The 243,872-nt window shown below is 44.4% G+C and overlaps 12 protein-coding genes and 4 long non-coding RNA genes across 38 annotated transcripts; 9 read left to right on the top strand and 7 right to left on the bottom strand.

Moving 5' to 3' along the window:
- Positions 1–12,033: 12,033 nt before the first annotated feature.
- Positions 12,034–32,276, bottom strand: LOC148111744 (uncharacterized). The gene is made up of 3 exons (XM_087879766.1): positions 32,098–32,276; positions 30,547–31,961; positions 12,034–21,936 (listed from the first exon to the last, which is right to left on the bottom strand). The coding sequence occupies exons 2-3, from the start codon at positions 31,948–31,950 to the stop codon at positions 21,046–21,048; spliced, it is 2,295 nt and encodes a 764-aa protein (XP_087735892.1). The 5' UTR covers positions 31,951–31,961; positions 32,098–32,276; the 3' UTR covers positions 12,034–21,045.
- A 4,656-nt stretch (positions 32,277–36,932) lies between these two features.
- On the top strand, positions 36,933–46,332 carry LOC148111743 (uncharacterized). The gene is made up of 2 exons (XR_015730211.1): positions 36,933–38,416; positions 45,145–46,332. It is a non-coding gene; the product is annotated as an uncharacterized LOC148111743 (long non-coding RNA).
- Positions 45,739–49,480, bottom strand: LOC148111742 (uncharacterized). The gene is made up of 2 exons (XM_087879800.1): positions 48,151–49,480; positions 45,739–47,924 (listed from the first exon to the last, which is right to left on the bottom strand). The coding sequence occupies exons 1-2, from the start codon at positions 48,157–48,159 to the stop codon at positions 46,518–46,520; spliced, it is 1,416 nt and encodes a 471-aa protein (XP_087735926.1). The 5' UTR covers positions 48,160–49,480; the 3' UTR covers positions 45,739–46,517.
- A 697-nt stretch (positions 49,481–50,177) lies between these two features.
- LOC148111741 (uncharacterized) lies at positions 50,178–55,326 on the top strand. 3 transcript variants are annotated; one of them, XM_087879778.1, is made up of 2 exons: positions 50,178–52,124; positions 52,308–55,326. In XM_087879778.1, the coding sequence occupies exons 1-2, from the start codon at positions 52,062–52,064 to the stop codon at positions 54,270–54,272; spliced, it is 2,028 nt and encodes a 675-aa protein (XP_087735904.1). In that variant the 5' UTR covers positions 50,178–52,061; the 3' UTR covers positions 54,273–55,326. The 3 variants fall into 3 exon arrangements, with proteins under 3 accessions (XP_087735904.1, XP_087735905.1, XP_087735906.1); XM_087879779.1 differs by having other exon boundaries at positions 50,179–52,070; XM_087879780.1 differs by having other exon boundaries at positions 50,179–52,128.
- A 14,098-nt stretch (positions 55,327–69,424) lies between these two features.
- Positions 69,425–87,545, bottom strand: LOC148111739 (uncharacterized). The gene is made up of 4 exons (XM_087879868.1): positions 86,615–87,545; positions 79,410–79,414; positions 73,767–74,423; positions 69,425–70,175 (listed from the first exon to the last, which is right to left on the bottom strand). Exons 1-4 carry the CDS (start codon positions 87,543–87,545, stop codon positions 70,134–70,136), a joined length of 1,635 nt encoding a protein of 544 aa, XP_087735994.1. The 3' UTR covers positions 69,425–70,133.
- On the top strand, positions 81,231–83,625 carry LOC148111740 (uncharacterized). Its single transcript, XR_015730203.1, has 2 exons — positions 81,231–81,662; positions 82,422–83,625. It is a non-coding gene; the product is annotated as an uncharacterized LOC148111740 (long non-coding RNA).
- Positions 87,546–87,652: 107 nt separating the features above from the next.
- LOC148111738 (uncharacterized) lies at positions 87,653–105,468 on the top strand. Of its 15 annotated transcripts, none has more exons than XR_015730190.1 (6): positions 87,747–87,881; positions 89,737–89,803; positions 99,960–100,026; positions 100,296–100,519; positions 102,477–104,425; positions 105,134–105,468. XR_015730190.1 is itself a non-coding variant. In XM_060685592.2 (4 exons), the coding sequence occupies exons 1-4, from the start codon at positions 87,703–87,705 to the stop codon at positions 105,138–105,140; spliced, it is 780 nt and encodes a 259-aa protein (XP_060541575.2). In that variant the 5' UTR covers positions 87,653–87,702; the 3' UTR covers positions 105,141–105,468. The 15 variants fall into 15 exon arrangements, 4 of the variants coding, with proteins under 4 accessions (XP_060541575.2, XP_060541573.2, XP_060541570.2 ...); XR_015730187.1 differs by adding an exon at positions 90,110–90,630 and having other exon boundaries at positions 102,477–105,468; XR_015730189.1 differs by adding an exon at positions 90,110–90,630 and having other exon boundaries at positions 87,824–87,923; positions 102,477–105,468.
- LOC148111737 (uncharacterized) lies at positions 104,671–183,149 on the bottom strand. 2 transcript variants are annotated; one of them, XM_087879825.1, is made up of 4 exons: positions 183,060–183,149; positions 180,858–181,081; positions 157,077–157,194; positions 104,671–107,570 (listed from the first exon to the last, which is right to left on the bottom strand). In XM_087879825.1, the coding sequence occupies exon 4, from the start codon at positions 107,292–107,294 to the stop codon at positions 106,215–106,217; it is 1,080 nt and encodes a 359-aa protein (XP_087735951.1). In that variant the 5' UTR covers positions 107,295–107,570; positions 157,077–157,194; positions 180,858–181,081; positions 183,060–183,149; the 3' UTR covers positions 104,671–106,214. The 2 variants fall into 2 exon arrangements, with proteins under 2 accessions (XP_087735951.1, XP_087735952.1); XM_087879826.1 differs by lacking the exons at positions 157,077–157,194; positions 180,858–181,081; positions 183,060–183,149 and having other exon boundaries at positions 104,671–107,182; positions 107,412–110,624.
- LOC132711955 (uncharacterized) lies at positions 114,645–143,994 on the bottom strand. The gene is given in 5 exon segments (XM_087879859.1): positions 114,645–116,445; positions 116,447–116,708; positions 127,152–128,398; positions 141,568–143,603; positions 143,837–143,994. Coding segments are annotated over 5 exon segments (4,848 nt in total). The 5' UTR covers positions 143,846–143,994; the 3' UTR covers positions 114,645–115,151.
- Positions 145,146–180,242, top strand: LOC132711949 (uncharacterized). The gene is given in 4 exon segments (XM_087879869.1): positions 145,146–146,639; positions 152,479–153,940; positions 171,703–172,946; positions 172,948–180,242. Coding segments are annotated over 4 exon segments (4,806 nt in total). The 5' UTR covers positions 145,146–145,259; the 3' UTR covers positions 173,668–180,242.
- Positions 157,185–165,047, top strand: LOC132709955 (uncharacterized). The gene is made up of 2 exons (XR_015730210.1): positions 157,185–160,979; positions 161,217–165,047. It is a non-coding gene; the product is annotated as an uncharacterized LOC132709955 (long non-coding RNA).
- Positions 183,150–183,224: 75 nt separating the features above from the next.
- LOC117658469 (uncharacterized) lies at positions 183,225–195,125 on the top strand. Of its 3 annotated transcripts, none has more exons than XM_087879761.1 (3): positions 183,225–183,305; positions 183,687–184,262; positions 189,424–195,125. In XM_087879761.1, the coding sequence occupies exons 1-3, from the start codon at positions 183,300–183,302 to the stop codon at positions 191,404–191,406; spliced, it is 2,565 nt and encodes an 854-aa protein (XP_087735887.1). In that variant the 5' UTR covers positions 183,225–183,299; the 3' UTR covers positions 191,407–195,125. The 3 variants fall into 3 exon arrangements, with proteins under 3 accessions (XP_087735887.1, XP_087735886.1, XP_087735888.1); XM_087879760.1 differs by lacking the exon at positions 183,225–183,305 and adding an exon at positions 183,320–183,600; XM_087879762.1 differs by lacking the exons at positions 183,225–183,305; positions 183,687–184,262 and adding an exon at positions 183,333–183,600.
- A 417-nt stretch (positions 195,126–195,542) lies between these two features.
- LOC148111736 (uncharacterized) lies at positions 195,543–203,643 on the bottom strand. 2 transcript variants are annotated; one of them, XR_015730207.1, is made up of 3 exons: positions 203,528–203,643; positions 201,646–202,186; positions 195,543–195,846 (listed from the first exon to the last, which is right to left on the bottom strand). It is a non-coding gene; the product is annotated as an uncharacterized LOC148111736 (long non-coding RNA). The 2 variants fall into 2 exon arrangements; XR_015730208.1 differs by having other exon boundaries at positions 202,095–202,186.
- Positions 203,644–203,676: 33 nt separating this feature from the next.
- Positions 203,677–208,494, top strand: LOC148111735 (uncharacterized). The gene is made up of 3 exons (XM_087879867.1): positions 203,677–203,764; positions 203,885–205,251; positions 206,967–208,494. The coding sequence occupies exons 1-3, from the start codon at positions 203,756–203,758 to the stop codon at positions 207,898–207,900; spliced, it is 2,310 nt and encodes a 769-aa protein (XP_087735993.1). The 5' UTR covers positions 203,677–203,755; the 3' UTR covers positions 207,901–208,494.
- Positions 208,495–224,031: 15,537 nt separating this feature from the next.
- LOC148111734 (uncharacterized) lies at positions 224,032–237,211 on the bottom strand. Of its 2 annotated transcripts, none has more exons than XM_087879769.1 (2): positions 237,135–237,211; positions 224,032–230,193 (listed from the first exon to the last, which is right to left on the bottom strand). In XM_087879769.1, the coding sequence occupies exon 2, from the start codon at positions 230,170–230,172 to the stop codon at positions 227,920–227,922; it is 2,253 nt and encodes a 750-aa protein (XP_087735895.1). In that variant the 5' UTR covers positions 230,173–230,193; positions 237,135–237,211; the 3' UTR covers positions 224,032–227,919. The 2 variants fall into 2 exon arrangements, with proteins under 2 accessions (XP_087735895.1, XP_087735894.1); XM_087879768.1 differs by having other exon boundaries at positions 236,844–237,152.
- Positions 237,212–237,247: 36 nt separating this feature from the next.
- On the top strand, positions 237,248–243,168 carry LOC148111733 (uncharacterized). 2 transcript variants are annotated; one of them, XM_087879851.1, is made up of 3 exons: positions 237,778–237,890; positions 238,137–238,603; positions 242,837–243,168. In XM_087879851.1, exons 1-3 carry the CDS (start codon positions 237,867–237,869, stop codon positions 242,841–242,843), a joined length of 498 nt encoding a protein of 165 aa, XP_087735977.1. In that variant the 5' UTR covers positions 237,778–237,866; the 3' UTR covers positions 242,844–243,168. The 2 variants fall into 2 exon arrangements, 1 of the variants encoding a protein (XP_087735977.1); XR_015730196.1 differs by lacking the exons at positions 237,778–237,890; positions 242,837–243,168 and adding an exon at positions 237,248–237,380 and having other exon boundaries at positions 238,137–239,347.
- The last annotated feature ends 704 nt before the right edge of the window (positions 243,169–243,872 follow it).

Genomic DNA, 243,872 nt, shown 5'->3' with positions numbered 1-243,872 from the left:
ACTTTTGGCTGTAACTGAAGGCAAAATCTCACTCTCATTTCGGTTTTTTTTTCTTTTTTTTTTTTCTTTCTCTTTGAGGATCTGATATTGATCTTGGTTGGAAAAAAGTTTTTTTTTCTCTCTTTTCCAGTAAATTTTTTTTTTTTTTAATAAAAAAGTTTTTATTTTCTAATCAGACAAGTATACAATATAAACAGTCATTCAAACTATCATCAAGAAAAAGAAAAAAAAATCAATCCTTGGTAATCTCAATCTTCAACCCCTCCTCACCACCCCCCCACCCCCGACTTCCCAGAACAGAAAACAGGGCATAGGTTTCACCAAACATTCGCTAAAATAAACTAACTAACTGCAAGATTTAATAACTCCCAAGACCCCTTAACTCCCCTTTTACAATTTCATCAACCTCCCTTTTTATAAACTCACAATAGCGTATAATCCAATAACTCTAAGAGTTTTAAAACCATTAACAAATATTAAACATTCAAACCTTAAAAATTCTCTTAATATATCAGTAAAGTATTCAATTGATTTACAAAAACATTTTTCCCCCTCCTACTTTTCTCAAAGTTCAGATATTTTAAAATCTCATAACAAAAAATAAACCTTAGATATTAGTAGTTAAATTTCTTCATTTTTTAAGTTACCCCTCAGTAATTATAACACCTAAAACATAATCATTTTTTTACCATGAATAGAACAACTCTAAGAATTTTAAAACCATTAACAAATATTAAACATTCAAACCTTAAAAATTCTCTTAATATATCAGTAAAATATTCAATTCATTTGCAAAAACATTTTTCCCCTCCTACTTTTCTCAAAGTTCAGATATTTTAAAATCTCATAACCAAAAATAAACCTTAGATATTCAGTAGTTAAATTTCTACATTTTTTAAGTTCCTAAATTTTCCCCCTTCATTATTCCTCCCTCCAGCTTTTAGAATTTTGAAAGATAATCATCAACATAATTAACCATTGATACATCAACTAGAAAACCAAAAAGGGTTAATCTTACATTCAACCATTATCTTTTCCAGTAAATTTTGTCTGCGTGGAAAAATGGCACTGAGACTTATAAAACTAGACAAACAGGCAGTGGGGGGGGGGATTCCCCCATTAATAAATTACATCAACAAGTTTTAACTCTCCAGTCACAGAAACCTGACTTTAATATAATAGAATTTCTTCTTGAGGAGATTGTAAGAAGGGATGAGATTGTGAATCAGCAACTTGAAAAATTTAAGTTGGAAATCAAAGAAATTGGTGAATTGGTGAAATCTAAGTTTGGCTTTCTGGATCGAAAGATTTTAAAAGTAGCTAATGGCTTAGCAGACTTTATGACTCAGTTGGAAGCAAATACTAACTCTAAAATGAAAGAAACTGAGGAGAATTTGGATGACAAGATCCAAAAAATTAAAAAGGATTTGGCAAACATTCAGGATAATAGTTCAGAAGACAAACTTAAAATGGAGGCTGATCAAAAGACTGTTATTGAAGAAAATGTACAACAGAGGATTGAAAGAGAAGTTTTAATGATCCAATACAATTTTACAGAATATGCAATTAGACTGAGAGGTTTGCAGGAAGATGACAGAGATGATTTAAGGAAGATATCTTCTGAAATTCTGGCTGGGATTTTAAAGGTTCAACCTGATGAAGTGTTTTGCAGGATTGACAGAATTTATAGAATAAACTCCTGGTTGGCAAAACAAAGGCAATTGCCTAGAGATGTGGTGATTTATTTTACAGACAAAGAAATTAGAAATAATATTGTCCAGAATTCTTATGATTCTGCTTTGCAATTTCGTGGAAGAAAGATTTGGATTTTTAAGGAACTCCCGCCCAAGATGTTAATGGAGAGGAAGAAATTTGGTTTTCTAGTGAATGAGTTAAAAAAAAGGAATATTCTATTTAGGTGGGACGTCCCAGTTGGTTTAATATTGAGACACCAAGGAGTAAGATACCAACTGGATACTGTCGAAAAAGCGGAAGAATTTTATCAAAAATTTTTAAAAATAAATTTAACATCTTTAGGCATAACACAGGACAAGCAAAAGGAGTTGGAAATAAAGGGAAAACATCAAATTACAGAGGCTGTGGTAGATAAACTGTCTTTGGACTCCTTGGATACCCCAGCTGGACTGTCTATAAATTTGAGAGCAGTGTCATCTGATTCTAATGTGATTAACTATCAACTTACAAACAAGTGCGTAAATCAACCAGTTGATATACAAGTGAAGGAAAAGACATATGGGATAATAAAACAAAACCAACAAGATCAATTTACAAAGCAGAATGACAACCGATCAGCTGATACACAACTTGTAGGAAGGAAATCTGGATGGAAATGCAACCCGCAAAAGAAAAAGAAAAGAAACAGATTTCGTAGAAATAGTAGTTTCTAAATCAAGCAACAGTGAAGCCAGGGATTTTAAAAAAATAAATGAACATGTGAAAAGATATTGGAGGCGAATTATCGTTTAATACTATCTTGAGGAAAGTGGCAGATCTCTGCAATGCCGTGATTTTGGGATGTGGAAAGAGCCTTACATTGTTGGATTTGAACTATCTATTTTGGATTTCTTTTACCGATAAATATATTATAATTATTTTGAGTTACAAGGCAAGAGAGTCATGCTGGGGCATGCAGAAGATCTGGCTGTTACCCACAAAGATGATGGGGATTTATAATCCTGATGAAAACCACAATTACAACTATATGGAATATAATTATAATGTCACTCGGGTGGTTGTTTTTATTTTTATATATACATGAGGATATTTATTATTGATGGGGGCAGAAGATGACTGAAGATTTTGAATAAACTGTTGCACCAGGATGCTATGTTACCCTATTATGGATGATGGATTTAACAATCTAGTGGAAAGACATCCAAGAAGATACTAAATGAATTATAAATTTAAAGTTATTGTCTTTTTTTATAAAATGGAATGTATATATAGACATATGTATATTTTAGTAGAGTGGGCAGTGGATTATATTTAGAATTGTAGTGTATGGTAATCTTGCAGGAAACTGGGTTGAAATAGGCTAGTTTAGTGATTGATTAGTTTAAGAAAAAGGATTTTTAAGACATATATTTTGGGGAGTGGAAGAATCGGATAGAACTGAACAAATGTTAAATTTGGAGAAGGCTGCTTTGAAATGTTAAATTAATATATATAATATATATAAAAGTAAAGGTTATGTTGTTGTAATAATAATAATATTTTATAAGTTTGGGGGAGGAGAAAAAGGGTAGATTGTGAAAAGCGGAGAAAAGCGGAGTTATAAGAATACTTTGCTAAGGGTCAGTACTTTGAGGAGTGAGTAAGGGCATGGTAAAATATTATGTAATTAATTATGAATTAGCTTATTGTTGTGAAGAAGAAGTCACAGGGGGGGATGGGTGGTGAGGGGGGGTTAGGGAAGAAGGGAGGAAAAGGGGGAAAAACTTGTATTTGAAAAACTTTTTCAATAAAAAAAAAAAAGGAAAAGGACCATTTTACTGTTTATTATGGTTTCTTTAGTGATTGCGCTATTCTCTATTGCTTCACTTGACCCACGTTACAAATTATTTAAAAATTGTTTTGCATGATCACATGTTTTCTTACAAGGGGTGCACATTTTGGAAATTGTGCAAGGGGTGTGAATTCAACTGTATTCAATGTACATTCCTATATCACCAAGGCAAATTTAATTAAAGAGCCTTGGTGGTGCAGCGGACTAAAGTACTGTAAAAGTAGCACTTAGCTGCCTGCAATTACTGCAAGTTCAAATCTCACCAGGCTCAAGGTTGGCTCAGCCTTCCATCCTTCCGAGGTAGGTAAAATGAGGACCCGGATTGTTGGGGCAATAAGCTGACTTTGTATTAAAAAAAAGAACACCGCTTGGGGGGGGGCGAAAGCCCTACTAAGCAGGTATATACAAAAGTATGAAGGCTATTGCTTAACGCATTGTAAGACGCCCTGAGGGTGGCATATAAATCGAACCAATCAATCAATCAATCAATGAACACATAAATAATTCAGTCAGTCAGTAGTGCTGTATTTCAAAGTATTACTCAGCAAGGTGGGCCAGAGTCGGTCTTTCCTTTTCAGTAGCAGAGGTTGAGCTCTGAGCAGCTGCAGCTGACAGTCCCTCTGTCTCCTTTTCCTGGAAGAAGCCACTGGTGTCTCAGCCTTTTGTCTTGCCTGGAACACATCTGTCCCAACACAGCTGGTAGGCAACAAGCCAAGGAAGCCAGATGCGGGTTGCAGTGTCCAAAGCTGCTGCTTTTCTGGTAGTTTCCTAGTGCCATATGCAACCTTTCCCACCACAAAGCTTTTTGATGCAGCTTTAGAGACCCAACCAAGATTTGCGAATTGCTACTTGAAACGCCACAGGAAGGGGAATGTTTAAACACTGCTTTCGGTCAATCACGAAGGGGTAGTAAAATTCTTCTCTGTCAAGAATTTTACTACCCCTTCGTGATTGACCAAAAAAGCAGTCAAACTTAGGTCTGGGACCCTGGGCATGGCCCTGGAAGGAATTTAGAGTCCATCTTAAAAGAAGAAGAAAAAAGAAGAAGACATCACTAAGGGGGATGTAGAGATGGGAATATACAGTCCAGAGGTTGAAGGAAGAGGAAGAATTTGAAACTAATTCCATATTTTTTTTCAAAAAAAATATTTGAAAAATACAAACAAACAAACAAAACAAGTAAACAAAGATTCATCTATACATCTTCTTTTCAAACTTGTCGCATCAGTATTCTATATTCTTATTTATACCTTTAATTCTTTCTTGTTATAACATATCTATATCCCTACTACATCATCTCTATACATATTCTTACTCGATAGATATATTTAATTTGATTTATATGCCGCCCTTCTTCGGAGACTTATGGCGGCTTACAGTGCGTTAAGCAATAGCCTTCATACTTTTGTATATTTTATACAAAGTCAGCTTATTGCCCCCACAAACTGGCTCCTCAATTTACCTACCTTAGAAAGGATGGAAGGCTGAGTCAACCTTGAGCATTCAAGCATTTTTAATTCACTATTAACATAAATTGGTATTTTATAATCATATCTATGATTCAAATCTTTCCATTTATTTCCTTATCTTTTTTCCTTTTCTACCCTCCAACCAGGTGTACCATTTCTCCCATACTAAATTATAATCATTTTCCTCTTTTTCTTGTAATTCCTTTGTAAGTTTGTCCATTTCTGCAGATTCCATAATTTAAAAACTAATTCCATATTGATATCTTCTCTTGGGCTTTGAACCTGAGCTTCCTGTTGCTGTGCAAGGTATTCTGTTGGCTGCCGTCAGACTTCCATGGGGCAATGCAGGACTTACAGCTGAGGTGGTCTGAGCTCCGAGGTTTGGTTGAAGCTTGCTGGGTGATGCAATGCAATGAAGAAGCTGGTGCTCTGGAAGGGTGTGGGGCAATTCCTGTTGTGTCTTAATGGCTTTGTCCTGGTTTGGATCTTGAGTGAGGGCTAATCCCGTCACCCTGGAGCTGAGGGCCTTTTGTCTTGTAGAGAGGCTGGCCCAGTCCTGCTGGGGCTATTAAGAAAGATGGGGGCTGCTCTCCAAGAGCATGTTCCTCCTTTAGGGAAATACAATATTCTGCCTTTTAAAAAATTTTTTCCAAAGTATTCCCTTCTTTTAGGAGAGGGGAGGCTGCTAACTTTGTACGATAGGAACAGAGAGGACCTGGGTTCTGTCAGTTCCCTTGATGACTGGCCCTATCCCCGTCCTTAAATGAATGCATGGATCATGAAGCAGAGCGCTGGGTCCCTCGGGAGGGGGTAGCCCTTGAAGGACTAGGACAGTCCCCTACACAGTATCTATCAAAACAAGGGACAGGATTCTCCCCACTAGTCAATCGGGGTTTTTTGGGGGGGCAAGACGTTCCTCGCTTCAAAAGTTCCTCTGGTCCCCTTCAGGCTGACTCCTGCTGATCAGCGGTTCCAAACTGTTGATGTCTTGCGTTGGGGCAATTCACGTTTTTAGTTTCCGTTCCTTTTACAAGGAGCACACTGGTCTCTCTCAGCCCTGCTTTTTTGTTTCCCTGCCCCTTTGGCTCTTTTTGTCTTGGCTCCCCTCTGCCACCTTCTCTATGCCTGTTCCATCCACCCCCTCCTCGGTTAATTTATTCTGCAATCCCCCCCTCTGCCTTTCCCCCCTTACTGGCGCTTTCTCTTTTGAGAGCTTGTGCCGACAGGATAGCCTTCCGCTCGGCTTTTCCTGCTTTCTTTGCCTATTACCTCACTTTCTTTCTTTCTTTTTTTTAAATATACTTTATTGAATTTTTCCGTTATAAAAGAAAGAATATACAATCTCTACCTCCATCAGAGGCACAGTGTTTATACATTTTACGAAATCATACATCAGATAAACTTCATCCTTAGCTGTTCAATATTCTAAACAGTATAGCTCGTATTTCAAATGCGTAACAAATCATATCCTAAAATCATGTTTTTGTCTTGTTCTTCAACCAATTGTACCAGTTTCCCCATACTTCATAGTATTTAGATTTCTCCTCATTATTTATCTCACTCGTCAGTTTTGCCATTTCTGCGCACTCTAGGATTTTATTTATTAATATTTCTTCTGATGGTATGATTTTATTTTTCCAGTATTTCGCAAAGGCTAGTCTAGCCGCTGCTGTTATCTGGATTATGAGTTGAGTTTTGTTGTTGTTAAAGCCGTCTCCGATTATACCCAGAAGGAAGATTTCTGGAGATAAAACTATCTCCTGTCCCGTTATTTCACATAGCCAAGATCGAATTTTGGACCAGAACCTTTTTGTCTCTGGACAGGTCCACCATAGATGATGGAAGGTGCCGACCACTTTTCCACATTTCCAACACGTGGCTGAGAGATTTGGAAACATTTTCGCTAACCTAGCTTGCGCTAAATACCACTTGTGTAGCATTTTATAATGGTTTTCTCTGAATGTTGCCGATTTCGTCATTTTATAATTCCTATTCCAGGCCACCTCCCAGTCGTTAAAATTTAATCTGTATCCCAAATTTTTTTCCAGATATTTAGCTGATTTTTTGCTATAATCTCTGCCCTATCCTCATCTAGTAAGAAGTTATATATTTTTGCTAGCGTTTTCTTGTCTACTCCCCAAATAATTTTATCAAAATTTCCACACTTAGATTCTATGTCGAATTGGTCTCTGTCTTTCTGAAATCTTGAATTAATCTGCAAGTAATTCCACCAATCTAAGTTAAAACCCTGGTCCCTCAATATATCCAAAGATTTGAGCTTCCCCTTTTCATCAAGAATATCTTTATACGTGCCCAATTTATAGTCATCTCTCCTGTTTGGGGCCGCCAACGCTTCCATAATGGAAAGCCAGTTAGGTACCTTAGTATAAATCCTCTGTCTAATTTCCTCCCACGTATGTATGAGTGTCTCCCTAATTTTATGTTTGTGAAAGTAGGATTTTTTGCTTGTTCTTTGTGTCCCACAGGTGAGCGTGCTATCCTTCTAATAGGTCATGTCCTTCTAACGTCAGGATTCTCCTATTTCGTAACGTGATCCACACCTTAATCCAAATTACTTTCACCGCCTTTTGGTATATTTCCCAATTGGGGAGCCCGAATCCTCCCAAATTTCTTTTTCCTTGCAGTATCTTGAGGAAGATCCTCGATTTCTTACCCTCCCATAAGAAGTTTCTAATATGTTTGTTCAGGTCCAGAAAGAATTTTTTATCTAAGGTTATCGGAATATTTTGGAATAGATACAGAATTTTAGGTAGGATGTTCATTTTGATTGCTGCTATTTTACCAATCAGAGAGAGTTTTAGCTTTTTCCATCTTTCTAGGTCCTGATATATTTTTTGCAGTAATGGGGTATAATTGTCTTCTTTTAGTGATGAGAATCTCGCGGTGATCCATATTCCTAAATATTTTATTTTCTTAACTACCTGGAGGCCTAATAAGTCTTCCACTTCCTTTTTTGTGTGTCTGTCATATTTTTCACTATTATTTTAGTTTTTTTCCTATTAAGTTTAAGGCCCGCCACTTCTCCATAGTTCTGTATTTCCTGCATTAATTTTAAACCGGTTTCTAATGGATCTTCTATTATGAGGGCTACGTCGTCTGCAAAAGCTTGCGTTTTAAATATTTCCTTCCTAATCTTTAATCCTTTAATTTCTTTATTGGCTCTGATCTTTCTAAGTAGCACCTCTAGCGCCAAAATATAAAGTAAGGGGGATAGGGGACACCCCTGCCTCACTCCGTTTTGAATCTGAAATATCTGGGTTTTATCTCCATTCATTAATATGTTCGCCCTCTGTTTATGATTGGCTTTTCCTGCTTTCTTTGCATCTTTCTTATCTCACTTTCTTTCTTACCTCGCACGTGGAGCCATATTGGTGGGCACGTGAGCTCAGCTCCAGCACGCATGTGCGCGCAGGCCAGCTGATTTTTGGGCCTTCTGGGCCCACTGGAAGCAGGGAAGCAGATTGTTTTTGGCCTACGGAGCATGGGGGGTGGGAAAGACCGTTTCCCCCCTCCCCTAGAAAGGCTCTGGAGCCTGGGGAGAGCAAAAAAAGGGCCTTCCGGTCTCACCGGAAGTCAGCAAATGGGACATTTCTGGCCTCCGGAAGGACTCCGGGGTGGGGGTGGGGAAGGCAATTTTCGCCCGCCCCAGGCTCCTAGAAAGTCTCTGGAGCCTGGGGAGGGTGAAAAACAGCCCTACTGGGCCCACTGTGCCATCATGTGTCAAAAGAGGGGGGAGAGCGGGGGGGTCATGTGTGTATGCGTGGTGGACCACATAGAATTATGGGTGTGGGCACGTATTCGCACGACACCCCCCCCCCCGCATTTGGCACACGATGGCAAAAAGGTTAGCCATCATTGTACTATATGGTCTCTCAGCCAACTCTGAAATTGGCTTCAGTGCTGCTCATTCGACCTTCTGTGACTTAGATAGGGCGCAGGGGATGCTGGGAGTCACAGTCAGAGAGGCTCCCGGAGAAGGGAGCCCGAGGCCTGGTCTGGTGGGCAGACGGTGAGGTGGAGGCTGTGCCAGCCTTGGCCTGTCCAGAAGGCCTGTGAGAGGCGAAGGCTTCGGCCTTCCTTCCCAGGCGGACCTGGAACTGCCCTCTGGGGAAGGGGACAAAGCCGTGACCCACTTCTCTTTTGCCCCTTCAGGAAGACAGAGGAGCCCGGTGGAGGAAGGAAAGAAGCGCCACCCGAGAGAAGAGGAGGCTCCGCGGAGCTGTTCTGCCCAATCCCGGCACCGCTTCTCCAGGAGACCGCGGGGATAGTCCTGGACCTCCAGGGCTGCAGGCGGGATGAGCCAAGCGGGACCCTTGGGAAAGGGGGCTGCCTGGAGGGAGCTGCAGGGAGAAGGAAACAGGCAGAGACCCCGAGATGGGCCTAGAGGGCGGAGAATCCTTCTGTCTTCTCCGCCTTATTTGCAAAAATAAATCCAGGATTCTAATAAATTCTCTATATGGATTCAATAACTGACAAATTTGTTTTTAAGAAGCAACTACATGGCCTCTGTGTGATCCAGGATAATTCTTGCTCCTAGGTAGAAGAACTAGGAATTCATGCACAAAAGCAGAGCAACTCCAGTTAAAATCAAGCTAAGGATGAGAACCTCCTGCTAATGGCTTCTGTGGTGAATTTCCTCTCATTCCAAATCATTATTGTGGGAAAAGGGAGCAGGAAATCATGCAATTTTGATAGGATCTAAGTTGGTTTCTCTCTGGGTCCCTTTAACTGCTGGATCCCTCAACATTTGGAACTTGGGCAAAAGAGGCTCATGTGCTTTGGGGGTTCAGCATCATTAAGCTGTAAGGTCCCAAAATATACTTGAGTCACCAGAATGCCAAAGAGAAACTCAAGACGAGGCTTGCAAAAAAAAAAGCAGATTTTATTCATGGCCAAAAACAAAATACTGGGTGGGACTATATCCGGAACATACAGATACAATGCATGCGAGGAGATAGGCACCCCTTGGGGAAGGTATGGCGTCCTTTTACACCCTCAGAGACATCAGCTTAGTCCCCAATTCTGGCCTCCTAGTTTAGCTTTGTGTATTCCTTGTTGCCCTGCAAAGGAATAGAAGCCTCCCAATTAGCCTTATCTCTTCCTTTGTTCTCCCAATTGCTCATTTGGCCCCCTGGGCTGCAGGGAACAGATCAAAGGTGGAAGTTAGGGCTGAAGTGTAAATTATCCCTCGGATGATGATGTCTGGAGTTCCAGCTGAGATACCTATCATGCTCTTAGATGGCACAAGAAAAACAGGAAGAAGATGGATATTGGTTCAGATCAAATGGCAGGAACAAATGTTTGACAAATACCAGATACATTACAGAGGCCTAATAACAGAATGTGTTTGTTACAGGAGATACATAAAGGCATAATATATGTGATATACAAATGCAAAGGCATATATATATTACAGGAACCTTACAGAATCTGGTATACCAGTATATCCTATTCTAGTATTATTTATTATATCATTATTATTGTTTCCCTTCAAAGCTATGCAATATTTTGTTTTGGTAGAACTCGTTCAAGGGAGACAGGATTTTGTTCTGGATTGCTGTATTACTTTAGGATTCAGGAAAAGATGCCTCACCTAAGCAGAAATAATGGAGGGAGCTCACCTGGGATGATGGAAAAAAGCACAAAACAACATGACAACACAAAGGGTGTGATGGGAAGTTTATCCAGAGCTACATTAATGAGTGGAGCTTCTGTGTCATCATATTCAACATGTATCATCATTTTCTTAATACATAATTATCTTTCTCCGATTCTTCCTTCCCACTAATTGCTAATATTAATCTACTCATTTCTGCACATTCTAATATTTTCTTAATTAGCTCTCCCTTTGTAGGAATTATTTCTGCTTCCCAATTTTGTGCAAATACCATTTTTGCTGCCTTTATTACATGTATAATCAAATATGTATTTTCTCTACTAAATTTATCCGGTAAGATACCCAACAGGAACAGCTCCGGTTTAAGATCAATGTGTTGCTGTATCATTTTCTCAAGCCATATGCGAATTTTTGCCCAATAATTTCTCGCTTCTGGACATGTCCACCACATGTGATAATACGATCCCGATGTCTGGTGGCATTTCCAACATTTAGCTGATTTATCTTTGAACATTTTTGCCAATCTATATCCGATGACATGTGCCATCTATAAAACATGTCACCGGAAAGATTGGGAAAAATGTTCAAAGATAAACTTTGTTTAAATTTTTAAATAAATGTTGTACCAAGATGTTACACTGATTGATTAATGATGATTGTTTGTTTAAAAATAAAAATAAAAATACTCAAAAAAAAAAAAGAGAGAGAGAGAGAGAGTGGAGCTTCCCTTGACAGAGGCAGTCTACATACAAAAATCTGCCTTTTGTGCCAAAATAGGAGAACTGGGCAGCTTGAGTGATTGGTTTGGTCGCCTCCTTCAGACATTTGCCTGGCATTGGTGGGTGTGGAAAAGGCGGAGGAGGTGAGCTTTGGGAGGAGGCCAAGGGAGGCCTGCCATCTCTGGGGGAATTCTGAGGGCTTCATGACCTCACCCATGCAGGCTCAACTGCCAGTTACTGTCAGTTATCAGAGTGAAGGTGCCTTCCAAGAGGTGGGTTGGTTTCTGAAGGGCTCCTGGACTCTGGGAAATCTTCCCTCTATTTGCAGCCAATTTACCAGAGTTGTATTGCAAGGGTGAAAATGCCCATTTGGCCTCTTACCTGCCTGGGTGCCCCTCCAACATCCCCCCCACCTTGCCTAGGGAGGGAGCCTGGATGGGGGGGGGAGTCCCAGTCCCAGAAGGGTCCCTCAACCTCTGCCTGTCAGAATGCGGGAGGGGCCCCCCGAAGGAGAGACCGGACCCCAAAGATCAAAGGGAGGGCCCCCCCCGTCTCACCTCTACGCGGGACTCGGGACTTGTGCAGGCGCCCTCTGGCTGCTTGAAGGAAGGCAGACGCCGATTTAGCTGATGAAGAGTGTTGCAATATTTTCAGGATCAGACTCAATAAGATTAGTAAGAGTTGAAGGTTTAAATATATTTTCTTTTATTTACAAAAGGCATTCTATATTCACTGAATATTCACAGATAGAAGCGAGGAAAAGGGTGCATGTAGCTCCTTATATATACAATGGGTGGAGCTATATGTGGGAGTGGTGAATTATGAATACATTAAGAAGTGGAGAATAAGTTAACCCCTGATACCCCGTTCATATACTATTTACACATTAGAGAATAAGGCATTTACATCTGACAAATCCCCCTCTAAATGCCGATTCGTTATGCAACACCAATTACATTCAGATTCAGGACAATACAAAACATACAACTTAGAAGTTAAATATTTATGTTGCTTAGAAGGTAAAGGCTTTGTCAATATGTCAGCTAATTGTTCTGAAGTATCACAATGCACTGCTCTGATAAATCCATCCTGAAATAATTGTCTCACATGTTTAAATTTTATATCTATGTGTCTGGACCTTTGTCCAATAGCATCAGATCTAGATATTTCAATGGCTGCTTTATTGTCTTCATGCATAACAAAAGGCAAAGCAGGTTTTTTCCAAACATCTGAAATTAAATCATTAAACCATACAAGGTTATTTGTAGCTTTGGATAAACAAACATTCCGCTTCTGTAGTTGAAGTGGCCACTAGTTCCTGTTTACCAGTGTACCAGTAAACTGGACAGTCATTTAAGAGGAATATATAACCAGATGTACTTTTTCTACATGAGGTGTCTCCAGCCCAATCCGCATCTGCGTAACATGTAAGCTTTGGTTCTTTATTGTCATTAGGTTCTAACATTAAACAAAAGTCTAGTGTACTTTTCAGATATCTTAAAATTCTTTTAACAGCTTCCCAGTGATACATTGTTGGTTTGCTGACATGTCTGGATAATAAATTGAGTGGTAAGGCGATATCTGGTCTTGTCCAATTAGATATATAAAGAAGTGAACCTATGATTGATCTATAAAATGTGTTATCCTTGAATTCGGGGGAAGATTCATCAGTATTTCTTAGAAAATCAGTTTGCATAGGAGTATCACAAGGTTTGGCATTGTTTAAATTGCATTTATTTAAAAGTTCTATGATCTTATCTCTCTGAGTAAGTTTGAATCCCCTTCTAGTCTTATTAATTTGAACACCAAGATATTTGTTTACTTTGCCTAGGGATTTTAACGAGAAATGTTCATTTAGCTTAGTTACAAAAGTTTCTCTTCTCTCTTTATGTTTTCCTATGTATAAAATGTCATCCACATAAATCAATACAAATTCAATGTAATCATCACCCTTTTTGACAAAGAAACAGTTATCAGCAGTGGTAGCGTTGAAGTCCATGGTTTTAAGTACTTTTACTAAACAATCATACCATCGTTTACCAGATTGTTTTAACCCGTATAAACTCTTGTTTAACAACCAAATCTCATTTTTGTTTGTGTATTGACTGTGAGGTGCTCTTACGTATATTTCCTTATCTAGTTTTGCGTGTAGATACGCAGTCTGTATGTCATATTGAAATACATCAAGATTGAGTGCTGATGCTACCACTAGAGCTGTTTTGACACTCTCTGTTCTTACTGTGGGGGAATACGTGTCAGTATAGTCCTCCGGATATTTCTGTGCATAACCTTGTGCAACTAGTCTGGCTTTGTATAGAGTATTGCCTCCCTCTAAGTTCTTAATTTTATATATCCACCTGGTACCAATAATTGTTTTATCTTTAGGTGCAATTGCAGGTGTAAATACATTTAATCCTTGTAAACTTTCCATCTCCTTTTTCATCGCTAATTCCCATTTTTCTTTTTCTTCACGAGGGAGTTTTAACACTTCCTCATATGTATTAGGTGTTGTTGGCTCACCATCCATGTGCATTATATAATCCTTGTATTTATTTGGCATTTGATTTCTGGTGTTTCTAATAGTTTTTTCAGGTTTACTATCGTTATCATGCAAATATCATGCTTCCTTTTTTGTTAGTGTGTCTGTCTTTATTTTGTGTTGGCTATTTGTCCAAGTTTTGGTTTTGTTTTTATATTTGTTGATATTTTGCTTTTCTATGGTCCCTTTCTCATGAGATTTTGTATCTTTGTATTTATTTGGAAATATTTCATTAAGATGTAATTTAGACCAGTTGGCCTGTTCATGGAACACAGCTGTTCTGGATACTATAAATTTGTTATTATTATCAATGAATCTGTACCCTTTAGTGCCAGTCTCATATCCCATAAATCTGAGTCTTCTGGATACGTTTTCTCCCTTTCTTCTTAATTGCTTAGGTATGTGTACGTCTGCAGTGACTCCGAATATGTGCATGTGTGCTAATTTTGGTTTCCTATTATACATCACTTCATATGGTGTCTTATTTACAATGCTGGACCAGGTTCTATTTTGTGTGTAATTTGAATAATGTAAGGCTTCTGACCAGAATTGTTTGCTTAAGCCAGCATCTTCCAAGGTGCATCTAATCATGGTTTGTAATGTTGAATTCTTCCTCTCTGCAATCCCGTTCTGGAACGCAGAAAATGGACTAGATGTGTAATGTAACATTCCTTTGTCTTTTAACCATTGGGAGAATTCTTTAGACATGAATTCACATCCCCTATCTGTCATGATTTGTTTTATTTTGATATTGTGTTGTGTTTCTATGCGTTTGTAAAATTCTTTAAATTTTTGAAAGGTTTCATCTTTGTGTTTTAATGTATAAACAAATCCATAGCGGCTATAATCGTCTACTATTGTCAAGAAGTAACGTTTTCTATAAGTGATTGATGGAGTTAATGGACCAACTAAGTCCATGTGTACTAAATCAAAAATTTTGTTAGTTGATCTAGTAGATTTTCTTGGCCTGGGACTAGTTTTTAGTTTTGTAGATTTACATACTGAGCATTCCAAATAGTTTTCACAATTTTTTATTTTAACACCTTCTGCGTGTTCAGTCATTTTTTGTACTACAGGAAAACTGGCATGTCCTAACTTCCTATGTAAGATGTGAGCACACTCATCATGAATTGGCTTACCTATTTTTGGTTTTTTTTCATTGTGTGCATCTATGTGATCATGAGATATTTTACATTCATCATTATCACTGTTGCTAATATTTTCATCATCTACTTCAATACAATCTCCCATATTTGAATCAATGTTATGCAGCCATTTTTCCTTTGTTATCAGATAAGGTAGGCCTCCTTTAATCATCACAGTGCCTATATTTATTTTATTCTTCTCTAAAGTCGCTTTTCCTTTTGAAAAAACAATGTTAATGTCAGAATCTCTACTTAGTTTTATGGCACTTAGTATGTTATGAGGTATTTCAGGTATTAGCAATACCCCCTCTATTTTTCCTAGACCAGGCAGGGTTACATTCCCTCTACCTAATACTTGAACCTTTTCTTGGTTAGCTACCTTTATTACAAATTTATCTTCTGTAAATGAAGACAATATATTTTTGTTATTAGTGGTGTGATTAGTTGCTCCAGAATCAATAAGCCAATTATTGTTCTCATTTTGCTGTATGTTAGTGTTGTCTTGTTTATTTAACCCATTCAGTGAGCCAGATTTTCTATCCTTTGAATTATCTCTGCCCCCTCTATTCTCTTTGTAATTTGGTGGGCTTCTATATCTATGTCTATCTATGGAAGACTGTCTATAATTGTATTTGTTCCTATATTCTGACCTATGTCTTTCCTTTGAAATCTTGGGGCAATCTCTTCTATTGTGTTCCCTGGATCCACAATTGTGACATTTAAATGTTTCATTATATTTTTCTTGGAAAGCTACTTTCCTATATGGTTTGTGTTCTGTGTGATTGTTAGAACGATTTCTTCTTGAATTGTCTTCTGCTATCAATTTATTGGATAGACTTTCTATGGATAAGTATCCTAGATTGATTGTGTCTAAATGTGACATAAAATTGTCCCATGATGGATCAAGTGAGTTGATAATGACACTTTTCATTGTTTGGTCTGAAATCACCTCCCCCCTCAAATGCAGCTCAGCTCTTATTTTGTTTAAAGATATTAAATGCTCACTTATGGAAACCCCTGGTTTTATCCTAGATGAAAAGAAATCTTTAGACATCCTTGTGGTGGTAGCTACACTATCACTGTGAAACAAATTAAACATGCATTGAATAATTTCTGAAACAGTCAGATTTGGCTTAATGCTGTGATACATTGCAGGAGACACACTAGATATTATTAAGAAAAATGCTCTATGGTGTAAACAATCTATTTTTAGAGTCCAAGGTCTTTTTGGGGGACTAGTGATAAAAAATAGTAAGCTTTCCTTCATAAAGACAACCTGGAGCTGTTGATACCATTCTTGCAAGTTAATGCCATCAACCCTTAGCTTCGGGAAGTCACTGGGTAAATTTCCGACATTATTGGGTCCATTACTTACAACCTGAGGTAGTCCGTGGTCTCGTAAATGCAGAAAATTGCAAAACGGCGTGGGGATGCTCGCAACGAGTCTGCACGGTATTCTCGTCAGTTCATGTCTTCCCGGGCCGTCTGCGTAGTCTTGCGCATGCGCGTTGTCCATTTCTTCTTTGGAGTCGTCGTGGAAGGTTCTCCCCATTGCGGCTCGCTCGTTCTGCTCCTCCTCGGACGAATCCGTCTCTGGTTCGATTTTGGGAGTCCTGACGACGGCGGCTGTTCTTCCTCTTCTTTTGAGGGCGTTGGTGCTTGCTTCGGTCTGTGGCGTAGGGCGGTATCGGCAGGGCTCTCTGGGTTCGGGCGTCAGCACTCTCGTAGTCAGGATGGGAGCGGGCAGGTCTTGAGGCATTGGCTTGCTCGCTCGCTTCTTCGTTAGCTTTTTAGTAATTTTTAGTTTTGGCCCAAATGCGGCAAAAAGCGTTTTCATTGCTGATTTTATTTGGTAGTTTGTTGAATCACCTTCACTTTCTGATTCTGATTCTTCTGAGGTGTTTGAATCTTCTTTTTCATTTTCGTTGTCTGGTAATGTTTTTCGCGCCAGAAATTTTGAATTGAGCTTTTTGATTGGCTTTGCTTCGCTCATCTTGGAGGCCTGTTGAAACCAAGATGGCTGCCATTCAAAATTTCGCGCGGGATCACCGTTTTTCTTCTTCGCAATGATTTTCTCTGCAGTCATATCACTCACTATTTTTGGGTCTTTAGACTTTTCATTAGTGATGTTTTTCTCTCTCGCTGCTCCGCTGTTCTTCAGCATATCTTGGAGGTTCGCGATGAGGCTTTCATCATTCTTCTGGCTCTTTAATAATTTTAATATCTCTGACCTGAGTTCGTTATTCTCTATCTCGATTTCCTCCTGGTCATCATTTTCATCTATTATTTCTTCGTCTTCAGTGGTGTATTCTTCGGATTCTCTCGAAATTGCGTTTGTGGGTTCGTTGATTATTTCTTGTTCTGTTTCCATTTCTTTGCTGTAGGCCCTGGTGTTGGGCCTATCTTTCTTAGACATTTTTAAGTTTTTATTGAGTCAATTAACCATCCTCTGCTACCAGCTTGTTGCAATATTTTCAGGATCAGACTCAATAAGATTAGTAAGAGTTGAAGGTTTAAATATATTTTCTTTTATTTACAAAAGGCATTCTATATTCACTGAATATTCACAGATAGAAGCGAGGAAAAGGGTGCATGTAGCTCCTTATATATACAATGGGTGGAGCTATATGTGGGAGTGGTGAATTATGAATACATTAAGAAGTGGAGAATAAGTTAACCCCTGATACCCCGTTCATATACTATTTACACATTAGAGAATAAGGCATTTACATCTGACAAAGAGAAAGCCTAGTAATGGGGGACTTTATCCTGACAACTGGGGGACACCCAGTCTCTGCACCTAGTGGGGGATCAAAGAGGTCCCCCATGAGTCATTTAAAACATTCTTCAGTCAACTCACTGCAGCTCCCCAAAAGCTGTTTTAAAAACAATACAACACATTAAAACATGGAAAATAAAAACAAAGAAAAGCCAGGCGCCAATCCATGCCACCTTCTCCTTGTCTGATCTCCCAGCGCCTGGGGAAAAGCCGGGTGTTTAAGGGTGAAAGGCTGGAGGCCCTTTGAGAATCTGGCTCGTATCTCACAAAGCTTCCTTGGCCTTAGAGAGTCCCTTTAGCAGTTTCTGCTGGAAGACAAGGGGACTGTTGAGAGAATCCAATTGACAAGAGTTTCTGATGTCTGGGGAGGGTCTTACATGGTATGGACAGTTCACACCCCCAATGGTATCATGTTGCACCGGTTGGCGGGGTTGGGGGTGGGAGGCACCGTTTTGCGGTGGTTCTCCTCCTACCTCTCTGACCGGTCGCAATCTGTGTTGACAGGGGGGCAGCGGTCGACCCCGAGGCACCTTGCTTGTGGGGTGCCACAAGGGTCGGTCCTCTCGCCCCTTCTGTTCAACATTTATGTAAAGCCGCTGGGTGAGATCATCCGTGGCTTCGGGGTGGAGTTCCATCAGTACGCTGATGACACCCAGCTGTACATCTCCACCCCAGGCCACCCCAATGATGCCCTTGAAGTGATGTCCCAGTGCCTGGAGGCCGTGCGGGCCTGGATGGGGAGAAACAGGCTCCAACTCAACCCCTCCAAGACCGAGTGGCTGTGGCTTCCGGCGTCCCGATATAGCCAGCTGACGCCATCGCTGGCTATTGGAGGCGAATCACTCGCCCCCACGGAGAGGGCTCGTAACTTGGGCGTCCTCCTGGACGCACGGCTGTCGTTAGAAGATCATTTGGCGGCCGTGGCCAGGGGGGCTTTTTATCAGGTTCGCCTGATACGCCAGTTGCGCCCCTTTCTAGATCGGGACTCCCTACGCACAGTCACTCAGGCACTCGTCACTTCCCGCCTGGACTACTGCAATGCTCTCTACATGGGGCTCCCCCTGGGGTGCACCCGGAGGCTCCAGCTGGTCCAGAATGCGGCCGCGCGGGGGATTTTGGGGGCGACGAGGCGCTCCCACGTGACACCTCTCCTGCGCGAGCTGCACTGGCTCCCGGTGGTCTTCCGGGTGCGCTTCAAGGTGTTGGTGACCACCTTTAAAGCGCTCCATGGCTTAGGGCCGGGGTACTTACGAGACCGCCTTCTGCCACCAATAGCCTCCCACCGGCCAGTACGCTCCCACAGAGTGGGCCTCCTCAGGGTGCCGTCCGCCAGACAATGTCGGCTGGCGACCCCCAGGGGGAGAGCCTTCTCTGTGGCGGCGCCCGCCCTCTGGAACAACCTCCCCCCAGAGCTACGTACAATAACAGACCTCCGGATTTTTCGTCGGGCCCTGAAAACCCATTTATTCCAACTAGCTGGGCTGGCTTGAGTCAAATTTTAAATGGATTTTAAATTGGAATGTTTTAATTACGGCCAAAATTATTTAATTATTTTAAACAGTTTTTAGATTTTGTATGTTTGTATGTATGTCTTGTTTTTACTTTGGCTGTTCACCGCCCTGAGTCCTACATTGGAGAAGGGCGGTATAGAAATTTAAACAAATATAAAAAAAAAAAAAAAATACAACAATGGAGGCCAAATTAGCCCTAGATTCAGCCACAGCACACTTGCTTCACTTAGGCACTGAGTGGGATGACTATTTAAAGGCAACTTATTAGAATATTGTGGCAAAGAGATTTCCCTTAATGAAAAGAGGGAATCTAGGACACAGAATCGGGTTTCTTTTTATACTCCACACAATAGAAAAAGTTGGGATATTCGAATAGAATAGAATAGAATTTTTTATTGGCCAAGTGTGATTGGACACACAAGGAATTTATCTTGGTGCATATGCTCTCAGTGTACATAAAAGAAAAGATATGTTCATCAAGAATCATAAAGATAATTTTCCATTTAAGATACATTAATAATGTAGTTTATTCAGGTTGAAATGGAGCTTAGGTATGTAGCATGAAGCTGTATATTCTGCAATATTTATATTTCTGCTAAACTCATTCAATGAATCCAAGCACCGCAAGCTGAAATAACATGCACTGCATTGATACATCCACAGAGTTTCACAGTAACCATGAGATAACTCATAAAACAAGGGCAGGAATATTCCTTTTTCCCATTTTTCTTCAAATATACTGTATGTAGACAGCAAACTGTATGATTGTTTGAAGAGAAATGCATCTGTACCATCAGCCTCTAAGTGTGAGGGGGAAGGGCAAGCAGTAAAAATGGAAGTGAAACCTTCTAAGCAGCTTATAAATATAACATTAAAGAGCACCTGTCATTTCACATCCATCATGGCAGGGACAATAGAAAAAGTCCTTTATTATTCAGCCTGAGAAAGTCCCTTATTTGGCAGTTATTATTAACCCTTCTTTACTCAATTGAAGAAAAGATAAATAAATAATTCCTCTTATTCGAATTGTTATAATTATATCATTATTCTGATGTTTTGTACATACACTGAGAGCTTGTGAACTCGAGACAAATTCCTTGTGTGTCTATTCGCAGTTGGCGAAAATAAAAATTCAATTCAGTTCAATTCCTGAGATACAGTCTGGGACTGTAAATTTAAAGGCAATTTATTAGAATATTGTAGCAAAGAGATTTCCCTTAATGAAAAGAGGGAATCGAGGACACAGAATCGGGTTTCATTTTATACTCCATACAGTAGAAAAAAAAAATACAAAACAAGAGCTGATTGCATGGAAGAAATCACTCTGCTCAAGTTACACTTACATCAGAGACATGGACAGTAACATCCCATAATATTAAGCATAAGCATTAAAAGAACATTCACATGGGAAATGGCATGTCTCTTGTGAAAAGGTACGATTTAGACCAGTTGAAACATCTAGCATGTACAATTGAAACAGTCCTTTATTATTCAGCCTGAGAAAGTTCCTTATTTGGCAGTTATTATTTACCCTTATTGTCTTCTTTACACATTTGGAGTAAAGATAAATAATTCCTCTTATTGGAATTATTATAATTATCATGAATATGCACTAGGTGAATTCCTAATGTGTCTATTCACACTTGGCCAAATTAAATATACAATTCAATTCCCGAGATACACCGTGACTGAAGGTCTTCTCACACTCAAATGTGTTTATCATTTTTCTCCCACGTGAATTCTTTGGTGTCGATTGAGGCTACTATGCTTAGTATAGCTCTTTCCACATTCCAGGCATTTATGAGGTTTCTCTCCTGAGTGGATCCTTTGATGTCTATAAAGATATCCTCTCTGACTGAAGCTCTTTCCACACTCCAGGCATTTATGAGGTTTTTCTCCTGTGTGGATCCTTTGATGTGTATAAAGATTTCCCCTCAGACAGAATCTCTTTCCACACTCAAGGCATTTATGAGGTTTCTCTCCTGTGTGGATCCTTTGATGTGTAGAAAGATTTCCCCTCAGACAGAATCTCTTTCCACACTCAAGGCATTTATGAGGTTTCTCTCCTGTGTGGATCCTTTGATGTGTATAAAGATTTCCCCTCAGACAGAATCTCTTTCCACACTCAAGGCATTTATGAGGTTTCTCTCCTGTGTGGATCCTTTGATGTGTATCAAGGGTGCTCCTTAGGCTGAAGCTCTTTCCACACTCAAAGCATTTATGAGGTTTTTCTCCTATGTGGATCCTTAAATGAGTTTCAAGATGTTTGTTTCTTTTGAAGGATTTTTCGCATTCTGGGCACTGATGTTCCTTTGCTTCCTCCTGGATCCTTCGGGACTTTGAGGGTCTTTCGAAGGAGCCTCCGCCCTCCAGACCCATCTCAGGGTCTCCACCCATTTCCTCCTCCCCACATCGACCTCCAGGCAGCTGCCTTTCCCGGGATCCCCCTGAGCTCATCCCTCCTGCAGCCCCAGACCCCCCCAGCCTTTCCCCGCTGTTTCCTGGGGAAGCCGCGCCAGGACCGGGCAGGGCTGCTCCGCGGGGCCTGCTGTTCTCCTCCTCCTCTCGGCCGGCGCCTCTTTCCTGCATCTGTTGCCATCCTCCGTCCTCCTGCAGGGGAGAAAGAGAAGAGGGTCACGACTGCGTCCCCTTCCCCGCAGGGCAGGCCCAGGCCCAAGACCCCGCCTCTTGCGGCCCCGAAAGAGACCCCCAAAGACTGCGAGTCCCAACATTCCCTGCACCAAACTGTATCATCCGGGCTCCTCTTTCGCCGATTCAAGCCGCTTCCCTTGAAATTTGGAATTCAGTCTCCCCTCCCTCCCCCCCCCAGCTCTGTATTGAGGCAGGCGGAGATCAGAGGCTCTTCTGGGGCTGCGACCTTATAGCAGACTATAAAGGGGACCCAGTTTGGTCCATGGATTAAGGCACCAGGGTAGAAAGCAAGAGACCCTGAGTTCAAGTCCCTCTTTTAGTGCAGCTCACCTCACAGGGTTGTTGTTGGGGGAAGAGAGGAGGGGGGCGCGTTGCACGTTTCATTACTTCCTAGCTAACATCATAGTTGCTGGAAGGGTGTGGGGGCCTCAGGGAGCTAAAAAGACCCCTCATTTCAAACCTGAGTGTCAGATGTAAATGCCTTATTCCCTAATGTGTAAATAATGTATATATGGGATATCAGGGGTTAACTTATTCTTTGACTCTTAATGTATTCATAATTCACCACTCCCACTCTTGGCTCCACCCTTTGTATATATAAGGAGCCACCTTCACCATTTTCTTTGCTTCTATCTGTGAATATTCAGTGAATATAGAATGCCTATTATAATTAAAGAGAAATATATTTAAACCTCTAACTCTTATTATTATTATTGAGTCTGATCCTGAAAATATTGCAACAAGCTGGTAGCAGAGGATGGTTAATTGACTCAATAAATACCTAAAAATGTCTAAGAAAGATAGGCCCAACACCAGGGCCTACAGCAAAGAAATAGAAACTGAACAAGAAATAATCAACGAATCCACAAACGCGATTTCGAGAGAATCCGAAGAATACACCACTGAAGAAGAAGAATTAATAAATGAAAATGATGACCAGGAGGAAATCAAAATAGAAAATAACGAACTCAGGTCAGAGATATTGAAGTTATTAAAAAACCAGAAGAATGATGAAAGCCTCATCGCGAACCTCCAAGAAATGCTGAAGAACAGCGGAGCAGCGAGAGAGAAAAACATCGCTAAAGAGAAACCCAAAGACCAAAAAACTGTGAGTGATATGACTACAGAGAAAGTCGTTATGAAAAAGAAAAAATGTGATCCCGCGCGAAATTTTGAATGGCAGCCATCTTGGTTTCAACAAGCCTCCAAAGTGAACGAAGCAGAGCCAATCAAGATGCTCAGTTCAAAATTTCTGGCGCGAAAAACGTTATCAGACAACGAAAGTGAAAAGGAGGATTCAAACTCTTCGGAAGAGCCAGAATCAGAAAGTGAAGACGACTTAACGAAATCCCAAGTAAAGTCAGCAATGAAGACGCTTTTTGCTGCATTTGGGCCAAAATTAAAAATTTCCAAAGCGCCAACGAAGAAGCAAGCGAACAAGCCGATACTTCAAGACCTGCACGCTCCCATCCTGACTTCGAGAGCGACGACGCCCGAGCCCAGAGAGCCATGTCGATTCCGCCCCACACCGCAGACCGAAGCAAGTGCCAACGCACCCAAAAGAAAGAGAAGAGCAGTCGCCGCCATCAGAACTCCAAAGACCGAGCCAGAGACCGACTCGTCTGAAGAGGAGCGAAGCGAGCGAGCTACAATGGAGAGAACCTTCCACGACGACGCCAAAGAAGAAATGAACAACGCGCATGTGCGAAACTACGTAGACGGTCCGGAAAGACTTGAACTGGCCAGAGAACCGCGCAGACTCGTTGCGAGCATCCCCATGCCGTTTTGCAATTTCCTACACTTGCGAGACCACGGACTACCTCAGGTTGTAAGTAATGGACAAAATAATGTGGGAAACTTACCCAGTGACTTCCCAAAACTTAGGGTTGATGGCATTAATTTGCAAGAATGGTATCAACAACTCCAGGTTGTCTTTATGAAAGAAAATTTACTATTTTTTATCACTAGTCCCCCAAGAAGACCTTGGACTTTAAAAATAGATTGTTTACACCATAAAGCATTTTTCTTAATAATATCTAGCGTATCTCCTGCAATGTATCATAGCATCAAACCAAATCTAACTGTTTCAGAAATAATTCAATGCATGTTTAATTTGTTTCACAGCGATAGTGTAGCTACCACCACAAGAATGTCTAAGGACTTCTTTTCTTCCAGAGTAAAACCAGGGGTTTCCATAAGTGAGCATTTAATATCTTTAAACAAAATAAGAGCTGAGCTGCATTTGAGGGGGGAAGTGATTTCAGATCAAACAATGAAAAGTGTTATTATCAATTCACTTGATTCATCATGGGATAGTTTTATGTCACACTTAGACACCATCAATCTAGGATATTTATCCATAGAAAGTCTATCTAACAAATTGATAGCAGAAGACAATTCAAGAAAAAATCGTTATAGCAATCACACAGAACACAAATCTTTTAGGAAGGTAGCTTCCCAAGAAAAATATAATGAAACTTTTAAATGCCACAATTGTGGGTCCAGGGAACACAATAGAAGAGATTGTCCCAAAATTTCAAAGGAAAGACATAGGTCAGAATATAGGAATAAATACAATTATAGACAGTCTTCCACAGATAGACATAAATATAGAAGCCCACCAAATTACAGAGAAAGTAGAGGGGGCAGAGAAAATTCAAAAGAGAGAAAATCTGGTTCACTGAATGGACTAAATAAACAAGACAGCACTAAAACGCAACAAAATGAGAACAATAATTGGCTTATTGATTCTGGGGCAACTAATCACACCACTAATAACAAAAATATATTATCTTCATTTACAGAAGATAAGTTTGTAATAAAGGTAGCTAATCAAGAAAAGGTTCAAGTATTAGGCAGAGGGAATGTGACCTTACCTGGTCTAGGAAAAATAGAGGGGGTATTGTTAATACCAGAAATACCTCATAACATACTAAGTGCCATAAAACTAAGCAGAGATTCTGACATCAATATAGTTTTCTCAAAGGGAAAAGCAACTTTAGAGAAGAATAAAACAAATGTAGGCACTGTGATGATTAAAGGAGGCCTACCCTATCTGATAACAAAAGAAAGATGGTTACATAACATTGATTCAAATATGGAAGATTGTATTGAGGCAGATGATGAAAATATTAGTAACAGTGACAATGATGAATGTAAAATATCTCATGATCACACAGATACACACAATGAGAAGAAACCAAAAATAGGTAAACCAATTCATGATGAGTGTGCTCACATCTTACATAGGAAGTTAGGACATGCAAGTTTTCCTGTAGTACAAAAAATGACTGAACACGCAGAAGGTGTCAAAATAAAAAATTGTGAAAATTATTTGGAATGCTCAGTATGTAAATCTACTAAACTAAAAACTAGTCCCAGGCCAAAAAAATCCACCAGATCAACTAACAAAATTTTTGACTTAGTACACATGGACTTAGTTGGCCCATTAACTCCATCAATCACTTATAGAAAACGTTACTTCCTAACAATAGTAGACGATTACAGTCGCTATGGTTTTGTTTACACATTAAAACACAAGGATGAAACCTTTCAAAAATTTAAGGAATTTTACAAACGCATAGAAACACAACATAATATCAGAATAAAACAAATTATGACAGATAGGGGATGTGAATTGATGTCTAAAGAATTCTCCCAATGGTTAAAGGATAGAGGAATGCTACATTACACGTCTAGTCCATTTTCTGCGTTCCAGAACGGGATTGCAGAGAGAAAGAATTCCACATTACAAACCATGATTAGGTGCACATTAGAGGATGCTGGTTTAGGCAAACAATTTTGGTCAGAAGCCTTACATTATTCAAATTACACTCAAAATAGAACCTGGTCCAGTATTGTGAATAAGACACCATATGAGGTGATGTATAATAGGAAACCAAAATTAGCACACATGCACATATTTGGGGTCACTGCAGACGTACACATACCTAAACAGTTGAGAAGAAAGGGAGAAAACGTATCCAGAAGACTAAGATTTATGGGATATGAAACTGGCACCAAAGGGTACAGATTCATTGATAATAATAACAAATTTATAGTTTCCAGAACAGCTGTGTTCCATGAACAGGCCAATTGGTCTAAATTACATCTTAATGAAATATTTCCAAATAAATGCAAAGATACAAAATCTCGTGAGGAAGGGACAATAGAAAATCAAAATATCAACAAAAATAAAAACAAAACCAAAACATGGACAAATAGTCAACACAAAATAAAGACAGACACATTAACAAAAAAGGAAGCAAGATATTTGCATGACAACCATAGCAAACCTGAAAGAGCTATTAGGAACAACAGAAATCAAATACCAAATAAATACAGAGATTACATAATGCATATGGATGGTGAACAAATAACACCTAATACATATGAGGAAGTATTAAAACTCCCTCGTGAAGAAAAGGAAAAATGGGAAATAGCTATGAAAAAAGAGATGGAAAGTTTGCAAGGATTAAATGTATTCACACCTGCGATTGCACCTAAAGATAAAACAATTATTGGTACCAGGTGGATTTATAAAATTAAGAACCTAGAAGGAGGCAATACTCTATACAAAGCTAGATTGGTTGCACAAGGTTATGCACAAAAATATCCGGAGGACTATACTGACACGTACTCCCCCACAGTAAGAACAGAGAGTGTTAAAACAGCTCTAGTAGTAGCATCTGCACTCAATCTTGATGTATTTCAATATGACATACAGACTGCGTATCTACACGCAAAACTAGATAAGGAAATATATGTAAGAGCACCCCACAGTCAATACACTAATAAAAATGAAATTTGGCTATTGAACAAGAGTTTATATGGATTAAAGCAATCTGGCAAAAGATGGTACGATTGCTTGGTAAAAGTACTTAAGACCATGGATTTCAACGCTACCACTGCTGATAACTGTTTCTTTGTCAAAAAGAGTGATGATTACATTGAATTTGTATTGATTTATGTAGATGATATTTTATATATAGGAAAACACAAAGAGAGAAGAGAAATCTTTGTAAACAAGCTAAATGAACATTTCTCGTTGAAATCTCTAGGTAAAGTAAACAAATACCTTGGTGTACAAATTAACAAAACTAGAAGGGGATTCAAACTTACCCAGAAAGATAAGATTATTGAACTTCTAAACAAATGCAATTTAAACAATGCCAAATCCTGTGACACTCCTATGCAAACTGATTTCCTTAGAAATACTGATGAATCTTCCCCTGAATTCAAGGATAATACATTTTATAGATCAGTCATAGGTTCACTTCTTTATATATCTAATTGGACTAGGCCAGATATTGCATTACCACTCAATTTATTATCAAGGCACGTTAGCAAACCAACAATGTATCACTGGGAAGCTGTCAAAAGAATTTTAAGATATCTGAAAAGTACATTAGATTTTTGCCTAGTATTAGAACCTAGTGATAATAAAGAACCAAAACTTACATGTTACGCAGATGCGGATTGGGCTGGAGATATATCATGCAGAAAAAGTACTTCTGGTTATATTTTTCTATTAAATGACTGTCCAGTTTACTGGTACACTGGTAAACAAGAACTGGTAGCCACTTCAACCACAGAAGCGGAATATGTTTGTTTATCCAAAGCTGCAAATAACCTTGTATGGTTTAATGATTTAATTTCAGATGTTTGGAAAAAACCTGCTTTGCCTTTTGTTATGCATGAAGACAATAAAGCAGCCATTGAAATATCTAGATCCGATGCCATTGGACAAAGATCCAGGCATATAGATATAAAATTTAAGCATGTGAGACAATTGTCCCAAGATGGATTTATCAAAGCAGTGCATTGTGATACCTCTGAACAATTAGCTGACATATTGACGAAGCCTTTACCTTCTAAACAGCACAAATATTTAACTTCTAAATTGTATGTCTTATATTGTCCTGAATCTGAATGTAATTGGTGTTGTATAGCGAACCGGCATTTAGAGGGGGATTTGTCAGATGTAAATGCCTTATTCCCTAATGTGTAAATAATGTATATATGGGATATCAGGGGTTAACTTATTCTTTGACTCTTAATGTATTCATAATTCACCACTCCCACTCTTGGCTCCACCCTTTGTATATATAAGGAGCCACCTTCACCATTTTCTTTGCTTCTATCTGTGAATATTCAGTGAATATAGAATGCCTATTATAATTAAAGAGAAATATATTTAAACCTCTAACTCTTATTATTATTATTGAGTCTGATCCTGAAAATATTGCAACACTGAGCTACCAATATTCTTCTATTTTGTTGGAAACAAAGGAAAATATCCGCCTGATTTGTAAAAATAAATCCAGGATTCTAGTAAATAAGATCCTACAACTCGCAAATGTGTTTTTAAGAAACATCTATATAGCCTCCATTTCATCCAGGACAATTCTTGTTCCTAGATTGAAGAACTAGGAATTCATGCAGAAAAGGAGACCATCTCCAGTTAAAGAGGAGCTAAGGAGGAGAACCTCCTGCCAATGGTTCCTGCTAGTGAATTTCCTCATAGAAGTCAGTAAAGAAATGATGAAACCAGAAAATACATTGAGTGCTTGTGAAGCGCAAACAGAAAACATTGATTCTGGATAAAATTCCACACGTGAGCAATTATTTTGTCAGCCTTTCCCAGCTGGGTTTGTGTCTTTCTTGAAAGTTGCAGATGTATTTAGAGACACTCGGAATACTCTGTTGTGTAGTTGCTGAAAAAGCAAGTTCTCTCATATCAAATAGAGAGCCTTCCTCAAGAAGGGAAAAACAAGCAACCTTTAAAAAAAAGGTATAGACTGCCATGTTAATATGTCATTTTAAGTTAGTCATTTAAAAGCTGCCAGTCCGTGGGTGGAGGGCTACATCGCAGGGCACACTGGCCTGGGCAGCAGCAGCAGGAGGGGCCCCCTCCAAAGGGGGAGTGGGTGGAGGAGGAAAATATATATGTGTGTGTCAACTGGAGCATCAGGTTTTCAAGGGCTAAAAAAAGTTGAAAAATCCAAATATGCAGGGGTCAGTATTGGAGGGGATTTCCCCCTCTGCTGCAGTTTTCCAAAGGGGCCCTTCAGAAAGGAGGAGGGATGAGAAAGGAGAAGATGAATCCATGTGTGTGTGTGTATGTGTGTGTGTGTGGGGGGGGTCTGTGGAGGGGCTGGCAAGGCAGCTGGAGGGGAGGGCCTGGCTGACTCAACCCTCTTACTGTCTCTGGGATGTATTTTGCGGTTATCGTTCATGACGGTTGGATATATTGCCCCCAAACTGTACAGGTAGTGCTAACTAGATCTTCAATCAGAATTGAGACAATAATTTCTGTTCTTGACAGTTGCTGCACCCCATTTTTTGCCATAATTGGCAGGTCATATCCTACAGTTGTGAAGTGAGTTGTGAAGTTGTTATGTGAATCCTCCACTGACTTTGTGGGACACCAGCTGGGAAGGTTACAAATGGTGATGATGTGACCCTGGGACAGCGCAGCCGTCATAAATACATGCCAGTGGCTAAACGCCTGGATTTTGACCACAGGGATGCTGGAACAGTCGTAAGTGTGAAAACTGGTCAAGGCCACTTTTTTCAGTGCTGCTATAACTCCACTAAGTCACTAAGCAAATAGTTGTAGGTCAAGGACTATCTGTACAGTGCTTTAAAAATAATCCAAAATAGCCTCCAAATTGGAACCCACAGAGGTCAAACTTTTTCCTGCAACAAATCTGCAAAACTAGCCCAATTTGGTAGAAAAATTGTTCAAGTGTCCACACTGTTTCCCACTCGCATTTCAACTCAATCCCCAAACTTTCCTCCTAGACTCGGTTTGGCTTTTCAAGGAAAAGAAAATGCCATTCTTGATCTTTACCCTGATGTTCTCCTCAATACAGTTCAATAAAGGTTTGCAAACTCAGAAGATATAAATATGGGAATTCTCAAATTCAAAATAAAATGTCTCATCCCACTGAAGAACTTTCCCTCCCAGAAACTCAACTGGTTTCTAATCAGCTAGAAACGATGCCTGACCAGGTTGTGCAGGATTGTCTGGGACACAACACATCCTCTCCACAACTGCTGGGAAGAGGCTCTGCGGTATCCGAGGCAGCACATTAGATTCAGTCAGTTTTCTTCCATAGGAAGAAGTATCCACCTTGTGAACTCCCAAGCCTCTTGTTATGTGATCTAAATGGGCTGTGATTAATGTGTACGTAGCAGATGAATGGGTATATCTATATTCTTTTGAGGGCAGGCCTCAGAAGTCCATTCTTTAACTTCAAAGTCTAACAATCGGAGCAGCCCTCAACTGCAGCCCTTGGACAGGGATCAGGCAGGGATCTCGTCCACAGCTGCCCAGTTGAGAATCCAACACTCGTGAACCACTGACAGATGGACATCCAGACTCATACAAGGCCTCCCGCCCCTCCCAGGACAGCCTGCCCTGCTAGTTGCCATCAGAATGACCGACAGCAGTCAAACTCAGGTCTGGGACCCTGGGCATGGCCCTGGAAAACTAAAAGAATTTATTAAAAGAAAAATATATTAAATTTATTAAAAGTGAAAGTTTTAATTGGATTTTATTACCTTTCTTGCCAGGCACTTATGAGGTTTTTCTACTGAGTGGATCCTTTGATGTTTATAGAGGTGTCCCCTCTGACTGAAGCTCTTTCCACACTCCTGGCACTTATAAGGTTTTTCTCCTGTGTGGATTCTTTGATGTGTATAAAGGTGGCTCCTCCGACTGAAGCTCTTTTCACACTCTAAGCATTTATGAGGTTTTTCTCCTGAGTGGATCCTTTGATGTTTATAAAGGTTGCCCCTGTGACTGAAGCTCTTTCCACACTCTAAGCATTTATGAAGTTTTTCTCCTGAGTGGATCCTTTGATGTGTATAAAGGCTGCTCCTCTGACTGAAGCTCTTTCCACACTCCAGGCACTTGTGAGGTTTTTCTCCTGAGTGGATCCTTTGATGTGCATAAAGGCTGCTCCTCCGACTGAAGCTCTTTCCACACTCCAGGCACTTGTGAGGTTTTTCTCCTGAGTGGCTCCTTTGATGTGTATAAAGGTTGCTCCTCTCACTGAAGCTCTTTCCACACTCCAGGCACTTGTGAGGTTTTTCTCCTGAGTGGCTCCTTTGATGTCTATAAAGGTTGCTCCTCCAACTGAAGCTCTTTCCACACTCCAGGCACTTGTGAGGTTTTTCTCCTGAGTGGCTCCTTTGATGTGTATAAAGGTTGCTCCTCTGACTGAAGCTCTTTCCACACTCCAGGCACTTGTGAGGTTTTTCTCCTGAGTGGCTCCTTTGATGTGTATAAAGGTTGGTCCTCTGACTGAAGCTCTTTCCACACTCCAGGCACTTGTGAGGTTTTTCTCCTGAGTGGATCCTTTGATGTGTATAAAGGTCCCTCCTCCGACTGAAGCTCTTTCCACATTCCAGGCACTTGTGAGGTTTTTCTCCTGAGTGGCTCCTTTGATGTGTATAAAGGCTGCTCCTCTGACTGAAGCTCTTTCCACACTTCAGGCACTTGTGAGGTTTTTCTCTTGTGTGGATCCTTTGATGTGTATAAAGGTTGCTCCTCCGACTGAAGCTCTTTCCACACTCCAGGCATTTATGAGGTTTTTCTCCTGAGTGGATAATTAGGTGGCTTTGAAGATTTCTTTTTCTTTTGAAGGTTTTTCCACATTCCGGGCACTGATATTCCTTTGTTTCCTCCTGGATCCTTCGGGGCTTTGGGGGTCTTCCGAAGGAGCCTCCGCCCTCCAGGTCAATGTTGTGGTCTCCGTCCGTTTCCTCCTCCCCGCATCGCCCTCCAGGCAGCCGCCTTTCCCGGGCTCCCCATGGGCTCATCCCTCCTGCAGCCCCGGAGCCTCCGGCCTTTCCCCGCTGTGTCCAGGAGAAGCCGCGCTGGGACCGGGCAGGGCTGCTCCGCGGGGCCCGCTCTCCTCCTCCTCCTCTCGGCCGGTGCCTCTTTCCTGCATCTGTCGCCATCCTCCGTCCTCCTTCAGGGGAGAAAGGGAAGAGCGTCACAACTGCGTCCCCTTCCCCACAGGGGAGGCCCAGGCCCAAGACCCCCCCTCGTGCGGATCGGAATGAGACTCTCCCAGACTACGATTACCAGCATCCCCTGCGCCCAACCTGCATCATCCGCACTCCGCTGTCGCTGATTCAGGCAGCTCCCTCATGTCCCATTTTGTTTCCGGAAATGGAGGTTTCACGCCCTTCTTTCTCCACTAGTTCCGCCTTTTCCTTTGGAGGATCCGGCCCTCGGAGTCCATTTGCCAATCGCCAACATCCCGACCTCGACCAATCAGGGTCCTTCTTCCTGCAACAAGCGAAATGGCGCCTGCGCAGTTCCGCGGGTTATTAAGGTCCGGGGCAGAGGTGGGACAGGGGGGAGGGGGTGCTTCCTTTGAAATTTGGGGTCCGGTCTCCCCCCCCCGTATTGAGGCCGCCGGAGGTCAGGGGTTGACGCCTTATATGAGCCCATGAAGGGCAGCCAGTTGGGTCTATTGTGGGACCTTTGGAGACCCTGAGTTTGAATCAGCCGCTCTTTGTGTCCTGGATTCCCTCTTTTCATTGAGGGAAATCTCTTTGCTACAATATTCTAATAAATTGCCTTTGAATGCTCCTCCCACTCAGATCCTCATTGTTGTTGAGGGTTTGGAAAAAGTATCAATATAAGCTAAATTATAAGATACCCAAATGGGCAAATCCCAGACATGCAAAAGGAAATACCAGTGTAGAGCAAAAAACAGAAGTGATTACTTATAAAGAGTTTCTTCTTTTGGAAAGGGGTAAGCTGCAATTGAAATCTTTAGATGTATTAAAAGAAGAAGGGATAATTTATATTTGGTTTCAGTATGGTCAGCTTCAAGCTAGATGGAGGGAAGATCAGAAAACTGATGTTATGCAACATGAGGAAAATTTGGTGAAACAGATTAGAGATCAAAGTCAGATGCATATTAAAAGGTTGTATAATGCTTTATTGGAAATAGATTCAGAAACGGAATTGGTTAAGGATTGTATGATAAAATGGGCACAAAACTTTCAGGAACCAGTGATGATGGAACTATGGAAAAAGATTTGGGTTAGAAATGTTAAATTTACGCAAGCACAAAATTTAAGAGAGAATTGTTATAAAATGTTTTATAGATGGCACTTAGATCCTAAGAAATTATCATGTATGTACTCGAATTTGCAAGCTAAATGTTGGAGATGTGAATGTGATGATGCAACCTATTATCATGTATGGTGGACCTGCAAGAAAATCAAGGCATTTTGGATAAAAATTTGGTGGGTGATGCAGAACATTCTGAAAAAAAGGTAGAAATTTACTCCTCAATTGTTTTTACTGGGTATAACGATGGATTGTACAGTATTAGAGAGTAAATTGATTTTGAATTTAATATCAGCAGCAAGGCTGTTGGTAGCGCAATACTGGAAGAAGGACTTTTTGCCTACTATTGAAGAGTGGATACTGAAAGTAACGAATTTAGCAGAAATGGCGAAAATCTCAGCATATTTGAAGGACTACACACAAGAAAGATACGTATTGGAATGGAGAAGATAGATTGATTATATTCAAAATAAGTATCAGACAAGAAAATATCAAATAGTTTATGAATGAACGTTAAGTATTAGAAGTATTATGTTATCTATAGTGGAGTTAAGGTTTCGGGGGGGATTTAGTAGTCTGAGGATAGATAGGTTAATTTAGCTTATGATTGTTAATTGAAGTACCCTGTATTTTGCTCTGGGAAGTCTGGAGGGGGAGGGGAGGGAAAGGGTGGGGGGAATATAGTGGGGGGGGGAAATCCTTTTTTTTTTCTGCAAAACTTTTCAATAAAAAAAGAAAGAACTTCTCCCTGCCATTGTTAGATATAATCTATGTGGATTTCCCAAATGTGGGGACCTATTAAGACCATCCCCAAGCATCTGAAGCTCTCAGTTGGATTCCCTGAATGGTCCCCTTGTCTTCCAGCAGAAACCCCTACAAGGGACTCTCTAAGGCCAAGGAAGCTTTGTGAGATATGAGGAGGAGAAGGTGGCATGGATTGGCCCCAGGTTTTTCTTTGATGGTTTTTCTTTTATGTTTTAATGTGTTGGATACTTTTGAAAACGCCCTTTTGGGAGCTGCACAGAGTTGACTGAAAGATGGGCAGTTATAAGGTTTTAAATGAAGAAGACTCATTGGGGACCTGTTTGGTCCTCCCACTAGGTGCAGAGACTGGGTGTTCCCCAGTTGTCAGGATAGGGAAAGTCCCCCATTCCTCTGCTTTCTGTTCATGAGCTAAATGCTTAGCAAAAGGTCCATCTAGCTCAGTGGTGTCAAACTCTTATTTCCTTCAGGGCTGCATCAGGGTTATGTTTGACCTGGGGGGGTGGGGTCCCTGGGTAGGCGTGGCCAGCTCATCTTCACTCTTCTTCTTTTTTTATTGAAAAGTTTCACAAACATTTCCCCTTCCCCCTCCCTCCTCCCCTTCGAACCCTCCCCTCCCCTCCCTCCCACCCCCACTTCCCAGAGCAAAATACAGGTTATAACATTTGAAAATCATAAACTAACATAAGCTAATTATCTATAGCCTCCTATCCCTCTCTTGAGCTTTTAACTCCCCTTTTACTAAACTAAATTTAAGTACTTTATAAAATCTCTTTGATCATTCATAAGCTATTTGAAATTTTGTAGTCCGATATTTGCCTTGAATATAATCAATCCATCTTCTCCATTCTAACATATATTTCTCATTTAAATGGTCCGTTAGATATGCTGAAATTTTCACCATTTCTGCTAAATTTACTTCTTTTAATGCCCATTCTTGAATAGTAGATAAATCTTCCTTCTTCCAGTACTGCGCCACCAATAGTCTTGCTGCAGTTATTAGGTTCAAAATCAAATTAGTCTCTATAGCCGTAAAATTTGTAGTTATACCTAACAAAAACAACTGTGGAGTAAACTTTATCTTCTTTTTAAGGATATTTTGGATAATCCACCATATTTACACAAGCTCAAAATTTGAGAGAAAATTTTTATAAAATGTTTTATAGATGGCATTTGGATCCCAAAAAGTTAGCTTGTATGTACCCAAACCTACAACCCAAATGTTGGAGATGTGATTGTGTTGATTCTACCTATTTTCATGTTTGGTGGACTTGTAAAAAAGTTAAAGCATTTTGGATGAAAATATGGTGGATTATTCAAAATATTCTCATCTTCACTCTTCTTGTGGGCACCTGTGGTGTCCAAGTGCTAGGACAGGACTTCTCTCAGACCCTCCCTCCCTCATAATCTTCCTTCCTTCCTCCTGCCCTCCCCTCCCCTCCCTTTTCTTCTTTTTCCTTCCCTTTTTCCTTCTTTTTCCTTCCTTCCTCCCTTCTCGTCTTTCCTTCTATGCCTTTTCTCCTTCCTGGCCCTTCTTGGATGCTCAAATGCAAAAGGAGAAACATTTCTTTTGCTTTTAGTTTCTTTTTCTAATCCTCTGCCAGTGAAAATGGAGCTTGGGGGGTGGAGGCCACATTTTCGCTGGCGGAGGAGTGCAGGCGGCCATTAAAGCTGAAAATGGGGCCGGTAGGGCTACACGCTTCCCTCCCGAGCTCTGTTTTCGCTGGCAGAGGCATTGTGGGCCAGTCCGATCTGTTCCCCACGGGCCAGATCCAAGCACCCTTCAGTTTGACGCCCCTGATCTAGTTCCTCCGATTGGGCAGTCCGTCGTATACATCTCTGGCAACCTCATTCCGTTTTCCTTTCATATTAACCCAAATGCATTCAAGGAGGTTTTCTTCATTTTTTTATTTTTTGCATTTCTACAAAGGTGCAGCTGCTTAAGTGCAACTCCACCTCCACCTCTTTTTATTAGGTGTTTTGGAAAATTTAAATCCTCCTGAGTTTCATCCCACCATGTTTCAGTAACGGCAGCAATCTCATCTTTGCTCTCGTGTTCTGGGACGTCAGGTTCCCTCTGTTTCTTCTTCATACTTTGGGTGTTGATGTGAAGGCATCTCCTCCCTTTTTTATTCTCCCTGCGTTTCCTTCCTACACCTGCATTAGTCCCGGAGGGTTGAGAAAATAATTTCCAAAGAACTTGGCTCACAAACAGTTTATTCAACAGCTTTATTTTCTCTCTCTACTCCAAGATCTCTGTTCTTTCGAATGAATTTGGCAGCTCTTTGACTTCTCAGAGGGAAGGGAAAGAATTCAAACTCTTTGCTTCCCTTCCCCACCTGTCCTTCCCACAAATCACAAGAGACACACTTCAAAAACAATAAATTACCGATACCTTCAAGTATAGCAGCCAAGGTGATCCCTGCAACAACTTTTCTTCTCCTGCTCTGCCCCAGCCTGGAGGAAGGGAAGGGCCTGGCCTTCTCTACCAGCTGACCTTCCCCTCTGCAGCAGAGAAGCGGAGTGGGGCTTTGGCCTCGCGGCACGGAGACCCTTACTGTGGCATGAAGCAAAGGGTGGGGCTGTTTGCCCCGGCAGCCACCACGCCTCCCTCACTGCCCACGGACTCTGAGGAGAAAGGCTTTCCGGGTGTGGCTATGCCCAGAAAGGGGGATTTGGGACCCTTTGAACCCTCAGGGCACGTTCTCTACCACTGGAGGCTTTGTAGGATGCGATCAAAGATGCTTTTGCTGAGGAGACAATTTGGGATATTCTCAACCAGCAAGGTGAACAATCCCCCACCTCGGTCCTTCCGTTCATCAAGCTGGCCATTCAATGGACGGGATGGAGACAGGGAAGCAGAGCCAGCCCTTCACCGTAGTTGCCAGGGTTTCTGAGCTGCTGCAGTTGGGTTCCCATGACCACAAGTGATGGGCTTCTCCTCCACCAAGAGCCCGGATCCTTTGGCTCAAGATGCAGGTTGCATGAAGGGCCCTTTTTTTAAAAAAAAATTTGATTTATATGCCGCCCTTCTCCGGAGACTCAGGGCGGCTTACAGTGCTTTAAGCAATGGTGGGAGGCTCCCTCATAGGTTTTTTTGGGGGGGAAAGGCACCCTTAAAACACAGCCAGCTGGGTTCACTGAGTTGTGCAGATGGCCTGGACTGGTTCCCATTGAGGCCTTTGGGCCCCACCCATTGAGCAAAGGTTTCCCCCAAACTGTACAGGTAGTACTCACTAGATCTACAATCAGCATTGAGAGAAAAATTTCTGTTCTTGACAGTTGCTGCACCCCATTTTTTGCCATAATTGGCAGGTCATATCCTACAGTTGTGAAGTGAATTGTGAAGTTGTTATGTGAATCCTCCAAAGACTTTGTGGGACACCAGCTGGGAAGGTTACACATAGTGATGATGTGACCCTAGCACAGTGCAACCGTCATAAGTACATGTCAGTGGCTAAGCGCCTGGATTTTGAACACATGACCACATGGAGGCTGGAACAGTCATAAGTGTGAAAACTGGTCAAGGCCACTTTTTTCAGTGCTGCTAAAACTTCACTAAGTCACTAAGCAAATAGTTGTAGGTCAAGGACTATCTGTACAGTGCTTTAAAAATAATCCAAACTAACCCCCAAATTGGAACCCACAGAGGTCAAACTTCTTCCTGCAACAAATCTGCAAAACTAGCCCAATTTGGTAGAAAAACCGTTCAAGTGTCCACACTGTTTCCAACTCGCATTTCAACTCCATCCCCAAACTGTCCTCCTAGACATAGTTTGGCTTTTCAAGGAAAAGAAAATGCCATTGTTGATTTTTACCCTGATGTTCTCCTCAATAAAGTTCAATAAAGTTTTGCAAACTCAGAAGATATAAATATGGGAATTCTCAAATTCAAAATAAAATGTCTCATCCCACTGAAGAACTTTCCCTCCCAGAAACTCAACTGGTTTCTATGTCAGATCCCAAAAAATGTGATGCTGCCATTCAAGTGGAGAAGGGGGAGACTTGCATTCGATTTACTAGCACGGCCTGTGTCATCAGATATTTTACAACCTATATCCTGGCGCCAAGGAGGCCTGAGAAGGGAAGTTTACCTGCAGGAATTTATATGATAGTCATGTGGGTTGTCTTACTTTAAAGGGTAGTGGTGGGAATGCATGTTTGTTCGGGTTCTCAAAAGAAATAGTAAAGAAAACCTCTTCCCACTTGTGTATTGGCTAAAATCTGCATTCTGACTTAAAGGGAGGGGTCTCTACCACTTTAATCCTACTGCTTTGCCTAAGGGCATTCAGATTGTGATTTAGCTGGATGGTTTTCACTTCTGCTTAATAAAAGAATCCTTTTGAACAACTACGTTTCAAGAGTTCGTACTTTCTAAGGTTGGAAGGAGAGGTGATCCTTACAGAAAGCACAACCTGCAAAACGGTCAACCCAGAGAAGCAATCTTTGCCCTACTGAGGGGACCTTGCAAACTATGTCTGAAGCAGAGAACTGGGAGAAACCGATTGCTGGGGAGAGACAGTAACCGCCACCCAGTCGGATGCCTGCCTCGTGCACCCCATCGGAGAGGATGAGGTAATAATAATAATAATAATAATAATAATAATAATAATAATAATAATAATAATAATAATTTTATTTCTATATCACCCTTCTCCCGAAGGACTCAGGGCGGTGTACAGCCTATTTAAAAACACAAGACAAACATCAATTTAAAATTTAAAATTATTAAATAAATTTGGCTCCATTTAAAACCCCAGAAATTTAAAATACCCCAATTTAAAATTATCATGTCGATAGCCCGGCCTGGCGGAACAGCAGGGTCTTCACTGCGCAGCGAAATACCCGGAGGTCAGAAATCTTACGAATTTCCGGGGGCAGTTCATTCCACAGGGCTGGGGCTCCCACAGAGAAGGCCCTCCCCCTGGGTGTCGCCAGCCGACATGACTTGGCCGATGGCACCCTGAGGAGACCCTCTCTGTGGGAGCGAACTGGCCGGTGGGAGGCTATTGGTGGCAGAAGTCGGTCTCGAAGGTACCTGGGTCCTGTGCCATGGAGCGCTTTAAAGTTGGTAACCAGCACCTTGAATCGCACCAGGAAGACCACTGGGAGCCAGTGCAGCTCACACAGGAGGGGTGTCACATGGGCACAATGAGTTGCGCCCATAACCACCCGCACGGCCGCATTCTGGACCAGTTGGAGCCTCCGAGTGCTCTTCAAGGGGAGCCCCATGTAGAGAGCATTACAATAGTCCAGCCGGGAGGTGACAAGGGCGTGAGTGACCGTGCGCAAGGCATCCCGGTCCAGAAAGGGTTGAAACTGGCGAATCAGGCGAACCTGATAAAAGGCCCCCCTGGCCACGTCCGTCATATGCTCTTCTAAAGACAGCCGTGCATCCAGGAGGACACCCAGATTGTGAGCCCTCTCTGTGGGGGGCAAAGATTCATCCCCAATAGTCAGCGATGGCACCTGCTGACTATATCGGGACGCCAGAAGCCACAGCCACTCAGTCTTGGAGGGGTTGAGTCTGAACCTGTTCCTCCCCATCCAGAGTCGCACGGCTTTCAGGCAGTGAGACATCACATCAAGGGCATCGTTGGGGTGGTCTGGGGTGGAGATGTACAGCTGAGTATCATCAGCGTACAGATGACACTTCACCCCAAAACTACGGATGATCTCACCCAGCGGCTTCACATAAATGTTGAACAGAAGGGGCGAGAGGACCGACCCTTGCGGCACTCCCCATGCGAGGTGCCTCGAGGTCGACTTCTGCCCCCCTGCCAACACAAACTGTGAGCGGTCGGAGAGGAAGGAGGAGAACCACCGCAAAACGGTGCCCCCTATTCCTAACCCCCTCAACCGCTGCAGCATGATACCATGGTCGATGGTATCAAAAGCTGCTGAGAGATCTAATAGGACTAGGACAGAGGACCAACCCCTGTCCTGAGCCCTCCAGAGATCATTCACCAACGCGACCAATGCCATTTCTGTGCTGTACCCCTGCCTGAAGCCCGACTGGCACGGGTCCAGATAGATAGCTTCCTCCAGGTGTCGGGGAATCTGTCGTGCCACCACGCTCTCAACAAACTTCGCCACAAAACGAAGGTTGGAGACCGGACAGTATTTGACTAATTCAGCCGGGTCCAGGGAAGGCTTCTTGAGGAGGGGCCTCACTACCGCCTCTTTCAAGGTGGCAGGAAAGGCACCCTCACTCAGAGAAGCAGTTATAATCCCCTGGAGCCAGCCTCGTGTAACCTCCCGGGAGGCCAGTACCAACCAGGAGGGACACGGGTCCAAAAAACACGTGGCGGCACTAATCTTACCCAGAACCCTGTCCACATCCTCGGGAGCCACAGGATCAAACTCCTCCCAGATAATATTCTCAAGACCTGCCCTCATCTCCTCCCCTGGACTCATCCAATCGGAGTCCAAGACATCCCGAATCCGAGCGACTTTATCATGCAGGAATTGCACAAAATCCTCAGCATGACCCTGCAAGGGATCTTCCCGCACTCCCCCCCCCGAAGAAGGGAGTGGGTCATCCTAAACAGGGCAGTTGGGCGGTTCTCTGCAGATGCGATAAGAGCGGAGAAATGGTTAGATTTCGCCGCTTTTATCGCCACTAGGTAGGTCTTGATATAAGACCTCACCTGTGTCCGGTCGGAATCGGATTGACTAGTCCTCCAAATGCTCTCTAGGCGTCTTTTCCAACGCTTCATCTCTCTCAGCTCCTCAGAGAACCAAGGAGCCAATTGAGATCGGCATTGGGTCAGAGGCCGCAAAGGCACAACGCGATCCAAAGCTCTGGCGGCCGCACTCTCCCAGGCGACCACCAGCTCTTCTGTCGAGTCATGTGTCAGAGTCTCAGGAAATGGTCCAAGCTCCGTCAGGAACTTTTCGGGATCCATCAGGCGTCTGGGATGGAACCATCTGGTCAGTTCCGTCTCCCTGCGGCGGGGGGAAGCAGTACGAAAGTCCAAGTGAAGGAGCGAATGATCTATCCATGACAAGGGTTTAATATCTAGGTCCCCTCTACCGAGATCATTCAACCACTGACCACAGACAAAAATCAAGTCCAGAGTGTGTCCCCCTATGTGAGTGGGGCCTTGAACTAACTGGGTCAGGTCCATGGCCGTCATGGAAGCCATGAACTCCTGAGCCACCTCTGACGCCTCACCCGCGAATGGAAGGTTGAAATCCCCCATGACAATAAGTCTGGGGGTATCAACCGCCACCTCGGCAATGACGTCAAGTAGCTCGGGCAGGGTCGCTACCACGTGGCAGGGAGCCAGGTATGTAATCAGCAAACCCATCTGCACCCCACGGCCCCACTTCACAAAAAGGGACTCACATCCGGCTATCTGAGGAACAGTGGTCTCCCTCGGACAAAGACTTTCCCTAATAATCACCGCCACTCCCCCACCCTCCCCTGGGCCCTTGGCTGATGAAATGCACGGAAACCTGGTGGGCACATTTCAATGAGGGGGACCCCCCCTCTTGGCCCAACCAGGTCTCTGTAATACTTGCCAGGTCCGCACCCCCCTCCAAAATAAGATCACAAATGAGGGGGGCTTTGTTAACAACCGACCTGGCATTAAACAACATCAGCCGCGGACCCTGGGCCTGAGACTCTGCACAACCCAGGCCACGAGTCGCACATTGGGGGCCGGAGTGTGCAGTTGCTCGTAAACAGCGTGTGCACACACCCCCACACATGATATGGCCCCCTGCGCCCATCATACCTGCCCCTCCCACTCATTATTTCAATTTCATTGCCCTTCCTGTTGCCCCCCCTGTTCCCTGGATAAATTTCCTTTCCCAACCCCTCTGCTGCAACCAATCAACCTATCGCCCCGCTCAGTAGCTATCTGGACCCCCCCAGGTCCACTTTTACAACCCCCTCCCTTCCTCCCGGGTCCCCTTAAAATTTTCATTAAAAATTTAAATAAAAAAACCCTCAACTGCATGCCATCTCTCGGGATTCCAAAATTCGTCATCAAGATAGGCCCTCGATAACATGGAGGGCCAGGCCTGCGAGAGGGGGGAGTCTCGCAGCGCGAAGAGCTCAGCCGATGAATACATCCTATAGTCTGTCTGGGGAAGACGAATGAGTCCAAGGATTTAATGGTGCTGATTAAAAAAGGTCCAGGAGAGAAAGTTCACCATTCCGGCACGGGTCAACCGGACTCCACTGTCCTCTCACTACAGTGGAGAGGAGTCTCAGGCCGCTGCCCCGGGAGAGCAGTGACCAAGCCACCCTCTCACGGCGGCTGGTAACAGCAGATCTTCTTCAGTGACAGCTGCAACAAAGTGACTCCCTCAGTGCCCACAATTATGACCACAATTGAGCCCAAAATTATGGTGGCTAAGCAAGAGCGTTGTTAAGTGAGTTTCACCACATTTTACTCCATCCATGACATCTCCTGGACTAACAGTGAGTGACGTGCATCAAGGTGGCCATGCCCACCCGGTCACATGACCACCAAGCCACGCCCACCAAGCTGCACCCACAGAAACCATAGGGAAAATGTTTGGATTTCATCCCTGAATGGGAGAGTCGGTCTGGGACCGTGGGGTTATCGGGGTCTCCCTTCTCAAGAGGGACCTGGTCTGCAGTTGAGGACAGTTCTGGGCGGCAGCAAAGAGACCAGACTAGAAAGGGGATTGAAAACAGACTGGAGACCTTGGCGTTTCTTGAGAGGTTTTCCAAACTTTCTGAGACGTTCAAAAGGCAAAAGAATCAGGAGTTGAGGAGCACCTATTTATGAAAAGGCAGATGCTTTCAGGAGCTGCAGCATGCAGCCCAACTCCTGATTTTTTTTAGGAGGGGGGAGCATAGAATTTCTCTTCAAAAGGCCGGAGTTTTGAAAGTACCACACAAGTAGGGGAACCAGGAGAAAAGATCCAAGCCAATTGCCCAGGGAAACGGCAACAAACTTTGTCTAATTCCACAGCTGCTGATTAAATTAGGACCTGGTTATTGACGGGACCGCTTGCTGCCACCAGTAGCCTCCCACTGGCCGGTACGCTCCCATAGAGAGGGGCTCCTCCGGGTGCCGTCAGCCAAACAATGTCGACTGGCGGCCCCCGGGGGAGAGCCTTCTCTGTGGGGGCACCCACTATCTGGAACGAGCTCCCCCTGGAGATTCGGAGGATCCCGGACCTACACACCTTCCGCCACGCTCTCAAGACCTTTTTATTCCACCAGGCTGGCCTGGCCTAATTCTCCCCTTTTTCCTTTTTAAAATGTAAATTTTAATCGGTTTTAAATTATTGGGGTGTTTTAAATTTGTCTACCGCCAAATTGTTTAATTTGGTTTTATTCTGCTTTTAAATTTTGTATTTATGTGTTTTATCTTGTGGCTGTTCACCGCCCTGAGTCCTTCGGGAGTAGGGCGGTATATAAATTAAATAAAACAAACATAAACAAACATTAAATTGAGGAATAAATTCCAAACCAACAGTCCACGATAAGCAAACAAACAAAAAAAAACCCCTCCTCTCTACCTTCAAGGAAACCAGATTAAAAGAGGGCCAGAATCTGGCTAAAAACTTTTATTGTTTTGCCTGAAAATCCTTCAATGGGTTACTAAAAGAGAGGGCTCGCTGCAAATATATTATTTTTGGGATGGCCGCAATAGCTCTAGAGGTAGCCCGCATTTAACCATTTCTTATGGCAGTCCTGAATGAAGGGACAACCGGTCCTTGAAGTTATGGGCATTGCCAATGCTCTTGTGGCCAGGGAAGGAAAATTCCCTTTCTGCCCTTTTCCGCCATCTTGCTGCCCTGGCATCATGGTGCGCATGAATGTTCTGGCAGATGCCCTTCAAAGCATGAAGAATGCAGAGAAAGGGGAAAGTTCTCATCAGGCCCTGCTCCAAAATAATTGTCCGCTTCTTCACCGTGATGACGAAACACGGCTCCAGAGGTGAATTGGAGATAATTGATGACCACAGAGCTGGCAAAATTGTTGTGAGTTCCCTTTCTGCTGCCATGTTGTTTTGGGTTTTGTTCCATCCTCCCAGGTGAGCTCCCTCCGTTATTTCTCCTTAGGTGCAGACCCCTTTTTCTGACTCCCAAACTATTGGTAGATGGGGCCAAGTTTAAAGGCAGAGAGAGGGAGAAATTCTCTCCTCGGATTTTGAACTTCAGGCATCGTTTCTCAGACAGCAATCCAGACATAAAATGAAATCCTGTCTCCCTTGAAGAAGTTCTTCCAAAATCAAATCCTGCAGAGTTTAATGATGCTGAACCCCCAAGGCACATGACCCTCTTTTGCCCAAGTTCCAAGTGTTGAGGGATCCAGCAGTTAAAGGGACCCAGAAAGAAACCAAATTGGATCTTATCAAAATTGCCTGATTCCCTGTTTCCTTTTTCCAATCATAATGTGTTGGAATGAGAGGAAATTCACATGCAGGAACCATTGGCAGGAGATTCTCACCCTTACGTCCTCTTTAACTGGAGCTGGTCTGCTTTTGGGCAGGAATTCTGAATTCTTATATCCAGGAACAAGAATTTTCCTGCATCAAATAGAGGCCATGTAGATGCTTCTTAAAAACACACTTGAGTGACTCACACATAGTGAGTTTATTTATTTTTTGGGATCCTGCCTTTATTATTTTTACAAATAAGTCCAGGCGGAGAACATATCCAAGAAAAGAAAGAATATATGTAGCTCATGACATCAATCCCGTTTAGCAATGATGAAGGTAGCTAGTCTGGGTAATTAAACGTCTGCAAGAAGACAAGCCCAGAGAGCACTAGGGAGCCCTCCTATCCAAACACAGCTTCCTCCTCTTTCCCCCCCCAACAACAACCCTGTGAGGTGGGCTGGACCGAAAGAGAGGCTGGGTCTCTTGCTTTCTACCCTGGTGCCTTAATCACTAGACCCAACTGGGTTGGGTCCTAACGATGACTATTAATATATAATAATTAATGACCGTGTTTCCCCGAAAATAAGACCCTGTCTTATATTTTTTTGAACCCTGAAATAAGCGCTTGGCCTTATTGCCGTGCGCTCAAAAGCCCGATTGGGCTTATTATCAGGGGATGTCTTATTTGGGGGAAACAGAGTATAATTAATGAATTAATAATATATAAGTAATTATGACTATTACAAATAACTATTACTGTGGAAAGGCTACCCATTAGCAGACAGCGAGTGGGTGGCTGCTCCAGATTTTTGGGTAGTGAGGTTTATTAAGTTTCACTCTAGTTGCCCTCAATGGCCCCAATAAGGAATATAGCAGCAGCTCAGTTACTACTTACATAATAATGTGTAGGTATATTTATTGTTGTTTCAGGTCTACCTTTCTCCTGGGGGGTCGGCATGTCAAGACTGCGTTGATTTTAAATCTACAGTTGATTCCATTTTGAGAGAAAACATTATGAGGAAGTTGGAAAATGCAGTACAAATAGTTTTTCTCACCTCCATTCCTGCACAGGTCAACTGACCTGCCTCAATCCCTGGGCCCAGAAAGAAAATAAAGGACAGGATAGGCAGGAAAAGGGTTATAAAGTGAGAGATGTACCCAGGCCTCCCAAAACGCCCTCCCCCCTGCGATCCAGAATGGCAACATCCCAATAGGGATCTAGGGATCTCTTGTAGCGGTTTCTGCTGGAAGACAAGGAGACCATTGAGAGAATCCAATTGACAGGAGTTTCAGATGTCTGGGGAGGGTCTTACATGGTATTGATATTTGGAAAACCCATATAGATTATATCAAACAATGACAGGGAGCAGCTCTTACACACCCACAATAATAAAGGCTAAATTAGCCCTAGATTCACCCAAAGCACACTTCCTCCGATTAGGCAACAGGTGGGATCTCCATTTAAAGGCAACCTATTAAGAGTATTAAGAGATTTCCCTGAATGAAAAGAAGAAATCCAGGACACAGAATCAGGTTTCATTTTATACTCCACACAATAGAAAAAATACAAAACAAGGGTTGATTTCCTTGAAGAAATGATTCTGCTCAGTTACAGCTATATCAGAGACATGGACAGTAACATCCCATAATATTAAGCGTAACCACTGAAAAGAGCATTGCCTTAAAAGGAGAACGTTCACTCGGGAAATGGCATCACGAGTCACAACAGTCTATGGTGAAAAGGTACCACTTTAGCCAGTGAAACATCTAGCATGTAAAATTGAAAGTCCATTATTATTCAGCCTGGGAAAGTCCCTTATTTGGCTGTTATTATTTATCCTTCTTAATATCTCCTTTACTCAACCCTCTTCTTGGAATTATAATTATCAGGAATATCATTGTTCTGTTGCTTTGTAGATACACCGAGAGTTGCTGCACTCAGGACAAATTCCTTATGTGCCTCTTCACACTTGATGAAATTAAAACATGCAATTCAATTCAATTGCTGGGAAACATTCTGAAGGTCTTCTCACACTCATGTTTATAATTTTTCTCCTCTGTGAATTCTTTGGTGTCGACAGAAGCTACTATGCTCAATAAAGCTCTTTCCACACTCGAGGCATTGGTTTCTCTCCTGAGTGGATTCTTTGATGCAGGTGGTTTTTCTCCTGTGAATCTTTTCATGTCTATCCAGAATTCCTCTCGTACTAAAGCTCTTTCCACACTGCAGGCATTTAAATGGTTTTTCTCCTGTGTGGATCCTTAAATGCCTTTGAAGATCTACATTTCTTTTGAAGGATTTTTCACATTCTGGGCATTCGTATTTTTTTTTCTCTCTCCTGGATCCTTTGGAGATTCCTGGGTCTTCCTAAGGACCCTCCGCCCTCAAGGCACTTATTCGGTTTCTCTTTCCAGTGGATTCTTTGATGTGTATAAAGGATACTCCTCTGACTGAAGCTCTTTCCACACTCCAGGCACTTATGCGGTTTTTCTCCTGAGTGGATCCTTTGATGTCTATAAAGGTTGCTCCTCTGACTGAAGCTCTTTCCACACTCCAGGCACGTATGAGGTTTTTCTTCTGAGTGGCTCATTTGATGTTTATAAAGGTTGCTCCTCTGACAGAAGCTCTTTCCACACTCCAGGCACTTGTGAGGTTTTTCTCCTGAGTGGCTCCTTTGATGTCTATAAAGGTTGCTCCTCTGACTGAAGCTCTTTCCACACTCAAGGCATTTATGAGGTTTTTCTCCTGAGTGGATCCTTTGATGTGTATAAAGGTTGCTCCTCCGACTGAAGCTCTTTCCACACTCCAGGCACGTATGAGGTTTTTCTTCTGAGTGGTTCATTTGATGTTTATAAAGGTTGCTCCTCTGACTGAAGCTCTTTCCACACTCCAGGCACTTATGAGGTTTCTCTCCCCAATGGATCCTTTGATGTGTATAAAGGTTGCTCCTCCGACTGAAGCTCTTTCCACACTCCAGGCACTTATGAGGTTTTTCTCCTGAGTGGATCCTTTGATGTCTATAAAGGCTGCTCCTCTGACTGAAGCTCTTTCCACACTCCAGGCACTTATGTGGTTTCTCTCCCCAATGGATCCTTTGATGTGTATAAAGGTTGCTCCTCCGACTGAAGCTCTTTCCACACTCCAGGCACTTATGAGGTTTCTCTCCCCAATGGATCCTTTGATGTCTATAAAGGCTGCTCCTCTGACTGAAGCTCTTTCCACACTCAAGGCATTTATGAGGTTTTTCTCCTGAGTGGATCCTTTGATGTCTATAAATGTTGCTCCTCCGACTGAAGCTCTTTCCACACTCCAGGCACTTATGAGGTTTCTCTCCTGTGTGGATCCTTAGATGCCTTTGAAAATCTCTGTTTCTTTTGAAGGATTTTTGACATTCCGGGCAGTGATATTTCTTTGCTTCCTCCTGGATCCTTCGGGCCTTTGGGGGTCTTCCGAAGGAGCTTCCACCCTCCAGGCTCATCTCGGGGTCTCCGCCCATTTCCTCCTCCCCGCATCGCCCTCCAGGCAGCCACCTTTCCCGGGATCCCCCTGGGCTCATCCCTCCTGCAGCCCCGGAGCCCCCCGGATGTTCCCCGCAGTCTCCCAGGGAAGCCGCGCCAGGACCGGGCAGGGCTGCTCTGCAGGGCCTGCTGTCCTCCTCCTCCTCTCGGGCGGCGCCTCTTTCCTGCATCCGCCTCCATCCTCTGTCCTCCTGCAGGGGAGAAAGAGGAGAGGGTCACGGCTGCGTCCCCTTCCCCACAGGGGAGGTCCAGGCCCAAGCCCCCGCCTCCCACGGTCCTCCCGGGCATTCTCCAGGCAGACACGGCCTCCATCCCAGCCTCCCGTCTCTCTCCCCGCCCTCAAGACTAGGCCTCGGGCTCCCAGGCCTCCAGAGAGACGCTCCCGGACTTCAACTCCCAGCATCCCCTACGCCCAACCTGCATCATCCACGCTCCTCTATCGCCGATTCAGGCAGCTCCCTCATTGCCCGTTTTAGTTCCGGAAGTGGAGGCTTCATGCCCTTTTCTCTCCAGAAGTTCCGCTTGTTCATCCGGAGGATCCGCCCCACGGAGTCATCCTGCCAATCACCGCCTTCTTCAGAACGACCAATCAGCGTCCGACTTCCTCCAATCAACCAGATGGCGCCTGTGCGGTGCCGAGGACGTGGAAGTGGGGCGGGGCTCACCTTGAACTTTGGCGTCCGCTCTCCTCCCACTCTGCACCCTCTGTATTGAGGGAGGGGGAGGTCAGGGGCTCTTCTGGGGCTGCGACCTCATAGCAACCTCTGAAGGGGAGCCAGGGATGAAGGCTGGGAGGGGAGAAAGCCAGAGACCCTGAGTTCAAGGGTTGGACAGCCCCCTTTTCAGTCCAGCCCACCTCACAGGGTTGTTGTTGGGGGAAGAGAGGAGGAAGCTGTGCTGGACGTGAGGGGGGGAGGGGCTCCTCTGGGCTTCTCTTCTTGCAGACGTTTCATTGCCCAAAGTAGCTTCCTTCCTCATGGCTAGAAGGGAGGGGGGCTCAGAGAGCTCCAGAGACCCCTCAGTTCAACCCTCAGCTCCAAATATTCCCCTTCATTTTGTTGCATGTCTTCTCCGCCTTCTTTGTAAAAATAAATCCAGGATTCTAATAAATGAATAAACTCGCTATGTTTGACTCACTCAAGTCTGTTTTTAAATAGTAACTACATGGCCTCCATTTGATGCAGGAAAATTCTTGAACCTGGATGTAAGAATTTGGAATTCATGCACAAAAGCAGACCATCTCCAGTTAGAAAGGAGCTAAGGAGGAGAACCTCCTGCACATGTTTCCTGCTGGTGAATTTCCTCATAGAGGTCAATAGCTCGTTGTTGGGAAAAAGGAAACGGGAATTCATGCAATTTTGACAGGATCCAAGTTGGTTTCTTTCTGGGTTTCTCTAACTGCTTTATCCCTCAACATTTGGAACTTGGCCAAAAGAGGGTCATGTGCCTTGGGGGCCATGTCTGCACTTAAGCAGAAATAATGGGGGGAGCTCACCTGGGATGATGGAACAAAATACAAAACAGCACGGCAACACAAAGGGAATGTGATGGGAAGTTGACCTGGTGCTACATTAATGTGTAGAGCTTCCTTTGGCAGATGCAGTCTACATCCAGAAAGCTGCCTTTTGTGCAAAAAAGATGAGAAATGGGCAGCTTGAGTGATTTGTCTGGTTGCCTCCTACAGACATTTGCCTGGCATTGGAAAGAAAAGGTGGAGCAGGTGAAGTTTCATAGGGAACCTGCCATCTCTTAGGGAATTTGAGGGCTTTATGACCTCATCCATGCAGGCTAAACTGCCAGTTACTGTCAGTTGTCAGAGTGAAGATGCCTTCAAGAGGTTAGTCAGTCTTCAGAAGAGCTCCTGGACTCTGGGAAATCTTCCCTCTATTTGCAGCCAATTTATCAAGAATTGTATTGCAAGGACGAAAATGCCCATTTGGCCTCTTCTTAGGAAAGGGAAGCAGAGACAAAATGAGAAGACCCAGCTCTTTTTCCTGTTACTTTTAATTATTGGCTGATTAATTTAAATCACGTCTTAATCTCCAAACTCAGGCACCAAGTTTGGTGTGGAGCTAAAAAGGACTTCCTGAATTGGAGACTTTACATTTGCAAATGTGTTTCACCGAATCAGTTGTTAAACTGAGGAGATCCCACCCTCCGCACACACACACACACACACACACACCCGTCACCTATTGGCACCCCATTTTGCCCCTGGAAAGCCCCACCTGTGCCCCTTTTGGCTTCCAGGTTGGTGCAGGCGGCCTCCCAGGCGCAAAATGTGGTGTGTGGGTGGGAGTACGTGTGCTAACTCCCAGGATGCAACGCTCATGCCCCCGCACCTGCCCCCTGTCCCCCCCCACCTATGCGCTGCTAGGATCCGAAAACCAGTTGACGGGAGGCACATCTGCATACATGGTGGAGCTGAGCTGGGGCGACGGCTGGTATGCCATAGGTCCAGCATCACGGCCCTAAGTTTAGGCTTCATCACTAATTTATTTATTTTTATTTATTTATTTAATTTAAAATGACATATTTAGCCCTTTTAACATGGTAGTCCATGCCTCTTTTGTAAGTTGAAGAATGCTTGTTTTTCCTCTCCTAACGAAGGCTCTTTATTTGGTATGTGGGAACTTGCTTTTTCAGCAACTACATGACAAGAGTATTCTGCAAGCCTTTGAACAGATCTGCAGCTTTCAAGAAAGACACAAACCCAGCTACAAAAGACCAATGCAACCCATGAATTTGTCCCTTGTGGGATGTTATCTAGAATCAATGTTTTCTGTTGTTCAAACTTCACAAGCAATCGGTGTCTTTTATTATTCCATTTTCTCATTTTTTCCCTGCTTCCCTTTCCTAAGAAGGGTCGAAAGGAGCATTTTCAGCTTTCCAATGCAACTCTGATCAATTGGCTAGAAATACAGGGAAGATTTCCCAGAGTCCAGGAGCCCTTCTGAAACCAACCCACCTCTTGGAAGGCACCTTCACTCTGATAACTGACAGTAAATGACAGTTTATGACCTGCATTCATGAGCTCATAAAGCCATCAGAATTCCCAAGGAGATGACAGGTGCCTATCAAACCTCACCTGCTCCACCTTTTCTACGTACACCAATGCCAGGCAAATGTCTGAACGAGGCAACCAAACCAATCACTAAAGCTGCCTATTTCTCATATTTTTTTTTACAAAAGGCAGATTTTTGGATATAGACTACCTCTGCCAAGGGAAACTCCACTCATTAATGTAGCTCTGGATGAACTTCCCATCGCACCCTTTGTGTACCCACGTTGTTTTGTGTCTTGTTCCATCATCCCAGATGAGCTCCCTCTATTATTTCTGCTTACGTGTAGCACCTTTTCCTGAATCCCAAAGTAATACAGCAATCCAGGACAGAAAGCAAAATCCCGCCTCCCTTGAACCACTTCTGCCAAAACAAAATACTGCATAGCTTAATGATGCTGAACCCCCAAGTCACATGACCCTCTTTTGGCCAAGTTCCAAATGTTGAGGGATCCAGCAGTTAAAGGGAGCCTTGATAGTACAGTGGTCTACGCACCCTGTTATTAACACAGCTGCCTGTAATTTACTGCTGGTTTGAATCTCTCCAAGGCTCAAGGTTGAATCAGCCTTCCATCCTTTCTAAGGTAGGTGAAATGAGGACCCAGTTTGTGGGGGCAATAAGCTGACTTTGTATAAATATACAAAAGTATGAAGGCTATTGCTTAACGCATTGTAAGCCGCCCTGAGTCTCCGGAGAAGGGCGGCATATAAATCAAATAAAAAAAAAAAGGGGGACCCAGAAAGAAACCAACTTGGATCCTATCAAAATTGCCCGATATTTCTGCTTCCTTTTTCCAACAATTATGTGTTGGAATGAGAGGAAATTCATTAGCAGCAACCATTGGCAGGAGGTTCTCATCCTTACGTCCTCTTTAACTGGAGATGGTCTCCTTTCGTACATAAAATTCTGAATTTTTACATCCGGGATCAAGAATTTTCCTGCATCAAAGAGATGACCTCCCCCTCCCTCAATACAGAGCGGGGGAGGGGGGAGAGCGGACCCCAAAGTTCAAGGGAAGCCCCGCCCCACCACCCCGGGGAACCATAACAACCGTGGGCACCGCGCAGGCGCAATCCAGGTGATTGAAGAAACAAAGACGCTGATTGGTCGCTCTGGAGACGGTGACGATTGGCAGGAGGATTCCTTGGGACGGGCCCTCCAAAGGAACAAACGGAACTTTTGGAGGAAAAAGGGCGTGAAGCCTCCACTTCCGGAACTAAAACGGGCAATGAGGAAGCTGCCTGAATCGGCGACAGAGAAGCCAGGATGATGCAGGTTGGGCGCAGGGAATGCTGGGAGTTGAAGTCCAGGAGGGTCTCTCCGGAGAAGGCAGGTCTGGGAGCCCAAGGCCTAATCTTGAGGGCGGGGAGGGAGACGGGAGGCTGGGAAGGAGGCCATGTCCGCCGGGAGAATGCCCGGGAGGCCCGTGGGAGGCGGGGGGGGGCTTGTGCCTGGGCCTCCCCTGCGGGGAAGGGGACGCAGCCGTGACCCTCTTCTGTCTCTCCCCTGCAGGAGGACGGAGGATGGCGGCAGATGCAGGAAAGAGGCGCCGCCCGAGAGGAGGAGGAGGCGAGCGGGCCCCACGGAGCAGCCCTGCCTGGTCCCGGCGCGGCTTCCACTGGAGACGGCGGGGAAAGGCCGTGGGGCTCCAAGGCTGCAGGAGGGATGAGCCCAGGGGGAGCCCGGGAAAGACGGCTGCCTGGAGGGCGATGCGGGGAGAAGGAAACGGGCGGAGACCCCGAGACGGGCCTGGAGGGCGGAGGCTCCTTCGGAAGACCCCCAAAGCCTCAAAGGATCCAGGAGGGAGGAAAGAAATATCAGTGCCCGGAATGTGGAAAAACCTTCAAAACAAACGGAAATCTTGAAAACCATTTAAAAATCCACACAGCAGAGAAACCATTTAAATGCCCGGAATGTGAAAAATCCTTCAAAAGAAACGACCATCTTCAAAGGCATCTTAGCATCCACTCAGGAGAAAAACCTCACAAGTGCCTGGAGTGTGGAAAGAGCTTCAATCAGAGGAGCAGCCTTTATACACATCAAAGGATCCATTGGGGAGAGAAGCCTTATAATTGCCTGCAGTGTGGAAAGAACTTTCGTCATACCAGCAACCTTTTTAGACATCAAAGGATCCATTTGATAGAGAAACCGAAGAAATGCCTGGAGGGCGGAGGCTCCTTCGGAAGACCCGGGAATCCCCAAAGGATCCTGGAGGAAGGAAGGAAATATCAGTGCCCGGAATGTGGGAAAACCTTCAAACGTAATGGACAGCTTCAGAGCCACCTAAGGATCCACTCAGGAGAAAAGAAATACAAATGCCCAGAATGTGAAAAATCCTTCAAAAGAAATGACCATCTTCAAAGGCATCTAAGGATCCACTCAGGAGAAAAACCTCATAAATGCTTGGAGTGTGGAAAGAGCTTCAGTCAAAGGGGAAACCTTTATTCACATCAAAGACTCCATTTAGAAATCCGGTACCAATGCTGGCAATGTGAAAAATCCTTCAAAACAATTCAAATCCTTGAAAAACATGTAAGAATCCACTCATTAGAGAAACCATTTAAATGCCTGGAGTGTGGAAAGACCTTTGATCATTGGAGCAATTTTGATAGACATGAACAAATCCATTCAGAAGAAAAAAAATACGAATGCCCGGAATGTACAAAATCCTTTAAAAGAAACAGCCATCTTCAAAGGCATCTAATAATCCACTCAGGAGAAAAATCTCACAAATGCCTGGAGTGTGGAAGGAGCTTCAGTCAGAGGAGCAGCCTTTATAGACATCAAAGAGTGCATTTACAAGAAGAGTATGAATGTGGGGAATGTAAAAAATCCTTCAAAACAATTCAAATCCTTGAAAAACATCTAAGAATCCACAAGCCGAATATATGCCTGGAGTGTGGAAAGAGCTTCAGTCAAAGGGGAAGTCTTGATAGCCATCAAAGAATCCACACAGGAGAAAAACCCTACAAATGCCTGGAGTGTGGAAAGAGCTTCAGTAATGGTTCAAACTTCTGTCGACATCAAAGAGTCCACACAGGAGAAAAACCACATAAATACCTGGAATGTGGAAAGTGTTTCAGTACGAGAGGAGCTCTGTACGGACATAAAATGATTCACACAGGAGAAAAACCGCATAAATGTCTGCAGTGTGGAAAGAGCTTCAGTCAGAAAGGAACCCTTGACGGACATCAAAGAATCCACTCAGGAGAAAAACCCTACAAATGCCTGGAGTGTGGAAAGAGCTTTAATGAGCGTAGTAGCCTCCGTCGACACCAAAGTGTCCACACAGGAGAAAAACCACATAAATGCCTCGAATGTGGAAACTGTTTCAGTCGGCGAGGACATCTTAAGAGACATCAAAGAATCCACTCGTGGGAGAAACCATATAAATGTCTGGAGTGTGGAAAAAGCTTCGGTCAGAGAGGAAAACTTTCACTCCATCAAAAAATCCATTCCAGAGAAAAACCACATTAATGCCTGGAGTGTGGAAAGAGCTATACTCAGCGTCGCGGCCTCCATCGACACAAAATAATTCACGCGGGAGAAAAATTATAAACATGAGTGTGAAAAACCTTCGGTCCCAGAGTGTATCTCAGGCATTGAATTGAATTGCACATTAAATTTGGCCAAGTGTGAATAGGCACACTAGGAATTTGTCTTAAGCTCTCAGTGTACATACAAAGCAACAGAATAATGATATTCATGATAATTATAATAATTCCAATATGAGGGCGGAGTAAAGAAGATATTAAGAAGGGTAAATAATAACTGCCAAATAAGGGACTTTCCCAGGCTGAATAATAAAGGGCTTTTTCAATTGTACATATGAGATGTTTCAACTGGCTGAAATTGTACTTTTTCACAACAGACTTTCCTGACTCATGATGCCATTTCCCATCTGGACGTTCTTTTAATGCAAGGCTCATTATTGTAATATGGGATGTTACTGTCCATGTCTCTGATGTAGCTGTAACTGAGCAAGATGATTTCTTCCAGGGTGGATTTCATTTAAATCAGGTTGATTTAAATCACGATTTAATTTATTATGTAAATCACTAGCAAAAAGGCCCATGGTTACTGTGAAATTGTGTGAATGTATCAGTGCAGTGCATGTTATCTCAGCTTGCAGAACTTGGATTCATTGAATGAGTTTCCCAGAAATTTAAATATTGCAGAAAATACCCCTTCATGCTTCATAACTAAGCTCCATTTCATGCTGAATAAACTAAATTGTTAATACATCTTAAATATAGAACGATCTTTAGATAGATTTTTACATCAAAAGCATTTTATTGAAATGAATTTGCTAAAAATAAAAAACCCGATTTCAATTAAAAAAAATCTATTTTTTTTTAAATTAAATTGATTTCTATCCACTGATTTCTTCTAAGCAATCAACTGTTGTTTTGTACTTTTTCTACTGTTTGGAGTATAAAATGAAACCTGATTCTGTGTCCTGGATTCCTTCTTTTCATTGAGGGAAATCTCTTTGTTACAATACTCTTAATAAATTGCCTTTGAATGCTCATCCCACTCAGATCCTAATTGGAGCAAGTGTGCTGTGGCTGAATCTAGGGCTCATTTGGCCTTCATTGTTGCGGGTGGGAAGGAGCTTCTCCCTGCCATTGTTTGATATAATCTATGTGGATTTCCCAAATGTGGGGACCTATTAAGACCATCCCCAAGCATCTGAAGCTCTCAGTTGGATTCCCTGAATGGTCCCCTTGTCTTCCAGCAGAAACCCCTACAAGGGACTCTCTAACGCCAAGGAAGCTATGTGAGATATGAGCCATATTCTTAAAAAGCCTCCACTCTTTTAGCCTTAAACACCAGGCTCTTCCCCAGGTGCTGGGAGATGAGACAAGGAGAAGGTGGCATGGATTGGCCCCAGGTTTTTCTTTATTTTTAAAACGGTTTTTGGGAGCTGCACTGAGTTGACTGAAAGATGGGCAGTTATAAGAATTTTTCAAATGAATCAGACCCATTGGGGACCTCTTTGATCTCCCACTAGCTGCAGAGACTAGGTGTTCCCCAGTTGTCAGGATAGCGAGAGTCCCCCATTACTAGGCTTTCCCGTTCTCTCCCTCAGGCTGGCCCCCCAGAAGCCTCTCCTGTCATCTCCCCTTCTCTCCCTCAGGCTTCCCCATAGATCCCCTCCTTCCTATCCCCTTTTCTCCCTCAGGCTTCCCCATAGATCCGCTCCTTCCTATCCCCTTTTCTCCCTCAGGCTTCCCCATAGATCCCCTCCTTCCTATCCCCTTCTCTCCCTCAGGCTTCCCCATAGATCCCCTCCTTCCTATCCCCTTCTCTCCCTCAGGCTTCCCCGTAGATCCCCTCCTTCCTATCCCCTTTTCTCCCTCAGGCTTCCCCATAGAAGCCTCTCCGCTTCTCTCCCTCAGGCTGGCCCCATAGATCCCCTCCTTCCTATCCCCTTCTCTCCCTCAGGCTTTCTAGCCGCTTCTCTCCATGAGGCTTTCCCCACAGAAGCCTCTCCTATGCTATCCCATTCCCTCCAGAGTTATTTTCAAGTTGGGAGGGGGAGTTGAACGTCTAACTAATTAGCATCAGAGCATATTATAATAATATAGGAAATACTAATGCTCTGATGGTCGTTTCGAAAAATCCTTTCTTAGTGAGCACCTAGAAGCCAAGAGGAACATAGGTGGCAAATTTCAAGCTTGTAGGCTTTACGGTTCTGGAGATTTCGTGATTAATGCGTGAGTGGTTTTCGCTTATATGTAGATTAGTATCCTGCACTGGATACTTTGGCTCCTCTGGACTAATGCAACCCATGAATTTGTCTCTTGTGGGATGTTATCTAGAATCAAGGTTTTCTGTTGTTCAAACTTCATAAGCAATCAGTGTATTTAACATTTGATCATTTGTTTACTGACACTGAATCAGAGGTGGGTTGCAGCAGGTTCTGACCAGTTCTGGAGAACCCGTAGCGGAATTTTTGAGTAGTTTGGAGAACCGGTAAATACCACCTCTGACTGGCCCCGCCCCCATCTATTCTCTGCCTCCCGAGTCCAAGCTGATAAGGGAATAAATGGGGATTTTGTAGTATCCTTCCCCTGCCATGCCTATCAAGCCACACCCCACTGTGCCATGCCATGCCCACCAAGCCACACCCACAGAACCGGTAGTAAAAAAATTTGAAACCCACCACTGCACTGAATATATGTATCATTTCTTTCTGTACCCTCTTTAAAAACATTAATAAATGTTTGTCTCAAGTGCATCAGCCCTCAGTGTATCCAGAAAGCAACAGAATAATGATATTCCTGATAATAATTATAATTCCAATGAGAGGAATTATTTATCTTTACTTCAATTGGGTAAAGAAGACAATAAGGGTAAATAATAACTGCCAAATAAGGGACTTTCTCAGGCTGAATAATAAAGGACTGTTTCAATTGTACATGCTAGATTGTACAACTGGCTGAAATTGTACCTTTTCACAAGAGAGAGTCCTGGTGCCATTTCCCATGTGAATGTTCTTTTAATGCAAGGCTCATTTCAGTGGTTATCCTTAATATTATGGGATGTTCCTGTCCATGTCTCTGATGTAACTAACTGAGCTGGATGATTTCTTCCAGGTTGGAATTGATTTAAATCATGTCGATTTAAATCATGATACAAATCACTATTAAGAAGGCTTGATTTAAATCAACCTTTTATATCATACTTTTTAAAGAGCAACCCTCATCTCTGTCCCGCAGTGTCTCCTCCTCAGACCCGCTGTTGACTCACCCACAGTCCCGTTCACTTTCAAGGGATGGCTGGTGATGCGGCAGGGACACAACTCGGTGAGGGTCGTGGCTGGCAGGAGGTGAGTGGATGCCCGCTAGCAGGTGCTGCCCTGATGGATCTGAAATGACAGGTGCTCTTTAATACATTTATAAGCTGCTTAGAAGGCTTCACTTCCATTTTTATTGCTTGCCCTTTCTCCTCACACTGGGAGCCTGGTGGTACAGATACATTTCTCTTCCCACAATCATAGAGTTTGTAGTCTACATAGATTTGCAAAAGAATGGGATAAAGGAATATTCCTGCGCTTTATGATTTATCCCACGGTTACTGTGAAATTGTGTGAATGTATCAGTGCAGTCCGTGTTATCTCTGCTTGCAGAGCTTGGATTCATTGAATGAGTTTACCAGAAATTTAAATATTGCAGAATATACAGCTTCATGCTACACAAGCAAGCTCCATTTCAAGATGAATAAACTACATTATTAATGTATCTTGAATAGAAAATTATCTTTAGCTAGATTTTTACCCCAAAAGTATTTTATTAAAATAAATTTGATAAAAAATGACCAAAAAAATCTGATTTAAATTTTTTAAAATCCGATTTTTTATTTTTATCTTTTTAAATCTATTTTTATCGACCCCGATTTCTTCAATGCAATCAACTCTTATTTTGTACTTTTTCTACTTCATGGAGTATAAAATGAAACCCGATTCTGTGTCCTGGATTCCTTCTTTTCATTAAAGGAAATCTCTTAATACTCTTCATAAGTTGCCTGTAAATAGTCATCCCACTCAGTGCCTAATTGGAGCAAGTGTGCCGTGGCTGAAGTCTCTACTGTCTAGTATTGTAAGGGGTGGAAGTATAGGAGGATTTCTCCTAAAATCTACCACCATTTTTACGGTTTTGAGTGCATTTAGTTCAAGATTGTGGTTGCACCACAAGGCTAGTTGTTCAACCTCCAGACTGTATGCAGATCCATTGTCGTCTCGAATGAGACCAGTCACTGTTGTGTCATCTGCAAACTTCAGTACTTTAACAGAGGGATCTTTTGAGATGCAGCCCTTGGTGTAGAGAGAGAAGTGGCGAGAGCACACAGCCCTGGGGGCTCCTGTGCTCATTGTACAAGTATCTCCAGTCAGAAATGAAGAAGCTTCTTGGATGAGAAGCGAAATACCTTCAAAGGAAAACCAGAAAGTCCAGCTGCTTCTTGAAAAAGCACCTTTGGGACAACCATGACCTGGATGACGGAGAATCTCCAGAGACATTCAGGAGGCCTTCTACAGTTCCAGACAAGCGGGAAGATGCTGCATTGGGAGCAGCTGGTAGAGTCTTTATTGGCTTCTATGTTATTGTCTGCTTTTATTAAAGTGTGCGCTTGTATAAATGTCATGCATTCCTCTCAATGGAAATAAGGTATTCAGTTCTGGGAACCTGAGGTGCTGGCCCCACCACTGGGGGGGTGGGGGGTGATGGCCAGTTTGGGGGACGGGGCCCACGTATATATCTTTTATATCATTTATATCTTCTGACTTTGCAACATTTGAAGGAACTTGAGTCTAATGTCAGGGTAAAATAAAAATCAACACTGCCATTTCTTGCCAAGTACTACCTGTAAAGATCTAGTACTACCTGTACAGTTTGGGGGCAATATATCAAACTCATGAGCGATAACTGCAAAATACGTCCCAGAGACAGTAAGCAGGGTTGAGTCAGCCGGCCCCTCCCCACCTCTAGCTGCCTTACCAGCCCCTCCCTCCCTGGATCCAGCTTCTCCTTTCTCTTTGCTCCTCCTTTCTGAAGGACCTTTGGAAAACTACAGCAGAGGGGGAAATCCCCTCCGATACTGCCCCCTTCATATTTGGATTTTGCCATCTTTTTTGAGCCCTTGGAAACCTGATGCAGAAGTTGAGACTGTGTGTATATATTTTCCTCCCACACACCCTCTTTGGAGAGGCTCCTGTTGCAGCTGCTGCTGGGGCCAGTGTGCCCTGCGATATGGCCCTCCGCCTCCCTCATTTTTCTTATTCTTGCAGCCGGCTGGCAAAGCAACACACCTGCTTATCTGCCAGCACATTTGCAAGTTCTCTTCACACCCACCCATCCTTGGGCTACCTGTAAAGCCAGGCCTCTCCCCCTTAATCAAGGAAGTAAAGACTCGTGAAATTTTGCATTTGAAAAGGATCCTTTTATTGAGAAAGAAGTGATAGGTGGGAGAAAGCAAAGCAGGATCTGGGGTCCTTAAGGCAATACAATAGGAATAAAAGAAGTTAGAATCCCCTCCCAACCATCTGATGTGGATTTAGCCAATCCCCATTCCCTCCCCACTCCTGGGGGAAGGATACCGCAAAATCCCCATTCCCCATACAATAAGCCACCCAGAGTTATTGGGAGTTGGGCTCCTCTCCAAATTTAATAGAAGTCATACCTAAATAAATGGGTTCGTCCCCCCCGAAATTTCCTGCCCTTGGATATCCCAGAGGGCCACTTTGAAACATCCCCAAGGACCCCAAAGTATTATTGGATGGTGCCACGTTTAAGGACAGCGGGAGAGAAATTCTCTCCTCAAAAGTTTGAACTTCAGGCATCGTTTCTCATACAGCAGTCCAGGACAGAAAGCAAAATCCCATCTCCGTTGAACCACTTCTGCCAAAACAAAATACCGCATAGCTTAATGATGCTGAACCCCCAAGGCACATGACCCTCTTTTGGCCAAGTTCCAAATGTTGAGGGATCCAGCAGTTAAAGAGATCCAGAAAGAAACCAACTTAGATCCTATCAAAATTGCCCGATTTTTCTGCTTCCTTTTTCCAACAATTATGTGTTGGAATGAGAGGAAATTCACTAGCAGGAACCATTGGCAGGAGAACCATTGGCAGGACTCAGGGCAGGCACTGGGGAAGGACTTACCTGGTGTCCAGAGGCCCCCTGCACTGGTATCCCACGTGGCTGGGCTCCTGGCGTCCCCCGGGTTGCTAGGAGCGTTCTTAGCAGCTCTCTGCATTCCTCACCAGTGAGCTGGTCCACACTGGGGGTGGCCTGGTCCCTGGACTCCTCCCTGGTGTCCTGGCAGTCCTGGGTGGACTGTTGGTCTTCCATGCCTTCCTCTGTGGCTTGCAGCTGCAAGGAAGCATGCAAAGGGGTCCCTTGCATTCCGCTGGTCCTCTGGGGGCATAGAGATCATCTGTACCTTCCTCTGGATTGAAGCTCGCATCAGGGACTGGATGCAGGGCTGCCAACCTTGCTTGGAGACTCCTGGTCATGACCGGGGAAGTCCTGCCATCCATCTCTTGGGGGTTCTTGCTGGAACCTCCTGGCATCTTGCTTCTGCTGGCTTGGAAGCGTTGCCTCAAACCATCCTCTGCTACCACTTTGTGAGGGATCTCACGAAGAACGATGGTTCATTGAGGGCGCTTCCAAGAAAAGGTCAGTACGCAAGGATGCAATCAAATTAAGTCTTTATTTAGAAGTAAAAGTGGAGTAAAATAAGGTCCCAGGCATGGAGGCATCCATGCCTGGATTGAGCCCATGGGTCAGTCCCATAGGAGACTAGAACAAGAGCAGGGAAAAGGCGAAAGGGTAAAAGCAAAAGGGCAAAAAGGGAAAGGAGCAGCCCCTGTGCAGGGGTTCTTACAGGGGTCCCTGTAAGGCGTGTGAGGGGGCCGGAGGGCCATTAACTTTCCCCAATGGGGCTGCAGGGGCCGGAGCCCCTTGACCCACCAGTGGGATCAAAGGTGTCTCTTTGCCCACATCTGGTGGCCTTTGAAGAGACTGCCATGGCTGGCACAAAACACCTAACAACACCTTACAGGAGAAAAACCTCATAAGTGCCTGGAGTGTGGAACGAACTTCAGTCATAGGGGCAACCTTTATACACATCAAGGGATCCACTCAGGAGAAAAACCTCATAAGTGCCTGGAGTGTGGAAAGAGCTTCAGTCGGAGTAGCAGCCTTTATACACATCAAAGGATCCACTCTTGAGTGTTGGATTCTCTCAACGGTCCCCTTGTCTTCCAGCAGAAACTGCTAAAGGGACTCTCTAAGGCCAAGGAAGCTTTGTGAGATACGAGCCAGATTCTCAAAGGGCCTCCAGCCTTTCAGCCTTCAACACCCGGCTTTCCCCAGGCGCTGGGAGATCAGACAAGGAGAAGGAGGCATGGATTGGATGTTGTCTTACCTGAACGTCCCTTTTCGGGGCGCTGCGTACACTATCCATGGATGGGAGTTAATGCTTCAGCCTTTGGCAAACAACTGAGTGTTCTTTTAAAACAAAAAGACCTTTCCCAGGGACTTCCCCTTTTCCCCTTGTCTAGCCACACCCCCAGTCCCATGATCCCCAGTCTGAGCGAAGATGTGGCGTAAAAAAGGCTCAACGACAACTAGTGGTGTAGTAACACACATAACTTTATTAACTAAACTAAAACAACGTGGTTAACTGCATAACGGAAACCAGCCCTCTACAGTCGGGCAGGCAGCCCATAGATATGGGCGGGAATGGATAGTGTACGCAGCGCCCCGAAAAGGGACGTTCAGGTAAGACAACGTCCATTTTCCTGTGCGCTGCTCCCACTATCCATGGATGGGATATACCCAAGCTTAAACCCCTAGGGTGGGGGGCTGACTGCCCGCAGAGTCCTCTCCGGTCACAACACGTTGAAGTACCCGGCGGCCGAATGCCGCCTCGGCTGAATCATAAGCGTCTATCTTGTAGTGCCGGATGAAGGGTGACAACGAGGACCAAGTTGCCACTCTGCAGATATCCGCTACTGAAGCCTGTGTAGCCCAGGCTGCGGATGTGGCCGCACTTCTAGTGGAATGGGGAAGAATGTTGTGCGGTAGCGGCTTGGAGCTTACGTCATAAGCCAAGGCAATGCAGGCTCTGATCCATCTGCTGACCGTGGGGGACGAGATCTTCTGGCCCATGGAGGCCGGGTTGAACGAGACCAGGAGCGCTTCAGTGCGTCGGAAGGGCGCCGTCCTGTTTATGTACGTCCGGATCGCTCGATGGACATCCAGGGTGTGCCACCTTCTCTCCCTGTGGTCTTTTGGCGCCGGGCAGAAGTCCGGCAGGGTAAGTTCCTGTGCCCAGTGGAACCAGAAATTCACTTTTGGGATGAAAGTCGGGTCTAGACGGAGGACCACCAAGGACTCTCTAAAGATGCAGAGGTCCCTACGGATGGACAGAGCCGCTAACTCTGAGACTCGCCTCGCTGAGGTGATTGCTAGTAGAAAGGTCACCTTGAGGGTCAAGTGTTTGAGGTTGACGGAAGCCAGAGGTTCGAAGGGAGGGCCTGTTAGGTCCTGTAAGACTAGGGACAGGTCCCAGGTTGGGTAACGGTGCACCGTCGGTGGGTGCAGGTTCGTAGCCCTGTGGAGGAACCCCCTGATACGTGGGTGGTGTGATAGAGTTTGGTAAGGTGCACAGGATATGACGGTTGATAACGCTGCCGTCTGACGCCTTAGGGTGGCTGGGGCCAGCCCTTTGTCTAACCCGGCCTGTAGGAAGCTTAGAATGTCCTGAACTGTTGCTGAGGTGGGGTCCACGTGGTGGCCGGAACTCCAGCTGCAGAAGGCCTTCCATGATGCCTCGTAAATATGAGTTGTTGAAGGGCGTCTGGCTGCCTGAATGGTGCTGACGACGCTATCAGGTAAGTTGTCCTTTTTCAGGATGACCCGCTCAAGTGCCAGACGGCTAATTGAAGCCACTGAGGATCTGGATGATTGACCTCGCCCTGGCACAGTACCACCTGGTGTGGCGGGATCAGCCACGGTTGTTCCACCGACAGGGCCACCAGGTCTGCGAACCACGGTCTTCGGGGCCAGTTTGGGGCCACCAGGAGTAGATTGGCCCTCTCTGCCAGCAATTTTCGAACCAGGCGTGGGATCAGCGGGATTGGCGGGAACGCGTAAAGGAGGCCTGCTGGCCACCTGCAGAGTAGAGCGTCGTGGTCCTCTGCTTGTGGTGTCGGGTAGCGTGACACGAACCGGGGGAGCTGGGCGTTGCTCGGAGATGCAAACAGGTCCAACACTGGCCTTCCGAACCTGGCGGTGAGCTTGCTGAAGAGGCGGGGGTGGAGTTGCCATTCCGCCTGATCTATCGTTGTTCGACTGAGCCAATCTGCTCTTACATTGGCCGACCCTGAAATGTGGTCTGCCTTGATCGAAAGCAGGTGTTTCTCCACCCACTCGAATAGGGCCTCTGATTCCAGCATCAGGGAGCGGGATCTCGTGCCTCCCTCTCTGTTCACGTGTGCCTTGGCCGAGATGTTGTCCGTCAGGACCAGCACGTGCTGGCCTTGCACCGTGGCCTGGAAGTGGCACAGTGCTAATCTGATCGCCCGGAGTTCGAGCAGGTTGATGCTGTTGTGCTGCTCGGCCCTGGACCACTGGCCCTGTGCCACCCCGTTGTGCAGGTGTGCTCCCCACCCTCGCAGGCTTGCATCCATGGTGAGGATCAGTCTGTCCGGGTCTAGGAACTCTGTCCCCTTGGAGAGTGCTCTGGAAGTCCACCATTTGAGGGAGCGTCTGACCTTGGGGGTGAGGGTGACCTTGCGCTTCGAGTTTGCCCTCCCCGAGCGTTGAAAGGGGAGCAGGAACCACTGGAGGGCCCTCGAGTGTTTGCGTGCCCATGGAATGATGCCGAAACAGGAAACCATCTTCCCCAGCAGGCATGACAGTTGTAAGAGGGAGACCCTCCTCCCTGTTCGGATTCGGAGGGCCAGTTGTTGGAGATTCTGGACCCTGTCCGGCGACAGGAAGACCTGGCCTCTGGTGGAATCTATCACTGCCCCTAGGTGCAGGATTCGAGTGGATGGGTAAAGTTGGCTTTTCTCGAGGTTAATTGTGAATCCGTGGGTTTGGAACGTCTTGAGAACTAGGTGTCGGTCCCTGACTGCCTGGTTGTGAGTTGACGAGAGTATCAGAATGTCGTCTAAGTAGCAGAGGATCTGGACCGGGATGGCCCGGAGCTTGGCTGCCACCATCGCCACCAGTTTGGTGAAGGTGCGGGGTGCCGACGACAGTCCGAAGGGCATAGCCCGATACTGGAAGTGCTGCCCGCCGTACTCGAACCTCAGGAACTGTCTGTGGTCGGGGTGAATGGGTACGTGAAGGTAGGCCTCCCGAAGATCGACTGACTGGAGGAGGTCCCCCCGTCTCACCCCCGTTAGGATTGATTCTGGTGAGTGCATTTTGAACCTGTGGTATCGCACAGACAGATTCAGTCTTTTTAGGTTCAAGATGGCTCTCCATCCCCCCGAGTTCTTGGGGACGAGGAATAGTCTGGAATAGAACCCGGAGCCCCGGTGGGCTGGTGGTACTGTCTCTATAGCTCTGACCTCCTGAAGGTGGGTCAGTTCTTGTACCATCAGGGCCCGCAGCTCGGGGGACTGTGGGACAGGGCACCGCACGAAACGCTGTGGCGGCGTACCTGCAAATTCTATTGATAGTCCAAATGAGGTGGTGCGCCTTACCCACGAGTCCGATGTCGACCGGGCCCATTGCTGGTGGAAGAGGAGCAATCTTCCCCCTATGGGCCCCTCGGTCCTGGAGTCACTTGCCTCTTCTGGTGGGTTTGAAGCCTGCCCCCCGGAAGGGTCTTCTGGATTGTTGATTCCTGCCCCGGTCTCGGAAGTGTTGTCTGTCTTGTGATCTGTCGCCTCCCAGGTAATTGGAGCGTTGTGAGAAGGACCCCCTGGGCCCTGAGCCGGGGCGAAAGGGCTGTTGGACCGGATAAGGTGAGTATCTCCACTCGTGGCGGCGGTAGGACGATGGCAATATCTTCCTCTTGTCCTTATCCTCAATTAGGACAGGATCCAGAGCTGCTCCAAATAGGTTAGGAGCCTTGTAGGGAGCTGCGGCCAGCTTCCATTTGGCTTTGAGGTCCGCCTTCCATGAGCGGAGCCAGAACAGCCTCCTAGCCGTAACGGTGGAGGCTAGAGCCCTCGAAGCGAACTTTGCCGAGTTCAGGGAGGCATCTGATGCGTACTCGGTGGCTGCTATAATCTTATTGATGTCTTGGTGCAGCCAGGTGTCGTCTGAAGGGAGTCTCTCTTGCATCTGGCGTAGCCAGATGAGGGCTGCTCTATTGAAAAAGGACGTGGCTGTGGATGTTCTGATCGCCCAGGCCACTGCCTGATGCGCTTTACGGAAGGCCCACTCCGTCCTCTTCTCCTCCGCCTTGAGCCCATCCAGTGCCTCTGAGGAAACTAGTGATGGGGATGAGAGTGCTGCGACCGGTTGGTCCACCGTCGGGAGGAGTAGCAGGTCCTCTAGTTCAGGAGCCGAGCAATAAAGTTTCTTGTCTAGGCTACTCGGTGTAGTTTGAGAAGCAGGTTGCCCCCAGGCGTTTTGGATGACGTCAGTAAATAGTTGAGGACAGGGGATGTATTCCTTCTCCTGTTTAGACGACTTGAAGAGGGCATCGTGTGGTCCCGCTGTAGAGGACGGGGTTGGTTCTACGTCCCCCGGAACACCCAGGTTAGTTGTGAGTCTCGCCTTGTGGAGGAGTGACCTAAATAGTGACGGTCGAAAGAGCCCGGAAAATACTGGTGTGTCCGGGTTCAGTCCTTCGTCTTCTGAGAACTCGACGTCCTCAGGGGCCTCGTCTGCTTGGTCTGACTCCTCAGAGGAAGACTCCGGTGCTGTGGGGGCGCGGGTCTTGTTCTGGACCTGTTGGTGTGGTCCCTGGACCTGTGCTGGTTGCGGGGGAGGTACCGCCTGCTGCCAACTGGCGGCTAGGAAGGATGACAATGCCGTGGAGAACATGGCTTGGAAATCAACTGCATGGGCGGTGGCGGTGCCCCTTGCGCTCCTGCGCCCGGGCCTGGGCCCCGGGACAGCCCTGCCGGGGAGAAAGATGCTGGCCCACTTCGTGCAGGGGTGGGGGTTCCATCCTGTTGGGTCGCTCTCTCCATTATGGTCGGGGTCACCGGGGACTGGGCCAATTCCGTCCAGGTGACTGGTGCTGGGTCTGCCTCTCTGGGTGTGGGAGCCGCCGTGCTCTCTGGCCCTGGCCCCTTGTTAGGTGACAACTCCAATGCCCTCTGAGCTTTAGCGCACTGCCGTTCTAGCCCCTGATGGCGTCTTTGGGCGCCCTTGTCTTGGAAAGTCAGCCCCTTTCCAGATTTGGATCTGCGGTTGGTACCTTCAGACCGCTTCCGGGCACTCTTCTTGGAAGACTTAGCCCCCTTGCGAGGCGGGCTTAAATCCAGTTCTGGATCCGAGGAGAAAGGGGAGTCAGACATGGCCATTTGTTGGGAGCAAGACCACCCCTCTCTGTTTGTGCCCGCAATCTCCAAGCCAGGTGATGGTACTGGCGAGGCTCAACCGCTCTGCACCTTAGATTGGGAGGTGGCAGCTGAAAGCCCGAAGGTCTCACCAGCTAACCCCTTTTTTTTTTGGTACCGCCCTAGAGGGAGGGCGTAGAAGAGCCTCTAGGAGTCAGTGGAGGCCTCTGCTCTGAAAATGGCGGCCCGCGTGGAATCCAAGATGGCGGGCGCCATGTGGTGCTGGCTTGGGTGCCCTCCGCTGGCTACGGTCTTATGCTGGAGGCCCGAGGGTCCAGCCAGCTGCCGTGCCTGTTTGCGCTGGATCACCTTCCTGTAGCACGGCGGCGGCTGGCAGGGCTAGCCGGGCGAACCGCGGCTGCACGCTGCCCCGTTCGGCTCGAGCGGTGTGAATCCGAGCCGCTCTCCCTTCTTAATGCCCCGCACGGCTGCTGCTTGCTTCTGGTGAGGCTGGGGCTTCAAGCAAGTTTAAATTTGGCGCCGTGTGCAAATGAGCGGCGTGGGCGGCTCGGCTTTCCGATCCGGTGCCCAGCTGATCAGCGCTGCTGCGAGCGGCGCTTCAGCGAAGTCAATATTCAAGGAACAAACAAAAAACTAAATTAAAATAAAATGAAAACCCCGAGGGAAAAGTATACTCAAAAATAAAATAAAATCCTAAACGCCCGTGAGGAAGGGTGAAAGAAAACTCAAAGAAAAAGCCACAGGAATAAGGGGAAACCAATACCTTAAGGCAGGAGCTCCCGGAGAACACTTCAGCGTTGCCAAACAACTGAGCGAAGACTGGGGATCATGGGACTGGGGGTGTGGCTAGACAAGGGGAAAAGGGGAAGTCCCTGGGGAAGGTCTTTTTGTCTTAAAAGAACACTCAGTTGTTTGCCAAAGGCTGAAGCATTAACTCCCATCCATGGATAGTGGGAGCAGCGCACAGGAAAATGGCGCCTGGCTTTTCTTTGTTTTCATTTTCCATGTTTTAATGTGTTGTATTGTTTTTCAAACAGCTTTTGGGGAGCTGCAGTGAGTTGACTGAATTTTGGACAGTTAAAAGAATGCTTTAAATGACTCATTGGGGACCTCTTTGATCCCCCACTAGGTGCAGAGACTGGGCGTCCCCCACTTGTCAGGATAAAGTCCCCCATTACTAGGCTTTCTCTTCATCAGCTAAATCAGCGTCCGGTTTCCTTCAAGCAGCCAGAGGGCGCCTGCACAAGTCCCGAGTCCCGTGTAGAGATGAGGCGGGGGGGGCTCCCTTTGACCTTTGGGGTCCGGTCTTCTCCCCTTCGCCCCCCCCTCCTGCATTCTGGCAGGAAGAGGTTGAGGGGCCCTTCTGGGACTGGGACCACCCCCCCACCCATCCAGGCTCCCTCCCTAGGCAAATGATACCAAAAAAACAGCAGTGGATGGGACCTCGGAGCCTTCTAGTCCAATCCCCTATTAAAGCAGGAGACCCTCTACCATTCCAGACAAGTGGCTGTCCACTCTCTTTTTAAAAGCGTCTTCTAAAGACAGACCATTCTACTAGTTAATTGTTCTTACTGTTAGGAAGTTTCTCCTTAATTCCAGGTTGCTTTTCCTTGATTACTTTCCATCCCTTCTTTCTTGTCTTCCCTTCTGGTGCTTTGCAACATAGGTTGACCCACTTTTCTTTGTGGCAGCCCCTCAAATACTGGCACACTGCTGTCATATCGTCCCTAGACCTTTTCATAATCATCGGAATAGCATCACTAGCAGAACAGAGAAATAGTGCTGGAAATAACTTTGGAGGCCCAAGCAGGACACCCTATATAATTTGAACCAAGTGGCTGTTTCAGTCTATTGTCAAAAACATCTAGTGATGAAGCACCCACCACTTCTGAAGGCAAGATTTTCCACTGGTTAATTCTCATCTATTGGAACAGTGCTATCATGTCACCCCTCGTCCTCCTCATCTCCAGACTAGCCATATCTGGTTCCCCCAACCCTTCTTCATGTGCTCTAGTCTCCAGGCCCTTCATCAGCCTAGCTGCTCCTCTTTGCACTTTTTCCAAAGTCTCAACAACTTTTCGCAATATGGTGACCAACCTTGAATGTAGTATTGAGGTGTGGCCTTACTAAGGTCTTATAAAGTGGTGCTAAAGCTTCAGGTGATGTTGATTCTGTGCCTCTGTTTGTACAACCAAGGATTCCCCCAACAAGAACCACCCTTGAGAAAAGGCCGAGAGCAGAGAAGGGGACGACTGAGGCAAAGTCTAAGGAAGGAAGTTAATTCACAGCAAGTTAAACTGAGTGTGTGATTCTGTTGCCTCAAATTGTAAGCTTCAACACTAATTTAAAATGACACATAAGCCCTTTTAACAGGGCTGTCTACACCTCTTTTTTAAGTTTAAGAATGTATGTTTTCCCCTTCTTAGCTAAGGCTCTTTATTTGGTGTGTGAGAAGTTGCTGTTTCAACAACGACACAACAGGGTCTTCTGAGTGTCTTTGAATACATCTGCAACTTTCAAGAAAGACACAAACCCAGCTGGGAAAGACTTAACACATTTGTCACGTGGAGAATTTTATCTGGAATCAGTGTTTTCTGCTCTTCAAACTTCACAAGTAATCGGTGCATTTTCTTGTTTGTGCTTTCAATCTTTTATTAGTTTATCATAGTGTAAAATACAAAATATAAAGAAAAATACAAGTAAGGTAAAATAGTGCAGGAAGAGAGAAAAGTGTAGGGTAAAGTGAGAAGCATTCATTCCCCGACTCCTTTTGATGCAGTAGAATAAATAACATAACACTTCAACTTTTTACTTTTATATAATACAATACCTTCTGTAGCATCAAATCTAATCGGCAAAGCTCAATATCAAAGATTTATTTTTTTCCCACCATAAGCACAAAGTCCAAAAGTTTCCAAGTAGAAACAAAATTATGTTCTTTTCTTTAATCGATCCGTTTAGGTACCTCTGCTAACTCCCATCAACTTTTGTAGCCATTTGTCCATGGAAGGAATTAGAGTTTGATCGTTTGCTTACTGATATGTCACATATACGGAATATTATATGCATCTTATTTCTTTACCCTGTAAAAAAAAAACATAACCCGGCCCCTTAATCAACAATTTTTGCTTTCCTTGAATTACTTGGTGATTTGCATTTTTATTTTCAGGTGAGCAAAGAAGCCAGTTTACAAAGGTAAAAGTCTCCCACAGTGGAGGTAATTCAGCTCTTTTCAGCTCCACTTTGTAACTGGCAGTTTAGCCTGCATGGATGAGGTCATAAAGCCATCAGAATTCCCAAGGAGAATAAGAATAAGAATAAGAATAATTTTATTTCTATACCTCCCTTCTCCCGAAGGACTCAGGGCGGTGTACAGCCTATTAAAAAACACAAGACAACATCAGTTAAAATAGTTTAAAATTATTAAATGAATTCGGCTCAATTTAAAACCCGAGAAATTTAAAACCCAATTTAAAATTGTTATGTTGATAGCCCAGCCTGGTGGAACAACAGGGTCTTGAGTGCACAACGAAACACCCGGAGGTCGGAGATCTTACGTATTTCCGGGGGCAGTTCGTTCCACAGGGCTGGGGCTCCCACAGAGAAGGCCCTCCCCCTGGGTGTCGCCAGCCGACATAACTTGGCCGATGGCACCCTAAGGAGACCCTCTCTGTGGGAGCGAACTGGCCGGTGGGAGGCTATTGGTGGCAGAAGTCGATCTCGAAGGTACCCATGTCCTGTGCCATGGAGCGCTTTAAAGGTGGTGACCAACACCTTGAATCGCAACCGGAAGACCACTGGGAGCCAATGCAGCTCACACAGGAGGGGTGTCACGCGAGCACAACAAGTTGCGCCCATAACCACCCACGCGGCCGCATTCTGGACCAGTTGGAGCCTCCGAGTGTTCTTCAAGGGGAGCCCCATGTAAAGAGCATTACAATAATCCAGCCGGGAGGTGACAAGGGTGTGAGTGACCGTGCGCAAGGCGTCCCAGTCCAGAAAGGGCTGCAACTGGCGAATCAGGCGAACCTGATAAAAGGCCCCCCTGGCCACGGCCGTCATATGCTCTTCTAAAGACAGCCGTGCATCCAGGAGGACACCCAGATTGCGAGCCCTCTCTGTGGGGGGCAAAGATTCACCTCCAATAGTCAGCGATGGCACCTGCTGACTATATCGGGACGCCGGAAGCCACAGTCACTCGGTCTTGGAAGGGTTGACTCTGAGCCTGTTCCTCGCCATCCAGACCCACACTGCCTCCAGGCAGCGAGACATCACATCAAGGGCATCGTTGCGGTGGTCTGGGGTGGAGATGTACAGCTGAGTATCATCAGCGTACAGATGACACTTCACCCCAAAACCACAGATGATCTCACCCAGCGGCTTCACATAAATGTTGAATAGAAGGGGTGAGAGGACCAACCCTTGCGGCACTCCCCATACGAGGTGCCTCGAGGTCGACCTCTGCCCCACTGCCAACACAAACTGCAAGCGGTCGGAGAGGAAGGAGAACCACCGCAAAACGGTGCCCTCTATTCCTAACCCCCTCAACTGCTGCAGCATGATACCATGGTCGATGGTATCAAAAGCCGCTGAGAGATCTAATAGGACTAGGACAGAGGAGCAACCCCTGTCCCGAGCCCTCCAGAGATCATCCATCAACGCGACCAAAGCCGTTTCGGTGCTGTACGCCTGCCTGAAGCCCGACTGGCACGGGTCCAGATAGCTTCATCCAGGTGTCGGGGAAGCTGTCATGCCACCACGCTCTCAACAACCTTCGCCACAAAACAAAGGTTGGAGACCGGACGGTAGTTGGCTAGTTCAGCCGGGTCCAGGGAAGGCTTCTTGAGGAGGGGCCTCAGTACCGCCTCTTTCAAGGTGGCTGGAAAGGTACCCCCACTCAGAGAAGCACTTATAATTCCCTGGAGCCAGCCTCGTGTAACCTCCCGGGAGGCCAGTACCAACCAGGAGGGACACGGGTCCAATAAACACTGGCGGCACTAATCTTAACCAGAACCCTGTCCACATCCTCGGGAGCCACAGGATCAAACTCCTCCCAGAAAATATTCTCAAGACCTACCCTCGTCTCCTCCCCTAGACTCATCCAATCAGAGTCCAAGCCTTCCCGAATCCGAGCGACTTTATCATGCAGGAATTGCACAAAATCCGCAGCACGACCCTGCAAGGGATCTTCCCGCACTCCCCCCCGAAAAAGGGAGTGGGTCACCCTAAACAGGGCAGCTGGGCGGTTCTCTGCAGATGGGATAAGAGCGGAAAAATGGTTAGATTTCACCGCTTTTATCGCCACTAGGTAGATCTTGATATAAGACCTCACCTGTGTCCGGTCAGAATCGGATTGACTAATCCTCCAAATGCTCTCTAGGCGTCTTTTCCGATGCTTCATCTCTCTCAGCTCCTCAGAGAACCAAGGAGCCAACTGAGATCGACATCAGGTCAGAGGCCGCAAAGGCACAATGCGATCCAAAGCTCTGGCAGCCGACTCTCCCAGACGGCCACCAGCTCTTCAGTCGAGTCGTGTGTCAGAGTCTCAGGAAACGGTCCAAGCTCCGGCAGGAACCTTTTGGGATCCATCAGGCGCCTGGGACGGAACCATCTGGTCGGTTCTGTCTCCCTGCGGCGGGGGGAAGCTGTAGGAAAGTCCAAGTGAAGGAGCGAATGATCTGTCCATGACAAGGGTTTAATATATAGGTCCCCTCTACCAAGATCATTCAACCACTGACCAGAGATGAAAATCAAGTCCAGAGTGTGTCCCCCTATGTGAGTGGGGCCTTGAACTAACTGGGTCAGGTCCATGGCCGTCATGGAAGCCATGAACTCCCGAGCCACCTCTCACGCCTCACCCGCGGATGGAAGGTTGAAATCCCCCATGACAATAAGTCTGGGGGTATCAACCGCCACCCCGGCAATGATGTTGAGTAGCTCGGGCAGGGTCGCTGCCACGTGGCAGGGAGGCAGGTACGTAGTCAGCAAACCATCTGCACCCCACGGCCCCACTCAAATAGTTGTAGGTCAAGCACTATCTGTACAGTGTTTTAAAAATCCAAAATAGCCCCCTAATTGGAACCCACAAACTTTTTCCTGCAACAAATCTGCAAAATAAGCCCAATTTGGTAGAAAAATTGTTCAAGTGTCCACACTGTTTCCAACTCGCATTTCTACTCAATCCCCAAACTTTCCTCCTAGACATGGTTTGGCTTTTCAAGGAAAAGAAAATGCCATTGTTGATCTTTACCCTGATGTTATCCTCAATAAAGTTCAATAAAGTTTTGCAAACTCAGAAGATATAAATATGGGAATTCTCAAACTCAAAATAAAATGTCTCATCCCACTGAAGAACTTTCCCTCCCAGAAACTCAACTGGTTTCTAATCAGCTAGAAACGATGCCTGACCAGGTTCTGCAGGATTGTCTGGGACACAACACATCCTCTCCACAACTGCTGGGAAGAGGCTCTGCGGTATCCGAAGCAGCACATTAGATTCAGTCAGTTTTCTTCCATATGAAGAAGTATCCACCTTGTGAACTCCCAAGTCTCTTGTTATGTAATCTAAATGGGCTGTGATTAATGTGTACGTAGCATATGTATGGGTATATATATATATATTCTTTTGAGAGCAAGCCTCAGAATTCCATTCTTTAACTTCAGTCTAACAATCGGAGCAGCCCTCAACTACAGCCCTTGGACAGGGATTAGGCAGGGATCTCGTCCACAGCTGCCCAGTTGATTATCCAACATTCCTGAACCACTTGACAGATGGACATCCAGACTCATACAAGGCCTCCCGCCCCACCCAGGACAGCCTGCCCTGCTAGTTGCCATAAGAATGACCAACAGCAGTCAAACTCAGGCCTGGGACCCTGGGCATGGCCCTGGAAGACTAAAGGAATTTATTAAAAGAAAAAAATGTATTAAATTTATTAAAAGTGAAAGTTTTAATTGGATTTTATTACCTTTCTTACCAGGCATTTATGTGGTTCCTCTCCTGTGTGGATCCTTTGATGTTTATAAAGATGTCCCCTGTGACTGAAGCTCTTTCCACACTCCAGACATTTATGAGGTTTTTCTCCTGAGTGGATTCTTTGATGTGTATAAAGATCTCCCCTCTGACTGAAGCTCTTTCCACACTCAAGGCATTTATGAGGTTTCTCTCCTGTGTGGATCCTTTGATGTATATAAAGATGTCCCCTCTGACTGAATATCTTTCCACACTCAAGGCACTTATGAAGTTTTTCTCCTGTGTGGATCCTTTGATGGGTATAAAGGTTGCTCCTCCGACTGAAGCTCTTTCCACACTCCAGGCATTTATGAGGTTTTTCTCCTGTGCGGATTCTTTGATGTGTATAAAGATCTCCCCTCTGACTGAAGCTCTTTCCACACTCAAGGCATTTATGAGGTTTCTCTCCTGTGTGGATCCTTTGATGTCTATAAAGGTTTCCCCTCAGACTGAATCGCTTTCCACACTCAAGGCATTTATGAGGTTTTTCTCCTAAGTGGATTCTTTGATGTTTATAAAGATTTCCCCTCAGACTGAAGCTCTTTCCACACTCAAGGCATTTATGAGGTTTTTCTCCTGAGTGGATTCTTTGATGTTTATAAAGATTTCCCTTCTGATTGAAGCTCTTTCCTGCATCCGCCGCAATCCTCCGTCCTCCTGCAGGGGAGAAAGAGAAGAGGGTCATGGCTGCGTCCCCTTCCCCGCAGGGGAAGCCCAGGCCCAAGCCCCCGCCTCCCACGGGCCTCCCGGGCAGTCTCCAGGTGGACACAGCCTCCTTCCCAACATCCTGTCTCCCTCCCCGGCCACCCAGCCGCCCCCAGACTAGGCCTCGTGCTCCCAGGCCTCCGGAAAGAGCCTTCCGGATTTCAATTCCCAGCATCCCCTGCGCTAAATCTGCATCAAACGGCCTCCTCTGTCACCGATTCAGGCCGCTTCCCTCGTTTCCCGCTTTGTTTCGGGAAGTGGTGGCTTCACGCCCTTTTCTCTCCACTAATTCCGCCTTTTCCTTTGGAGGATCCGCCCCTCGGAGTCCATTTGCCCATTGCCGACATTCCAAGCGTAACCAATCAGCATCCTTCTTCCTGCAACAAGGCAGATGGCGCCTGCGCAGTGCCACGGGTTTTTACGGTCCGGGGCGTAGGTGGGATAGGGGGGCATTCATATCAGCCCATGAAGGGCAGCCAGTTGGGTCTATTGTGGGACCTTAGGAGACCCTGAGTTTGAATCAGCCGCTCTTTGTGTCCTGGATTCCCTCTTTTCTTTGAGGGAAATCTCTTTGCTACAATATTCTAATAAATTGCCTTTAAATGCTCATCCCACTCAGATCCTCATTGGAGCAATTGTGCTGTGGCTGAATCTATTGCTAATTTGAACTTTATTGTTGTGGGTGTTAAAGAGCTTCTCCCTGCCATTGTTGATAGAAAATTATCTTTAAATAGATTTTTACTCCAAAAGCATTTTATTAAAATAAATTTGATAAAAATAAAAAAAATGATTTAAGTTTTAAAAAAACTGATTTTCATATTTTAAAATTGATTTTTATCGACCCTGATTTTTTCCATGCAATCAACTTTTTACTTTTTCTACTGTTGTGGAGTATAAAATGAAACCTGATTCTGTGTCCTGGATTCCCTCTTTTCATTGAGCGAAATCTCGTTGTTACAATACTCTTAATAAATTGCCTTTAAATGGTCATCCCATTCAGAGCCTAATTGAAGCAAGTGTGTTGTGGCTGAATCTAGGGCTCATTTGGCCTTCATTGTTGGGGGTGCAAAGGAGCTTCTCCCTGCCATTGTTTGATATAATCTATGTGGATTTCCCAAATGTGGGGACCTATTAAGACCATCCCCAAGCATCTGAAGCTGTCAGTTGGATTCCCTGAATGGTCCCCTTCTCTTCCAGCAGAAACTGCTAAAGGGATTCTCTAAGGCCAATGAACCTTTGTGTGATATATATATATATATATATATATATATGTATATGATTATCAAATTTATATACCGCCCTTTTCCCGAAGGACTCAGCGCGGTGCACAGCCAAAGTAAAAACATAAATACAAACATTAAAATACAGTTAAATACGTTTGGCCCCAAAGTTAAAAAACAGTAACAAACCCATTAAAAACATTTTAAAAAATGTGTTAAGCCAGCCCGGCTTGCTGAAAAAAAAAGGTCTTAAGGGCACGGCGGAAGGCACTGAGGTCTAGGTTTCTTCGTATCTCTGGGGGCACCTGATTCCAGAGGGCAGGTGCCCCCACAGAAAAGGCCTTTATATTTATATGAGCCATATTCTTAAGAATCCCCCACCCTTTTAGCCTTAAAACCCCTGGCTTTTCCCCAGGCGCTGGGAGGTCAGACAAGGAGAAGGTGGCATGGATTGGCTCCAGGTTTTTCTTTGATGGTTTTTCTTTTATGTTTTAATGTGTTGGATACTTTTAAAAACACCCTTTTGGGAGCTGCATAGAGTTGACAGAAAGATGGGCAGTTACGAGAACGTTTTAAATGAAGAAGACTCATTGGGGACCTGTTTGGTCCTCCCACTAGGTGCAGAGACTGGGTGTTCCCCAGTTGCCAGGATAGGGAAAGTCCCCCATTCCTCTGCTTTCTGTTCATCAGCTAAATGTTTAGCAAAAGGTGCATCTAGCTCAGTGGTGTCAAACTCTTATTTCCTTCAGGGCTGCATCAGGGTTATGTTTGACCTGGGGAGGGGGGTCCCTGGGTAGGCATGGCCAGCTCATCTTCACTCTTCTTGTGGGCACCTGTGGTGGCCAAGTGCTAGGACAGGACTTCTCTCACATCCTCCCTCCCTCATAACCTTCCTTCCTTCCTCCTGCCCTCCCTTCCCTTTTCTTCTTTTTCCTTCCCTCTTTCCTTCTTTTTCCTTCCTTCCTCCCTTCTCGTCTTTCCTTCTTTGCCTTTCCTCTTTCCTGTCCCTTCTTGGATGCTCAAATGCAAAAGGAGAAACATTTCTTTTGCTTTTAGTTTGTTTTCCTAATCCTCTGCCCGTGAAAATGGAGCTGGGGGGGGTGGAGGATACATTTTCGCTGGCGGAGGAGTGCAGGCGGCCATTGCAGCTGAAAACGGGGCCTGGTAGGGCTACACGCTTCTCTCCCGAGCTCTGTTTTCGCTGGCAGAGGCATTGTGGGCCAGTCCGATCTGTTCCCCACGGGCCAGATCCAAGCACCCTTCAGTTTGATGCCCCTGATCTAGTTCCTCCGATTGGGCAGTCCGTCGTATACACCTCTGGCAACCTCATTCCGTTTTCCTTTCATTTTAACCCAAATGCATTCAAGGAGGTTTTCTTCATTTTTTACTTTTTGCATTTCTACAAAGGTGCAGCTGTTTAAGTTAAGGTGATCAGACGTCCCGCTTTTGGCGGGACAGTCCCGATTTTTAGCAATTTGTCCCGCGATCCGCGGCGTTTTAAAAAAGTCCTGATTTTTCATTCTGCCTCCTTAGTCCCGGCTGCCTCCCGAGTCCCAGCTGATGGCTAGAGGGAAAAAAACTCTTTAAACTCTTGCCGCTGGGCTTCAAAGGGCCGCCCTACAGGTGATCAGTGTAAAGAGTTCCTGGAGCAGATTTTTTTTCCCCTAGCTATGCTGAAGAAGCGAAAGCGAAAGCAGGGTCTTTGCTGCAAGGTGACAAAATGAGGCAGAGAGAGATTTCTTTTTCTTTTTCCTCACCAAAAAAGGTAGGTGCAAAACTGCAAACAATGGGAAATTTAGGAGGAGAGTTCAAGATTTTAAAAAACAAAAGAAAAAAAGCTCTATTTAACTAGGGAATTGTAATAATTGTGATACTATTAATTGTATATTGTGTTGAAAGCAGAAATGGTTAAGTTGTGGTTTGGAGGAATATATGGGGGAAATTATTTGGTTCATTATTATTGGTAAATATAATTAATTGATTTGTAAGAAATTGGAATGCATGGAAATAATTGGAATATTCATGTTCATATTGATATACAAAAAGGATAGTTATATAACTAATTGATTTATATTAAAATGTTGAATTTGTATTAAACAACTGTATTACATAATTACATAATTAAACAATGTGAGGATGGATATAAAAATAATGACAATGGGAAGGGGTATAATATAGAATAGAAGGGAAAAATTGAATTTGATTAAGATTAGAGATGAGGATGAAGGGTAATGTTGTTTTTTAAAAAAAATAGATGAGGAATAAATATGGCAAAAAGGAAATATAGAAATTGTAAATTTAATTGAAATGACTAAACACTGTTTAAATTTGTGAACCAGCCAAATATTCTGTTCAAAGAAAATACATTGTATGTTCGTATGTGTGTTTCTAATTATTGCTATTCATTCATATTTGTTCTCTTTTATTCTTTAAAGTTTAACAATTCATTCTTTATCTTAATATCTTAATATTTGTTTGGGGTTGGCTTTCTTCCCTTTCATCTTTTTTATTGTACAGCAATCTTTCTCCTCAAACCTACCACCTCTCTCTTTCCTTTCCTTCTTACTTTCTCTTCCTCTCCTTCTTCTTCTCCTCCCTACTTCTTTTCTCCTTCTCCTCCTCTCTTCCTCCCTCTCTTACCCTCACTCCTACTCTAATTTCCCTTTCCTTCCTTCATCCTCTCTATTGCTGTATCCTTTTATGCATATGGACTACTCAGAGGGCTGAAAAACTTATTTCTGACTGGTCCTCACACTTTTGACCAGTCCTCGAACTTACGACTGTCCTCACATTTTACATTTTTGCCCTATCTTGTCACCATGGTGAAGAGAAGCAGTTGTGAAATGAGTGACACAGTTGTTAAGAATGCTGCACGGGCATAAATGATGACCAGTCATAACTGCGAAGACCGGTCAAAAGTGCGAGGACCTGTCAGAAATCACTTTTTTCAGCCCTATGGGTAGTCCTTTTGTGCACATGGACTACTCAGAGGGCTGAAAAAGTTATTTTTGACTGGTCCTCGCACTTTTGACCAGTCCTCAAACTTAAGACTGTCCTCACATTTTACTTTTTTTGCCCTATCTTATCACCATGGTGAAGAGAAGCAGTTGTGAAATGAGTTACATGGTTGTTAAGAATGCTGCACGGGCATAAATGTGAGGATGGTCACAAGTGTGAGGACCAGTCAAAAGTGCGAGGACCTGTCAGAAATGAGTTTTTTCAGCCCTCTGAGTAGTCCCTATACACATAGCCATGGCCACCCGGTCACATGACCAGCTAGCCACGCCCACCCAGTCACATGACCTCCAAACCATGCCCACAAAATAAGCCACGCCCACAATGGTGTCACTCTTTACCAATGTTAAAATCTGGTCACCTTAGTTTAAGTGCAACTCCACCTCCACCTCTTTTTATTAGGCGTTTTGAAAAATTTAAATTCTCCTGAGTTTCATCCCACCATGTTTCAGTAACGGCAGCAATCTCATCTTTGCTCTCGTGTTCTGGGACGTCAGGTTCCCTCTGTTTCTTCTTCATACTTTGGGTGTTGATGTGTAGGAGGAGGGATGAGAAAGGAGAAGATGAATCCGTGTAGGTGTGTGTATCTGTGTGTGGGGTCTGTGGAGGGGCTGGCAAGGCAGCTGGGGGAGAGGGCCTGGCTGACTTAATCCTCTTACTGTCTCTGGGATGTATTTTGCGGTTACTGTTCATGACGGTTGGATATATTGCCCCCAAACTGTACAGGTAGTACTAACTAGATCTCCAATCAGAATTGAGACAAAAATTTCTGTTCGTGAGTTGCTGCACCCTATTATTTGACATAATTGGCAGCTCATATCCTACAGTGGTGAAGTGAGTTGTGGAGTTGTTATGTGAATCCTCCAATGACTTTGTGGGACACCAGCTGGGAAGGTTACCAATACTGATGACGTGACGCTAGGACAGCGCAGCCGTCATAAATACTTGCAAGTGGCTAAACGCCTGGATTTTGACCACATGGATGCTGAAACAGTCGTAAGTGTGAAAACTGGTCAAGGCCACTTTTTTTTCAGTGCTGCTATAACTCCACTAAGTCATTAAGCAAATAGTTGTAGGTCAAGGACTATCTCTACAGTGCTTTAAAAATAATCCAAAATAGCCCCCAAATTGGAACCCACAGAGGTCAAAAATTTTCCTGCAACAAATCTGCAAAACTAACCCATTTTGGGAGAAAAGCTGTCCAGCTGCCCACAACTGTTTCCATCTTGCAGTTCCACTCAATCCCCAAACTTTGAGAGGGTGGCTGAAGCCCCTGGAGGTTTATCTGTCTCCTCAGGGTCACCCGAGTGGTGCGAATGGTTCTTGCAGTCTGCAATTTTCCCCTCTGGAAATCCATTCCTGCTCCCACACCATGCAAAGGGGGTTCAGCCCAAATTGCATCACTAAAAGTCTGTAGAGATTCTCCGTCATCCAGGTCAGGATTGTCCCAAAGGTGCTTTGCTCAGGAGGCAACTGGACTTTCTGGTTTTTTCTTTTTCTTTTGAAGGCGTTTCGCTTCTCATCCAAGAAGCTTCTTTGGTACTGAAGAACTGAAGAAGCTTCTTGGATGAGAAGTGAAACATCTTCAAAGAAAAGCAAATGAAGTCAAGTTGCCTCTTGAAAAAGCACCTTTGGGATGAGGCCTCCTGCATGAGCAGGGGGTCAGACTAGAAGACCTCCAAGGTCCCTTCCAGCTCGGTTGTTCTTATTCTGTTAGCCGAGAAGGGAACTTCCTACATACACCTAAAAACAGCTTGAGAACCTCACTGGGCTCCAGCATCAGATCCCCTCAGGTCTTTGGTGCAAAACAAGAAGAACATTAAAAGGATGTCAAATTGTGGCCCCTTTAGCTCTCGCCTGCCTGAGCGTCCCTCTACTAGATCTCCACCCCCCACCTTCCCCAGGGAGGGACCCTGGATGGGGGGGAAAGCCAGAGACCCACGGGGGGCCCCCAACCTCCAGAGGGCAACGGAGGGAAAGGTTTACCTTTGAGGGGGGTCAGCAAAGGCTGAGAGGCCCACATATTAATGGGGGGGTGTCCTGGGGGGATTTCTCCCCCTCCTGCAGATTTGCAAAGGGGTCTTTTGGGGGGGGAGCTTGAGGGGGGGTGTCGCTGCTTGGAGGCCACGGAGGAGCCTGGCTGGAGCCCCCCAGGAGGAAGGGGAGACCCCTCAGCCCCGCCTGCCTGGGTGCCCCCCCCCATATTTCCACCCCCCCCCCGCCTTGCCTAGGGAGAGACCCCGGTTGGGGGAAGGGTGGGAGAGTCAGAGACCCAGGGGGGCCCCCCAACCTCGGCCTGCCTGAATGCGGGGGGGAGGGGGCGGAGGGGGAGAAGAGGGACCCAAAGATCAAAGGGAAAATCCCCCCACAGCCTCACCTCCGCACGAGAACAGAAAGTGAGTGGGCACCGCGCAGGCGCACTCGGTGACTGAAAATGGAGGACGCCGATTGGTCGCTCTGGGGGACGGCGGCGATTGGCTGGAGGACTCCTTGGGGCGGTCCCTCCAAAGGAAGGGTGCCCCCCTCCCCCGCCCCTCGCTTATGGATAGACCTCCGATGGTGTGGGGGGGGGAAAGTCGCAGCCGCAGAAGGGCCCCCCAACCTCCGCTTGCCTGGATGCCGGGAGGGGGGAAAGCTGAACGGACCCCAAAATTTAAGCGGCCCACCTCCACGTGGAACCATAACAACGCTGCGCAACACGCAGGCGCACTCTGGTTCTTTGAAGAAAGGTGGACGCTGATTGGTTGCCCTGCGGAGGGCGGCGATAGGCAGGAAGACTCCTGGGGGGCGGTCCCTCCAAAGGAAGAGGAGGAGCCTCTGGCAAAAAGGGCGCGAAACCTCCACTTCCGGAAACCAATCGGGCAAAGAAGGAACTCCCTGTATCGGCGATAAGAGGAGCCCGGATGATGGAGGTTTGGCGCAGGGGATGCTGGGAGTCGCAGTCTGGGAGGGTCTCTTTTGGGTCCGCAAGAGCTGCCCCCCCCCCCCCCCGGGGAGGATTAGGCGCCATCTGAGAAAATGAAGTTGAAGGTTGAAAGAAAAAAAGGAGGTTCCACATTTAGGCAAGGAAAACAAAATGCTCAGGGAGAGTATAGGTGGCAGCTCACTCAACAGTGGTGACTCTGAGGGGGATCTTGGAGTCCTAGTGGACAGTCGCTTAAATAGGAGCCAGCCGTGTGCAGCAGCTGCCAAAAAGGCCAACACAGTTCTGGGCTGCATCAACAGAGGGAGAGAATCAAGATCACGCAAAGTGTTGATACCACTTTATGATGCCTTGGAAAGGCCACACTTGGAAGAATGGATCCAGTTTTGGTCGCCATGATGTAAAAAAGATGTGGAGACTCTAGAAAGAGTGCAGAGAAGAGCAACAGAGAGGATGAGGGGACTGGCGGCTAAAACGTATGATGAACGGTTGCAGGAACTGGGTATGTCTAGTCTGATGAAAAGAAGGACGAGGGGAGACAGGATAAGAGTCTTCCGATATCTCAGGGGCTGCCACAAAGAAGAGGGGGCCAAGCTATTCTCCAAAGCACCTGAGGGGGGCAGGACAAGAAGCAATGAGTGGAAACTAATCAAGGAGACCTCCAAGATCCCTTCCGACTCTTATTCTATTCTGTTCCCGTGCGGGGAAGGGCATGGAGCCGTGACCCACCTTTCTTTCTCTCCTGCAGGAGGATGGAGGAGCCCGGCGGAGGAAGGAAGGAAGCGTCGCCCGAGAGGAGGAGGAGAGCGGGCCCCGCAGAGCAGCTCTGCCTGGTGACAGCGGGGAAAGGCCGGGGGGTTCTGGGACTGCAGGAGGGATGAGCCCAGGGGGAGCCTGGGAAAGGCCGCTGCCTGGAGGGCGATGCGGGAAAGAGGAGACGGGCCTGGAGGGTGGAGGCTTCTTCGGAAGTCCCCGAAAGCTCCGAAGGATCCAGGAGGAAGCAAAGGAATATCAGTGCCCGGAATGTGAAACATTCTTCACAAGAAATGGACATCTTCAAAGGCATATCAGCATCCACACAGGAGAGAAGAAATACGAATTTGATTTTGATTCACACCCCTCTGCTCAGGCAGGAAATCCTCTACCGTTTCAGACAAATGGTTGCCCAATCTCTTTTGAAAAGACTTTAGTGATTGAGCAGAAGAACTTCTCTAGGCAAGCCGTTCCACTGCTTAATTTTTCTCACTGTCAGGAAATTTCTCCTTAATTGCAGGTTACTTGTCTCCCTGGTTATTTTCCATCCATTATTTCTGGTCTTCCCTTCTGGTGCTTTGGAAAATAGGCTGACCCCTCCCCTCTTCCTTGTGGCAGCCCCTTAGGTATTGGAACAGTGCTATCGTGTCACTGCTGCTCCTTTTTTTCACTATCGTCAGGATAGAGAATCAGAGGGACCTTGGAGGTCTTCTAGTCCAACCCCCTGCTTAAACAGGAGAACACTGCAATTTGAAAGAAGTGGCTGTCCAGTCTATTTTTAAAAGCCTCCAGTGATAAAGCACCTACAATTTTTGGAAGGCAAGCTGTCCCACTGGTTGATTTCATATAATCATGTGATGGATACGGTGTCCTAAAATAGCAATGGGATTTAGGCTTATATACCTCCCCATAGTGTTTCCTGGTAGCTGGCGATTAGCTTTCTGTAAGTGTTTGAAACTATCCAACTTTCACTGCAGCTGCACAGGAGCACTGCAGTGCTAAAACTTTCCAAATTTTGATCCCAAAGGAATATATGGGTCCTCTATTTTGGACGCATTCTATAGAGGTATATTGGTCCCAAGAATTGTCCTATTGTGCACTGTTTTGCCCAGTGTGAATCAAAAGGCACAACCGAAAGCAAATAATCCAGGTGTCAGGTTCCGATGTTATCTCAAATAAATTTCATTCTCAAACACAAAGTCTTTGATGAAATCTCTTATTTATTGAAGAATAACGATCTAGTCCTGAACTCATTTGCAGCCGAAACTGACCCTCTGATCCCAAACCCCTCCCTTTCCGGTCCTCAAATCTCAGTGTCTCATTGGCCATCTTCCAAGTCCATCTTTCATTTCAGTTACTTCAAGTCACAGGAATTCCCCCCTCTTCTCATCACCTAGGTGTCGTTATCTGCCGGAGTGGGGGGTGGGGGGGAGAACTGGGTGAAAAGTCAAGCTACTACTTCTAACAGGCTCTTTCCCACTCATTCATGTCAGCGCTGGGGAAATCATAGTTTGGAACACTGACACCAGGCTCACTGCTGTGTTTATTGAACGGTATGTACCGCAGTGGCTGTCCTGAAAAAGAATAGTGGGAGACTCCCCTGCAGACCAATAGGTATATTTGAGAAATGTGGTGGTACGAAAACTACCCCGATACCTGGATGAAGTTGTCTATCTGGATCCGTTCCAGTTGGGCTTCAGGTCATGATACAGCACGGAAACGGCATTGGTCGCATTGGTGCATGATCTCTGGAGGGCTCGGGACAGAGGTTGCTCCTCTATCCTGGTCCTATTAGATCTCTCAGTGGCTTTTGATACCATTGACCATGGTATCTTAATGCACCGGCTGGAGGGGTTTATTTATTTATTTATTTATTTATCAAATTTCTATACCGCCCTACTCCCGAAGGACTCAGGGCGGTGAACAGCCAAGATAAAATACAGATAATACAAATATTAAAAGTCCCTTACAATTATTAAATATTTTGGCCGAAACACAGATTAAAACACCGAATTTATAAAATCAAACGAATTAAAAATTTAAAAGAGGAGAGTTAGGCCAGGCCAGCCTGCTGGGTTAGGAATAGGGGGCACGGTGTTTCGGTGGTTCTCCTCCTTCCTCTCTGACCGTTCGCAGTTTGTGTTGGCAGGGGGGCAGAGGACGACCTCGAGGCACCTTATTTGTGGGGTGCCGCAAGGGTCAGTCCTCTCACCCCTTCTGTTCAACATTTATGTAAAACCGCTAGGCGAGATCATCCGTGGTTTCGGGGTGAGTGTTCATCAGTATGCTGATGACACACAGCTATACATCTCCACCCCAGACCACCCCAATGATGCCCTTGCTGTGATGTCCAGTTGCCTGGAGGCTGTGCGGATCTGGATGGAGAGAAATAAGCTCAGACTCAACCCCTCCAAGACCGAGTGGCTGTGGCTTCCAGCGTCCCGGTATAGTCAACTGGTACCATCACTGACAATTGGGGATGAGATCTTGCTCCTCACAGAGAGGATCTGCAACTTGGGTGTCCTCCTGGATTCACGGCTATCTTTAGAAGATCATTTGACGGCCGTGGCCAGGGGTGCCTTTTATCAGGTTCGCCTGATCCACCAGTTGCGTCCCTTTCTGGATCGGGACGCCTTGCGCACGGTCACTCATGCCCTAGTTACCTCCCGTATGGACTACTGTAATGCTCTCTACACGGGGCTCCCCTTGAGAAGCACCCGGAGGCTCCAACTGGTCCAGAATGTAGCCGCGCGGGTGATTATGGGCGCAGCTCATTGCGCCCATGTAACACCTCTCCTACGCGAGCTGCACTGGCTCTCGGTGGTCTTCCAGGTGCGATTCAAGGTGTTAGTTATCACCTTTAAAGCACTCCATGGCTTAGGACCTGGGTACCTACGAGACTGTCTTTTGCCACCAATAGCCTCCCACCGACCAGTTCGTTCTCACAGGGAGGGACTACTCAGGGTACCATCAGTCAAATGATGCCGACTGGCGACTCCGAGGGGGAGGGCCTTCTCTGTGAGGGCTCCAGCCTTTTGGAGTGAAGTGCCCCCGGAGATACGGAATATCCCCGATCTCCGTGCTTTCTGCCGTGCCCTCAAGACCCTGATGTTCCAACAGGCGGGGCTAAACATGTGAATGATTTTTAAAATGTTATCTAATTCTGGGTTTTTAATTTAATTGGGCCAAATAATAATAATTTTAATTTAGCAATTTTATGATGTTTGTGTATCTATATTTTTCTTGACTGTACACCGCCTTGAGTCCTACGGGAGAAAGGCGGTATAGAAATATAATAAATAAATAAATAATAATAATAATAATAATAAATTTATTTACGGTCACAGACCAAAATGCAAGCATAGCTACAGAAAAACATAGGGAAAAGAACATCACGAACAGCCGGCCACCGGAAGCCCCGGCTGAGAGGGACCACAGCGCTCTCCTCTAATGGTTACGGCTCTTAGAAAAAATTTTGAGACCTGAGAGGTAGTGTATGAGGAGCCATCCCCTAGACAATACAAGGCCAAATCACTATCATTGGGCCCACAGAAATCTGTCTCTAAGAGAGACATCAAATTAGTCCTGGCTACGTTGTATATGGGGCAGTGTAAAAGGACATGCTCCACAGTCTCAACCTCCGCTCTACCACAGGGACATAGCCGCTCGCCCCTCGGAAGCCTCTTGAATCGACCGTCCAGCAATGCTGAAGGCAAGACGTTAAAACGAGCAAGGGAGAAGACTCTTCTATACTTAGGGATGGTTAGAGTATAGAAATATGAGGCCATCCTCAGTCCAAAATTATTAAGTTGGCTGAAGACCAGAGGGGAGCAGGTTTTATTGGCTCTAGCTCTCAGATATTGTAAGTCTATGTCCACAAGCCGTTGGACTACCCTACATTGGGCATCTTTAAGGCCATAGTCTCCCATGGCATCCCCCGAAAAACCTAACAGGTGGAGTTTCTTCGTCAGATCCCTCTCCCACCGAGACGTATAGGGGTCAGCTAACACCAGGGAGAGGTAGCTGCCAGGGGCTGCCAAAAAGAGTGCCCGAAACCACCATTTAAAGGTGTTGATCCACGCCATGCATTCGACTGATCGAATGCCCAGTTCCAGATACATCGGAGCAAAGCCAACACAGGGAGGAAGACCCAAAAGTTTCCTTAAAAAAGCAGGGTGCTCCTTAGACTGAATCTCTTTCCACACTCCAGGCATTCGTATGGCTTCTCTCCCGAGTGGATCCTTTGATGTGTATAAAGGTTTCCCCTCTGACTGAATCTCTTTCCACACTCAAGGCATTTATGTGGTTTTTCTCCTGTGTGGATTCTTTGATGTATATAAAGTGTTCCCCTCTGACTGAATCTCTTTCCACACTCAAGGCATTTATGTGGTTTTTCTACTGAGTGGATCCTTTGATGTCTATAAAGGTTTCCCCTCAGATTGAATCTCTTTCCACACTCCAGGCATTTATGTGGTTTTTCTCCTGAGTGTATCCTTCGATGTGTATAAAGGTTTCCCCTCTGACTGAATCTCTTTCCACACTCCAGGCATTTATGAGGTTTCTCTCCCGAGTGGATCCTTTGATGTGTATAAAGGTTTCCCCTCTGACTGAAGCTCTTTCCACATTCCAGGCACTTATGAGGTTTTTCTCCTGTGTGGATAATTAGGTGGCTTTGAAGATGTCCATTTCTTTTGAAGGTTTTTCCACATTTCGGGCACTGATGTTCCTTTGCTCCCTCTTGGATCCTTCGGGGCTTTCGGGGTCTTCCGAAGGAGCCTCCGCCCTCCAGGCCCATCTCGGGGTCTCCGCCCATTTCCTCCTCCCCGCTTCGCCCTCCAGGCAGCCGCTTTTTCCAGGCTCCCCCTCGGCTCATCGCTCTTGCAGCCTGAGGGCCCCCGGCCTTTCCTCGCCGTCTCCTGTGGAAACCGCGCCGGGACCGGGCAGGTCTGCTCCGTGGGGCCCGCTCTCCTCTTTCTCTTGGCCAGCACCTTTTTCCTGCATCTGGCGCCATCCTCCGTCCTCCTGCAGGGGAGAAAGAGAAGAGGGTCACGGCTGCGTCCCCTTCCCCACAGGGGAGGCCCAGGCCCAAGCCCCCGCCTCCAATGGGCTTCCCGGGCATTCTCCAGGCGGAGATGGCCTCCTTCCCAGCCTCCCGTCTCCGTCCTTCCCGCCTACCAGACTAGGCCTCGGGCTCCCAGGCCTCCAGAGAGACTCTCCCGGACTACGATTCCCAGCATCCCCTGCACCAAACCTGCATCAAACGGCCTCCTCTGTCGATGATTCAGACAGCTTCCTCATTGCCCGTTTTGTTTCCAGAAGTGGAGGCTTCATGCCCTTTTTCCTCCACTAGTTCCGCCTTTTCCTTTGGAGGATCCGCCCCTCGGAGTCCATTCGCCAATCGGCAACATCCCGAGCGCGACCAATCTGTGTCCTTCTTCCTGCAACAAGCCAGATGGTACCTGCGCAGTTCCGCAAGTTATTATGGTCCGGGGTGGAGGTGGGACAAGGGGGAGGGGGGGCTTCCTTTGAACTTTGGGGTCTGGTCCCCCCCCCTATATTGAGGCTGGCAGAGGTCAGGGGTTGAAGCCTTATATGAGCCCATGAAGGGCAGCCAGTTGGGTCTATTGTGGGACCTTCGGAGATCCTGAGTTTGAATCAGCCGCTCTTTGTGTCCTGGATTCCTTCTTTTCATTGAGGGAAATCTCTTTGCTACAATACTCTTAATAAGTTGCCTTTAAATGCTCATCCCACTCAGATCCTCATTGGAGCAAGTGTGCTGTGGCTGAATCTAGGGCTCATTTGACCTTTATTGTTGGGGGTGCAAAGGAGCTTCTCCCTGCCATTGTTTGATATAATCTATGTGGATTTCCCAAATGTGGGGACCTATTAAGACTATCCCCAAGCATCTGAAGCTGTCAGTTGTCTTCCAGCAGAAACCCCTACAAGGGACTCTCTAACGCCAAGGAAGCTTTGTGAGATATGAGCCATATTCTTAAAAAGCCCCCACCCTTTTAGCCTTAAAACACCTGGCTTTTCCCCAGGCGCTGGGAGATCAGACAAGGAGAAGGTGGCATGGATTGGCCCCAGGTTTTTCTTTGATGGTTTTTCTTTTATGTTTTAATGTGTTGGATACTTTTGAAAACACCCTTTTGGGAGCTGCACAGAGTTGACTGAAAGATGGGCAGTTATAAGAACATTTTAAATGAATAAGACTCTTTGGGGACCTCTTTGATCTCCCACTAGGTGCAGAGACTGGGTGTTCCCCAGTTGCCAGGATAGGGAAAGTCCCCCATTCCTCTGCTTTCTGTTCATCAGCTAAATGATTTCTTATTTCATTCAGGGCTGCATCAGGGTTATGTTTGACCTGGGGGGGATCCCTGGGTAGCCGTGGCCAGCTCATCTTCACTCTTCTTGTGGGCACCTGTGGTGGCCAAGTGCTACAACAGGATTTCCCTTAGAACCTCCCTCCCTCATAATCTTCCTTCCTTCCTCCTGCCCTCCCTTCCCTTTTCTTCTTTTTCCTTCCCTCTTTCCTTCTTTTTCCTTCCTTCCTCCCTTCTCGTCTTTCCTTCTTTGCCTTTCCTCTTTCCTGTCCCTTCTTGGATGCTCAAATGCAAAAGGGGAAACATTTCTTTTGCTTTTAGTTTCTTTTCCTAATCCTCTGCCCGTGAAAATGGAGCTGGGGGCGGAGGAGTGCAGGCGGCCGTTGCAGCTGAAAATGGGGCCGGTAGGGCTACACGCTTCCCTCCCGAGCTCTGTTTTCGCTGGCAGAGGCATTGTGGGCCAGTCCGATCTGTTCCCCACAGGCCAGATCCAAGCACCCTTCAGTTTGACGCCCCTGATCTAGTTCCTCCGATTGGGCAGTCCGTCGTATACACCTCTGGCAACCTCATTCCGTTTTCCTTTCATATTAACCCAAATGCATTCAAGGAGGTTTTCTTCATTTTTTACTTTTTGCATTTCTACAAAGGTGCAGCTGTTTAAGTGCAACTCCACCTCCACCTCTTTTTATTAGGTGTTTTGAAAAATTTAAATCCTCCTGAATTTCATCCCACCAGTAATGGCAGAAATCTCATCTTTGCTCTCGTGTTCTGAGACGTCAGGTTCCCTCTGTTTCTTCTTCATACTTTGGGTGTTGATGTGTAGGTGGAGAGATGAGAAGGAGGAGGGATGAGAAAGGAGAAGATGAATCCGTGTGTGTGGGGGTGTCTGTGACTAGTTTTGAGGATCAGACTCAATAAGAAACACAGATTCGTTATTCAATTAAAGCAAAGGTCTTTATTAATTGACATGTCCTTTTCTATTCACAGGTTACTTCTGGAAGAGTGCAGGATCAGAGTGGGATGCCCCTTTTATACTGAAGGGGCAGGACCAGAGGTAAGGAGTGGTTTGAGGAGAAAGTGGGAGGAGGGAGTGTATATGTTAAATTCTTATTGTATGAGGCATCTATTTATATGACAAATCCCCCTTTAGATGCCGAATATGTGAGGGTTACATTTATCTCTTGTCCATAGATTTACATGTAAATGCATAACTTAGGCACTAAATAAGCATGTTGCTTATTTGGTAAAGGTTTCGTTAAAATGTCTGCTATTTGTTCTTTTGTGTCACAATGTACCACCTTAATGAATCCTGGTTTTGATAATTGTCTCACATGCTTATGCTTTATGTCTATGTGTCTAGACCTTTGTCCTATGGCTTCTGCCTTGGAGATTTCAATTGCGGCTTTATTATCCTCATGTATGATTATGGGTTGCGATGGTCTTGACCAAATACTGGTGAGCAGGTCCTCAAACCAAATGAGATTATTGGCAGCCTTTGAAAGACATATATATTCTGCTTCTGTTGTTGAAGTTGCAACTAAGTTTTGTTTTCCTGTATACCAGTGTACAGGACTGGTATAATTTTAAATGGGTTATTTTAAGGGTAATGGGTTTTAATATTTTGGGAAGCCAATTTGATTTAATTCTGCTTTTAAATTATTTTAAATTTTGTATTGTATGTATTTTAATTTTGGCTGTGCACCGCCCTGAGTCCTTCGGGAGAAGGGCAGTATACAAATTTAAATAAGAAAGAAAGAAAGAAAGAAAGAAAGAAAGAAAGAAAGAAAGAAAGAAAGAAAAAAAGAAAGAATAAAGAATATATACCCCGACGTACTCTTCCTGCTTTTTACATCTCCAGCCCAATCGGCATCTGCATAACATGTGAGCATGACTTCGTTAAGTTTGTTTGGTCCTAAGTATAAGCAAGTGTCAGAGCTGCATTTTAGATATCTTAGTACCTTTTTTACAGCTTCCCAGTGATATACAGTTGGTTTACCCACGTGTCTTGACAATAAATTCAAAGGCAAAGCTATGTCAGGTCTAGTCCAATTTGCTATATATAGGAGAGATCCAATGGTACATCTGTAGAGTGTATTGTCCTTGAATTCGGGTGACAGGTTATGCATATTTTTCAAAAAGTCTGGTTGCATGGGAATATCACATTGTTTGGCATCGGACATATTGCACTTGTGTAACAGTTCTATAATTTTTTCTTTTTGTGAAAGACAGAATCCTTTTGGTGTTCGGGTGATTTGTACCCCTAAGTATTTATTTATTTTCCCTAATGATTTCAATGAGAATTGCTTTTCTAATTTGCTGGCAAAGGCATCTCGTTTTTCTTTATGTTTTCCAATGTATAAAATGTCATCCACGTATATCAGTACGTATTCTGGTGAATCTCCCTCTCTTTTGGTGAACAAACAGTTGTCTGCTGAAGTCGTTGTAAAACCTATTGATTCGAGTACTTTAACTAGACATTCATACCAGTGTTTTCCCAACTGTTTTAAACCGTATAAGCTTTTATTAAGTAGCCATGTGTCACCTTCGTTCCTATCCTTACTAGGTGGTGCCCTTATGTAAATTTCTTTGTCTAGATTTGCATGTAAGTATGCTGTTTGGATGTCATATTGGTATACTTCTAGGTTTAGTACTGAAGCCATTACTAATGCAGTCTTAATGCTTTCTGCTCTTACTGTTGGTGAATATGTATCAGTATAATCTTCTGGATACCTTTGAGCGAATCCTTGCGCTACCAATCGTGCTTTGTATAAAGTTTTACCTCCCTCTAGATTTTTGATTTTGAAAATCCATCTAGTCCCTATTGTGGTTTTATCTTTTGGTACTATGGCGGGGGTGAATACATTTAATTCTTTAAGGCTTTCCATTTCCTTTGACATAGCTAACTCCCATTTTAATCTTTCTTCAAGGGGAAGTTTCATTACTTCTCCGTATGAATTTGGTGGAATTGTGTTGGAATGTACATGCATTATGTAATTTTCAAATCTTTTGGGTAATTGATTTCTATTGGCCCTGACTGGTCTATTTGGTGTAGAGTTATTGTCATGTAAATATTTTGTTTCCCTTTGTGTGAGTGAATCTACTCTGATTTTTGGGCGTTCACCTTTCCATTCTTTAGTAGTGTTTCTTAGCTGTGTATCCTTAGGTTCCCTTTCTTTTGTGATGTTTTGAATGTCCTACCTTTCATGATCTTGTGTGTTGTATCTTAACGCTTGTCTAGGGTGTATCTCATTAAGGTGTATCTTAGACCGATTCGCTTGTTCATGGAACACGGCTGTTCTGGATATCTGTACCCTTTGGTACCTGGTTCATAGCCCATGAACCTTAGTCTTCTAGATATTTTATCCCCCTTGTGTCTTAACTGTTTCGGAATGTGGACGTCCGCAGTGACTCCGAAGACATGTAGATGTGCTATTTTTGGCTTCTTGTTATACATTAGCTCATAAAGTGTTTTATCTATAACACTGGACCAGGTTCTATTGAGTGTGTAATTGGAGTATACTAAAGCCTCAGACCAGAAGTGTTTACCTAATCCTGCATCTTCCAGGGCGCATCTTATCATGGTTTGCAGGGTGGAATTTCGTCGTTCTACGACGCCATTTTGAAAGGCTGAGAACGGACAAGAAGTGAAGTATAGCACGCCCTTAGATCTAAGCCAGCGGATGAATTCCCCTGACAAAAATTCTGATCCCCTATCAGTCATTATTTGTTTCAATTGTATGTTATGTTGAGTTTCTACTCGCTTGTAGAATTCCTTGAATTTTTGAAAGGCTTCGCTTTTGTGTCTTAATGTATATACGAAGCCGTAGCGACTATAGTCATCTACGATGGTGAGAAAAAATCTTTTTTTATATTTTATAGATGGTTTCAGGGGTCCTACCAAATCCATGTGCGCTAGATTGAATATGTGAGTGGTGGTTCGTGATGCTTTCTTTGGTCTAGGCTTAGTTTTTAACTTTGAGCATTTGCATACCGAGCATTCAAGATAGTTTTCACAATCTTTTATTTTAACATCTTCAGCAAAGTTACTCATTTTCTGAACTACAGGGAAGCTGGCATGTCCTAGTTTCCAATGAAGCATGTGTGCACATTCATCGTGTAGTGGTTTGCCTATTAGTGGTTTTCCCTTAGACGTATCTCTATCATCATTCCCTGTTTCTGTGCTATCTGATTTGATAGCTTCATTATTGTTATTTTCAATGGTGTTGTCTGTCTCTATGCTTGCATTTACCTTAATCGGATAGTGTTTGCCTGTGTATAAGTAGGGTAATCCTTTCTTGATTGTGATTCTATTTATATTCTCTTTATCCTTACTTAGGAATACCTCTCCTTTTGTGAATGTTATTTTTACGTTTGAGTCTTTGCTAAGTTTGAGTGCACTAAGAATGTTGTGTGGTATTTCCAGGACTAGTAACACCCCCTCTATTTTTCCTATTCCCGGCAATAGTATGTTTCCTTTCCCTATCACTCTTACTTCATTTTGATTCGCTACCTTTATTAGGAATTGTTCTTCTGTGAATGATGATAGAAACTGTCTGTTACAAGTAGTGTGATTATTGGCCCCAGAATCTATGAGCCATAGGTTGTCTTCTCTATCCTGATTGGTTAATTTTGTGGGTTCCTCTACCCCATATAGTGATCCAGATCTACTGTCCCTGGAGTTGTCTCTGCTTTCTCTCGTGTGCCTGGGGTTGGGGGAGTCTCTACGCTTGTATTTTTCTCTTGATGATTGTCTGTATCTCTCACTAGAGTTTCTAGGGCAATCTCTCTTATAGTGTCCCCTAGATCCGCAGATGTAGCAGATTTGTGTCTTGGTGTCTATCTTGGAAGAATACTTTCTTCGTTGGCTTGTGTTCCCTAAGTGTGTTATTGCGACTCTTTCTTAAATTGTCCTCAGCTATAAGTTTGTTTGAAAGGCTTTCTATGGATAGGTGACCTAAGCTGAGAGTATCTAAGTGTGTGATGAAATTGTTCCAAGATGGGTCTAGGGAGTTGATTATTACATTCTTCATGGTTTGGTCAGATATGATTTCTCCCCTAAGGTGTAACTCAGTTCTTTTGGCGTTTAACATTAAAAGGTGTTCACTTATGGATGTTCCTGGCCTAATTCTGGCAGAAAAGAAATCCTTTGAGATTCTGGTCGTGGTTGCCACGCTTTCACTATAAAAAAGCCGAAACATACTTTGTATAATTTCTTTTTTTTTTTTTTTGTAAATATTTTTTATTTATTTTTTCAAATTTAAACATAAATTTAAAACATATTGCATCTGCAGAGAACCGCCCAGCTGCGCTGTTTAGGGTGACCCGCTCCCTACTTCAGGTGGGGGTATGGGAAGATCCCTTAAAGGGTCGAGCTGAGGATTTTGTACAATTCCTGCATGATAAAGTCGCTCAGATTCGGGAAGGCCTGGACTCCGATTGGGTAGATCCAGGGGAGGAGACGGGGGCAGGTCTTGAGAGCGTTATCTGGGAAGAGTTTGACTCTGTGGCTCCTGAGGACGTGGACAGGATTCTGGGCAAGCTTAACGCTGCCACATGTTTATTGGACCCGTGTCCCTCCTGGTTGGTACTGGCCTCCCAGGAGGTTACACGAGGCTGGCTCCAGGGGATTATAAATGCTTCTCTGAGTGAGGGTGTCTTTCCCGCCACCTTGAAAGAGGCGGTTGTGAAGCCCCTCCTCAAGAAGCCTTCCCTGGACCCAGCTATATTATCAAATTATCGTCCAGTCTCCAATCTTTGCTTTGTTGCAAAGGTTGTTGAGAGTGCGGTGGCGCGACAACTACCCCAATACCTGGATGAAGTTGTCTATCTGGATCCATTCCAGTCGGGCTTCAGGTCACGATACAGCACGGAAACGGCATTGGTCGCGTTGGTGGATGATCTCTGGAGGGCTCGGGACAGAGGTTGCTCCTCTATCCTGGTCCTATTAGATCTCTCAGCGGCTTTTGATACCATCGACCATGGTATCTTACTGCACCGGCTGGAGGGGTTAGGAATAGGGGGCACCATGCTTCGGTGGTTCTCCTCCTTCCTCTCTGACCGTTCGCAGTTTGTGTTGGCAGGGGGGCAGAGGTCGACCTCGAGGCACCTTATTTGTGGGGTGCCGCAAGGCTCAGTCCTCTCACCCCTTCTGTTCAACATTTATGTAAAACCGCTGGGCGAGATCATCCGTGGTTTTGGGGTGAGTGTTCATCAGTATGCTGATGACACACAACTATACATCTCCACCCCAGACCACCCCAATGATGCCCTTGCTGTGATGTCCCGTTGCCTGGAGGCCGTGCGGATCTGGATGGGGAGAAACAAGCTCAGACTCAACCCCTCCAAGACCGAGTGGCTGTGGCTTCTGGCGTCCCGGTATAGTCAGCTGGTACCATCACTGACAATAGGGGATGAGATCTTGCTCCTCACAGAGAGGGCCCGCAACTTGGGTGTCCTCCTGGATTCATGGTTATCTTTAGAAGATCATTTGATGGACCAACTGGTCCAGAATGTAGCCGCGCGGGTGATTATGGGCGCAGCTCGTTACGCCCATGTAACACCTCTCCTACGCAAGCTGCACTGGCTCCCGGTGGTCTTCCGGGTGCGATTCAAGGTGTTAGTTATCACCTTTAAAGCGCTCCATGGCTTAGGACCTGGGTACCCACGAGACCGTCTTTTGCCACCAATAGCCTCCCACCGACCAGTTCGTTCTCACAGGGAGGGACTACTCAGGGTACTGTCAGTCAAATTATGTTGACTGGCGACTCCCAGGGGGAGGGCCTTCTCTGTGGGGGCTCCAACCCTTTGGAATGAACTGCCCCCGGAGATACGGAATATCCCTGATCTCCGTGCTTTCCGCCGTGCCCTCAAGACCCTGATGTTCCAACAGGCGGGGCTAACCATATGAACATGTGAATGATTTTTTAAATGTTATCTAATTCTGGGTTTTATTTAATTGACCAAACTAAGTAATAATTTTAATTAGCAATTTTATGATGTTTGTGTGTCTATATTTTTCTTGACTGTACACCGCCTTGAGTCCTACGGGAGAAAGGCGGTATAGAAATATAATAAATAAATAAATAAATAAATAATAATAATAATAATAAATTTATTTACGGTCACAGACCAAAATGCAAGCATAGCTACAGAAAAACATAGGGAAAAGAACATCACGAACAGCCGGCCACCGGAAGCCCCGGCTGAGAGGGACCACAGCGCTCTCCTCTAATGGTTACGGCTCTTAGAAAAAATTTTGAGACCTGAGAGGTAGTGTATGAGGAGCCATCCCCTAGACAATACAAGGCCAAATCACTATCATTGGGCCCACAGAAATCTGTCTCTAAGAGAGACATCAAATTAGTCCTGGCTACGTTGTATATGGGGCAGTGTAAAAGGACATGCTCCACAGTCTCAACCTCCGCTCTACCACAGGGACATAGCCGCTCGCCCCTCGGAAGCCTCTTGAATCGACCGTCCAGCAATGCTGAAGGCAAGACGTTAAAACGAGCAAGGGAGAAGACTCTTCTATACTTAGGGATGGTTAGAGTATAGAAATATGAGGCCATCCTCAGTCCAAAATTATTAAGTTGGCTGAAGACCAGAGGGGAGCAGGTTTTATTGGCTCTAGCTCTCAGATATTGTAAGTCTATGTCCACAAGCCGTTGGACTACCCTACATTGGGCATCTTTAAGGCCATAGTCTCCCATGGCATCCCCCGAAAAACCTAACAGGTGGAGTTTCTTCGTCAGATCCCTCTCCCACCGAGACGTATAGGGGTCAGCTAACACCAGGGAGAGGTAGCTGCCAGGGGCTGCCAAAAAGAGTGCCCGAAACCACCATTTAAAGGTGTTGATCCACGCCATGCATTCGACTGATCGAATGCCCAGTTCCAGATACATCGGAGCAAAGCCAACACAGGGAGGGAGACCCAAAAGTTTCCTTAAAAAAGCAGCCTGCGTTCTTTCAATACACTCCTTGAAGCCCTGTATCCATATCGGAATTCCATAAAGAGTTTGGGCCAAGGTTTTGGCTTTGTAAATACGCAGAGCAGAAGGAATAAATTGGCCACCTTGGGTATAGAAAAATCTTAAAATCTGCTGATGGCTACAAAAAGCTGAATTCAGCACCTGGGTTCGGTGTCTAGTCCAAGCACCAGTGTTCTGAAAATGTATACCTAAATACTAAAATGGGAAACCTGCTTAACAGCATTACCCTTAATAGCCCAGTTGTGTAACTTCCGGGCACTAGAGAACACCAAGACTTTTGATTTGTCGTAGTTAATGGACAAGTGATTCTCAGCACAGTAGGACCCAAATGCAGAGAGAAGCCTTTTCAGGCCAAGCCTCGTCAGTGATAGGAGGACTGCGTCATCAGCATAAAGGAGAAGAGGGATCTTCGTTGTTGACAGCTTTGGGGCGTGAGACTCAACACATCCAATATAAGAGGCCAAATCAGATAAAAATAGGTTAAACAAAAGAGGAGCCAGGAGACAGCCCTGCCTTACTCCACTCTTTATCGGGATAGGGTTAGAGAGTTCTCCCTGCAAACTACACCTGACCTGACTAGAAGTCTGATTGTATAGGGATCTAATTAGGAACAACAGACGTCTGTCGATGGAGCTTTTGAACAATTTTGTCCACAACAATTCCCTTGGGATTGAATCAAATGCTGCCTTTAGATCGATAAAAGCAGTAAAAAGTTTACCACCTGGTATGGTGGCATATTTGTCAACCAGGTGCGCTAGGACAAAGCAGTGGTCCAATGTGGCACAGCCTGCTTTAAACCCAATCTGTTCAGCACCAATAATGTTGGACTCCTCGACCCAGGTGAGGAGTCTGCGTTGGAGATATTTAGCGTACAATTTCCCAATGATGGAGAGCAGACTTATAGGACGATAATCGGCTGGGTTGTTCCTATTTCCTCGTTTAAAAATAGGGACAATAATTGCTTGGTTCCAGGAGGTAGGAATCCTGCCAGAGGTATTGATATGGGTAAAGAGTGTTGCTAAAAGAGGAGACCACCACTTGGGATTAGATTTTAACAGATCAGGGGGTATAGCATCAGGGCCAGGAGCTTTGCCTGACTTAAGTTCAGAGATAAGCTCGTTGATCTCAGCATGAGTCACGGGGTGCCAGTCCGGAATTGCAGGGGGCAGTTGTTGTCCGAGTCCGGTCGTGACTATTGAAGCCTGGAAGATTGATCCAAAATGACTTTCCCAATCTCTGTTGGAAATACAACAGAGAGGGAGTTCTTGATGACCAGGCAGCGAACAGGCGACCATTTGCCAAAATAGTCGGGTGTTCTTCTGCTGAATAGAGAGGAGAAGTAGGTCCCACTTCTCTTTTTCTTTAGCCCTCTTTTTCTTAACAATTAATAAATAAATAAATAAATAAATAACTTTCAAGAGCAAAAATCTTGACCCAGTCATAGATGGTTACCACGCTTACATTCCTTTCACAAGCTCAATTCAAAATTTCCATTACATCTTTTATAAAGAAAAAAAAGAAAAAAAAGAAAGAAAGAAAAAAGAAGAAGATAAAAAAGAAATTCAAAACTTAAGAAAAAACCAATTTTACCTCAAATTTCACATTGGACTTCCGGTTGGCGCCGCGGGGACATAGACAGGGAAATGGCGAGCTCCGCTGAGCCCTGCCAAATCCCCTCTGCTAAGCTGCCGCCGATAGGTCTGCGGACCTCCCCTGTCTTGTAGGGACAGGGGGACAAGAAGGAATGCCTTGGGCGGCTGAGAGGAATGGGCGGGTTCCTCGGGGCCGGAGGCTTCTCCTTCACGCTGGCGGCAGCGGGACAGCAGCCATGGTGGCTGCCCTGAAACTGCGGCAACCGGGAACAAGGATTGTGCTGGAGGAAGAAGATGAAGAAAGAGCAAAAATCAAGAAGCCGGGTGGGTGACATCAAGCCAGGCAATAACGTACCTATTTGGAATTATTGGAAAATAAGACCCCAAAATTAAAAGCGGCTATTGGACTGCGGGGCTTAAAGATTGAAAAGGAAAAAAAAATGGGTAAAAGACCCAAATTGAATTTTGTTGCAGTAAACTTAAACTGGATGATTTGGTATTAATAAATTTCTGAAATTTGACTATGCCTTTAACTGGAGTGGAGAGGAGAAATGGATATTCCTGAGAATTAATGCCTCTAAAAGAAAATGAAGCTAATAAAGATAGAGATGGATGGCTACAAAATAGCCATGGAGTCTGCAGTGATTAAACAGAGAAGTGGATTAAAGAGATTTCCCTTTCTGGGTGGAAAAGAAACATGTTAATTGGCTTTTTACCCTGGATTACTTGAAATTAATATTGGATATAAGGATTTTGGAGATTCCTACTCTGTCCCAGATGATTTTAAGGAAGAAGAAAGAAGAAAGAAAGAACATTTTGGATTTTAACAATGGAGACTGACAAAACTAGGTGTGGCGTAGTTAACAAAGACAGGAAGCTGATGCACTACGCTTGGATCAGACATTTTAAAAGTTTTAAAGGGACATACAGAAATTCTTTACTTTGAACTGATGAACCTTGAAATAGAGCACTTTGGACAGAAAGGAAAAGGAAGAAAAGGAAGAATTAAAGTGGAAAAATTTAAATGTGACTAACTGAAATGTAAAGTTTAAAAGCCTATGTATATATGATAAAGTTTAAAAGCCTAAGTATATATGATTTTGGGATAAAAACAGGAAGGGTTGTGAAATAATAAAAATAGAAAATAAGAGGTGGCTACTAAAATAGTGGATGATATCAAGAGGATAAAAATAATAAAGAAGAATATATTTTGAGGCAGGAAAATTTTAAGAAAATGTACCGTTTGATGTAATATGTTTTAATTTTAATTTGCAAACAAATGTTAAACTGATGCATAAGGATTGATTGAACAAAATACAAAATACACAGATGCTAGTGATTAGTCTTGAATTAAGGTAATACAAGTTGGAAATGATGACTATTATGAAATATACTGAGATTTAAATTGAAAGAGCAGGATGGAAAAATGATATAAAACAGATAATTATATTACAGTTAAAATATGTGGGATGGATACCAACTAGATAAGAGTTTGAGACTCGGTGGAAATATGTTGGAAATTAATTCAAAATGCTGGAAACAGCCAAACAAATAGGAGGAGAGTTGGAGGAGACTATGCTGGTAATCAGCCAAACAATGGAGGGAGTCAAGGAGAATTTTCTATTCACAGGTTGCTTCTGGAAGAGTGCAGGATCAGAGTGGGATGCCCCTTTTATACTGAAGGGGCGGGAACAGAGGTAAGGAGTGGTTTGAGGAGAAAGTGGGAGGAGGGAGTGTATATGTTAAATTCTTATTGTATGAGGCATCTATTTATATGACAGGGTCTGTGGAGGGGCTGGCAAGGCAGCTGGGGGGGAGGGCCTGGCTGACTTAATCTTCTTACTGTCTCTGGGATGTATTTTGCAGTTATCATTCATGACGGATGGATATATTGCCCCCAAACTGTACAGGAAGTGCTAACTAGATCTCCAATCAGAATTGAGACAAAAATTTCTGTTCTTGACAGTTGCTGCACCCCATTTTTTGCCATAATTGGCAGGTCATATCCTACAATTGTGAAGTGAGTTGTGAAGTTGTTATGTGAATCCTCCAATGACTTTGTGGGACACCAGCTGGGAAGGTTACAAATGCTGATGATGTGACCCTGGGACAGCGCAGCCGTCATAAATACATGCCAGTGGCTAAACGCCTGGATTTTGACCACATGACCACGGGGATGCTGGAACAGTCGTAAGTGTGAAAACTGGTCAAGGCCACTTTTTTCAGTGCTGCTAGTGAAGCACTAAGCACTTCACCAAGTCACTAAGCAAATAGTTGTAGGTCAAGGACTATCTCTACAGTGCTTTAAAAATAATCCAAAATAGCCCCCAAATTGGAACCCACAGAGGTCAAAAATTTTCCTGAAACAATCCGGCAAAACTAGCCCATTCTGGGAGAAAAGCTGTCCAACTGTCCACAACTGTTTCCAACTCATATTTCCACTCAATCCCCAAACTTTGAGAGGGTGGCTGAATCCCCTGGAGGTTTATCTGTCTCCTCAGGGTCACCTGAGTGGTGCGAATGGTTCTTGCAGTCTGCAATTTTCCCCTCTGGAAATCCATTCCTGCTCCCACACCATCCAAAGGGGGTTCAGCCCAATTGCATCGCTCAAAGTCTGTAGAGATTCTCCGTCATCCAGGTCAGGATTGTCCCACAGGTGCTTTGTTCAGGAGGCAACTGGACTTTCTGTTTTTTTCCTTTGAAGGCGTTTCGCTTCTCATCCCAGAAGCTTCTTTGGTTCTGAAGAACTGAAGAAGCTTCTTGGATGAGAAGTGAAACGTCTTCAAGGAAAAATGAAGCCCAGTTGCTTCTTGAAAAAGCACCTTTGGAATAAGGCCTCCTGCATGAGCAGGGGGTTGGACTAGAAGACCTCCAAGGTCCCTTCCAGCTCGGTTGTTCTTATTCTGTTAGCTGAGAAGGGAATTTCCTAGAAACTTCTAAAAAGACCTCCAGCATCAGAACACCTGAGGTCTTTCGTGCAAAACAAGAAGAACCTTAAAATGATGTCAAATTGTGCCCCCCCAAGACCTCCCCCCACATTGCCCAGGGAGGGACCCTGGATGGGGGGAAAGTCAGAAACCCAGGAGGGGCCCCCTACCTCGGCCTGCCTGAATGCGGGGGAGGGGTCGGAGGAGAAGACGTGACCCCAAAGATCAAAGGGAGACCCCCCCAGTCTCACCTCTGGGCAAGAACAGAAAGGGAGTCAGCACCACTCAGGCGCACTCTCGGTGACTGAAAATATAGGACACCAATTGGTCGCTCTGGGGACGGCAGCGATTGGCTGGAGGACTCCTTGGGGTGGTCCCTCCAAAGGAAGGCTGCCCTGTTGAGGAATTTGCAGAGCAACCCTTGAGTAGCAAGGGTGTGCACATGAAAGCGATTGAGAGTAGTTACGAATAAAACACAGCCAACACACAGATACTATGAGTTGTGTTTACTTTTAGGAAAATAGTAATAAGGCACAATCCAATAAACAGTCCAGGTCATATACATATAAAGTAGTAGATAGTAAAACAATACTATGCTAGGAATAGTCCAGTATCAAAGTCCAGTCGTTGTAGTCATACACATTAACAGTTGCAAACAGTAGCAAACACAGGAAGAAGCAGTAAAGATCAGCAAAGAGTTCAGCAAAGGGTGTAAAGAGAAACCAACTAGGTTTCTGGCTCCCTCTTAAGGACATTGGCTACAGAGCTAACCAATCAGGACACAGTAGGATGCAATACAGCAATACAGCAGTCTTAAAGCTATATCGATGGTTTATATATTGCCAGCCCAACAAGTTAGGTAAAACCATTTCCTAACATGCCGCCCTCCGAATCTTGCCTATGGGGAATCCTCCAATGTTGTGGGGGAAGGTTGCAGCCGCAGAAGGGCTCCACAAAGTCCGCTTGCCTGGATGCGGGGAGTGGGGGGAAGCAGAACGGACCCCCAAATTTAAGCGGCCCACCTCCACGTGGAACCATAACAACCCTGGGCAGTGCGCAGGCCAAGCTATTCTCCAAAGCACCTGAGGAGGGCAGGACAAGAAGCAATGGGTGGAAACTAATCAAGGAGACCTCCAAGGTCCCTTCCAACTTTTATTCTATTCTATTCCCGTGTGGGGAAGGGGATGGAGCCGTGACCCACCTCTATTTCTCTCCTGCAGGAGGATGGAGGAGCCCGGCGGAGGAAGGAAGGAAGCGTTGCCCGAGAGGAGGAGGAGAGCGGGCCCCGCAGAGCAGCCCTGCCTGGAGACGGCGGGGAAAGGCCGGGGGGCTCCGGGGCTGCAGGAGGGATGAGCCCAGGGGGACCCTGGGAAAGGCGGCTGCCTGGAGGGCGATGCGGGAAAGAGGAAATGGGCGGAGACCCCGAGACGGGCCTGGAGGGTGGAGGCTTCTTCGGAAGTCCCCGAAAGCTCCGAAGGATCCAGGAGGAAGCAAAGGAATATCAGTGCCCGGAATGTGAAACATTCTTCACAAGAAATGGACATCTTCAAAGGCATATCAGCATCCACACAGGAGAGAAGAAATATGAATTTGATTTTGATTCACACCCCTCTGCTCAGGCAGGAAATCCTCTACCGTTTCAGACAAATGGTTGCCCAATCTCTTTTGAAAAGACTTTAGTGATTGAGCACAACAACTTCTCTAGGCAAGCCGTTCCACTGCTTAATTTTTCTCACTGTCAGGAAATTTCTCCTTAATTGCAGGTTACTTGTCTCCCTGGTTATTTTCCATCCATTATTTCTGGTCTTCCCTTCTGGTGCTTTGGAAAATAGGCTGACCCCTCCCCTCTTCCTTGTGGCAGCCCCTTAGGTATTGGAACAGTGCTATCGTGTCACTGCTGCTCCTTTTTTTCACTATCGTCAGGATAGAGAATCAGAGCTGGAAGGGACCTTGGAGGTCTTCTAGTCCAACCCCCTGCTTAAACAGGAGACACTGCAATTTGAAAGAAGTGGCTGTCCAGTCTATTCTTAAAAGCCTCCAGTGATAAAGCACCTACAATTTTTGGAAGGCAAGCTGTCCCACTGGTAGATTTCATATAATCATGCGATGGATACGGTGTCACTAAAATAGCAATTGGATTTAGGCTTATATACCTCCCCATAGTGTTTCCCGGTAGCTGGCGATTAGCTTTCTGTAAGTGTTTGAAACTATCCAACTTTCACTGCAGCTGCACAGGAGCACTGCAGCACTAAAACTTTCCAAATTTCGATCCCAAAGGAATATATGGGTCCTCTATTTTGGACGCATTCTATAGAGGTATATTGGTCCCAAGAATTGTCCTATTGTGCACCGTTTTACCCAGTGTGAATCAAAAGGCACAACCCAAAGCAAATAATCCAGGCTCACTGCTGTGTTTATTGAACGGTATGTACCGCAGTGGCTGTCCTGCAAAAGAATAGTGGGAGACTCCCCTGCAGACCAATAGGTATATTTATACACTGCAGAAAAGAGGGAAAATATTAGAGAAGGTGACGAGTACGTGTTCCTAAGTAATGGATCTCAGGTTGCTTTTCTGCTTTTCTGTTATCTACTATGTTCTTAGAAGAAGAAACACTTGGATCTTGAGATTCAGGGGTTGCTACTGGAACCTTGTGGGGAAACTTACCAATTTCCATTTTGCCCACAGTTCTTTCCATGCGCCTGGAAATTTCTCTCCTGGGTTCATTCTTCCCTTGAAAATAAGGCTCTTGACCCTCCTTCCATACATGCTCCTAGGCTGGTGGGAGGGGGTTTAGGCTATTCCTTGAGCCACAGGGGGGCTTCATTTTTAATATAATAAGAGTTTTCCCCATGTATTTTTCCTCTTTTATTTTTCCCTTTTGTAAGCCACCCAGCGTCATTAGCAGTTGGGCTGCTCTCCAAGTTTAATAAAAGGAGTCCTACCTAAATAACTGGGTACGTGTCTCAAATTTCCTGCCCTTGGATATCCCAGAGCACCACCCGAGAGGATCCTGGCTTTTCTTACAGGAATGCAGGACACGATCTGTAAAAACTATTTCCAAGGTGGCTTCTCATCCTGGAGTCGTGATAGTGAAATGCTTGGGGTGTAACCACCACTTCGTGATTGCTGATAACTTGATTCCATCTTCTCCGGCGTAGATGGAAAAATGTAAGCATTCGGTTCTTTAGGGTTTGATGCTTCAGCTGCTGAAGGTAGACTTAGTTTGTGGGAATAGTTCAGAAGTAAAATTAGTTGCGAGTCAAGGCAGCTGAAGTTTAGCCTGAAACCAGCACCTGAAAATAGTCTTAAGAGTCTGCTTAATAGGTGGCTCTTACACTTCTAGGATACAAGAAGGAAACTGGTGTGTTTCATGTTGGGAACCAGAGTTCGATGGATTAACAAAAAAAATTCTAGAAAACGGGGTTTTTATTTTGTTTCATATAAGCAACTTGGCTTCCTTACTAATGCCGATAGCTTAATAATCCAGAGTTTGTTTCAGAGAACAGAAATCACTGACAAGTGACTTATAAGCTTGGCAGAATTCATAATCCAGAAATTGTGCTTATTTTGAGCAACTTGCAAAGTGAGAATTCCTTCCCTGAGCAGAATGTCCCAGAAATCCTTTTATCACATTATTGTTGACTGAGTTCTTTTCTGAGGCTCATGAAGGGCTTGGCCTACGCTCCGTCTCTGGGCAGCCTTGAATTTGGGAAGAGAAGAGACGTTCCTTCTCTATAAGCCTCTCTGGTCGATTCCCTACTTTACCTCTCACAGTTCCCCATCACAGAGCAAAAGCTCTCCCAACCACAATGATCCAGGAATAGAAATAATAATTTTAGATATAAAGAATTGTTTTCTCTCCTTTGCTCTCTGTAGGGATTAGTATCCTGAACTCGGGACGTTGGTTCCTCTGGATAACTTTGAACATCAGCTCACAGATGTCCTACACAAGAAGCCTCCTCCCCCCATCTCCCCCCCTCCTCCTGCAAGACCAACCCTTGAGAAAAGGCCTAGGGCAGAGGAGAAGGAGACCGAGGCAAAGTCTAAGGAAGGAAGTGAATTCACAGCAAGTTAAACGGACTGTGTGATGCTGTTGCTTCATATTGTTTCATCATTTGTTTCCTGACACTGAATGTATGTACCATTTGTTTCTGTGCCCTCTTAAAAACATGAACCCCCCTCCCTTAATAAATGTTTTTGCTTGGCTTGGATTATTTGAGGATCTGTATTTTCAGGTGGACAAAGAAACCCCTTTGCTTCTCTTGAAGTCTCTCAAATCAGGTCATCAAATTCTTTTCAGCTCCACACCAAACTTGGTGCCTGAGTTTGGAGATGAAGACATGATTTAAATCCATCAGCCAACAATTAAAAGTAACAGGGAAAATGGCTGGGTGTTCTCATTTTCTCTCTGCTTCCCTTTCCTAAGAAGGGGCCAAATGGGCATTTTCGTCCTTGCAATCCAATTCTTGATAAATTGGCTGCAAATAGAGGGAAGATTTCCCAGAGTCCAGGAGCTCTTCTGAAGACTGACGAACCTCTTGAAGGCATCTTCACTCTGACAACTGACAGTAACTGGCAGTTTAGCCTGCATGGATGAGGTCATAAAGCCCTCAGAGTTCCCTAAGAGATGGCAGGTTCCCTATGAAACTTCACCTGCTCCACCTTTTCTATGTGCACCAATGCCAGGCAAATGTCTGTAGGAGGCGACCAAACCAACACTCAAGCTGCCCGTTTCTAACCTTTTTGCACAAAAGGCAAAGCTCTTTGGATGTAGGCTGCATTCTGTTCAGGGAAGCGCCACTCATTAACGTAGCTCTGGGTGAACTTCCCATCGCATTCCCTTTGGGTTGCCCTGCTGTTTTGTGTTTTCTTCCATCATCCCGGGTGAGCTCCCTCCATTATTTCTGCTTAGGTGAGGCACCTTTTCCTGACACCATGTTGTTAGATGGTGCCAAGTTTACGGACAGAAAGAGAGAGCGAAATTTTCTCCTCGAATTTTGAACTTGATTGAATTACCAGCAGGGTTGATCTCCTCTTGGGACAGGCAGCACTGCAGCACTGGCTTTAGGCCGGGCGGAGGGAGGGCTGGATCCTGTGTCAGAGCAGCCCTCAACAGCAGCCCTTGGACAGGGATCAGGCAGGGATCTCGTCCACAGCTGCCCAGTTGAGAATCCAACATTCCTGAATCACTGACAGATGGACATCCAGACTCATACAAGGCCTCCCGCCCCTCCCAGGACAGCCTGCTCTGCTGGTTGCCATAAGAATGACCAACAGCAGTCAAACTCAGTTCTGGGACTGAGTGGATCCTTTGATGTCTATAAAGCTCTCCCCTCTGACTGAATCTCTTTCCACACTCCAGGCATTTGTATGGCTTCTCTCCCGAGTGGATCCTTTGATGTGTATAAAGGTTTCCCCTCTGACTGAATCTCTTTCCACACTCAAGGCATTTATGTGGTTTTTCTCCCGAGTGGATCCTTTGATGTGTATAAAGGTTTCCCCTCAGATTGAATCTCTTTCCACACTCCAGGCACTTATGAGGTTTCTCTCCTGTGTGGATAATTAGGTGACTTTGAAGATGATCTTTTCTTTTGAAGGTTTTTCCACATTCCGGGCACTGATGTTCCTTTGCTCCCTCCTGGATCCTTCGGGGCTTTCGGGGTCTTCCGAAAGAGCCTCCACCCTCCAGGCCAATCTCGGGGTCTCCGCCCGTTTCGTCCTCCACGCATCGCGCTCCAGGCAGCCGCCTTTCCCAGGCTCCCTCTCGGCTCATCGCTCCTGCAGCCCCAGAGCCCCCGGCCTTTCCCCGCCGTCTCCTGGGGAAGCCGCGCCGGGACCGGGCAGGTTTACTCCGTGGGGCCCGCTCTCCTACTCCTCCTCTTGGCCGGCGCCTTTTTCCTGCATCTGGCACCATCCTCCGTCTTCCTGCAGGGGAGAAAAAGAAGAGGGTCATGGCTGCGTCCCCTTCCCTGCAGGGGTGGCCCAGGCCCAAGCCCTCACCTCCCATGGGCTTCCCGGGCATTCTCCAGGCGGACATGGCCTCCTTCCCAGCCTCCCGTCTCCGTCCCTCCCGCCTACCAGACTAGGCCTCGGGCTCCCAGCCCTCCAGGGAGACTCTCCCGGACTACGATTCCCAGCATCCCCTGCACCAAACCTGCATCAAATGGCCTCCCCTTTCGCCGATTCAGGCAGCTCCCACATTGCCCGTTTTGTTTCTGGAAGTGGAGGCTTCATGCCCTTTTTCCTCCACTAGTTCCGCCTTTTCCTTTGCTTGAAGGAAGGTGGACACCGATTTAGCTGATGAAGAGAAAGCCTAGAAATGGGAGACTTTCAGTCAACTCACTGCAGCGCCAAAAAAGCTGTTTTAAAAACAATATAACACATAAAAACATGGAAAATGAAAACAAAGAAAAGCCAGGCGCCAATCCATGCCACCTTCTCCTTGTCTGATCTCCCAGCGCCTGGGGAAAAGCCGGGTGTTGAAGGCTGAAAGGCTGGAGGCCCTTTGAGAATCTGGCTCGTATCTCACAAAGCTTCCTTGGCCTTAGAGAGTCCCTTTAGCAGTTTCTGCTGGAAGACAAGGGGACCGTTGAGAGAATCCAATTGACAAGAGTTTTTGATGTCTGGGGAGGGTCTTACATGGTATGGACAGTTCACACCCCCAACAATGGAGGCCAAATTAGCCCTAGATTCAGCCACAGCACACTTGCTTCAATTAGGCACTGAGTGGGATGACTATTTAAAGGCAACTTATTAGAATATTGTAGCAAAGACATTTCCCTTAATGAAAAGAGGGAATCTAGGACACAGAATCGGGTTTCTTTTTATACTCCACACAATAGAAAAAGTTGGGATATTCGAATAGAATAGAATAGAATTTTTTATTGGCCAAGTGTGATTGGACACACAAGGAATTTGTCTTGGTGCATATGCTCTCAGTGTACATAAAAGAAAAGATATGTTCATCAAGAATCATAAAGATAATTTTCCATTTAAGATACATTAATAATGTAGTTTATTCAGGTTGAAATGGAGCTTAGTTATGTAGCATGAAGATGTATATTCTGCAATATTTACATTTCTGCTAAACTCATTCAATGAATCCAAGCACCGCAAGCTGAAATAACATGCACTGCATTGATACATCCACAGAGTTTCACAGTAACCATGAGATAACTCATAAAGCAAAGGGCAGGAATATTCCTTTTCCCCATTTTTCTTCAAATATACTGTACATAGACTACAAACTGTATGATTGTTTGAAGAGAAATGCATCTGTACCCTCAGCCTCTAAGTGTGAGGGGGAAGGGCAAGCAGTAAAAATGGAAGTGAAACCTTCTAAGCAGCTTATAAATATACGATTAAAGAGCACCTGTCATTTCAGATCCATCATGGCAGGGACAATAGAAAAAGTCCTTTATTATTCAGCCTGAGAAAATCCCTTATTTGGCAGTTATTATTAACCCTTCTTTACTCAATTGAAGAAAAGATAAATAAATAATTCCTCTTATTCGAATTGTTATAATTATATCATTATTCTGATGTTTTGTACATACACTGAGAGCTTGTGAACTCGAGACAAATTCCTTGTGTGTCTATTCGCAGTTGGCGAAAATAAAAATTCAATTCAGTTCAATTCCTGAGATACAGTCTGGGACTGTAAATTTAAAGGCAATTTATTAGAATATTGTAGCAAAGAGATTTCCCTTAATGAAAAGAGGGAATCGAGGACACAGAATCGGGTTTCATTTTATACTCCATACAATAGAAAAAGTACAAAATAAGAGTTGATTGCATGGAAGAAATAAGGGTGGATAAAAATTGATTAAAAAAATAAATAAATCATAATTTTGATTTAAATGGGATTTTTTTGTTGTTTTTTATTGAAAAAGTTTTTCAAATACAGATTTTCCCCCTTCCCCCCCTCCCTAACCCCCCTCCCCCTCCCCTCCCCACATGGCTTCTCCAAGATGAAATCCAAATTAAAATCACATTATATAATACTTTACCACCCTTTTACACCACCCCCTATGTGCTAAACATTTCTTCCTAACATTATTATAATGTCCCCTGTATGCTATACATTTCAAAACAGCATCCGGCTATAAAACTATGTAATAGAGCCTAATTTGGCATTTATTCTACTCATAATCTACCCATTTCCTCCATATACATATATCTCTTAATTCAAATCTTTTAAGTATATTAATATCTAAACATAACATCCCTTTTCCTAAACTAAGCAATCAATAACCTAACCTATCACCTTGTACCATATCAATTTTATTTCACCCACTTTCCTACAGGTCTACCATACATAATATATTTAATGTCTTTATTCTTCTGCCCGTATCACTAAAAGATATTTCCATATATAAATAAAACCCCCGAGTGACTTTATATTTATATTCCATATAGTATCTTCTGTAATGTCTTTTGTCTAGATTATTAATTCCAACAACCACGTTAGGGTAACAACCAGATCATCTGCATGCCCCTATTCCATAGTTCTCTTGCCGTATGCTCAACGTATGCGTAGTCCATCTTTCATAGAGTCCATAATAGAAAGTTCCAGTCCGCTCAATCACAGGCCATCTTCCACAGCCCAAAACACCAGCACTGCAGAGATCTGTTATTCTTCTCAAAATATATAATTTGCCTCCCGTTATATTTTCATGTATCTGCCTTCTATAAGTCCCGCTTATTATGTTCAATAGTCTCTTAAATAACTGGCATTAGTCTGTTGGCTGAAAATTTATCACAAATTTTATAATCCATTTTCAAAAAAAAAATAAAAAAAATTTTTGTTTAAAATTTTTTAGTTTTGTAGAACCTGCTTCTTCTTTTCTTAACTTGTTGTGGCTTAGATCTCCACCATGGTTGCCTTTCTAAGACTTGTATGTTATCTGATTGAATTACATGCTGGTCTTTAACTTGGTAAGACATCCAATCAAGATCCAAAGCCGCTTCTCTTGTATTTATAGGTGATCCGGCTATAGCCTCTGAGGGAGAATCCAAAAGCGGCTCATCCAAAAAGATTATAATCAATATCTTGAATTGAACCCAGAAACAAACTGGCACCCAATGCAGCTCGTGCAGCAAAGTTATGAAATGCACCATTCTTTGGGTGCTCAAGATTGTGTTTGCAGCCACATTCTGTTACCAGCTAAACCTTCCAGATATTTTTCAAGGATAGCCCCATGTAGAGCCCATTGCAATAATTCAAAGGAGAGATAGTCCAAACAGGAGATACACGGAGGATAATGGGGAGTTATAATTGAAAATACCAGACATGCTAGAAAATGACCAAGGTTTTAAAAGCTCTGAGTTTAATTCTCCTCAATAGAAGATAATATTTGTGTCTCAGGGTTGAACTGTGCGGTACTTGGTGCTCTCTGAGCTTGGTTGTTTTTAATTCTCATCATTTTCCATGTTTAAAAGCCAGCCCAGATGGTAAAAGCATCTTTCTGCCTGAATTGCTAGAGCTGTTGCTAATCAAACCAGATTATATTGGTTTATGCACACCAAGGCAGCTTCCGGACTGCCTGCACTTCCACACTGCATCTGTGTATCCCTCCACCAATTTGATAGAAGTGGGCTTTCTCTGCACAAACCCCTTTCATTAGCTCTGTTAAGGGTGACTTTAAATGCTGAGGGCCATAAACAGCTGCATTCCACAGCTGCAAAGCAATTTTAGGAAGTAAAAGGCCATCATTTCTGTGTCACACTCTGACCTGGGCTCAGTAAAAGTCAGTCCAGAGAAAAGCACACACCAAACCTCACTCCACAACTCGGGGATGAATCAAATAGCACTGCAAAATTGACAGTGGGCACTGGAAAACGCCCACATTCAAACTCTGCCCCTGTGAAATGTAGCTACAACTAAACCAATTACATAACAGGAACAGGGAGATCTTGCAGAGACGATTACAGATATGAAGATTACGGATGACGTTTTAGATGGGAAGAATGTTCTCAGATACCAGGGGGCGAAGCTGAGAGGGAAGATCAAGCAGAATTGAGGTTGCTTTATAAAATACTGCTTCGCTGCCTCCCATCCCCAAAACTGAAGTTTTCTGCCCAAAAGCACATTTCGACAACAGGAAGTGGTGACTTTCCTCCTGCACGTTGCAATCTCTTTAATCACAAAGACATAATTCCAAGCATGATGGTTATTAAAGATGCAACAGGCAAAAGGGGATTTAATGAATTCATCTTCCACAGGGATGGAAGATGGCAGGTGGAGGTGGCAGGCAGCAGAAGAAAGGAGAGCTAGTCCATTGAAAAGGATATGAGCAATGGGGGTGCGGAAATAAAACAGGGATTGCTGAAGCAATTAAGTAAATAAAGGTACGTCTATGTGAAATCCCCTTGAAGAAATATAAAAGTGTTTGCACCTTTTTTTTTTCCTGTTTAGCAGGTATGCTGTAACTTCCAAGGGTTGCTAAGCAACTGATCATAAGTCAAGGACTAGCTGAATAATACTTTAAGACTGAGAGACAAGCTATTCAAAACAGACCGCACATCATTCATTCATTGAATTCGCTGCCATGAAAAGCAGTTACTCTATAGATAGCTTTGAAAGGGTAGATTAAATCACAGAACCTCCGTATTACTTAAAAGCACTCTATCCCTGAGTTTTAGCAACTAGGATGCCACTGTAGAAGAGCTGGTTCCTTTCTGTCCATTTTTTGGGACTGTTCTAAGAGGCAGATAAGAAGGACATTGAGAAGAACAGAAGCTTTTGAAGCTCAAACCCACACAGGCCTTGAAATTCTCCCCAAAACTTAAGACAAATGGTATTCACATAAATTTTGGTCCTGAAAGCTATGAAAAGTACCAGGTTCAGAAGAACTACTAAAATGAGTGCTCTAAGTAGGTCTGGCTATAAGGCCTCTCTTGGAGGCATCCAGAGGGATCTGGCAGGTTGACTGTGTTGGAAATAGTCGTATCTTGTGCACACAGAGCCCAACCTCATAACTTAAGATATCTTTATTTATTTAATAGATTTATACGGCGGCTGCCCATTCCGGCTGCTCACAACAGCAATTAAGAAAAAAAAAAACAATGAAAGGAATAAAAGCAAAAACCTGGCACTTCACCTACCCTTCTCTAATGCTTCCAATGAAACTATCACCAGGCTCCAACCTCACTCTGTCCCAATGCTTGGAAAGAGTCAGCCCTCTAGGTCCTCCCAGGAGGTTAAAGGGGGGATGGGGCTGTCGAATCGTAAAGGAAGGACACTCCAACGGCAAGGACTGTGATGGAAGAGGCAGGCTTCCTAGGTTCTGCTAGATGGCAACATTTAAGGGGGAAAAAACCCAGAATGCACCCATAATTTTCAACCTGATGTGATAGGCAGAGAGGGAAAGGCAGTTTCAAATATGATCTTATCCCATGCCATGTCAGGATTCAAAGGGGACAACCAGCATCCTGAATTGCAACTGGAAGCCAATGTAGTTCACAAACAGCAGTGTAATATGGGTGAAACAAGGGGCACTGCGTGCTATGCCACATTCTAGACTAGTTATAAAATCAAGAGCAGCTCTATCTAGGGTTTATTGTAGTAGTCTAGGCAGGAAGTGATCAAGAATAGAATAGAATAGAATAGAATAGAATAGAATAGAATAGAATAGAATAGAATAGAATAGAATAGAATAGAATAGAATTATTTATTTATTGATCAAGTGTGATTGGACACACAAGGAATTTGTCTTTGGTGCATATGCTCTCAGTGTACATAAAGAGAATAAAATACATACATCAAGAATAAAAAGATACAAGACTTAGTAATAGTCAAGGTTACTAATAAGCTATCAAATCGTACTAGGAAACAAATAAAAACAATATAAACTGAAAGATACAAGAAACATGGTTATAGTAATAAGTGGAAAGAGATACTAGTAAGGAAGAGAAGAATAATAGTAATACAGTCTTAGTAAATTATTTGACAGTGTTGTGGTAATTAATTGTTAAGCAGAGTGATCAAGGCATGACTGATTATGAACAAGGCCTCTTGGTCCAGGAATAAGTATGGTATAACTGGCATGCAAGAGAGATGCAAAGCCCCCTCCCCAGGTATGGCTGTCTCCTGCTCTTTGAGCAGAAGCTGCAAGTCCAGGAGAGTCCTCAGATTGTGCACCAGTGCAAGTCAGAGATAACACATCACTAGATCTTGAGATAGGAGTAAAAACCCAAGGGGTTGGTTGAGTCAGAGCTGGTTCCTCCCCATCACAACCTCTAGGCCCGTGATGGCGAACCTATGGCACGTGTGCCACAGGAGGCACCCAGAGCCATATGGGTGGGCACACAAGCGTTGCCCTAGCTCAGCTCCGTCATGAATGCGCGGGCCGGCCAGCTGAGTTTTGGGCCTCCGGAGGGCCTCCAGGGGGGTGGGGAAGGCTGTTTTCGCCCTCTCCAGGCTCCAAGAAAGCCTCTGGAACCTGGGGAGGGCGGAAAACAGGCCTACCAGGCCCACCGTGTTATTTTTGTTATTTTTTATCAAATTTATTTTAATAAAATACTTTTGGGATAAAAATCCCATTGGGATTTCTATTCTATTCTATGCTCTGCTCTGCTCTGCTCTGCTATGCTATTCAAATAGCATAGCATAGCATAGCATAGCATAGCATAGCATAGCATAGCATAGCATAGCATAGCATAGCATAGCATAGCATAGGAGTTTTTTATTGGCCAAGTGTGATTGGACACACAAGGAATTTGTCTTGGTGCATATACTGTCAGCGTACATAAAAGAAAAGATACGTTCATCAAGAATCATAAAGATAATTTTCCATTTAAGATACATTAATAATTTAGTTTATTCAGGTTGAAATGGAGCTTAGTTATGTAGCATGAAGCTGTATATTCTGCAATATTTACATTTCTGCTAAACTCATTCAATGAATCCAAGCACCGCAAGCTGAAATAACATGCACTGCATTGATACATCCACAGAGTTTCACAGTAATCATGAGATAACTCATCAGGCAAAGGGCAGGAATATTCCTTTTCCCCATTTTCCTTCAAATATACTGTATGTAGACTGCAAACTGTATGATTCTTTGGAAAGAAATGCATCCGTACCCTCAGCCTCTAAGTGTGAGGGGGAAGGGCAAGCAGTAAAAATGGAAGTGAAACCTTCTAAGCAGCTTATAAATATAACATTAAAGAGCACCTGTCATTTCAGATCCATCATGGCAGGGCCTGTGAGAGGGCATCCACTCACCTGCTGCCAGCCACGTCCCTCACCTGGTTGTGTCACTGATGCATCACCAGCCGCCCTATTAAAATAAATGGGACTGTCGGCGAGTCAACAGCGGCTCAGAGGAGGAGCTGGTGCGGGACAGACATGACAGTTGTTTTTAAAAAATTATGATTTAAAAAGTTGATTTAAATCTTTTTAATAGCGGTTTACATAATGATTTAAATTGACATGATTTAAATCAACGTGATTTAAATGAAATCCACCTTGGAAGAAATCATCCTGCTCAATTACAGTTATATCAGAGACATGGACAGTAACAACCCATAATATTAAGCATAACCACTGAAATGAGCCTTGCATTAAAAGAACATTCACATGGCATCATGCGTCTCTGTTGTGAAAAGGTACAATTTCAGCCAGTTGTACAATCTAGCATGTACAATTGAAAAAGTCCTTTATTATTCAGCCTGAGAAAGTCCCTTATTTGGCAGTTATTATTTACCCTTATTGTCTTCTTTAATCATTTGGAGTAAAGAGCAATAATTCCTCTTATTGGAATTATTATAATGATGATGAATATGCACTAGGTGAATTCCTAGGGTGTCTATTCACACTTAGCCAAATTAAATATATAATTCAATTCCCGAGATACACCGTGACTGAAGATCTTCTCACACTCAGGTGTGTTTATGATTTTTCTCCCACGTGAATTCTTTGGTGTCGATTGAGGCTACTATGCTCAATATAGCTCTTTCCACACTCCAGGCATTAATGTGGTTTTTCTCCTGAGTGGATCCTCTGATGCTGGGAAAGTTGTCCTTTCTGACTGAAACTCTTTCCACACTCCAGACATTTATGTGGTTTTTCTCCTGTGTGGATCCTTTGATGTCTATAAAGAGTTTCTCTCCTAATGAAGCTCTTTCCACAATCAAGACATTTATGTGGTTTTTCTCCTGAGTGGATCATTTGATGCTTGGAAAGTTGTCCTTTCTGACTGAAGCACTTTCCACACTCCAGGCACTGATACGGTTTCTCTTCTGAATGGATTCTTTGATGCATGTAAAGATTTCCTCTCTGATTGAAGCTCTTTCCACACTCCAGACATTTATGTGGTTTTTCTCCTGTGTGGATTCTTTGATGTATGTGCAGACTTCCTCTCCTACTGAAGCTCTTTCCACACTCAAGGCATTTATGTGGTTTCTCTCCTGTGTGGATCCTTTGATGTCTATAAAGAGTTCCTCTCCTACTGAAGCTCTTTCCACAATCAAGACATTTATGTGGTTTTTCTCCTGAGTGGATCATTTGATGCTTGGAAAGTTGTCCTTTCTGACTGAAACTCTCTCCACACTCCAGGCACTGATACGGTTTCTCTCCCCAGTGGATTTTTTGATGCAGGTAAAGATTTCTTTTCCGAGTGAAACTCTTTCCACACTCCAGGCATTTATGTGGTTTTTCTCCTGTGTGAATTGTTTGATGTTCATACAGAGTTTCTCTCCTACTGAAGCTCTTTCCACAATCAAGACATTTATGTGGTTTTTCTCCTGAATGGATTGTTTGATGCTGGGAAAGTTGTTCTTTCTGACTGAAGCTCTTTCCACACTCCAGACATTTATGTGGTTTCTCTCCTGAATGGATTCTTTCATGTCTGTGCAGACTTCCTCTCCTACTGAAGCTCTTTCCACAATCAAGACATTTATGTGGTTTTTCTCCTGAATGGATTGTTTGATGCTGGGAAAGTTTTCTTCTCTGACTGAAGCTCTTTCCACACTCCAGGCATTTATGTGGTTTTTCTCCTGTGTGAATTGTTTGATGTTCATACAGAGTTTCTCTCCTACTGAAGCTCTTTCCACAATCAAGACATTTATGTGGTTTTTCTCCTGAATGGATTGTTTGATGCTGGGAAAGTTGTTCTTTCTGACTGAAACTCTTTCCACACTCCAGACATTTATGTGGTTTCTCTCCTGAATGGATTCTTTCATGTCTGCAGACTTCCTCTCCTACTGAAGCTCTTTCCACAATCAAGACATTTATGTGGTTTCTCTCCTGTGTGGATTGTTTGATGAATGTAAAGATTTCCTCTCTGATTGAAGCTCTTTCCACACTCAAGGCATTTATGTGGTTTCTCTCCTGTGTGGATCCTTTGATGTCTATAAAGAGTTCCTCTCCAATTGAAGCTCTTTCCACAATCAAGACATTTATGTGGTTTTTCTCCTGAATGGATTGTTTGATGCTGGGAAAGTTGTCCTCTCTGACTGAAACTCTTTCCACACTCCAGGCACTGATAAGGTTTCTCTCCCCAGTGGATTTTTTGATGCACGTAAAGATTTCCTCTCCGAGTGAAACTCTTTCCACACTCCAGGCATTTATGTGGTTTTTCTCCTGTGTGAATTGTTTGATGAATGTAAAGATTTCCTCTCTGACTGAAACTCTTTCCACACTCCCAGCACTGATACGGTTTCTCTCCTGAATGGATTCTTTCATGTCTGTGCAGACTTCCTCTCCTACTGAAGCTCTTTCCACAATCAAGGTATTTATGTGGTTTCTCTCCCCAGTGGATCCTTTGATGTGTATAAAGGTTGCTCCTCCAACTGAAGCTCTTTCCACACACCAGGCACTTATGAGGTTTTTCTACCCAATGGATCCTTTGATGTTTATAAAGATGTCCCCTCTGACTGAAGCTCTTTCCACACTGAAAGCATTTATGAGGTTTTTCTCCTATGTGGATCCTTAAATGACTTTCAAGATGGCCAATTGTTTTGAAGGATTTTCCGCATTCGGGGCATTGATGTTTCCTTCCTCCCTCCTGGATCCTTCGGGGCATTGGGGGTCTTCCGAAGGAGCCTCTGCCCTCCAGGCCCGTCTTGGAGTCTCCGCCCATTTCCTCCTCCCTGCAATGCTCTCCAGGCAGCCGCCTTTCCTGGGCTCCCCCTGGGCTCCTCCCTCCTGCAGCCCCAGAGCCCCCCGGCCTTTCCCCGCTGTCTCCCGGGAAGCCGCTCTGGGACAGGGCAGGGCTGCTCCGCGGGGCCTCCTCTCCTCCTCCTCCTCTCGGCCGGGGCCTCTTTCCTGCATCCGCCGCCATCCTCCGTCCTCCTGCAGGGGAGAAAGAGAAGAGGGTCACGGCTGCCTCCCATTCCCCACAGCGTAGGCCCAGGCCCAGGCCCCTGCCTCCCACGGGCCTCTTGGGCATTCTCCAGGCGGACACGGCCTCCTTCCCATCATCCCGCCTCCCTCCCCCCCGCCCCCAGACTAGGCCTCAGGCTCCCAAGCCTCCCTTCTCCAGAGAGACCCTCCCAGACTTCAATTCCCTGCATCCCCTGTGCCAAACCTGCATTAAATGGCCTCCTCTGTCGCTGATTCAGGCAGCTTCCCTCTTTGCCCGTTTTGTTTCTGGAAGTGGAGGCTTCACGCCCTTTTCTCTCCACTAGTTCCGCCTTTTCCTTTGGAGGATCCGCCCCTCGGAGTCCTCCTGCCCAATGCCGACATCCCGAGCGCGACCAATCAGCGTCCTTCTTCCTGCAACAAGGCAGATGGCGCCTGCGCAGTGCCGCCGGTTATTACGGTCCGGGGCGGAGGTGGGACGGAGGGGGGGGAGGATTCATATCAGCCCATGAAGGGCAGTCAGTTGGGTGTCTTGTGGGGCCTTCGGAGACCCTGAGTTTGAATCAGCCGCTCTTTGTGTCCTGCATTCTTTCTTTTCATTGAGGGAAATCTCTTTGCTACAATATTCTAATAAATTGCCTTTGAATGCTCCTCCCACTCAGATCCTCATTGGAGCAATTGTGCTGTGGCTGAATCTATTGCTAATTTGAACTTTATTGTTGGGGTTGTTGAAGAGCTTCTCCCTGTCATTGTTTGATATAATCTATGTGGATTTCCCAAATGTGGGGACCTATTAAGACCATCCCCAAGCATCGGAAGCTCTCAGTTGGATTCCCTGAATGGTCCCCTTGTCTTCCAGCAGAAACCCCTACAAGGGACTCTCTAAGGCCAAGGAAGCTTTGTGAGATATGAGCCATATTCTTAAAAAGCCCCCACCCTTTTAGCCTTAAAACCCCTGGCTTTTCCCCAGGCGCTGGGAGGTCAGACAATGAGAAGGTGACATGGATTAGCACCAGGTTTTTGTTTGATGGTTTTTTTTTAATTACATTTTAATTACATTTTAATTTATTTTATTTTTATTACAGTGGGGGGGAGATGGGAAGGGAGGGGCTCCCTTTGAACTTTAGGGTCCGGTCTTCCCCCTCCCCCCACCTCCATATTGAGGCCAGTGGAGGTCAGGGGCTCTTCTGGGGCTGCAGCCTTATACCAGTCCATGAAGGGCAGACAGTTGGGTCTATTCTGGGACCTTAGGAGACCCTGAGTTTGAATCAGCCGCTCTTTCAGTCCAGCCCACCTCACAGGGTTGTTGTTGGGGGAAGAGAGGAGGAAGCTGTGCTGGACGTGAGGGGGGAGGGGCTCCTGGGGGCTTCTCTTCTTGCAGACGTTTCATTGCCCAAACTAACATCATCTTTGCTAGAAGGGAGAGAGACCCCTCATGGCAACCCTCAGCTACAAATATTCCCCTTCATTTTCTTGGATTTGTTCTCCACCTTATCAGTAAAAGTAAGAAAGGCAGGTTGCAAATAAATAACTATACTCTCTCCATGTGACTCTCTCAAGTGTGTTTCTCAGCAGCATCAACTATTTGATCCAGGACAATTCTTGTTCCTAGGTAGAAGAACTAGGAATTCCTGCACAAAAGCTGAGCAGCTCCAGTTAAAGAGGACTGGAGGCTCCGAATCTCCTGCCAATGGTTCCTGCTGGTGAATTTCCTCATAGAAATCAATAGCTCATTTTTGGAAAAATGAAACAAAATCGTGCAATTTTGATAGGATCCAAGTTGGTTTCTTTCTGGGTCCCTTTAACTGCTGGATCCCTCAACATTTGGAACTTGGCCAAAAGAGGGTCATGTGCTTTGGGGGTTCAGCATCATTAAGCTGTAAGGTCCCAAAATATACTTGAGTCACCAGAATGCCAGAGAGACTCAAGACGAGGCTTGCAAAAAAAAGCAGATTTTATTTATGGCCAAAAACAAAATACTGGGTGGGACTATATCCGGAACATACAGATACAATGCATGCGAGGAGATAGGCACCCCTTGGGGAAGGTATGGCGTCCTTTTACACCCTGAGAGACATCAGCTTAGTACCCAATTCTGGCCTCCTAGTTTAGCTTTGTGTATTCCTTGTTGCCCTGCAAGGGAATAGAAGCCTCCCAATTAGCCTTATCTCTTCCTTTGTTCTCCCAATTGCTCATTTGGCCCCCTGGGCTGCAGGGAACAGATCAAAGGTGTAAGTTAGGGCTGAAGTGTAAATTATCCCTCGGATGATGATGTCTGGAGTTCCAGCTGAGATGCCTACCATGCTCTTAGATGGGAGGAGAAAAACAGGAAGAAGATGGATATTGGTTCAGATCAAATGGCAGGAACAAATGTTTGACAAATACCAGATACATTGCAGAGGCCTAATAACAGAATGTGTTTGTTACAGGAGATACATAAAGGCATAATATATGTGATACAAATGCAAAGGCATATATGTATTACAGGAACCTCATGGTTACAGAATCTGGAATACCAGTATATCATATTCTAGTATTCTTTATTATATCCTTATTATTTTTTCCCTTCAAAGCTATGCAATATTTTGTTTTGGTAGAACTCATTCAAGGGAGACAGGATTTTGTCCTGGATTGCTGTATTACTTTGGGATTCAGAAAAAGGTGTCTCACCTAAGCAGAAATAATGGAGGGAGCTCACCTGGGATGATGGAAAAAAGCACAAAACAACATGACAACACAAAGGGTGTGATGAGAAGTTTATCCAGAGCTACATGAATGAGTGGAGCTTCCGTGTCATCATATTCAACATGTATCATCATTTTCTTAGTACATAATTATTTATTTATTTATTTTTATTAAATTTGTATACCGCCCTTCTCCTAGTGGACTCAGGGCGGTGCACAGCCAAGTAAAAAACATCCAATACAAAATTTAAAATTTAAAAATTTAAAAGAATTATACCCATTGGCCGAAAATTTAAGAACCTTACTACTAAAACCCATTAAACAATTAAAAATCTAATATCTCAAAAACGGCGGCGGGGGGGGGGGTTTCACGCCAGCCCTGCTTGATGGAAGAGAAAAGTTTTGAGGGCATGGCGAAAAGCCCGGAGATCTGAAATCCTTCGTATCTCCGGGGGCAAATCGTTCCAGAGGGCGGGGGCTGCCACAGAGAAGGCCCTCCCCCTGGGGGTCGCCAACGACATTGCCTGGCTGACGGCACCCTGAGGAGTCCCTCTCTGTGGGAGCGTACTGGCCGGTGGGAGGCTATCGGTGGCAGAAGGCGGTCCCGCAAATACCCAGGTCCGATGCCATGGAGCGCTTTAAAAGTGGTAATTATCTTTCTTCTTACATTTGAATTTAATGTATTGTGAATTTAATGTATGAAATAAACATATTTCCCCCATATTTCTTATTTTTACATTGCCTATTGTCTATATTCAGTCTCTATCCATTGATAAAATTTCCCCCATATGCTGTAACACTCAGATTCTTCCTTCCCACTAATTGCTAATGTTAATCTATTCACTTTTGCACATTCTAATATTTTCTTAATTAGCTCTCCCTTTGTAGGAATTTTTTCTGCTTTCCAATTTTATTTATTTTATTTATTTATTAGTTCAATTTATATGCCGCCCTTCTCCAAAGACTCAGGGCAGCTTACAATGCACTATAGCAATAGCCTTCCTTCCAATTTTTTTAACAACCAGTTCTGTGGGTGTGGCTTAGTTGGGGGTGTGTGGCTTGGTGATCATGTGACTGGGTGGGTGTGGCTAGCTGGTCATGTGACCGGGTAGGCATGGCTACCTGGTCATGTGACCGGGTAGGCGTGGCTATATGCATAGGGACTACTCAGAGGGCTGAAAAAAGTCATTTCTAACTGATCCTCGCACTTTGACTGGTCCTCGCACTTATGACCATCCTCACATTTATGTCCGTTGCATTCTTAACAACTTCTCTTCACCACGGTGACAAGATAGGGCGCAAAACGTAAAATGTGAGGACAGTCGTAAGTTCAAGGACTGGTCAAAAGTGCGAGCACCTGTCAAAAATACCTTTTTCAGCCCTCTGAGTAGTCCATATACACATAGGGTCTACCCAGAGGGCTGAAAAAAGTGATTTCTGACAGGTCCTTGCACTTTTGACCAGTCCTCGCACTTATGACCTTCCTCACATTTATGTCCGTTGCGGCATTCTTAACAACCGTGTCAGTCATTTCATCACTACTTCTCTTCACCACAGTGACAAGATAGGTAAAAGGTAAAAGGTAAAATGTGAGGGCAGTCGTAAGAGCCTTGATAGTACAATGGTCTAAGCACCCTGTTATTAACACAGCTGCCTGCAATTACTGCTGGTTCGAATCTCTCCAAGGCTCAAGGTTGAATCAGCCTTCCATCCTTTCTAAGGTAGGTGAAATGAGGACCTAGTTTGTGGGGGCAATAAGCTGACTTTGTATAAATATACAAAAGGATGAAGGCTATTGCTTAACGCATTGTAAGCTGCCCTGAGTCTCCGGAGAAGGGCGGCATATAAATCAAATTTTTTTTTTTAAAAAAAAAAAGTTCAAGGACTGGTCAAAAGTGAGACGACCGGTCAAAAATAACTTTTTCAGCCCTCTGAGTAGTCCATATGCACATAGGGACTACCCAGAGGGCTGAAAAAAGTGATTTCTGACAGGTCCTCGCACTTTTGACCGGTCTTCGCAGTTATGACTGGTCATCATTTATGCCCGTGCAGCATTCTTAACAACTGTGTCACGCATTTCACAACTGCTTCTCTTCACCATGGTGACAAGATAGGGCAAAAATGTAAAACGTGAGGACAGTCGTAAGTTCGAGGACTGGTCAAAAGTGAGACGACCGGTCAAAAATAACTTTTTCAGCCCTCTGAGTAGTCCATGTGCACATAGGGACTACCCAGAGGGCTGAAAAAAGTGATTTCTGACAGGTCCTCGCACTTTTGACCGGTCATCATTTATGCCATCATTTATCTTCTAGTCCAGAGATCTCCAGCCTTGGCAACTTTAAGCCTGGCAGACTTCAACTCCCAGAATTCCCCAGCCAGCTATGCTGGCTAGAGAATCCTGGGAGTTGAAGTCCACAAGTCTTAGAGCTGCCAAGTTTGAAGGCCTCTGAGCTAGGGCTTTGGGGCCAGCCTTTTGGGGAGGGGGTCCCATTCGGAGAGACCCCCTGCCGCCTCTCAGGAAGCATCAGGCCCAGGCAGAGAAGGTTGCCAAGGTTGGAGACCTCTGGACTAGAAGACCTCCAAAGGTCCCTTCCAACTCCCTAATTCTGGTATTGGCAAGCAAGCCCAGTTCAGCTCCTGAAATCCTCCAGAGCCTGAGAAGATGGGAAAGCAAAGCCCCCCCCACCCCCCGGCTTTCCGCCCAGAGCCTTTTCCTCTCTTCCTAAGGCTGCATCTCCCCTAGTTTTGGAGGAACTTCGGTGGCAACACTCAGAGCGCGATCTGGATTGGGATCTGCCTTGATGTGGCGCAACTTCAGGATCGCCCCTCTTTCTGCGCTGAGGCAGCAGCTCAGGATTGGGGGGGGGGGGGCTGAGCCAGCCTAACTTGGCTCCTATCAGCGGCCCAAGCGGCAGTTCTGGCCTCTCGCAGGTCGGCGGGCCTGGCTCTCTCCGCAGATTCGCTGCCTCGCTTCGGTCGATCCATCCACCCGGCCCCGCTTTCTCCCGGCCTCCGCGGTGGAGCCGACTCCGACCTCGCTTCGGCGTCCCTCAGCGCTGCCCCTCAGCAGGCAAGGGAACGCCATGGCGCCCCGAGAGAGCCGCCCCGATTGTGGCCGCCGGAGGGATTCCGTTTGCCCGCTCCTGCCACCGCCTGAGGAACGGCGTCCCTGCCTGACGGGGGGAGACCCACCTCCGCCCACGCAAAAGAGGCCGACTCGGAAGCGGCCGCTTTACGTTGGTCAGAGCCAGCGGGAAATTAATTCCCCCTCGGTTTCTGGGATGGGAAGGAAGGAAGGAAGGACAGGGAGACGTTTCTCGGGAAATAGCCGCGGCTGCTTATTCCATACAAAACAGAGGCCTTCAAACTCTGCAGCTTTAAGACTGGTGGACTTCAACTCCCAGAATTCTCCACGACTGGGCCAGGCGGGAGTTGAAGTCCACAGGTGGCCTAAGAGCCACAATTGCCCCGCCCTGGGCTAGGATAGGCCGACGCCGCGCGGGTGGGAGGGGCGAGGGGCGGGGCGAGCCAGCAATTTAACAAACGGTTCGGTGTGCTGCGAGGCCAATAAATTCCAAAACAAAACACCAGTTTAAGATCAATGTGTTGCTGTATCAGTTTTTGTGATTATTGTGCCCAATAATTTCTCGCTTCTTGACACGTCCACCACATGTGATAGTACATCCCCATGTCTGGTGGCATTTCCAACATTCAGCTGATTTATCTTTGAACATTTGAACAGATAAACGTTGTTTAAATTTTTAAATAAATTTTGTACCAAGATGTTACACTGATTGATTAATGATGAATTGTTTGTTTAAAAATAAAAATAATTTTTTTCTCAAAAAATAAAAAAAAAGAGTGGAGCTTCCCTTGACAGAGGCAGTCTACATACAAAAATCTGCCTTTTGTGCCAAAATAGGAGAACTGGGCAGCTTGAGTGATTGGTTTGGTCGCCTCCTTCAGACATTTGCCTGGCATTGGTGGGTGTGGAAAAGGCGGAGGAGGTGAGCTTTGGGAGGAGGCCAAGGGAGGCCTGCCATCTCTGGGGGAATTCTGAGGGCTTCATGACCTCACCCATGCAGGCTCAACTGCCAGTTACTGTCAGTTATCAGAGTGAAGGTGCCTTCCAAGAGGTGGGTTGGTTTCTGGAGGGCTCCTGGACTCTGGGAAATCCTCCCTCTATTTGCAGCCAATTTACCAGAGTTGTATTGCAAGGGTGAAAATGCCCATTTGGCCTCTTACCTGCCTGGGTGCCCCTCCAACCTCCCCCCCCACCTTGCCTAGGGAGGGAGCCTGGATGGGGGTGGGGGAGTCCCAGTCCCAGAAGGGCCCCTCAACCTCTGCCTGTCAGAATGCGGGAGGGCCCCCCCCGAAGGAGAGACCGGACCCCAAAGATGAAAGGGAGCCCCCCCTGCCTCACCTCTACGCGGGACTCGGGACTTGTGCAGGCGCCCTCTGGCTGCTTGAAGGAAGGCGGACGCCGATTTAGCTGATGAAGAGAAAGCCTAGTAATGGGGGACTTTATCCTGACAACTGGGGGACACCCAGTCTCTGCACCTCGTGGGGGATCAAAGAGGTCCCCCATGAGTCATTTAAAACATTCTTCAGTCAACTCACTGCAGCTCCCCAAAAGCTGTTTTAAAAACAATACAACACATTAAAACATGGAAAATAAAAACAGAAAATCCAGGCGCCAATCCATGCCAACTTCTCCTTGTCTGATCTCCCAGCGCCTGGGGAAAAGCCGGGTGTTGAAGGCTGAAAGGCTGGAGGCCCTTTGAGAATCCGGCTCGTATCTCACAAAGCTTCCTTGGCCTTAGAGAGTCCCTTTAGCAGTTTCTGCTGGAAGACAAGGGGACCTTTGAGAGAATCCAACTGACAAGAGTTTTTGATGTCTGGGGAGGGTCTTACATGGTATGGACAGTTCACACCCCCAACAATGGAGGCCAAATTAGCCCTAGATTCAGCCACGGCACACTTGCTTCACTTAGGCACTGAGAGGGATGACTATTTAAAGGCAATTTATTAGAATATTGTAGCAAAGAGATTTCCCTTAATGAAAAGAGGGAATCTAGGACACAGAATCGGGTTCCTTTTTATACTCCACACAATAGAAAAAGTTGGGATATTCGAATAGAATAGAATAGAATTTTTTATTGGCCAAGTGTGATTGGACTCACAAGGAATTTGTCTTGGTGCATATGCTCTCAGTGTACATAAAAGAAAAGATATGTTCATCAAGAATCATAAAGATAATTTTCCATTTAAGATACATTAATAATTTAGTCTATTCAGGTTGAAATGGAGCTTAGTTATGTAGCACGAAGCTGTATATTCTGCAATATTTACATTTTGGGTAAACTCATTCAATGAATCCAAGCACCGCAAGCTGAAATAACATGCACTGTATTGATACATCCACAGAGTTTCACAGTAACCATGAGATAACTCATAAAGCAAGGGCAGGAATATTCCTTTTCCCCATTTTTCTTCAAATATACTGTACATAGACTACAAACTGTATGATTGTTTGAAGAGAAATGCATCTGTACCCTCAGCCTCTAAGTGTGAGGGGGAAGGGCAAGCAGTAAAAATGAAAGTGAAACCTTCTAATTTTAAAATAGTTTTTATTGAATATAAATATTAAAAAAGACATACGTAACATATACACAACGAACATTTATACAACATATACACAAAAAGAATATAATTTCTTCTTAAGCATTTTTTCAGAGTGACGTTCTACAATTCTACTTATAATATATTCCTTCACCTTTCTATAATCTAATAATATTTTTATTACATATATATGTATCAATCGGTAATATATCCCCTATATTTTTTGTATATTTCTAATTTTTAACCAATTATGGATAGGTTAACCAAAGAATTACAAGAAAAAGAAGAATCAGACTATTATAAAATATGGAATAATTGGTATAATTGGTTAGAAAGTGAAACCTTCTAAGCAGCTTATAAATATACGATTAAAGAGCACCTGACATTTCAGATCCATCATGGCAGGGACAATAGAAAAAGTCCTTTATTATTCATCCTGAGAAAGTCCCTTATTTGGCAGTTATTATTAACTCTTCTTTACTCAATTGAAGAAAAGATAAATAAATAATTCCTCTTATTCGAATTGTTATAATTATATCATTATTCTGATGCTTTGTACATACACTGAGAGCTTGTGAACTCGAGACAAATTCCTTGTGTGTCTATTCGCAGTTGGCGAAATTAAAAATTCAATTCAGTTCAATTCCTGAGATACAGTCTGGGACTGTAAATTTAAAGGCAATTTATTAGAATATTGTAGCAAAGAGATTTCCCTTAATGAAAAGAGGGAATCCAGGACACAGAATCGGGTTTCATTTTATACTCCATACAGTAGGGGGAAAAAATACAAAACAAGAGCTGATTGCATGGAAGAAATCACCCTGCTCAAGTTACAGTTACATCAGAGACATGGACAGTAACATCCCATAATATTAATCATAACCACTAAAATGGGACTTGCATTAAAAGAACATTCACATGGGAAATGGCATGTCTCTTGTGAAAAGGTACAATTTAGACCAGTTGAAAAATCTAGCATGTACAATTGAAAAAGTCCTTTATTATTCAGCCTGAGAAAGTCCTTTATTTGGCAATTATTATTTACCCTTATTGTCTTCTTTACTCATTTGGAGTAAAGACCAATAATTCCTCTTATTGGAATTATTATAATGATCATGAATATGCACTAGGTGAATTCCTAGGGTGTCTATTCACATTTGGACAAATTAAATATACAATTCAATTCAATTCCTGAGATACACCGTGACTGAAGGTCTTCTCACACTCAGGCGTGTTTATCATTTTTCTCCCACGTGAATTATTTGGTGTCGATTGAGGCTACTACGCTCAGTATAGCTCTTTCCACACTCCAGGCATTTATGAGGTTTCTCTCCTGAGTGGATGCTTTGATGTCTATAAAGATATCCTCTCCGACTGAAGCTCTTTCCACACGCCAGGCATTTATGAGGTTTTTCTCCTGAGTGGATTCTTTGATGTCTATAAAGGGTGATTCTCTGACTGAAGCTTTTTCCACACTCCAGGCACTTTTGAGGTTTCTCTCCAGAATGGATCATTTGATGTTTATAAAGATATTTCCTCTGACTGAAGCTCTTTCCACACTCCAGGCATTTATGAGGTTTTTCTCCTGAGTGGATCCTTTGATGTGTATAAAGATGTCCCCTCTGACTGAATCTCTTTCCACACTCAAAGCATTTATGAGGTTTTTCTCCTGTGTGGATTCTTTGATGTATATAAAGATATCTCCTCTGACTGAAGCTCTTTCCACACTCCAGGCATTTATGAGGTTTTTCTCCTGTGTGGATTCTTTGATGTATATAAAGATGTCCCCTCTGACTGAATCTCTTTCCACACTCAAAGCATTTATGAGGTTTTTCTCCTGTGTGGATTCTTTGATGTATATAAAGATGTCCCCTCTGACTGAATCTCTTTCCACACTCAAAGCATTTATGAGGTTTTTCTCCTGTGTGGATCCTTTGATGTATATAAAGATATCTCCTCTGACTGAATCTCTTTCCACACTCAAAGCAGTTATGTGGTTTTTCACCTGTGTGGATCCTTTGATGTACATAAAGATGTCCCCTCTGACTGAATCTCTTTCCACACTCAAAGCATTTATGAGGTTTTTCTCCTGTGTGGATTCTTTGATGTATATAAAGATATCTCCTCTGACTGAATCTCTTTCCACACTCAAAGCATTTATGAGGTTTTTCTCCTGTGTGGATTCTTTGATGTATATAAAGATATCTCCTCTGACTGAAGCTCTTTCCACACTCAAAGCATTTATGAGGTTTTTCTCCTGTGTGGATTCTTTGATGTACATAAAGATGTCCCCTCTGACTGAATCTCTTTCCACACTCAAAGCATTTATGAGGTTTTTCTCCTGTGTGGATTCTTTGATGTATATAAAGATATCTCCTCTGACTGAATCTCTTTCCACACTCAAAGCATTTATGAGGTTTTTCTCCTGAGTGGATCCTTTGATGTTTATAAAGATCTCCCCTCTGACTGAAGCTCTTTCCACACTCCAGGCACTTATGAGGTTTTTCTCCTGTGTGGATTCTTAGATGCCTTTGAAGATCTCCGTATATTTTGAAGGTTTTCCAACATTCTGGGCACTGATGTTCCTTTGCTTCCTCCTGGATCCTTCCGGGATTTGGGGGTCTTCTGAAGGAGCCTCCGCCCTCCAGGCCCATCTCAGGGTCTCCGCCTTTTTCCTCCTCCCCACATCGCCCTCCAGGCAGCCGCCTTTCCCGGGCTCCCCCTGGGCTCCTCCCTCCTGCAGCCATGGAGCCCCCAGCCTTTCCCTGCCGTCTCCCGGGGAAGCCGTGCTGGGACCGGGCAGGGCTGCTCTGCGGGGCCCGCTCTCCTCCCCCTCCTCTCGGCCGGCGCCTCTTTCCTGCATCCGCCACCATCCTCCGTCCTCATGCAGGGGAGAAAGAGAAGAGGGTCACGGCTGTCTCCCCTTCCCCACAGGGGAGGCCCAGGCCCAAGCCCCCGCCTCAAGCAGACCCGAAAGAGACCCTACAAGCATCCCTTGCGCCAAACCTGCATCATACGGCCTCCTCTGTCGCTGATTCAGGTAGCTCCCTTGTTGCCCATTTTGTTTCCGGAAGTGGAGGCTTCACGCCCTTTTTTCTCCACTAGTTCCGCCTTTTCCTTTGGAGGATCTGCTCCTCAGAGTCCATTCGTCAATCGCCGAAATCCCGAGCTCGACCAATCAGCGTCCTTCCTTCAACAAGCCAGATGGCGCCTGCGCGGTGCCACGGGTTATTACGGTCCGGGGCGGAGGTGGGACGGTGGGGGGGGGCTCCCTTTGAACTTTGGAGTCCAGTCTCCTCCCCCCACCTCCATATTGAGGGAGGGGGAGGTCAGGGGCTCTTCTGGGCCTGCGACCTTATATCAGTCGATGAAGGGCAGCCAGTTGGGTCTATTCTGGGACCTTAGGAGACCCTGAGTTTGAAATCAGCTGCTCTTTCAGTCCAGCCCACCTCACAGGGTTGGTGTTGGGGGAAGAGATGATCAAGCTGTGCTGGACGTGAGGGGGGAAGGGGCTCCTCTTTTTGCAGACGTTTCATTGTCCAAACTAACATCGCTAGAAGGGAGAGAGACCCCCTCATGGCAACCCTGAGCTCCAAATATTCCCCTTTAGTTTGCTGCATGTCTTCTCCGCCTTAGTTGTAAAAATAAATCCAGGATTCTAATAAATTCTCTATATGGATTCAATAATTGACAAATTTGTTTTTAAGAAGCAACTACATGGCCTCTATTTGATCCAGGAGAATTCTTGTTCCAAGATAGAAGAAGAGGGAGCCAAGCTATTCTCCAAAGCCCCTGAGGGCAGGACAAAAGAAGCAACAAGTGGAAACTCATCAAGGAGAGAAACAACTTAGAACTAAGGAGAAATTTCCTGACAATGAACCAGTGGAAGAACTTGCCTCCAGAAGTTGTGAACGCTCCAACACTGGAAGTTTTAAAGAAGAGATTGCATAACGATTTGTCTGAAGTGCTGTAGGGTTTCCTGCCTAAGCAGGGGGTTGGACTAGAAGACCTCCAAGGTCCCTTTCAACTCTGTGATTCTATTCTAATCTGGAATTCATGCACAAAAGCAGACCGTCTCCAGTTAAAGAGGACCTAAGGATGAAAACGTCCTGCCAATGGTTCCTGCTATCATTCCAACACATTGGAAAAAGGAGGCAGGGATCCTGGCTGGGGACGTAAGAGTCGTGGCGGCACAGAAGAGAAGCGCTCTCTCTCTCTGTTGCCGATTTTCCGAGCTTTGGTGCCTGTTTTTGGCGGAGACCGGTCCCGAAGAGACCGGGAATAAAGAGGGGAAGCTTTGGGGGAGGCGAGGAGAGGTGCGATCTCCCGCCGTACCGTAAAAAGCCCTCAATCCAGGCTCGGGAAGAAGTCGGCTGGCGCGGTGAGCACAGTCGGCCCGGAGACTCGAACGAGCCGATTGAGATCACTGGGAGTAAAGGAGGGAGTACAGTGCAGAACTGCTGAGGTCGAACAGAAACGGAACTAATTTGGACTATTAATTTTGGCGCAAAACCGAGGAGAAAGTTTCTTTTCTTTCCGAAGGGACAGCGTGAAGAAGGAAGATCTCAAAGTGGAACCGGGCGGCAACTGAAAAGGCGAGCAAAGAGGAAGGGGCAAAATACGGAGCAGCGAAGAAAGTTTTAAAAACTTTAAAATAGACAAACGAAGGTGAGGAGAAATAACTTAAACAGAGGAGATTAAAAGAAGAATGGACTCTTTTTTTTTTTTTTTTTTTTTTTACCCCCGCTGCTAGCTGCCTGAGCGGAAGGAGTGAGAAAATCTTGGCAAAGTAAGGATTACATACAGTGACTGTGCAGAATAGAGGCCGCCATACTGTAACCGGAAAAGACTTCAACAGTTGTAAAAGAATTTGTTTTTTTTTTTTTTCCTCTTTATTGAAAACATATTGAGGCCAACAAAAACATTGAAAAGCACTGCTCCAACTTATCATTATTTTCTTTACTTAAGTATAGATGAATTAATATTAATGTTATTTATTGGAATTAATCAATTAAGAAATATAGAGTATACCTAATTAGTTTAGAAAATATTTATAATACATAGAGATTTAGAAGTATTATTATTAGAGCATTATATTACGATTAATTAATTAATTATTATATATTAACCAGTATATATTATTAGAATATTTTATGTTTGTGGATTTTATTGAATAATTAATTACTAGATATTAAGATACTAAGAATTGATTAATTGTCTTTAATTGATTATAGTCTTTAATTAGATAAGATATTTATTTATATATATATTTATACTGGTAGCAATATTTATACTCATATTTATATTTATATTTATATCTATATTCTTATCACATTCTTAACTGAATTATATATAACTTTACATAGAGAGAATTAATTATTTAAAAGAATTTATCTATTTAAAGAAGGTTTATTGGATTGATCTTTTATAAGGAGAGGGGGGAAAAAGAGAAAAGAAAAGAAAGGAATTATAGAAATTATAGAAATTTGGATGGTGACTTGGGAGAAAGTTGATAAAATACTGGGAGAACAATACAAGATTTTGAAAGAAATGACTAGCACTACCACAACCACGTTGAAAACAGCTAAGAAGCCAACACCATTTTTAACAGGAACAACGGCCTCCCCAGTGACACAGAAAACCTTGGAGGGAATGTTTGCATCAGACAAGCAACCCAGCACACCTAATATGCCAACAATGCAGGCCACGCTCATAACAATTCAGGAAACTATGGCCAAAATGCAAGAGTGTATGACCAGAAACCATGAACAATCCAGAAAAGACATGGACGAGGTAAAGAGAGAAGTCAAGAATGACATTCAAAAGATTGATGGAAAAATGGACTTAATACAAGAAATCATTCAAAAAAATGACCAAAGGATAAAAGAAATAGAACAAAAAACTGAATTGACGGAAGAAAAACTAGAAGCATTAGATACAAAAATGACAGGATTAAATAAGGAACTTGAGAACACCGTGGCCCAATTAGAAATGGAGAAGGCAGCATTCTATTTGCGTTTTCAGAACGTAGCGGAAGACCGGGAGGAAGATCTGACGATGGTAATGGCTGAGATGATAGCAGAGGCACTCCAGAGAGAAAAAGACGAGATAATTAATGAACTAGACGAAGTTTACCGAGTCCACACTAACTATGCACGACAAAACAAACTCCCTCGAGAGGTACACATAAGATTTGTAAGAAGGAAGGTGAGGGATATTGTATATAAGATAACAAAGGATGAACCAATGTATTATAGAAATAAAGAAATAATCACCCTAAAGCAAGTACCTAAAAGAATACGAGATTTGCGAAGAGATTATTGGTTCCTGGCCACGTTACTAAACAGAAGATATATACCATTTAAATGGATAACCCCGGAAGGAATGTTAATAACGTGGCAGGGAAAGAAAATCAAGGTGGACTCGCACAGCAAAGCAAAAGAACTATATGACCAAATGATGGGTGCTGAAGCAACAAATGGTAATAGAGAAGAAGAAGGACGAAATATCAAAGGAAAACAGAAGAGAGATCGGGAAAGAACACCACAACAAGGAGGGAAAGTAGATGAAGAAGAGACCCAGGAAGAGGAAGGAGTGCAGACAAGAGGTAAAAAAAAGGAACAGGAAGAAATAAAGAAGAAACAACAGGAAAGTCAATAAAAAAAAAAAAATGGAACGGACTTTAAAAATACTATCTGTAAATGTTAATAGACTCAACTCACCATCCAAACGACACCAAACTTACAAAAAACTTTTGAAACAAAAATCAGACATTGTGTGCCTCCAGGAGGTACATATAAGAAAACAGGATATTAAATATATACAATATAAAAAATTAGGTAAAGAATACGCTTCATTGGCAGAGGAAAAAAAAAAAGGAGTGGTGGTATATATTAAGGAAGGAATAGACAGTAATATGAGGTATGCGGATACAGAAGGTAGGATAGTCATGGTAGAGCTAAATCTTGACCTCAAAAAGATATTATTGGTAGTAATATACGCCCCAAATAGTCAACAATTAGAATTCTACAAAAAAGTGCATGAGAAAATTATAGAACAAAAAATGGAGAATGTCTGTTTGATTGGGGATTTTAACGCAATCTTAGATGTAAGAAAAGACTATGAATGTGGTCAGCAAAACAAAAATAAAAAAAATATATTACCTAAAACCTTTATGGATATGGTGGAAGAGTTAGATATGGTAGATAGCTGGAGATGTCTTAACCCCGAAGCAAGAAAGTATACATATTATTCGAATCCGCATAAATCATGGTCAAGGTTGGATATGGTTTGGGTAACTAAGATGTTAATAACGGAAATAGAAGAAGTAGATATTTTACCAAATAATTGGGCTGACCACAACCCGATAACGATGAAGTGGAGAGGCCAGCAGAGAAAGAAGAATAGATGGACTATGAACACACAGACACTGCAAGAAAAAGAGTATAAGAATTACATAGAAAAGGAGCTAGAATGGTTTTATAAGGAAAACACAAAGCAACAAACTTCCCTACAAAACCTATGGGATACAACCAAAGCATATGTAAGAGGCCTCACGATATCATATAATGTAAAACGGAGAAAAGAGAGAGAGAAAGAATATAATAAATTATTAGAAGAAATTCAAAATTGGGAATGTAATTTGCAAAGAAACCCAGGGGATGAAAAAACAAGGTTAAATTGGTTAACAGCAAAACATAACCTAAACATATTAGAGCAGGGGAATTATGTAACAGCATTGAAATATACAAGACAAAACTATTTCGAAAACGCAAACAAACCAGGGAGATGGCTGGCGTATAGGCTGAGGAAGGAAAGAGAAAAAAGAACAATTCAGAAATTACGAGATGATGAGGGAAGGATTCAATGGGCTCTAGAGGGAAAAAAAGACATAATAGTCCAATATTATCAAAAATTGTACGAAAAGGATATAGCAACAGAGGAGGAAATCGAATATTATTTAAAAGGGGAGGGATTGCAAATACTAACAGAGGAAGAAAGAGAATTATTAAATAAGGAGATTACGATGGGGGAATTAAAAGAGGCACTGAAGAGGCAAAAAAATAACAAAACCCCGGGGACAGACGGTTTACCAATAGAATTCTATAAGACATTTGGAGATCCATTAAATGGAATACTGTTAGAAATATATAATGAGGCCCTAATGGAGGCAAAGCTACCCAACACATGGAAAGAAGCATATATTTCCTTAATACCTAAAGAGGGGACAGATACCACATTAATAAAAAATTACAGGCCGATTTCTTTGTTGAATACCGATTATAAAGTTTTCATGAGTATAATTGCCAATAGGATGAAAATAATATTACAAAATAAAATACACCAGGACCAAAATGGTTTTCTGCCTACAAGGCAGATAAAAAACAATTTAAGAATAGCATTGGATGTTTTAGAATATTATGAGGTGCATCCAGAGAGACAGGTAGCACTGATCTTTCTGGATGCACAAAAAGCGTTTGACCAAGTCAATTGGCAATTTATGAAGCAACAAATCAAAAGTATGAATTTTGGAGAAAGATTCACTAAAATGATAACATCGATATATCAGAATCAGAAAGCATGTGTTTTGGTGAATGGTGACCCAACAAAATTTTTTGGAATAAATAAGGGAGTAAGGCAGGGATGTCCACTCTCCCCTTTACTATTTATTTTAACATTGGAAAATTTACTAATCAGAATTAGAGCAAATAAAGAAATTCAAGGACTAAAGATCAAGAGAGAGGATTACAAGGTCCAAGCATTTGCAGACGACCTTGTTTTTTTCGTAGAAAACCCATTAGAAAGAACACCAAAATTAATAAAAGAGATTGAAAAATTTGGAAAGGTAGCAGGTTTAAAAATTAATAAAGAAAAGACAAAAATGATAACAAAAAACATGACAACAAAACAGGTAGAGAAATTAGTAAAAGAATCCGGTCTGCAGACAGTTAAAAAAGTTAAATACCTAGGGATAAATTTGACGGCCAAAACGACAACAATAAAAGAAGACAATTATGATACTTTAGTCCAGAAAATAAAGGAAGATTTAGAAAAATGGGGGAAACTAAAATTGTCTTTATTGGGGAAAATAGCAGCAATAAAATCAAACATACTGCCAAGACTCCTTTATTTATTCCAAACAGTTCCAATAAAATTAGATAAGAAATTCTTTGATAATTTGGATAAAATAACAAAAAAATTCGTGTGGGGAGGGAAGAAATCAAGAATAAAATTGAATATACTACAAGATGATAAAAGTAGAGGTGGATTTGGACTCCCGGCATGGGATAAATATTACAAGGCCGCCAGTTTATTATGGATTAAAGATTGGATAACCTTAGATAATCAAAGATTGTTAAATTTAGAAGGGCATGATTTAATGAAGGGATGGCACGCTTTTATATGGAGTTCAGGAAATAAAATATATAAACATTTTAATAACCATACAATTAGGAGATCTTTAATTAACACATGGCTACAAATTAAACAAAAACACTACATGAAAATTCCCGGCTGGCTATCGACTATAGAAGCAATAACTCACCCCAACATATTATCAAAACAAAAGATTCTAAGATACAGAGAAATAGTAGATGTTCAGGGGAAATTGAAAACTAGGGAAGAGCTCAAAGAACAAGGAATAGGAATAGACTGGTGGCCCTACTCGCAAATAAAAGTAAGATTCAGAAAAGATCAAGAAGAAGAAGGAATAGATTTAAAACAAAATCGATTAGACAAACTATTAGAATCAAAAGAAGGGAAATTAATTTCAAAAATCTACAAATATTTACTCGAATTCGATCTGGCAGAAGAGTTGGTCAAAGGGCAGATGATAGCCTGGGCGAGGAACATAGGGCATAATATACAATTAGAAGATTGGGAAAGAGCATGGGAAGATAACTATAGAATGACAAAATCAGTATCATACAAAGAAAATCATTATAAAATGTGGTACCGATGGTATCTGCCACCCGCAAGGTTAGCAAAAATGTATCCAAATGTGAACCCGGCCTGCTGGAAATGTAAAAAAGCGCAGGGAACTTTTTACCATGCTTGGTGGCTTTGCCCAAAAATCAAAAAATACTGGAACAAAATAAAAACATGGATATTAGAGATAACAAATCACGAAATTGAATTAACACCTGAAGTCTTTTTACTCGGCATGATCAATAAGAATATTAGGAAGGACATAAAATACCTAATACTCCACATTATAACAGCGGCAAGATTAGCGTTGGCACAACTTTGGAAAATAGACCGTTTGCCAACTGATCAGGAAGTAATACAGAAAATCTATGTATGCGCAGAGATGGATAAATTAACCCTAAAATTACAGGATAAGGAAGATTCAAAATACTTTAAAATAGGGAATAGCTGGTACCAGTGGATAAGTCAGAGAGAGGGAATGTTTAGAGATGAAAGTTAGGAGAAATTAATGTAAATAAACAACTGCACTGTCAGAGAGATATAGAAAGAAATAAGTCACCGTGTGTATATATATATATATGTATATATAACATTAGAAAGTAGTTGATAGATGAAGTTGAGCATTATATATGTATAGTATATGTACTTGTAATTTGTGTGTTTGATTAAGAAAAACTTGTTCAGTTTTTCTTATAATTGTTTTAAATGTTCTTTTTTTAAATACGAATAAAGTTTGTTTAAAAAAAAAAAAAAGGAAAAAGGAGGCAGGGAATCAGGCAATTTTGATAGGATCCAAATTGGGTTCTTTCTGGGTCCCTTTAACTGCTGGATCCCTCAACATTTGGAACTTGGCCAAAAGAGGGTCATGTGCCTTGGGGGTTCAGCATCATTAAGCTATGCAGTATTTTGTTTTTGCAGAAGTGGTTCAAGGGAGGTGGGATTTTGCTTTCTGTCCTGGATTGCTGTATTACTTTGGGATTCAGGAAAAGATGCCTCACCTAAGCAGAAATAATGGAGGGAGCTCACCTGGGATGATGGAACAAAGCACAAAACAACATGACAACCACAAAGGGTGTGATGAGAAGTTTATCCAGAGCTACATTAATGAGTGGAGCTTCCGTGTCATCATATTCAACATGTATCATCATTTTCTTAGTACATATTTATCTTTCCTCTTACATTTAAATTTAATGTATTGCAACATATTTCCCCCATATTTCTTATTTTTACACTGCCTATTGTCTATATTCAGTCTCTATCCATTGATAAAATTGCCCCCATATGTTGTAACACTCCAATTCTTCCTTCCCACTAATTGCTAATGTTAATCTACTCATTTCTGCACATTCTAATATTTTCTTAATTAGCTCCCCCTTTGTAGGAATTTTTTCTGCTTCCCAATTTTGTGCAAATACCATTCTTGCTGCCTTTATTACATGTATAATCAAATATGTATTTTCTCTACTAAATTTTTCCGGTAAGATACCCAACAGGAACAGCTCCGGTTTAAGATCAATGTGTTTCTGTATCAGTTTTTGTGATTATTGTGATTATTGTGCCCAATAATTTCTCGCTTCTGGACATGTCCACCACATGTGATAGTACGATCCCGATGTCTGGTGGCATTTCCAACATTTAGCTGATTTATCTTTGAACGTTTTTGCCAATCTATTTCCAATGACATGTGCCATCTATAAAACATGTCACCGGAAAGATTGTCAAAAATGTTCAAAGATAAACTTTCTTTAAATTTTCTGCTTCCCAATTTTGTGCAAATACCATTCTTGCTGCCGTTATTACATGTATAATTAAATATGCATTTTCTCTACTAAATTTCTCTGGTAAGATACCCAATAGGAACAGCTCCGGTTTAAGATCAATGTTTTGCTGTATCATTTTCTCTAGCCATATTCGAATTTTTGCCCAATAATTTCTCGCTTCTGGACATGTCCACCACATGTGATAGTACGGTCCCGATGTCCGGTGGCATTTCCAACATTTAGCTGATTTATCTTTGAACATTTTTGCCGATCTATTTCCGGTGATATGTGCCATCTATAAAACATGTCACTGGAAAGATTGGCAAAAATGTTCAAAGATAAACTGTCTTTAAATTTTTAAATAAATGTTGTACCAAGATGTTACACTGATTGATTAATGATGAATTGTTTGTTTAAAAATTAAAAGGAAATATTTTTCTCAAAAAAAAAAAAAAAAGTGGAGCTTCCCTTGACAGAGGCAGTCTACATACAAAAATCTGCCTTTTATGCAAAAATATGAGAACTGAGCTGCTTTAGTGAGAATTTTTTTGCCATAATTGGCAGCTCATATCCTACAGTTGTGAAGTGAGTTGTGAAGTTGTTATGTCATTATGTCCAATGACTTTGTGAGACACCAGATGTGAAAGATACCAATACTGATGAAGTCACCCTGGGACAGCGCAGCCGTCATAAATACATGCCAGTGGCTAAACGCCTGGATTTTGACCACATGACCACGGGGATGCTGGAACAGTCATAAGTGTGAAAACTGGCCAAGGCCACTTTTGTCAGTCGTGCTATAACTTCACTAAGTCACTAAGCAAATAGTTGTAGGTCAAGGACTATCTCTACAGTGCTTTAAAAATAATCCAAAATAGCCCCCAAATTGGAACCCACAGAGGTCAAAAAATTTCCTGAAACAATCCGGCAAAACTAGCCCATTTTGGGAGAAAAGCTGTCCAGCTGCCCACAACTGTTTCCATCTTGCAGTTCCACTCAATCCCCAAACTTTGAGAGGGTGGCTGAAGCCCCTGGAGGTTTATCTGTCTCCTCAGGGTCACCCGAGTGGTGCGAATGGTTCTTGCAGTCTGCAATTTTCCCCTCTGGAAATCCATTCCTGCCCCCACACCATGCAAAGGGGGTTCAGCCCAATTGCATCGGTAAAAGTCTGTAGAGATTCTCCGTCATCCAGGTCAGGACTGTCCCAAAGGTGCTTTGCTCAGGAGGCAACTGGACTTTCTGGTTTTTTCATTTGAAGGTGTTTTGCTTTTCATCCCAGAAGCTTCTTTGGTTCTGAAGAACTGAAGAAGCTTCTTGGATGAGAAGTGAAACATCTTCAAAGAAAAGCTTCATGAATGCAGGCTCAACTGCCAGTTACCATCAGTTATCAGAGTGAAGATGCCTTCGGAGAGGTAGGTTGGTTTCTGAAGGGCTCCTGGACTCTGGGAAATCTTCCCTCTATTTGCAGCCAATTTACCAGAGTTGTATTGCAAGGGTGAAAATGCCCATTTCGCCTCTTACCTGCCTGGGTGCCCCTCCAACCTCTGCCCCCCCCACCCTGCCTAGGGAGGGAGCCTGGATGGGGGGGGGAGTCCCAGTCCCAGAAGGGCCCCTCAACCTCTGCCTGCCAGAATGCAGGGGGGGGGGGCGAAGGGGAGACCGGACCCCAAAGATCAAAGGGAGCCCCCCCGCCTCACCTCTACACGGGACTCGGGACTTGTGCAGGCGCCCTCTGGCTGCTTGAAGGAAGGCGGACGCTGATTTAGCTGATGAAGAGAAAGCCTTGTAATGAGGGACTTTCAGTCAACTCACTGCAGTGCCAAAAAAGCTGTTTTAAAAAAACAATACAACACATTAAAACATGGAAAATGAAAACAAAGAAAAGCCAGGCGCCAATCCATGCCAACTTCTCCTTGTCTGACCTCCCAGCGCCTGGGGAAAAGCCGGGTGTTTAAGGGTGAAAGGTTGGAGGCCCTTTGAGAATCTGGCTGGTATCTCACAAAGCTTCCTTGGCCTTAGAGAGTCCCTTTAGCAGTTTCTGCTGGAAGACAAGGGGACCTTTGAGAGAATCCAATTGACAAGAGTTTCTGATGTCTGTGGAGGGTCTTACATGGTATGGACAGTTCACACCCCCAACAATGGAGGCCAAATTAGCCCTAGATTCAGCCACAGCACACTTGCTTCAATCAGGCACTGAGTGGGAATATTTAAAGGCAATTTATTAGATTATTGTAGCAAAGAGATTTCCCTTAATGAAAAGAGGGAATCTAGGACACAGAATCGGGTTTCATTTTATACTCCATACAATAGAAAAAGTACAAAATAAGAGTTGATTGCATGGAAGAAATAAGGGTGGATAAAAATTGATTAAAAAAAATAAATAAATCATAATTTTGATTTAAATGGGATTTTTTTGTTATTTTTTATCAAATTTATTTTAATAAAATACTTTTGGGATAAAAATCCCATTGGGATTTCTATGCTATGCTATGCTATGCTATGCTATGCTATGCTATGCTATGCTATGCTATGCTATGCTATGCTATTCAAATAGAATAGCATAGCATAGCATAGCATAGCATAGCATAGCATAGCATAGCATAGCATAGCATAGAATAGGAGTTTTTTATTGGCCAAGTGTGATTGGACACACAAGGAATTTGTCTTGGTGCATATACTCTCAGTGTACATAAAAGAAAAGATACGTTCATCAAGAATCATAAAGATAATTTTCCATTTAAGATACATTAATAATTTAGTCTATTCAGGTTGAAATGGAGCTTAGTTATGTAGCATGAAGCTGTATATTCTGCAATATTTACATTTCTGCTAAACTCATTCAATGAATCCAAGCACCGCAAGCTGAAATAACATGCACTGCATTGATACATCCACAGAGTTTCACAGTAACCATGAGATAACTCATAAAGCAAAGGGCAGGAATATTCCTTTTCCCCATTTTTCTTCAAATACACTGTATGTAGACTACAAACTGTATGATTGTTGGAAGAGAAATGCACCTGTACCCTCAGCCTCTAAGTGTGAGGGGGAAGGGCAAGCAGTAAAAATGGAAGTGAAACCTCCTAAGCAGCTTATAAATATAACATTAAAGAGCACCTGTCATTTCAGATCCATCATGGCAGGGCCTGTGAGAGGGCATCCACTCACCTGCTGCCAGCCACGTCCCTCACCTGGTTGTGTCACTGATGCATCACCAGCCGCCCTATTAAAATGAATGGGACTGTCGGCGAGTCAACAGTGGCTCAGAGGAGGAGCTGCTGCGGGACAGACATGACAGTTGCTTTTTAAAAATTATGATTTAAAAAGTTGATTTAAATCTTTTTAATAGCGATTTATATAATGATTTAAATTGACATGATTTAAATCAACGTGATTTAAATGAAATCCACCTTGGAAGAAATCATCCTGCTCAATTATGGTTATATCAGAGACATGGACAGTAACAACCCATAATATTAAGCATAATCACTGAAATGAGCCTTGCATTAAAAGAACATTCACATGGGAAATGGCATGTCTGTTGTGAAAAGGTACAATTTAAACCAGTTGAAACATCTAGCATGTACAATTGAAAAAGTCCTTTATTTGGCAGTTATTATTTATCCTTATTGTCTTCTTTAATCATTTGGAGTAAAGAGCAATAATTCCTCTTATTGGAATTATTATAATGATGATGAATATGCACTAGGTAAATTCCTAGGGTGTCTATACACACTTAGCCAAATTAAATATACAATTCAATTCCCAAGATACACCGTGACTGAAGGTTTTCTCACACTCAGGTATGTTTATGATTTTTCTCCCACGTGAATTCTTTGGTGTCGATTGAGGCTACTATGCTCAATATAGCTCTTTCCACACTCCAGGCATTAATGTGGTTTTTCTCCTGAGTGGATCCTTTGATGTTTATAAAGGTTTCCCCTCTGACTGAAGCTCTTTCCACACGCCAGGCATTTATGTGGTTTTTCTCCTGAGTGGATCCTTTGATGCTGGGAAAGTTGTCCTTTCTGACTGAAACTCTTTCCACACTCCAGACATTTATGTGGTTTTTCTCCTGTGTGGATTCTTTGATGTATCTGCAGACTTCCTCTCCTACTGAAGCTCTTTCCACACTCCAGGCATGTATGTGGTTTCTCTCCTGTATGGATCCTTTGATGTATCTGCAGACTTCCTCTCCTACTGAAGCTCTTTCCACACTCCAGGCATTTATGTGGTTTCTCTCCTGTGTGGATCCTTTGATGTCTATAAAGAGTTCCTCTCCTACTGAAGCTCTTTCCACAATCAAGACATTTATGTAGTTTTTCTCCTGAATGGATTGTTTGATGCTGGGAAAATTTTCCTCTCTGACTGAAACTCTCTCCACACTCCAGGCACTGATACGGTTTCTCTCCTGAGTGGATTGTTTGATGAATATAAAGATTTCCTCTCTGATTGAAGCTCTTTCCACACTCAAGGCATTTATGTGGTTTTTCTCCTGTGTGGATTCTTTGATGCAGGTAAAGACTTCCTCTTCTACTGAAGCTCTTTCCACAATCAAGACATTTATGTAGTTTTTCTCCTGAATGGATTGTTTGATGCTGGGAAAGTTGTCCTTTCTGACTGAAACTCTTTCCACACTCCAGGCATTTATTTGGTTTTTCCCCTGAATGGATTGTTTGATGCTGGGAAAGTTGTCCTTTCTGACTGAAACTCTTTCCACACTCCAGGCACTGATACGGTTTCTGTCCCCAGTGGATTTTTTGATGCAGGTAAAGATTTCCTCTCCGAGTGAAACTCTTTCCACACTCCAGGCATTTATGTGGTTTTTCCCCTGTGTGAATTGTTTGATGTTCATACAGAGTTTCTCTCCTACTGAAGCTCTTTCCACACTCCAGACATTTATGTGGTTTTTCTCCTGAGTGGATTGTTTGATGAATGTAAAGATTTCCTCTCTGATTGAAGCTCTTTCCACACTCCCAGCACTGATACGGTTTCTCTCCTGAGTGGATCCTTTCATGTCTGTGCAGACTTCCTCTCCAATTGAAGCTCTTTCCACAATCAAGACATTTATGTGGTTTTTCTCCTGAATGGATTGTTTGATGCTGGGAAAGTTGTCCATTCTGACTGAAACTCTTTCCACACTCTAGGCATTGATACGGTTTCTGTCCCCAGTGGATTTTTTGATGCAGGTAAAGATTTCCTCTCCGAGTGAAACTCTTTCCACACTCCAGGCATTTATGTGGTTTTTCTCCTGTGTGAATTGTTTGATGTTCATACAGAGTTTCTCTCCTACTGAAGCTCTTTCCACACTCCAGACATTTATGTGGTTTTTCTCCTGAATGGATTGTTTGATGCATGTAAAGATTTCCTCTCTGATTGAAGCTCTTTCCACACTCCCAGCACTGATACGGTTTCTCTCCTGAATGGATCCTTTCATGTCTGTGCAGAGTCCCTCTCCTACTGAAGCTCTTTCCACAATCAAGACATTTATGTGGTTTCTCTCCCCAGTGGATCCTTTGATGTGTATAAAGGTTGCTCCTCCAACTGAAGCTCTTTCCACACACCAGGCACTTATGAGGTTTTTCTACCCAATGGATCCTTTGATGTTTATAAAGATGTCCCCTCTGACTGAAGCTCTTTCCACACTGAAAGCATTTATGAGGTTTTTCTCCTATGTGGATCCTTAAATGACTTTCAAGATGGCCAATTGTTTTGAAGGATTTTCCGCATTCGGGGCATTGATGTTTCCTTCCTCCCTTCTGGATCCTTCGGGGCTTTGGGGGTCTTCCGAAGGAGCCTCCGCCCTCCAGGCTCATCTCGGCGTCTCCGCCCGTTTCCTCCTCCCTGCATCGCCCTCTAGGCAGCCGCCTTTCCCGGGCTTCCCCTGGGCTCCTCCCTCCTGCGTCCCCGGAGCCCCCCGGCCTTTCCCTGCCATCTCCCACGGAAGCCGCGCCGGGACCGGGCAAGGCTGCTCCACGGGGCCCGCTCTCCTCCTCCTCCTCCTGGGCGGCGCCTCTTTCCTGCATCCGCCACCATCGTCCATCTTCCTGCAGGGGAGAAAGAGAAGAGGGTCACGGCTGCGTCCCCTTCCCTGCAGGGCAGGCCCAGGCCCAGGCCCCTGCCTCCCACGGGCCTCTTGGGCATTCTCCAGGCGGACACGGCCTCCTTCCCAGCCTCCCGTCTCCCTCCCCGCCCTCAAGACTAGGCCTCAGGATCCCTGGCCTGCCTTATTCAGAGACACTCTCCCGGACTTCAACTCCCAGCATTCCCTGCGCCAAACCTGCATCATCCGCGCTACTCTGTCGTCGATTCAGGGAGCTCCCTTTTGCCCGTTTTAATTTTCTCTCCAAATACTTCACTTCTTCGTCCAGAGGATCGGCCCCACGGAGTCACCCTACCAATCGCTGCCTTCCTCAGAACGACCAATGGGCGTCCTCCTTTCTCCAATCAACCAGACGGCTCCTGCGCAGTGCCGAGGACGTGGAAGTGGGGTGGGGCGGGGAGCTCCCCTTCAACTTTGTGGTCTGATCTCCCCCCCTCCCCCGCTCTGTATTGAGGGAGGGGGAGGTCAGGGGCTCTTCTGGGGCTGCGACCTCATAGCAACCTCTGAAGGGGAGCCAGGGATGAAGGCTGGGAGGGGAGAAAGAAGAGACCCTGAGTTCAAGGGTTGCACAGCTCCCTTTTCAGTCCAGCCCACCTCACAGGGCTGTTGTTGGGGGAAGAGAGGAGGAAGGTGTCACCATTGCTAGAAGACCTTGGCTTCTTGCAGGCGTTCTCCTTCATTTTGCTGCATGTGTTCTCCACCTTATTTGTAAAAATAATAAATGGAGAATCCAAATAAATACGTAAAGTCGCTATGTGTGACTCACAAGTGTGTTTTTAAATAGCAACTACATGGAGTCTATTTGATGCAGGACAATTCTTGTTCCTAGATAGAAGAACTAGGAATTCATGCACAAAAGCAGACCAGCTCCAGTTAAACAGGACGTAAGGATGAGAATCTCCTCCAATGGTTCCTTCCTGCTAATGAATTTCCTCTCATTCCAATACATTATTGTTGGAAAAAGGAAACAGGGAATCATGCAATTTTGATAAGATCCAAGTTGGTTTCTTTCTGAGTCTCCTAATTGCTGGATCCCTCAACATTTGGCCAAAAGAGGATCATGTGACTAGGGGGTTCAGCATCCTGTCAGATCCCTAAAAGTGATACTGCCATTCAAGTGAAGGAAGGGGGGATGTGGATTCGATTTACTAGCATGGCCTGTGTCATCATATATTTTACAACCTATATCCTGGCGCCAAGGAAGCCTGAGATTCCCTTTACCTGCAGGAATTTATATGATAGTCATGTGGGTTGTCTCACTTTAAAGGGTAGTGGTGGGAATGCATGTTTGTTCGGGTTCTCAAAAGAAATAGTAAAGAAAACCTCTTCCCACTTGTGTATTGGCTAAAATCTGCATTCTGACTTAAAGGGAGGGGTCTCTACCACTTTAATCCTACTGCTTTGCCTAAGGGCATTCAGATTGTGATTTAGCTGGATGGTTTTCACTTCTGCTTAATAAAAGAATCCTTTTGAATAACTACGTTTCAAGAGTTCTACTTTCTTAGGTTGGAAGGAGAGGAGATCCTTACAGAAAGCACAATCTGCAAAACGGTCAACCCAGAGAAGCAATCTTTGCTCTACTGAGGGGACCTTGCAAACTATGTCTGAACAAAGCAGAGAGCTGGGAGAAACCGATTGCTGGGGAGAGACAGTAACCGCCACCCAGTCGGATGCCTGCCTCGTGCGACCCATCGGAGAGGATGAGGTAACCCTGGAGAATCCTGAAAAGCCCCGCTGGTCAATTGGCATTGGGAAGAAAGATGGCTGGGATGAGAGAACCAGAGGAGTCACCCTCAACCGTGGCAACCGAAAACCGGGGTGGAAACTGGAACTAGAAGCCCTTACTGACCAGGGGGGGCTGACCGAAGCACCCCTGAGGGAGGACTATCTGAAGAGGCATGTAACCCGATTGGTGATGGAGACTTTGGAAAATCTTAACATCCGAAGGGAGCCAGGACAACAACCAAAGAGCACTGAAAGGGCAGCAGTCATGGATGATGCCAGGGGAGGCACCCCCCTCCTGGAGGCCGCCTATCGAGCAGATGGTGCAGCAGCTACGGGAGAAGACCCAGCAAACCCTCCCCCCCAGGCAGCACGCACACCGGTGCCCATTCCCAATCAACCCCGGGCTCCTCAGCTGGAAAGAGAAATTCCCCCTCTTGGGGTGAAGTTTGATGGGAATCCGCAACAATTAGGATTCTTTGTGGCACATGTGCTCACCTACATGCAAGAGTATGGGCGTGATTTCCAAACCCAAGGATCCCGAGTGCGAGTTGTGACCCTAGCCCTAGAGGGTGCCGCAGCCAGATGGATGGTGACCCTACATAATGCCAACGCACCAGAACTGTGGAATTTCGACCATTTCATGACGGCCCTGCGACGTCGGTTCGAGGACCCACTGGCAGATCGCAAAGCACGTGACCGCATTAAGGTGGTGAGGCAGGGGCGACGGCCAGTAGCAGAGTACACTGAAGAATTCTGGGACCTCGCGTGTCGTGTGCACTGGCCGGAAGATATTTTGGTGAGCTGTTTCAAGGACGGACTGAGTGATGATCTATACAATGCCTGCGTGGCCCGAGGGGCACCGAATGACCTACATGAATGGTATGTCACCGCCGAAGAAGCTGAGATCGATATGGCCAGAAACCAGTATCGAGCGGGGCGAGCATGGAAGAAATCCTCACCCCAATGGAAGCAAGAGCCCCACAAACCACAAACCGCATTCTCCCCGAGATCTTCAGCCTGTTTCAAGTGTGGAAAAGAAGGGCACCGAGCTGCAGAGTGTCGTTCGCAAATACCCGCCCGGAACCACCCACCGGGGGAGGGTCCTGGAAAACCGGGTCGGCGTGGGAAGGAGACTGCCCTGAGGAGCAGGGAGGCCATAGAAGTCCCATCCCCTCCCCTCTTTGGGGAAGAAACCCTGGCATCTGAACAGGAGGAATCACACTCGTTCGGAAGCGATCCAGATGATGAGCCACTGGTAAGCAAACCAATTAAACCGCTTACCCTCCCCTTAAGACTATTTATCCCAAACCAGGACAGGGAGATAAGTATCCCCACCCTAGTGGATTCGGGGTGCACCCGTTGTTTGATCAGCCCAACCTTAGTAGGGAAGTTAGGGATTAACGTAAGAAAGCTGAAAACCCCCATTGCTTTCTGCCAACCACATGGGTCAATAGCAGGAGGGGAGCCAGCTTCTCTGGCCACCGTGCCTCTACATATAGGCATTGGAAGCCACGAGGAAAGGTTTACCTTTATAGTGGCACCTGGCATGGAATGGCCGTTGGTTCTGGGCCTTGCGTGGCTAAAAAGATGGGACCCACAAATCAATTGGAAACAAGGCATCATAAAATTTCAGAGGAAGGTGACTTTTGCTGAGTATCCACATAAAGGACTTGAGGGGGCAGAGAATCGAGAAACGGCCATGCCTGGTCACGCCACACCAACTGAGGGCATACCCATAGAATACAAGATTTAGCTGAGGTTTTTAGCGAAAAAGCCTCAGATGAGCTCCCCCCCCCCCACCGTGCCACTGACTGTGCAATAGAAATCTTACCCGGCGCGAAACTCCCTAAACCCAAGATGTACAGCATGTCACCGAGGGAGTTGGAAGAGCTGAGAACATTCATTGAGAAAAACCTAGCAAGGGGTTTCATCGAGCCAGCCCGACCAAAAATTGCAGCCCCAATGTTGTTTAGAGAGAAAAAAGATGGTTCAAAACGCTTATGCGTTGACTACCGGAACATTAATACTATCAGTGTGCAGAACGTGTATCCTCTCCCCCTTATGAAAGATATGTTAGCACACCTCGCTAAAGGGAAATTTTTTTCAAAGCTGGACTTAAGGGAGGCTTACTACCGTGTCAGAATTAAGGAAGGGGATGAGTGGAAAACGGCATTTAACACCCCCCTCGGCTGCTACCAATTCAAGGTGTTCCCCTTTGGGTTGCAAGGACTCCTGCAGTGTTTATGCAGTTAAGAAATGAAGTGCTGCATCAGCATTTATATAAGGGGGTTCTGGTCTATTTGGATGACATTTTAATCTATACCGAGACCAAAGCAGAACATGTAAAACTAGTCAGGGCAGTTATAAACAAACTCCGTGCTGCCAAACTTTATGCCAAACTTTCCAAATGTGAATTCCATCAAGAGAAGATTGACTATTTGGGATACCGCATTTCACACCAGGGGGTTGAGATGGATCCTCTAAAAGTGCAGGCTGTACTTGATTGGGACCCTCCACGCACACGTAAACAGTTACAGAGCTTCCTGGGGTTTGCTAACTTTTACCGCCAGTTTATCCCTGCGTTCGCTCAGATTGCCCTCCCCATCACCAAGCTCTTAAAAACAAAGGGGGAGGACAACCCTAAACCAAAGCAACCATTGAACTGAACTATGGAATGCCAGGCAGCATTTGAAAAACTTAAACGGCTGTTCTCAGCAGAACCAATTCTACAACACCCGGACACGGAGAAACCATTTGTCATACAAGCAGATGCCAGCGATGTGGCAATAGGAGAGGTCCTGCTTCAGAAGAATGAGCAAGACCAACTACAACCCTGCACTTACACATCCAAAAAGTTGAATGAGACTGAGCAAAGGTGGGCCATTTGGGAGAAACAGGCGTATGCAGTTCGTTGGGCATTGTTAACCTGGCGGCACTTCCTAGAAGGCAGTAAGACCCCTTTTGAAGTCTGGACTGATCATAAAAATCTAGAAGCCCTAAAGACCCCAAGGAAACTCTCCCCAAAACAAGTACGATGGGCTCAGTACTTTAAACGGTTTGATTTTACTCTAAAATACCTCCCGGGGGGAAAAAACTTTCTGGCGGATGCGCTATCCAGAAAACCGCAATACATTCGTGCAAGGTCAGACGTAATCAAACCTATAGTACAAAACAGTCAACTAGCCGCTAAAGTAGTCACCAGATCCCAGGAAAAACAAGAAACAGTGACAGACAATGACATCACCCAAAATTTTAAACAAGCATTGGCCACTGATGAATGGTTTTTGAACAACAAATCCAGCTGTCTGATGAAAGAAGACTTGGCTTGGGTGGGGGGGAAGTTGTATGTCCCTGCAAGCCAAAGGCTATGCTTAATGGTACGGTGCCATGACTCCAAATTAGCTGGACATTTTGGGTTTGTGAAAACTTTACACCTGATTAAAAGACAATTTTGGTGGCCATCACTAAAAAAGGACATAGAAAGCTATGTAGCAGCTGCCCCATTTGTGCAGCAGCAAAAAGACGCCAGGGGAAATCCCCAGGTCTATTGCAGAAGGTAGCTGAACCTGCAGCGCCTTGGAGAGAGATTGCTATGGATTTCATCGTGGAATTGCCAAACAGTGAGGGAAATACTGTTATTTGGGTTGTGACAGACCTATTTTCAAAACAGGCACATTTTATACCCTGCCAAAAGATCCCAACTGCTAAAAGTTTAGCCAAATTATTCCTAATACACATTTATCGACTTCATGGTGCTCCACAAAGGATCATATCCGACAGAGGGGCTCAATTCACCTCCAACTTTTGGAGGGCGTTTTTGGGCTTACTTGGTACTGGCCAGGGGTTGAGCACATCCTTTCATCCTTGTACTAATGGTAATTCTGAAATTTTGAACTCGGTACTAGAACAATATTTTAAGATGTTTCATTAATTTTCAACAGGATAACTGGACCGAACTTTTGCCTTTTGCTGAAGTTGCGTTTAATAATGCTGTCCATTCAAGCACTGGTTTTACCCCTTTTAGAGTAGCAACAGGCCAGGATTTCAGCCCCATGCCTGAACTACCCACAGAAGAACCCACCATCCCCTCACTTAAGGAGTGGATGGATAATTTGCGAAACACGTGGCCAGTGGTTAGATTAGCCTTACAGGAAGCTAGAGAAGCTTTTAAGATTCAAGCTGACAAGAAAAGGATGGAACCCAAACCTTTTCATATTGGAGACAGAGTATACTTATCTACAAAATTCTTGAAATCATTACAACCATCAAAGAAACTAGGGCCAAAGTTCACTGGACCTTTCCCCATCACTAGAATCATCAATCCAGTAGCAGTTGAACTACTTCTTCCAAAGACACTCAGGCAGATCCACCCAGTATTCCATATCAGTTTACTCAAACGAGAAGTAATCTCATCCCTCAGACCACCTGCATCTACACCACCCGTTCCCATCATGATTGAAGGTGAACAACACTTTGAAATCAAGGAAATCCTTGATTCTAGGATCCACAGAGGGAAAGTCCAATACTTAGTTGCTTGGAAACATCTACCATCAGCACACAATGAATGGGTCGCCAAACACCACGTTAGGGCTCCGATCTTACTGAGAAAATTTCACTCCCAACACCCTAACAAACCTTGTTGATCTACTATCATGAAATCTTGTGTATATTTGTTTTTGTTTTTTTACAGGTGGACCCTTTTGTTTTCTAAGGAGGGTAGCATGTCAGATCCCTAAAAGTGATACTGCCATTCAAGTGAAGGAAGGGGGGATGTGGATTCGATTTACTAGCATGGCCTGTGTCATCAGATATTTTACAACCTATATCCTGGCGCCAAGGAAGCCTGAGATTCCTTTTACCTGCAGGAATTTATATGATAGCCATGTGGGTTGTCTCACTTTAAAGGGAAGTGGTGGGAATGCATGTGTGTTCGGGTTCTCAAAGGAAATAGTAAAGAAAACATCTTCACACTTGTGTATTGGCTGAAATCCGCATTCTGACCTAAAGGGAGGGGTCTCTACCACTTTAATCCTACTGCTTTGCCTAAGGGCATTCAGATTGTGCTTTAACTGGATGGTTTTCACTTCTGCTTAATAAAAGAATCCTTTTGAACAACTACGTTTCAAGAGTTCGTACTTTCTTAAGTTGGAAGGAGAGGCGATCCTTACACATCATTTGTTTACTGACACTGAATACATGTATCATTTCTTTCTGTACCCTCTTTAAAAACATGAATGTTTTTGCTTTGCTTGAATTAACTGATGATCTGTATTTTCAGGTGGGCAAAGAAACACATTTGCAAAGGTAAAAGTTTCAAATTCAGGATCTCAAGTCCTTTTCAGCTCCACAACAAACTTGGTGCCTGAGTTTGGAGATTAAGACATGATTCAAATTCATCAACCAATAATTAAAAGTAACAGGAAAAACAGCTGGGTGTTCTCATTTTCTCTCTGCTTCCCTTTCCTAAGAGGCCAAATGAGCGTTTTCGTCCTTGCAATACAATTCTTGATAAATTGGCTGCAAATAGAGGGAAGATTTCCCAGAGTCCAGGAGCTCTTCTGAAGACTGACTAACCTCTTGAAGGCATCTTCACTCTGACAACTGACAGTAACTGGCAGTTTAGCCTGCATGGATGAGGTCATAAAGCCATCAGAATTCCCATGGAGATGACAGGTGCCTATCAAACCTCACCTGCTCCACCTTTTCATTCCAATGCCAGGCAAATGCCTTTAGGAGGCAACCAGACAAATCACTCAAGCTGCCCATTTCTCATCTTTTTGCACAAAATGCAGATCTTTGGATGTAGACTGCCTCTGCCAAAGGAAGCTCTACACATTAATGTAGCTCCGGGTCAACTTCCCATCACATTCCCTTTGTGTTGCCGTGCTGTTTTGTGTTTTGTTCCATCATCCCAGGTGAGCTCCCCCCATTATTTCTGCTTAAGTGCAGACATGGCCCCCAAGGCACATGACCCTCTTTTGGCCAAGTTCCAGATGTTGAGGGATAAAGCAGTTAGAGAGACCCAGGAAGAAACCAACTTGGATCCTGTCAAAATTGCATGATTTCCCCTTTTCTTTTTCCCAACAACGAGCTATTGACTTCTATGAGAAAATTCACCAGCAGGAACCACTGGCAGGAGGTTCTCCTCCTTAGCTCCTCTCTAACTGGAGATGGTCTCCTTTTGTGCATGAATTCCGAATTCTTCTATCTAGGATCAAGAATTTTCCTGCATCAAATGGAGGCCATGTAGTTGCTATTTAAAAACATCAGACATAGTGAGTTTATGTATTTATTGGGATCCTGCCTTTATTATTTTTACAAATAAGGTGGAGAACATATGCAACAAAACAAAGGAGAAAGCCTGCAAGAAGACAAGGTCTTCTCCCAATGATGACACCTTCCTCCTCTTTTCTCCCAACAACAACCCTGTGAGGTGGGCTAGACAGAAAGTGGGGCTGATTCAAACTTGAACTCTGCTCTCTTGCTTTCTACCCGGTGCCTTAATCACTGGATCCCCTTCATAGACTGCTATAAGGTCGCAGCCACAGAAGAGCCTCTGATCTCCGCCTGCCTCAATACAGAGCGGCTGGGAGGGGGAGATCGGACCCCAAAGTTCAAGGGAAGCCCCGCCCCCCTTCCACGTCCTCGGCACCGTGCAGTCACCATCTGGGTTATTGAATGAACACGGACGTCCATTGGTCGCTCTGGGGAGGGCAGCGATTGGCAGGAGGACTCCATGGGGCGGATCCTCCAAAGGAAGAGGTGGAACTAGTGGAGAAAAGGGCATGAAGCCTCCACTTCCGGAACTAAACCGGGCAACGACTGAGCTGCAAGAATCGGCGACAGAGGAGCGCGGATGATGCAGGTTGGGCGCAGGGGATGCTGGGAGTTGAAGTCTGGGAGGGTCTCTCCGGAGGCCTGGGAGCCCGAGGCCTAGTCTGGGGGGCGGGCGGGGAGGGAGACGGGAGGCTGGGAGGGGGCCGTGTCCGCCTGGAGAATGCCTGGGTGGCCCGTGGGAGGCGGGGGCTTGGGCCTGGGCGTCCCCTGCGGGGAAGGGGAGGCAGCCGTGACCCTCTTCTCTTTCTCCCCTGCAGGAGGACGGAGGATGGCAGCGGATGCAGGAAAGAGGCGCCGCTCAGGAGGAGGAGGAGAGCGGGCCCCGCAGAGCAGCCCTGACCGGTCCTGGAACGGCTTCCCCGGGAGACAGCGGAGAAAGGCCGGGGGGCTCCGGGGCTGCAGGAGGGATGAGCCCAGGAGGAGCCCAGGAAAGGCGGCTGCCTGGAGGGCGATGCGAGGAGGAGGAAATGGGCGGAGACCCCGAGATGGGTCTGGAGGGCGGAGGCTCCTTCGGAAGACCCCCAAAGCCTCGAAGGATCCAGGAGGAAGCAAAGGAACATCCATGCCCAGAATGTGGAAAATCCTTCAAAAGAAATCATCATCTCCAAAGGCATCTTAGCATCCACTCAGGAAAAAAACCTCATAAATGCCTGGAGTGTGGAAAGAGCTTCCGTCAAAGGGAAAATCTCCATTCACATCAAAGACTCCATTTAGAAAACCAGTACCAATGCTGGCAATGTGAAAAATCCTTCAAAACAATTCAAATCCTTGAAAAACATGTAAGAATCCATTCGTTAGAGAAACCATTTAAATGCCTGGAGTGTGGAAAGAGCTTCCATCATTGGAGTAACTTCGATATACATGAAAGAATCCATTCAGAAGAAAAAAAGTATGAATGCCCAAAATGTAAAAAATCCTTCAAAAGAAACGACCATCTTCAAAGGCATCTAATAATCCACTCGGTAGAAAAACCTCACAAATGCCTGGAGTGTGGAAAGAGCTTCAGTCAGAGGGGACATCTTTATAGACATCAAAGAGTCCATTTACAAGAAGAGTATGAATGTGGGGAATGTGAAAAATCCTTCAAAACAATTCAAATCCTTGAAAAACATCTAAGAATCCACAAGCCAAATATATGCCTGGAGTTTGGAAAGAGCTTCAGTCAAAGGGGAAGTCTTGATAGCCATCAAAGAATCCACACAGGAGAAAAACCCTACAAATGCCTGGAGTGTGGAAAGAGCTTTACTGAGGGTGGACACCTCCGTCGACATCAAAGAGTCCACACAGGAGAAAAACCACATAAATGCCTTGAATGTGGAAAGTGTTTCAGTAGGAGAGGAACTCTGTATGGACATAAAATGATTCACACAGGAGAAAAACCGCATAAATGTCTGCAGTGTGGAAAGAGCTTTAGTCAGAAAGGAACCCTTGACGGACATCAAAGAATCCACTCAGGAGAAAAACCCTACAAATGCCTGGAGTGTGGAAAGAGCTTTATTGAGCGTAGTAGCCTCCGTTGACACCAAAGTGTCCACACAGGAGAAAAACCACATAAATGCCTCAAATGTGGAAAGTGTTTCAGTCGGAGAGGACACCTTAAAAGACATCAAAAAATCCACTCATGGGAGAAGCCATATAAATGTCTGGAGTGTGGAAAAAGCTTTGGTCAGAGAGGAAAACTTTCACTCCATCAAAAAATCCATTCCGGAGAAAAACCACATTAATACCTGGAGTGTGGAAAGAGCTATATTCAGTGTAGGGGCCTCCATCGATTCATGCGGGAGAAAAATTATAAACATGAGTGTGAAAAACCTTCAGTCCCAGAGTGTATCTCAGGAATTGAATTGAATTGCGCATTAAATCTGGCCAAGTGTGAATAGGCACACTAGGAATTTGTCTTAAGCTCTCAGTGTACATACAAAGCAACAGAATAATGATATTCATGATAATTATAATAATTCCAATATGAGGGCGGAGTAAAGAAGATATTAAGAAGGGTAAATAATAACTGCCAAATAAGGGACTTTCCCAGGCTGAATAATAAAGGGCTTTTTCAATTGTACATATGAGAGGTTTCAACTGGCTGAAATTGTCCCTTTTCACAACAGACTTTCCTGACTCATGATGCCATTTCCCATCTGGACGTTCTTTTAATGCAAGGCTCATTATTATAATATGGGATGTTAATTTCTATGTCTCTGATGTAACTGTAACTGAGCAAGGTGATTTCTTCCAGGGTGGATTTCATTTAAATCAGGTTGATTTAAATCACGATTTAATTTATTATGTAAATCACTAGCAAAAAGGCCCATGGTTACTGTGAAATTGTGTGAATGTATCAGTGCAGTGCATGTTATCTCAGCTTGCAGAGCTTGGATTCATTGAATGAGTTTCCCAGAAATTTAAATATTGCAGAAAATACCCCTTCATGCTTCATAACTAAGCTCCATTTCATGCTGAATAAACTAAATTGTTAATACATCTTAAATATAGAACCATCTTTAGATAGATTTTTACATCAAAAGCATTTTATTGAAATGAATTTGCTAAAAATAAAAAACCCGATTTCAATAAAAAAAATCTATTTTTTTTTTAAATTAAATTGATTTCTATCCACTGATTTCTTCTAAGCAATCAACTGTTGTTTTGTACTTTTTCTACTGTTTGGAGTATAAAATGAAACCTGATTCTGTGTCCTGGATTCCTTCTTTTCATTGAGGGAAATCTCTTTGCTACAATACTCTTAATAAATTGCCTTTGAATGCTCATCCCACTCAGATCCTAATTGGAGCAAGTGTGCTGTGGCTGAATCTAGGGCTCATTTGGCCTTCATTGTTGGGGGTGGGAAGGAGCTTCTCCCTGCCATTGTTTGATATAATCTATGTGGATTTCCCAAATGTGGGGACCTATTAAGACCATCTCCAAGCATCTGAAGCTCTCAGTTGGATTCCCTGAATGGTCCCCTTGTCTTCCAGCAGAAACCCCTACAAGAGACTCTCTAAGGCCAAGGAAGCTTTGTGAGATATGAGCCATATTCTTAAAAAGCCTCCACTCTTTTAGCCTTAAACACCTGGCTCTTCCCCAGGTGCTGGGAGATGAGACAAGGAGAAGGTGGCATGGATTGGCCCCAGGTTTTTCTTTATTTTTAAAACGGTTTTTGGGAGCTGCACTGAGTTGACTGAAAGATGGGCAGTTATAAGAATTTTTCAAATGAATCAGACCCATTGGGGACCTCTTTGATCTCCCACTAGGTGCAGAGACTAGGTTTTCCCCAGTTGTCAGGATAGCGAGAGTCCCCCATTACTAGGCTTTCCCCTTCTCTCCCTCAGGCTGGTCCCCCAGAAGCCTCTCCTGTCATCTCCTCTCCCCTTCTCTCCCTCAGGCTGGCCCCAAAGATCCCCTCCTTCCGATCCCCTTTACTCCCTCAGGCCTCCCCATAGATCTCCTCCTATCCCCTTCTCTCCCTCAGGCTGGCCCCATAGATCTGCTCCTATCCCTTTTCTCCCTCAGGCTTCCCCATAGAAGCCTCTCCGCTTCTCTCCCTCAGGCTTTCTAGCTGCTTCTCTCCATGAGGCTTTCCCCACAGAAGCCTCTCCTATGCTATCCCATTCCCTCCAGAGTTATTTTCAAGTTGGGAGGGGGAGTTGAACGTCTAACTAATTAGCATCAGAGCGTGTTATAATAATATAGGAAATACTAATGCTCTGATGGTCGTTTCAAAAAATCCTTTCTTAGTGAGCACCTAGAAGCCAAGAGGAACATAGGTGGCAAATTTCAAGCTTGTAGGTTTTACGGTTCTGGAGATTTCGTGATTAATGCGTGAGTGGTTTTCGCTTTTATGTAGATTAGTATCCTGCACTGGATACTTTGGCTCCTCTGGACTAATGCAACCCATGAATTTGTCTCTTGTGGGATGTTATCTAGAATCAAGGTTTTCTGTTGTTCAAACTTCATAAGCAATCAGTGTATTTAACATTTGATCATTTGTTTACTGACACTGAATCAGAGGTGGGTTGCAGCAGGTTCTGACCAGTTCTGGAGAACCCGTAGCGGAATTTTTGAGTAGTTTGGAGAACCGGTAAATACCACCTCTGACTGGCCCCGCCCCCATCTATTCTCTGCCTCCCGAGTCCAAGCTGATAAGGGAATAAATGGGGATTTTGTAGTATCCTTCCCCTGCCATGCCTATCAAGCCACACCCCACTGTGCCATGCCATGCCCACCAAGCCACACCCACAGAACCGGTAGTAAAAAAATTTGAAACCCACCACTGCACTGAATATACGTATCATTTCTTTCTGTACCCTCTTTAAAAACATTAATAAATGTTTGTCTCAAGTGCATCAGCCCTCAGTGTATCTAGAAAGCAACAGAATAATGATATTCGTGATAATAATTATAATTCCAATAAGAGGAATTATTTATCTTTACTTCAATTGGGTAAAGAAGACAATAAGGGTAAATAATAACTGCCAAATAAGGGACTTTCTCAGGCTGAATAATAAAGGACTGTTTCAATTGTACATGCTAGATTGTACAACTGGCTGAAATTGTACCTTTTCACAACAGAGACTCCTGGTGCCATTTCCCATGTGAATGTTCTTTTAATGCAAGGCTCATTTCAGTGGTTATCCTTAATATTATGGGATGTTCCTGTCCATGTCTCTGATGTAACTAACTGAGCTGGATGATTTCTTCCAGGTTGGAATTGATTTAAATCATGTCGATTTAAATCATGATACAAATCACTATTAAGAAGCCTTGATTTAAGTCAACCTTTTATATCATACTTTTTAAAGAGCAACCCTCATCTCTGTCCCGCAGTGTCTCCTCCTCAGACCCGCTGTTGACTCACCCACAGTCCCGTTCACTTTCAAGGGATGGCTGGTGATGCGGCAGGGACACAGCTCGGTGAGGGTCGTGGCTGGCAGGAGGTGAGTGGATGCCCGCTAGCAGGTGCTGCCCCGATGGATCTGAAATGACAGGTGCTCTTTAATACATTTATAAGCTGCTTAGAAGGCTTCACTTCCATTTTTATTGCTTGCCCTTTCTCCTCACACTGGGAGCCTGGTGGTACAGATGCATTTCTCTTCCCACAATCAGAGTTTGTAGTCTACATAGATTTGCAAAAGAATGGGATAAAGGAATATTCCTGCGCTTTATGATTTATCCCACGGTTACTGTGGAATTGTGTGAATGTATCAGTGCAGTCCGTGTTATCTCCGCTTGCAGAGCTTGGATTCATTGAATGAGTTTACCAGAAATTTAAATATTGCAGAATATACAGCTTCATGCTACACAAGCAAGCTCCATTTCAAGATGAATAAACTACATTATTAATGTATCTTGAATAGAAAATTATCTTTAGCTAGATTTTTACCCCAAAAGTATTTTATTAAAATAAATTTGATAAAAAATGACCAAAAAAATCTGATTTAAATTTTTTAAAATCTGATTTTTTATTTTTATCTTTTTAAATCTATTTTTATCGACCCTGATTTCTTCAATGCAATCAACTCTTATTTTGTACTTTTTCTACTTCATGGAGTATAAAATGAAACCCGATTCTGTGTCCTGGATTCCTTCTTTTCATTAAAGGAAATCTCTTAATACTCTTCATAAGTTGCCTGTAAATAGTCATCCCACTCAGTGCCTAATTGGAGCAAGTGTGCCGTGGCTGAAGTCTCTACTGTCTAGTATTGTAAGGGGTGGAAGTATAGGAGGGTTTCTCCTAAAATCTACCACCATTTCTACGGTTTTGAGTGTATTTAGTTCAAGATTGTTCTGGTTGCACCACAAGGCTAGTTGTTCAACCTCCGGACTGTATGCAGATCCATTGTCGTCTCGAATGAGACCAGTCACTGTTGTGTCATCTGCAAACTTCAGTACTTTAACAGAGGGATCTTTTGAGATGCAGCCCTTGGTGTAGAGAGAGAAGTGGCGAGAGCACACAGCCCTGGGGGCTCCTGTGCTAATTGTACAAGTATCTCCAGTCAGAAATGAAGAAGCTTCTTGGATGAGAAGCGAAATACCTTCAAAGGAAAACCAGAAAGTCCAGCTGCTTCTTGAAAAAGCACCTTTGGGACAACCATGACCTGGATGACGGAGAATCTCCAGAGACATTCAGGAGACCTTCTACAGTTCCAGACAAGCGGGAAGATGCTGCATTGGGAGCAGCTGGTAGAGTCTTTATTGGCTTCTATGTTATTGTCTGCTTTTATTAAAGCGTGCGCTTGTATAAATGTCATGCATTCCTCTCAATGGAAATAAGGTATTCAGTTCTGGGAGCCTGAGGTGCTGGCCCCACCACTGGGGGGGTGGGGGGTGATGGCCAGTTTGGGGGACGGGGCCCACGTATATATCTTTTATATCATTTATATCTTCTGACTTTGCAACATTTGAAGGAACTTGAGTACAATGTCAAGGTAAAATAAAAATCAACACTGCCATTTCTTGCCAAGTACTACCTGTAAAGATCTAGTACTACCTGTACAGTTTGGGGGCAATATATCAAACTCATGAGCGATAACTGCAAAATACGTCCCAGAGACAGTAAGCAGGGTTGAGTCAGCCGGCCCCTCCCCACCTCTAGCTGCCTTACCAGCCCCTCCCTCCCTGGATCCAGCTTCTCCTTTCTCTTTGCTCCTCCTTTCTGAAGGACCTTTGGAAAACTACAGCAGAGGGGGAAATCCCCTCCAATACTGCCCCCTTCATATTTGGATTTTGCAATCTTTTTTGAGCCCTTGGAAACCTGATGCAGAAGTTGAGACTGTGTGTATATATTTTCCTCCCACACACCCTCTTTGGAGAGGCTCCTGTTGCAGCTGCTGCTGGGGCCAGTGTGCCCTGCGATATGGTCCTCCACCTCCCTCATTTTCTCTTATTCTTGCAGCCGGCTGGCAAAGCAACACACCTGCTTATCTGCCAGCACATTTGCAAGTTCCCTTCACACCCACCCACCCTTGGGCTACCTGTAAAGCCAGGCCTCTCCCCCTTAATCAAGGAAGTAAAGACTCTTGAAATTTTGCATTTGAAAAGGATCCTTTTATTGAGAAAGAAGTGATAGGTGGGCGAAAGCAAAGCAGGATCTGGGGTCCTTAAGGCAATACAATAGGAATAAAAGAAGTTAGAATCCCCTCCCAACCGTCTGATGTGGATTTAGCCAATCCCAATTCCCTCCCCACTCCTGGGGGAAGGATACCGCAAAATCCCCATTCCCCATACAATAAGCCACCCAGAGTTATTGGGAGTTGGGCTGCTCTACAAATTTAATAGAAGTCATACCTAAATAAATGGGTTCGTCCCCCCGAAATTTCCTGCCCTTGGATATCCCAGAGGGCCACTTTGAAACATCCCCAAGGACCCCAAAGTATTGTTGGATGGTGCCACGTTTAAGGACAGCGGGAGAGAAATTCTCTCCTCAAAAGTTTGAACTTCAGGCATCGTTTCTCATACAGCAGTCCAGGACAGAAAGCAAAATCCCATCTCCGTTGAACCACTTCTGCCAAAATAAAATACCGCATAGCTTAATGATGCTGAACCCCCAAGGCACATGACCCTCTTTTGGCCAAGTTCCAAATGTTGAGGGATCCAGCAGTTAAAGAGATCCAGAAAGAAACCAGCTTAGATCCTATCAAAATTGCCCGATTTTTCTGCTTCCTTTTTCCAACAATTATGTGTTGGAATGAGAGGAAATTCACTAGCAGGAACCATTGGCAGGAGGTTTTCATCCTTAGGTCCTCTTTAACTGGAGACGGTCTGCTTTTGTGCATGAATTCTGAATTAGAATAGAATCCCAGAGTTGGAAGGGACCTTGGAGGTCTTCTAGTACAACCCCCTGCTTAGGCAGGAAACCCTACAGCATTTCAGGCAAATGGTTATGCAATCTCTTCTTTAAAACTTCCAGTTTCCACCCTTTGCTTCTTGTCCTGCCCTCAGGGGCTTTGGAGAATAGCTTGGCTCCCTCTTCTTCTATCTCGGAACAAGAATTCTCCTGGATCAAACAGAGACCATGTAGTTGCTTCTTAAAAACAAATTTCTCAGTTATTGAATCCATATAGAGAATTTATTAGAATCCTGGATTTATTTTTACCAATAAGGCGGAGAAGACATGCAGCAAAATGAAGGGGAATATTTGGAGCTGAGGGTTGAACTGAGGGGTCTTTGGAGCTCTCTGAGCCCCCCTCCCTTCTAGCCATGAGGAAGGAAGCTACTTTGGGCAATGAAATGTCTGCAAGAAGAGAAGCCCCCAGGAGCCCCTCCCCCTCCTCCCATCCAGCACAGCTTCCTCCTCTCTTCCCCCAACAACAACCCTGTGAGGTGGGCTGGACTGAAAAAGGAGCTGTGCAACCCTTGAACTCAGGGTCTCTGGCTTTCTCCCCTCCCAGCCTTCATCCCTGGCTCCCCTTCAGAGGTTGCTAGGAGGCCGCAGCCCCAGAAGAGCCCCTGACCTCCCCCTCCGTCAATACGGAGGGTGCAGGGGGGGGGAGATCAGACCCCAAATTTCAAGGGGAGCTCCGCCCCACTTCCAAGACCTCGGCACCACGCAGGCGACATCTGGTTAATTGGAGGAAGGCGGACACCGATTGGACATTCTGAGGAAGGCGGCGATTGGCAGGATGACTCCGTGGGGTGGTCCCTCCGAATTTAGAGGTGGAGCTTTTGGAGAAAAAAAAGGCACGAAGACTCCAATTCCGGAACTAAAATGGGCAACGAGGGAGCTGTCTGAATTGGCGACAGAGAAGCTCGGATGATGCAGGTTTGGCTCACGCGATGATGGGAGTTGAAGTCCGGAAGGATCTCTCCGGAGAGGGCAGGCCCGGGAACACGAGGCCTAGATTGGGGGGTGGGCAGGGAGGGAGACGGGACGCTGAGAAGGAGGCTGTGCCTGCCTGGAGCATGCCCGGGAGGCCCGTGGAAGGCGGGGGCTTGGGCCTGGGCCTCCCCTGCGGGGAAGGGGATGCAGCCGTGACAGTCTTCTCTTTCTCCCCTGCAGGAGGATGGAGGATGGCGGCAGATGCAGGAAAGAGGCACTGCCCAAGAGGAGGAGGAGGAGAGCGGGACCCGCAGAGGAAATGCATTGGTTACAATTGATGCTCCCCAACTTCTGATTCTTTTGCCTTTTGAACATCTTAGAAAGATTGGAAAAACTTCTCACAAAACGCCAAGGTCCCCAGTGTGTTTTCGATCCTCTCTAGTCTGGTCTCTTTGCTGCCGCCCGGTGCTGGTAGCACTGTTTATTTATATCGATAAAGTAGGGATAATCCCTGAAGGGTGGAGGTTAGCTATAGTTTTTCCAATTTTTAAGAAAGGTGACAGAGCCGCCCCATCCAACTACCGCCCCATCAGTCTTCTTAATATAATTTCAAAAATGTATACGAAACATCTCCTAAATAAAATAGAGGACTGGTGCTTGGATAAGGAAATTCTGGCAAATGAGCAGGCAGGTTTTAGATCAGGTAGGTCTACCATAGACAATTGTTTTGTCCTTTCCCACTTAATTAATAAATACAAGACCCAGGGGAAAAAGCTATATACCGCCTTTATTGATCTTACTGCTGCTTTTGATTCTATAGATAGGAACCATTTGTGGAGGAAACTACAAGTTATGGGGATGGACCCCAGACTTATTTTGTTGATCAGGATTCTCTATACTAATACGGCAATTAGAGTCAGATGTGCAGCAAATGGGGCCTCAACAAACAGCATACCGACAACTAGAGGAGTGAGGCAGGGCTGCCTGCTGGGCCCTACTCTTTTTAACCTTTATATAAATGATATCCCAGCGCAGCTGGATGATCTTATGACGCACAGCCCCCAAATAGGCTCTAGATTTATTAACGTATTAATGTATGCCGATGACTTAGTGTTGTTTTCTAGAACCCAAATAGGAATGAGGAGACTTCTTGACAAGCTCACACATTACTGTACTGCAAACCACTTGACTATAAATGTAGCTAAATCAAAAGTTTTAGTCTTTGGCAACAAGAATAAAAAGCACAATTGGCAGATTAACGACACAAAAATTGAACAAGTTACCCAATATACTTATCTTGGAATTGTTTTTTCCAGTGCAGGAGGTTGGACTCCGCACCATCAATACCTTTCTCAAAAGGTTAGAGCAGGAGCAAGCCTTGTATCTAAATTAAGTAAACGAATCCAACCAACCTCCATTTTACCTCTTCGTAAAGTCTTTCAGGCTAAACTTGTTCCGATCATGCTCTATGGTGCTGAAATTTGGGGTCTTACAGAGGCCCCCATATTAGAGAGAACTCAAAATAATCTGCCAGCAGACTCCCTAAAATATGTCTAGAGGAACAGCAGATTTCAAATCCTCAAAGGTATTCCTGGCTAACCCGGCTGTCAGAAATATTGAACCGATATGGCGTAGGGTTCCCGTTGTGTGACACACTGAACCAAGTTAAACAACGGATTAAAGATATACATGGGCAAATGGATATGGCAACCCTTTCAACTAATCATTCCCTTAAACTGCTGACAGCAGTTAAAACAACTTTCACTCTGGAAAAGTATTTACATTTAGAAATGCCATCAGTGGAGAGACAGTTATTTGTTAAGTTTAGATTCGAACTTCTAGATACCAACGTTAGTTTCAGCCGTCATCGGAAAATCCCGTATGACAAAAGAATATGCATATGTGGGGTAAACGTCGTGGAGGACACGGCGCATATAATATTCGAATGTAGTCTCTATCAGGAAGTTAGAAATCAATATCTGTCCCCAATTATAAATAAATTTCCCCACTGGAATATAAGCCAAAAATTAGCATTTCTGTTGAGGGCTGACTCTCCTCCCCTGGTAAGAGCGATCACTCGATACCTTAAAAGGTTGACGGCAATACGAGCCAGTTATATCAAGGAAAATTTTATCGATTGTAAGAAAGATGAGCTCAGTTAGAGAGGAGCTATCCTATTTGGGTTATCTAGTCTTCTAGTCTTGGCAACTTAGCTATTGAAATTTGATATGGTAAAATTTTAATGTCATCTATCATATATTTTTAGATTGCTATTTTTGTAACTCTTTTATCTTTTTCCCTTTTTCTCTTCTGTTTTGTTTGAAAAGGCCTTCGGGCTATTCAATAAACTATACATGCTGCTGCCCAGAACTGTCCCGAACTGCAGACCAAGACCCCAGAAAAGGTTGAGAAGGGAGACCCCGATAACCCCACGGTCCTAGACCTGGACCAGATCAAGGAAGCCTTTGCCCAATGTGTGGGGCCCAAAGGCCTCGATGGGAACCAGTCCAGGCCATGTGCACAACTCAGTGAACCCAGCTGGCTGTGTTGTAAGGGTGCCTTTCCCCCCCAAAATAAACCTATGAGGGAGCCTCCCACCATCGGGAGGAAAAGGGCCCTTCATGCCACCTGTATCTTGAGCCAAAGGATCCGGGCTCTTGGTGGAGGAGAAACCCATCACTTGTGGTCATGGGAACCCAACTGCAGCAGTTCAGAAACCCTGGCAACTACGGTGAAGGGCTGGCTCTGCTTCCCTGACTCCATCCCGTCCATCGAATGGCCAGCTTGATGAACAGAAGGACCGAGGTGGGGGATTGTTCACCTTGCTGGTTGAGAATATCCCAAATTGTCTCCTCAGCAAAAGCATCTTTGATCGCATCCTACAAAGCCTCCAGTGGTAGAGGACGTGCCCTGAGGGTTCAAAGGGTCCCAAATCCCCCTTTCTGGGCATAGCCACACCTGGAAAGCCTTTCTCCTCAGAGTCCGTGGGCAGTGAGGGAGACGTGGCGGCTGCTGGGGCAAACAGCCCCACCCTTTGCTTCATGCCACAGTAAGGGTCTCCGTGCCCCGAGGCCAAAGCCCCACTCCGCTTCTCTGCTGCAGAGGGGAAGGTCAGCTGGTGGAGAAGGCCAGGCCCTTCCCTTCCTCCAGGCTGGGGCAGAGCAGGAGAAGAAAAGCTGTTGCAGGGATCACCTTGGCTGCTATACTTGAAGGTATCGCTAATTTATTGTTTTTGAAGCGGGTCTCTTGTGATTTGTGGGAAGGACAGGTGGGGAAAGGAAGCAAAGAGTTTGAATTCTTTCCCTTCCCTCTGAGAAGTCAAAGAGCTGCCAAATTCATTCAGAGATCTTGGAGTAGAGAGAGAGAAAATAAAGTTGTTGAATAAACTGTTTGTGAGCCAAGTTCTTTGGAAATTATTTTCTCAACACTCCGGGACTAATGCAGGTGTAGGAAGGAAACGCAGGGAGAATAAAAAAAGGAGGAGATGCCTACACATCAACACCCAAAGTATGAAGAAGAAACAGAGGGAACCTGACGTCCCAGAACACGAGAGCAAAGATGAGATTGCTGCCATTACTGGTGGGATGAAACTCAGGAGGATTTAAATTTTTCAAAACACCTAATAAAAAGAGGTGGAGGTGGAGTTGCACTTAAACAGCTGCACCTTTGTAGAAATGCAAAAAGTAAAAAATGAAGAAAACCTCCTTGAATGCATTTGGGTTAATATGAAAGGAAAACGGAATGAGGTTGCCATAGGTGTATACGATGGACTGCCCAATCGGAGGAACTAGATCAGGGGCGTCAAACTGAAGGGTGCTTGGATCTGGCCCATGGGGAACAGATCGGACTGGCCCACAATGTCTCTGCCAGTGAAAACAGAGCTTGGGAGGGAAGCGTGTAGCCCTACCAGGCCCAGTTTTCAGTTGCAACGGCCGCCTGCACTCCTCCGCCCCCAGCTCCATTTTCACTGGCAGAGGATTAGGAAAAGAAACTAAAAGCAAAAGAAATGTTTCTCCTTTTGCATTTGAGCATCCAAGAAGGGCCAGGAAGGAGAAAAGGCATAGAAGGAAAGACGAGAAGGGAGGAAGAAAGGAAAAAGAAGGAAAAAGGGAAGGAAAAAGAAGAAAAGGGAAGGGAGGGGAGGGCAGGAGGAAGGAAGGAAGGTTATGAGGGAGGGAGGGTCTGAGAGAAGTCCTGTCCTAGCACTTGGACACCACAGGTGCCCACAAGAAGAGTGAAGATGAGAATATTTTGAATATTTTTGAAACAGCGGGGATCTCACAAAGAGTTACAAGAAACACAACAAAGCTCAAAATAACAGACAAATAAACACTAGCGGAAATGGAAGAAGAAATAAAGCTCATTTCCATAAATATAAATGGTTTAAACTCACCAAGCAAAGACATCAAATGTTTACAAGGTTGCAAAAATTAGAGGCAGACATAATTACATTACAAGAAGTACACATAAGAAAACAACAGAAAAAACTACTTGAAAATAAAAAATTAGGAGTAATATATACATCTTTAGAAGATTGCAAAAAAAGGGGAGTGGTAACATATATTAGAGATCATATAAGATCTAAACTGATTTACACTGATAAAGAAGGCCGAGTCTTAATGGTAGAACTAAAATTGGAAATAAAAACAATATTGTTAGTAGCTATTTACGCTCCAAATGGAAACCAATTAGATTTTTACAAAAAATTACATGACAAACTAAAGGAGTTGGACTACGAAAATGTATGCATTGTCGGCGACTTTAACGCGATAGTAAACTTACGAGGAGATTACCACAGCACTAGGAAGAATAAAATTAAAAGGAAGACATTGCCACAAACATTCAAAGATTTAGTACAAGAAATGAGCCTACACGACACCTGGCGAGAAATAAATACCAAAACAAAACAATATACATATTTCTCGGGCCCACATCAATCGTGGTCCAGGCTGGATATGGCTTGGATGACACCTCAACTAAGTAAAGAAACACACGAAGTAGAAATTATGTCTAGTATATGGGCCGATCACAATCCTATCAAAATAGTCTGGAAAGGTTTCCGAAAACAGAAGAGATGGAAAATGAACACAAGTATAATAAAGGAAAAAGAATATCAGCAAATGATAGAAAAGGAAATCAAGATATTTCTACAAATAAATACAAAAGACACAACATCATTACAAAACCTATGGGATACCACGAAAGCCTATATTAGAGGCCTAACTATTGCATATATGGCAAGAAAGAAAAAGGAGAAACAAAGAATCAGAAATGAATTATTGGAAGAAATTAAGACAGAGGAACTTAAATTACAACAACAGCCCAACAACACGAGTGTGCTACAAAAGCTAAATTTGGCCAAACATAAACTGAATCTAACCACAAAAACTGAATTGGCACAGAAAATAAGAATGGTAAAACAAAATAATTTTGAACATGCTAACAAAACTGGACGCTGGTTAGCATATAAGCTAAAAAAGCAAACAGAAAAAAGAATTATACACCAACTCCAAGACGAATCAGGAACTCTTTACCACACACATCTGGAGAAGAAAAACATAGCCAAAAATTTTTTTTCAAAAACTTTATTGTCAGGAAGAGGTCCCGGAAGACCAAATAAAAAAATACCTCCAAAAAACCAACCTTATGCACTTCACAGAAGATCACAGAGAGATGTTAAACCGGCCCATAACAATGCTGGAACTAATGGAAGCCCGCAAAAAACAAAAGAACAATAAGACTCCAGGACTGGATGGAATTCCTACTGAATTCTATAAACTTTGTCAACAATCGATAGACCAAATACTGTTACAAGTTTTTAACGAAGCACTACTGATAGCAGAAATTCCAAAATCTTGGACAGAAACTATTATTACATTAATACACAAAGAAGACTCAGATCCGACGCAAATTAAAAATTACAGACCAATTTCATTACTCAACGTGGACTATAAGCTATTCATGTCAATACTAGCTCAGAGACTCAAAGCAATAACACATAACTATATACATCCAGACCAAAACGGTTTCATACCTAAAAGACAAATAAAGAATAATTTGAGAATGATTATAAATATTCTGGAATACTATGATCAGAAGATAGACAGAGAAATGGCCATAATCTCCCTTGATGCCCAGAAGGCCTTCGACAATTTGAATTGGTCTTTTTTCACAAAACAACTTGAACTAATGAACTGTGGAGAGAAATTTCATAATCTGATTAAAAAAATTTATTCCCAACAAACAGCAAAAATCTCAATAAATGGCGACATGACACAAATTTTTGATATTCAGAAAGGAGTACGACAAGGATGTCCCATGTCACCGCTAATATTTATAATAGCATTGGAGGTATTATTAAACGAAATAAGGAACGAGGAAGAAATCAAAGGACTCAAGATCCGGGGAGAGGAGTACAAATTGCTCGCCTTTGCAGACGACGTAATTTTCAACTTGGAAAACCCAAGACGATCTGGACCCAGACTGATGTCGATGATAGAACAATATGGGGAAGTCGCGGGCCTCAAAATAAACAAACAAAAAACAAAACTAATGACGAAAAATATGACCCAGACTCAGAGATCGGAATTAGAAGAAGAATTAGGAATCCAATTAGTAAAGAAGATAAAATATTTAGGTATTTGGTTGACGGCAAAAGCAACCACAATTAAAGAAGACAATTACACGAAATTACTAAAAGAAATTAAAAAAGACCTGGAAATCTGGAACAGGCTACAATTGTCATTGATGGGCAGAATCAGTTCAATTAAAATGAATATATTACCGAGGGTACTATATCTATACCAGGTAGTACCATTACGTCCAGGAAGGGACTTCTTCAAAAATCTCAACAAAATTACAACGACCTATATATGGCAGGGAAAGAAGGCCAGAATTAAGATTAAAGCGCTACAAGACACACGAGACAGAGGAGGCCTTGCAGTACCAGACTGGGAGCTATATTATAAAGCAGCCGGATTGACCTGGATCAAAGAATGGATGAGATTAGATGACAAAAGAATGTTATATCTAGAAGGCTTTGATCTCATACGAGGATGGCACGCGTTCCTATGGGATGGACCAGACAAACAACACATGTACTTCCAAAGACACATAATTCAGGCCTCACTCTTCAAGATTTGGCAGGGAATTAAGAAAACTTATTATACTAAAATACCAAAATGGTGGTCCCCAATGGAGGCATTGATATTTCCAAATACCCTTGAAATCGGAAAGATGATGAGATACCAAGATTTACTGAATCATGAAGGAGAACTCACTCCAAGACATCAACTCCAAAATGGCGATATAAATATTGATTGGTGGCACTACACTCAAATACACTCAAGATACAATGCGGATAAAATCAAATATGGAATTGCAAAAGATCTGAACGAACTGGACAGAATTTTATTGGGAGCAGACCAGAAAATGATTACTAAAACATATAACTACCTTTTGAGAGACAAATTAATAGAAGAAACAGTTAAACATAATATGACAATGTGGGCCAGGGACATAGGACATAATATTCAATTGGCAGACTGGGAGAAATTATGGAAGCAGAACATAAAAATGACAAGAGCCACATCCTACAAGGAGAACCTCATTAAGATGTTTTATAGATGGCACTTACCACCAGCCCGACTTGCCAAAATACACCCAAACACTTCGGCGTTGTGTTGGAAATGTAAATCAAAAAAGGGGACATATTATTACACTTGGTGGAAATGTAGGAAAGCCCAACACTATTGGCAAGATATAAAAAATATTATCGAAGAAATAACAAACATTCAAATAGAAAACAGTCCAGAATTTTTTTCTATTTGGCATGATAACGGCACAACATCTTAAGGAAACGAAATATCTCATCATACATATCTTGACAGCAGCAAGACTACTGTTCGCGCAAAACTGGAAATCAGACCAACTCCCATCCAAAGACAAAATCGTTGCAAAGATAACAGAGTGTGCTGAAATGGACAGATTGACGCTGGAACTCCAGGAAAAGGAAGAAAGCGAATACTATCTTGTATGGCACCAATGGTATCAATGGCTGGAAAGGAAAATCAGCAAAAATGTAGAGGACAGAAATTAGGGTAAAGACTTTCACAAGGAGATGAACCCATAAGAAATGTAAATTTGTAGTGGAAAGTTATAACATTGGAATTAGACATTTAATAATTACTCTTTATTAAACTATATAAGCTCAATGACATATATTCTGTTGATGACAAAAGCGTAAATGTAAAATGTTAGGTGGGTTTGTAGGTGGTGGGTTTTTTGTTTGTCTTTGTATTGTATTGTCTTTATATCTGTGTTTATATTTTAATAATAAAAAAAATTAAAAAAAAAGAGAATATTTTGAATAATCCACCATATTTTCATCCAAAATGCTTTAACTTTTTTACAAGTCCACCAAACATGAAAATAGGTAGAATCAACACAATCACATCTCCAACATTTGGGCTGTAGTTTTGGGTACATACAAGCTAACTTTTTGGGATCCAAATGCCATCTATAAAACATTTTATAAAAATTTTCTCTCAAATTTTGAGCTTGTGTAAATATGGTGGATTATCCAAAATATCCTTAAATATCCTTAAAAAGAAGATAAAGTTTACTCCACAGTTGTTTTTGTTAGGTATAATTAGAGATTGTACGGCTATAGAGACTAATTTGATTTTGAACCTAATAACTGCAGCAAGACTCTTGGTGGCACAGTACTGGAAGAAGGAAGATTTATCTACTATTCAAGAATGGACATTAAAAGAAGTAAATTTAGCAGAAATGGTGAAAATTTCAGCATATCTAACGGACCATTTAAATGAGAAATATATTTTAGAATGGAGAAGATGGATTGATTATATTCAAGGCAAATATCGGACTAAAAAATTTCAAATAGCTTATGAATGATCAAAGAGATTTTATAAAGTTCTTAAATTTAGTTTAGTAAAAGGGGAGTTAAAAGTTCAAGGGGGGGGATAGGAGGCTATAGATAATTAGCTTATGTTAGCTTATGATTGTCAAATGTTATACCCTGTATTTTGCTCTGGGAAGTGGGGGGTGGGGGTGGGAGGGGAGGGGGGGTTGGAAGGGGAAATGTTTGTAAAACTTCAATAAAAAAAAAAGAAGAGAGAAGATGAGCTGGCCACGCTTACCCAGGGACCTCCCCCCCAGGTCAAACATAACCCTGATGCAGCCCTGAAGGAAATAAGAGTTTGACACCACTGAGCTAGATGCACCTTTTGCTAAGCATTTAGCTGATGAACAGAAAGCAGAGGAATGGGGGACTTTCCCTATCCTGACAACTGGGGAACACCCAGTCTCTGCACCTAGTGGGAGGACCAAACAGGTCCCCAAAGACTCTTATTCATTTAAAACGTTCTTATAATTGCCCATCTTTCAGTCAACTCTGTGCAGCTCCCAAAAGGGTATTTTCAAAAGTATCCAACACATTAAAACATAAAATAAAAACCATCAAAGAAAAACCTGGAGCCAATCCATGCCACCTTCTCCTTGTCTGACCTCCCAGCGCCTGGGGAAAAGCCAGGGGTTTAAAGGCTAAAAGGGTGGGGGCTTTTTAAGAATATGGCTCATATCTCACAAAGCTTCCTTGGCCTTAGAGAGTCCCTTGTAGGGGTTTCTGCTGGAAGACAAGGGGACCATTCAGGGAATCCAACTGAGAGCTTCAGATGCTTGGGGATGGTCTTAATAGGTCCCCACATTTGGGAAATCCACATAGATTATATCAAACAATGGCAGGGAAAAGCTCTTTCACACCCAGAACAATAAAGTTCAAATTAGCAATAGATTTCAGCCACAGTACACTTGCTTCCATGAGGATCTGAGTGGGAGGAGCATTCAAAGGCAATTTATTAGAATATTGTAGCAAAGAGATTTCCCTCAATGAAAAGAGGGAATCCAGGACACAAAGAGCGGCTGATTCAAACTCAGGGTCTCCGAAGGTCCCACAATAGACCCAACTGACTGCCCTTCATGGGCTCATATAAGGCTTCAACCCTTGACCTCCGCTGGCCTCAATACGGGGGGGGGAGACCGGACCCCAAAGTTCAAAGAAAGCCCCCCCCCGTCCCACCTCCGCCCCGGACCGTAATAACTTGCGGAACTGCGCAGGTGCCATGTGCCTTGTTGCAGGAAGAAGGACACTGATTGGTCACGCTCGGGATGTCAGCAATGGGCAAATGGACTCCAAGGGGCGGATCCTACAAGGGAAAAGGCGGAACTAGTGGAGAGAAAAGGGCGTGAAGCCTCCACTTCCGGAAACAAAAAAGGCAGTGAGGGAAGCTGCCTGAATCGGCGACAGAGGAGGCCGTTTGATGCAGGTTTGGCGCAGGGGATGCTGGGAATCGTAGTCCGGGAGGGTCTCTTTCAGGTCCGCATGGGGGGGGGGGTTTGGACCTGGGCCTCCCCTGTGGGGAAGGGGACGCAGCCGTGACCTTCTTCTCTCTCTCACCTGCAGGAGGACGGATGCAGGAAAGAGGCGCCGCCCGAGAGGAGGAGGAAGAGGAGAGCGGCGGGGAAAGGCCGGGGGGCTCTGGGGCTGCAGGCAGGAGGAGCCCAGGGGGAGCCCGGGAAAGGCAGCTGCCTGGAGGGCGATGCGGAGAGGAGGAAACGGGCGGAGACCCCGAGACAGGCCTGGAGGGCGGAGGTTCCTTTGAAAGATCCCGAAAGCCCCGAAGGATCCAGGAGGAAGAAAATGAACATCAGTGCCCAGAATGTTGTAAAACCTTCAAAAGAAAAGGAAACCTTCAAAGCCACCTAATTATCCACACAGGAGAGAAACCTCATAAGTGCCTGGAGTGTGGAAAGAGCTTTGGTGATAGGAGCACCCTCTATAGACATCAAAAAATCCACTCAGGAGAAAAACCACATAAATGCCTTGAGTGTGGAAAGAGATTCAGTCAGAGGGGACATCTTTATAGACATCAAAGGATCCACTCAGGAGAAAAACCTCATAAATGCCTGGAATGTGGAAAGAGCTTCAGTCAGAGGGGACATCTTTATATACATCAAAGAATCCACACAGGAGGGAAACCTCATAAGTGCCTGGAGTGTGGAAAGAGATTCAGTCAGAGGGGATATCTTTATAGACATCAAAGAATCCACTCAGGAGTAAAACCTCATAAATGCCTTGAGTGTGGAAAGCGATTCAGTCAGAGGGGACATCTTTATAGACATCAAAGGATCCACTCAGGAGAAAAACCTAAGTGCCTGGAATGTGGAAAGAGCTTCAGTCGCAGCAGCAGCCTTTATACACATCAAAGGATCCACTCAGGAGAAAAACCTCATAAGTGCCTGGAGTGTGGAAAGAGCTTCAGTAAGAGGGGACATCTTTATACACATCAAAGAATCCACTCAGGAGAAAAACCTCATAAATGCCTGGAGTGTGGAAAGAGCTTCAGTAAGAGGGGACATCTTTATACACATCAAAGAATCCACTCAGGAGAAAAACCTCATAAATGCCTGGAGTGTGGAAAGAGCTTCAGTCAGAGGGGACATCTTTATGTACATCAAAGGATCCACACAGGTGAAAAACCACATAACTGCTTGGAGTGTGGAAAGAGCTTCAATCAGTTGGGAAACCTTTATACACATCAAAGGATCCACACAGGAGAAAAACCTCATAAATGCCTGGAGTGTGGAAAGCGCTTCAGTAAGAGGGGACATCTTTATACACATCAAAGGATCCACACAGGAGAGAAACCTCATAAGTGCCTTGAGTGTGGAAAGAGATTCAGTCTGAAGGGAAATCTTTATATACATCAAAGGATCCACACAGGAGAAAAACCTCATAAATGCCTGGAATGTGGAAAGAGCTTCAGTCAGTTGGGAAACCTTTATACACATCAAAGGATCCACACAGGAGAAAAATCTCATAAATGCCTTGAGTGTGGAAAGAGCTTCAGTCATAGCAGCGCCCTTTATACACATCAAAGGATCCATTCAGGGGGTGGAACCTCATAAATGCCTGGAATGTGGAAAGAGATTCAGTCTGAGGGGAAATCTTTATACACATCAAAGGATCCACACAGGAGAAAAACCTCATAAATGCCTTGAGTGTGGAAAGAGCTTCAGTCTGAGGGGAAATCTTTATATACATCAAAGGATCCACACAGGAGAAAAACCTCATAAATGCCTTGAGTGTGGAAAGAGCTTCAGTCTGAGGGGAAATCTTTATACACATCAAAGGATCCACACAGGAGAAAAACCTCATAAATGCCTTGAGTGTGGAAAGAGCTTCAGTCTGAGGGGAAATCTTTATATACATCAAAGGATCCACACAGGAGAAAAACCACATAAATGCCTTGAGTGTGGAAAGAGCTTCAGTCTGAGGGGAAATCTTTATACACATCAAAGGATCCACACAGGAGAAAAACCTCATAAATGCCTTGAGTGTGGAAAGAGCTTCAGTCTGAGGGGAAATCTTTATGTATATCAAAGGATCCACATAGGAGAAAAACCTCATAAATGCCTTGAGTGTGGAAAGAGCTTCAGTCTGAGGGGAAATCTTTATGTACATCAAAGGATCCACACAGGAGAAAAACCTCATAAATGCCTGGAGTGTGGAAAGAGCTTCAGTCATAGCAGTGCCGTTTATACACATCAAGGGATCCATTGTGGGGGGGGACACCATATAAATGCGTGGAATGTGGTTCTTCCAAGATAAACACCAAGTCATCGGCAAATGCTTGCAATTTATATTCTTGATTTTGAATTTTCATTACTTTTATTCCTTTTTCTTCTCTAATATTTCTATTTAGTACTTCTAGTGTTAACACAAACAACAATGGTGACAATGGACATCCTTGTCTCGTTCCTTTTTGTATTTCAATAGATTCTGTCATCTCTCCATTCATCATTATTTTGGCTGTTTGTTTATAATATATAGCTTCTATAGCTTGAACAAATTTCTCTCCAAAGCCCATCTGTTTCAATTGTAATATCATAAATCGCCAGTTCACATTGTCAAAGGCTTTTTGTGCATCTAAAAACATCAAAGCCACTTGCTTTTCTGGGTGTGCATCGTAATATTCCAATGTATCCAAAATTATCCTCAAATTATCTCTAATCTGCCTTTTTGGCAGAAATTCATTTTGGTCGGGGTGTATAAAATTATTTAGATATCTTTTAAGTCTTTCTGCTAATATTATAGCGAAGATTTTATAGTCTGAGTTTAACAAGGATATTGGCCTATAGTTTTTGACTTGTTGTAGATCAGTATCTTTTTTTGGAATAAGTGTAATATATGCTTCTAACCATGAGTTGGGTATTTCCTTCTGTAACATTACTTCATTCATAATTTCTAGTAATGGGAGACTCGGTGATTCCTGCAAAGTCTTATAATATTCCGCCGGTAATCCATCTGGACCTGGTGCTTTCCCACTTTTTTGTTTTTTAATAGCCTCTGTCAACTCCATCATTGTTATATTCCCTTCTAACATCATCTCAACATCTTTTGGGATCTGAGGTAAGTTCGCCTTATGTAAATATTGTTTAATATTTTCCTCTTCTATCTTTTCCTTTTCATATAACTTTTTGTAATAGTCTTGTACAATGTTCTTCTTTTCCTCATTTCCAAATCTAATTTGTCCTTGATCATCTGTTAGCTGAGTTATTTTCCTTGAGCTTCTTTCTTTTTTCAATTTATAAGCTAGCCATCTGCCTGGTTTATTAGCATCTTCAAAATATTTCTGTTTAGCATTCCTGATTTTTTGTGCTAACTCTTCTTTCTCTAATAATCCCATTTTATGTTTAATCGTATCCATTTTCATTTTAATGTCTTTTTTTTTTGTGGGAACTTCTGCAGTTCTTTTTCTAATGTCTTATAATCATCCTCTAAAGTTTTATATGCTTGTCTTTTCTTAATATTTCTTTTCCTTATATAGTCTATAATCAGGCCTCTGGCATAGGCTTTCATGGTGTCCCATCGATTCTGCAGTGATGTATCCTCTTTTCTATTTTCTTTTTTAAAAAAAGCTAATTCTTTCTCCATCTTCTGTAGGAAATCCTTTTCTTTTAAAATTGTAGTGTTTAAAGTCCATCTGGACCTTCTCCTTTGTCCTTTCCAACTCATCATCATTGGATTATGATCTGCCCAGGTATTAGCCTCTATGGCTATTTCTTCTATATTCGAGGTCAAGTCCATTGTCAACCATATCATATCTATTCTAGACCATGATAAATGTCTATTGGAATAAAAAGTATATTGTCTATTTTCTGCATTTCTTTCTCTCCATATATCTTTTAAGTTTATTTCCTCCATCATCTTAAAAAAAGATTTCGGCAAAGTTTTCCTACTTTGTTTTGTTGCCTTTTGTGTACTGTAGTCCATTTTCTCATCTACTATTCCATTGAAGTCTCCCATCATACAGATGTTTTCGTAGCCCAGCTCTATTACTTTCAAATGTAATTTTCTATAAAAGTTTTCTTGATTGCCACTAGGAGCATATATCGCTGTTAACAATATTTTCCTGTTATTGTCTGTTATTTCCACCATCAGAATTCGTCCTTCTCCATCTTCATAATTTTTTTCTGCTAATATTGTATCTTTAATGTACAAAACCACTCCTCTTTTCTTACATTGTGGCAGTGAAGCAAATAGTTTCCCTAGTTTGGGCTGTACCAAAAGTGGTTCATGCTGCTTTTTAATATGCACTTCTTGTAAACAAATTATGTCCATTTTCAATTTCTCCAATTTGTGAAATATCTTTCTTCTTTTAGTTGCTATATTAAGTCCATTTATATTTATTGAGATTAATTTTTTCTCCTCCATGTTTATATTTTTTGTATTGGTTTTGTTGATCTATTAGGTCTCAATTCACGTTGTTCCTTGTATTCTATGGCACCTCCTACTGCGCCTTCTAATGCGCTCTCCTCCTTTCCCATCATCAGGAGATCCTCTTCTTCTAGTTGGAGCAGTGACTCTTCCCTTCTTGGCACATCTTTTTCTCTTATATATTCCACAAGAAATGCTTTAGCTTTGTCAATTGAATCTATTTTGAATCTTTGTGTTTGCCATGTAAACACCAATCCTTCTGCTATCAGCCATCTGTAGTTCACTCCTTTCTGGAGCAGTATTCTTGTCAAAAATTGATACTCTCTTCTCAGCTCTCTTATTCTTCTCGGTATTTGCTTCAGCACCGTAATTTCCTTGCTCTTGTATTGTAACGCCTTCTCTTTTGCTATCTGCAATATTTGTGTTTTGATTGATTTTTTTGGTAAATCTTATGTGGACTTCTCTTGGTAGTTTATTTCTCATTGCATATCTAGTATATACTCGGTATATTTCATCAACACCATCAAACATTTTTTCTTTAGAAATTTCTAGAGCTCCTGCAAGAATTTCTATCATTTTTTTCCGCCAAATTTTCTCCTTTTTCTTCCTCCACATTTTGAAATCTTAAGTAAAATTCTGATTTATCCATCTCCCATTCTAAGCCGCTTCTATCACGTTCAACTTCTTCTAATCTATAATCCATATCTCTGATTTTTTTATCTCTTTGTTCCTCTTTTTCTTCAATTTTTTTCAAGTCTGTCTTCATATTTCTTCATCATCTGTTGTATATTCTCCACTTTTTCATCTATTTTCTCTATTTTAGATTTTATGTCTTGTATTCCTTGCAAAATCATCCGCATTGTCGCATCTTTTTCTTTCTCACGTTCTTTCTCTTTTTCCTGCTGAATCATTGTCTGTATTGATCGTTGTCCTCCCGCTGGTGATGAAGAAGGGGTCGATCCGGCAGAACTAATAACTGCTGTTTTTTTGCTCATTTCTATAAGTAATCCAATTCGACACAGTAGGGTAATATATCTTCAGGTTCTTCTCAACCCTAATCCGTTTTGTAGATGGCAGGAGATTACAAAAGGTTAAAGAGAAAAAGAGAAAACAGAAAAAAGCAAAAAAAGGGAAAAAAGGAAAGTGCAGCAAAGCAAGAAAAAAAAAACCCTAAAAAGAAAACCAACACTCTTCAGGCTCTTGTGTGCCCTAATCCAATCATCTGAGATAGCCAAAAACAAATTCAAGTAAAAATCTCCAATCAACAAGTGAGAAAGAAAAAAGAAAGAAAGAAAAGAAAAGAGACCAAAGGAGAAAATGGGAAAATTTCTTCAGACTCTTGTATGTCTTAATCCAATTGTGTAAAATAGCCAAAAACCCATTCAAATAACAATCTCCAATCAGTAAATTAAAAAAATAAAAAAGAAGAAAGAAAAAAAAACACGAATTTCTTCAGGCTCTTATGTACCTTAATCCAATTAAGTAAACATTTATTGTGAAGGAATAAAGGAATAAAAAAGGGAGAAAAAAATATATGTATATATCTGTTCCAATATTTTAAAATGTTTTTAAAAATATAATTATTAGTGAAGTGGAAGAGTGGAGCTAGAGAAAGAATTTCCATTTTATATAAAAGTCCACAACTGTGTAACATTCAAAATTTCTTTCTTGTGCACACTTAGTCTAACAGCTCTCTTTTCCAGAGCCGCTGTTATTTTCTTCTTTCCAGTTTTAATCGCCTTTCAACAATGCTTTTCTCAGCAAGACACCTGTATAAACAAACTGGTAGGCACTCTTTGATGTCCTTTTTAAATTTTATCTGTAAGTTAGCCAATTGACCTTGAAAAATAACACAGTTGCTACTTTTTTCCCTTTCCCCTCAGTTCAAAAAAACACCAAAAAGAAGATACAACGTTTCAATCCACTAGATGGCAGTCTCTTATTTCTTCCACTTTCACTTCTGCTTTCAATTAGCAATATAGCAAAAAGAATATTAAAAAAAATGAAGGTCTGCCAAAAACAAAAATGACAAATCTAATTCCAAAATTAGTGATCTCAGTCAACATCAAAAATTCAATAAAAAAGTAAGCCTCCTTTCCAGTCCAGTCCAGTCCAGTCCAGTTAGGTTTAAAGTAAAACTTTCCGCAGATATCCACACATAGGAATAGTTTATATTTTAGGAAAATTAACTTAAATTCAGGCTCAATTCCGCCGCTAAATTACTTCTATATTAAATCCTAGTTGCATTTACTCTTCAGGGTGTTTGTAAAATCAAATTAGAAAAAAACTCTCACCAGATCGTAACATTTTCACTCATTCTCTTCCGTTCGGGGCTGTCCCAACTTCAGCAGCTTAATGGCTGCCTCTTCAGCGCTGGAAAAAAGAGCTTCTCCTGGATCAACCAGGGACTTTGCGGTGTCCCTAGGATCAACAGAATGTGCCCTCCTCTATCACTGTCTCAACAGGACAGTGAGATCCAATTTGGATCATCCCGCAGTGGAGATATCAGTGGTAGTTCCGGAGCCCCGAAAACTTCCCGCTGTCTCGTTGCGATGCCAGCCCCGCCCCCCACTTCAATCTGTAAACAAATTGATAGATAAAATAGGAGATTTTGGGAAAGTGGCTGGGTTGAAAATAAACAAAGACAAAACGAAGATGTTGACAAAAAATATGTTAAAAAAACAGAAAGAAGAATTGGCGGAAGTATCAAGGATGCAGGTCATGAATAAGGTTAAATATTTGGGAATACACTTGACAGCAAGATGTGGTACTCTTAAGGAGAATAATTATGATAAGCTTAAACAACAGATAGTGACAGACCTAACAAAATGGGAGAATTTGCAGTTATCATTAATAGGGAGAATTTCAACTATTAAAATGAATATACTGCCCAGACTTCTATACTTGTTTCAGACAATTCCAATTAAGTTGGGGAAAAAATATTTTGAAGATTTAAATAAAATGGTGTTAAAATATATATGGCAGGGCAAAAAGGCAAGGATAAAATTAAAATTGATGCAAGATGTTAGATTAAGAGAAGGTTTTGGTTTGCCGGATTGGGAATTGTATTATCAAGTTTGTAACTTGATGTGGATTAAAGAATGGATAACACTAAGGAATATTAGATCGTTGACCTTAGAAGGACATGACTTATTGTTGGGTTGGCACGCTTTTATGTGGTATAAAAGTACAAAAATACAGGGTTATTTTAGAAGACATATGATACGAGAGTCTTTGTTATTAAACTGGGAGAAGATCAAACAATGTTACTACTTAAAAATTCCAGTCTCGCTATCACCTATTGAAGCAGTCTCACACGCAGTAACGTTTAGGAAGGAACAAATTGTTAGATATGGTGAATTATTACATGAAAGGGGTGAACTTAAATCGAAGCAAGAATTAGAAGAACAAGAGCTTGAAATGGATTGGTTTTCATATATGCAAATACAGTCTAGATATGATGAAGATTCTGAAAAGGAGGGTTTTTATAGCACCTTGACAAACTTAGATAAAATTTTAATAGGTTCTGATGACCATGTGATTAAAAAATTGTATAGCCATTTATTAGAAGTAAAATTGGCAGAAGAACAAGTTAAAGAAACAATGATTGCATGGGGGAAAAATGTGGGTCATGGGATTGAGTTAGAGAAATGGGAAAAATTATGGTCACAGAATTATAAAATGACAATGTCAACAGCATATAAGGAAAACTTGTATAAGATGTTTTACAGGTGGCATCTACCCCCGGCGAGAATAGCCAGAATGTACAAGAACAAATCGGAGAAATGTTGGAAGTGTCATCAGTCCCCGGGCACATATTATCATATGTGGTGGACATGCGCAAAAGCTAAAAGATATTGGACTAAAATCCACAGGTGGTTGGAAAAAATGACAAAGAAACATATTGACTTTAAACCAGATATATTTTTATTGGGGATTTTACCAGAAATATATAACAGAGAAATGAGATATTTAATTGTGAATGTTTTAACGGCAGCTAGAATTGTATTTGCTAGAAACTGGAAAGGTGAGAAGATACCCACGGATGACGACGTTATCAAGAAAATCTTGGAGTGTGCTGAAATGAGTAAATTGACATTTGAAATTAGGGAACAAGAAGATTAACAATATTATTTGATATGGGATTTATTTTATCAATGGTTAGACAAGAAAGAATGGACATGAAATATGAAATGAAATGGATAAGATAATGAAATATACAAAGGGGTTTTTTTTCCCCCCTTACAGAGGATAATTTACTGTTAAATAATTGGTAAAGGAGAATAATAATGTAATAAACTGTTAAATAAGAAAACATGGGATAGAGGATTAAGCACAAAAGATTTGTAACCGATCAATACACTTTCTGTAATTGTAATGGATGACAATTGTTTTATGTTTTAAGTTTTGTTTAAAAATAAAAAAAAAATTCAAAAATAAATAAATAAATGCCTGGAGTGTGGAAAGAGCTTCAGTCATAGCAGCAGCCTTTATACACATCAAAGGATCCATTCAGGGGAGGGGAACCATATAAATGCCTGGAATGTGGAAAGAGTTTTAGATACAAGAGAAGCCTTAATAGGCATCAAAGAATCCATTCGTTAGTGGAACCAGATGAAGTCCTAATGTATGAAGAGACATTCAATCACAGTGGAAACTTTTATAAACATCAAAGGAGCCACACAAGAGAGAAACCACATAAATGCCTGGTAAGAAAGGTAAGAAAATCCAATTAACGCTTTCACTTTTAATAAATTTAATATATTTTTTTCTTTTAATAAATTCCTTTAGTCTTCCAGGGCCATGCCCAGGGTCCCAGGCCTGAGTTTGACTGGGGATTGAGTTGAAATGCGAGTTGGAAACAGTGTGGGCAGTTGAACGGTTTTTCTACCAAATTGGGCTAGTTTTGCAGATTTGTTGCAGGAAAAAGTTTGACCTCTGTGGGTTCCAATTTGGAGGCTATTTTGGATTATTTTTAAAGCACTGTACAGATAGTCCTTGACGTACAACTATTTGCTTAGTGACTTAGTGAAGTTATAGCAACACTGAAAAAAGTGGCCTTGACCAGTTTTCACACTTACGACTGTTCCAGCCTCCATGTGGTCATGTGGTCAAAATCCAGGCGTTTAGTCACTGGCACGTATTTATGACGGCTGCGCTGTCCCAGGGTCACATCATCAGCATTTGTAACCTTCCCAGCTGGTGTCCCACAAACGCATTGGAGGATTCACATAACAACTTCACAACTCACTTCACAACTGTAGGATATGACCTCCCAATTATGGCAAAAAATGGGGTGCAGCAACTGTCAAGAACAGAAATTTTTGTCTCAATTCTGATTGGAGATCTAGTTAGTACCACCTGTACAGTTTGGGGGCAATATATCCAACCGTCATGAACAATAACCGCAAAATACATCCCAGAGACAGTAAGAAGATTAAGTCAGCCAGGCCCTCCCCCCCAGCTGCCTTGCCAGCCCCTCCACAGACCCCCCCCCACACACACACATACACACACACACATGGATTCATCTTCTCCTTTCTCATCCCTCCTCCTTCTCATCCCTCCTCCTACACATCAACACCCAAAGTATGAAGAAGAAACAGAGGGAACCTGACGTCCCAGAACACGAGAGCAAAGATGAGATTTCTGCCATTACTGGTGGGATGAAACTCAGGAGGATTTTAATTTTCCGAAACACCTAATAAAAAGAGGTGGAGGTGGAGTTGCACTTAAACAGCTGCACCTTTGTAGAAATGCAAAAAGTAAAAAATGAAGAAAACCTCCTTGAATGCATTTGGGTTAATATGAAAGGAAAACGGAATGAGGTTGCCAGAGGTGTATACGACGGACTGCCCAATCGGAGGAACTAGATCAGGGGCGTCAAACTGAAGGGTGCTTGGATCTGGCCCGTGGGGAACAGATCGGACTGGCCCACAATGCCTCTGCCAGCGAAAACAGAGCTCGGGAGGGAAGCGTGTAGCCCTACCAGGCCCCGTTTTCAGCTGCAACGGTTGCCTGCACTCCTCCGCCAGCGAAAAGGTGGCCTCCACCCCCCAAGCTCCATTTTCACTGGCAGAGGATTAGAAAAAGAAACTAAAAGCAAAAGAAATGTTTCTCCTTTTGCATTTGAGCATCCAAGAAGGGACAGGAAAGCGGAAAGACAAAGAAGGAAAGGCAAGAAGGTAGGAAAGAAAAAGGAAAGAGGGAAGGAAAAAGAAAAGGGAGAGCAGGAGGAAGGAAGGAAGGTTATGAGGGAGGGAGGGTCTGAGGGAAATCCTGTCTTAGCACTTGGCCACCACAGGTGCCCACAAGAAGAGTGAAGATGAGCTGGCCACGCCTACCCAGGGACCCCCCCCTCAAACACAACACTTTTTTGAAACCTGAATGAAATAAGAGTTTGACACCACTGAGCTAGATGCACCTTTTGCTAAGCATTTAGCTGATGAACAGAAAGCAGAGGAATGGGGGACTTTCCCTATCCTGGCAACTGGGGAACACCCAGTCTCTGCACCTAGTGGGAGGACCAAACAGGTCCCCAATGAGTCTTCTTCATTTAAAACCTTCTTATAACTGCCCATCTTTCAGTCAACTCTGTGCAGCTCCCAAAAGGGTGTTTTCAAAAGTATCCAACACATTAAAACATAAAAGAAAACCATCAAAGAAAAACCTGGGGCCAATCCATGCCACCTTCTCCTTGTCTGACCTCCCAGCGCCTGGGGAAAAGCCAGGGGTTTTAAGGCTAAAAGGGTGGGGGCTTTTTAAGAATATGGCTCATATCTCACAAAGCTTCCTTGGCCTTAGAGAGTCCCTTGTAGGGGTTTCTGCTGGAAGACAAGGGGACCATTCAGGGAATCCAACTGAGAGCTTCAGATGCTTGGGGATGGTCTTAATAGGTCCACATTTGGGAAATCCACATAGATTATATCAAACAACGGCAGGGAGAAGCTCCTTTGCACCCCCAACAATAAAGTTCAAATGAGCCCTAGATTCAGCCACAGCACACTTGCTCCAATGAGGATCTGAGTGGGAGGAGCATTCAAAGGCAATTTATTAGAATATTCTAGCAAAGAGATTTCCCTCAATGAAAAGAGGGAATCCAGGACACAAAGAGCGGCTGATTCAAACTCAGGGTCTCCGAAGGTCCCACAATAGACCCAACTGACTGCCCTTCATGGGCTGATATAAGGCTTCAACCCCTGACCTCCGCCGGCCTCAATACGGGGGGGGGGAGAGACCGGACCCCAAAATTGAAAGAAAGCCCCCCTCCCCTCCTGTCCTACCTCCGCCCCAGACCGTAACAAGCCACGGCACTGCGCAGATGCCATCTGCCTTGTCACAGGAAGAAAGACGCTGATTGGTCGCGCTCAGGATGTTGGCGATTGGCAAATGGACTCTGTGGGGCGGATCCTGCAAAGGAAAAGGCGGAACTAGTGGAGAAAAAGGGCGTGAAGCCTCCATTTCCAGAAACAAAACGGGCAAAGAGGGAAGCCGCCTGAATCGGCGACAGAAGAGGCCGTTTGATGCAGGTTTGCCGCAGGGGATGCTGGGAATCGTAGTCTGGGAGAGTCTCTTTCCGGTCCGCATGAGGGAGTGGGCTTGGGCCTGGGCCTCCCGTGCGGGGAAGGGAATGCTGGGTGTTGAAGTCCGGGAGGGTCTCTCCAGAGAAATGAGGCTTGGGATCCCGAGGCCTAGTCTTGAGGGTGGGGAGGGAGACGGGAGGCTTGGAGAGAGTCCGTGTCTGCCTGGAGAATGCCCGAAAGGCCCGTGGGAGGTTTGGCACAGCGGATGCTGGGAATCGTAGTCCGGGAGGGTCTCTTTCAGGTGCGCACGGGGGGGGGGCTTGGACCTGGGCCTCCCCTGCGGGGAAGGGGACACAGCCGTGACCCTCTTCTCTTTTTCCCCTGCAGGAGGACGGAGGATGGCGGCGGATGCAGGAAAGAGGTGCCGCACGAGAGGAGGAGGAGGAGAGCGGGCCCCGCGGAGCAGACCAGCCCGGTCCCTGTGAGGCTTCCCCAGGAGATGGTGGGGAAAGTCTGGGGGGCTCCAGGGCCACAGGAGGGAGGAGCCCAGGGGGAGCCCGGGAAAGGCGGCTGCCTGGAGGGCGATGCAGGGAGGAGGAAATGGGCGGAGACCCCAAGATGGGCCTGGAGGGCGGAGTCTCCTTCGGAAGACCCCGAAAGCCCCAAAGGATCCAGGAGGAAGCAAAGGAACATCAGTGCCCGGAATGTGGGAAATCCTTCAGAACAAATGGACGTTTTGAAAACCATCTAAAAAACCACTCAGTTGGCAACCCATATCAGTGCCTTGAGTGTGGAAAGAGCTTCAGTCATAGGAGCAACCTTTATAGACATCAAAGGATCCACACAGGAGAAAAACCTCATAAATGCCTGGAATGTGGAAAGAGCTTCAGTCAGAGGGGACATCTTTATAAACATCAAAGGAGCCACTCAGGAGAAAAACCTCATAAATGCCTGGCAAGAAAGGTAATAACATCCAATTAAAAGTTTCGCTTTTAATAAATTTAATATATTTTTTTCTTTTAATAAATTCCTTTAGTCTTCCAGGGCCATGCCCAGGGTCCCAGGCCTGAGTTTGACTGCTGTCGGTCATCCTTATGGCAACTAGCAGAGCAGGCTGTCCTGGGAGGGGCGGGAGGCCTTGTATGAGTCTGGATGTCCATCTGTCAGTGGTTCGGGAAAGTTGGATTCTCAACTGGGCAGCTGTGGACGAGATCCCTGCCTGATCCCTGTCCAAGGGCTGCAGTTGAGGGCTGCTCCGATTGTTAGACTTTGAAGTTAAAGAATGGAATTCTGAGGCCTGCCCTCAAAAGAATATAGATATATATATATACCCATACATATGTACATACACATTAATCACAGCCCATTTAGATTACATAACAAGAGACTTGGGAGTTCACAAGGTGGATACTTCTTCATATGGAAGAAAACTGACTGAATCTAATGTGCTGCTTCGGATACCGCAGAGCCTCTTCCCAGCAGTGGTGGAGAGGATGTGTTGTGTCCCAGACAATCCTGCAGAACCTGGTCAGGCATTGTTTCTAGCTGATTAGAAACCAGTTGAGTTTCTGGGACGGAAAGTTCTTCAGTGGGATGAGACATTTTATTGTGAATTTGAGAATTCCCATATTTATATCTTCTGAGTTTGCAAAACTTTATTGAACTTTATTGAGGAGAACATCAGGGTAAAGATCAAGAATGGCATTTTCTTTTCCTTGAAAAGCCAAACCGTGTCTAGGAGGAAAGTTTGGGGATTGAGTAGAAATGCGAGTGGGAAACAGTGTGGGCAGTTGAACGGTTTTTCTACCAAATTGGGCTAGTTTTGCAGATTTGTTGCAGGAAAAAGTTTGACCTCTGTGGGTTCCAATTTGGGGGCTATTTTGGATTATTTTTAAAGCACTGTACAGATAGTCCTTGACCTACAACTATTTGCTTAGTGACTTAGTGGAGTTATAGCTGCACTGAAAAAAGTGGCCTTGACCAGTTTTCACACCTACGACTGTTCCAGCATCCATGTGGTCAAAATCCAGGCGCTTAACCACTGGCATGTATTTATGACGGCTTCGCTGTCCCAGGGTCACGCCATTAGATGGGTCCGCCCCAGGCGCCTGATGGATCCTGATAGGTTCCAGACGGAGCTTGGGCCTATTCCTGATGATCTGGCACACGACTCAGCTGAGGACCTAGTAGCTGCCTGGGATCGGGCGGCTGGTGGGGCCTTGGATCAAGTCGTGCCTTTGCGGCCTCTGACCCGGTGTCGATCCCTCGCGGCTCCTTGTTCACCGAGGAGCTGAGGGAGATGAAACGCCGGAAAAGACGCCTAGAGAGCAGTTGGAGGGCCAGTCACGCTGAATCTGACCGAACACTGGTAAGGTCGCATATTAAGACCTACCTAGTGGCGATAAAGACGGCAAAGTTTAATTACTTTTCCGCCTCTATTGCGTCATCAGGGAATCGTCCGGCTGCCCTGTTCAGGGTAACCCGCTCCCTGCTCCACCTGGGAGCGCGGGAGGTTCCCTTGGAAGGCAGGGCGGAGGATTTCGGACAATACCTGCATGACAAAATCGCTCAGATCCGGGGGGACTTGGATAGATCAGGGTAGGGTGACGAGGAATAGTCTTGAGAATGTTATCTGGGAGGAGTTTGATGCTGTGACTCCCGATGATGTGGACAGGATTTTGGGGAGACTTAGTGCGGCCACATGTTTACTGGACCCGTGTCCCTCCTGGTTGGTACTGGCCTCCCGGGAGGTTACACGAGGCTGGCTCCAGGGTGTTATCAACGCTTCGTTGAGTGAGGGTTACTTCCCCGCGGCCTTGAAAGAGGCGGTGGTGAGGCCTCTCCTCAAGAAGCCGTCCCTGGATCCGGCAATATTGGCCAACTACCGTCCTGTCTCCAACCTTCGCTTTCTGGCGAAGGTTGTTGAGAGTGTGGTCACGCGACAGTTCCCGCAATTCCTGGAGGAAACATCCTATCTGGATCCGTTCCAGTCTGGTTTCAGGCCTGGGCACAGCACGGAAACGGCATTGGTCGCGTTGGTTGATGATCTCTGGAGGGCTCGGGACAGGGGTTGCTCCTCTGTTCTGGTCCTGTTAGACCTCTCAGCGGCTTTTGATACCATCGACCATGGTATCATGCTGCATTGGTTGGAAGAGTTGGGGATGGGGGGCACTGTGTTACGGTGGTTCTCCTCCTTTCTCTCCGACCGGTCACAGTTCGTGTTGGCAGGGGGGCAGAGGTCGACCTCGAGGCCTCTTATATGTGGAGTGCCTCAGGGGTCGGTCCTCTCGCCCCTCCTGTTCAACATTTATGTGAAGCCGCTGGGCGAGATCATCCGTGGCTTTGGGGTGAGATACCATCAGTACGCTGATGATACTCAGCTGTACATCTCCACCCCAGGCCACCCCAATGATGCCCTTGAAGTGATGTCCCAGTGCCTGGAGGCTGTACGGATCTGGATGGGGAGGAACAGGCTCAGGCTCAACCCTTCCAAGACTGAGTGGCTGTGGCTCCCGGCATCCCGATATGGTCAGTTGACTCCATCACTGACTATTGGGGGCGAGTCTTTGGCCCCCACAGAGAGGGCTCGCAATCTGGGAGTCCTCCTGGATACGCAGCTGTCCTTGGAGGAACATCTGACGGCTGTAACCAGGGGGACCTTTTATCAGGTTCGCCTGATCCGCCAGTTGCGGCCCTTTCTTGATCGGGATTCCTTGTGCACAGTCACTCATGCCCTCGTAACCTCTCGCCTTGATTACTGCAATGCTCTCTACATGGGGCTCCCCTTGAAGAGCACCTGGAGGCTCCAACTGGTCCAGAACGCAGCAGCGCGGGTAGTGACGGGAGCAGCGTGGCGCTCCCATGTAACACCGCTCCTGTGTGAACTGCACTGGCTCCCGGTGGTCTTCCGGGTGCGCTTCAAGGTGTTGGTTATCACCTTTAAAGCGCTCCATGGCATAGGGCCTAGCTATCTTTGATACCACCTACTGCCACCGACAACCTCCCACCGACCCATGCGCTCCCACAGAGAGGGCCTCCTCGGGGTGCCATCAGCCAAACAATGCAGGCTGGTGACCCCCAGGGGCAGGGCCTTCACTGTGGGGGCACCCACCCTCTGGAATCAGTTGCCCCCTGAGATAAGGAGAATCCATGACCTCAGTGCCTTCCGCCGTGCCCTTAAAACTTTCTTTTTTCAACAAGCCGGGCTGGCTTAATTTCTTTTTAAGGGTTTTTTAATTGTCTTGTTTTGTTTATCGTTTTAATTAATGGGGCCAAATCTATATATATATTTTAAATGTGTTTTAATATTTGTATTTGATGTTTTTATTTGGCTGTTCACCGCCCTGAGTCCTCAGGGAGAAGGGCGGTATACAAATTCAAAAATAAAATAAAATAAAAAATAAAATAAAATAAATCAGTATTGATATCTTTCACATCTGGTGTCTCACAAAGTCATTGGAGGATTCGCATAACAACTTCACAATTCACTTCACAACTGTAGGATATGACCTGCCAATTATGGCAAAAAATGGGGTGCAGTAACTGTCAAGAACAGAAATTTTTGTCTCAATTCTGATTATAGATCTAGTTAGTACTACCTGGACAGTTTGGGGGCAATATATCCAACCGTCATGAACGATAACCGCAAAATACATCCCAGAGACAGTAAGAGGATTAAGTCAGCCAGGCCCTCCCCCCAGCTGCCTTGCCAGACCCTCCACAGATCCCCCCCCCACACACACACATACACACACACACATGGATTCATCTTCTCCTTTCTCATCCCTCCTCCTTTCTGAAGGGCCCCTTTGGAAAACTGCAGCAGAGGGGGAAATCCCCTCCAATACTGACCCCTGCATATTTGGATTTTTCAACTTTTTTTCAGCCCTTGGAAACCTGATGCTCCAGTTGACACACACATATATTTTCCTCCTCCACCCCCTCCCCCTTTGGAGGGGGCTCCTGCTGCTGCTGCTGCCCAGGCCAGTGTGCCCTGCGATGTAGCCCTCCACCCACGGACTGGCACCTTTTAAATGACTAACTTAAAATGACATATTAGCCCTTTTAACATGGCAGTCTATGCCTCTTTTTTAAGGTTAAGAATGCTTGTTTTTTTCCCTTCTTGACGAAGGCTCTTTATTTGATATGAGAGAACTTGCTTTTTCAGCAACTACACAACAGAGTATTCCGAGTGTCTCTAAATACATCTGCAACTTTCAGGAAAGACACAGACCCAGCTGGGAAAGACTGACACAAAAATTGGTCCGTGTGGAATTTTATCCAGAATCAATGTTTTCTGTTTGCGCTTCACAAGCACTCAATGTATTTTATGGTTTCATCATTTCTTTACTGACTTCTATGAGGAAATTCACTAGCAGGAACCATTGGCAGGAGGTTCTCATCCTTAGCTCCTCTTTAACTGGAGATGGTCTCCTTTTCTGCATAAATTCCTAGTTCTTCTACCTAGGAACAAGAATTGTCCTGGATGAAATGGAGGCTACATAGATGCTTCTTAAAAACACATTTGCGAGTTGTAGGATCTTATTTACTAGAATCCTGGATTTATTTTTACAAATCAGGGGGATATTTTCCTTTGTTTCCAACAAAATAGAAGAATATTGGTAGCTCAGGGTTGAAATGAGGGGTCTTTTTAGCTCCCTGAGGCCCCCACACCCTTCCAGCAACTATGATGTTAGCTAGGAAGTAATGAAACGTGCAACGCGCCCCCCTCCTCTCTTCCCCCAACAACAACCCTGTGAGGTGAGCTGCACCAAAAGAGGGACTTGAACTCAGGGTCCCTTGCTTTCTACCCTGGTGCCTTAATCCATGGACCAAACTGGGTCCCCTTTATAGTCTGCTATAAGCCCCAGAAGAACCCCTGACCTCCGCCTGCCTCAATACAGAGCTGGGGGGGGAGGGAGGGGAGACTGAATTCCAAATTTCAAGGGAAGCGGCTTGAATCGGCGAAAGAGGAGCCCGGATGATACAGTTTGGTGCAGGGAATGTTGGGACTCGCAGTCTTTGGGGGTCTCTTTCGGGTCCGCAAGAGGTGGGGTCTTGGGCCTGGGCCTCTCCTGTGGGGAAGGGGACGCAGCCGTGACCTTCTTCTCTTTCTCCCCTGCAGGAGGACGGAGGATGGCGGCGGATGCAGGAAAGAGGCGCCGCACGAGAGGAGGAGGAGGAGAGCGGGCCCCGCAGAGCAGCCCTGACCGGTCCCGGCGCGGCTTCCCGGGGAGACGGTGGGGAAAGACCAGGGGGCTCCGGGGCTGCAGGAGGGAGGAGCCCAGGGGGAGCCCGGGAAAGGTGGTTGCCTGGAGGGCGATGCGGGGAGGAGGAAACGGGCAGAGACCCCGAAACAGGCCTGGAGGGCGGAGGTTCCTTTGGAAGACCCAGGAGGCCGCAAAGGATCCAGGAGGAAGCAAAGGAACATCAGTGCCCGGAATGTGGAAAATCCTTCAAAAGAAACAGAGCTCTTCAAAGGCATCTAAGAATCCACACAGGAGAAAAACCTCATAAGTGTCTGGAGTGTGGAAAGAGCTTCGGTAGGAGAGAACGTCTGCACAGACATCAAAGGATCCATTCAGGAGAGAAACCGTATCAGTGCCTGGAGTGTGGAAAGAGCTTCAGTCAGAGAGGAAATCTTTCCGTGCATCAAAGAATCCATTTGAGAGAGAAACGATATCAGTGCCTGGAGTGTGGTGAGAGTTTCAGTCAGAGAAGAAAACTTTCCCAGCATCAAACAATCCATTTAGGAGAAAAAGCACATAAATGCCTGGAGTGTGGAAAGAGCTTCAGTACGAGAGGAAGTCTGCACATACATCAAACAATCCACTCAGGAGAGAAACCGTATCAGTGCCTGGAGTGTGGAAAGAGCTTCAGTCAGAGAGGAAATCTTTCCGTGCATCAAAGAATCCACTGGGGAGAGAAACCGTATCAGTGCCTGGAGTGTGGAGAGAGTTTCAGTCAGAGAAGAAAACTTTCCCAGCATCAAAGAATCCACACAGGAAAAAAACCTCATAAATGCCTGGAGTGTGGAAAGAGCTTCAGTCACAGCAGCAGCCTTTATATACATCAAAGGATCCACACAGGAGAGAAACCTCATAAATGCCTGGAGTGTGGAAAGAGCTTCAGTCAGAGGGGAGATCTTTATACACATCAAAGGATCCACACAGGAGAGAAACCTCATAAATGCCTGGAGTGTGGAAAGAGCTTCAGTCAGAGGGGAACTCTTTATAGACATCAAAGGATCCACTCAGGAGAAAAACCTCATAAATGCCTGGAGTGTGGAAAGAGCTTCAGTCAGAGGGGAGATCTTTATACACATCAAAGGATCCACACAGGAGAGAAACCACATAAATGCCTGGAGTGTGGAAAGAGCTTCACTCTGAGGGGAAATCTTTATACACATCAAAGGGTCCACACAGGAGAGAAACCTCATAAATCCCTGGAGTGTGGAAAGAGCTTCAGTCAGAGGGGAGATCTTTATACACATCAAAGAATCCACACAGGAGAAAAACCTCATAAATGCCTGGAGTGTGGAAAGAGCTTCACTCTGAGGGGAAATCTTTATACACATCAAAGGATCCACACAGGAGAGAAACCTCATAAATGCCTGGAGTGTGGAAAGAGCTTCAGTCAGAGGGGAGATCTTTATACACATCAAAGGATCCACACAGGAGAGAAACCACATAAGTGTCTGGAGTGTGGAAAGAGCTTCAGTCAGAGGGGACATCTTTATGCACATCAAAGGATCCACACAGGAGAGAAACCACATAAGTGTCTGGAGTGTGGAAAGAGCTTCAGTCAGAGGGGACATCTTTATGCACATCAAAGGATCCACACAGGAGAGAAACCACATAAGTGTCTGGAGTGTGGAAAGAGCTTCAGTTGGAGGAACATCCTTTATGCACATCAAAGGATCCACACAGGAGAAAAACCACATAAATGTCTTGATTGTGGAAAGAGCTTCAGTAGGAGAGGAAATCTGCACATACATCAAAGGATCCACACAAGAGAGAAACCTCATAAATGCCTGGAATGTGGAAAGAGCTATACTAAGCATAGTAGCCTCAATCGACACCAAAGAATTCACATGGGAGAAAAATGATAAACACACCTGAGTGTGAGAAGACCTTCAGTCACGGTGTATCTCAGGAATTGAATTGAATTGTATATTTAATTTGGCCAAATGTGAATAGACACACTAGGAATTCACCTAGTGCATATTCATGATCATTATAATAATTCCAATAAGAGAAATTATTTATCTTTACTCCAAATGAGTAAAGAAGACAATAAGGGTAAATAATAACTGCCAAATAAGGGACTTTCTCAGGCTGAATAATAAAGGACTGTTTCAATTGTACATGCTAGATTTTTCAACTGGTCTAAATTGTACCTTTTCACAAGAGACATGCCATTTCCCATGTGAATGTTCTTTTAATGCAAGACCCATTTCAGTGGTTATGCTTAATATTATGGGATGTTACTGTGCATGTCTCTGATGTAACTGTAACTTGAGCAGGGTGATTTCTTCCATGCAATCAGCTCTTGTTTTTTATTTTTTTTCTACTGTATGGAGTATAAAATGAAACCCGATTCTGTGTCCTGGATTCCCTCTTTTCATTAAGGGAAATCTCTTTGCGACAATATTCTAATAAATTGTCTTTAAATTTACAGTCCCAGACTGTATCTCAGGAATTGAACTGAATTGAATTTTTAATTTCGCCAACTGCGAATAGATACACAAGGAATTTTTCTCCAGTTCACAAGCTCTCAGTGTATGTACAAAGGATCAGAATAATGATATAATTATAACAATTCGAATAAGAGGAATTATTTATCTTTTCTTCAATTAAGTAAAGAAGAGTTAATAATAACTGCCAAATAAGGGACTTTCTCAGGCTGAATAATAAAGGACTTTTTCTATTGTCCCTGCCATGATGGATCTGAAATGACAGGTGCTCTTTAATCGTATATTTATAAGCTGCTTAGAAGGTTTCACTTCCATTTTTACTGCTTGCCATTTCCCCTCACATTTAGAGGGTACAGATGCATTTCTTTCCAAAGAATCATACAGTTTGTAGTCTGCATACAGTATATTTGAAGAAAAATGGGGAAAAGGAATATTCCTGCCCTTGCTTTATGAGTTATCTCATGGTTACTGTGAAACTCTGTGGATGTATCAATGCAGTGCATGTTATTTCAGCTTGCGGTGCTTGGATTCATTGAATGAGTTTACCAAAAATGTAAATATTGCAGAATATACAGCTTCATGCTACACAACTAAGCTCCATTTCAACCTGAATAAACTAAATTATTAATGTATCTTAAATGGAAAATTATCTTTATGATTCTTGATGAACATATCTTTTCTTTTATGTACACTGAGAGCATATGCACCAAGACAAATTCCTTGTGAGTCCGTTCACACTTGGCCAATAAAAAATTCTATTCGAATTTATTCTAATAGAATAGAATAGAATAGAAATCCCAAGGGGATTTTTACACCAAAAGCACTTTATTAAAATAAATTTGATAAAAAATAACAAAAAAATCCCATTTAAATCAAAATTATTTTTTTTATTTATTTTTTTTAATCAATTTTTATCCACCCTTATTTCTTCCATGCAATCAACTCTTATTTTGTACTTTTTCTATTGTATGGAGTATAAAATGAAACCCGATTCTGTGTCCTGGATTCCCTCTTTTCATTAAGGGAAATCTCTTTGCTACAATATTCTAATAAATTGCCTTTAAATAGTCATCCCACTCAGTGCCTAATTGAAGCAAGTGTGCCATGGCTGAATCTAGGGCTAATTTGGCCTCCATTGTTGGGGGTGTGAACTGTCCATACCATGTAAGACCCTCCCCAGACATCAGAAACTCTTGTCAGTTGGATTCTCTCAACGGTCCCCTTGTCTTCCAGCAGAAACTGCTAAAGGGACTCTCTAAGGCCAAGGAAGCTTTGTGAGATACGAGCCAGATTCTCAAAGGGCCTCCAAAGGGCGACCAAACCAATCACTAAAGCTGCCCAGTTCTCATATTTTTGCACAAAAGGCAGACGGTTGTAGACTGCCTCTGTCAAGGGAAGCTCCACTTTTTTTTTTTGAGAAAAAAATTATTTTATTTTTAAAGAAACAATTCATCATTAATCAATCAGTGTAACATCTTGGTACAACATTTATTTAAAATTTAAACAAAGTTTATCTTTGAACATTTTTGCCAATCTTTCCGGTGACATGTTTTATAGATGGCACATGTCATCGGATATAGATTGGCAAAAATGTTCAAAGATAAATCAGCTAAATGTTGGAAATGCCACCAGACATCGGGATCGTACTGTCACATGTGGTGGACATGTCCAGAAGCGAGAAATTATTGGGCACAATAATCATAATAATCACAAAAACTGATACAGCAACACATTGATCTTAAACCGGAGCTGTTCCTGTTGGGTATCTTACCGGAGAAATTTAGTAGAGAAAATACATATTTGATTATACATGTAATAAAGGCAGCAAGAATGGTATTTGCACAAAATTGGGAAGCAGAAAAAATTCCTACAAAGGGAGAGCTAATTAAGAAAATATTAGAATGTGCAGAAATGAGTAGATTAATATTAGCAATTAGTGGGAAGGAAGAATCGGAGTGTTACAGCATATGGGGGAAAATTTATCAATGGATAGAGACTGAATATAGGCAATAGGCAATGTAAAAATAAGAAATATGGGGAAAATTTGTTGCAATACATTAAATTCAAATGTAAGAAGAAAGATAATTATGTACTAAGAAAATGATGATACATGTTGAATATGATGACACGGAAGCTCCACTCATTAATGTAGCTCTGGATAAACTTCTCATCACACCCTTTGTGTTGCCATGTTGTTTTGTGCTTTTTTCCATCATCCCAGCTGAGCTCCCCCCATTATTTCTGCTTAGGTGAGACACCTTTTTCTGAATCCCAAAGTAATACAGCAATCCAGGACAAAATCCTGTCTCCCTTGAACTACTTCTGCAAAAACAAAATATTGCATAGCTTTGAAGGGAAAAAATAATGATATAATAAATAATACTAGAATAGGGTATACTGGTATACCAGATTCTGTAACCATTGAGGTTCCTGTAATACATATATGCCTTTGCATTTGTATATCACATATATTATGCCTTTATGTATCTCCTGTAACAAACACATTCTGTTATTAGGCCTCTGTAATGTCTCTGGTATTTGTCAAACATTTGTTCCTGCCATTTGATCTGAACCCATATCCATCTTCTTCCTGATTTTCTTTTTTTTTCTTGAAAAAGTTTTAAAACAAACACAATTTCCCCAGTTTAGTCTCTGCAACTGTACAGTCCGTAGTTATACCCAATAAGAACAACTGTGGAGTAAATTTCAGTCTCTTTTTAAGAATATTCTGCATTCTTCCTGTTTTTCTTGTGCCATCTAAGAGCATGGTAGGCATCTCAGCTGGAACTGCAGACATCATCATCCGAGGGATAATTTACACTTCAGCCCTAACTTACACCTTTGATCTGTTCCCTGCAGCCCAGGGGGCCAAATGAGCAATTGGGAGAACAAAGGAAGAGATAAGGCTAATTGGGAGGCTTCTATTCCCTTGCAGGGCAACAAGGAATACACAAAGCTAAACTAGGAGGCCAGAATTGGGTACTAAGCTGATGTCTCTGAGGGTGTAAAAGGACGCCATACTTTCCCCAAGGGGTGCCTATCTCCTCGCATGCATTGTATCTTATGTCCCGGATATAGTCCCACCCAGTATTTTGTTTTTGGCCATAAATAAAATCTGCTTTTTTTTGCAAGCCTCGTCTTGAGTCTCTGTCTTTTGCATTCTGGTGACTCAAGTATATTTTGGGACCTTACAGCTTAATGATGCTGAACCCACAAAGCACATGAGCCTTTTTTGGCCAAGTTCCAAATGTTGAGGGATCCAGCAGTTAAAGGGACCCAGAAAGAAACCAACTTGGATCCTATCAAAATTGCATGATTTCCTGCTCCCTTTTTCCCACAATAATGATTTGGAATGAGAGGAAATTGACCAGCAGGATCCATTGGCTGGAGGTTCTCATCCTTAGCTTGATTTTAACTGGAGTTGCTCTGCTTTTGTGCATGAATTCCTAGTTCTTCTACCTAGGAGCAAGAATTATCCTGGATCACACAGAGGCCATGTAGTTGCTTCTTAAAAACAAATTTGTCAGTTATTGAATCCATATAGAGAATTTATTAGAATCCTGGATTTATTTTTGCAAATAAGGCAGAGAAGACATGCAGACATGAAGGATTCTCCGCCCTCTAGGCCCATCTCGGGGTCTCCGCCTGTTTCCTTCTCCCTGCAGCTCCCTCCAGGCAGCCCCCTTTCCCAGGGTCCCGCTTGGCTCATCCCGCCTGCAGCCCTGGAGGTCCAGGCCTATCCCCGCGGTCTCCTGGGGAAGCGGTGCCGGGACTGGGCAGAACAGCTCCGCGGAGCCTCCTCTTCTCTCAGGTGGCGCTTCTTTCCTTCCTCCACCGGGCTCCTCCGTCTTCCTGAAGGGGCAAAAGAGAAGTGGGTCACGGCTTTGTCCCCTTCCCCAGAGGGCAGTTCCAGGTCCGCCTGGGAAGGAAGGCCGAAGCCTCCGCCTCTTCTGGACAGGCCAAGGCTGGCACAGCCTCCACCTCACCGTCTGCCCACCAGACCAGGCCTCGGGCTCCCTTCTCCGGGATCCTCTCTGACTGTGACTCCCAGCATCCCCTGCGCCCTATCTAAGTCACAGAAGGTCAAATGAGCAGCAGTGAAGCCAATTTCAGAGTTGGCTGAGAGACCATATAGTACAATGATGGCTAACCTTTTTGCCATCATGTGCCAAATGCAGGGGGGGTGTCGTGCGAGTACGTGCCCACACCCATAATTCTATGTGGTCCACCACGCATACACACATGACCCCCCCGCTCTCCCCCCTCTTTTGACACATGATGGCACAGTGGGCCCAGTAGGGCTGTTTTCCACCCTCCCCAGGCTCCAGAGACTTTCTAGGAGCCTGGGGAGGGCGAAAATTGCCTTCCCCACCCCCACCCCGGAGTCCTTCCGGAGGCCAGAAATGTCCCATTTGCTGACTTCCGGTGAGACCGGAAGGCCCTTTTTTTGCTCTCCCCAGGCTCCAGAGCCTTTCTAGGGGAGGGGAAAAATGGTCTTCCCCACCCCCCCATGCTCCGTAGGCCAAAAACAATCTGCTTCCCTGCTTCCAGTGGGCCCAGAAGGCCCAAAAATCAGCTGGCCTGCACGCACATGCGTGCTGGAGCTGAGCTCACGTGCCCACCAATATGGCTCCACGTGCGAGGTAAGAAAGAAAGTGAGATAAGAAAGACGCAAAGAAAGCAGGAAAAGCCAATCATAAACAGAGGGCGAACATATTAATGAATGGAGATAAAACCCAGATATTTCAGATTCAAAACGGAGTGAGGCAGGGGTGTCCCCTATCCCCCTTACTTTATATTTTGGCGCTAGAGTTGCTACTTAGAAAGATCAGAGCCAATAAAGAAATTAAAGGATTAAAGATTAGGAAGGAAATATTTAAAACGCAAGCTTTTGCAGACGACGTAGCCCTCATAATAGAAGATCCATTAGAAACCGGTTTAAAATTAATGCAGGAAATACAGAAATATGGAGAAGTGGCGGGCCTTAAACTTAATAGGAAAAAAACTAAAATAATAGTGAAAAATATGACAGACACACAAAAAAGGAAGTGGAAGACTTATTAGGCCTCCAGGTAGTTAAGAAAATAAAATATTTAGGAATATGGATCACCGCGAGATTCTCATCACTAAAAGAAGACAATTATACCCCATTACTGCAAAAAATATATCAGGACCTAGAAAGATGGAAAAAGCTAAAACTCTCTCTGATTGGTAAAATAGCAGCAATCAAAATGAACATCCTACCTAAAATTCTGTATCTATTCCAAAATATTCCGATAACCTTAGATAAAAAATTCTTTCTGGACCTGAACAAACATATTAGAAACTTCTTATGGGAGGGTAAGAAATCGAGGATCTCCCTCAAGATACTGCAAGGAAAAAGAAATTTGGGAGGATTCGGGCTCCCCGATTGGGAAATATACCAAAAGGCGGTGAAAGTAATTTGGATTAAGGTGTGGATCACGTTACGAAATAGGAGAATCCTGACGTTAGAAGGACATGACCTATTAGAAGGATAGCACGCTCACCTGTGGGACACAAAGAACAAGCAAAAAATCCTACTTTCACAAACATAAAATTAGGGAGACACTCATACATACGTGGGAGGAAATTAGACAGAGGATTTATACTAAGGTACCTAACTGGCTTTCCATTATGGAAGCGTTGGCGGCCCCAAACAGGAGAGATGACTATAAATTGGGCACGTATAAAGATATTCTTGATGAAAAGGGGAAGCTCAAATCTTTGGATATATTGAGGGACCAGGGTTTTAACTTAGATTGGTGGAATTACTTGCAGATTAATTCAAGATTTCAGAAAGACAGAGACCAATTCGACATAGAATCTAAGTGTGGAAATTTTGATAAAATTATTTGGGGAGTAGACAAGAAAACGCTAGCAAAAATATATAACTTCTTACTAGATGAGGATAGGGCAGAGATTATAGCAAAAAATCAGCTAAATATCTGGAAAAAAATTTGGGATACAGATTAAATTTTAACGACTGGGAGGTAGCCTGGAATAGGAATTATAAAATGACGAAATCGGCAACATTCAGAGAAAACCATTATAAAATGCTACACAGGTGGTATTTAGCGCAAGCTAGGTTAGCGAAAATGTTTCCAAATCTCTCAGCCACGTGTTGGAAATGTGGAAAAGTGGTCGGCACCTTCCATCATCTATGGTGGACCTGTCCAGAGACAAAAAGGTTCTGGTCCAAAATTCGATATTGGCTATGTGAAATAACGGGACAGGAGATAGTTTTATCTCCAGAAATCTTCCTTCTGGGTATAATCGGAGACGGCTTTAACAACAACAAAACTCAACTCATAATCCAGATAACAGCAGCGGCTAGACTAGCCTTTGCGAAATACTGGAAAAATAAAATCATACCATCAGAAGAAATATTAATAAATAAAATCCTAGAGTGCGCAGAAATGGCAAAACTGACGAGTGAGATAAATAATGAGGAGACATCTAAATACTATGAAGTATGGGGAAACTGGTACAATTGGTTGAAGAACAAGACAAAAACATGATTTTAGGATATGATTTGTTACGCATTTGAAATACGAGCTATACTGTTTAGAATATTGAACAGCTAAGGATGAAGTTTATCTGATGTATGATTTCGTAAAATGTATAAACACTGTGCCTCTGATGGAGGTAGAGATTGTATATTCTTTCTTTTATAACGGAAAAATTCAATAAAGTATATTTAAAAAAAAGAAAGAAAGAAAGTGAGGTAATAGGCAAAGAAAGCAGGAAAAGCTGAGCGGAAGGCTATCCTGTCGGCACAAGCTCTCAAAAGAGAAAGCGCCAGTAAGGGGGGAAAGGCAGAGGGGGGGATTGCAGAATAAATTAACCGAGGGGGGGGGATGGAACAGGCGTAGAGGCAGAGGGGAGCCAAGACAAAAAGAGCCAAAGGGGCAGGGAAACAAAAAAAGCAGGGCTGAGAGAGACCAGTGTGCTCCTTGTAAAAGGAACGGAAACTAAAAACGTGAATTGCCCCAACGCAAGACATCAACAGTCTGGAACCGCTGATCAGCAGGACTCAGCCTGAAGGGGACCAGAGGAACTTTTGAAGCGAGGAACGTCTTGCCCCCCCAAAAAACCCCGATTGACTAGTGGGGAGAATCCTGTCCCTTGTTTTGATAGATACTGTGTAGGGGACTGTCCTAGTCCTTCAAGGGCTACCCCCTCCCGAGGGACCCAGCGCTCTGCTTCATGATCCATGCATTCATTTAAGGACGGGGATAGGGCCAGTCATCAAGGGAACTGACAGAACCCAGGTCCTCTCTGTTCCTATCGTACAAAGTTAGCAGCCTCCCCTCTCCTAAAAGAAGGGAATACTTTGGAAAAAATTTTTTAAAAGGCAGAATATTGTATTTCCCTAAAGGAGGAACATGCTCTTGGAGAGCAGCCCCCATCTTTCTTAATAGCCCCAGCAGGACTGGGCCAGCCTCTCTACAAGACAAAAGGCCCTCAGCTCCAGGGTGACGGGATTAGCCCTCACTCAAGATCCAAACCAGGACAAAGCCATTAAGACACAACAGGAATTGCCCCACACCCTTCCAGAGCACCAGCTTCTTCACTGCATTGCATCACCCAGCAAGCTTCAACCAAACCTCGGAGCTCAGACCACCTCAGCTGTAAGTCCTGCATTGCCCCATGGAAGTCTGACGGCAGCCAACAGAATACCTTGCACAGCAACAGGAAGCTCAGGTTCAAAGCCCAAGAGAAGATATCAATATGGAATTAGTTTTAAAATTATGGAATCTGCAGAAATGGACAAACTTACAAAGGAATTACAAGAAAAAGAGGAAAATGATTATAATTTAGTATGGGAGAAATGGTACACCTGGTTGGAGGGTAGAAAAGGAAAAAAGATAAGGAAATAAATGGAAAGATTTGAATCATAGATATGATTATAAAATACCAATTTATGTTAATAGTGAATTAAAAATGCTTGAATGCTCAAGGTTGACTCAGCCTTCCATCCTTTCTAAGGTAGGTAAATTGAGGAGCCAGTTTGTGGGGGCAATAAGCTGACTTTGTATAAAATATACAAAAGTATGAAGGCTATTGCTTAACGCACTGTAAGCCGCCATAAGTCTCCGAAGAAGGGCGGCATATAAATCAAATTAAATATATCTATCGAGTAAGAATATGTATAGAGATGATGTAGTAGGGATATAGATATGTTATAACAAGAAAGAATTAAAGGTATAAATAAGAATATAGAATACTGATGCGACAAGTTTGAAAAGAAGATGTATAGATGAATCTTTGTTTACTTGTTTTGTTTGTTTGTATTTTTCAAATATTTTTTTTGAAAAAAAATATGGAATTAGTTTCAAATTCTTCCTCTTCCTTCAACCTCAGGACTGTATATTCCCATCTCTACATCCCCCTTAGTGATGTCTTCTTCTTTTTTCTTCTTCTTTTAAGATGGACTCTAAATTCCTTCCAGGGCCATGCCCAGGGTCCCAGACCTAAGTTTGACTGCTTTTTTGGTCAATCACGAAGGGGTAGTAAAATTCTTGACAGAGAAGAATTTTACTACCCCTTCGTGATTGACCGAAAGCAGTGTTTAAACATTCCCCTTCCTGTGGCGTTTCAAGTAGCAATTTGCAAATCTTGGTTAGGTCTCTAAAGCTGCATCAAAAAGCTTTGTGGAGGGAAAGGTTGCATATGGCACTAGGAAACTACCAGAAAAGCAGCAGCTTTGGACACTGCAACCCGCATCTGGCTTCCTTGGCTTGTTGCCTACCAGCTGCGTTGGGACAGATGTGTTCCAGGCAAGACAGAAAGGCTGAGACACCAGTGGCTTCTTCCAGGAAAAGGAGACAGAGGGACTGTCAGCTGCAGCTGCTCAGAGCTCAACCTCTGCTACTGAAAAGGAAAGACCGACTCTGGCCCACCTTGCTGAGTAATACTTTGAAATACAGCACTACTGACTGACTGAATTATTTATTTGTTCATTGATTGATTGATTGATTGGTTCGATTTATATGCCACCCTCAGGGCGTCTTACAATGCGTTAAGCAATAGCCTTCATACTTTTGTATATACCTGCTTAGTAGGGCTTTCGCCCCCCCCCCAAAGCGGTGTTCTTTTTTTTTAATACAAAGTCAGCTTATTGCCCCCACAATCCGGGTCCTCATTTTACCTACCTCGGAAGGATGGAAGGCTGAGCCAACCTTGAGCCTGGTGAGATTTGAACTTGCAGTAATTGCAGGTAGCTAAGTGCTACTTTTACAGTACTTTAGTCCGCTGCACCACCAAGGCTCTTTAATTAAATTTGCCTTGGTGATATAGGAATGTACATTGAATACAGTCGAATTCACACCCCTTGCACAATTTCCAAAATGTGCAACCCTTGTAAGAAAACATGTGATCATGCAAAACAATTTTAAATAATTTAAACAAGTTATACTATGAAGCAATAGAGAATAGCGCAATCACTAAAGAAACCATAATAAACAGTAAAATGGTCCTTTTCCTGAAGCAAGAGTAAACCTGAATCGATAGTTAACTGTGGTTATTGTTTTTTGCAGTCGAGGGGCTGTCCTACCTCGCAGGGTTGATTAATGGGGCAATAGGGAAGCCATGATCGTCTCCCGCAAAGCAGCCCAGGAAGAGACTCACCTGGGGGGAGGAGGGTCCTTTCGATGGCTCCCCAGCCGATTCCCCCCGAGATGCATCCCCCGGGAAGGGAAGCCCCCACGGCTGCATTTGCATGGCCTGCTCAGCTTGGCTGGTCTTAGGTTAACTTTGCTTGCAGGCAGCCTGTGAACCCAGCCGGGGCTCAGGATGCGCAAGGCCAGGAGTGGGAAGCATGTTGTGTGAACGGGGCCTCCGGTCCCACCGAGTCCTCTTTGAGGTCCTTTCAGGCGATGACCCAGTCCGCCTCTTTCCCAGTGGAAGGCCTGGGGCAACGATGCCTCCCTTGGCTTCCAGACTTCTCCTGCCGGCTGCAAGGATGGCACCGGGGGCTACTCTCCCTTCTGCTACAGAGACGGAGCCCTCCACCACTTCCACTCGTGGGCCTCTGTCCCGCCAAGAGCCACGGGGCCTTTCATGCGAGCCCTCCTTACGTGTGAACAGCTGCCAGGAGCATTTGAGGCCTTTGCAAGCCAGTCTTCCCAATTGCTTCCGTACTTCTGGCCCCAGAGTCAAGGCTCATGGCCTGAAAATAGGGGCAGAGAATGATAAAGGAGAAGCTGTTGCCCCCCCCAACTGGCCACCCCCCCTTGCCCCCAGTCTTCGGCTTCTCGGACCCCCAGAATTGAATACCTTATTTCTAGTGTGGGGAATGTATGTAAGTATGACATTTATACAACTACACGTGCTTTAATAAGAGTAGAAAAATAACATAAAGAGCCAATAAAGAGCATCCCAGATCCTCCAAAGGCAGCATATTCCCACTATCAGGCCTCCTGAAGGTCTCTGGAGCTTCTCCATCATCCAGGTCAGGGTTGTCCCGAAGGAGCTTTTTCAAGAGGCAGCTGGATTTCCTTTGAAGGCGTTTCGCTTCTCATCCAAGAAGCTTCTTTGGTGGTGAAGAACTGAAGAAGCTTCTTGGATGAGAAGTGAAACATCTTCCAGGAAAAATAAAGCCCAGTTCTCTTTTGAAAAAGCACCTTTGCGATGAGGCCTCCTGCTTGAGCAGGGGGTCAGACTAGAGGACCTCTGAGGCCCCTTCCCGCTCGGTTGTTCTTATTCTGTTAGCTGACAAGGGAACTTCCTACATGCACCTAAAAACCCCTTGAGGACCTCACTGGGCTCCAGCATCACCTTACCCCAGGTATTTACTGCAAAAACAACATTAAAACCCCAGGTAAAGCAAGAACATTAAAATGATGTCATATCTTAAAAAGTTGCTCTTGGCCAGAGGGAGGGGGGGCATAAAACTTTAAAAACTTATGGAGTTGCTCAATCAGGATCCCCTCCCAGCCCAGGAGAAGCTGCAGTGCAAGAGGGGAGCAGGGCCAGGACCCCCCCCCCAGCCTTTGGGGCGCAGGATTTAAATAGGAAAAGCCCCCCCACCAACCCAAGGCGGTGGGGGTCCTCCAGCTATGGAGCATTTAAGGGGAGGGGGCAGAGCTGGGGGGGCTGCAATGGGGGGGAAAGGTGGGCCTTCCTGGAGGCTTCGACCTCAGGGGCTCAGCAGAGGCTGAGGGGGTCCACATATTAATGGGGGGGGTCCTGGGGGGATTTAGGCCCCTGCAGATTTTCAAAGGGGTCCTTGGGGGGAGAGGCGGGAAAGGGGGGTCAGGAGCTGCAGGGAGGAGCCTCCTCGGTCTCTAAGCCTGGAGACCCCCAGGAGCCCCTTCAGCCCCGCCTGCCTGGGTGCCCCCCCCATTTCCACTCCCCCCGCCTTGTCTAGGGAGAGACGTGGGTTGGGGGAGGGGAGGGAAAGTCAGAGCCCCAGAAGGGCCCCCAACCTCCACCTGCCTGGATGGGGGGAGGGGGAGAACACCGGACCCCAAAGATCAAAGGGAGACCTCCCCCCCCCCCCCCGCCTCACCTTCGCGCAGGACCAGCAACCCCCTCGGCAGGGCGCAGGTGCCGTGGGCCTGATTGAAGGAAGGCGGACGCCGATTGGTCGCTCTGGGGAGGTTGGCGATTGGCAGGAGGACTCCGAGGGGCGGATCCCCCGAAGGAAAAAGCGGAACTAGTGGAGGAAAAAGGGCGCGAAGCCTCCACTTCCGGGAACAAAACGGGCAACGAGGGAAGCTGCTTCGATCTGTGACAAATGATGCAGGTTTGGCGCAGGGGATGCTGGGAGGGTCTCTTTCGGGTCCGCACGAGGGGGAGCTGGGCCTGGGTCTCCTCTGAGGGGAATGGGAGGCAGCCGTGACCCTCTTCTCTCTCTCCCCTGCAGGAGGACGGAGGATGGCGGCGGATGCAGGAAAGAGGCGCCGCCCAGGAGGAGGAGGAGGAGAGCGGGCCCCACGGAGCAGCCCTGCCCGGTCCTGGCACGGCTTCCCCTGGAGACGGCGGGGAAAGGCCGGGGGGCTCCGGGGCTGCAGGAGGGATGAGCCCAGGGGGAGCCCGGGAAAAGCGGCTGCCTGGAGGGCGATGCAGGGAAGAGGAAATGGGCGGAAACCCCGAGACGGGCCTGGAGGGCGGAGGCTCCTTCGGAAGACCCCCAAAGATCCAAAGGATCCAGGAGGAAGCAAAGAAATATCACTGCCCGGAATGCGAAAAATCCTTCAAAAGAATTCACCATCTGAAAAGTCATTTAAAGATCCACACAGGAGAAAAACCTCATAAATGCTTTGAGTGTGGAAAGAGCTTCAGTTGGAGGAGCAACCTTTATAAACATCAAAGGACCCATTGGGGAGACAAACCGAAGAAATGCCTGGAAGGCGAAGGGTCCTTAGGAAGAGCTGGGAGTCGCCAAAGGTTCCAGGAGGGAGGAAAGGAACATCAGTGCCTGGAATGTGGAAAAACCTTCAAAAGAAACGACCATCTTCAAAGGCATCTTAGCATCCACTCAGGAGAAAAACCTCATAAATGCCAGGAGTGTGGAAAGAGCTTCAGTCATAGGAGCAACCTTTATATACATCAAAGAATCCACACAGGAGAGAAACCTCAGAAATGCCTTGAGTGTGGAAAGCGATTCAGTCAGAGGGGACATCTTTATACACATCAAAGAATCCACTCAGGAGAAAAACCTCATAAGTGCCTGGAGTGTGGAAAGAGCTTCAGTCAGAGGGGACATCTTTATGTACATCAAAGGATCCACTCAGGAGAAAAACCTCATAAATGCCTGGAATGTGGAAAGAGCTTCAGTCAGAGTAGCCACCTGTATACACATCAAAGGATCCACTCAGGAGAAAAGCCTCATAAATGCCTGGAGTGTGGAAAGAGCTTCAGTCAGACGGGAGATCTTTCTAGACATCAAAGGATCCACTCAGGAGAAAAACCTCATAAGTGCCTGGAGTGTGGAAAGAGCTTCAGTCAGAGGAGCAGCCTTTATAGACATCAAAGGATCCACACAGGAGAAAAACCTCACAAGTGCCTGGAGTGTGGAAAGAGCTTCAGTCGGAGGAGCAACCTTTATAAACATCAAAGGACCCATTGGGGAGACAAACTGAAGAAATGCCTGGAAGGCGAAGGGTCCTTAGGAAGAGCTGGGAGTCACCAAAGGTTCCAGGAGGGAGGAAAGGAACATCAGTGCCTGGAATGTGGAAAATCCTTCAAAAGAAACGACCATCTTCAAAGGCATCTTAGCATCCACTCAGGAGAAAAACCTCATAAGTGTCTTACTTACTAAGAATGTAACTGAGATGCAGAAGAAAGAGATAGAAGAAACCTTGGGCTTACAAGTTGTCCCAAAAATAAAATACTTAGGAATTTGGCTAACCAAAAGGTGCTCATCTCTAAAAGAAGACAATTATACTCCATTAATTAATAAATTAAAACAAGATCTGGACAGATGGAAAAAGAGCAAATTATCACTTATTGGCAAAATTGCGGCAATTAAGATGAGCATCCTCCCCAAGATCTTATTTTTATATCAAAATTTACCAGTAATTTTAAAGAAAAATTTTTTCTCAGAATTAAATAAGACCGTTAGGGAATTTGTTTGGGAGGGAAAAAAATCAAGGATCTCACTTAAAATTTTACAAGAAAAAAGGAATGTGGGAGGATTTGGACTTCCAAATTGGGAAATGTATTATAGAGCAGCAAAGCTGATATGGATAAAGGATTGGATCACCCTGGAGAATAAGAGAACCTTAGTGTTAGAAGGACACGACCTACAGAAAGGGTGGCATGCTTATCTATGGGACAAAGACAATAAAAAGAAAACCTATTTCCACAGGCATAAAATTAGAGACTCCCTAATACAAACGTGGGTGGGAATTAGGCAGAGATACTATTCAAAAGTCCCAAACTGGCTTTCCACGGCAGAGGCAATGATTTACCCCAACAGGTGGGGAATGGAGAAATTGTGCAGATACAAAGACATTGTCGATGGAGGGGGAAATATTAAATCTAATGAAGCCCTGAGAGACCAAGGTATAACTTTAGATTGGTGGACTTACCTGCAAATAAAATCAAGATACCAGAAAGATAAAGAAGAGTATGGCCTAGAATTAGGATATAATGGATTAGACAAAATTTTGATGGGACCAGGGAAAAAAGCGTTGGCCAAGCTGTATAACTATTTGTTAGAGGAAGACAGAGATGAGGATATAATTAGAAATCAATTGAGAGCATGGGAGAGAAATATTGGACACAGTTTGAATTTTAATGAATGGGAAGAAGCCTGGAATAAAAATTATAAATTAACTAGAGCAGCCACATATAAGGAAAATCACTACAAAATGCTTCATAGGTGGCATTTGGCACCTGCAAGATTAGCAAAGATGTTCCCCAATGCGCAGCCAAACTGTTGGAAATGTGGCCATGGCCATGGCACCTTCTTTCATACGTGGTGGACATGTCCCGAAGCAAAAAGGTTTTGGAGCAAAATTTGGAGATGGTTGAAAGACATACTTAAAGAAGACATTGATCTGAACCCAGAAATATTTCTCCTGGGAATGGTAAAGAAAGGATACGTAAAGGAAAAGGTCCACCTCCTAATACACATAACTACAGCTGCCAGACTAGCATATGCTCAATACTGGAAAAAGAAAGACCTACCACCAGATGACCTTATAATTAATAAAATATTAGAGTGTGCAGAGATAAGTAAATTAACTCATGAGATAAATGACGATGAAAATTCTGATTATGATACTGTGTGGGGAAGATGGTACGAATGGATAAATGGTAGAATTAAGGAAGAAACAAAAGGTGCAGAAATTAATTAGAAATGTATAGTATAACTGACACCAGACACTTATTCATGTATATATGTATAAACACTGCGAATCCGATGTTAAACAGAATTGTTATTATATTTTATTTGTGTATAAAAAAAAATTAATAAAATTATATTAAAAAAAAAAAAAAAAAAAACCTCATAAGTGTCTGGAGTGTGGAAAGAGCTTCAGTCAGAGGAGCGACCTTTATAAACATCAAAGGATCCACACAGGAGAGAAACCTCATAAATGCCTGGAGTGTGGAAAGAGCTTCAGTCAGAGGGGAGATCTTTATACACATCAAAGGATCCACACAGGAGAGAAACCACATAAATGCCTGGAGTGTGGAAAGAGCTTCACTCTGAGGGGAAATCTTTATACACATCAAAGGGTCCACACAGGAGAGAAACCTCATAAATCCCTGGAGTGTGGAAAGAGCTTCAGTCAGAGGGGAGATCTTTATACACATCAAAGAATCCACACAGGAGAAAAACCTCATAAGTGCCTGGAGTGTGGAAAGAGCTTCAGTCAGAGGGGACATCTTTATAGACATCAAAGGATCCACACAGGAGAAAAACCTCATAAATGCTTTGAGTGTGGAAAGAGCTTCAGTCGGAGGAGCAACCTTTATAAACATCAAAGGACCCATTGGGGAGAGAAACCGAAGAAATGCCTGGAAGGTGAAGGGTCCTTAGGAAGAGCTGGGAGTCACCAAAGGTTCCAGGAGGGAGGAAAGGAACATCAGTGCCTGGAATGTGGAAAATCCTTCAAAAGTAACGACCATCTTCAAAGGCATCTTAGCATCCACTCAGGAGAAAAACCTCATAAATGCCTGGAGTGTGGAAAGAGCGTCAGTCAAAGGGGAAACCTTTATGCACATCAAAGGATCCACACAGGAGAGAAACCTCATAAATGCCTGGAGTGTGGAAAGAGCTTCAGTCAGACGGGAGATCTTTATAAACATCAAAGGATCCACTCAGGAGAAAAACTTCATAAGTGCCTGGAGTGTGGAAAGAGCTTCAGTCAGAGGAGATATTTTTATAAACATCAAAGGATCCACTCAGGAGAAAAACCTCATAAATGACTGGAGTGTGGAAAAAGCTATACTGGGCGTAGTAGCCTCAATCGACACCAAAGAATTCACGTGGGAGAAAAATAAAAAACACACCTGAGTGTGAGAAGACTGAGTGTATATTTAATTTGGCCAAGTGTGAATAGACACCCTAGGAATTCACCTAGTGCATATTCATGATCATTATAATAATTCCAATAAGAGAAATTATTGCTCTTTACTCCAAATGTGTTAAAAATACAATAAGGGTAAATAATAACTGCCAAATAAGGGACTTTCAGGCTGAATAATAAAGGACTGTTTCAATTGTACATGCTAAATTTTTCAACTGGTCTAAATTGTACCTTTTCACAAGAGACATGCCATTTCCCATGTGAATGTCCTTTTAATGGTTATGCTTAATATTATGGGATGTTACTGTCCATGTCTCTGATGTAAGTGTAACTTGAGCAGAGTGATTTCTTCCATGCAATCAGCTCTTGTTTTGTATTTTTTTTTCTACTGTATGGAGTATAAAATGAAACCTGATTCTGGGTCCTGGATTCCATCTTTTCATTAAGGGAAATCTCTTTGCTACAATATTCTAATAAATTGCCTTTAAATAGTCATCTGACTCGGACCCAGACTGTATCTCAGGAATTGAACTGAATTGAACTTTTAATTTCGCCAACTGCGAATAGACACACAAGGAATTTTTCTCGGGTACACAAGCTCTCAGTGTATGTACAAAACATCAGAATAATGATATAATGATAACAATTCGAATAAGAGGAATTATTTATTTATCTTTTTTTCAATTGAGTAAAGAAGGGTTAATAATAACTGCCAAATAAGGGACTTTCTCAGGCTGAATAATAAAGGACTTTTTCTATTGTCCCTGCCATGATGAATCTGAAATGACAGGTGCTCTTTAATGTTATATTTATAAGCTGCTTAGAAGGTTTCACTTCCATTTTTACTGCTTGCCCTTCCCCCTCACATTTAGAGGCTGAGGGCACAGATGCATTTCTCTTCAAACAATCATACAGTTTGTAGTCTACATACAGTATATTTGAAGAAAAATGGGAAAAAGGAATATTTCTGCCCTTGCTTTATGAGTTATCTCATGGTTACTGTGAAACTCTGTGGATGTATCAATGCAGTGCATGTTATTTCAGCTTGCGGTGCTTGGATTCATTGAATGAGTTTAGCAGAAATGTAAATATTGCAGAATATACAGCTTCATGCTACACAACTAAGCTCCATTTCAACCTGAATAAACTACATTATTAATGTATCTTAAATGGAAAATTATCTTTATGATTCTTGATGAACATATCTTTTCTTTTATGTACACTGAGAGCATATGCACCAAGATAAATTCCTTGTGTGTCCAATCACACTTGGCCAATAAAAAATTCTATTCTATTCTATTCGAATATCCCAACTTTTTCTATTGTGTGGAGTATAAAAAGAAACCCGATTCTGTGTCCTAGATTCCCTCTTTTCATTAAGGGAAATCTCTTTGCCACAATATTCTAATAAGTTGCCTTTAAATAGTCATCCCACTCAGTGCCTAAGTGAAGCAAGTGTGCTGTGGCTGAATCTAGGGCTATTTGGCCTCCATTGTTGGGGGTGTGAACTGTCCATACCATGTAAGACCCTCCCCAGACACCAGAAACTCTTGTCAATTGGATTCTCTCAACGGTCCCCTTGTCTTCCAGCAGAAACTGCTAAAGGGACTCTCTAAGGCCAAGGAAGCTTTGTGAGATACGAGCCAGATTCTCAAAGGGCCTCCAGCCTTTCAGCCTTAAACACCCGGCTTTTCCCCAGGCGCTGGGAGGTCAGACAAGGAGAAGTTGGCATGGATTGGTGCCTGGCTTTTCTTTGTTTTCATTTTCCATGTTTTAATGTGTTGTATTGTTTTTAAAACAGCTTTTGGGGAGCTGCAGTGAGTTGACTGAATGATGGGCAGCTAAAAGAATGTTTTAAATGACTCATTGGGGACCTCTTTGATCCCCCACTAGGTGCAGAGACTGGGTGTCCCCCAGTTGTCAGAATAAAGTCCCCCATTACTAGGCTTTCTCTTCATCAGCTAAATCGGCGTCCGCCTTCCTTCAAGCAGCCAGAGGGCGCCTGCACAAGTCCCGAGTCCCGCGTAGAGGTGAGGCAGGGGGGCCTCCCTTTGATCTTTGGGGTCCGGTCTCTCCTTTGGGGGGCCCCTCCCACATTCTGACAGGCAGTGGTTGAGGGACTCTTCTGGGACTGGGACTCCCCCACCCCTTCCAGGCTCCCTTCCTAGGCAAGGTGGGGGGGGGGAGGTTGGAGGGGCACCCAGGCAGGTAAGAGGCCAAATGGGCATTTTCACCCTTGCAATACAACTCTGGTAAATTGGCTGCAAATAGAGGGAAGATTTCCCAGAGTCCAGGAGCCCTTCAGAAACCAACCCACCTCTTGGAAGGCACCTTCACTCTGATAACTGACAGTAACTGGCAGTTGAGCCTGCATGGGTGAGGTCATGAAGCCCTCAGAATTCCCTCAGAGATGGCAGGCCTCCCTCGGCCTCCTCCCAAGGCTCACCTGCTCCGCCTTTTCCACACCCACCAGTGCCAGGCAAATGTCTGAAGGAGGCGACCAAACCAATCACTCAAGCTGCCCAGTTCTCCTATTTTGGCACAAAAGGCAGACTGTTGGATGTAGACTGCCTCTCTCAAGGGAAGCTCCACTCTCTCTTTTTTTTTTTTGAGAAAAAAAATATTTTTTTTTAAACAAACAATTCATCATTAATCAGTGTAACATCTTGGTACAACATTCATTTAAAAATTTAAACAAAGTTTATCTTTGAACATTTTTGCCAATCTTTCCGGTTACATGTTTTATAGTTGGCACATGTCACCGGAAATAGATTGGAAAAAATGTTCAAAGATAAATCAGCTTAATGTTGGAAATGCCACCAGACATCGGGATCGTACTATCACATGTGGTGGACATGTCCAGAAGCAAGAAATTATTGGGCACAATAATCACAATAATCACAAAAACTGATACAGCAGCACATCGAACTTAAACCGGAGCTGTTCCTGTTGGGTATCTTACCGGAAAAATTTAGTAGAGAAAATACATATTGGATTATACATGTAATAAAGGCAGCAAGAATGGTATCTGCACAAAATTGGGAAGCAGAAAAAATTCCTACAAAGGGAGAGCTAATTAAGAAAATATTAGAATGTGCAGAAATGAGTAGATTAATATTAGCAATTAGTGGGAAGGAAGAATCGGAGTGTACAGCATATGGGGGAAAATTTATCAATGGATAGAGACAATAGGCAATGTAAAAATAAGAAATATGGGGGAAATATATTTATTTCATACATTAAATTCACAATACATTAAATTCAAATGTAAGAAGAAAGATAATTATGTATTAAGAAAATGATGATACATGTTGAATATGATGACACAGAAGCTCCACTCATTAATGTAGCTCTGGATAAACTTCCCATCACACCCTTTGTGTTGTCATGTTGTTTTGTGCTTTTTTCCATCATCCCAGGTGAGCTCCCTCCATTATTTCTGCTTAGGTGAGACACCTTTTTCTGAATCCTAAAGTAATACAGCAATCCAGAACAAAATCCTGTCTCCCTTGAACGAGTTCTACCAAAACAAAATATTGCATAGCTTTGAAGGGAAACAGGATATAATAAATAATATAATAATATAATAAAGAATACTAGAATATGACATACTGGTATACCAGATTCTGTAACCATGAGGTTCCTGTAATACATATATGTCTTTGCATTTGAATCACATATATTATGCCTTTATGTATCTCCTGTAACAAACACATTCTGTTATTAGGCCTCTGTAATGTCTCTGGTATTTGTCAAACATTTGTTCCTGCCATTTGATCTGAACCCATATCCATCTTCTTCCTGATTTTCTTTTTTTTTCTTGAAAAAGTTTTAAAACAAACACAATTTCCCCAGTTTAGTCTCTGCAACTGTACAGTCCGTAGTTATACCCAATAAGAACAACTGTGGAGTAAATTTCAGTCTCTTTTTAAGAATATTCTGCATTCTTCCTGTTTTTCTTGTGCCATCTAAGAGCATGGTAGGCATCTCAGCTGGAACTGCAGACATCATCATCCGAGGGATAATTTACACTTCAGCCCTAACTTACACCTTTGATCTGTTCCCTGCAGCCCAGGGGGCCAAATGAGCAATTGGGAGAACAAAGGAAGAGATAAGGCTAATTGGGAGGCTTCTATTCCCTTGCAGGGCAACAAGGAATACACAAAGCTAAACTAGGAGGCCAGAATTGGGTACTAAGCTGATGTCTCTGAGGGTGTAAAAGGACGCCATACCTTCCCCAAGGGGTGCCTATCTCCTCGCATGCATTGTATCTTATGTCCCGGATATAGTCCCACCCAGTATTTTGTTTTTGGCCATAAATAAAATCTGCTTTTTTTTTGCAAGCCTCGTCTTGAGTCTCTCTCTTTGGCATTCTGGTGACTCAAGTATATTTTGGGACCTTACAGCTTAATGATGCTGAACCCCCAAAGCACATGAGCTTCTTTTGCCCAAGTTCCAAATGTTGAGGGATCCAGCAGTTAAAGGGACCCAGAAAGAAACCAACTTGGATTTTATCAAAATTGCATGATTTCCTGTTTCCTTTTTCCAACAATAATGTATTGGAATGAGAGGAAATTCATTAGCAGGAACCATTGGCAGGAGGTTCTGACCCTCCAGTCCTGTAACTGGGGATGGTCTGCTTTTATGCAGGGATTCTTATATCTAGGAACAAGAATTGTCCTGCATCAAATAGACTCCATGTAGTTGCTATTTAAAAGCACACTTCTGAGTCACACATAGCGACTTTATGTATTTATTTGGAGGATTTCCTGCCTCCTTTTTCCAAAGTTTTTGGAATGATAGCAGGAACCATTGGCAGGACGTTTTCATCCTTAGGTCCTCTTTAACTGGAGACGGTCTGCTTTTGTGCATGAATTCCGAATTAGAATAGAATCACAGAGTTGGAAGGGACCTTGGAGGTCTTCTAGTCCAACCCCCTGCTTAGCCAGGAAACCCTACAGCACTTCAGACAAATGGTTATGCAATCTCTTCTTTAAAACTTCCAGTGTTGGAGCGTTCACAACTTCTGGAGGCAAGTTCTTCCACTGGTTAATTGTCAGGAAATTTCTCCTTAGTTCTAAGTTGTTCCTCTCCTTGATGAGTTTCCACCCATTGCTTCTTGTCCTGCCCTCAGGGGCTTTGGAGAATAGCTTGGCTCCCTCTTCTTCTATCTCGGAACAAGAATTCTCTTGGATCAAATAGAGGCCATGTAGTTGCTTCTTAAAAGCACATTTGTCAGTTATTGAATCCATATAGAGAATTTATTAGAATCCTGGATTTATTTTTACCAATAAGGCGGAGAAGACATGGAGCAAAATGAAGGGGAATATTTGGAGCTGAGGGTTGAACTGAGGGGTCTTTGGAGCTCTCTGAGCCCCCCTCCCTTCTAGCCATGAGGAAGGAAGCTACTTTGGGCAATGAAATGACTATACTCAAACTCATCTAAGAATCCACACAGGAGAAAAACCTCATAAGTGCCTGGAGTGTGGAAAGAGCTTTACTAACGGTGTAAATCTCCGTCGACATAAAATAATTCATACAGGAGAAAAACCACATAAATGTCTTGATTGTGGAAAGAGCTTCAATCGGAGAGGAAATCTTTACGTGCATCAAAGAATCCACTCAGGAGAGAAACCACATAAATGCCTTGAGTGTGGAAAGAGCTATATTGAGAGTAGTAGCCTCAATCGACACCAAAGAATTCACGTGGGAGAAAAATGATAAACGTGCCTGAGTGTGAGAAGTCACAGAAGGTGTCTCAGGAATTGAATTGAATTGCATATTTAATTTGGCCAAGTATGAATAGACACAGTAGGAATTTGTCTTGAGTGCAAAAGCTCTCAGTGTACCTACAAAGCAACAGAATAATGATATTCATGATAGTACTTATAATAATTCCAATAAGACGGTTGAATAAAGGTAATAAGGGTAAATAATAACTGCCAAATAAGGGACTTTCTCAGGCTGAATAACAAAGGACTTTTTCAATCGTACATGCTTGATGTTTCAACTGGCTGAAATTGTACCTTTTCACAACAGACTTTCGTGACTCATGATGCCATTTCCCATCTGAACATTCTGTTTTTAATTCAATGGTCATTTCGGTGGTTATCCTTAATATTATGGGATGTTACTGTCCTTGTCTGTAACTGACCAGGATGATTTCTTCCATACAATCAACTCTTCTTTTATACTTTTTCTACTGTATGGAATATAAAATGAAACCCAATTCTGTGTCCTGGATTCCCTCTTTTCAGTAAGGGAAAACTCTTTGCTACAATATTCGAATAAATTGCCTTTGAATAGTCATCCCGCTCAGATCCTAACTGAAGCAAGTGTGCCCGTGGCTGAATCTAGGGCTAATTTGACCTGTAATGTTGTGGGCATGAAAGAGCTGCTCCCTGCCATTGTTTGATATAATCTATATGGGTTTTCCAAATGTCCGTGCCATGTAAGACCATCCCCAAGCATCTGAAAATTGGATTCTCTCAGTGGTCCTCTTGTCTTCCAGCAGAAGCCACTTAAGTCGAGACTGACTTAAGGCCAACAAAGGTTTGCGAGATACGAGCCAGATTCTCAAAGGGCCTCCATCCTTTCAGCCTTAAACACCTGGTGTCAGCGTTCCAGGAAACCCCAACTCCGAGTAAAGACGCAGAAGCAAGCATTTTCCAAACTTCTCTTTACTAGAATAGGTACACTGGCACATCTGGGAAAACCCGAATCTGAAAGGCCCGGGTTTTCCCTCAGTAAGTCAAAGCCCCCCCCAAACCATCCCCTCACTCCCCAGTCGATCACATGCTCCAATCAACGTCCATCCCATCTCGACTCAGCCTCCTGACCTCTCCTTCTCCAGACGCTGGATCGTCCTGACCTTGACCGACAGGAAGAATGCTATTCTGTCTACTAACAACCCCTCTCCTGAATCCCCCCTCCTACTTTCCCACACAGGAGAAGGTGGCAGCATGGAAGCTTCCGGCCTAATATGGCTTCCAAAGCTGACACCTGGCTTTTCCCCAGGCGCTGCGAGATCGGACAATGAGAAGTTGGCATGGATTGGCGCCTGGCGTTTGTTTTTAAAATGGCTTTTGGGGAGCTGCAGTGAGTTGACTGAAAGATGGGCAGTTATAAGGACGTTTTAAATGAGTAAGTCTCATTAGGGACCTCTTTGATCTCCCACTAGGTGCAGAGACTGGGTGTTCCCCAGTTGTCAGGATAGGGAAAGTCCCCCATTCCTCTGCTTTCTGTTCATCAGCTAAATGATTAGCAAAAGGTGCATCTAGTTCCGTGGTGTCAAATTTGATTTCATTCAGGGCCGCATCAGGATTGTTTGACCTGGGGGGGGGAGGGATTTCCGGGGTGGGCATGGCCAGCTCGTAGTCACTCCTGTTGGGGGGACCTGTGGTGGCCAAGTGCTAAGGCAGGACTTCTCTCAGACCCTCCCTCATTATAATCTTCCTTCCCTTTTCTTTTTCCTTCCCTCTTCCTTCCCCACTTTCCTCATTTTTCTTTCCTTGCTCTCTTCTTGTCTTTCCTTCTTTGTCTTTCTTCTTTCCCTTTCTCCTTTCCTGTCCATTCTTGGATGCTCAAAGACAAAAGAGGAAACATTTATTTTGCTTTTAGTTTCTTTTTCTAATCCTCTGCCAGTGAAAATGGAGCTTGGGGGGTGGAGGCCACATTTTCGCTGGCGGAGGAGTGCAGGCGGCCGTTGCAGCTGAAAACGGGGCCTGGTAGGGCTACACGCTTCCCTCCCGAGCTCTGTTTTCGCTGGCAGAGGCATTGTGGGCCAGTCCGATCTGTTCCCCACAGGCCAGATCCAAGCACCCTTCAGTTTGACGCCCCTGATCTAGTTCCTCCGATTGGGCAGTCCGTCGTATACACCTCTGGCAACCTCATTCCGTTTTCCTTTCATATTAACCCAAATGCATTCAAGGAGGTTTTCTTCATTTTTTTATTTTTTGCATTTCTACAAAGGTGCAGCTGCTTAAGTGCAACTCCACCTCCACCTCTTTTTATTAGGTGTTTTGAAAAATTTAAATCCTCCTGAATTTCATCCCACCAGTAACGGCAGAAATCTCATCTTTGCTCTCGTGTTCTGGGATGTCAGGTTCCCTCTGTTTATTCTTCATACTTTGGGTGTTGATGTGTAGGCATCTCCTCCCTTTTTTATTCTCCCTGTGTTTCCTTCCTACACCTGCATTAGTCCTGGAGGGTTGAGAAAATAATTTCCAAAGAACTTGGCTCACAAACAGCTTATTCAACAGCTTTATTTTCTCTCTCTACTCCAAGATCTCTGTTCTTTCGAATGAATTTGGCAGCTCTTTGACTTCTCAGAGGGAAGGGAAAGGATTCAAACTCTTTGCTTCCTTTCCCCACCTGCCCTTCCCACAAATCACAAGAGACACACTTCAAAAACAATAAATTAGCGATACCTTCAAGTATAGCAGCCAAGGTGATCCCTGCAACAGCTTTTCTTCTCCTGCTCTGCCCCATCCTGGAGGAAGGGAAGGGCCTGGCCTTCTCCACCAGCTGACCTTCCCCTCTGCAGCAGAGAAGCGGAGTGGGGCTTTGGCCTCGCGGCACGGAGACCCTTACTGTGGCATGAAGCAAAGGGTGGGGCTGTTTGCCCCAGCAGCCGCCACGTCTCCCTCACTGCCCACGGACTCTGAGGAGAAAGGCTTTCCGGGTGTGGCTATGCCCAGAAAGGGGGATTTGGGACCCTTTGAACCCTCAGGGCACGTCCTCTACCACTGGAGGCTTTGTAGGATGCGATCAAAGATGCTTTTGCTGAGAAGACAATTTGGGATATTCTCAACCAGCAAGGTGAACAATCCCCCATCTCGGTCCTTCCGTTCATCAAGCTGGCCATTCGATGGACGGGATGGAGACAGGGAAGCAGAGCCAGCCCTTCCCTGTAGTTGCCAGGGTTTCTGAGCTGCTGCAGTTGGGTTCCCATGACCACAAGTGATGGGTTTCTCCTCCACCAAGAGCCCGGATCCTTTGGCTCAAGATACAGGTTGCATGAAGGGCCCTTTTCCTCCCAACAGTGGGAGGCTCCCTCATAGGTTTATTTTTGGGGGAAAAGGCACCCTTAAAACACAGCCAGCTGGGTTCACTGAGTTGTGCAGATGGCCTGGACTGGTTCCCATTGAGGCCTTTGGGCCCCACACATTGGGCAAAGGCGTCCTTGATCTAGTCCAGGTCTAGGACCGTGGGGTTATCGGGGTCTCCCTTCTCAACCTTTTCTGTGGTCTTGGTCTGCAGTTCGGGACAGTTCTGGGCGGCAGCAAAGAGACCAGACTAGAGAGGATCGAAAACACACTGGGGACCTTGGCGTTTCTTGAGAGGTTTTTCCAATCTTTCTGAGATGTTCAAAAGGCAAAAGAATCCAAAGTTGGGGAGCATCAATTGTAACCAATGCATTTGCTCCGCGGGGCCCGCTCTACTCCTCCTCCTCTTGGGCGGTGCCTCTTTCCTGCATCTGCCACCATCCTCCATCCTCCTGCAGGGGAGAAAGAGAAGACTGTCACGGCTGCATCCCCTTCCCCGCAGGGGAGGCCCAGGCCCAAGCCCCCGCCTTCCACGGGCCTCCCAGGCATGCTCCAGGCAGGCACAGCCTCCTTCTCAGCCTCCTGTCTCCCTCCCCGCCCAATCCCCCAGACTAGGCCTTGGGCTCCCGGGCCTGCCTTCTCCAGAGAGACCCTCCCGGACTTCAACTCCCAGCATTCCCTGCGCCCAACCTGCATCATCCCAGCTTCTCTGTCACCGATTCAGGCAGCTTCCCTCGGTGACCGTTTTACTTCCGGAAGTGGAAGCTTCATAAGCTCCACCTTTTCCTTCGGAGGGACCGCCCCACGTAGTCTTCCTGCCAATCGACACCCGCCCCGCAGAGACCATTCAGCGTCCTTCTTCCTCCAACCAGCCAGATGGTGCCTGTGTGGTGTCGATAGTTATTATGGTTACCAGTGGAGGGGTGGCCTCCGCCTTTCAGGCCCGTCTCGGGGTCTCCGCCCTTTTCCTCCTCCCTGCATTGCCCTCCAGGCAGCCACCTTTCCCGGGCTCCCCCTGGGCTCATCCCTTCTGCAGCCCCGGAGCCCCCCGGCCTTTCCCCGCCGTCTCAAGGGGAAGCCGCGCTGGGACCGGGCATGGCTGCTCCGCGGGGCCTGCACTCCTCCTCTCGGGCGGCACCTCTTTCCTGCATCCGCCCCCATCCTCCGTCCTCCTGCCGGGGAGATAGAGAAGAGGGTGTCGCCTGCGTCCCCTTCCCTGCAGGGCAGGCCCAGGCCGAAGACCCCGCCTCTTGCGGACCCGAAAGAGACCCCCCCAGACTGCGACTCCCAACATTCCCTGCGCCAAACTGCAACATCCGGGCTCCTCTTTTGGCGATTCAAGCCGCTTCCCTTGAAATTTCAGATCCAGTCTCCCCCCCACCCCCCACCCTGTATTGCGGCAGGCGGAGAACAGGGGCTCTTCTGGGGCTGCGACCTTATAGCAGACTATAAAGGGGACCCAGTTTGGTCCATGGATTAAGGCACCAGGGTAGAAAGCAAGAGACCCGGAGTTCAAGTCCCTCTTTCGGTGCAGCCCACCTCACAGGGTTGTTGTTGGGGGAAGAGAGGAGGGGGGCGCGTTGCACGTTTCATTACTTCCTAGCTAACATCATAGTTGCTGGAAGGGTGTGGGGGCCTCAGGGAGCTAAAAAGTCCCCTCATTTGAACCCTGAGCTACAAATATTCTCCTATTTTGTTTTAAAACAAAGGAAAATATCTGCCTGATTTGTAAAAATCAGTCCAGGATTCTAGTAAATAACAGCCTACAACTCGCAAATGTGTTTTTAGGAAACATCTATATAGCCTCCATTTCATCCAGGACAATTCTTGTTCCTAGGCAGAAGAACTAGGAATTCATGAAGAAAAGGAGACCATCTCCAGTTAAAGAGGAGCTAAGGAGGAGAACCTCCTGCCAATGGTTCCTGCTAGTGAATTTCCTCATAGAAGTCAGTAAAGAAATGATGAAACCATGAAATACATTGAGTGCTTGTGAAGCGCAAACAGAAAACATTGATTCTGGATTAAATTCCACACGTGACCAATTTTTGTGTCAGTCTTTCCCAGCTGGGTTTGTGTCTTTCCTGAAAGTTGCAGATGTATTTAGAGACACTCGGAATATTCTGTTGTGTAGTTGCTGAAAAAGCAAGTTCTCACATACCAAATAAGGAGAATTCATCAAGAAGGGGAAAACAAGCATTCTTACCCTTTAAAAAAAGGTATAGACTGCCATGTTAATATGTCATTTTAAGTTAGCCATTTAAAAGGTGCCAGTCCGTGGGTGGAGGGCTACATCGCAGGGCACACTGGCCTGGGCAGCAGCAGCAGGAGGAGCCCCCTCCAAAGGGGGAGGGGGTGGAGGAGGAAAATATGTATGTGTGTCAACTGGAGCATCAGGTTTCCAAGGGCTGAAAAAAAGTCCAAATATGCAGGGGTCAGTATTGGAGGGGATTTCCCCCTCTGCTGCAGTTTTCCAAAGGGGCCCTTCAGAAAGGAGGAGGGATGAGAAAGGAGAAGATGAATCCATGTGTGTGTGTGTGTATGTGTGTGTGGGGGGGGTCCTGTGGAGGGGCTGGCAAGGCAGCTGGGGGGGAGGGCCTGGCTGACTTAATCCTCTTACTGTCTCTGGGATGTATTTTGCAGTTATCGTTCATGACAGTTGGATATATTGCCCCCAAACTGTACAGGTAGTACTAACTAGATCTACAATCAGAATTGAATCAAAAATTTCTGTTCTTGACAGTTGCTGCACCCCATTTTTTGCCATAATTGGCAGCTCATATCCTACAGTTGTGAAGTGAGTTGTGAAGTTGTTATGTGAATCCTCCAATGACTTTGTGGGACACCAGCTGGGAAGGTTACAAATGCTGATGACGTGACCCTGGGACAGCACAGCCGTCATAAATACATGCCAGTGGCTAAACGCCTGGATTTTGACCACATGGATGCTGGAACAGTCGTAAGTGCGAAAACTGGTCAAGGCCGCTTTTTTCAGTGCTGCTATAACTTTACTAAGTCACTAAGCAAATAGTTGTAGGTCAAGGACTATCTCTACAGAGCTTTAAAAATAATCCAAAATAGCCTCCAAATTGGAACCCACAGAGGTCAAACTTTTTCCTGCAACAAATCTGCAAAACTAGCCCAATTTGGTAGAAAAACCGTTCAACTGCCCACTCTGTTTCCAACTCGCATTTCAACTCAATCCCCAAAGTGTCCTCCTAGAGAAAAAAAAAATAAAAAAAAAATAAAAAATCCAAAATAGCCCCCAAATTGGAACCCAGAGGTCAAAATCTTTCCTGCAACAATTCAGCAAAACTAGCCCATTTTGGTAGAAAAGCTGTCCAGCTGCCCACAACTGTTTCCAACTCACATTTCCACTCAATCTCCAAAGTTTGAGAGGGTGGCTGAAGCCCCTGGAGGTTTATCTGTGTCCTCAGGGTCACCCGAGTGGTGCGAATGGTTCTTGCAGTCTGCAATTTTTCCCTCTGGAAATCCATTCACACCCCCACACCATGCAAAGGGGGTTCAGCCCAAATTGCATCGCTAAAAGTCTGTAGAGATTCTCCGTCATCCAGGTCAGGATTGTCCCAAAGGTGCTTTGCTCAGGAGGCAACTGGACTTTCGGGTTTTTTCTTTTTCTTTTGAAGGCGTTTCGCTTCTCATCCAAGAAGCTTCTTTGGTACTGAAGAACTGAAGAAGCTTCTTGGATGAGAAGTGAAACATCTTCAAAGAAAAGCAAATGAAGTCAAGTTGCCTCTTGAAAAAGCACCTTTGGGATGAGGCCTCCTGCATGAGCAGGGGGTCAGACTAGAAGACCTCCAAGGTCCCTTCCAGCTCGGTTGTTCTTATTCTGTTAGCCGAGAAGGGAACTTCCTACATACACCTAAAAACAGCTTGAGAAGCTCACTGGGCTCCAGCATCAGATCCCCTCAGGTCTTTGGTGCAAAACAAGAAGAACATTAAAAGGATGTCAAATTGTGGCCCCTTTAGCTCTCGCCTGCCTGAGCGTCCCTCTACTAGATCTCCACCCCCCACCTTCCCCAGGGAGGGACCCTGGATGGGGGGAAAAGCCAGAGACCCGGGGGGGCCCCCAACCTCCAGAGGGCAACGGAGGGAAAGGTTTACCTTTGAGGGGGGTCAGCAAAGGCTGAGAGGCCCACATATTAATGGGGGGGGTCCTGGGGGGATTTCTCCCCCTCCTGCAGATTTGCAAAGGGGTCTTTTGGGGGGGAGCTCGAGGGGGGGTGTCGCTGCTTGGAGGCCACGGAGGAGCCTGGCTGGAGCCCCCCAGGAGGAAGGGGAGACCCCTCAGCCCCGCCTGCCTGGGTGCCCCCCCATATTTCCACCACCCCCCCGCCTTGCCTAGGGAGAGACCCCGGTTGGGGGAAGGGTGGGAGAGTCAGAGACCCAGGGGGGCCCCCCAACCTCGGCCTGCCTGAATGCGGGGGGGAGGGGGCGGAGGGGGAGAAGAGGGACCCCAAAGATCAAAGGGAAAATCCCCCCCCAAGCCTCACCTGAGCGCGAGAACAGAAAGTGAGTCGGCACCGCGCAGGCGCACTCTCGGTGACTGAAAATGGAGGACGCCGATTGGTCGCTCTGGGGGACGGCGGCGATTGGCTGGAGGACTCCTTGGGGCGGTCCCTCCAAAGGAAGGGTGCCCCCCTCCCCCGCCCCTCGCTTATGGATAGACCTCCGATGGTGTGGGGGGGGGAAAGTCGCAGCCGCAGAAGGGCCCCCCAACCTCCGCTTGCCTGGATGCCGGGAGGGGGGAAAGCTGAACGGACCCCAAAATTTAAGCAGCCCACCTCCACGTGGAACCAGAACAACCCTGGGCAACGCGCAGGCGCACTCTGGTTCTTTGAAGAAAGGTGGACGCTGATTGGTTGCCCTGCGGAGGGCGGCGATAGGCAGGAAGACTCTTGGGGGGCGGTCCCTCCAAAGGAAGAGGAGGAGCCTCTGGCAAAAAGGGCGCGAAACCTCCACTTCCGGAAACCAATCGGGCAAGGAAGGAACTCCCTGTATCGGCGATAAGAGGAGCCCGGATGATGGAGGTTTGGCGCAGGGGATGCTGGGAGTCGCAGTCTGGGAGGGTCTCTTTCAGGTCCGCAAGAGCTGCCCCCCCCCCCCCCCCGGGGAGGATTAGGCGCCATCTAAGAAAATGAAATTGAAGGTTGAAAGAAAAAAAGGAGGTTCTACATTTAGGCAAGGAAAACAAAATGCTCAGGGAGAGTATAGGTGGCAGCTCACTCAACAGTGGTGACTCTGAGGGGGATCTTGGAGTCCTAGTGGACAGTCGCTGAAATAGGAGCCAGCCGTGTGCAGCAGCTGCCAAAAAGGCCAACACAGTTCTGGGCTGCATCAACAGAGGGAGAGAATCAAGATCACGCAAAGTGTTGACACCACTTTATGATGCCTTGGAAAGGCCACACTTGGAAGAATGGATCCAGTTTTGGTCGCCATGATGTAAAAAAGATGTGGAGACTCTAGAAAGAGTGCAGAGAAGAGCAACAGAGAGGATGAGGGGACTGGAGGCTAAAACGTATGACGAACGGTTGCAGGAACTGGGTATGTCTAGTCTGATGAAAAGAAGGACAAGGGGAGACAGGATAGGAGTCTTCCGATATCTCAGGGGCTGCCACAAAGAAGAGGGGGCCAAGCTATTCTCCAAAGCACCTGAGGGGGGCAGGACAAGAAGCAATGGGTGGAAACTAATCAAGGAGACCTCCAAGATCCCTTCCGACTCTTATTCTATTTTATTCCCGTGTGGGGAAGGGGATGGAGCCGTGACCCACCTCTCTTTCTCTCCTGCAGGAGGATGGAGGAGCCCGGTGGAGGAAGGAAGCGTCACCCAAGAGGAGGAGGAGAGCGGGCCACGCGGAGGAGCCCTACGTTGAGATGGCGGGGAAAGGCCAGGGGGCTCCAGGGCTGCAGAAGGGATGAGCCCAGGGGGACCCTGGGAAAGGCCGCTGCCTGGAGGGCAATGCGAGGAGGAGGAAACGGGCGGAGATCCTAAGACGGGCCTGGAGGGCGGAAGCTCCTTCAGAAGACTCGGGAGTTCCCAAATGGTCCAGAAGGGAGGAAAGGAATATCAGTGCCCGGAATGTGAAACATCCTTCACAAGAAATGGACATCTTCAAAGGCATATAAACACCCACACAGGAGAGAAGAAATACAAATGCCCAGAATGTGAAAAATCCTTCAGAACAAATGGCCTTCTTCAAAGCCATCTAAAAATCCATTCCGGAGAGAAACGTCATAAATGCCTGGAGTGTGGAAAGAGCTTCAGGCATTTGGGAAACCTTTATAGACATGAAAGGGCCCACTGGAGAGAGAAACTGAATAAATGCCCGGAGGGAGGAGAGTCCTTTGGAAGACTCAGGAATCTCCAAAGAATCCAGGAGAGAGAAAAAAAAGTTATCAGTGCCTGGAATGTGAGAAATCCTTAAAAACAAATGGACATTTTCAAAGGCATGTAAGGATCCACTTGGGAGAAAAGAAATTTGAATGCCCAGAATGTGAAAAATCTTTCAAAAGAAATGGACATCTTGTAAACCATCTAAGAATCTAAAAATGTTGATTGGATACCTCAATCAACATCAAATGATTCACTCAGGAGAGAAACCTTATAAATGCCTGGAGTGTGGGAATAGCTTCAATAGGAGGGGAAACCTTTATAAACATCAAAGAATCCACTCAGGAGAAAAACCATATAAATGCCTGGAATGTGGAAAGAGCTTCAGTCAGAGGGGAGACCTTTATACACCTCAAAGAATCCACACAAGAGAGAAACCTCATAAATGCCTGGAATGTGGAAAGAGCTTCAATAGGAGCGAACATGTTCATACACATCAAAGAATCCATTCATTAGAGGAACCAGATAAATCCCTGATGTATGGAAAGACATTCAATCACAGAGGAAACCTTTATACACATCAAAGATTCCACACAGGAGAGAAACCACATAAATGCCTGGACTGTGGCCAGAGTTTGTCTTCAAAGAGAAACCTTTATTCACATAAAAAAATCCACAGAAGAGAAAAACCATATAAATGCCTTGAGTGTGGAAACAGCTTTACCGAGGATGGAGACCTTCATTAACATCAAAGGATCCACATGGGGGGAAAACTACAAATGTGGCTGAGCATGGAAAGACGTTTAGTTACGATGTATGTCTGAGGAATTGAATTGAATAATTTGTTTAGCCAAATGTGGAATTTGTCTCCGGTGCAGAAGCTCTCAATGTACATGTAAAAAAACACAAAAATGATAACAGAAGGGACTTTGGAGGTCTTCTAGTCCAACCCCCTGCTAAAACAGGAGAATACTGCAATTTGAAAGAAGTGGCTGTCCACAGTCTATTCTTAAAAGCCTCCAGTGATAAAGCACCTACAATTTTTGGAAGGCAAGCTGTTCCACTGGTAGATTTCATATAATCATGTGATGGATATGGTGTCACTAAAAGAGCAACTATATTTAGGCTTATATACCTCCCCATAGTGTTTCCCAGTAGCTGGCGAGAAGCTTTCTGTAAGTGTTGGAAACTATCGTAATTTCACCGCAGCTGCACAGGAGCACTGCAGCACTAAAACAGGCACAACTTTCCAAATTTCGATCCCAAAGGAATATATGGGTCCTCTATTTTGGACGCATTCTATAGAGGTATATTGGTCCCAATCCAGGCTCACTGCTGTGTTTATTGAACGGTATGTACCACAGTGGCTGTCCTGCAAAAGAATAGTGGGAGACTCTGCTGCAGACCAATAGGTATATTTATACACTGCAGAAAAGAGGGGAAAATATCAGCGAAGGTGATGAGTACGTGTTCTTAAGTAATAAATCTCAGGTTGCTTTTCTGTTATCTACAGACGACTATGATTTTAGAAGAAACATTTGGATCTTGAGATTCAGGGGTTGCTACTGGAACCTTGTGGGGAAACTTACCAATTTCCATTTTGCCCACAGTTCTTTCCATGCACCTGGAAATTTCTCTCCTGGGTTCATTCTTCCCTTGAAAATAAGGCTCTTGACCCTCCTTCCATACATGCTCCTAGACTGGTGGGAGGGGGCTTAGGCTGTTCCTTCAGCCACAGGGGGGCTTCATTTTTAATATAATAAGAGTTTTGCCCAGGTGTACGTGTTTCTTCCTGTTTTATTTTTCCCTTTTGTAAGCCACCCAGCGTCATTAGCAGTTGGGCTGCTCTCCAAGTTTAATAGAAGGAGTCCTACCTAAATAACTGGGTACGTGTCTCAAATTTCCTGCCCTTGGATATCCCAGAGCACCACCCGAGAGGATCCTGGCTTCTCTTTCAGCTATGCATGACACGATCTGTAAAACTATTTCCAAGGTGGCTTCTCATCCTGGAGTCGTGATAGTGAAAAGCTTGGGGTGTAACCACCACTACGTGATTGCTGATAACTGGATTCCATCTTCTCCGGCGTAGATGGGAAAATGTAAGCATTCGGTTCTTTAGGGTTTGAGGCTTCAGCTGCTGACACTGGACTTAGTTTGTGGGAACTGTTCAGAAGTAAAATTAGTTGCGAGTCAAGGCAGCTGAAGTTTAGCCTGAAACCAGCACATGAAAATAGTCTTAAGAGTCTGCTTAATAGGTGGTTCTTACACTTCTAGGATAGAAGAAGGAAAGTGGTGTGTTTCATGTTAGGAACCAGAGTTTGATGGATTAAAAAAAAAAAATCCAGAAAATTGGGGTTTTATTTTGTTTCATATAAGCAACTTGGCCTCCTTACTAATGCCGATATCTTAATAATCCAGAGTTTGTTTCAGAGAACAGAAATCACTGACAAGTGATTTATAAGCTTGGCAGAATTCATAATCCACAAATTGTGCTTATTTTGAGCAATGTAAAGTGAGAATTCCTTCCCTGAGCAGAATGCCCTAGAAATCCTTTTATCACATTATTGTTGACTGAGTTCTTTTCTGAGGCTCATGAAGGGCTTGGCCTATGCTCCATCTCTGGGCAGCCTTGAATTTGGGAAGAGAAGAGACGTTCCTTCTCTATAAACCTCTCTGGTCGATTCCCTACTTTACCTCTCACAGTTCCCCATCACAGAGCAAAAGCTCTCCCAACCACAATGATCCAGGAATAGAAATAATAATTTTAGATATAAAGAATTGCTCTCTCTCCTTTGCTCTCTGTAGGGATTAGTATCCTGAACTCGGGACGTTGGTTCCTCTGGATAACTTTGAACATCAGGTCACAGATGTCCTACACAAGCCTCCTCCCCCCCATCTCCCCCCCTCCTCCTGCAAGAACCACCCCTGAGAAAAGGCCTAGAGCAGAGGAGGAGGAGACTGAGGCAAAGGCTAAGGAAGGAAGTGAATTCACAGCAAGTTTAACGGAAGTTAAACGCAAGTTTGCTTCATATTTTAGGCTTCATCACTAATTTAAAATGGCATATTTAGTCCTTTTAACATGGCATGTTACACCTCTTTTTTAAGTTTAAGATTGCTTGTTTTCCTCTTCTTAACCAAGGCTCTTCATCTGGTATGTGAGAATCAATGTTCTATGTGCACCAATGCCAGGCAAATATCTGTAGGAGGTGAACAAACCAATCACTCAAGCTGCCCATTTAGCACAAAAGGCAAAGCTCTTTGGATGTAGACTGCAATCTCTTAAGGGAAGTGTCATATCCCTAAAAGTGATACTGCCATTCAATCGGAGGAGGGGGGACACTTGGATTCGATTCCCTAGCATTGCCGGTGTCAACAGAGATTTTACAACCTATATCCTGGCGCCAAAGAGCCCTGAGATCTCCTTTACCTGCAGGGATTTTTAGGATAGCCATGTGGGTTTTTTCACTTTAAAGGATAATGGTGTGAATATATGTTTGTTCGGGTTCTCAGAGAAACTAGTAAAGAAAACATCTTCACACTTGTATATTGGCTTACATCTGCATTCTGACTTAAAGGGAGGGGTCTCTACCACTTTAATCCTACTGCCTTGCCTAAGGGTATTCAGATCTTGCTTTACCTGGATGGCTCTCACTTCTGCTTAATAAAAGAATCCTTTTGAACAACCACCTTTCAAGAGTTCTCACTTTCTTAAATTGGAAGGAGAGGCGAGCCTTACAGGAAGCACCACTCATTAACGTAGTTCTGGGTGAACTTCCCATCGCATTCCCTTTGGGTTGCCCTGCTGTTCGGTGTTTTGTTCCATCATCCCGGGTAAGCTCCCCCCATTATTTCTGCTTAGGTGAGGCACCTTTTCCTGACACCATATTGTTCGATGGTGCCAAGTTTAAGGACAGAAAGAGAGAGCGAAATTTTCTCCTCAAATTTTGAACTTGATTGAATTACCAGCAGGGTTGATCTCCTCTTGGGGCAGGCAGCACAGCAGCACTGGCTTTAGGCCAGGCGGAGGGAGGGCTGGATCCTGTGTCAGAGCAGCCCTCAACTACAGCCCTTGGACAGGGATCAGGCAGGGATATAAAATCCAATAAAATTGGATTTTATTACCTTTCTTGCCAGTTATATAAAGTTGAATCTGGTTTTCCCATTGACTTTTCTTGTAGGAAGGTCACAAAAGGTGACGAGACCTGGAACACTGCCGTCATAAAAAGGAGTCAATTTATAAGCGTCTGAATTTTGATCATGTGACATTAGTGTGAAAAAGAGCGTATGTCACTCTTTTCAGTGCCATTGTAACTTTGAACAGTCACTAAATGAAGTGCTGTAAGTCGAGTACTAACTATCTGGTTATTCTCCCATGTTGATTCGTTGATACTTATAAAGACTTCCGCTCTCCCAGAAACTTTCCATAGTCCAGTCACTGATATGGTTTTACTCTTGTGTGAAGCATTTGATGTCTATACAGAGAACCCCTCTGATTGAAGCTCTTTCCACATTCTAGGCACTTTTAATGTTTTTCTCCGGCATGGATCCTCTGATGTCTGTAAAGGCTGCTCCTATCACCAAAGCTCTTTCCACACTCCAGGCATTTATGAGGTTTTTCTCCTGTGTGGCTCCTCTGATGTCTAGAAAGGTTTGCCAACTGACTGAAGCTCTTTCCACATTCTAGGCACTTATTAGGTTTCTCTCCTGTGTGGATCCTCTGATGTCTAGAAAGGTTTGCCAACTGACTGAAGCTCTTTCCACATTCTAGGCACTTATAAGGTTTCTCTCCTGTGTGGATCCTCTGATGTCTAGAAAGGGTGCTCCTATCACCAAAGCTCTTTCCACACTCCAGGCATTTATGAGGTTTTTCTTCTGTGTGGATCCTTTGATGTTTATAAAGGTTTCCACTGTGATTGAATGTCTTTTCATACATCAGGACTTTATCTGGTTCCTCTAATGAATGGGTTCTTTGATGCCTATTAAGGCTTCTCTTGTATCTAAAACTCTTTCCACAAACCCGGCATTTATGAGGTTTTTCTCCTGTGTGGATCCTTTGATGTTTATAAAGGATGCTTCTACGACCAAAGCTCTTTCCACACTCCAGGCATTTATGTGGTTTTTCTCCTGTGTGGATTCTTTGATGTTTATAAAGGTTGCTTATATGACCAAAGCTCTTTCCACACTCCAGGCATTTATGAGGTTTTTCTCCTGTGTGGATTCTTAGGTGGCTTTGAAGATTGTAGTTTGTTCTGAAGGATTTTTCACATTCCAGGCACTGATGTTTCTTTCCTCCCTCCTGGATCCTTTGGGGATCTCCAGGTCTTCCAAAGGACTCTCCGCCCTTCAGGCATTTCTTCAGTTTCTCTCCAGAATGGATTCTTTGATGTTTATAAAGGGCGCTCCTATCACCAAAGCTCTTTCCACATTCTAGGCACTTATTAGGTTTCTCTCCTGTGTGGCTCCTCTGATGTCTAGAAAGGTTTGCCAACTGACTGAAGCTCTTTCCACATTCTAGGCACTTATAAGGTTTCTCTCCTGTGTGGATCCTCTGATGTTTATAAAAGTTTCCACTGTGATTGAATGTCTTTTCATACATCAGGACTTTATCTGGTTCCTCTAACGAATGGGTTCTTTGATGCCTATTAAGGCTTCTCTTATATCCAAAACTCTTTCCACATTCCAGGCATTTATATGGTTCCCCCCCCGAATGGATCCTTTGATGTGTATAAAGGCTGCTGCTATGACTGAAGTTCTTTCCACATTCCAAACACTTATAACGTTTTTCTCCGGAATGGATCCTCTGATGTCTATAAAGGCTGCTCCTATGACTGAAGCTCATTCCACACTCCAGGCATTTATTCAGTTTCTCTCCTGAGTGGATTCTTAGATGGCTTTCAAGATGGTCGTTTCTTTTGAAAGATTTTTCACATTCCGGGCACTGATATTTCTTTTCTCCTGTGTGGATGGTTAGATGCCTTTGAAGATCTCCGTTTTTTTGGAAGGATTTTTCACATTCGGGGCATTTGTGCCTCTTTCCTCTCCTGTCGATCCCTCCACCCTCCAGGCACTTATTGGATTCCTCTCCTGAGTGGATCCTTTGATGTTTATAAAGGTTTCCCCTCTGACTGAATCTCTTTCCACACTCAAGGCATTCGTATGGCTTCTCTCCGGAGTGGATCCTTTGATGTTGATCAAGATTTGATCTCCGATTGAACGTCTTTCCACACTCAAGGCATTGATATCGGTTTCCAACTGAGTGGTTTTTTAGATGGTTTTCAAAATATCCATTTGTTTTGAAGCATTTTTCACATTCCGGGCATTCGTATTTCTTCTCTCTTGAATGGATCGTTAGATGCCTTTGAAGATTTCCATTACTTTTGAAGCTTTTTCCACACTCCAGACATTTAAATGGATTCTTTCTTGCGTGGATCCTTAAGTGGCTGTGAAGATTTCCATTACTTTTGAAGGTTTTTCCATATTCTGGGCACTGATAGTTTCTTCCTTCCTCCTGGATCCTTCGGGGCTTTCGGGGTCTTCCGAAGGAGCCTCCGCCCTCCAGGCCCATCTCGGGGTCTCCGTCTGTTTCCTCCTCCCCGCATCGCCCTCCAGGCAGCTGCCTTTCCCGGGCTCCCCCTGGGCTCCTCCCTCCTGCAGCCCCGGAGCCCCCCGGCCTTTCCCCTCCGTCTGCCAGGGAAGCCACGCCGGGACCGGGCAGGGCTGCTCCATGGGGCCCGCTCTCCTCCTCCTCCTCTCGGGCGGCGCCTCTTTCCTGCATCCCCCGCAATCCTCCGTCCTCCTGCAGGGGCGAAAGAGAAGAGGGTCATGGCTGCGTCCCCTTCCCCACAGGGGAAGCCCAGGCCCAAGCCCCCGCCTCCCACGGGCCTCCCGGGCAGTCTCCAGGTGGACACAGCCTCCTTCCCAACATCCTGTCTCCCTCCCCGGCCACTCGGCCGCCCCCAGACTAGGCCTCGTGCTCCCAGGCCTCCGGAAAGAGCCTCCCGGACTTCAATTCCCAGCATCCCCTGCGCTAAATCTGCATCAAACGGCCTCCTCTGTCACCGATTCAGGCCGCTTCCCTCGTTTCCCGCTTTGTTTCGGGAAGTGGTGGCTTCACGCCCTTTTCTCTCCACTAATTCCGCCTTTTCCTTTGGAGGATCCGCCCCTCGGAGTCCATTTGCCCATTGCCGACATTCCAAGCGTAACCAATCAGCATCCTTCTTCCTGCAACAAGGCAGATGGCGCCTGCGCAGTGCTGCGGGTTTTTACGGTCCGGGGCGTAGGTGGGATGGGGGGGCATTCATATCAGCCCATGAAGGGCAGCCAGTTGGGGTCTGTTCTGGGACCTTTGGAGACCCTGAGTTTGAATCAGCCGCTCTTTGTGTCCTGGATTCCCTCTTTTCATTGAGGGAAATCTCTTTGCTACAATATTCTAATAAATTGCCTTTAAATGCTCATCCCACTCAGATCCTCATTGGAGCAATTGTGCTGTGGCTGAATCTATTGCTAATTTGAACTTTATTGTTGTGGGTGTTAAAGAGCTTCTCCCTGCCATTGTTGATAGAAAATTATCTTTAAATAGATTTTTACTCCAAAAGCATTTTATTAAAATAAATTTGATAAAAATAAAAAAAATGATTTAAGTTTTAAAAAAACTGATTTTCATATTTTAAAATTGATTTTTATCGACCCTGATTTTTTCCATGCAATCAACTTTTTACTTTTTCTACTGTTGTGGAGTATAAAATGAAACCTGATTCTGTGTCCTGGATTCCCTCTTTTCATTGAGCGAAATCTCGTTGTTACAATACTCTTAATAAATTGCCTTTAAATGGTCATCCCATTCAGAGCCTAATTGAAGCAAGTGTGTTGTGGCTGAATCTAGGGCTCATTTGGCCTTCATTGTTGGGGGTGCAAAGGAGCTTCTCCCTGCCATTGTTTGATATAATCTATGTGGATTTCCCAAATGTGGGGACCTATTACGACCATCCCCAAGCATCTGAAGCTGTCAGTTGGATTCCCTGAATGGTCCCCTTCTCTTCCAGCAGAAACTGCTAAAGGGATTCTCTAAGGCCAACGAACCTTTGTGTGATTGATATATATATATATGTATGTATGTATGTATGTATGTATGTATGTATGTATGTATGTATATGATTATCAAATTTATATACCGCCCTTTTCCCGAAGGACTCAGCGCGGTGCACAGCCAAAGTAAAAACATAAATACAAACATTAAAATACAGTTAAATACGTTTGGCCCCAAAGTTAAAAAACAGTAACAAACCCATTAAAAACATTTTAAAAAATGTGTTAAGCCAGCCCGGCTTGCTGAAAAAGAAAGGTCTTAAGGGCACGGCGGAAGGCACTGAGGTCTAGGTTTCTTCGTATCTCTGGGGGCACCTGATTCCAGAGGACAGGTGCCCCCACAGAAAAGGCCTTTATTTTTAAGAATATGAGCCATATTCTTAAAAATCTCCCACCCTTTTAGCCTTTAAACACCTGGCTTTTCCCCAGGTGCTGGGAGGTCAGACAAGGAGAAGGTGGCATGGATTGGCACCAGGTTTTTCTTTGATGGTTTTTCTTTTATGTTTTAATGTGTTGGATACTTTTAAAAACACCCTTTTGGGAGCTGCATAGAGTTGACAGAAAGATGGGCAGTTACGAGAACGTTTTAAATGAAGAAGACTCATTGGGGACCTGTTTGGTCCTCCCACTAGGTGCAGAGACTGGGTGTTCCCCAGTTGCCAGGATAGGGAAAGTCCCCCATTCCTCTGCTTTCTGTTCATCAGCTAAATGTTTAGCAAAAGGTGCATCTAGCTCAGTGGTGTCAAACTCTTATTTCCTTCAGGGCTGCATCAGGGTTATGTTTGACCTGGGGAGGGGGGTCCCTGGGTAGGCATGGCCAGCTCATCTTCACTCTTCTTGTGGGCACCTGTGGTGGCCAAGTGCTAGGACAGGACTTCTCTCACATCCTCCCTCCCTCATAACCTTCCTTCCTTCCTCCTGCCCTCCCTTCCCTTTTCTTCTTTTTCCTTCCCTCTTTCCTTCTTTTTCCTTCCTTCCTCCCTTCTCGTCTTTCCTTCTTTGCCTTTCCTCTTTCCTGTCCCTTCTTGGATGCTCAAATGCAAAAGGAGAAACATTTCTTTTGCTTTTAGTTTGTTTTCCTAATCCTCTGCCCGTGAAAATGGAGCTGGGGGGGGTGGAGGATACATTTTCGCTGGCGGAGGAGTGCAGGCGGCCATTGCAGCTGAAAACGGGGCCTGGTAGGGCTACACGCTTCTCTCCCGAGCTCTGTTTTCGCTGGCAGAGGCATTGTGGGCCAGTCCGATCTGTTCCCCATGGGCCAGATCCAAGCACCCTTCAGTTTGACGCCCCTGATCTAGTTCCTCCGATTGGGCAGTCCGTCGTATACACCTCTGGCAACCTCATTCCGTTTTCCTTTCATTTTAACCCAAATGCATTCAAGGAGGTTTTCTTCATTTTTTACTTTTTGCATTTCTACAAAGGTGCAGCTGTTTAAGTTAAGGTGATCAGACGTCCCGCTTTTGGCGGGACAGTCCCGATTTTTAGCAATTTGTCCCGCGATCCGCGGCGTTTTAAAAAAGTCCTGATTTTTCATTCTGCCTCCTTAGTCCCGGCTGCCTCCCGAGTCCCAGCTGATGGCTAGAGGGAAAAAAACTCTTTAAACTCTTGCCGCTGGGCTTCAAAGGGCCACCCTACAGGTGATCAGTGTAAAGAGTTCCTGGAGCAGATTTTTTTTCCCCTAGCTATGCTGAAAAAGCGAAAGCAGGGTCTTTGCTGCAAGGTGACAAAATGAGGCAGAGAGAGATTTCTTTTTCTTTTTCCTCACCAAAAAAGGTAGGTGCAAAACTGCAAACAATGGGAAATTTAGGAGGAGAGTTCAAGATTTTAAAAAACAAAAGAAAAAAGCTCTATTTAACTAGGGAATTGTAATAATTGTGATACTATTAATTGTATATTGTGTTGAAAGCAGAAATGGTTAAGTTGTGGTTTGGAGGAATATATGGGGGAAATTATTTGGTTCATTATTATTGGTAAATATAATTAATTGATTTGTAAGAAATTGGAATGCATGGAAATAATTGGAATATTCATGTTCATATTGATATACAAAAAGGATAGTTATATAACTAATTGATTTATATTAAAATGTTGAATTTGTATTAAACAACTGTATTACATAATTACATAATTAACCAATGTGAGGATGGATATAAAAATAATGACAATGGGAAGGGGTATAATATAGAATAGAAGGGAAAAATTGAATTTGATTAAGATTAGAGATGAGGATGAAGGGTAATGTTGTTTTTTAAAAAAAATAGATGAGGAATAAATATGGCAAAAAGGAAATATAGAAATTGTAAATTTAATTGAAATGACTAAACACTGTTTAAATTTGTGAACCAGCCAAATATTCTGTTCAAAGAAAATACATTGTATGTTCGTATGTGTGTTTCTAATTATTGCTATTCATTCATATTTGTTCTCTTTTATTCTTTAAAGTTTAACAATTCATTCTTTATCTTAATATCTTAATATTTGTTTGGGGTTGGCTTTCTTCCCTTTCATCTTTTTTATTGTACAGCAATCTTTCTCCTCAAACCTACCACCTCTCTCTTTCCTTTCCTTCTTACTTTCTCTTCCTCTCCTTCTTCTTCTCCTCCCTACTTCTTCCTTTCTCCTTCTCCTCCTCTCTTCCTCCCTCTCTTACCCTCACTCCTACTCTAATTTCCCTTTCCTTCCTTCATCCTCTCTATTGCTGTATCCTTTTATGCATATGGACTACTCAGAGGGCTGAAAAACTTATTTCTGACTGGTCCTCACACTTTTGACCAGTCCTCGAACTTACGACTGTCCTCACATTTTACATTTTTGCCCTATCTTGTCACCATGGTGAAGAGAAGCAGTTGTGAAATGAGTGACACAGTTGTTAAGAATGCTGCACGGGCATAAATGATGACCAGTCATAACTGCGAAGACTGGTCAAAAGTGCGAGGACCTGTCAGAAATCACTTTTTTCAGCCCTATGGGTAGTCCTTTTGTGCACATGGACTACTCAGAGGGCTGAAAAAGTTATTTTTGACTGGTCCTCGCACTTTTGACCAGTCCTCAAACTTAAGACTGTCCTCACATTTTACTTTTTTTGCCCTATCTTATCACCATGGTGAAGAGAAGCAGTTGTGAAATGAGTTACATGGTTGTTAAGAATGCTGCACGGGCATAAATGTGAGGATGGTCACAAGTGTGAGGACCAGTCAAAAGTGCGAGGACCTGTCAGAAATGAGTTTTTTCAGCCCTCTGAGTAGTCCCTATACACATAGCCATGGCCACCCGGTCACATGACCAGCTAGCCACGCCCACCCAGTCACATGACCTCCAAACCATGCCCACAAAATAAGTCACGCCCACAATGGTGTCACTCTTTACCAATTTTAAAATCTGGTCACCTTAGTTTAAGTGCAACTCCACCTCCACCTCTTTTTATTAGGCGTTTTGAAAAATTTAAATTCTCCTGAGTTTCATCCCACCATGTTTCAGTAACGGCAGCAATCTCATCTTTGCTCTCGTGTTCTGGGACGTCAGGTTCCCTCTGTTTCTTCTTCATACTTTGGGTGTTGATGTGTAGGAGGAGGGATGAGAAAGGAGAAGATGAATCCGTGTAGGTGTGTGTATCTGTGTGTGGGGTCTGTGGAGGGGCTGGCAAGGCAGCTGGGGGAGAGGGCCTGGCTGACTTAATCCTCTTACTGTCTCTGGGATGTATTTTGCGGTTATTGTTCATGACGGTTGGATATATTGCCCCCAAACTGTACAGGTAGTACTAACTAGATCTCCAATCAGAATTGAGACAAAAATTTCTGTTCGTGAGTTGCTGCACCCTATTATTTGACATAATTGGCAGCTCATATCCTACAGTGGTGAAGTGAGTTGTGGAGTTGTTATGTGAATCCTCCAATGACTTTGTGGGACACCAGCTGGGAAGGTTACCAATACTGATGACGTGACCCTAGGACAGCGCAGCCGTCATAAATACATGCCAGTGGCTAAACGCCTGGATTTTGACCACATGGATGCTGAAACAGTCGTAAGTGTGAAAACTGGTCAAGGCCACTTTTTTTCAGTGCTGCTATAACTTCACTAAGTCATTAAGCAAATAGTTGTAGGTCAAGGACTATCTCTACAGTGCTTTAAAAATAATCCAAAATAGCCCCCAAATTGGAACCCACAGAGGTCAAAAATTTTCCTGCAACAAATCTGCAAAACTAACCCATTTTGGGAGAAAAGCTGTCCAGCTGCCCACAACTGTTTCCATCTTGCAGTTCCACTCAATCCCCAAACTTTGAGAGGGTGGCTGAAGCCCCTGGAGGTTTATCTGTGTCCTCAGGGTCACCCGAGTGGTGCGAATGGTTCTTGCAGTCTGCAATTTTCCCCTCTGGAAATCCATTCCTGCTCCCACACCATGCAAAGGGGGTTCAGCCCAAATTGCATCGCTCAAAGTCTGTAGAGATTCTCCATCATCCAGGTCAGGGTTATCCCACAGGTGCTTTGCTCAAGAGGCAGCTGGACTTTCTGGTTTTTTTCTTTTGAAGGAGTTTCGCTTCTCATCCCAGAAGCTTCTTTGGTACTGAAGAACTGAAGAAGTTTCTTGGATGAGAAGTGAAACGTCTTCAAGGAAAAATGAAGCCCAGTTGCCTCTTGAAAAAGCACCTTTGGGATGAGGCCTCCTGCATGAGCAGGGGGTCAGACTAGAAGACCTCCAAGGTCCCTTCCAGCTCGGTTGTTCTTATTCTGTTAGCTGAGAAGGGAACTTCCTACATACACCTAAAAACAGCTTGAGAAGCTCACTGGGCTCCAGCATCAGATCCCCTCAGGTCTTTGGTGCAAAACAAGAAGAACATTAAAAGGATGTCAAATTGCGGCCCCTTTAGCTCTCGCCTGCCTGAGCGTCCCTCTACTAGATCTCCACCCCCCACCTTCCCCAGGGAGGGGCCCTGGATGGGGGGGAAAGCCAGAGACCCGGGGGGGCCCCCAACCTCCAGAGGGCAACGGAGGGAAAGGTTTACCTTTGAGGGGGGTCAGCAAAGGCTGAGAGGCCCACATATTAATGGGGGGGGGTGTCCTGGGGGGATTTCTCCCCCTCCTGCAGATTTGCAAAGGGGTCTTTTGGGGGGGGAGCTTGAGGGGGGGTGTCGCTGCTTGGAGGCCACGGAGGAGCCTGGCTGGAGCCCCCCAGGAGGAAGGGGAGACCCCTCAGCCCCGCCTGCCTGGGTGCCCCCCCCATATTTCCACCCCCCCGCCTTGCCTAGGGAGAGACCCCGGTTGGGGCCCCCCAACCTCGGCCTGCCTGAATGCGGGGGGGAGGGGGCGGAGGGGGAGAAGAGGGACCCCAAAGATCAAAGGGAAAATCCCCCCCCCCAGCCTCACCTCCGCACGAGAACAGAAAGTGAGTCGGCACCGCGCAGGCGCACTCTCGGTGACTGAAAATGGAGGACGCCGATTGGTCGCTCTGGGGGACGGCGGCGATTGGCTGGAGGACTCCTTGGGGCGGTCCCTCCAAAGGAAGGGTGCCCCCCTCCCCCGCCCCTCGCTTATGGATAGACCTCCGATGGTGTGGGGGGGGGAAAGTCGCAGCCGCAGAAGGGCCCCCCAACCTCCGCTTGCCTGGATGCCGGGAGGGGGGAAAGCTGAACGGACCCCAAAATTTAAGCGGCCCACCTCCACGTGGAACCAGAACAACCCTGGGCAACGCGCAGGCGCACTCTGGTTCTTTGAAGAAAGGTGGACGCTGATTGGTTGCCCTGCGGAGGGCGGCGATAGGCAGGAAGACTCCTGGGGGGCGGTCCCTCCAAAGGAAGAGGAGGAGCCTCTGGCAAAAAGGGCGCGAAACCTCCACTTCCGGAAACCAAACGGGCAAGGAAGGAACTCCCTGTATCGGCGATAAGAGGAGCCCGGATGATGGAGGTTTGGCGCAGGGGATGCTGGGAGTCGCAGTCTGGGAGGGTCTCTTTCGGGTCCGCAAGAGCTGCCCCCCCCCCCCGGGGAGGATTAGGCGCCATCTAAGAAAATGAAATTGAAGGTTGAAAGAAAAAAAGGAGGTTCCACATTTAGGCAAGGAAAACAAAATGCTCAGGGAGAGTATAGGTGGCAGCTCACTCAACAGTGGTGACTCTGAGGGGGATCTTGGAGTCCTAGTGGACAGTCGCTGAAATAGGAGCCAGCCGTGTGCAGCAGCTGCCAAAAAGGCCAACACAGTTCTGGGCTGCATCAACAGAGGGAGAGAATCAAGATCACGCAAAGTGTTGATACCACTTTATGAGGCCTTGGAAAGGCCACACTTGGAATAATGGATCCAGTTTTGGTCGCCATGATGTAAAAAAGATGTGGAGACTCTAGAAAGAGTGCAGAGAAGAGCAACAGAGAGGATGAGGGGACTGGCGGCTAAAACGTATGATGAACGGTTGCAGGAACTGGGTATGTCTAGTCTGATGAAAAGAAGGACGAGGGGAGACAGGATAGGAGTCTTCCGATATCTCAGGGGCTGCCACAAAGAAGAGGGGGCCAAGCTATTCTCCAAAGCACCTGAGGGGGGCAGGACAAGAAGCAATGAGTGGAAACTAATCAAGGAGACCTCCAAGATCCCTTCCGACTCTTATTCTATTCTGTTCCCGTGCGGGGAAGGGCATGGAGCCGTGACCCACCTTTCTTTCTCTCCTGCAGGAGGATGGAGGAGCCCGGCAGAGGAAGGAAGGAAGCGTCGCCCGAGAGGAGGAGGAGAGCGGGCCCCGCAGAGCAGCTCTGCCTGGTGACAGCGGGGAAAGGCCGGGGGGTTCTGGGACTGCAGGAGGGATGAGCCCAGGGGGAGCCTGGGAAAGGCCGCTGCCTGGAGGGCGATGCGGGAAAGAGGAGACGGGCCTGGAGGGTGGAGGCTTCTTCGGAAGTCCCCGAAAGCTCCGAAGGATCCAGGAGGAAGCAAAGGAATATCAGTGCCCGGAATGTGAAACATTCTTCACAAGAAATGGACATCTTCAAAGGCATATCAGCATCCACACAGGAGAGAAGAAATACGAATTTGATTTTGATTCACACCCCTCTGCTCAGGCAGGAAATCCTCTACCGTTTCAGACAAATGGTTGCCCAATCTCTTTTGAAAAGACTTTAGTGATTGAGCACAACAACTTCTCTAGGCAAGCAGTTCCACTGCTTAATTTTTCTCACTGTCAGGAAATTTCTCCTGAATTCCAGGCTACTTGTCTCCCTGGTTATTTTCCATCCATTATTTCTTGTCTTCCCTTCTGGTGCTTTGGAAAATAGGCTGACCCCTCCCCTCTTCCTTGTGGCAGCCCCTCAAGAATTGGAACAGTGCTATCGTGTCACTGCTGCTCCTTTTTTTCACTATCGTCAGGATAGAGAATCAGAGCTGGAAGGGACCTTGGAGGTCTTCTAGTCCAACCCCCTGCTTAAACAGGAGACACTGCAATTTGAAAGAAGTGGCTGTCCAGTCTATTCTTAAAAGCCTCCAGTGATAAAGCACCTACAATTTTTGGAAGGCAAGCTGTCCCACTGGTAGATTTCATATAATCATGCGATGGATACGGTGTCACTAAAATAGCAATTGGATTTAGGCTTATATACCTCCCCATAGTGTTTCCCGGTAGCTGGCGATTAGCTTTCTGTAAGTGTTTGAAACTATCCAACTTTCACTGCAGCTGCACAGGAGCACTGCAGTGCTAAAACTTTCCAAATTTTGATCCCAAAGGAATATATGGGTCCTCTATTTTGGACGCATTCTATAGAGGTATATTGGTCCCAAGAATTGTCCTATTGTGCACTGTTTTGCCCAGTGTGAATCAAAAGGCACAACCGAAAGCAAATAATCCAGGTGTCAGGTTCCGATGTTATCTCAAATAAATTTCATTCTCAAACACAAAGTCTTTGATGAAATCTCTTATTTATTGAAGAATAACGATCTAGTCCTGAACTCATTTGCAGCCGAAACTGACCCTCTGATCCCAAACCCCTCCCTTTCCGGTCCTCAAATCTCAGTGTCTCATTGGCCATCTTCCAAGTCCATCTTTCATTTCAGTTACTTCAAGTCACAGGAATTCCCCCCTCTTCTCATCACCTAGGTGTCGTTATCTGCCGGAGTGGGGGGTGGGGGGGAGAACTGGGTGAAAAGTCAAGCTACTACTTCTAACAGGCTCTTTCCCACTCATTCATGTCAGCGCTGGGGAAATCATAGTTTGGAACACTGACACCAGGCTCACTGCTGTGTTTATTGAACGGTATGTACCGCAGTGGCTGTCCTGAAAAAGAATAGTGGGAGACTCCCCTGCAGACCAATAGGTATATTTGAGAAATGTGGTGGTACGAAAACTACCCCGATACCTGGATGAAGTTGTCTATCTGGATCCGTTCCAGTTGGGCTTCAGGTCATGATACAGCACGGAAACGGCATTGGTCGCATTGGTGCATGATCTCTGGAGGGCTCGGGACAGAGGTTGCTCCTCTATCCTGGTCCTATTAGATCTCTCAGTGGCTTTTGATACCATTGACCATGGTATCTTAATGCACCGGCTGGAGGGGTTTATTTATTTATTTATTTATTAATCAAATTTCTATACCGCCCTACTCCCGAAGGACTCAGGGCGGTGAACAGCCAAGATAAAATACAGATAATACAAATATTAAAAGTCCCTTACAATTATTAAATATTTTGGCCGAAACACAGATTAAAACACCGAATTTATAAAATCAAACGAATTAAAAATTTAAAAGAGGAGAGTTAGGCCAGGCCAGCCTGCTGGGTTAGGAATAGGGGGCACGGTGTTTCGGTGGTTCTCCTCCTTCCTCTCTGACCGTTCGCAGTTTGTGTTGGCAGGGGGGCAGAGGACGACCTCGAGGCACCTTATTTGTGGGGTGCCGCAAGGGTCAGTCCTCTCACCCCTTCTGTTCAACATTTATGTAAAACCGCTAGGCGAGATCATCCGTGGTTTCGGGGTGAGTGTTCATCAGTATGCTGATGACACACAGCTATACATCTCCACCCCAGACCACCCCAATGATGCCCTTGCTGTGATGTCCAGTTGCCTGGAGGCTGTGCGGATCTGGATGGGGAGAAATAAGCTCAGACTCAACCCCTCCAAGACCGAGTGGCTGTGGCTTCCAGCGTCCCGGTATAGTCAGCTGGTACCATCACTGACAATTGGGGATGAGATCTTGCTCCTCACAGAGAGGATCTGCAACTTGGGTGTCCTCCTGGATTCACGGCTATCTTTAGAAGATCATTTGACGGCCGTGGCCAGGGGTGCCTTTTATCAGGTTCGCCTGATCCACCAGTTGCGTCCCTTTCTGGATCGGGACACCTTGCGCACGGTCACTCATGCCCTAGTTACCTCCCGTATGGACTACTGTAATGCTCTCTACATGGGGCTCCCCTTGAAAAGCACCCGGAGGCTCCAACTGGTCCAGAATGTAGCCATGCGGGTGATTATTGGTGCAGCTCGTTGCGCCCATGTAACACCTCTCCTACGCAAGCTGCACTGGCTCCCAGTGGTCTTCCAGGTGCGATTCAAGGTGTTAGTTATCACCTTTAAAGCACTCCATGGCTTAGGACCTGGGTACCTATGAGACTGTCTTTTGCCACCAATAGCCTCCCACCGACCAGTTCGTTCTCACAGGGAGGGACTACTCAGGGTACCATCAGTCAAATGATGCCGACTGGCGACTCCGAGGGGGAGGGCCTTCTCTGTGAGGGCTCCAGCCTTTTGGAGTGAAGTGCCCCCGGAGATACGGAATATCCCCGATCTCCGTGCTTTCTGCCGTGCCCTCAAGACCCTGATGTTCCAACAGGCGGGGCTAAACATGTGAATGATTTTTAAAATGTTATCTAATTCTGGGTTTTTAATTTAATTGGGCCAAATAATAATAATTTTAATTTAGCAATTTTATGATGTTTGTGTATCTATATTTTTCTTGACTGTACACCGCCTTGAGTCCTACGGGAGAAAGGCGATATAGAAATATAATAAATAAATAAATAAATAAATAAATATTTATACACTGCAGAAAAGAGGGGATGACAAGTACGTGTTCTTAAGTAATGGATCTCAGGTTGCTTTTCTGTTATCTACTATGTTCGTAGAAGAAGAAACACTTGGATCTTGAGATTCAGGGGTTGCTACTGGAACCTTGTGGGGAAACTTACCAATTTCCATTTTGCCCACAGTTCTTTCCATGCGCCTGGAAATTTCTCTCCTGGGTTCATTCTTCCCTTGAAAATAAGGCTCTTGACCCTCCTTCCATACATGCTCCTAGGCTGGTGGGAGGGGGGTTAGGCTGTTCCTTCAGCCACGGGGGGGGGGTTCATTTTTAATATAATAAGAGTTTTGCCCAGTTTTTTCCTCTTTTATTTTTTCCTTTTGTAAGCCACCCAGCGTCATTAGCAGTTGGGCTGCTCTCCAAGTTTAATAAAAGGAGTCCTACCTAAATAAATGGGTACGTGTCCCAAATTTCCTGCCCTTGGATATCCCAGAGCACCACCCGAGAGGATCCTGGCTTCTCTTACAGGAATGCAGGACACGATCTGTAAAAACTATTTCCAAGGTGGCTTCTCATCCTGGAGTCGTGATAGTGAAATGCTTGGGGTGTAACCACCACTTCGTGATTGCTGATAACTTGATTCCATCTTCTCCGGCGTAGATGGAAAAATTAAGCATTCGGTTCTTTAGGGTTTGATGCTTCAGCTGCTGAAGGTGGACTTAGTTTGTGGGAACAGTTCAGAAGTAAAATTAGTTGCGAGTCAAGGCAGCTGAAGTTTAGCTTGAAACCAGCACCTGAAAATAGTCTTAAGAGTCTGCTTAATACGTGGCTCTTACGCTTCTAGGATACAAGAAGGAAACTGATGTGTTTCATGTTAGGAACCAGAGTTATATGGATTAAAAAAAAAAAAATTCCAGAAAATTGGGGTTTTATTTTGTTTCATATAAGCAACTTGGCTTCCTTACTAATGCCGATAGCTTAATAATCCAGAGTTTGTTTCAGAGAACAGAAATCACTGACAAGTGATTTATAAGCTTGGCAGAATTCATAATCCAGAAATTGTGCTTATTTTAAGCAACTTGCAAAGTGAGAATTCCTTCCCTGAGCAGAATGTCCCAGAAATCCTTTTATCACACTATTGTTGACTGAGTTCTTTTCTGAGGCTCATGAAGGGCTTGGCCTACGCTCCGTCTCTGGGCAGCCTTGAATTTGGGAAGAAAAGAGACGTTCCTTCTCTATAAACCTCTCTGATCGATTCCCTACTTTACCTCTCACAGTTCCCCATCACAGAGCAAAAGCTCTCCCAACCACAATGATCCAGGAATAGAAATAATAATTTTAGATATAAAGAATTGTTTTCTCTCCTTTGCTCTCTGTAGGGATTAGTATCCTGAACTCGGGACGTTGGTTCCTCTGGATAACTTTGAACATCAGCTCACGGATGTCCTACACAACAAGCCTCCTCCCCCCATCTCCCCCCCTCCTCCTGCAAGACCAACCCTTGAGAAAAGGCCTAGGGCAGAGGAGGAGACCGAGGCAAAGTCTAAGGAAGGAAGTGAATTCACAGCAAGTTAAACGGACTGTGTGATGCGGTTGCTTCATATTGTTTCATCATTTGTTTCCTGACACTGAATGTGTGCACCATTTGTTTCTGTGCCCTCTTAAAAACATGAACCCCCCTCCCTTAATAAATGTTTTTGCTTGGCTTGGATTATTTGAGGATCTGTATTTTCAGGTGGACAAAGAAACCCCTTTGCTTCTCTTGAAGTCTCTCAAATCAGGTCATCAAGTTCTTTTCAGCTCCACACCAAACTTGGTGCCTGAATTTGGAGATGAAGACATGATTTAAATCCATCAGCCAACAATAAAAAGTAACAGGGAAAATGGCTGGGTGTTCTCATTTTCTCTCTGCTTCCCTTTCCTAAGAAGGGGCCAAATGAGCGTTTTCGTCCTTGCAATACAACTCTGATAAATTGGCTGCAAATAGAAGGAAGATTTCCCAGAGTCCAGGAGCCCTTCTGAAGACTGACGAACCTCTTGAAGGCATCTTCACTCTGACAACTGACAGTAACTGGCAGTTTAGCCTGCATGGACGAGGTCATAAAGCCCTTAGAGTTCCCTAAGAGATGGCAGGTTCCCTATGAAACTTCACCTGCTCCACCTTTTCTATGTGCACCAATGCCAGGCAAATGTCTGTAGGAGGTGACCAAACCAACACTCAAGCTGCCCGTTTCTAACCTTTTTGCACAAAAGGCAAAGCTCTTTGGATGTAGGCTGCATTCTGTTCAGGGAAGCGCCACTCATTAACGTAGCTCTGGGTGAACTTCCCATCGCATTCCCTTTGGGTTGCCCTGCTGTTTTGTGTTTTCTTCCATCATCCCGGGTGAGCTCCCTCCATTATTTCTGCTTAGGTGA

This window comes from Pantherophis guttatus, chromosome 16, assembly GCF_059756535.1.
Source record: "Pantherophis guttatus breed Tessera chromosome 16, ASM5975653v1, whole genome shotgun sequence".
Taxonomy (NCBI): Eukaryota; Metazoa; Chordata; class Lepidosauria; order Squamata; family Colubridae; genus Pantherophis; species Pantherophis guttatus.
This window is presented reverse-complemented; position numbering and strand designations above follow the sequence as displayed.

Bases quoted from the DNA above. Each gene is read 5' to 3' on its own strand.
- LOC148111744 (XM_087879766.1), bottom strand. From the start codon at position 31,950: ATGGCGACAGATGCAGGAAAGAGGCACCGGCCGAGAGGAGGAGGAGGA. The intron at 21,937-30,546 runs GTAATAAAATCC...TCTCCCCTGCAG, and splicing joins ATAAGTGCCTGGCAAGAAAG to GAGGACGGAGGATGGCAACA.
- LOC148111741 (XM_087879778.1), top strand. From the start codon at position 52,062: ATGATGCAGGTTGGGCGCAGGGAATGCTGGGAGTTGAAGTCCAGGAGG. The intron at 52,125-52,307 runs GCAGGTCTGGGA...TCTCCCCTGCAG, and splicing joins GGAGGGTCTCTCCGGAGAAG to GAGGACGGAGGATGGCGGCA.
- LOC148111739 (XM_087879868.1), bottom strand. From the start codon at position 87,545: ATGCCCGGGAAGCCCATTGGAGGCGGGGGCTTGGGCCTGGGCCTCCCC. The intron at 70,176-73,766 runs GTAATAAAATCC...GTTTTTTAATAG, and splicing joins ATAAATGCCTGGTAAGAAAG to GCTGTACACCGCCCTGAGTC.
- LOC148111738 (XM_060685587.2), top strand. From the start codon at position 87,703: ATGATTCAGACAGCTTCCTCATTGCCCGTTTTGTTTCCAGAAGTGGAG. The intron at 87,924-89,736 runs GTGGGACAAGGG...TTCTATTCACAG, and splicing joins TATTATGGTCCGGGGTGGAG to GTTACTTCTGGAAGAGTGCA. The intron at 89,804-102,476 runs GTAAGGAGTGGT...TCTCTCCTGCAG, and splicing joins CTGAAGGGGCAGGACCAGAG to GAGGATGGAGGAGCCCGGCG.
- LOC148111737 (XM_087879825.1), bottom strand. From the start codon at position 107,294: ATGTCCGCCTGGAGAATGCCCGGGAAGCCCATGGGAGGTGAGGGCTTG.
- LOC117658469 (XM_087879760.1), top strand. From the start codon at position 183,529: ATGCCCGAAAGGCCCGTGGGAGGTTTGGCACAGCGGATGCTGGGAATC. The intron at 183,601-183,686 runs GTGCGCACGGGG...TTTCCCCTGCAG, and splicing joins TCCGGGAGGGTCTCTTTCAG to GAGGACGGAGGATGGCGGCG. The intron at 184,263-189,423 runs GTAATAACATCC...TCTCCCCTGCAG, and splicing joins ATAAATGCCTGGCAAGAAAG to GAGGACGGAGGATGGCGGCG.
- LOC148111735 (XM_087879867.1), top strand. The intron at 205,252-206,966 runs AGAAAAACCTCA...AAAAAAAAAAAA, and splicing joins CATCTTAGCATCCACTCAGG to AAAAAAACCTCATAAGTGTC.
- LOC148111734 (XM_087879769.1), bottom strand. From the start codon at position 230,172: ATGCAGGAAAGAGGCGCCGCCCGAGAGGAGGAGGAGGAGAGCGGGCCC.
- LOC148111733 (XM_087879851.1), top strand. From the start codon at position 237,867: ATGATGAACGGTTGCAGGAACTGG. The intron at 237,891-238,136 runs GTATGTCTAGTC...TCTCTCCTGCAG, and splicing joins TGAACGGTTGCAGGAACTGG to GAGGATGGAGGAGCCCGGCA.